Source organism: Puma concolor, chromosome D3, assembly GCF_028749965.1.
Source record: "Puma concolor isolate L17-30 chromosome D3, mPumCon1.1.hap2, whole genome shotgun sequence".
NCBI classification, from domain to species: Eukaryota; Metazoa; Chordata; class Mammalia; order Carnivora; family Felidae; genus Puma; species Puma concolor.
Genome location: NC_141678.1, coordinates 15,987,727 through 16,201,833, shown reverse-complemented (window position 1 = coordinate 16,201,833; position 214,107 = coordinate 15,987,727). Strand labels below are relative to the sequence as shown.

At 44.0% G+C, this 214,107-nt stretch overlaps 2 protein-coding genes and 2 long non-coding RNA genes across 14 annotated transcripts; 1 reads left to right on the top strand and 3 right to left on the bottom strand.

Moving 5' to 3' along the window:
• The first annotated feature begins 18,871 nt into the window (after positions 1-18,871).
• CIT (citron rho-interacting serine/threonine kinase) lies at positions 18,872-184,479 on the top strand. Of its 11 annotated transcripts, none has more exons than XM_086681820.1 (49): positions 18,873-18,939; positions 19,863-20,112; positions 26,365-26,506; positions 34,124-34,299; positions 40,161-40,262; positions 50,442-50,584; positions 52,037-52,130; positions 58,232-58,435; positions 60,543-60,696; positions 81,209-81,392; positions 97,364-97,469; positions 98,380-98,523; positions 99,757-99,876; positions 104,720-104,890; positions 105,196-105,246; positions 105,768-105,821; positions 108,628-108,768; positions 110,574-110,699; positions 114,071-114,166; positions 119,067-119,183; positions 120,174-120,283; positions 121,287-121,461; positions 125,387-125,584; positions 133,989-134,042; positions 141,632-141,829; positions 142,770-142,963; positions 145,748-145,883; positions 150,290-150,394; positions 157,831-157,971; positions 158,409-158,516; positions 160,256-160,373; positions 160,651-160,815; positions 163,009-163,146; positions 163,698-163,878; positions 164,529-164,620; positions 165,159-165,263; positions 165,501-165,670; positions 166,396-166,440; positions 166,899-166,979; positions 167,110-167,245; positions 168,911-169,050; positions 170,457-170,549; positions 172,058-172,166; positions 172,264-172,392; positions 172,900-172,980; positions 174,683-174,761; positions 174,889-175,068; positions 180,756-181,056; positions 182,067-184,479. In XM_086681820.1, exons 2-49 carry the CDS (start codon positions 20,017-20,019, stop codon positions 182,088-182,090), a joined length of 6,207 nt encoding a protein of 2,068 aa, XP_086537946.1. In that variant the 5' UTR covers positions 18,873-18,939; positions 19,863-20,016; the 3' UTR covers positions 182,091-184,479. The 11 variants fall into 11 exon arrangements, with proteins under 11 accessions (XP_086537948.1, XP_086537946.1, XP_086537941.1 ...); XM_086681815.1 differs by having other exon boundaries at positions 160,211-160,373; XM_086681817.1 differs by having other exon boundaries at positions 142,743-142,963.
• Positions 168,062-173,941, bottom strand: LOC147575335 (uncharacterized). Its single transcript, XR_015242278.1, has 3 exons — positions 172,252-173,941; positions 170,568-170,653; positions 168,062-169,233 (listed from the first exon to the last, which is right to left on the bottom strand). It is a non-coding gene; the product is annotated as an uncharacterized LOC147575335 (long non-coding RNA).
• LOC147575334 (uncharacterized) lies at positions 177,417-184,335 on the bottom strand. Its single transcript, XR_015242277.1, has 3 exons — positions 184,196-184,335; positions 180,977-181,118; positions 177,417-180,625 (listed from the first exon to the last, which is right to left on the bottom strand). It is a non-coding gene; the product is annotated as an uncharacterized LOC147575334 (long non-coding RNA).
• A 4,196-nt stretch (positions 184,480-188,675) lies between the features above and the next one.
• On the bottom strand, positions 188,676-200,267 carry PRKAB1 (protein kinase AMP-activated non-catalytic subunit beta 1). The gene is made up of 7 exons (XM_025933163.2): positions 199,826-200,267; positions 196,308-196,471; positions 195,010-195,103; positions 194,611-194,725; positions 192,142-192,275; positions 190,863-190,931; positions 188,676-190,601 (listed from the first exon to the last, which is right to left on the bottom strand). Exons 1-7 carry the CDS (start codon positions 199,982-199,984, stop codon positions 190,524-190,526), a joined length of 813 nt encoding a protein of 270 aa, XP_025788948.1. The 5' UTR covers positions 199,985-200,267; the 3' UTR covers positions 188,676-190,523.
• Between the last annotated feature and the right edge of the window lie 13,840 nt (positions 200,268-214,107).

The window sequence follows — 214,107 nt, the reverse complement described above, 5'->3', positions numbered from 1 at the left end:
CCCGCTTCACATCCTCTATCCCCCTCTTTCTCTGACCCTCCCTTGCTCTCTCTCTCAAAAATAAATAAACATAAAAAGAAAATAACTCTCAACTCCATGTTCTTAGGTGCAGGTAACTTAAAAAAAAGTATTTTTTGCTGATAACTTAAATAATGCATGCTCATCACTTAAAAATAAAAAAAAAAAATAAAAAGACTGAAATATGTGTGGCCCAGATGTAGCAAGGCCCCCAAGATGGCCACAGCTCCTACCTTGCAGCCTCCCTGGGGCCACATTCAGCACGTAAGTGCAATCCTAGCAAACCAGGTCTAGTTGGTGACACACTACTAAGTGATACAGCTCGGCTGAAGATTTTTTTGAGAAGGTGGGGGAAAGAAGTGTTACCTTGCATACCACATGGCAAAACCTCACCGTAATTCCCTTTAAACGTCTTCGTTCCGCTAAAATTTCCTCTCTCTTAAAATTTTTTTTTATTATTTATTTTCGAGAGAGAAAGGTAGTGTGAATGGGGGAGGGGCAGACAGAGAGAGGGACAGAGGACCTGAGGCGGGCTCTGTGCTGATAGCAGACAGTCTGATGCAGGGCTCGAACTCACAAACTGTTTGATCGTGACCTGAAATGAAGTTGGATGCTAACCAACTGAGCCACCCAGATGCCCCCTCCCCCCTCTCTTTTTTTAAGTTTATTTTATTTTATTTTAAGAGAGAGTGTGTGCATGCATGGGAAGAGCAGAGAGGGAGAGAGAGAGAGAGAGAGGAAGAGAGAGAGAAAATCCCAAGTAGGTTCCTTGACATGGGGCTCAGACTCACAAACTGAGATCATGACCTGAGCCTAAACCAAGAATCTGACGCTTAACCAACTGAGCCACCCAAGTGTCCCTAAAATTTCCTCTCTAAATGTCAGCCTCCTCTCCTCCCTCCCCTTCCTCCTTCCCTGTCTCTGTCTTTATTCCCTCTCTTAACCTAAATCCTCCCTGGATTTTTAGGACAACTCCTTTCTGGCTCTCAACTTGCCTATCCCACTCAAAAGGACAAAAGCTCAGTAGATGCCTCATCTTACTCTGATCCTTTTTTGAAGGAAGCAGTTCCATATCCATCAACTATTTGTCAAGAAAGGCTGGGAGTGGCGGCTGGAGAGGGAGGCTTGGGAGACCCGATTGATGGTGTGTTTATCTTCTCAGTCCTGCATTCAGTGAAATCATGTTGGTAGCTTGAAATGGGCTACGGTTCGAGTATTTACATCACAGAAATTGGCAAACACTATAAACCAGGGTCCCCACCTCCAAAGAGCTAGATTTAAACATTTACCAGCACACCACTGGATCCATCCTGCAACAGGCATATAAGAGTTTCACCAAATAGAAACAGGTTTTCTTCTGCAGAAGGCAGTGCCCAGGGCTGCGGTGGGGGTGGAAGATAATTTCTGAGGCCAAGAAAATAAGAGCTTTTCTCCATACTGTTACATATATAATGTATATAGAAAGTATAACTCTCATTTCTTTACCACTTTACAACATGAATTATCCCTAAGATAACTATTGTTTAGTTGTGTATATATTTCCCTCATTTTCCCCAAGTATATGTTAACAGATATTCATGTTATTTGTATGGGATTATGCCACATATTTTGTTTATATCTTACTCTTTTTTTTTTTTTTTAAATCTAAGGAGGAATCTTGGATATTTTCCTTTGTGCACATGAAGTCATTGTTAAAAATGGATACATAGTATTTAATTGTGTGGCTCTGCCATAATTAATTTAACCCAGTCCTTATGAATGCAGGTTTGTCTTTTTCAGTTATCACTATTATTTTCTGTTAGGTAAAGGTGTTTCCCCCTCCCCCCCCCCATAAATTCCCGGAGGAAGAATTGCAGGGACAAAAGGTCAAAAACATTTTCTACTTTTATAGGTATTGCCAAAATTGCCCTCCGAAAAGGTTTCTGCTGATTAAGGTTTCCACTAACAGTGTATGATAGGATTGTTTTAAAAAATGACTTTTCAGGGGCGCCTGGGTGGCGCAGTCGGTTGAGCGTCCGACTTCAGCCAGGTCACCATCTCGCGGTCCGTGAGTTCGAGCCCCGCGTCGGGCGCTGGCCTGATGGCTCGGAGCCTGGAGCCTGTTTCCGATTCTGTGTCTCCCTCTCTCTCTGCCCCTCCCCCGTTCATGCTCTGTCTCTCTCTCTGTCCCAAAAATAAATAAAAAACGTTGAAAAAAAAATTAAAAAAAAAAAAAAAAAAGACTTTTCAGATAAAATTTAATGCTTTAATTGTTGTTGGCAGCCACAGCTGGGCCTTAGCAGTGATGATTTGATTGATTTCCTCATGAGCCTTCTGTTCCCTCTTCCTGGCTCCTATCCTCATCTCATTGTGCCCACTGGAAATGCCTTTCCCACATAAGTACATCCCACCCATTCTTCCAGATTTATTACAAATCCACTCCCTAGCTTAGTGGCTCTCAACTGGGGACATTTGGCAATATCTAAAGACATTTCTGTTTGTCACAACTGGAGGTGGAGGGTGCTGCTGGCTTCTGGTGGGTAGAGGCCAGAGATATTGCTTAGCATCCTGCAATGCACGGGAAGCCCTTCATATTAAAGAATGATCCAGCCCCAAATGTCAAAAGTGCTAAGACTGAGAAGCCCTACTATCGCTCGATCGCTTTCTCCCTTCTCTGAACACTTTATGCTTCCTGTCCTTTCTTCAGTTTGGGCACGTACTGGATGGTTTTACTTTATCGATTACCCTCTGTATCAGTCCTTTTGTTTGGAAGTGACTGAACTTTTGATTTGAATTAATTTAAATAGTAAAGGGAACTTATTGGCTTACATAACTGAAATGTTCTGAGGTTATGCTAATTTCAAGTGATGCTTAATTCGGTGACTCAAATGATGTCACCAAGAACCCAGTTTACTTCCAGTGTTTTTCCTTAGACGTGGTCAGTTTCATCCTAAGCTTCCTCTCCCTCACAGACTTGTAGCATCAACATTAGTACATATCTAATTTCCCATCTTCGTGTTCTGCTGTCCAGGGTGGACAGGCAGTACAGTAGCCACTAGCCACATGCGGCTGTTGAGAAATGTGGCTAGTCCAAACTGAGGTGTGCTATAAGTATAAAATGTAAAACACATTTAAAACATTAAAAAATTTTTATTATTTATTTTTAGGGGGGGAGGGGCAGAGACAAAGGGGGACAGGGGATCTGAAGCAGGCTCTGTGCTGAACCACAAACCATGAGATCATGACCTGAGCCGAAGTTGGATGCTCAACCAACTGAGCCACCCAGGTGCCCCCCACATTTTATTTTATTTTTTTATTTTCACTTATTTTTGAGACAGATAGAGACAGAGCATGAGCAGGGGAGGGGCAGAGAGAGAGGGAGACACAGAATCCGAAGCAGGCTCCAGGCTCTGAGCTGTCAGCACAGGGCCTGACACGGGGCTGGAACTCACGGACCGTGAGATCATGACCTGAGCTGAAGTCGGACGCTCAACTGACTGAGCCACCCAGACGCCCCTACACATTTTAGATTTTAAAAACCTTAGTATGAAAGAAACCATAAATATCTATTAATAATTTTATACTAGTTACATATTGAAATGATAATGTTTTAGGTATATTGGGTCAAATAGAATAACGTAGTATTAACATATTATTTATTTATTAACACAAATTAACATATTATAATTTATTAACATAAATTAGTTTCACTTGTTTCTTTTCGCTTTCTAAAATGTGGCTACTAGGAAACTGACACTTGCGTATGAAGCTCACATTATATTTCTACTGGATAGCATTGGTGCAGAGGAAGAGCCTCTTCTGGAGACTTCCTCAAGAGTCAAGGGATTTTCTTTTCCAGAGGCCCCAGTAAACTTCTTACTTTTCATTGCCTTCGGTCGGGCTGCTGCATCAATTGTGAACCAATCACTGTAGGGGAAAGGTATGAGGTAAGCTGATTGGCTGATGCTAGGCGTAGGTCAGTCTCTGGAGGGTGGGATTAATCCCACCGGAAGCTTCTGGTTGAGAAGATGTAGGAAGGAGGGGGCTCTCAAACAACGGACATTTGGGATTCTGTTTCCAGAAGGTAGGGTAAGAAATGTCTACCCTCTGGGCGCCGGGGTGGCTCAGTCGGTTAAGCGTCTGTCTTTGGCTCAGGTCATGATCTCACAGTTTGTGAGTTCAAGCCCCACATCTGGCTGTGTTCCGACAGCTCAGAGCCTGGAGCCGCTTTGGATTCTGTGTCTCCCTCTCTCTCTGCCCCTCCCCTGCTTGTGCTCTGTCTCTGTGTTTCTTTCAAGAATAAGTAAAAAATAAAAACACCAGAAATGTCTACTCTCATCTCCTGTGTGCTCATTATTTAAAAATTCAAACACGGTGGACAAAAGTTGTCCACGATATCCTTTGGGCTTATGGTCTTTTTGCCCTCTCTTAGTTAAGGCTGTAGAGCAGTTTCCATCTGGGTTATAAACATCTTGAGATCATGCCTCATTATCCTTTGCTTCACCAATTTATGGCTAACACTGTTCTTTGCCCAGAAGAGGCACTAGCAACCGAGCTGGTGATAGTGGTGATGGTAGAGACCTCTCTGAACACATCGAGAGAGGTGTGTGTCGACCGGGGGTGGGGGGGGGGGAAGGGGTATCCAAGCCTACAGGGGACGTGTGCCCTGTAGAGTAGCAGTGTGGATTCTCAGTATTCGGAGGGGAGGTAACTACGAAAGGGAGAAAGAAGGAGCAGATAAGAAGATAAGAGAATCTTCCAAGATTGCCTTCAATTGTGTGGTAAATGCTATTCTTGAATTAAAGGATTCACAGCAGAGGACAAATCACCTGTCAATCATGGGGATGGAGTCATCTTCATTTAAACCAAGTCAGGACCATTTATACTAAGGTGACGTCAGCAGTCAGTTTAGACAACTCGGAAGACAGACTCTAAGGTGAGTCCCGTGATCCTCGCCTCCTGATGTTCAAGTCCTAGTGTGATCCCTTCCCCTTCAGTGTGTGTGGGACCTGTGACTTGCTTCTAACCAAGACAATATGGCAAAAGCGATGGGCTGTCATGTCTGTGGTTCAGCTACTTATGATCGCAAGGTCTGTCTTGCTGGAAGACTCACCTTTCTAGCCTTGAGGAAGCAAGCTGCCGTCTTGTGAGCTTCTCTGCGGATGGGGCCACAAGGCAAGAAACTGAGGGCAACCTCCACAGTAAACCAGCAAGAAACTACAGCTATAGCTTTCAAGGAAATGAATGGTGCTGGCAGCCACATGAGCTTAAAAGCAGATTCTTCCCGGGCGCCTGGGTGGCTCAGTCAGTTAAGCATCCGACTTGGGCTCAGGTCATGATCTCATGGCTCATGAGTTTGAGCTCTGCATCAGGCTCTACGCTGACAGCTCAGAGCTTGGAGCCTGCTTCAGGTTCTGTGTCTCTGTCTCTCTCTGCCCCTCCCCTGCTCGCACTCTCTCTCTCTCTCTCTCTCTCTCGAAAATAAATAAACATTAAAAAAAAAAAAAAAAGCAGATTCTTCCCCAGTCAAATCCTGATATGGGACTGCTACCCTGGCCAAAACCTTGGCTACATCTTGGCAGAGGATTTGGCTCAGCTGTGCCTGGACTCAGAGGAACTGTGAGGTAATAAATGTGTGTTAGTTTATGCTGCTAAGTTGGTGGCGATATTTCCACGCAGCATTAGATAATGAATACGGACAGGCCTGAGTGATGTACTCCTTTTAAATTTTTTTTTTTCAACGTTTATTTATTTTTGGGACAGAGAGAGACAGAGCATGAACGGGGGAGGGGCAGAGAGAGAGGGAGACACAGAATCGGAAACAGGCTCCAGGCTCCGAGCCATCAGCCCAGAGCCCGACGCGGGGCTCGAACTCACGGACCGCGAGATCGTGACCTGGCTGAAGTCGGACGCTTAACCGACTGCGCCACCCAGGCGCCCCAATGTACTCCTTTTAATTTGCAGCACCTTACAGGGTTGTTCTCATTTTATAGGGTAGCAGTGAATGGAAAGACATTCCGGTGGTTCAGAAAACAAAAGACTATCTCCATAAGTTACCATGGTGTGATCGGGCCCAATTTCTGTCATTGGTTGGCTGCCATGAGTATTTCAAATAAATTTCAAACCTTAACGATTCCTTGTGCCTTGAAGAATCGTAGCGACGCAGAGTGAAAAACTGGTAGAGAATCTCAGATGCAATACCTTTGTGTTAGTGCTGAAACAGTTTTTAGCTTGGCAAAGGAAAGTGATCTGGGAGTTATGCTCCTGAAGTCACAAAGCCTTTATTTTCAAAGTCTGCTCCTTTAGACCCTACTAATGGCCAACAGAGAAAACCAGCTCAGAAGAGTGATCATCTTCAAACCACATCACCTCTTAACGAGAAATTTCAATTCTAAAAATATACCACCAAGCACACCGATTGAAAGAGAAATGTCTTAATGGTTGTGGAAAATCTTTATGCCCAGAAAAATTGGTCACATTAAGGCACTGCCTTGCTTTTGTCAGCAGTGAACACGAAGTGTGTTGATGCATCAATCCATTGTTCTTCCTTTTCAAGGATTTCACGCTAAATAACAGCAAACCGTGGGAGTTTACCAGATCAATTTATCCTATTCTCTTTCCTGCTCAGTGTGCACTAGAATCTACTATCTAATGTTTGTACATTTCCACTTTTAAATCTCTAGAATTTTTTGTGATTTACAGGTGGACCTTCTTTTTATGCCCTGAAACAATATATTCTTGGAGGTCTCTATGATATAAGGAGCATCCTAAAAGAGTTTGAACCTCGTGCTTGCCTTTGTAATAGAATAACTCTGGAGGAGGCAGCTGGGACTCAAATCTGTGGAAAAAAAAAAAAAAAAAAAAAAAAAAAAAAAAAGGTTTCATGGACCCCATGCTTAAAAGAGAGAAAGAAAGGGGCACCTGGGTGGCTCAGTCTGTCTTTGGTTCAGGTCATGATCTCACAGTTTGTGGGTTTGAGCCCCGCATCAGGCTCTGTGCTGACAGCTCAGAACCTGGAGCCTGATTCAGATTCTGTGTCTCCCTCTCTCTCTCTGCCCCTCCCCTGTTCATGCTCTGTCTCTCTTTCAAGAATAAATAAACATTAAAAAAAAGAGAGAGGGAGAAGAAAAAATTGGGGTACCTTCTCTCCTCTAAGAAGGTAGCAAATTTCTTTGTTATCTGCAGCCACACTCAGACTTCTACTCCAGGCTGTGTGGGGGGTAGAGATAGGGGAAGGGCTGACACTGTTCCCTCCCCCTCCCCGCCCCTACCCCGTGGGGAACTTTTCTTAGAGATGAAGGGTACTTGCCAGAAGGGAGGCCCCGGATGCATCTCATTTCCAGGGTGGTCATCTATTTGGGCTGTGAACTTGATGCGCTCTCTGAGCGTATGCTTTTTTCTTGGCTGATCTCTTGCATTTCTCCTTGCCAGAGAATTTTATTTTAGTTTCTTAAGTCTCTGCCACACCTCTCCCCCAAACCCTAAAGTTGGGGTGTTTTTGAATTGCATTTCCACAGCAGTCGCATTCCTTTCAACTGTATTGAGGTATAGTTTACATACAATAAACACACCATTTTAGAGATACATTTAGATGAGTTGTGACAAATGTATACACCATGTAACCACCTGTGCAATCAAGATATAGAATGTTCTCATCAGCCTCTGAAAGGTCCCTCATGTCCTTTTGTATGTAATTAATCCTCTTCTCCACCCCCAACCCCAGCTGCTTTCATTTTTTCCCCTTTCTAGAATGTTATATAAATGCAACTATACAGTGTGTACTCTTTTGTGTCTAACTTTTTCCCCTCAGTGTAACGATCTTGAGATTTCTCCATGTTGTTGCCTCTATCAAAAATATATTCCTTCTCACTGCGGAGTAGAATTCCATTGTGTAGGTAGACCATTATTTATTTATCCTGCTCCTCATTTTTATGTTAATTTGGGAAGAAAAAGAATTCTTACCAGGCTGATGCTTCCTATTTAGGAATAAGCCAAGCCTCTTCATTTTCTTACTCAAGTCTTGTTTGTGTCTGTAGTGAAGTTTTTTTTTTTAATTTTTTTTTCAACGTTTTTATTTATTTTTGGGACAGAGAGAGACAGAGCATGAACGGGGGAGGGGCAGAGAGAGAGGGAGACACAGAATCGGAAACAGGCTCCAGGCTCCGAACCATCAGCCCAGAGCCTGACGCGGGGCTCGAACTCACGGACCGCGAGATCGTGACCTGGCTGAAGTCGGACGCTTAACCGACTGCGCCACCCAGGCGCCCCTGTAGTCAAGTTTTATAGTCTTAATTTTTTTTTTCAACGTTTTTATTTATTTTTGGGACAGAGAGAGACAGAGCATGAACGGGGGAGGGGCAGAGAGAGAGGGAGACACAGAATCGGAAACAGGCTCCAGGCTCTGAGCCATCAGCCCAGAGCCCGACGCGGGGCTCGAACCCACGGACCGCGAGATCGTGACCTGGCTGAAGTCGGACGCTTAACCGACTGCGCCACCCAGGCGCCCCAGGTTTTATAGTCTTTATGTGGCCTCTGGTCTTTTCCTGTTGAGTTTATTTCTAGGAACTTGATATTTTGCTATTACTGGAATAGCATCTTTTCTCCATCACGTTAGCTCAATGGCTGCTGCTGGTATAATGGAAAGCAATTGATTTTTCTTTGCGTTCATCTTATTTTGGACTATCTTTTATACCTCTTGTTGGTCTTAATACTTTCTTTGAGTCTTCTGGATTTTTTAAGCTTACAGTCCTACCTAATGATAACACTATCTTCTTTTCTAAGAGTGATACTTACTTCCTTTTCTTGTTCTTGTGACTTCTGAGGAAAGGGAAAAAAAATGGGAAAGAAATGGCTGGGGTGTACAGGCAGAGAGGCAGAAAGGGGGCAAAACGAAGTAGCCTCAGCTCTCGCTCTTGGCTGGGGCATGAATGAATTAAGTGGACACCTTGGAACTTAGCTAATGGTATGAGCCGAGGGAGGGTAGTTGGAAAAGTCCAAGTAGGAGTCCATTTCCAATGTCAGAAATTTGGGTAGGACAAATTTCTAGTCACAGCTCCAAACATCAGAGAAGTTGTTTTGTTTTGTTCTGTTTTGTTTTGTTTTTAATTAAAATTTTTTTCTAGCATTTGGCGGCACCTGGGTGGCTCAGTCGGTTAAACTTCCAACTTCAGCTCAGGTCATAATCTCGTAGTTCGTGGGTTTGAGCCCTGCATCTGGCTCTGTGCTGACAGCTCGGAGCCTGGAGCCTGCTTCAGATTCCGTGTCTCCCTCTCTCTCTGCTCCTCCTCCGCTCACGCTGTCTCTCCCTCAAAAATAAATAAACATTAAAAAAGTTTTTTCTTCTAGCATTTAAAAGTAAAATTTAAGAATAGTTGATGGGGGGGCGCCTGGGCGGCGCAGTCGGTTAAGCGTCCGGCTTCAGCCAGGTCACGATCTCGCGGTCCGGGAGTTCGAGCCCCGCGTCGGGCTCTGGGCTGATGGCTCGGAGCCTGGAGCCTGTTTCCGATTCTGTGTCTCCCTCTCTCTCTGCCCCTCCCCCGTTCATGCTCTGTCTCTCTCTGTCCCAAAAATAAATTAAAAAAAACGTTGAAAAAAAAATTAAAAAAAAAAAAAGAATAGTTGATGGGGAAGAATAGTTGAATGTTGGGGTGCCTGGGTGGCTCAGTCGGTTGAACATCCAACTTCGGCTCAGGTCATGATCTCACAATTTGTGGGTTCAAGCCTTGTGTCGGGCTCTGTGCTGACAACTCAGAGCCTGGAGCCTGCTTCGGATTCTGTGTCTCCCTCTCTGTCTTCTCCTCCTCCACTCACGCTCTGTCTCTCAAAAATAAATAACAAAAAGAATAGTTGGCATGCAACATTAAATTAGTTCTAGGTATACTGTATAGTGATTGAGCAATTATATACATTACTAAATGCCCACCATGACAAGTGTATCACAGTATTATTGATTATATTCTCCATGCTGTACTTTTCATTTCCATGGCTCATTTGTAACTGGAAGTTGGTGTCTCTAATCTGCTTCATTCATTTTGTCCATTCAGAGGAGTTTTAAAGGAAGAAGGGAGAGTGGAAAGAGCATAAAAGAGAAGACCACCCCCACAGACCACCCTCCTTACTCTGACCTGTTCTGGGGAGGGGGCAGGTAAAATATTAGATGACACTACAAGGAACTGAGGAAACTTGAAGAAACCTGAAAACTAGGGTTTGCTAAGTATGACTTTGAAGAGTGTAAAAGGGAGGTTTGACAGAGAATGATTGAAGGAAGAAACTGGAAGAAAATTAAATTGCTTCTTTTTTGGAACACTCACTCAACAAACCAGTTGCATTTAAAATGTCAGCTGCATTTCTATTATTCCTATTTTAGGAAAGGGTGCAATTAAGAGGACCCGGGAGAAGGCATTGTCATTTGGGGTGAAAGCCCATCTATTTGATATTTTAAAAAACATCCCTTTCTGAATGGGAGTTGGATTTCACCTTTCGTGGTGCTATCACGTGGGCATCACCAGGAAAGTAAAATATAATCAAGGATTCTGTATTCGGACCGGCATGGGTACCGAAGGGGGCTGAATCCTGCAGTTACCCTATTGGGCCACTAGATAGCGCCTCTGCTTCGGTGAGGCAAATGCAAAACAAGCCGCACTTTAAACGTAAAGAAGTCACTGACTGAAGTAATTTTGAAGGCAGGAGCCTAAAGCCTACTGGACGTGAAGTATAGGGGTTTATTAGACAGTGCGGAATGAGTGCGATCTGGAGTAATGCCTGAATTTCATATAAAAGATTCTTTTACTAAGCGAGGAAAATAAAAATAAATAGGCACAATGAGATGCCCACTTGATACCCCTAGGATGGCTAATATAAAAAGACCAGCACAGAAAATAACATGCACTGGTGAAGATATGGAGAAATTGGAGCCCTGATGCCTTGCTAGTGGGAACGTAAAAGGGTATAGCTGCTGTGGAAAAGCTCGGAAGCTTTGGCAGTTTTTCCAAAAATTGAATGTAGCATACCCTATGATCCAGCAACTCAACTCCTAAGTAGATGCGCCCAAAGATTTGAAAGCAGGGACTCAAACAGACGCTTGGATGCTAATGTTCACAGCAGCACTATTCCATGATAGCCCAAAGGTGGAAACCACCCAAGGGTCCATCGATAGATGAATGGATAAACAAAATATATATGCAATGGAATATTAGTCATAAAAAGGAGTGGAGTCCTGATACATTCTACAATATGGATGAGCCTTGGCAACACAATGCTACATGAAATAAACCAGACGCACACATAAAAATAGTGTATGACTCCGCTAGCTTGGGGTACATAAAATAGGAAAACTCATGGAGACAGAAATGATAGAGGTTACCAGGGGATTGGAAGAGTGGAGAACGGGGAATGAGTATTTAATGGGTGCAGAGTTTCAGTTTTGCAAGATGAAAAGAGTTCTAGAGATGGATGGTGGTGTGGTTGCCCAACAATATGGATGTACTTAGTGCCACTGAACTGCATGCTTACAAATGGTCAAGATGGTAAGTTTTATGTCATGTGTATTAATTACAATTAAATAATAAATAAATAAAAAAAAGAAAAGCTGTGCAAGGCTGGCCAGTGTCTTCCCCAATATACACAAGCCCCCAAATAGAGATCTTGGGCTCTTCTGCAAAGTGATGTGAATGAACAACAGAATACACTTTTTGTGTACCCACTTCGTGCTTTGTGTTTCCTTTCTTCACAAAGTTGTCTCAGCTAGGTTTGCTTTTTGGGAATGGACGGCCTCTCTCAACATCCACATATACAAAGCTGAAATAGAATTCATACTATCATCCATCCAACTGTTTTAACTTTATGAGACATTGAGAAAGAAAGAGAACATTACAAAGGCAGTCTGATGGTGGAAGGAGCTAGAAAAGTACAACTTAATGTAATTTACTGTGGAAAGGGCTGACCCAGTTGGTTAAAAAAAATTTTTTTTTAATTTTAGAGAGAGAGAGAGAGAATCTTTTTTGATTTTTTAAAAATGTTTATTTATTTTTGAGAGAGAGAGAGAGAGAGAGAGAGAGAGAATCCGAAGTAGGCTCCAGGCTCTGAGCTGTCAGCACAGAGACCGACACAGGGCTCGAACTCACGAACTGTGAGATCATGACCTGAGCTGAAGTCAGACACTTAACCGACTGAGCCACCCAGGCACCCCAAAGAGAGAGAGAGACAGAGAGAGAGAGAGAGAATCTTTTTTTTTTTAATTTCTTTTTTTAACATTTATTTTTGAGACAGAGAGAGACAGAGCATGAATGGGGGAGGGTCAGAGAGAGGGAGACACAGAATCCGAAACAGGCTCCAGGCTCTGAGCTGTCAGCACAGAGCCTGACGCGGGGCTCAAACTCACGGACCGCGAGATCATGACCTGAGCCCAAGTCGGCCGCTTAACCGACTGAGCCACCCAGGCGCCCCAGAGAGAGAGAGAGAGAATCTTAAGCAGATTTCACTCTTGGAGTGGAGCCTGACACAGGGCTCAATCCCACAACCCTGGGATCATGACATGAGTCAAAATCAAGAGTCGAGTGCCCAACTGACTGAGCCACCCAGGCACCACCCACCACCCCCAGTTAGTTTTAAAGAATGAAATCACAAAGACCATTCTTTTTAATGAGTGTGCTTTTAGTTACTAAAAAGGAGCATCTTTGACCTTATCTCCCACTATCCTTGCCTGCATCAACTCTTCTTCAACCTTGCTGGTTATGGTAGGACCAACAGTGGACCCCCCAAAGATGTCCACATTCTAAGCTCCCCCCCCTCAACTATCAACATTCCCCACCAGAGCGGCACATGCGTTACAGCTGATGAGCCTGCATGGACACATCATCAGCACCCAAAGTTCACAGCTTACTGTTTATTCTTGGAGTTGTACATTCTATGGGTTTGGACAAATGCATAATGACATGTGTCCATCATTATGATATGAAACAGAACACCTGTGCTCCTGTAAACATCCTCTGTGCTCCACCCACCTATTCATCCCTCCCTCCCGATGCCTGGCAACCACTGATTTCTTTTCTTACTGTCTCTATAGTTTTTCCAGAATGTCATATAGTTGGAATCATACAGTGTATAGCCTTTTCACATTGGCTTCTTTCACTTAGCGATATGCATTTAAGTTTCCTCCATGTCTTTTCATGGCTTGATAGCTTATTTCTTTCCAGCACTGAATAATATTCCATTGTCTGGAATGTTTCACAATTTATTTATCCTCTCAGTTACTGAAGGACATCTTGGTTGCTTCTAGGTTTTGTGAATTATTAATGAAGCTGCTAGAAACATCCATATTTGTGTGTGTGTGTGTGTGTGTGTGTGTGTGTGTGTGTGTGTGTGTGTATGCAGTTTTCAACTCCTTTGGGTAAATACCAAGCAGTGTAATTGATGGATCGTATGGTAGGGGTGTTCAGTTTTGTAAGCGACTGCCAAACCATCTCCCATTTGCATTTTCACCAGGAATAAAGAAGAGTTGCTGTTTTCCACATCCTCACCAGCAATTGGTGTTGTCTGTGATCTGAATGTTGGTCATTCTAACAGGTGTGCAGTGATAGCTTCTGTTGTTTTAATTTGCACTTCCCTGGTGACATAGGATGTGGAGCATCTTTTCATTTGCTTTTTTGCCATCTGTGTATCTTTTTTAAATGTTTTATTTATTTGTGTGTGTGTGTGTGTGTGTGAGAGAGAGAGAGAGAGAGAGAGAGAGAGAGAAAGAGAGTGACCAGGGGACAGGCAGAGAGAGAGAGAGACACAGAATCCAAAGCAGACTCCAGGCTCCGAGCTGTCAGCACAGAGCCTGATGCAGGGCTTGAACCCACGAACTGTGAGATCATGACCTGAGCCGAAGTCTGATGCTTCACCAGCTGAGCCCCCCAGGCACCCCGACATTTGTATATATCTTTTTTAGTGGGGGTGTCCTTTAAGGTCTTTGGCCCATTTTTACATTGGTTTTGTTCTCTTATTGTTGTGTTTTAAGTGGGGTTTTTTTTGTATATTTTGGATCTTTGTCAGATGTGTCTTTTGCAAATATTATCTCCCCGGTCTGTGGCTTTTCTTTCCATTCTCTTGAATTCCAGAGGAATTTGGTGACATTTTATTTCCTAGTTGTTCTTAGGGAATAGTTGTGAGTCAGGTGCCTGAATTTCTTACAGTATAAATGGACTGGAAATTATAAGACACTCCTGAAATCAGTGTGCTAAGGGATTAGAGGTATGTTTAACAGTTTATAACATTTCTTTTTTTTTTTAATTTTTTTTCTTTAAAAAAAATTTTTTTTCAACGTTTTTTATTTATTTTTGAGACAGAGAGAGACAGAGCATGAACGGGGGAGGGGCAGAGAGAGAGGGAGACACAGAATCGGAAACAGGCTCCAGGCTCTGAGCCATCAGCCCAGAGCCCGACGCGGGGCTCGAACTCACGGACCGCGAGATCGTGGCTGAAGTCGGACGCTTAACTGACTGCGCCACCCAGGCGCCCCTACAGTTTATAACATTTCTGAAGAAACACAATTAACTGTCATGCCCAAGCGTCATAGAGAAATTGTCTAGAATCAAATGGCAAGAAGTCTAATTGCCATTTAATTGAACTTTGAAAATTTACCTTTCCTTGTTAGAAGATTTGTCTTAGGTCAGAGAAGGAAAATATAGATGGAAAATCATCCATGGGCACCTGACTGGCTCAGTCAGTAGAGTATGTGGCTCTTAATCTCAAGGTTGTGAGTTCAAGCCCCATGTTGGGCATGGAGCCTAGTTTGTGTTAAAGAAAAAAATCATTCAGGGGTGCCAGGGTGGCTTGGTTAAGCGTCCACCTTCAGCTCAGGTCATGATCTCGCGGTTCATGAGTTCTGGCCCGCGTTGGGCTCTGTGCTGACAGCTCAGAGCCTGAGAGCCTGCTTTGGATTCTGTGTGTCTCCCTCTCTCTCTGCCCCTCCCCACCTCACGCTCTGTCTCACTCTCTCTCATAAATAAACATTAAAAAAATCATTCAAGTTCAGAGAAAACATTTGGAAAGTAATGGTGTCAGAATGAAATTTCTAACAATTGGTTAACATTTTCATAATATTTAAAATCTAGAAAACATTTTGATTTGTGAGTTCTGTTGGTTTAAATAAAGTGCAGTATATTTATTCATTGGAGAATTTCACATCATCCAGTTATAACAGGTGGTTCTCAATCCAGGGCAATCACTCCCCCCACCAGGGGACCTTATCAAGGTCTGGAGATGTTTTTGGTTGTCACCCCTGAGAGTGCATGCTAGTGAGTGGGGCATCTAGTGGGTGGAGGCCAAGATTCTGCTAAACATCCTGCACTACCTGGTTTGATGAACTGGTTGTAATTGTCCCTAATCTAGTAAAGTGTATAATTTAAAAAATAAGTGACATTTGTATGTGAGTTGAAACTGTCCCTCATACCAGTGGGGGGGGACACATCTCTGGGAAACAGGTAATACCTTGGCTGTGGCTTGCTGTTAGAAAGCACTCGGTTAATGGTAGTTATTTTCATGATTTAGAAGTTACCTGCAGCTAAAATAGCTTGAGGAACTCTTCCTTGCCAAAAGGACCAGAATAGTTTTATCTCTTTATATCTGAAATGGGGTTAGTTCCTCAGATACTTTTTCTGTTCTTTGGGGGATGGTTATGTATAATTCTTAAGGTTCTGCTAAAGTCTGGTTTAAGTCTTGCAGTCTTTCCTTTAAGGTGCCTTGGAGTTTCTGTGCTTGTGTTATATCTCCCAGTTGGATTCTCTGAGGGCGATCACATTTCTTCGATTTTCAAGTGTCGGATATTTGCTGTCACAATACCACCTACCCTCCCCCGTCTGGGTTGCCACAGTGCTCTGTAGTTTCCACTGCTGTAGGAACTTATCCTGAGTGTTTCACAATTGTTTGCTCACAGCCCCATTTCCCCACTCTGCTCAGCCTTTGAAAATCAGACAAGAAGGATGTCTTTTTCATGGCAGTACCCTCAGTGCTTGGCAACATGAATATTTTTCAGATAAATGAATGATGGAATGTCATAAGGTCCTTCATTGTGACTCAGTTGTGATTATGTTCTTCCAAAATCCTCATCACAATAGTCGTGTTGGATTCATATTCAGCAACGGAATGGTCATTGTTTCATTTTGTGCAAGAACAAACGTATGGTCTCAGGTCTCTGTCTAGTTTTAATGACAGTTCTGTTTGGCGATGTCTTATCCTTTTTTTAAAAATTAAAAAAGAGTTTATTTTGAAAGAGAGAGAGAGAGAAAGAGAGAAAGTGGGGGAGAGGCAGAGAGAGAGAGAGAGAGAGAATTCAAAGCAGGCTCCATGCTGTCAGAGCAGAGCCTGACAGGGGGCTTGATCCCACGAACTGTGAGAACATGACCTGAGTTGACCTCATGAGTCGGATGCCCAACCGATGAGCCACCCAGGTGCCCCTTATCCTTTTAGTACATGCACATCCACTCTCGGTCCGTTCTTATTCGTTATACTCCCCATACACTTTCTGTGCAGCTACTACTCTTGAAAGAAAATTGATGAAGCTAATGTGTTTTTTTGCTGTATGTTTCTGTACTCATTTTATTTGTTGTTTATTTCCTGTCTTGTTTCACAAAGGGTTTGCAAAGGCCAGTAATTGTTCTAACAGGAAATTAGGATATCTAGGCAGGATTCAGGGCAGTGCACAACAGCGCTGCTAACACTGCATTCTAATTTAGGATGAACAAGTCCCAAGATTCTGGTAAAGGCTTCTATTTCTGATACCAGGAAACTAACAGGTTTGGCTGGACTAGAAAAATCAGAAGCATTGACTAGATCCACATTCAGACCTTTCTGTGATTCTTTTTATCAAGTCAACAGCTGCTTACAACCCATTTTGCACCTCCCCTCCCCTTGCCATCCCCAACGTGTCATTAGAAGCGTTTCTTATTTTTGTTTTCCATTTTTCTATACTGGGTCAGCCCTTGCAACATGACAAAAGCGGAGGCTAGGAGAATTTCTAATGTCTTCTGACAAGCAGGTTTTGTGCCGACGAAAGTATTTGGGGTCAGATAGTCCAGGAGTTCCAAATCCTGCTCCACCATCTAAAGTTGAATGACCCAAGATTAGCTAATGCATTTCTTTCAGTTTCAGTTTTTCCATCTGTAAAATGTGGATTATAGTTCCTTCCTCTTAGGGTTGTGGTAAGGATCAAATGAGATCAAGTGCTTAGTAAGGGAGGGGGCTTGATAAATATCATTATCGTCCTAGGGAGGAAGAACAAGTTACAGGTGGGGGAAAAAAAGTGTATTAAGGAAGCCTGTAGCTTCGGTTTTGTACTGATGGACACACACATGTGCATGTGAAAAGACATCTTCAGTTCTATCTAGTGTAGGAATTGGAAGAGCACAGCAAAGACCATCTCCTCCTTTATATACATAAACAGAACATGTGTACATGTACATGCACACCCAATTTAATAATTATAAAACAAACATCCACATTATTACCATCCAGGTTAAGAAATAGATCATAGCACCTTGACACCTTGAATAGCCTCCATTTTCACCCCAGGGGGCCACTATCCTGGCTTTTGCTTTCTTATGGTTTTACCACTACTGTGCGTACATCTCTCCCTTGCAGTTTTGGAAACGGTCTGCTTTTGAAATTTGTATTAATGAAATCATCCTTTGTTCTGTTGTCATTTCCTTCATTCAGCATCATGTCAAAACTCATGTCATTGTGTTTAGCTGTATTTATTCCTTTTCATTATAGTATGAAAACACTCCGGTATACTTTGTATTGCTAATGGGACATTTGCATTGCTTCTAGTTTTTGTTTTTATTTTTGTTTTTGGCATTATGTGATACAATATTATTTGTTCATTCTTGGGCATATGAGCCGTAGGATATGCTTGTCTTCAACTTCAACAGCAAATAGAACCAGACTTTTTCAAAGACACTGTACTAATTCATAGTCAGCTATGTATAAATGACTGAAGCTCCACATCTTTGAAAAACACTGCTAGAACTTCCTCCCCTTTTTGGGGGGAGGAGTGCGTGTTATTATATCTCACCGTTTCATGATTATGTATGAGATTGAGCACCCTTTTATACGTTTGTTGGCCATATGGATTTCCTCTTTAGTGAAGTGCCTGTTGAAATCTCCTGCGTTTAAGTGATTTTAAAATGTCCTTTCTGACAATTTCAATGTGTTTACCTATTTGTTGCCGGACAATCAGCCCAAAGTGGCAGGAACCGAGGCACGTTGAAGTTCAAGCTGCCTTAGCTGTAGCACAGAACAAATTGATTTCCCCAAGTAGCAAACACTTCTTACTTCAGCCAATTTTTAAAAAATGTTTATTTTTTGAGAGACCGAACAAGCGAGGGAAGATCAGACAGGGAAGCACAGATTCTGAAGCAGGCTCCAGGCTGTCAGCCCAGAGCCCAAGGCGGGGCTCGAACTCGGGAGCCGTGAGATCACGACCTGAGCCGAAGTCCGAGGCTTAGCCGACTGAGCCACCCAGGTGCCCCCCTACTTTGGCCAGATTTAAGGAACAAGAAAACCAAGGCGGCCTGGCTGTCTTCCTCCTCGCAAGGAGACAGAGGACAGCGCCCTGGCGACCTCCTCAGGGATCCTAGACACAAACGAACGATTCCATAAATGCAGCCCCCTGCTTAACCGTCAATTTCAAACTTCCAGGACCTGCCCGGCCGCGTTTGCCCTTGTGCGTTTTCCATTGGTCACGAGTCAAAGGAAATAACAATCTGATTGGTTCTCCCTTCCACTTCCTCTATCCCTTTTAGGACTTAGGCGGAACTTTGTTGACACGCAGCTGTCCTCCTAGAAGCGGGCACTCTGATTGGTCCGGACACGGCTGAACCCCGCCCACGCTGTTCGGGGTTCAAATGCAGAGGCGGGAGACCTCGGGCGGAGCGGAACGCGCACTGGCTGGGTCGGCGGAGCGTGAGTGTGAACCCCTCACGCCCATATCTCCCCCACCCCACTCTGCAAACCCGGGGATAGGCCGCCTCCACCCACACCAGTCCCGGCTTTCCCCCCCGCTGCGGGGAGGGTGGTGTTGCCGCCTCCAAGGCTGCCGGGGGCCTGAGGGTCTTCCCAGGCTGGAGGTGCGCGGGTCCCCCTCCGAGGGAGCTGAAAGGTCTGCAGGTGGTGCCGTGGGGCGGGAGGAATTGTGAGATCCTTCTTAAACAGGGTGGGGTCCCGTGTGTGATCCGCCCTGCCTCATTTACCTGTCCGCATTAACTGCATTATTCCGGCTAGTGGAGCGCGGCAGCTCCTTATTATCCGTGTGATCGTGACAATTTTGTGTCTTCACTTTTGGTACCATCCGTCACCTCCAACTTCCAGTGCCTTTCCCTCTGCTCCAGCCACTCCAGTCACTCTCGTCTCCCTGCTGTTGTTAGCGAAGGCCAGGTCCTGCCTCAGAGTCTTAGTTCTGGCTGTTCCCTTTGCCCGGCACACTTTTCTTCCCTCTCCCGCCCACCAGCAAGACTTAACTGCTTACCCACTTCAGGTTTTGCTTCAGATGTTACCTTCTCAGTGAAGTCTACTCTGACTACACTGTTAAAAATTGCTCACACACACCAATTGCCCTTACCTTGCTCTCTCCCTCTCTCCTTTTTTAACCCCTGTAGCACGTATTACTTTCCAACATACTATGTCATTTACTTATTTAAGTCATTGATTCTGTAAGTATTTATTAGAACTTGCTATGTGTCTTGGCTCTGTGTAAGCCCTTGTGGAGCTCCACAAGGGCTTACACTATAGGTGGAGTAGATAATAAATTTATTTATAAGTAAGAGATTATGTCAGATAAGTGTATTACCTCCTGTTATAGTGACTAAAAATCTGCTCTTTAATGTCAGATTTGCCAGACTGAACTTCCTAAGACCTGTGTGGTGACTGTTTTTACCTCCCTGTGCCCAACATCTTGAAGAAGATCAGGATTTTTCAGGCTCTTCCTCCTCAAATTGGTAGCACACACTTGCTCTGCTCCTATATCTCTTCACCTTTGGAGAGATGTTGAAGTTCAAATATGGAGCAAGGAATCTGCTGGACGCTGGTGCTGCTGAACCCATTGCCAGCCGGGCCTCCAGGTTGAATCATTTCTTCCAGGTAACAGGCTGCCAACTCCTTCACCTGCGTGTGTTCCCTTGGCCCCTCCTTTTTGCTGTTATCCTTATAGGACTGAGGATAATCTTCTAGGAGAAATCTCATTGGATGTTTTATATTGCTGATAGTTTTGGAAAAAGGAGCCATTGTACAGACAGAGGAGTAGATAGCTGAACTTGTCCTTGAAAGGAGATCTCTCTCTTTTTTTAAAAAATTATTTCTCACACTTTACACATCTATACTAAGTGTTGTCCTTTTATTAAAGAAAGAAAAACAAAATTTATCAAGAAAATATTTGACCATAATTGCTATAGGTGTAATCCTATTTTCATTCAAGAGATGTTTATTTAAAACAAACAAAACAAAGCTTGATAAATACCCACACCTGTGAAAACCATAGTCCACTCAAGATATAGAGCATTTCTGGGTTGCATGGGTGGCTCAGTCGGTTGGGCATTTGACTCTTGAACTCAGGGCCTGACTTCAAGCCCCATGCTGGGCTCTGTGCTGGGTATGAAGCCTACTTAAAAAAAAAAAAAAAAGAAAGAAAGAAAGAAAAAAAGATATAAAATATTTCTATCATCCCAGAAGTATTAAAGCTTACTATCAGGAAATAATTTCCAAGTGGATTTCTAATTCTTTTGTTTTTGATGTAGATGAAACATTGTTGGTGTAGAAATCCTTGTTTGACTTATATATTCACAAGTCGGGGACAATATGGATAGTAGTGAAGATTTAGGTTTGAATCCTGGCCCCACACTAGTTAGCTGTGTTACCTTGAGTGACTCATTTGCCTTCTCTGAACCCATTTGCCACTCTTTTTTTTTTTTTTTTAAGATTTATTTTATTTATTTTGAGAGAGAGAGTGCATGAATGGGTGACGGGCAAAGAGAAAGGGAGAGAGAGTCCCAAGCAGGCTCTGCACTGTCAGTGTGGAGCCAGATGTGGGGGCTCAAACTCACAAACCATGAGATCGTGACCTGAGCTGAAAACCAAGAGTCAGACGTTCAACCAACTGAATTACTAAGGTGCCTGCATTTGCCACTCTTGAAAATAGAGGTTAGAGCACCAAATTCAGAGGGTTGTCATGAGGATTAAATGATAATTTATGTAAAGCACTTAGCTCTTGATAAGCCAATAGTTATAAATAGTAACTATTATTAATGTTAAGTGTAGAAATGATATTAGTTATGGTAATGATAAATTTATTTTTAAAAAAAATTTTTTTTTTCAACGTTTTTATTTATTTTTGGGACAGAGAGAGACAGAGCATGAACGGGGGAGGGGCAGAGAGAGAGGGAGACACAGAATCGGAAACAGGCTCCAGGCTCTGAGCCATCAGCCCAGAGCCTGACGCGGGGCTCGAACTCACGGACCGTGGGATCGTGACCTGGCTGAAGTCGGACGCTTAACCGACTGCGCCACCCAGGCGCCCCGGTAATGATAAATTTAAAAAAAAAATTTAATGTTTTTATTTAATTTTGAGAGAGAGAGCACAAGCAGGGGAGGGTCAGAGAGAGAGGGAGACACAGAACCCAAAGCAGGCTTCAGGTTCCAAGCTATCAGCACAAAGCTCGATGTGAGGCTCGAACTCATGAACCTTGAGATCATGACCTGAGTTGAAGTTGGACGCTTAACCAACTGAGCCACCCAGGTGACTGAGCCACCCAGGCGCCCTAGTAATGATGCATTAAAAAAAAAAGATTTTAAGTAATCTTTACACCCCATGTGGGACTTGAGCTCAGAACTCTGAGATCAGGAGTTGCATGCTCTACTGACTGAGCCAGCCAGGTGCCCCAGTAATGTTTACTTAACAGTAACTCTATTTTTAAATTTTATTTTAATTTACATTTATTTAAATTATATTTTAAATTTTATGTTTACTTAACAGTAATTATATTTAGGAGGGTATTTATGCATGGATACCTGTATGATGATAAATACTAATACTTTTTTGATGACATTTCCCCCCCAAAATACTGGTATTGGGGAATGTTCAAACAGATCAGTGGAGACAGACTGAAGGCTTAGGTTGTTCTATGCCATCTTCCCTGTTGCCATTTTAAGCCATGAGATATTTTTCACAAATGAATAGTCTGCCTCTGACCCTAGCTGACTGGAGTACTGCCACATTTTAGCCCCTCTACATTTTACTCCAAAACTTTTCCAACTTCTTACAAAATTTACTAAGGGCTTATAGTATGCTCATTATGTAACAAGTGTGGCTTCCAGAGAGCTGGGTACAGGGCCAGCGTGCTCCTGATTATCTCGCATCAGAACAGATGTAAGGACTGTTTTGACTTACATTTTAAATAGGAGAAGACAGGGGCGCCTGGGTGGCGCAGTCGGTTAAGCGTCCGACTTCAGCCAGGTCACGATCTCGCGGTCCGTGGGTTCGAGCCCCGCGTCGGGCTCTGGGCTGATGGCTCAGAGCCTGGAGCCTGTTTCCGATTCTGTGTCTCCCTCTCTCTCTGCCCCTCCCCCGTTCATGCTCTGTCTCTCTCTGTCCCAAAAATAAATAAACGTTGAAAAAAAATAAATAGGAGGAGACAGGCAGCAAGAGAGGCAAGGACTCGTCCAGGATCATGCAGCTTGTAAATGGCAGCGCCAAGCTCCAGAGATCGGACATGTAACCACTGGCGACATTGCCAGTGTGTGTCAGAGTTTATTAAATGTATATTATATTTAAGTGTCATTATAGAAGCAAGGATTGTGGGTAGATCCCCAGTTCATCTTTTTTTATGATGAGTTCCTCCCTGCCTCCACGACTGCTATTATTTGCAACTGTAGCATACACATGACATTTGTCTAAACAGGCACTGGATACTGTTCTTTCCCGTACAGTGCTATTTTACCAAGGTTTAGATAGAGTAGTGATTTTGTTTTCCATCCAGGAAAGTACTCTAGATTGGGTCTTAGCTTCTACTAACATTCTGCTTAACTTTCCAACGACTTCTCTGTTGGCGGGCGGCAGATTTTTAAATTTTTGAGCCAGCAAAGTTTCACAAATTTGCTGGGCTAATCTAGGTTTGCCAGCTTTTTATTTTGCCAAGTAAAGGATGTACAGAGAAAGGCCTATTATCTCCAGTCCTTTCATTTCAAAAATAAGGGACTTTTTTTTTTTTTTTTTTTTTTATAAATAAGGGACATTTTAAGAAATACCAACAGGGGTGACTGGGTGGCTCAGGTCATGAACTTCCAGTTCATGAGTTCAAGCCTCACATCGGGTTCTGTGCTGACAGCTCAGATCCTGGAGCCTAGTTAGGATTCTGTGCCTCCCTCTCTCTCTGCCCCTACCCCACTCATGCTCTGTCTCTCTCCCTCTCAAAAATAAACATTAAGGGGCGCCTGGGTGGCTCAGTCGGTTAAGCGGTCGACTTCGGCTCAGGTCATGATCTCGCGGTCCGTGAGTTCTAGCCCTGCGTCAGGCTCTGTGCTGACAGCTCAGAGCCTGGAGCCTGCTTCGGATTCTGTGTCTCCCTCTCTCTGACCCTCCCCTGTTCATGCTCTGTCTCTCCCTGTCTCAAAAATAAATAAACGTTAAAAAAAAATTAAAAAAATTAAAAAAAATATTTTTGAGAGACAGAGAGACTGAGTGTGAGCGGGGGAGGGGTAGAGAGAGAGAGAAAGACACAGAATCTGAAGAGGCTCCAGGCTTTGAGCTGTCAGCACAGAGCCCGACGCGGGGCTCGAACTCACAAGCCGTAAGATCATGACCTGAGCTGAAGTTGGACACCCAACCGACTGAGCTACCCATGCGCCCCAAAAAAATTTTTTTAAGAAACGCAACAAAGGAAGGATGTTACTTCAGAAAAAAAAGACCACTTTAAAATTTGAATATATCTAGCTTTATAGACAAATCATTATGAGGTGTTCATTTTTTCTCATTTTTGGCCAACTTGAGAACTTTGTTAAGAATCAGTACTGTATTTGGGAACTGCTGCTGTAGTTAGTCCAAACTACTAAAGAACAAAGGAACAAAGGCTTATTAATTTTTGGAGTTTGTGGCAGAACTATAAAGTGACAGGTATGGTGGCTTGTGACCCAGTGCTTCACATACCTGGCTGAGGTTTGAATTTCTTGATGAGCTTGCTAATAAAACAGATTTTAGGGGCGCCTGAGTGGCTCAGTGGGTTAAGCGTCCGACTTCGGCTCAGGGCATGATCTCACAGTTCGTGAGTTCGAGTCCCGCTTTGAGCTCTGTGCTGACAGCTCAGAGCCTGGAACCAGCTTCGGATTCTGTGTCCCCCTCTCTCTCTGCCCCTCCCCTGCTTGTTCTTGGTCTTTCCCTCTCTCAAAAATAAGTAAACATAAAAGAACAAAAAAACAGATTCTAAGCCATAACCTGGAAAATTCTCACTCAGTAGGAGGGGGATAGCACCAGAGAATTTTTTTGTTGTTTTTTGGCTAAGTTCTTCGGGTGATTCAATGTAACCAGTCTGTGTCTATTATCCAGTGCTGTGTAAGAAACCATTCACAAAGTTTAAAGCAGCAATGATTTATTTTTCTTCTGATTCTGTGGGTTATTTGGATTCAAGTAGGCAGTTCTGTTCTACCCTGTGATGTCAGCTGGGGTCACTCAAGGGGCCATATTATGTTGGGAGCTTGGCTGGGACTGGAACATCTGGGTGCTGACTGCTGGCTGGGGCATCTGACTTTTCCTCTAGCTGACTTCTCTATGAAGTCCTTCATTATTCAGTAGTCTAACCTAGGGCTGGTAACTTTCTTCTGTAAATAATAAATATTTTAGGCTTTGGGAGTGGCTCCAACTATTCAACTCTGCCACTGTAGCACAAAAGCAGCCACAGTATGTAAATGAATGGGTGTGGCTGTGTTCCAATAAAACTTTATTTATAAAAACAGGCAGTGGGCCAGATTGGCCTATGGGCCATAGTTTGCTGACCCCCGTCTGGTCTAAGCTTTTTTACATGGCGACTGGCTTCCCCAAAGAGAAAAGCAGATGGTGCTAGGCTCCTTTAGAAGTCTGCCCAGAACTGGCACAGTGTCACTTTTGTCACCTTCTGTTGCTTAAAGCAAGTCACAGAGAAAGTACAGATTCAAGGGGAGGAGAAATAGACTCTGGCTCTTGATGGGAGTGGCGGCAGCACCTACAGAGTTAGAGGGCCTGTTGGTGGCCATCTTGGCAGAGAGACCCCACACAATCCATAGCCTGGCCCATGGAAATCTTTGCTCTATACCAGAGGTTGCAAACTCATGTCCCTAGGGGCCAGGAAGTGAGTATAAGTGAGTCACATGGGCCAGATGGAAGACTGGCAGTGAGGTCTGCAGTGAACTGCTGAACACATTCACTACAGAGGGGCAGCATCACTCAACCACAGCTCAGCATCACCAGATGGGAATGTGGGACGATGTTGCCCAGTCCTCCAGTATTTTAGGAGAACCCTCAAATCCCACCCTTTCTTTTGAATGGAATTTCCTGATTTTTCAATATTGGCAGGAAATTCAAATTTAAGTGCTGCAGGCCTGGGGTGCCTGGGTGGCTCAGTTGGTTAAGCGTCTGATCATGACTGTTGGCTCAGGTCATGATCTTGCGGTTCGTGAGTTCGAGCTCTGAGTCTGACTCTGTGCTGACAGGTCAGAGCCTGGAGCCTGCTTTGGATTCTGTGTCTCCCTCTCTTTCTGCCCCTCCCCTGCTCACACTCTGTCTCTCTCAAAAATGAAATAAACTTAAAAAAATATATAAATAAATGCCGCAGGCCAAACAAAACATGTCTGTGAGCTAGATACAGTCTGCCAGTTTGGAACTGTTGGTCTAGGTCATGAATAAATTCAGCTTCAGTGTGGGCACTTCGTTCACACTACTTTAGATTGTTCAAGTAAATTAAAGAAGCTGCAGTTATATTAGCAAACCTCTGGGCGCACTTGAAAGATGTAGCAATCATTGTGTCCTATTGTAGAGACATGGAAACACGTCAGAACCAGCAGGGTCCGGAGTCAATGTTCCCATGAGCCTCAGACTGTTAAGAAGGAGGGGCCTTTTCTTATTAATGGCACGCTCGTGAAGGTTTTCTTCCCAGGCACTGGTGAAAGAAGCCCACAATAATGGAATTGTACAAGTGATAACTTAATGACTCTCCATTGATGTCGCTTTAAAGAATGAAGCCACAGAATTGTGCTGTTAGCGTGTGTCGTGAGCAGTTAGAGTTGGTGGCTTGTAATTTACTCTGTGTGGATGTTATTGATCAAAGCTTTTCATTATTGACAGTGTCTCCATCTGCTGTTTGCTGTTTTTAGGGGAAACCACCCTTTCTGACTCAACAGCAGATGTCTCCTCTTTCCCGAGAAGGGATATTAGATGCCCTCTTCGTTCTCTTTGAAGAATGCAGTCAGCCTGCTCTGATGAAGATTAAGCACGTGAGCAACTTTGTCCGCAAATGTAAGTTTGGAGAGGTTCTTCTGGAAAAGTCTTCTGGGAGAGAAAACTGCAAAAATGCCCGAGGCAGAATGAGTTAGTGGTTGGTGGTAGTGAGTAGGAACTCTGCTCTGAGGAAGGCAGACTCAGTTTTAAGGTCAGTTTCCACCTGTTGCATTTGGGAGAACAGATAAGTCAGGTCTCCTGGTTGCAAGTGACAGAAACTCAACTCAAACTAGCTTAGGCCAAAAAAGTGAATTTATGGCTCATGAAACTGAGCTTGTGAAGCCCATCCAGGGATGGGTCAAACTTTAGGCATGGCTGGATCCAGGTACGTGAGTTAGTCCTCTGGCTCCATCCTTTTTTTTTTTTTTTTTAATTTTTATTTATTTTTGAGACAGAGAGCATGGATGGGGGAGGGTCAGAGAGAGGGAGACACAGAATCCGAACCAGGCTCCAGGCTCCGACCTGTCAGCACAGAGCCCGACGCGGGGCTCGAACTCACAAACTGCGAGATCATGACCCGAGCTGAAGTCGGACGCTTAACCGACGGAGCCACCCAGGCACCCCACTGGCTCCATCCTTATACCCACTCAGGGCTGATAATCCTGCAGGCATAGCAGGCACAGTATTTAATTTTAATAAATTGCACTTATTTTCATTAACTTAATTTAAATTTAGTTTGAAACAAGAAAACTATGAGCAAAATAATTATAGTGATTTTGGGTTGTATTTATCCTTTTGTCAGTGGTATCATAAAATATAGTTTTTGACTTTTTTTTTTTTTATTAAATTTTTTTTTTTCCAACGGTTATTTATTTTTGGGACAGAGAGAGACAGAGCATGAACGGGGGAGGGGCAGAGAGAGAGGGAGACACAGAATCGGAAACATGCTCCCTGCTCTGAGCCATCAGCCCAGAGCCTGATGCGGGGCTCAAACTCACGGACCGCGAGATCGTGACCTGGCTGAAGTCGGACGCTTAACCGACTGCACCACCCAGGCGCCCCTAGTTTTTGACTTTTTTTAATGTTTATTTATTTTTGAGAGAGAGAGAGAGATAGTGAGTGAGCGTGAGCAGGGGAGGGGCAGAGAGAGAGAGGGAGACACAGAATCCGAAGCAGGCTCCAGGCTCTGAGCTGTCAGCACAGAGCCTGATGCGGGGCTCGAACCCACAAACAGTGAGATCATGACCTGAGGCGAAGTTGGAGGCTTAACCAACTGAGCCACTCAGGCGCCCCTGATTTTTTTTTTTTTTTTTTAATGGAGGAAGAGGCTGATGAAGGCAGTTGTATCTAGGGCCTATGAAAGTCATAAATCGGCCTTCGCCACACCCTGTTCGTGTCTTCCTCAATGTGGGGGAGTGGGCTGCTGGTGTCCCAGTTTTGTATTTTATTACTTTACATCAGTGTTTTTTGGCCAGTGGTGGTTTTGCACCCCCTACCCCCCCACCTCGGACACTTGGCAATGTTTGGGAGACATTTTCGGTTGTCACAACTTGCAGGGAAGGGTGCTCCTGGCATCTAGTGGGTGAAGCCAGAGATAATGCTGACCTTCCTGCAATGACAGAATAGCATAGAATTATCTGGCCCAAAATTTCAGTAGTGCCGAGTTTGAGAAACCCTCCCTTATGCGACTTTGCTGTGTAACCATGCACCTTGAACTATAGTGGTCTGAAACTACAATCGTTGTATTACCCCTCATGAATCTGTGGGTTGAGGATGTTTCCACTCCATGTGACTTGGGCTAAGATTGCAGGCACCCAGGACTCTCCTCGTCTAGAAAGTCCAAGATGGCCTGCACAGTGTCTGGTATGTTGCCTAGAAGGCTGGACTCGGCTGGGACTCTGGGATGACGGGGCCTTTCCCTGTCTCTGTGAAGTCTCCAGGCCTCTTGCTCTCCAAGTGGCTTTCCTGTGTGGTCTCTCCATCAAGGGTTAGCCAACTACAGCCTGGGATCCCTGTTTTGTAAAGCAAGTTTAATGGAAGGTGTTGGCCAGGCCTATTTGTTCACATACTGCCTGTGGCTGCTGTCACACTACAAGGCCTTTGAGTAGTGGTGACTGAGACCATATGGCTTACAGAGCCTTAAATATTTATTCTCTGGCCCTTAAAGAAAAGCTTGCTGACCTCTGATCTACATGGTCTCTCTAGTAGAGATGTCGACTTCTTACATGGTAGCTCAAGGCTTTCAAAAGCACCAAGGTGGAAACTGCCGGGACTTCTTAGGGCTTAGGTGTGGAAGGGACATAAGATCTCTTTTGCTGCATTGTCTTGTTTGAAGTGAGTCGTGGGGCTGCCCAGATTCCATGTGCCAGGGAGTCTAGGCATAAGGGCGTGAGTTCTAGGAGGTGTGTGTATGATTCGTTGGCACCATCTTTGGAGATGGTTACCACACCTTATGCAATATTTATTTTCCACTCTCTATATTAATAGGATCCCCAGGAAAGATTTTAACTGGTTCTGTTCTGGGTCATCTGTCTACCCCGTGACCAGGGGCCAGGCCAGGATGTCAAGTGTTATGGGCCTCATCTGGGTGCCTAGGGGTTCAGGGCACTGCAATTACCAGGGTCTCATGGAATAGGGGATGTGGAAGTGCCCAAAGGAGCTGAGAGTTTTGAGTAGATAAAATTAGTGTATGTCCACTTGTCTTTTCTGTTTCCTTATCTGCAAAATGGGGAAAATGCATATCCAATAAGGCTGTGTGGGGCTTGAATGAGTTAGTGCACAGATTAGGCTTACGTTGCCTGGCACACAGGAGATAATAAATGTTATCCAGTAATGGTAGCCACCAGCCTCCATGTATATTTAATATATTGTAGGTCTTTAACTTTGAAATGTACTTGGGTACTATTCATTATTCCATATTTATTTATTTATTTAAAAAAAATTTTTTTTTTCAACGTTTTTATTTATTTTTGGGACAGAGAGAGACAGAGCATGAACGGGGGAGGGGCAGAGAGAGAGGGAGACACAGAATCGGAAACAGGCTCCAGGCTCCGAGCCATCAGCCCAGAGCCTGACACGGGGCTCGAACTCACGGACCGCGAGATCGTGACCTGGCTGAAATCGGACGCTTAACCGACTGCACCACCCAGGCGCCCCTCATTATTCCATATTTATTTGAATAAACTCCCACCTTATTTTCTTGAATATTTAAATCCTCAAATAGGGAGTGGGAGGGGAAGGGAAATTATGAGACAGACTAATTTATCAAGCCATCTACCGGCTCCTTCATTAGTCTTGAGTCTGCCCTCTGGTTACTTTAAAGTAGTGGATCTTCTAGACTCATTCAGTAATCAGGGGGCTTAGGCTTAGCGAAATGTAGATTTTTCTAATAGAATTCTCTTGCAAGGAACTGTTTCATATTTTTGAAGAGGCTTCCTGGAGAGTACGGCTGAGAGGCTGTGATTGGAAAAGGGTGATTACATTAGTATGTCTGGTTCCCCTGCCCCTCCCCCCCCAACCTCTTTTAAAGTTTCTGTTTTGGAATCTAAGTGTTCTTACATGGGTAGAAGGGCCCGAAAGTTGCTACTGCATAAGAGACTGTTGCTACTCCATGCTACTGCATGGAGACCGTTGGAGGAAATGAGACAGCGGGTATGGCCCTGAAGTGGTATCCCTAGCTGGAGCCAAAGTAGGACAGGGAACCCACATCTGGGAACCCAGGGAAGAGATTTTTGTTTCTTAATTACTGTTCTATTCCCAGTGCCTAAAACAGTGTCTGGCACATGATAGATGTTCAGTAAATATTGGTTGAATGATTGTATTGCTGAGTGAACAAAGTTAAGGGGCAAAATTGTAAGTATTATAGAATTTGTGTAAAAAATAAACTGATATTAAAACGTGAATAGGGGGTTCCTGGGTGGCTCGGTTGGGCGTCTCACTTTGGCTCAGGTCATGATCTCACGGTTCGTGGGCTTGAGTCCTGTGTCAGGCTCTGCCCTGGCAGTGTGGAGCCTGCTTGGGATTCTCTCTCTCACTCACTCTCTCTCTCTCTCTCTGCCCCTCCCCCGCTTGTGTGTGTGTGTGTGTGTGTGTGTGTGTGTGTGTGTGTGTGTATAAACTTAAAAAAATAAAACATGAATAACAAAGTGTTGATAATTGTTGACATTGGACTATTCTTGGTGGTTTGACGGTAGCTTTAATCCTATACTCTTTCAGCTACATTTACTGTAGGCAAAAGCTTCTGTATGTTAACAACTGTAGTATGTATGGGTGAGTTATAACTATAAGAAAATTTTTTTCCAATTCTAAACATAATACAAAGTTAAATATATAAAAGGTCCAAATGATAAAAAAAATTAAACAGCTCTAACTGGCTGAGCCATCGAAGCACCCCATGTTTATTTAATTATATGAGCTCTTGATTTTGGCTCAGGTCACCATCCAGGGTCATGGGATCGAGCCCTACATTGGGCTGAGCTTGGAACCTGCTTGGGATTCTCTTTCTCTCTCTCTCTCTCTCTCTCTCTCTCTTTCTCTCCCTCTCTCTTCCTCTCTCTCCCCCCCCCGCCCCTCTCCCCTACTCTTGCACTCTCTTCCTTTTTCTCTGTCTAATAAATTAAAAATAAAAATAAATAAAAGGTCAAAATGAGAGAATATCCCTCAAAATCTTATCTAAGATAACTGCTGTTAACAGTTTGGTGCATAATGTTGCAATTTTTTTTGTCCTTATAAAATATTTATTATGGACATTTTGAAGTGGGTCTTAAGGTAAAGAGAATAATGTAATGAGCTCATGCATACCAGTCAACAAGCAGTTATCAACCCTTTGCGTGTATGTTCTAACATTACTTTTGTTTAATTTTACACAAAGTGGATCATATGTATGTAATATTTTGCTACTAGCTTTGCTCACTTAGCATTATATTTACTCAACAAATATTTACGGAGCACTTGCTGTGTGCCAGGTTCCGTTTTAGGTACTGTGTTCACAGTAGTGATCAGCACTGAAAAAAATTCCTGCCCTTAAAGAATATGTAATATATTCTAGTGGAGATTGAGCTACCTCATGTGCCTAATTTGGTTTTATGTGGGTGGGACTTTTAGGTCGATTCCACTTCCCTGCTGATGGACCTTTAGGTCATTTCTGATTATTTTTCTGTTACAGGCAGTGCTCATGATGAATATCTTCCTGTCTATTTCGAGCACATCTGCTAACGTTTCTGTGAAGGACAAATTCCTAGAAATTGAAATGTTGAATGACTGAGTTTCAGAAAAGGAAGCGATACACTGTGCTGTATTGGCTTTTGCCCCTGGGTCCAAATGTTTATCTGACAAGGTCACGCTTTGACTGCCTTTTCATTACCATGCTTTGGGTCTTCATTTCCACCTCAATATTCGGTACTTAAATGCTGTAACTAACAGTGTGCAGGGCTGAAGTGTGATGTGGTTTTGGAATCACAGAAGCTGCTGGCATGGAGGGAAATTGTGAATCGTCTTTTTTTTTTTTTTTTTTTTTAATAGTCATAGACTTGAGTTTAGTATCTCAATCATTCACCTTAATAATTCAAAGCCTTTGGAAAAAGACCTAAAATTTGGTAAGGTTTCTCAGAATTCTGAGTATCCTTGTGGTTCTGTCTATAGCGGTTTATTTACTTGTGTGACTGAAATGCCTGGTGGTTACAGCGATGGATCCAGAGTTGAGTTGGACAAATGCAGTAAGCAACTTAGGGACCCAAGGCCTAACAGAGAATTGGGAGAGGCTGGCTTCATGCGCAAGCAGTAATAAAATCAGGTTCAACCCAGGAAGTTGCAAGCCAGCATATTTGGGGAATTATAATTCAAAACTCAAATACTTGATCTGAAAGAAACTTGGAAAAATGGCAGGGAAGAGAGACAGGGCTTGGCACAGGGATGGCAGGGCAGAAGGAAGATATTGTGCAGCGTTCAGTCTTGCTTCTGCATGAATTCTCCACAAAGGTGCTCCAGATTTATTTTTCGCAATGGTTATGATGAATTTATTCGGATGTGCCGACCACGCTTGCCTGATTCCTCCAGGGACCAAAGGGAAATGCTTTCAGGATGACTGGCTGAAGAGACAGGTGGGAAGGCACTCAGTGCAGTGGAGTTCATCATGTGTACCTTTGATCCAAGTGAATGCGACTCCACCCACACAACAAAGAAAGGAGGTGGATACCAATTAAAATTGTATTGGCTAATTTATCAATATTCTGTTCAATGACTATAGGTAATGAAATGACTTTTCCCCTTGTTGGATTAATTTCCTCCTATTGTGTGAATAACTTGCCGAGCGTAGCTCTAGAATGTAGCTCCCAAGTTTATTTGGTGCCCAACCATGGAAAGGGCAACCTGCTCTAATGCCTGGAGGACTTCAGTGTCTGTCTGGGATATCAAGAGTCTCTTGGTCTCATCATGGCACCTTTCTGAGGGATTCTCCAGAATAATTTTGATTCCGTGTTCCTCTTGTCTTCCTTTGGAGCATAACCCCTATATTTGATGCAGCTTCTCTGTAATGTGCAGGATTGAATTTTTTAGTCAGCTACAGCTGTTCCACTTCCCTCTTTCAGATCCTTAGAGAGTCATTGCATATCCAGTGATGTCCCAGCTTACTGTTCTTAGAGTGTCAGTAAATATACTGTAGATTCCAAATCTGCCATCCATTTAATCCATACTTCATACATTCAGGATCTCCACCTGTTATGGACTGAATGTTTGTGTCCCCCTGCAAATTCATATGATGATGAAGTCATGAAGGTGGGGCCTCTGTGATGGAATTGTTGTCCTTAGAAGAAGAAAAAGAGAGACGAGGGTTCTGTCTCTCTCCATCTTGTGAGGATATAGTGAGAAGATGGCTGTCTGTAAGCCAGGAAGTGGGTTCCCACTAGGAACTCGGTCTGCCAGCACTTTGATCTTGGACTTCCCATCCTCCAGAACCGTAAGAGATAAATGCCTGTTGTTTAAGCCACCTCATCTATGGTATTTTGTTACAGCAGCCTGAGCAGACTAAGATACTGACTGAGAGATTGCACTTGAAAAAGGAGTACTACCATAGGCAAAGAAACAGATAGTTGCAAACCCTTCCAGGTGTGTGACCTGTCAGTGCTGCAGAGCAAATGTCCAGGGCTCCATTTTCTTTTTCTTTTTGGTAGCACTGCTCCATATTAAGGGAAAGGAGGTATTACTGACAATCCGAAAGAGATGGGTTTGTGGGATAACACTGCGCAGTAGCACTAGAATGGGATAAGCGGGAGGTCAGCTCTAAAGTCGACTGAGTTGGGAATCGTGTTGCTTACGTCACATTATGAACCAGTGTAAATGCTGATAAGCGTGTTTGACCAAACGCTGCCCTGTGGCCTTCAGAGAGGAAGAAGAAAAGCCTGATTTGTGTTCTCCTCCTATTTTCTGAGTCTACAGGATTCAAATCGTAGCTACCATGGAAACTGCTTTGGAATTTCTGGAGCCCTTAATTTTAAACTTAACATATAAAAACACTTTTGTGCTGATTTTATAATTATTCATGACGGATGGGAAAGTGACTAAAATGTCTTTTGACAGCGAGGGAACACATAGGAACACTTTTTTCCTTTCTTTCTTTTTTTCTTTTTCTGTGCTTTCATAAAGATGCGTGTATTGGAAAGTGCTTCACTCACCTGGGAGTAACTCTTACATCTCTTGCAGATTCCGACACCATCGCTGAGTTACAGGAGCTCCAGCCTTCAGCAAAAGACTTTGAAGTCCGAAGTCTCGTGGGCTGTGGTCACTTTGCTGAAGTGCAGGTGGTAAGAGAGCGAGCAACTGGCGACGTCTATGCCATGAAGGTCATGAAGAAGACGGCCTTGTTGGCCCAAGAGCAGGTAGGAGCATTTTCACACCACACCCTTTCCCCTTCCTGTACCAGCATGTTCACTGCAGAGGCAATCATCTGCTGAATTGACATCTGGGATTGAGCAAGATATCCTCGGCGACTCTTTGGTTAATTACAGTTGCAGAAAGAGCTCTCCCGTTCTCAGCTTTTCTTGAACTGATACTGACTCATTTTGAGGGCTCACAAGCTTCCCGCGATTGCTTTATTGTGTTTCTATAGTTGTATTTTATTCAGAATCAACGTGGCCTTTTAACTAATGAATTTAAGATGACCCTTTATGACTGTCAGCTGGCAGTTTCGACATGTGCACATTGTGGGGTTAGGCAGCATATGGTTGTGTGCACATTTTCTACACTTGTGTTGTGGGCATATGTGTTTGATTTTAAAACAGGCCTTTGAAGAAATTAAATAAAATTGTCCTGTGGCGAGAGTGTTGCTTGTTTGAGAGCAGGTAAGAACTTCTTTTTTATGGTCATGGTGTTTTTCTTTCTTTTAAACAAGGCTGCTGCTCCAGACATATCGATTCATTTGCCGAGTTTCTAGAGAGACTGCCATCAGCCTTGGCGTTCAGAGCAATTTATTAGTTACAGACGTCGGAGCACACATCATGTGTCTGATAATGTACCCGGCTCCGTGGGAAGCCCGTGAAAGGAATTGAAGCTCCATGGCCGTTAGTTGCAGGGTTTTAAAAACAACTTTGGAAAGTGGAGAAAAAATGCAAATGTATAAAGCAGGCGCTTAGCCGCTAAACATCACAGAAGGGAGAGCAGTTAGCAAATTCACCAGCTGGGGAGTGAGGAGAGATGTGAGTGAGCCAGGGACGGTTAGGGGAGGTTCACACTGCTGAGAGCGAATGCAGGTTCTGGGCGGAGAGACGTGACAGGAGTGTGGCAGGTGGAAGTGTATGTGTGACGTTCTGGAGGTTTGAATACTAGAATGCTGTACAGATGTGTGTGTGTGTGTGTGTGTGTGTGTGTTTCCTTAGTGGTTTAGAACAGATGGGACTAGAAAATGGGGAGAAATGAGACATTTGGGTGGGGAGAGGGTAATTGGTGGGAAATCTGATGAACCTTTTTTTTTTTTAATAATTTTTTTTTTAACGTTTATTTATTTTTGGGACAGAGAGAGACAGAGCATGAATGGGGGAGGGGCAGAGAGAGAGGGACACACAGAATCGGAAACAGGCTCCAGGCTGCGAGCCATCAGCCCAGAGCCTGACGCGGGGCTCGAACTCACGGACCGCGAGATCGTGACCTGGCTGAAGTCGGACGCTTAACCGACTGCGCCACCCAGGCGCCCCTGATGAACCTTTTTTTATTGTGGCAAAATATACATAACATAAAATTTACTGTTTAAAATTTTTTTTAATTTTTTTTTTTATTTTTGAGAGAGAGAGAGAGACAGAGCGCAAGTGGGGGAAGGGCAGAGAGAGAGGGAGACACAGAACCTGAAGCCGGCTCCAGGCTCTGAGCTGTCAGCACAGAGCCCGATGCGGGGATCAAACTCCTGAGTCATGAGATCATGAGCGGAACCAAAGTTGGGCACTTAACTGACTGAGCCACCCAGGTGCCCCTAAAATTAGGGTTGTAATTATTTAATTAGGGTTGTAATTAATTATTTAATTATTTAATTATTTAATTAGGGTCTTTTAATCCTTCTTAGGGTACAATTCACTGGCCTTAAGTGCATTTACCAATGTTGTGCAACCATAGCCACTATTTCTAGAATTTTCTCATCCTCCCAAACAGAAACTCTGTACCTATTAAATGTTAACTCCTCATTCCCCCAAGAACTGCTTGGAATGGCAGCTCACTTTGTGAGGCAGCTGGGGATCATTTACACTTTTGGAAGGAGGAGGTTGGGATCAGAGTCTGAGGACTCAGTGGCTTTGCGTGGCCTCCAGTCAAAGAAGCAGCGGAGGGCAGGAAGCTGCTTGTCAGAGTCTGAGAATGATGTAGCCTGTGTTTAGCAGTGAAATGTGAGCTACTTCACAGGAAGGAGAAATGACAGGACGTTGCCGATCATTTGGAAGGGAGGAATGGGAGGTGTTCACTTAACCTCCCAGTATCTAAGCAGCCACCTATCCTCGGTACAAACTTACTGAGCACCTGTTGTGTGTGGTGTGCTTCTGGGTCCTTGAGGGGAGGCATGAAGTGTAGCCCTGACCTTGCAACGCTTCTGTTTTAGGTGGGAAGTAGTGCATGTAAAAAGAAAACAATCTAATATACTGCACTGCAGGCAAGCGACAGAGATGTGCAGATAGGGTGCCTTCCTTCCGGTGAATGACTCACGATGACCCTGTGTGAGGTGTGGGCTGGGGGATTTTAAAAATAATACACATCTTGGGGCGCCTGGGTGGCGCAGTCGGTTAAGCGTCCGACTTCAGCCAGGTCACGATCTCACGGTCCGTGAGTTCGAGCCCCGCGTCAGGCTCTGGGCTGATGGCTCGGAGCCTGGAGCCTGTTTCCGATTCTGTGTCTCCCTCTCTTCTGGCCCTCCCCCGTTCATGCTCTGTCTCTCTCTGTCCCAAAAATAAATAAAAAAAAACGTTGAAAAAAAAAATTTAAAAATAATACACATCCAGGAACTAATAAAAGCTACCCAACCATTCCTTAAGAGGGTGAATAAAAGAAGAGTCTTTAATTGAGCCATGGCAAGGCTTCATAATTTAAGGGCATGAGAAGAGAAAAACCAGCACAGGGTGTCAATGAAAGGAAATGCCAGAGAAGGAGGTAGAGAGAGGCGACATCCTGTAAGCAAGACCTATCACCTAGGAGAGGCCAGCACACCTGTTCAGGGCTCTGTGAGAACCAGAAGAGTCCTCAGAGACCATTTATTTTATTTAAAAAAAATAAAAATAATTTTTTAATGTTTATTTTTTAGAGAGAGTGCAAGTGGGGGAGGGGCAGAGAGAAGGAGATACAGAATCTGAAGCAAGCTCTGGGCTGTCAGCACAGAGTCTGATGGGGGGCTCGAACTCACGAACCGTGAGATCATCACCTGAGCCAAAGTCAGATCTTAACTGACTGAGCCACCCAGGCGCCTGAGACTGTTTATTTTAATGGGGGCTTCAGGGGTCAGATGAGGAGCCAATGGTGAGCAAATGAAGATGTAGGCTTCTCAGTTCAGCCAACCTTCACTGAACACCTTTTATGTGCCAGGAAAGAAGGACCACAGATCAGATGCAGGAGATTACAGAAGTTGGGTTGTTTCCGGAATGTGTTCCATATAGCACTGGTGGTATGCAAGATGATTTTAGGTAGTACATGGACAAAACTATTTTGAGGTGTTTAGTAGTCTAATATTAACTAGCGTGTTAAAACCTGGGAGTTTTATAGATGTTAAAATAAATGGAAGAAGGCATATTTAAAGTTAAATTATTACTACTTTTTTGAAGTTTTATTTATTTTGAGAGAGCAAGAGCGGGAGAGGGGCAGAGAGCGAGGGAGAGAGAGAATGAAACAGGCTGCATTCTGTCAGCACAGAGCCCGATGTAGGGCTTGATCTCACGAACTATGAGACCATGACCTGTGCCAAAACCAAGAGTCGGACGCTTAACTGAGTTACCCAGGTGCCCCTAAAGTTAAATAATTTTTATTTTGAAATAGTCACAGATTTATAGAAAAGTTGCAAGCACAGTGTATCAGCCAGGATTCTATAATATATAAAAATATGCACATTAAACATATATACATCTACACATTGAATATCCATACATACACGTGTATGGATGACTTACCCAATTGTAAGGACTGTAAAATCTGAAATCTGTAGGGGAGGCCAATGAGCTGGAAACTCTTGCACAAGAACTGATAATGCAAACTTGAGGCAGAATTTCTTCTTTATCAGGGAAGCCTCACTTTTGTTCTTTCATATGATTGGCTGAGACCCACCCAGGAAGGATCATCTCCTTTACTAAAGTCAACTGATTGTAGATGTTGACTTGTTAACCATATCTACAAAATATCTTCACAGCAATGCTTGAGATTAGCGGTGCTATAGCCTAGCTAAGTTGACATATAAAACTATCACAAACTATGAACAACTTTTTTCTTCCTGAGCCATTTGAAAACATGTTGCCAGTGGTGCCCCGTTACCTCCAAATACTTCAGTGTGCATTTCCTATAAGAAGGACGCTCTCCTGTGAACCACAATACAGCCATCACTATTGGAAAAGACACAATGCTACATGACTGCCATCTAATCCTAAGACCCCGTTCATGATCCACCAACTGTTTCATGGTCTTTTAGAGCAAAAGGGTCAAGCTCAGGATCACACATAACATTTAGTTGTCCTGTCTTTTTAGTCTTTTTCAGTCTGGACCAGCTTCTCAGTTTTCCCTGGACTCTCATGACCTTGGCCATTCTGAAGATTACAGGCCAGTTATTTTGTAAACATACAGATATGTTTAATGTTGCTCAGGTTCATTCAGGTTTAGATCTTTGGCAAGAATATCACAGACAAGATGCTCTATTCTTCTCATCGAGCCCCACCGGGTGACCCCATTTCAGTTTGTCACATTCATGTCGATGTTCACTTAGGTATCGGCCGTGCTTCTCCACTGTAGGGTCACCCCTTTCTTCGTCATTACATGAGTATTCTGTAGGGAGGTGCTTTCAGACTGTGGAAATACCCGATCCTCATAAAACTTTCAGGTTCTTAATTTATAGCTGTATGGACTTGCATGTTCCTGTTTAAGTCAATGAATTAGAAGCCATTCCTGTCATTATGTATTTTTATACTCAAATCGTCCTCTAAGCTGGGCCATGAGAATCTCTTCAGGTTGATTTCTGTGTCTTTTGATGCATCCCCATCTTTGAGTTACTGTCTTGCTTTCTGGTGCAAGATGTTAAAGCTCTTGTGCTTTTACCTTGCCTGCCCCACCCTTGCAATCAGACCTTTCTCAAAGGGTGCCTGTTCCTTTTAGTGTAAAATGGTATTTAGAAACCAAGATCCGGGTACTAGGTGTCCTTATTGCTGTTGGAGTGTCACTGCTTCCAGATCCCTTTCAGTGAGCAGAGCTAGAGAATAGAAATTCAGGTATTTAATATAGCTACTTGTGTGCGCGTGCGCGCGCACACACACACACACACACACACATTTATTTCTCTATTTCTCCATCTCTGTATATTGAAAAACCATGTGTTCATACCAATACGTCCAGGTCCAGTCCAACTTCCCTGAGTGTATTCTAGTGTTCACCCTTTCTGTGTTTGTAGCTCCCTTCTCTGATACCACCCATAATATTTTAGCTTGTTTTATGCATCTGTGTGTATCCAGTCTACTCTCTTTGCTGCCACTCTTCTCATTGGTAGGCTTAGATGCCCCGTTCCAGGCTATCACTGCCTGTGGATGCCTTCCTCACCCTATTTGGGCCCTTGATACCTGATATTGGACTGCCTCGCCCCGCCCCCTGCCCCCACACATAGTTGCCGCCCTCCTCACCCTGCTTGGGCCTGGCACCCTGTTCTGGGCCACTGTGTCCCACTCTCCCTACTACCTGTTATGGATGCTTACCTTGTTCTGTTCCACCTAATGGATTTAGGACCGAATTATTCAGGGAGAGAAGGTGAAGAAGAAAAAGAGGGAGATATTTAGATTCAAAAGAAGTGAGTTGCTTTAAGGACAAAAGTAAATAATTGGACAGATAATACACAGATCTGGCAAAAACCATGAGCAAAGTAGACGAATGAATGAAATTTGTGGAGTGCTGGGCTAAGGGATGGTTTTTCTTTTCTTAAACTAGAGACATCAGTTTAGGCTTAAAGAGAGAGGTTGGGACATTCACCCCTCCCCCAACACTTTGTTCTTTATATTATAATTGTCTAAAGGGTTTCTTTTCCCCCTAGGTTTCATTTTTTGAGGAAGAACGGAACATATTATCTCAGAGCACAAGCCCTTGGATTCCCCAGTTACAGTACGCCTTTCAGGACAAAAATAACCTTTATCTGGTGAGTCTTTTCATCCATCTCTCTGGAATTAGTCCAATGCTGATACTCAGATATCATAGACCTAGAATCGGATGTGTTTCTTGTCCATATGGTCTGTTGAGTTGCTGTCCTGACTTTAAGGTGTCTCCCTGTTCTCCTTGTCCTAAAGATGAAGGGCTATCCCATTTAGAAACAGCCCCATTTGTTGTTGAGTATTGTAGCTGTGGCTTAAAGGGCAATAATGAGAAATCATTTATTTGGAAATAGTCTGATACTACCTTTAATAGACTCTTGCTTTAATTTTTTTTTTTTTTGAGACATAATTGACATACAACATTACATTAGCTTCAGGTGTACAGTGTAATGATTCAGTATTTGTATATACTGCGAAATGATCAACCACTAAGTCTAGTGAACATCATTTAAATTTTTTAATTTTTAAAAATTGAGATAATGCACAGTTATTTTAAGAAGATGCAAACACTGCAGAACTGTATGAAATAGGGAAAGTTCTCTACCTTTCTTTCTAATCCCTTTCCCTAGGGGAACCTATTATTGGTTATGTATATTCTTCCTGATCCTCATGGAAAAAATATTTCCATGTCTGTATTTATAACACCTGTATATAGTTTGTTTTATGAAACTTGTATATTACTTTCTACTCTTTTCTTCAGCTTGCTTTTTGCCTTTCAGCAATTTACCCCGGACATTTTTCCATGTCAGTACATACAGATCTGCCTTGTTCTTTTGAACAATGCCATAGTATTTCTGATATACGTGTAGCATAACTTTCACAATACTAAAATTAATTCTGGAGCCTTGTTTAGGTTCTTGGGGGCTTAGATTCCTAAAGTAAAAAAATTTATCCCGGACACAATTTTTGTTCCTGATTAAGCCCTTAAAACAAGACTATCATACTGTTACCTTGAATGGAGAGAAACTCTTATAGAGGCTCATGTAAGAGGAAAGGGTAAGAGAGGGTTGGATTCCAATTTATCTTAAACTTCCACTGGATAGTTTTGGGGGACTTTATTGCCTTTATTTCTGACCTGTAATAAGCACTTTATTTGGTTTCCTATTCGTTGAGAACCTATTGCTGGTAAAGAAGTACCTCCCACACCTCCTCCCCAGCCCCACCTAGCCTTCTGAGCAAGAATGTTTATATACAAATGCATTAGGAGATTGGCCTTGCACTAACCACATGGTAGAGGTGATGACAAATTCTAAGTGTTCTATGTGACAGTGATGACAACTGGTGGTTGACATTGCTTGTATTCGGGTGGCCAATGAGGATGACCAGAGGGGCCCTGGGAGTGATACCAGCTTGTAGTTTCCTTTGTGTTGACTAGTAGTTTTGTTTCTATTTTTGTTTTCATGGCTCAACACTTTTCAAAGTGCATCTTCAAGAGGGTAATACCTGGTCATTTCAAAAATTTTAACCTCTTTGGTGCCACCATTTTTATCCCTACCAATTGACTTTGTCCTAGTGGTAGACCTTCCCTTTTTCTTTTTAATGGTGTAATTAACTGCTGTGGACTTCCTCTTGGGCACAGCCTAACTGGAATGCCTTATGGTCTGGGAATATCAGCCTCTCCTCTGCTAAGAGACCTCCCAGTGGCAGGGGGCTTCATTTTTTTGGGCCTTTTGTCTGTGGGGCTTCCATCTGGATGTTGCCCCTGGCATTAGCATTCCTAGCTTAATGACCATCTTTCCAGGTTTTCTAGCCGCCATCTTACAAGAGGGGAATGATCTCAAAACAGCTGTCTCCTGGAGTTCTAGTTGCCTCAGCACATTGATACCTGGCTGCAATGACATTTTTACACCCTTCTTTCATAGCTCAGTTGGGTATTGCTGATGGGATCTTGTAATTATTTCCCTGTCTGCATTCTCTTCGCAAGTATGTTGGTAATTTGGAGTAAAATGCTTGCTAAGGGTACAGTTTTCTTATAAACTCAGCATTGGAACTAAGATATGATTATAGATCCCCCATTCTTTATCTGCAATTCTGAAATGCCCAGAGCTCTGAATAACCTCAAGTTCCTTAGTTACTTATTTGGCAGCAAAACCTGACCTGAATCTCTTCTTCATTCCCTTTAGTATGACTATTTGTAATTTTGCCAAAAAATTGTGATTTTGATTGCATTTGATTACAGGGTGATATCTCAAGCCATACCCTAGGGTGTTACATAACATAAAGTATATGCACCATTTTACTTTTCTAAAATCTGAACATTTCTGCATCTGGAAATACATTCTGCCACAAGATAAGGGGACCGTAGATCTATATTGGTATCGTGAAGTACCAAAATTCCATTGTATCTATTGACCACTTATAGATCACCAAACCTTTGAAGTTTGGGGAAACATAAATTATCCTAAGCTCTCGGGCAGTTGAACGTTCACTTGTAATGCAAATGCAGTTTAATTGAAGATACATTTAGAAATCAGTGAATAAAACAAGTAGGAATCGGTGACCTATATATTTCTCAAAGCTGTCTCTTCTCTCCATTCTTGCTTCGACTGGGTGAGTTCCGGCTGCCATCTTTTTTTGCCTGCATTACTGCAGTAACCTCCTAAGTGTTCTCCCTGCCATCTGTCTTGCCCTTCCCCCAGGTCTTCTACACACTGCAGCCAAGTCATCCCACTGTTAAAACCCTTTAAGACTCCCTGCTGCCCTCTGGATAAAGTCCAGACTCTTCCATGTGGTTTCCAAGGCCTTTTTCATATATACCCCTCTAGGCTTGTTGCTTACCATTTCTTTGTTTTTACTTTACATTCATCCTGACCTTCCTTTGGTTCTTTGATCTGGCCTCTGACCTTTCTCCACGCTGTTCCCTCTTTCCCTGTTTCCCAGGCTAACTCCTATTTCTCCTTCTGGACTTGGGCCAGGTATCACTTCTTCCAGAAACTCATCCTGGCCTCTCTTCTTCCGGGAGGGTTGCCCTTCTGGCTGCATACTCATAACACCCTGTGTGTCCTCTTCATGAGTGGGTGTGGGGCTACCCTACCAGGCTACACCTCTCTCCACTAATGGAGGGATTCTGTTTCCCTTGCTTCCTGTGGTGCTTCCCCAAGTAAATGCTTAAGATGCGTTTATTCAACGAATGTCTGATTAATTTCATAGAAATTGATTTACATACAGATTTACTTACTGTGTTATGGAAATCACACATTAGTAGTAGGAGTTTTATTCTCTAAAGTATGTAATTCAAGTTAGATCCAGTGGGATTTTCAAAATTTGGAGTGCAGTGCAGGGAAATTGAACTTGGATCCTTTTGAAATTTGATGGTTAAAAATTTATTTGTCGTTACATACCAATGAATGTGGCTTGCCATTTTCTGGCGTATAGAAAATTTCAATGAAGTCCATTGTATTAATGTCTGGTTCTATATAACAAGGCTAGTTCTGTGTTCTGGCAGGCAGCCCATGGAAACAGTGCTTTGTTGATCTGGTTCATGATGAAATCTGTTCAATTCTGTATAACAGATGCCTTCACCAGTGTCCTTCCAGGAAGGAGCTGGTCTTTACAAAGAAACCATTGTTTTGCAACTCACTACTTGTAGTATTGTTGCATCTAAGCCCTTTGTGAGATTCTTAAAGCTTGCTGGCTTTGTGTTAATGTTTTTCATGCCATGTGTCTTCAGGCTGCCCTTGCTCTGAGTCACAACCGATCCATGAATCTTCTTTCCTTACAGTGGCCTCACATTGACTTCCTTCTGTTCATTCCAATTTTTTTCTCCCCCAGTTGCACATAGGATGTATTAGTTAAGGTATGGACTAAGCTACTGTAACAAAAAGATACCAAAATACAGTCCGAACTGATGGAGCAGCTCTGTTGTATGTGATAATCCAGGGACCCGGGTTCCTTCCATCTTGTGGCTCCTCATCCCTTAGGATGTTGTCCTCTTTGATGTGGTTGAAGTCGGGTATTTCATATTCTCATTTCACCTGGCTGGTAGGAGAAAGGAGTAGAGGACAGAACAAGCAAATTCCTTTTACTTAGAAAGATATGGAAGTGGGGCACATCATTTCCTTTCCTGTTTTATTGACTAGAACTTGATCATATGACCTTACATCTATACCGTCTAGTGGCATGGCCATTCTCCAGCTTCGGGAAGAATGGATTTGGGGGACCAGTTGTAGTCTGCCACAGAGGTTAAAACACCTACTTTTGTAGGCAATAAGAGATCTGGGTTTTGAAGCTGGGCCCCCTAGATCCACCTCCCATACTTTTACCCATTATGTTACACTGTCACATCCCAAAGCACTTCTGTTCTGTCCCCGGTTCTGAAGTCCTGCTTGGGATTAGTTCTTTACATTGTCTCGCTTTGCACCGAAGCAATTGCACAGGTGGTATTTCCTTCCTTTGTAGGGACAGTTTGGAGGTTGGCTGTTTTTAGACAGTGACCCCTGTGGCCTGTGGGTGTTGGGCTCTAGCCTCTGCTGACACTGGGAGTCTGGAGAGAGTTAACAAATACAACTTCATTGTTTATTTTCGTAAAATGTGGCAGCTTATGATAGTTTTGACAGTGAGACATGTGCTGTTTTGATCTCTCAGAAAAGATTATCCAGTTTTCAGGCATGTCTCAAAACTCACCAGCATGTTCTCATGTTGCTGTTTCAGAAGCCTGGGTTTGGAAGCTGGCTGCCCGTCGGAAGGAAGCTGTTACTTAGAATATAGGTTCTTGTTTTATTACTCTTCCTTGGTTGGTCTCTCTGGAGTCATTGGCCTTTTCGGCTTCAATGTTCTCATTGGTGAAATGAGATATTAATACCTTTTATTGACCCCAATTCAGTTGCTGAGTATGTTATTGCCTTGGAGGGGTCTTTGTGCCTTCAAAATAGTTGTTTCATGTCCTGGTCTTTCGAGGCATATTTCAAGTGAATGCATTTAAAGCCTTAGTCGTCACAATTTTGTTCCATTGTCCCAGTTTGCCTTGTCCCATGGTCCCAGTTTCTGGCTTAGTAGATCGAAGATGGGGCCCAAGAATTTGCAACCAGGTGCCAGGTGATGCTGCTGCTAGTCTGGGGGCCCCACTTGGAGAACCATGGTCCTATGGCTATAGTTACAGTTAATTTCTGGCTACTTCTTCCTCCTTTTGCTCCTTCAACAATGGTGAAGTTTCTCAGATCCTGTCCCTTGCTCTTTGCTCTTTCAGGTTGACAAGTGGTACCTACTCCCCAGCTCTTAACTAGCCCCAGGGTTCTTCACCAGTGCAGGGTGCTTCATTAATTCATGTCCTCAGTTACCTAGTTTGAGTGTGCAGTCTGTTTCTTGCCAAGACTCTGGATGATTCAGTGCTCAATGAGGATTTTTCTGAATAGATGGATGAATCAGGCTGGGGTTCCTATTTTCTGAAAAAAAAAAAAAAAAAAAAAAAAAACAGGGTCTTCTCTCTTTTTCTCTTGGTGACCTTGCCTTTCATGAAGAATAATTTAAAGTCCCTGCCAGGGACCACTCTGCTTTGAGAAGCCCTTCCTTCCTCCCAGATGCCAAAGATCAGGGACAGTCCACAGGGCAGATAACGATGCCAACACCATTGTTACATTTCCGTGGCACTTTCAGGCAGGCTGATTGTAGTGCAAGCATTTCAAGGGCACGTTGCTGAAAGGGTGGCCAGCACAGCATGCTTCTAATGACACCCTGTGCAAATTGGAATAGGGTACAAGGACTATTAAATACCCCTTCCCCACATATGGATATGAGCACATGCAGGTGTGCATGTATGTGCATTCATGTGCACGTGCGCATACACACACACACACACACACACACACACACACACACACACACACTCTTGTCCTTTGTTTCAAATGCCACACAACTGATGGGCATTGCTCTCCCTTGCTATCCCTGTACTTGGGGTGTAGCTGCAAACACCAACAGAGAGGCCTCTACTCCTTCCAAACCGAACACATGTAAGATTTGCCCTTTAATTAGTATCTGCAGCTGCTGCCATTAGAAGGGTTTGTCTCTGTTGGCCTGAATGTCTTTGCTTTAAAAGAGCAAGTCTGTGATAGCTCCAAGCCAGGCTTGTTTGTCAGCTGCTGTGCTTTCTCTGCCATCTGCAGGGCTGCCGCATTGTTTAGGGCTGTTTCCCTATAGGGCCCTTTTCCTCCTCCCGTCGCCCCAGCCTTTGATTACCATGCCTTGGTGAGTGCCATTTGGGTGACCTGCAGCTGGTCGTTGCGGGCAGGCACATGTCTCATCCATCCGTGGAGGATTATTGCCTCTGTGCTGACGGACTGGTTACCTTCCGGCTCTTTGTTGCTGGTGATCTCGTCGTGATGGTCAGAAAGGCTGTAGGTAGTCATTGAAAAAAACGTCAAGCAGCAGGAGTGTTGGCTGTATCAAGGGCACCTCTTGCTTGTAGAAACTTTTCATCCGCTTGAAGCAGGGAGCCACGTTGTCTCCACAACTTCCTCAGCATTGGGTCTCAGTACAGTGCTGGGCTGGCTGGCTGCGTCAGCCACCCCGGTGGCTCCTTAAAAATGCAGGTTTCTGGACCTCACCCACGGTCACTGGGAGTTTTAACAAGCTCCCTGAATAACCGGTTGGGGTGAGAATGAAACCTACTTTACCCTTTCATACTGCTTAATGTTCGCTATTTTTCATTCCTCTAGAATTCCAGCTCCATGAAGGCAAAGGACTTTTGTCTGTTTTAGTCTCTGCTGTTTTCCTTATATCTAGAATAGTGCCTGACACACAGCAGGCACTCAAAAAAAAAAAATTTTTTTTGATGAATGTGTTTTTTTCTGTTTTTCAAAAGCACCTCCCTGGGTGATTCTGATGGACAGGCAGGTTTGACAAGCCACATTTTGGGGGTATCAGTGCCTCACCAGGCATCTCTGAGTAGTCAAAGTCCTGGACGGAGTCACACTTTTGGACAAAAGCAGGTGCTGTGAATGGGTTGTCTGGGACAGCCTGGGTGGTGACTTTGGCCTTAAATGGTTTATCGTGTTCTTCTGACCCTGGTGTTTAGTTCATAGCAAGCCATCTGGTAAGGAGATTTAAAGGCTCTTCATTTGTGACTTTGTTTTAAAAAATTTTTTTGTTTATTTTTTGACAGAGAGAGCGCAAGCAAGCTGGGGAGGGGCAGAGAGAGAGGGAGAGAGAATCCCAGGCAGGCTCCACACCATCAGCATAGAGCCTGACATGGGACTCGATCTCACAAACTATGAGATAGTGACCTGAGCCGGAATCAGGAGTTGGATGTTTAACCAACTGAGCCACCCAGGCGCCCCTTAATTTTTGACTTTTGATGATGCTTTTGGAGCCTCTGGCTTTGGTACCATTTTTAAAAGTCCAGAGGTGTTTTCTGAAAGTGCCCAAGTCCTGTTGTTTATGTCTAAGCTTAACAGCAAGATGATTGGTTAAGCTTGAATTGACCACACACAAGCCCTGTTCCCCATTTTGCCAGAATGAGCGACTGTACCCCAGCAGGATAGCTTTGGGATAGGGATAACAAATTTACTCAGTAAATGTCCAAATTAAGTTCTCTAACGGTGGGCACTTGAATTTTTAGGGTGGTAATGTGGGATCGTGTTGGTGGCTCAAGCCTGATTAGTTCTTTGATAAGGACCCAGTCTATTTAGGGGTTTGTCATTTCGTGTCTATTTTGTCCCATGTTGTGGAACATGCTGCCTCGCAGCTGTTGTAATTTTTGTCACTTGTCTTCCCAATCAACCCTGGTTTTGAAGAAATGAAAAGTTGTTTGACTCAGAAAAGACTGATCTTAGTTTTCGTGGGGATTTTCAGCTCAGGAAATTGGATCTTCTGAATAAGCACACAGAATACATATCTTTTTGCCTTTTAAGAGATGGTTCTTATTTTCTGAACTATTTTACTGGTCATTACAAAATAGAGTCTTCAGGAATAGTTGTGAAGTTGTGAAGTATTACAGAGTGGTCAGTTTGTGAGCTCCTAAAAGTTGCCAGTGGGTGCTATATGTTTGACTTTGTCATCCTTAAACTTACAGCCATTCTATTTTTAACATCTTTTTTTTTTTTTTTTATAAAAAGTTTTTTAAAATGTTTATTTTTGAGAGAGAGAGAGAGAGAGAGCATGAGTAGGGGAGGGGCAAAGAGAGGGAGACGCAGAATCCAAAGCAGGCTCCAGGCTCTGAGCTGTCAGCACAGAGCCTGACACGGGGCTCGAACTCACAAACTGCAAGATCATGACCTGAGCCGAAGTTGGACACTCAACCGATTGAACCACCGAGGCGCCCCTATTTTTCACATCTTTAATAGAGCCAGGTTAGAAAGTTTTTAACTGCGATGTATCGTCATAAATATGCATTGTTCCTATTTTAAGATGTTTCCGTTCTAAAAGCATGAGTACTTCTGTTGTTACTGGTGATTTTTTTGGGGAGGGGAGAGGGCATTTAAGACCTTTTTAATGGCAATATATGTTTAAAACAGATATAAAAATTAACATTCACCGACATAACTAGGGCCTGTGGAGAACCAGGTTGGAATCAGTGGGCGAGCTTTAGGCAGCCAGGTGGCTCCTGTGGCTTCTTCTAGGACTGGGACTGGTAGCTTTCAGTCTGCTGTGAACTTTGGGGCAATAAAGGCTGCATTTTAGCCGCCACTCCTTCTACACTTCACCCTTCTTGCTAGTTCATAAATCATTTTTTCCCCAATAATTACAGTGCAGATGGAACCTTACTCTTCAAATTGTCCAGTATCTGGTTGACTCTGTGCTCCATGCAAGATGCCACGTGAGTGGGGGAGACTCCCAGGTGACCCAGAGCCCTTGGGGAGGACATGCAGGTCACTGGCTCCTCCAGGGGTCTCTGGGGTAGGGTTGACTCGGTGCTGGGCAGAATCTTTACTGGACCAGCCTGGGGCCTCTGTGGAATGTACAGATGCTCCATGTCTCACTCGACTAGAGCTTTCTTCTAATTCTGGACCAAAAGCAAACAGGAGTTTGGAGGAGGAGGGAGAGAATTCACATCCCAAAATTGGCTTCTGGAATGCAGTAGTTGGAGAGATTTAGTATTTTTTTTTTTTTTTAAGATGTTTATTTGGATCTTGCCTCTTTCCAGAAAGGATTTGAGACAACTTAAAACAAAAGACATTTATAGTGTGGCTCACAAAATGGGAAATCAGAGCAAAGGACGAGAGAGAGCTGAGTAAGAGTGGTCGAAATGTGTCCTGGCTTCTCCCAGCCAGGAAAGGATTAGGCAGCGAAGGTCGGGAAAGGAAGACTCCTGACTGGCAGTTGAAGACCTTGTTGGTGCCAGGCAGGGTGTTGCGAGGGAATTAGTCTTATCCTCATTTTACAGTGGATGAAACTGAAAGGCTGAGAGCTTAAGTCACCAGGCTGCAGTTTGTAGCCACCCAGGCAAACCAGCCTCAAACATAATATAATGTATATGTTAACAAATGTAGTAATTTTTTTATCAGAAGAAAGAGGTTGTACTTTATCCTGTATGTCACTTTATATTATCATGGGCAGCTTTCCACGGCAGTATGAATAAAGGGAGTCTGTTCATTTTTCATATCTACATCTTCTCCCGTGGTTTAGATATGTCATATTTCAGGAATTTCTTAATGATGGATATTTGGGTGATTTCCAGGCTTTTTCTCTCTCCTGTGTCACAAGCAATGCTGCAGTGAATCTGTGTGTCTTATTGATCTACAAACTACTATAAGTTCCTGTAAGATAAGTGGTCAGAAGTGGAATTATTAGGTCAAAGAGTATATATTTCACATTTAAATTTGTAACAGACGTGGTCAGATGACTGTTGCAGGAAAAGGTTGTATCACATTTGGTGCACCCTTCCTGTGTTCTGCTGGGTGCCGAGAGAAATACAGAAGGGATGCCAGAGGGTTTGTTGCCCTCCAGCAATTTCCATCTACACTGTGTACCGAATCCTAGGGAATGTCTGGGGTGTCAACTTGGGTGGGTGGGTAGGTGAGTGGGTGGATTTAATTCAGCTTTTCAAGCTTACCTTGCAAACACTGTGCGTGGTGTCTGGGACTAGTCTTTCATTATAGTGATTCTCTTGGGTATTGGATGTAATTTCCTTAGGGCAAGGATCTCATCCTACGTGACTTACAATATGTCTCTCACATCTTGGTTGCTTTGTGGAGATGTTGTAATTATAACACGTCAGGCAGCATTTGAGGCTCTAATTGAGACATTCCCTTTTGGGGTGTGTGAAGAATTAATAACTTTGGTATTCTATACAGGTCATGGAATATCAGCCTGGAGGGGACTTGCTGTCACTTTTGAACAGATACGAGGACCAATTAGATGAAAATACGATTCAGTTTTACCTAGCCGAATTGATTTTGGCTGTTCACAGCATTCATCAGATGGGATATGTGCATCGGTAAGTGAGACTCAGGTAGTATACTGAGAATTTATCTGTATCACCTAACAAGTCCCACAGTAGAATGAATGAATGGATGCACGATTTCAGCATCAAAATAATGCTCCCTCCAAATTTTAACCAGTCTTTTTTTTTTTTTTTAAGTTTATTTATTTATTTATTTATTTACTTATTCATTCATTCTGGGGTAGAGAGTGAGAAAGAGAGTGTGTAGGAAGGGGAAGAAAGAGAGGGAGAGAGAGAGAGAATCCCAAGCAGACTGTGCACTGTCAGTGTGGAGCCCGATGCGGGGCTTGAACTCGTGAACCCATGAGATCATGACCTGAGCCAAAACTGAGAGCCAGATGCTCGACCGAATGAGCCACCCAGACACCCCCAAATTTTAACCAGTCCTAACTGTAAATGGCTGAAGGTATATTTTCCAAAATGGCAGACCTTTCAGCTTACTCATTCAGCAGTGAAATAGATCTATAATTATAACGTTCTCAAGTTTGCTAATAAGATCTGTTAATGTAGCTGATAAGACTGAGAACTCTTGCGTGGGTTCTTCAGGTTACATGGTAGAAGAACTGAATTTGATTTGCAGAAGGAACTGGCATACCATGTAGGGGCAGAAGCCCATGGAGTTGTACTTCTGACCTTATAGAATTAGTTAGTAATTCACACAGGTGTTCCACCCTCTGTTGAAAAATGTTTTTTTGCATCCTTGCTCGTGTGACGTTTTTTTTTTTTTTTTTAATTTTTTTTTTTTTTTCAACGTTTTTTTATTTTTGGGACGGAGAGAGACAGAGCATGAACGGGGGAGGAGCAGAGAGAGAGGGAGACACAGAATCGGAAACAGGCTCCAGGCTCTGAGCCATCAGCCCAGAGCCTGATGCGGGGCTCGAACTCACAGACCGCGAGATCGTGACCTGGCTGAAGTCGGACGCTTAACCGACTGCGCCACCCAGGCGCCCCTCGTGTGACGTTTTATGTACCTCTGAGAATGTTGTGGGAATGGAACCACAGTTAGGCCAGGAGTCATGAGACCTCGAATAGAATCTCAGGTTTTTCCATTGACTTAGCTACATGACCTTAGGCCAATCCCCTTGTTGCTTTCATAATGTAAAATGTGTGTCTCTAGGAGAAATAATCCATCTAATAACTTAGATTTGTTCCTTTCTCCTCCCTTCCTCTCTCCCTCCTGCTCTTTTCTATTTCCATCTCCTTCCCTTTCTCCTCCTCTTCCTTCTCATCCTCCTCCTCCTCCTCCTTTTCCTTCTTCTCCTTCTTTTTCTTACTTAAATTTGTTTTGCAGAATGTTTTGCTTATTATTTATATCTATCAATCAGGAGGTATGTATAGCAGGACATAGACCTTGAGATTCTTGGCTGAATTGATATCCTAGGTTAATAGTTGCTTGCTGATTGGCATGGAGAAGACAATACTAATTTGTGGCCCTGATTTTCTTAGAGACGTCAAGCCTGAGAACATACTCATTGACCGAATAGGACACATCAAGCTTGTGGATTTTGGATCAGCGGCTAAAATGAGCTCGAATAAGATGGTAACAAAATGGAGCAAGATAGCTTAATAGAGATTATGCTACAAAGTGTTCTGTGGTCCTTGTAAGTTTGGAAAATATGGGAAAACTTTGAGCGACATTTTGGAATCTTCATCTGCCAATATATGGCAGGATTTCTCCATGGGTGGGGATAGGGGGATAGGAGCTGTTTCCCAGACTTACTTGATCTTGGCACCCTTTTATGTATAACATCTGTTAATACCCTACAAAACATTTTTAGGAACATCCTTAATAGTTTGGTTAAAAAGGGAAAATGCTTATTTTGTTTTTCTTTTCATTTTCCTTATTATAGATTGCCTTCTATCATCTTCTTTATCTCAAATTTCTATTTCCTATGCAGCAAAATTGAAATAAATCACTGGCACATTTAAACAAATATCCTTAAGCATTAAGAACCTACTGCTGAAAATGTATTTCCATGTCCTGGATCTTTGGTAAAAATTACGCTGTATTCCGCCTGCTAAATAGGAAGGCAAGAGGGTATCTGCTGAGACCAAGAGCAAGAATACTTTAGAAAAAGATGACAAAGTAAAAAATATATATATAAATTTAAAAAAATCTAATAAAGTTGGTATATACTAAAGTGTGAATTTTCATGGCAACTATGCAAAAAAATGGTAGGTCTACGAGAAAATCAACTTAGACTTTAAGACTTATTTTGCAAAGGAGTCATTTGGTGACCTGGACAAAATTCTTAGGAACTTGGCATTTGATTCTTTCTCAGTAAAATGCTGATTCTAGTTAAAATGCACAAATTCAGAGGTTAGGGAGGTTATTCTTTAAAATGCCCCCTTTCCCTCCAGCCTCTAAGAGTTAAGTCCTTATGAAGGGAAATATGTAAAATTGCCTTTTTTGCTCAAGTTCCTTGGAAGAAAGATGGGTATTGTTAGGTTGATATTAGGAAAAGGCTTGGGGTTATGTTAACTCTTTGCACTCCAGGGGCTGGCCACCCTGTTCTGCAGACCTGAGGATTACTTGAGATAATTTGCTTGGTGTTCAGATCCTTGGAGAAACAGTCTCCCTATGTGCTGGTTCCCCTCCTCCCAAATTATGTTCTTGTAATTGATTCTACTTGATCATTACAATGAGAATTAGGTTATAGGATCAAAGCATTTTATGTTTTAAAAATTATGTGCAATTCAGAAACAGGTATGGAAACTTAAGTTTTGAATTTACTGGAATAAAGCAGAGGAAAAAAAGTAATGCGAAGTTTTATCATCTAGGATTGAAAAACTTGTACATTGCATGAGTGACTGTAATGAACTCATGCATCTAGAAATAAACTGAAATATAGGTACATAGTCTAATAATTGAAGCATAGGTACATGGTCAACACCACTGACATTTTGCTCTGGGTAATTCTTTGTTGCAGGGGGCTATCCTGTGTATTCTAGGATATTTAGCTACATACCTACTAGATGCTGGTAACATCCTCCCCTCCAGTTGTGAAAACCAGAAATCTCTCCAGACATTGCTCAGTGTTTCTTGGGGACAAAATCACCCCTGGTTGAGAACCATTGCAAGTCAGTTGAGAAACATCAGAAAGCTTATTAATGAGAGCCAGCACTACGTGCTTGCAATAAGAAAATCTACTTGGAAAACTAGATTGTGGTCCAAAGTCAATACTTGGTAAATAAATGGGAATAAAGTAAGGCCTGATCTGTGCATCCGGAATCACTTTCTTCAGAGCCCTTGATGGAGAGACTGGACTTTACTTCATTTCAGATTTCTGTTTTTTAGGGCTTCAGACTACCCTTTTCAGTTCTTCTAATTGGAACAACCTTCACTTCCGGGGAGCCCTCCAGGGTCACTCAGGTTTATTTGCAGCTCAGTGCTCAATCCCTGATTAGTCTGGTGAAGGAAAGACGGCACTCAGTCCAACACATGAGAACAGTCATCTCCTCTTCTCTTGGAGAAAGAGTCTCCTCTCCAGAACTTTGTACTTTTAGGGCCAGAATGTGACAAGCACGTAGGAGGGAATTTTTAGCATTGTTTTCAGTGCAAAGGCCCTTTAATTATGGAAGACCAATAATCTACAATCTAGGTGAAGTCGAGTATGGATATAGAATTATACTTTTTTAAAATATATTTTGTATTTTTGGTGGGTTAAGCACATGTTTCCTTTAAGTAGAATGTTTCCTAGGTGAAAAGGGGGTTCAGAATATTTTTTGTACTCAAAATATACCATATATAATCTACATTTACTGAAATTTATATATGTTACTCACCCAAAATCAATTAATCCTTTCCCTACTGCTCACAAATATTATCTATGAATTTTAGGTATTTGTGACTCTTAGATCTATAGGGTTTTCCATCTTCCATTGTCATTATTCCAAGCCGCTTAGTCAGAATGTTACTTTGGAGTATTCTCCTTACTAACATGGGGCCATACTGCCTAGAGGTTTGGCTGTTGAACTGAGATATGCCTTTGACCTGCGGTGTGACTTTGGTCACCCACCTTACCTTATTAGAATCTCAAAGAGTCACAAATAGTGAACGCTTCCAACCTGTCTCTTTCAGCTCTCACACAAACATTTGTAAGGAGATTGTAAACAAAGAGCAGTATAGCATGTTAAGTGTTAATCAGCCTCATTTAGTGGTTGGAAACTCATAGGAGATAGACTTTTTTGAGATTTATGTAGGAGTGAAAAGCTTTTATTCCTTTTCCCCAAGAGGAACAACATAGTGAGATACGCCCCCCATCCCCCCTCCTTCTGCAGGCGGATGTTTCTGCCCTGGGCAGCTACATGGGGAAAGTTAGGTTGAAATAGTTTTTTAAAAAGACATTTTTTTTAATGTTTATTTATTCTTTGAGAGAGAACACGAGCAGGGGAGGGGCAGAGGGAGACAGAATCCGGAGCAGGCTCCAGGCTCTGAGCTGTCAGCACAGAGCCTGACACAGGACTTGAACTCACGAACTGTGAGATCATGACCTGAGCCGAAGTCAGATGCTTAACCTACTGAGCCACCCAGGCGCCCTGAAATAGTTTTATGTTTAATAAGCATTTTAGGGGAAGAGGATTGGGAGGAGGCAGATGGTGGTTTTCTTACTTCTCATCTGCTTTCTGCTTGTAAAGGAATCTAAGTTAATCTACCCCCTTTTTTTTCTTGCCTTAACCTCTCTATTTCCTGAAATACAACTCAGTTTTCTGTCTCCTAGTCATTTACTTATTGTCTCCTGCTGAATTGGTGTATTTTCTTCCTTATCAATACAGTGAAAATTAACTAGTTAATTATCAGATGGTGTCCTGTCAGGCGGGCTGGCCCACAGTACATGGCTCCACTTTTAATATCTCACTCAGATTAGCTGGCTGTGAATTGCCACCAGAAGAGAGTGAAACCATCTTGCAAAATCCTTGTCAGGATGGTGGTATTACGTGTTAAATGGGTTTAATGTGCTTGGAGGTCGGTAGCTAATGGAAATTTAACAGTCATTAAATTGTCATTAAACGCCTTTGTTAATTACTATTAAGTACTTAATATACTTTATGTCAGAGATGTCCATAAGGGAAGCTAGGGATATTTTCCTTAAAATTTTGAAAATTATAAAGTGATTAGACGTAAATGTGTATAATCACATATCTGTTAGAGGGCAGTAGTTAGGGAGTTACCTGACGCTCTTGGATAAGTCTAATCATGAGTTTGAAAATGAGGCATTGGTGACTTATGCCCTTTGCTGGGTCATGCTGATAACGTGCCCCAGTCCAATTCCTTTTGACTCTTTGGTTGTGAACAAGTGACCAATCCCCGTGCGCTGCAAACAAGGAGAACTGAATATTTCCAAACAATCTAGTGTGATAATAAAATAAAACCCAGCAAGTGCAAGCAGTGCATGTTTGAGGATTGCATATTAATGGTTCTGCAAGGTAATTAGGCATAAAGGGTAAGCGTTTAATCAGTGATGACATTGCAGTTTTTCTCCTCTTGTTTTCGTATTTAAAAAATACTTTTATTTCTCATTGTCAGTATTGAGGGTTTTTATTAAAACTCTGTAGTTTAATCTGAATCCTGTGCTGAGCTCATTAACATTTACATACACATTAAAAGATAGATAGAAGTCTTCACCTGTTGGGATGAGCACTGGGTGTTGTATGGAAACCAATTTGACAATAAATTTAATATAAAAAAAAAATAGAAGTCTTAGCTCAGGCTCCCCAGTATCGAGGCTTCCTCTTGACTTAAGCTACTTTCAATTCCTCAAGCGTAAGGTACCCTGTCTTAGACCGGATGTGGTATCCTTTCTCCCCACTTTTGTCTGTCAACAATGGCCTTTGGTTTTCTTGGGTGGTATGACTGTCCAGCTTTCCCAGTGGGTACTCGCAGTGGAGATTCTTTTTTTTTAAAGATTTTATTTTTTTTTTAATGTAATCTCTACACCCAGTGTGGGGCTCAAACTCACAACTCCGAGGTCAAGATTTGCATGTTCCGCTGACTGGGCCAGCCAGGCGTCCTCCCAGTGGAAATTCTGTTGCCCAAAGCAACAGATGACTGGTGAAAGAATAACAGCATCACACTGCTGTCTGGATTTAGGGTTTGGAAAACCTATGGTGGGCTTGAGAAAAGGGGTGAAAAGAGAAGGAGTAGGGAGAGTGGGTCTGTTTCCTATAATCGTGGGTCTTTGGGGCAGAGGAATGGACAAGATTAAAGTTATGAGCTGGAAGAGCTTGGGTGTCTGTCCCTAGAGAAGGGGACTAAGTTTCTGGTCAAAACAAAGCAAAGCAAATTGCCTTTCTTAAACGTTTTTTATTTATTTTTGGAACAGAGAGAGACAGAGCATGAACGGGGGAGGGGCAGAGAGAGAGGGAGACACAGAATCGGAAACAGGCTCCAGGCTCTGAGCCATCAGCCCAGAGCCCGACACGGGGCTCGAACTCACGGACCGCGAGATCGTGACCTGGCTGAAGTCGGACGCTTAACCGACTGCGCCACCCAGGCGCCCCGCAAATTGCCTTTCTTAATATAAAGCCCAGCCTTAAAGGGGTGTGGCCATACCTACAAAATATCTAAGGTCACTCAGGGGCACTCGACATCCTTTAATAGGGAGAAAGTTCGTTTCTGCCCATGTAACTGCTAATGTGAGAGAAACCTCTTTAAAGGCAGGGCTATTGGACGGCTGTAGGATTATTGGTCAACACAGTATATGACTAACATCAGGCCCTTTCTGTGTTGATAGGGAAGAAGTCAGAGAGGTGATCCTTAGCCTTCAAATTTCATGGCTCAGTAAGACTTCAAAATAATTTTGAAGGCTGAAAACGTTGCTGACTTCCTCTGTTGTCTAGGAAGGGAAGGGGGTAGGGGGCAGAAAGTTTTTTATCAGGCCTCATTTCAAGAAACAAAGGACATGTAAACACTAAAACAGTCAGAAGGACAAGTTCTCAGAAAAAAGGACAGTTCTTTAAATGGGATATATTTAGCTTTAGAAAAAGACCTACTACATTGTCCTAACCTTTGCGAGGGTTGGGTGCTTGAGTGCCACTGGATTGGAGGGCTGTGGATTTCTGAACAGTGGGGATGCAACCACAGGAACAGGAGTTTGGGGTGAGGGAAATGAACTCATTAACATTGGTCTCTGGTGGAAGATACTTATCATGTCTTGCCCTGTGGGTGGCTTGAAGTAGGAATGTTGATTCCAAATATTTAAACTTGAGATATAATGCGTTTGCAATATCGTGTTGCCCCAGCTAGCTGCCAGGTTTTCAATAATGGGTAGATAGATCTTATAGATTCATCTTTAGGATTTATTATCATTTTGCTGTTTTCCTAAGTAAGAGAAATACTGTGTAACATGTATCAGGAAAGACACCTTCCGTTCTTTCCCCAATTCTCATTTGTGTAACCAAAGGGCGTATATCATCAACAACTCTTGCCCTTTTGCCTTTGGATTATATTATGTACTTTTTTTTTTTTTAATTAGTAAATCGTTTGCATTTCCTGACAGCGTGCCACTTGACAGAAGGTTTAAGTGCCTGGGAGAATAGTAATCAGTGGCAAATCAGCCTGTGTCTGAAACGTGGCTGTCGGCAATCTATTCGAGAATAATTGAAAGTTTTGCTGTGTTCATTTTGCTTATGGGTTTCCAGGTGAACGCAAAACTCCCGATTGGGACCCCAGATTACATGGCCCCTGAAGTGTTGACTGTGATGAATGGGGACGGAAAAGGCGTCTATAGTCTGGATTGTGACTGGTGGTCAGTGGGAGTTATTGCTTATGAGATGGTTTATGGAAGATCCCCATTCACTGAGGGAACGTCAGCCAGAACCTTCAATAACATCATGAATTTCCAGGTAAAGAGCCATTAGTAGATTTTGAAGTAATATTGAGAACTGTCATTTAAAAATGTACAAGTGAACCTTTGTAATGTAAATCAGTAGTGCTGGATAATAACAACAGCAAATACTTATAAAGCACTTTGTGCTAAAAGCTGTCCTAAGCGCTTTAGTGATTGTATTTTATTGACTCTCAGCTGCCAGTCATTGTAAGCCTATGCCATTATTTTAGGTAACGTTAAAAAAGAAAAACTGTTGCCAATTAATCTATGATATTTCATTGGTTATAAAATGCATTTTTATTTCAGTGCTGTTAAGGGAATAACTGAGTCCTAGACTTTATGAAATAGGGTTCACTGGGGCGCCTGGGTGGCTCAGTCGGTTGAGCGTCCGACTTCGGCTCAGGTCATGATCTCACGGTCCGTGGGTTTGAGCCCCGCATCGGGCTCTGTGCTGACCGCTCAGAGCCTGGAGCCTGTTTCAGATTCTGTGTCTCCCTCTCTCTCTCTGCCCCTTCCCTGCTCATGCTCTGTCTCTCTCTGTCTCAAAAATAAATAAACATTAAAAAAAAAAATAGGGTTCATTAACTCGGCTAATCCTCAAACAATGGAAGAGGTAGATACTACTTCCATTTTACAGATGAGGAAACCAAAGCACACAATGGTTAAGCAAGACCATCTTGCCTAGAATAACACAGTCAGTCTGGCTTGGAAGTCCATGCTCTTGATGCTATGCTATGCTGTTTCTCGGTATGACTAGCTATCGAATATGGCAGGAAAATTGAAATGGGGGCAGAAATTAGAAATACAGGAATGTATATGAAGTAGAATTACAACTATTTTCTAATAAGTGTATATTCTAGTAGATTAAGCCCATTTCTCTTAAAAATTTTTTTGTTTATTTTTGAGAGAGAGAGAGAGAGAGAGAGACACAGAGTGTGAGTGGGGGAGGGGTAGAGGAGAGAAAGGGATACAGAATCCGAAGCCGGCTCCAGGCTCTGAGCTGTCAGCACAGAGCCCGACGCGGGTCTCAAACCCACGAACTGTGAGATTGTGACCTGAGCCGAAGTCGGACACTTAACCAACTGAGCCACCCAGGTGCCCCCCATTTCTCTTTTTTTTTAATGTTTATTTAATGTTTTGAGAGAGAGAGAATCCTAAGGAGGTTCTACACTGTCAGCACAAAGCCTGACATCTGGCTCAATCTCATGACGGTGAGATCATGACCTGAGCCGAAATCAGGAGTCGGACACCCAGCCGACTGAGTCACCCAGGTGCCCCTATTAAGCTCATTTCTTTAGGATATGATAGATATGTATGTTTTAGTTTCAACTGAAAGGAAGAAGAGGCATTTCAGTTTTTTTCTAACTCACCCAACTTCATCTTTCTGGAATGCTTAATGTGTATTTTCATATTGTATAATACATATTTTATATGCTTAATACATATATATATATATATATATATATATATATATATATATATATATATTACTTGTTATTTTTGAGTCTCCTCTTGAGTTCAGGTTTTCCCTTAGATGATTCTTGGGGCCAATTTATTTCCTTCATTTCAGTTCATTCGTTCAGTAATGAGAGAATGGCACCAGGCACGGTTAGGTACCAGGTTTACAGTGTTGAGAGAGCAGAAGGCTCTCTCTGCCTTCTTTCCCTGTTATTACACGGAAATCACAGTGCACTGTGTTTGTGTAGAAGTAGATTACGGGGCGGGGTGGGGGGGTGGTGGAGCTGGGCAGTGATCTGGTGGAAGAGGGGTGCGGGCTGGGGAGGGCGTTCTAGGCAGAGAGAACAGCATGATTTGTTCAGGAAGCTTTAAATAGCTCATCATTGTTGGACAGCAAAGAGTGAGATGGGGAGTGTAGCTACATGAGACAAGAGAGAGGACCGAGGTCAAATCATGAAGGATATTGAACTCTTGCAAAGGAACTAGGCCTATTGATGTGAACAAGCCATTTATTTTGGGAACATGCCTTTGGTCCAAAGTTAAGAGGGCACAAAACTTCCTTCTTTTAACAAAAAGAAACTTGCATATATGAGAAATACTTTTTTGGGGGGACATGAGAAACTGAGTTTGCTAAGGAAATAATAATTATTATTTTTTTGGAATAGCGGTTTTTGAAGTTTCCAGAGGATCCAAAAGTTAGCAGCGAATTACTTGATCTGATTCAGAGTTTGTTGTGTGGCCAGAAAGAGAGACTGAAGTTTGAAGGCCTTTGCTGCCACCCTTTCTTCTCCAAAATCGACTGGAATAACATTCGTAACTGTGAGTAGGGCTGCGGTCCTTCCTTTCTGGTGTTCAGATTAAGTGTAAACACTTAAGAATGTTCTGAAATTATTCTGGCCTGCAGAAGGTGGTATAAATTATATAAATAAGGGCCTCAATTATCTCCAGGGATAGAAAGGGCTAATGATGTAGCTGTCTGTAAGTGGTAATTCTTCTTTAAAATTGTTTGCACAGAATGGGGTCATTTATCAAACTCTATGCTTAAGTGGCCTTCACATCATCTCTCAGTAAGTTAGAGGAACAGACTGATGGAGTTCAAGGGTTGCCGGTTGGTTTGACAGAGTTTCTTCTAAGAGGAAAAGTGGACGTATGTATTTCCTTCACAGATTGGGAAAAAAGACTCAAAAATGAGGCAAAGTGCCAGGTTGCTCTGCAAATGGCCAAGCCTGCACGAAACCCATAAATGCCTCTCTGTGTTCGTGTTTTCCTCAGAAACATTTTGTCTTTGCTCACAAGCCTGTAAAATCTGTAACATAGACACACACAGCAGATTCATTCATACATACATCACTTTGGAATCAATTAGTGCAAATGAAATTCATTAAAAACAGAGATTTGATTTATTATTGACAAAACCAAAATGCTTGGGCTTTTACAAATTGGTGATTTTGGGGAACACATGGGTGGCTCAGCCGATTGAGCGTCCAACTTCAGCTCAGGTCATTATCTCACAGTTGGTGAGTTTGGGCCCTGCATCGGCCTCTCTGCTGTCTGTACAGAGCCTTCTCTGGATCCTCTGTCCAGACCCCCGACCCCCCCTCCCCCCCACCCCGACACACACACAACCGCATCCCTCTCCCACTTGTGCACGCACTCTCTCTCTCTCTCAAAAATAAATAAACTTAAAAAAAAATTGATTTTTTTAAAGCATTTTTTATTTTTGGATGTGTTGATTGAATGTGCCAATGATTAGCATAGATTAGGGCCGGTAGGAAAGCAGTGGGTCTGAGTGGGTTGTTTTTGTTTTTTTTAATTTTTAAAAAATATTTATTTATTTTTGAGAGAGAGAGCACGAGCAGGAGAGGGTCAGAGAGAGTTGGAGACACAATCCAAAGCAGGTTCTGGGCTCTGAGCTGCAGCACAGAGCCCGATGCGGGGCTCAAACCCATGGACCGTGAGATCATGACTTGAGCCAAAGTCAGACGCTCATCCCACTGAGCCACCCAGGTGACCCTGTTTGAGTGTTTTATCTTTGGTGATGAGGGGAGGTGGGGAGTGGAATCCATTTCTAGGTGTCAAAACCAGACTTCTAGTTTGAGCCATGTTGTAATCCTAATATATGAGGAGTTGGGTTAAGATCCCAGTGTTTTCCAGTTGAAAGCCATTTTGATGGTTTCTCTAACCTGCCCAAATGTTTAAGTAGGCTACATTTTTATAAATCTGCCTTAGAAAATTTATTTTTCTTCTGGGAGCCACATTGCTTAATTTTTCTAATCTTCAGGCATCAATCCCCAAATCTTCCAAGGTTCAGGGCTTTTAATCAATAGTATATTTTCAGGCTATTTTCTTTTTTGCTTTTAGAAAGATTTGATATAGTTTTCTTTAGATGCTGTTCAAATAGTCTTTTCTTGCCTTGCCTTTTTATCTCTGTAATCTTTTTTTTTTTTTTTTTGATGGTTATCCATTTATTTTTGAGAGAGAGAGAGACAGAGACAGAGAGAGAATATCCCAAGCAGGTTCCGTGCTGCTAGCGCAGACCCTGATGTGGGGCTCAATCTCACGAACCGTGAGATCATGACCTGAGCAGAAATCAAGAGTCAGATGCTGAACAGACTGAGTCACCCAGGCACCCCGTCCGTCCGTCCTTCCTTCCTTCCTTCCTTCCTTCCTTCCTTCCTTCCTTCCTTCCTTCCTTCCTTCCTTCCAGACTGAGTGATATTCTCTCGTGTGTGTGTATACATACTACAAATTCTTTATCCATTCATCCTTTGATAGACACTTAGATTGTTTCCATATCTTGTCTATTGTGAATAATGCTGCCATGAACGGGAGAGCACAGATCTTTCTTCGAGGTACTGATTGCATTTTCTTTGGGTGTTCGACTAGAAGAGGGATTGCTGGATCATACGGTAGTTCTATTTTTAGTTTTTGAGCAACCTCTGTACTGTTGTCCTTAGTGGCTGTAACAATTAACCTTCTTACCAACAGTGTGTAAGAATTCCCTTTTCTCCACATCCTCACCAACTCTTGTTATCTTGGCTTTTTGATCACAGTCATCTTTTTTTTTTTTTTTTTTTTTTTAATTTTTTTTTTTTCAACGTTTTTTTATTTATTTTTTTTGGGACAGAGAGAGACAGAGCATGAACGGGGGAGGGGCAGAGAGAGAGGGAGACACAGAATTGGAAACAGGCTCCAGGCTCTGAGCCATCAGCCCAGAGCCCGACGCGGGGCTCGAACTCACGGACCGCGAGATCGTGACCTGGCTGAAGTCGGACGCTTAACCGACTGCGCCACCCAGGCGCCCCGATCACAGTCATCTTAATAGGTGTGAAGCAGTATCTCATTGTGGTTTTGATTTGCATTTCCCTGACGATTAGTGATGTTGAGCACCTTTTCATATACATATTGGCCATCTATATGTCTTCTTTTTATTTTTTTCAAATTTTATTTAAATTTTAGTTGATGTATAGTATAATACTAGATTCAGGAGTAGAACTCAGTGATTCATAACTTACAACCCAGTGCTCATTGTTACAAGTGCCCTCCTTTGTACCCACCACCCATCTAACCCATCCCCCACCCACCTCCCTCCATCAACCCTGTGTTCTCCATTGTTAAGAGTCTCTTGTGGTTTGTTTCCCTTTCTTCTCTTCTCACCCCCTTTCCATATGTTCATCTGTTTTGTTTCTTAAATTCCACATGAGTGAAATCATATGGTATTTGTCTTTTCTCTGACTTATTTCGCTTAGCATAATACACTCTAGCTCCATCCACGTTGTTGCAAATGGGAAGATTTCATTCTTTTGATGGCTGAGTAATATTCCTGTGTGTGTGTGTGTGTGTGTGTGTGTGTGTGTGTGTGCGTGTGTGTGTGTGTGTGTCTGTGTGTGTGTGTATCTACCACTTCTTTATCCATTTATCAGTCGGTAGACATTTGGGCTCTTTCCATAATTTGGCTATTGTTGATAATGCTACTATAAACATTGGAGTACATGTACCCCTTTGAATCAGTATTTTTGTATCCTTTGGGTAAATACCTAGTAGTGCAATTGCTAGATCGTAGGGTAGTTCTATTTTTAACTTCGAGGAACCTCCATACTGTTTTCCAGAATGGCTGCACCAGTTTGCATTTTCATCAACAGTGTAAGGGGGTTTCCCTTTCTCCACATCCTTGCCAACATCTGCTATTTACTGTGTTGTCAATTTTAGCCATTCTGACAGGTGTGAGGTGGTATCTCATTGTGGTTTTGATTTGTTTTTCCTTGATGTGTTTGTCTTCTTTAGAAAAATGTCTTTTCATGTCCTTTGCCCTGAATCTTGATTCTTCAAAATCCTGATGGCTTTTATGGGCTTCTGACTCCCAGTACAGTGGCTCTGGAGTGTCATGAAATATGTTTGCTTTAAAAAAATGTCTTTTAATTTTAATTAACCTTATTTTGGAATAATAATAGGTTCATAGAAAACTTGCAAAGACAGTACAGAGAGTTCCCACATACCCTTCTCCTAGCGTCTCCTAATGTTATAACATCTTATATAACGGTGCCACATTTGTCAAAACTAAGATTAATATTTGCACATTGCTATTAATCAAACTTCAAACTTTATTCTGATTTCACTGGTTTCTCCACTCATGTCTCTGTTCCAGGAGTCAGTCCAGGGTGCCATATTGCAGGCACCTGCAGTAGGCACATACTTAGTGTAGCTCAGCCAATGAGGGGCATCTTCATGTCCCCCGAGGATTGGTAGTGCGTTTTCCTGGAGGTTCTGTCGCATCCCTGACAATGCAGAGAGACACGGTATTCACTGAGCTTCTCCTACGAGATTTCCCTGTTAGGGAAGTTCACTAAGTTTCCCTTGCAGAATTTTTTTAAACCAACCTCTGATCCCTGCATATTTGCAATCAACTTGGGGTTGTGTGATTGAAAACATTGCTGGGCTCCATGATCTTTGAGCTACTTTCCAACTAGGTAACTCTAACAGAAATTATGCCTTTGTCCAGTCCCAGTTTTTCCACAAATGCATGTTGAGTGACTTTCATTAAGCAAAACCCTTGAAGCCGAGTTTATGGTTGCTGTTTCAATGCCTTGTGGTTCCAGGGTATTAAATATCTGTACTTTTCACACACAAGATTGTCCCTTGATGAAAGTAACATTAGCCTTTCTGCTGCCTCACCCCTAATTCTTCTTTTTCTTGTTGTAACCAATGAAAGGAAGTACTGCTTAACACAGCAGGTAATAATCTTCTAAAACTCATCATCTCAAGAGGTGGTCCTGGCAGGATATATGAATGTAGTTTAAGAAGGGTCTGGACAAATTTATGAATGACAGAATCGGAAGTGGCTGCTGAGGGGAACTAGGACATGCCTCAGCTTTCACACTGAAGTCAGACGGAACATCTGCGTCCCCCTGGGTCCAGCCTCTTAGGGTTGCTCTGGGCAACAGTACACGAACCAGGAAACTGACCCAGTTCAGGAACCCGTATTCTCTCAGCAAGTCAAAGGCTTTGTGATGAGTTACTGCCCCATGAAGGTCCCCAGGTGCCCATTACCCTGATGTTTCATTCCCACCTTCGCGCGATCAGATGTCAGCTTATGTTTTCAGCTGCTTATTATTATCATCATTATTTCAAGGTGGCTTTCCAAGTTCCAGTAGGAGACTTCTTAAGTATACTGGCTGCCCTGGACTTTGCAATTCCAGTGATGTTTCCAGTATTGGGCAAGAGTCTGGTGGTACCCAGCCTGATATTTTCTGAGCTTCTGGAATGCTGAGGTCAGAGGGCCTCTCTCATTCATGCCTTCGGGGTTACGCCTCCATTTCCTGGCATCATACACTTGCTCCTGTTAGTGGGGAAGTTTTGCTGCCTGCTGTGCTTTTCTAGTCACATCTGTTAAAATATCTTCCTTGCACAGACATAGTGATGTCATTGGAACCGGCATGCTTGTCCCTTTTGTCCAACACCGTTACGTCCTGACGGTGGGGAATGCGAAATGCGAACATGGATTGTGGAAATATCCTGGAACGTCTGTGGCTAATGCTCAGACGTTGTCTGTTAATGACGACACAGTCTTCTTCTAAATTATGTTCTTTTCACTATTCTCAGAAAGACCTAGCTCTTGCAAAATGATTGTGAGTTTTCAGGTCCTTACCATTTGTTAGCAGAGGGTACATTTCACTTCCACTGGTAGTGAGTGACTCGGTGGTGTTCCCATGCTGTGTAGGTCTCTTTTTTGTCATTGATGATCATTGTGCACTACCAGGCCCTGAGTGGCCATCATAAAACCACAAATGCACAGTCCTGTGGTTGTTCAATAAACCTGGGGCATGATGGCCTTTGGTTTAAAGGAAAGGGATCTTGTGGCTTTGTGTCATCAGGTGAAATCTTTACATACTGTTCTATGCAGAAATAAGCACCATATAACTCACTGGGCATTTTACTCCAGTCCTTAATATGGTAGGAAGTATTGGTTAAGTAGCCAACTAGCTGTTTAAATACATGACACTGTACGACTTTGAAACAGTTCTGTCAGAGGTAAGGATTATTATGCCCATATTACAGATGTGGACACTATGTTAACTTGTCTCAGGTCACATAGTGAGAGAATCGGGATTTGGATCGAGGTCTGCGTGACTCTAGAGCCCGTGCTCTTTCTACAGAACCAGGCATGCCTTGGCGTAGATCATTGTTGTTAGTAATAGTGTTTGTGGTGATGACAAATAATAAACCATGTCACACTAGGGGTGGTTTAGTCTCTGCATCTATTTAGCACATCTGGAATTCTTGAATCTACAGGATTCATCATGATGTTGAGTGTCTGCCTTCTTCCTCATTGTGCTAAGCGTAGCTCTGTTGATGGACAAATTTGGATATGGTCCTGCCTTCAGGGAACTTATAGTCTAAGCTTCAGGTCTGCTTACATCTGTTCCTGTTAAATTGCTGTAGCCCGAAATCATAGAAAGATTAATGCTTAGTGGGTCACTCATTGGCTTACTGAACCACATGTGCCTGATTTTAAACAAAATATGGACTATGAACTGGTGACCCCTTCCCTACATATGGCATCCTGTTCTTCCTGTTAATCTGTTAACCTCTCCAAGCTTCACGTCTGGCCTGGGAAAGGACAGTATTGGATTCAAGACCCACTTCCAAAATTGGGGTTTATAGTCTTGGGATGAATTGACACGACCCAACTCTTATTTTCTGGTTATTAGAACAGGGTTTCTCCAGGAACCCTCTTGCACAGTTGGTAGGAATGCAAACTCGTGCAGCCGCTCTGGAAAGCAGTGTGGAGGTTCCTCAAAAAATTAAAAATAGACCTACCCTATGACCCAGCAATAGCACGGCTAGGAATTTACCCAAGGGATACAGGAGTGCTGATGCATAAGGGCACTTGTACCCCAATGTTTATAGCAGCACTTTCAACAATAGCCAAATTATGGAAAGAGCCTAAATGTCCATCAACTGATGAATGGACAACGAAGATGTGGTTTATATATACAATGGAATACTACTTGGCAATGAGAAAGAATGAAATCTGGCCATTTGTAGCAATGTGAATAGAACTGGAGAGTGTTATGCTAAGTGAAATAAGTCAGGCAGAGAAAGACAGATACCATATGTTTTCACTCATATGTGGATTCTGAGAAACTCAACAGAAGACCGGGGGGGAGGGGAAGAGGGGAAAAAAAAGTTACAGAGAGGGAAGGAGGCAAACCATAAGAGACTCTTAAATACTGAGAACAAACTGAGGGTTGATGGGGGGTGGGGGAAGGGGAAAGTGGGTGATGGGCATTGAGGAGGGCACCTGTTGGGATGAGCACCGGATGTTGTATGGAAACCAATTTGACAATAAATTTCATTAAAAAAAAACAAAAACCAAAACCCAGGGTTTCTCAACCTTGGCACTGGTGACACATGGGACCAGATAATTGTGATGGGGCTGTTGTGTGAGTGCAGGATATTCAGCAGCACCCCCTGGCCTTTACTCCCATACATGCCAGAAGCACCCTCCCCCATGCAGTTTGTGATAACCAAATAGGTCTCCAGACATTGCCCAGTGTCCACTGGGGGCCACAGCTGCCCCTGATTGAGAACCGCTGATTTGGAAGGATCGGCCAGGTTTTTACCAGGAGAGAAAATATTGCAGTAATCAGAATCACTCATGACTGCCATTGCTAACAAGTAGTGGAACCGTAGTCCAGACTGTGGTTCACTTGTTGTTGTGTGGAGTGTGGTCTGTGGACCAGCAGCATTGGCATCACCTGGGAGCTTGTTAGAGATGCAGAGACTCAGGCCCCTCTAGATCTGCTGAATCAGAGGCTGCACTTTAATAAGATCCCCAGAAATAAGATTTCTGTGCATATTAGCATTTGCAAAGCCCTGCAAGAGGAGAAAATTCATTCTGTCAGCCTTAGGGTTTCTCGTTCATTTTTGTGGGGTCTTTCATTTTGTCCTCTGGGCCTGGGAGAAGGGAAGACTGCTTTTTGGCTGAGGACTTCCACGGGTGGATGGAACTGCTTAGAAATGCTGGGTTTTAGGCTCTGCTTTTGAGGGATTTAAAGCTTTTTTCTCAGACGGACTTTACAACCTTCCTATCTTTCAATATGGTGGCTTGACTTAATCTCCACCTGCTGATAGCAAATAGGTGGTTGTAAAAAGGCATTTTTGTGCCTTCTACTCCACATCCTCCACCCAGCTTACTATTGTTCCTTTTTTATTAAAAAAAATTTTTTTTTAATGTTTAGTTTTGAGAGAGAAAGACAGAGCACAAACAGGGAAGGGGCAGAGAGAGAGAGGGAGACACAGAATCCAAAGCAGGTTCCAGGCTCTGAGCTGTCAGCATAGAACCAAACGCAGGGCTCGAACTCACGAACTGCGAGATCATGACCTGAGCTGAAGTCAGATGCTTAACCGACTGAGCCACCCAGGTGCCCCCCATATTTACTTTTAATTAAAGATGGACTAAGTTTTCTTCATTAACTTTTTAGATGTGTATTATATTGTCATGCCGTTTATTAAGCACCTAGTATGTGCCAGGGGCTCTGCAAAGCACATTCTGCATATTATTGTCCCATTTACTTGCTACAGCTCTATGAGATAGGTGGTATGATTAGTCCCACCGTTCAGATGAGGACCTTGAGGCCTGAGGAGATGAAGCCACTTGGCAAAGGTCACAGAGCGAGTAGTTGGCAGAAGTCAAATTCGGGTCTCTCAGACTCCCAAGTTCTCTTTGCTTGTATTTATTTGAAAAAGTTGTATAGTTTGTGGTAAAAAAAAAAAAAAAAAAAAAAAATTCAAGTGACACAGAAGTTTAAACAGTGAAAATTGTCTCCTTCTCACTCTGTGCCCATTGCGTCTCCCTAAAGTGAACCACAATTGTCAGCTCCTTATGTAACTTCCCAGAATATTCTGTACTCACGTAAACACCAGTGTGGCCTATACCCTTAACAACATCGCTATACTGTCTCCCAAGAAATCAGGAGTTTTTATTGTCAGGTGATTTTCCTGCATCATTGATATAAATGAAGAGATCTTCATAAAACCCCTATTTATCCTTTGAATTGGCCGCTCTGGCATTGATTTATGATGAACAGTGTTCTTTTCTTCACAAATGAAAGCCCCTTATGGTTTTAACATGAATATTTCATTTATTTATTTTAGTGTTCTGCTTTTAGAACAGCATTATCTCAATGGCTTGTGAAGTGTGTGTGTGTGTGTGTGTGTGTGTGTGTGTGTGTGTGTGTGTGTGTGTGTTGGTTTGTTTTGGGTCTTTTTCAGGTCTGCTTGTTTTGGGTTCCTACCATTCGAGCAGGTTTCTGTCCATGCTTTGTTTTCAGAGCTAGTTCGAGGAGGTTGGTAGATGTGCTCCTATATTCACCTTGGTTGCCCCTCAAGTGTATCTCCCTGTTGGACAGCCGCCCAGTTGCTTCAGGGGCAGGAGGAAGTGAGGAAGGGGAGCTGGACTGTTTAGGGGATCAGCCTGTGAGAGAGGAGGGTAGAAAGAGGGAGGATGCTATAGTAGTGATGGCAGGAACTCAACTCACTAGACCAGGAGCATGTGGGCACCTGCTTCTCCAACATAAACAAGGAATAATGAAGACATGTAGTCAGTAGCTGTTACAGGCTTATGGGCTATACAGGCAAATATTTATGTCTCTCTTGGGGATTGTTCTGTTTTTAGAAAGTAAGTTATTGATAGGAGAAAATAGGCTAAGAAGAGCTAACTGCTTATAAATTAGGATTATGGGATTTCCCTGCTCTAGTCTGAATTTAGAAGCTACATCCAGAAATGTTAAAAATATGCAGTATTTCACTTTATTCCAAGATAAGTTGAGATGGCTTATTTTAGAGATAATTGCAATATCAAAAGGATAAAAATAAATAAATGTAGGAATCTGGCTGAAAGAAATAGCACAGTAAAGAAATCAAGTCAGAGATAAAGGTAAAAACAAACAAGTTCTGGTCAAGTTGCTGGACAAGGACAGATTTGGGACTCTTAGCCTCCTAGTGGCCAGAGCAAAAAGGAAAATGGGAACAGTTACAGTTGACCCTTGAGCAGCATGGGGGTTAGGGGTGCTGACCCCTACATAGTCAAAAAGCTGCATATAACTTAAGACTCCTCCAAAACTTCTTTTGTTTAATGTTTATTTATTTTTGAGAGAGAGAGCGAGAGTGTGAGCAGGGGAGGGTGGAGAGAGAGGGAGACACAGAATCTGAAGCAGGCTCCAGGCTCTGAGCTGCCAGCACAGAGCCTGTCGCCTGGCTTGAACCCACAAACCGTGAGATCATGACCTGAGCCAAAGTCCAACGCTTAACTGACTGAGCCACCCAGGTGCCCCTCCCCCCAAACTTCTAATAGCCTACTGTCGGCGAGATGCCTTACTGATGATGTAAATAGTTGAATAACACATACTTTGTAATGTGTATTACATACTATATTCTTACTATATTCTTAAAGTAAGCTGGGGAAAAGAACATGTTATTAAGAAATCATAAGAGAAAATACATTTACAGTAATGTGCTTTATTTATTGAAAAAAATTTGTGTATAAGTAGACCTCTGCAGTTCAAACCTGTGTTGCTCAAGGGTCAACTGTATGAGAGTCTCAGTCCCATGAGAGAAAAATCCAAAATGGTTTGCTCAGAAGAGAGCATTTTCTGGAGAGGATTTTCTGGATACTGAGCCCTGAGGAATTTCATCATTGGCTTCCTCATAAGTGAGACCTCCTTGTGACATGGTAGACCTCACCCCTCCCATACGTGCTCTGGGGATTTCCCTATGACTGCTGCTGCTTCTTTTTTTATTTATGTTTATTTATTTTTGAGAGAGAGAGGGAGAGGCAGAGAAAGAGGGAGACAGAGGATCCCAAGCAGGCTCTGCACTGATGGCTCCCCTCTGCGACGCGGGGCTTGAGCCCATAAACTATGAGATCATGACTTGAGCCGAAATCAAGAGTTGGACGCTCAACTGTCTGAGCCACCCAGGTGTTCCCCTATGACTGCTTCTTATAGTGTCTCTTAGTGCAAGCCGACAGTGCAATGCTAAATTTCAGTTCAGTAAAATCACTTCCAAATGAGGTAAAGTAATGCCTTTCCTGGGAGAAGGCGAGGAATAGGTTTTTTTGGAAAGCCCATAAATTGGAGTCTTCAATCCTTAAATTCTCACCCAAAAACCTTCTACAACCAATCAAACATGGAAATCATTTGGCCAAAGATTCAAAAATGATATTAAACATCTGGGACTATATTCAGCAGCCAATTTTTGAGTCAATTCTGTGACGCGTGGTGATTGCATTTACGCTCATTTTCTGAGTGTGAAGTTTGGATAGAACTAAAGAGGGTGGTTGGCAGGAGTCAAAAGAGGTTACAACCAAAGGACAAAGAGTAGGAGGTCCAGGTGGTCCACGACCAAGGGTTTGGAAACGATTTTCAGTGTCTCACCTCATAGAAAATAAATGTGGCCAACCCTGTTGCTCCCTGGTGGTGGAAAGAAAAGGATTATATTCATCTCACAGCACTGGCAGTTTGGGGTCTAAGACCCACCCTTCCTGTTCTTCAGACTCTGGCTAACAAAGGACACACACAAGGAACCGATAGCCAGCTAGGGATGGAAATATCCACGTTAGTCTTGGCAAGACAAGTGCTTGATAACCTTTGATGCAGGGCTGCAGGAAATTTACCCACCCTCCCAGAGAAGAGTGGCAATTTTTTTAAATTGAAAAAAATACACACACATATACATGTGTATACATGCCGTTGACTTGATGAAGAAGTTAGGTCATTGTTTTACCTATTTGTCTCTGAGTCCTCAGTAAGGGATGATGGTGGTACTTATTCTTTCAGCCCCTATAAACTGTAAGGTAGCTCTAAAAGCTAAAAATAGATTCAGATTTGACTTTTCTGGCAAGAATATCCAGTAGAGGGGCTTCTCCTGGCCTAAGATGGGACAATATGAGCACCAAAAAGATTGCAGTGGCTTGAAACGCATCAAATATGTAACAGTTTATGAGTTCATAATGATAACTTGAAATCTCACTGGTCACTTCTAGCACTTGTTGCTAAGGGCCCCCAAGTCATTACTTTGGATGTTGCTAAATATAGAAAGAACCAAGCATTTGTTCTGCCTTCCTATTTGAACTATATTTCAGGGTAATCAAATCGTTGATGTGCTAATAAATGCAGAAGGAATGATGAAATTAGAAAACCACCATTCTGCAGCCCTTAATGAAATAATGGCTGTAGGCAATGCTCATCAATGGTTGCTGAAACCTTTAAGTGAAAGATTGGGGGGGAGGACCTTTATGGTGGAGGGATCAGGCTGATGTCATCAGAACCCATGGATCATTCTGAATATCAGAAGGCGGGAGACAAGCGGACATTGTATGCCCTCTAATGTCATGCATTAAGTAGACAGCACATCCAGAATACCAGGAGGTATTCCTGCCAAAAGAATTGAATATGAACGTACAGAAGGCCCTAAGTTGAACTTCCAGTTTATAGGAAACATGAGAGACAGAGAAACATGTTAAATGATGTCACAAGTTTACACTGAAACCAAGTTCAGAATGTGGGAAATTCTACAGAGACACGTGATCCAGTTTCTTAGACCAATAAATGGCATTAAAAAAAATTCAGTGCTGGGGCGCCTGGGTGGCTCAGTCGGTTGAGCGTCTGACTTCGGCTCAGGTCACGATCTCGCGGTCCGTGAGTTCGAGCCCCGCGTCAGGCTCTGGGCTGACGGCTCAGAGCCTGGAAGCTGCTTCCAGTTCTGTGTCTCCCTCTCTCTCTGCCCCTCCCCCGTTCATGCTCTGTCTCTCTTTGTCTCAAAAATAAATGTTAAAAAAAAAAAATTAAAAAAAAAATTCAATGCTATAGATTAAGAGACATACCAACCAAATCAGTTTGTGAACCTTGGTTGGATCTTGATTCAAGTGAAAAACCAACTGTAAAGAGACATTTTTGGGATAACTGGAGAAATTGAACACAAACGTGTTGTTATATAATGTTATGGAGTTATCGTGGTTTTGTTGGGTGTGGTGAAGGTATTGTAACAGTATTTTGGACGTCCTTATCTGTTAGAGCAGTGGTTCTCAACTGGGGGTGATTTTGCCCCCCACGGGACATTTGGCAATGGCTGGCGACATTTTTGGTTGTCATGACTTGAGGTGCTGTTGGCATCTGGTGGGAAGAGGTCAGGGATAACTGCTAAATGCCCTCCAATACACGACAGCCCCCTACAACAAAGCATTGTCCACTCCCACATGTCACTAGTGCCCCAGTTGAGAAACCCCATGTTAGAGATATCTACTGCAGTAGTTATGGGTGACATGATACCTTGTCCGGGGTTTTCTTTTAATAATCAACAAACGTGCAAACAAGACAGGGATGGGGTGGAATGGAATGGGAGTTGCTCGTTGTTGAACTTGGGTGAGGGGCATGTGGGAGTGCATTGTACTACCTTACTACTTTTGTGCCTGTGAAGATTTTCATAGTATTTAAAAATAAATTTTAAAATATTGGAGAAAAGGATACTACAGTGGTCTTGAGGGTGGCAGAGAATGAGTGCTATCTGATGTGTTGTTGGGTATAGGTAATTCAAGGGGGAAGATGCTAGAAGGGAACATTGTTGGGCACTAGAGTGATCGGGTCCTAGGGAATGGAAGCCGAGGGATGAGCTCCTTCATTGTTTGTTTATGTTCTGGGAGTCTCTACCTGGGCCCCAGACTGGCTCTATCCAGACCCACGCTGGCAGGGAAACGCAGTCGTAACTAGTTGCGGTTTGAAAGGATTCTCTCTTTGGAGCATTTCCAGCCTGAGTAGGTATTTTGCAGGTTTGCTGAGTACCTAGACCCAGAGAGCAGGGGGCAAACAAGGTAAAGCTACAATGTTAGAAGTCTGGTTGAAGTGTGATGCAGAATTGAGAGAAGGCATCTCTCAAAGCATTCTCTCAAAGCAAATCCATTATTCAAAGTTCTTTACCAAAAACTTGATGTTAAGCAGCCTGGTAGGAACATGGCTTTTGAGAATAGTGAGATTCTGACAGAGCCCACAACTCCATCGAGACCTGGAATCTGCCACCAGAGAGGGAATCTGCTTAGCTGTTGGCAGCCAGACCCTAGCATCCTTGAGATTGAGCGATTGATGCGTGCTTGAATAATGCTAACTTCCTTATTCATCTCCTTTGAAGACACCATTGTATAAACTGATCACCAGCCAAATCAGCATTACCTTAAAGTCTCTTTATGACTTTTAGGGAAGCAGAGACATGGGAGAAGTTCTTATTTACTTGAGTCTATTGGAAACTGGATCTAGTTTGTCTTCCTTTTGTATTTCTTCCACAACGTGTTGCTTGTAGGAGCTATACCTGACCACTTCCTACCCACTGGGGAGGAAATAGGGGACTTGCCCGAGGCTCTAGGGAATAGAGTCTGTTCTGATGGGGCTGAATTACTAACGTATATTTAGTAACTAGCTCTATTTGTCTATCCCCTAACTTGTCTGTTGGCTCATTCCCATGACCTGATGATAATGGATATTGCTCTTCTTACCATTGGAACCTTTTTCTCCTGGAGTTGTTCACATCCTAAGAGTTGGTCATTGATATTCCTAAAAGCTCTGCTCTTGTGTCAGTTGTCACATTTTGCCACTTCTTTCTGTAGCCTGTCTGCTGTTAATCCACATCCTCTCTGTTTCTGTTATCACTTCCTTAGTGTAGAATTTGTCATGTTGACTATTGTAGACTTGTCCTTAAGAGGTTTCTAGCATCGACCTCTTCCAACTATTGCTCCTGCAGCGATGGTATCTGTCTCTGGCACTATCACCCACCCAGTGCTCTAAAACTCTCTCTGATAATCCTTTCTGTCAGTCCGATCCAGGGTTCCCCCGCTTCAAGGTCCAGCCAAGATTTCACTTTCACTTTGTTCCCAGCCTCATCACCCAGGTCTTTCTCCGGCTGGTGCTCTGTGGCTTTTCTAAAGCGGTACTCTTCCCCACTCCAGCCCGCCAAGATCCCTTTTAACCAACTCTTGACATTCAATCACCTCCATGACACTTTCCCACAGGAACACACAAAATTCACTGTATCCCCCTCTGCAGAACTTGCCAGCGCTCCATTTATATATCTCTGCTTTTCATACCCACACCTTGACCTCTAAATGACATAAATAGCCTCCTCTTCACATACTTTGCAGTTCTCTGCCTTTGCACCATGGGTAAGTGCGATCGCATTGGTACTTCAGATTTTAAGGAATTGGAAGATGGCTGATTTTCTGGTCGTCTTCCTTTTAGTTTTGAACGTGGCATGTAATAAATGAATTACCTTTTTTTTTTTTTCTTAAGGTGTGGGACATCATGGTAGATAGAACAAAGTTGAAAATGTTTTTGATTTAATGTCGAATGCCCACTGTGTTCCAGGCACAGTCCTGCTTCATTATATCATTACGCAATATTTATTTATGTGCCTTTGTCTTTTATGACACCACGTTGGCCATTATTCATCTTCTGCTTCTGCCACACACAATTCACCAGTGTGTGTAACTCACAGTGATGATTAAAAGTCATAGGAGTTTCATGAGCTATATCTAGTTCAGATTTTTGTTGTCATACTTGTTTTTTAACGTGCCAATTCTTCATGACTAAATTGGGTACTCTAGGTTTCCTAAAGCAGCACTTGCATGAAATAGCCCATTAGGCTTAAGAAATTACCACACATCTAGCGTTCTTGTTAATCATTCATTCCTTTAACCGAACAGATATTGAACATTGAATAAGGACAGCCAGGTGTTGGGTGTGTAATCATGAGCACGACATTGTCTTCCCCCTCATGGAGCTCGTGTTCCAGTGGGGAAAGCAGGCACTAAACACTATACCAAAATTAGATAATCCCTTATATTTGTAATATTGTTGCTTGCATGGTATCCTGGAAAATTAAAGGTGGGAGTGGGGTAAATGGAGCTCGGTGGACTATGTTAGAAATAAGTAGGTCTAACAGGACAAATCCATTTGGTTCTCTTTTCCTTGTTATTTGCCTTTTGTTTTGTTTTGTTTTTAATTTGAAGGCATTTCAATTTTTTTCCCCAAAAGCTACTAATGAATGTCAGGATTAAAGAAAAGAGAGAGAATTTATAGGAGAGAGATTAACTAAAGCTCCTAAAATAGCTCTTTGTTTCTGAAAACCTTGTTCTGCCATCTATCTTATAATTGGGGGTGGGGGTGGGGGAACACTCCAGAACTTGCTTGCATAGCCCTTGCCACTACAGGGAAAGTGCCCTGATGAGACCTCATGCACAGGCTGATTTATTTTTTAAAATATATAGGAAAAGTTTTTTTTTTTTTTCCTTAATGGCTTTTGCCAATGAACAGTTGATCTTAATATATGACTTCTGATTTGTCATTATTGAATGTGGTGGGTATGGGGGGGTGAGATGATGATTTCATAATATAGTATCAGAAAATATTACTATAGGCACTCATTAACATATTTTTCAGACAGAAAAATCTCCACTTTTAAAGCCTCTTCATTTAACTCAAATATCAAATAACTTCTTTGTAGCCTGTATTATGCTAGGTGCTCTCTTTCCAAGATTCATTTTCTAGTTATTTAATTATATACCTGTTCAGCACCTACTGTGTGCCTGGCACTATACTATGTTCTCAGATGTAATATGTACCTCCATCAACATAGACTCAAATCCAGTGACCTATTAATACCTTTTTAAGAAATAAAATTACATTTTATGGAAATCAAAAAAGGAACATTTCCAGGGGTGCCTGGGTGGCTCAGTCGGTTAAGCATCTGACTTTGGCTCAGGTCGTGATCTCACGGCTCATGGGTTCGAGCTTCATGTCAGGCTCTGTGCTGACAGCTTGGAGCCTAGAGCCTGCTTCGGATTCTGTGTCTCCTTCTCTGCCCCTTCCCTACTCATGCTCTATCTCTCTCTCTCTCTTTGAAGAATAAATAAACATTAAAAAAAATTTTTTTTTAAAAAGGGAACATTTCCTATAAGGTACATGAAAGGAGGATTAGACCCCCACGACAGATGTGGTCACATACTTTGTCGTCTTTAGATTTGACCAAGTTTTACATAATCCTTTCAAAATGTGGCATCCAGACTTTGAGCTACTTTACTCTTTCTGATGCACCTGTTAAGACATGTATTGAACCTTCTCATTCTTTGTCTCTTGATCTCTCGCGTCTTGTCTCTTTGTTGGCACTTCTCCACCCGCAGATCTTGTTATTACATAGGTTCTGCCTCAGTGGATGTGGGGGCAGAACCAGAGAATCTGTAGTTCTAACCAAGTCCCAGGTGATGCTGATGTTGCCAGTCTGCAGATCACACTTTGAAAAGCGTGGGTCTATGTGATTTCTTCAGGTCTAACTGCTAATTCACTACTTTTCTCTTAGGCTGTGTCTAATCGTCTATTTAATGCATTCAGTGAGTTTTAACTTTGAATTCAATAACTTTCATTTTTTAAGTTTCTATTTGGTTCCTTTTAAATGTATGTGGTCCTTTTTTGAGAGTATCCTATTCTTTTATTGGAGTTTCTACTCATCTGCCTTGGTAATAAATTTATTTTATGGCCCATTTCAGATTGTGTTTTATCTGCAGTTTTTGCAGGGCTGATTTTCTCATTTCTTATATGTGAGGATGCTCTTTTGTGGTGGTTTGGGTGGTTTCTTTTTCCTAAATATATGTAGTTGTTGGTTTTTACTTTTTTATCGTAAACTCATTTCTAGCAGGGACTGTGTGTGTGCGCGCGCGAGCGCGCGTCCTGGATTGTGAGTGTCCCCACAAGTTGTTCTCCTGTTGTGTCTACCATTGCCCTCAGGGCTCAGTGATCCTGGGCCAGTATTGGTGTTAATCTCTTGTTTTGTAGTTCCCAAACTATACAGGATACTATAAATACAGACATCCTACCTGGGATTACAGTTTTAATAGCCAGTTTATTTCTTTCCCCCTAAAGGATCTTGGTCAAGGGGAAACATCCTTGTCACTTTCTGGTGGGTAGATAATTTCCAATTTGCTCGTTTCTTTTTGGCTTGAGGCTCTGGCTCTTTTCTTGCCTAAGTGTGGCCCTTATAAGCCCTCCTTTTCAGACTTTCCTGTTGTACTCAACTGACTACCTGTCTAGAGCTTTATATCCCTAGCTTTTAATCTGTCTTGTGACTATCTCACCTGTTACCATCTGGTATATTTCATGTTGACTTCTTCCTTTTATTGAAGATTGGCCCTTTTTCTAATCTCGACCATATGGGCTAGCTTTGAGCATGATGGAGTTTTTAAGAGAAATCTTATTTTATGGTACAGAATTTCTAAATCACAATTATTTCACAGAGGGTGGCTCCTACCCCTATATTAATCATACTCCTCACTCAGAAATGGAATTCTATTTTAGTCTCCCAAAGATAAATTAGTATATAGTGGAAAGGGAATTAAACTTCTGTTAGGAATGAAATGATATGATAAACACAAACATCCACATGAGTGTGTGTGTCATTTGCCCAGGGAAGAAGAATTTGCAACACAGATTGTGCTGTATCTCGCTAGCCTTCAATAACTGCAGGATCTGTCATGAACGTGTATCTCGTGTGTGCAATAACGACAATAGCAGGTGATCTTTACGGAGTGTTTACTGAATGCAAAGAAATACACCAAACACTTTATACAGAGTTTTTTCATTTAAACCTCCCAACAGCCCTTTGAGCAAGTTGTCTCTATGTTGAAAATGAGGCTCAGAGAGGTTAAGTGACTTTCCCAAAGTCACAGAGCCGACAAGTGGTGGAGCTGAGATTTGAACCCACTCAGATTAAAAAAAATCTTTTTTAACATTCATTTTTGAGAGAGTGAGACAGAGCACGAGTGGGAAAGGGGCAGAGAGAGAGGGGGCACACAGAATCTGAAGCAGGCTCCAGGCTCTGAGCCGTCAGCACAGAGCCTGACGTGGGGCTCGAACTCATGGACCGCAAGATCATGACCTGAGCCGAAGTTGGCTGCCCAACCAACCGAGCCACCCAGGCGGAACCCACTCAGATTTTAAAGTAAGGTGCCATTAATGACAATGCTTCCATATTAGTATCATCTGCGAATCTCCATATATTTCCTCAGTCTTTATCTGAAGTTTTTTGGCATGGAAAACTTCTCTTTCTGATCCTTATGAAATGTAATTTCCATTCTTTTTCTTTTTGCTTAAAAAAAAATATGAGGTAATTGAAATCAGGTTGGATTTGAGGCTATATTGATGGAAGTACACATGGGATGTGGGCTGAAGCATTCAGTGTAATTTTTCTTTCCATCAACTAATTTTTAAAGTATTAAGCAAGTAGATTCTGATGCTAACAGGGAAGATTTAAATTCTCTTGAGAGCTTGGAGGTGTTAAATAATTTTCTGGTAGTGCCTTCTATGTTTTCAGTCTCCAGCCTCATCTCGGGTGTACCTGAAGCTCAGCGAATGCCCCTGGGCACTTTCCAGGAGCAGCCAGACCTCCTGGTGGAGGCTTCCTTTCCTGACCCCCTCCCCCCAAGCCCTCACCACTCCCATCTGCTCCCCGGCATTGCTTCCGATATTGTTGTCATTGGGGTACTTTGGAAACAGATTCTCTTGGGTCTGTGAGCTGAAAACAAGACTGCTGCTCCTGTCTGGTGCACAGCTTAGTTCAGAAAACGAGGGGTTAAAAAGGAAGCCTGGACTGTGACAACTGTCCTAGGGGGCGCTGTAGCGAGCTCCGGCAGTGACTCATGCGGCTCTGTCACTTGGATCAGCATTGGCCCCTGCCACGCAGGCGGCCAGGTGGGGTTACAGCCAGAGCACGCACAGAGTGGGGAGCATGAAGCCTGCACTGCGGGGGCTGTGATGCCCGGCTTGCCAACTCAACCGGCCGGTTCGCCACTGACGCCTCAGCCTGCAGCCATGGTAACGCTTCTGGCCCGCTCCACCCCCCGGAGCCCACCACAATGGGCAGCTTCCTGGTGACTGATGGGCGAGTGTCCCCCATCCCTGACCGAGAGAGCTTAGTAGGTCTGCAGGAAGTGGAGAAGATGTAAGATGCCCCTAGCTGGGAGTCATGCCTTAACGAGGTAGGACGCCGATGCCCATCGGTGCATTTACACCATCAGCGCGCAGGGGTGCTGTAAATCATCGGGAAGAACTTTATTTGGCTGGTGTTTCATTATGCTGATTAAACTGCGGTGGATTCGGGCAGCATGATTGAGGTGGGGAGGAGGGATAATGAACTAAAAAAAAAAAAAAGTGGTTGATAAGAGCTCCGAGCATACTCCTCTGGATATGAATGAGCTAGACTGCAGTGCTACCCTAACATGAGTTACACACCTCCCAGATCCCCTCTCCTGCTCCTTCCTCTCATCCCGGTTAGCCCACGAAATGTATACATGCCATCTTATTTCAGTGGGTAACATTAAATATTAATGACTTAGAGCTGTCCAGGAGAGCAAACAAATAGGTGTAGGTCAGCTGGCATGCTGGCACCCGCCAGCCTGACGCTCTGTCGAAGCGTTCTGGAAATCTCACGAAGGAGCCGCTTGCTCACATGAGTTCCCCAAGTGCTTTTGTTCCAGCAAGTGACCTGTTTGAGTTTCTCCTTCAGTTTTACCCCAGCGGGGAAGGCAGCCTAACTGCCGGTTGGTGGCCATGTTGGCAGAGAAGGGGTTAATCTCTTGTTGCTGTAAGAGCCAAGGCTGGGTCTGCCTGTGTGAGCTAGATTGAAAGCAGGCGCTGCAGTGCCATCGGGAGCCGCTGAAGGAGTAAGACGATTTTCTCCGCAACAGTGTCGAATCCGTCTGAATTTTTCTCTCCCCCTCTTCTTGTTTTCCTTTAACCAGCTCCTCCCCCCTTCGTTCCCACCCTCAAGTCTGATGATGACACCTCCAATTTTGATGAACCAGAGAAGAATTCGTGGGTTTCATCCTCTCCGCGCCAGCTGAACCTCTCCGGTTTCTCGGGCGAAGAACTGCCGTTTGTGGGGTTTTCGTATAGCAAGGCACTGGGAATTCTTGGTAGATCTGAGTAAGTGAAAATTTGACTTTCTGAGGACCTGCACTGATGCAAAGGTGGTGGGGGGGAGGTGGTGGGGTGGGGGGAGTGCAGTGAAGGGAAGCTGTTAATCAGCCTGCATTGGGGGAGCAGTTTACCTGTCTGGGCTTTGGTGGGGCAGAATGTTCATATTCTCATTTTGCTGTGTTTCAGGTCCCTCTTCCTCTCCCTAGCATCATAATTGTCAATTGGGTACTTTGGGTTAGTTTTTCAGTGTTTGGTCTTCTTTAGAGGAGAGGAAATAGTGGGGGATTACCTAGCAGTGCAAATGCTTGGTGGAAGGAGAAACGTGCAGGGTTCAAGTGAGCTGTCCGTCTATTTATCCTTCTGTGCATCCGTCTCCCTCTCAGGTGGGTGGGTGGAGGTTGCTATCTTGGCTGTATTGAGCGAGATCTCATAAGCTAAAGGTTTATGATGGCTTAGCTGAGCTGCAAGTGGCTGTACCCAAGCTCTAACAGATAGATGGTGCTCGGCTCCACTCGAAGTCTGCTGCAAGATCAGGGATCTGGCAGCTGAGCCTTTTTGAGCTGGCGGAGCGCTGGTTACCAGAGAGAGCCCCGTTACCGTGAGCCACCGGGAGGGAGTATGATGTCGCCGAGTCATTGATTCACAGAAATTGGGCTTCTTAGGGGAAAAAACCAAACAAACCAAGAGACTAGAAAATGGAAGTATAAACATCACTGTAAACCTCTTGACATGATAGGTCTCTTCTCCGTTCTTGAAAAAGCTCGTGAAAAACGCATTAACACTGCACTCAGGACCGTAGGGTCCTGGCTCCCAGCCTCCTGGAATTTCTCTCAAATTCAGTAGCTTCTGTGGATGTTGGAGCTCAGTGTCTTGCTTCATTCTGTGATCCGATGACATTCTGCGTTCAGAGGCACGAGTTCCTTGGGAAGGTTTTGAACTAGCTGTGTTATTCCCCCGATGCCCTGGCTTTCTTACTTGGAGGCTCTTGGGGTAATGTTAGGTAATTAGTTGCTGCCCACTTAGGAGACGAGCAGAATTTTATTTTCTCCTTGGCAGCATCCATTCCTGATTTGTTGTGCTTGTAGTTAAGATATCGATTTGAAAGCATGTGTTGGTTCTTGGATGGTATCTCCCCATGGGTGCTATTTTGACACTAACGTTCCTCAAAAGATCTCAGACCATTGTGGAGAATTGGGCACTCGATATGAAATAGGGTTGTGGGTTGTGATTCAATTGGAGAGAGATTTTTATGTTGAAAGATGCCGCCATGGTCCTACTTTCCTCCTTCCCCGGGGGGCCGGCTAAATATTTGGGGTTAGATTTTGGTGGCGTTGGCCGTGCCTTTCCGACTAATTTGCTCTGCAGCCCCAAAACAATCTGGATGGTAGGAGGAGAGGCAGAGAGCTCACTAGCTGTTGAATGTGCCATCAGATGGATTTGAAATAGCTCAGCAGGGCATCTGAAGAGCAGGGCAGAGGTGGAGGCCTCATGGTAAAGAACGTGTGGCTGGGGGGCAGCTTAACGTCGACGCACGCGGCACGCTGAAGGTCACAGATCGGGCTGGAGGGAGATGTGGGGAGAGTTCTAGTTCTGGTTAGCAGTGGGCTGGCTGGCTCATGGTGAAAGCTTGCTTGGGGTACTAGTGATCGATCTGAAAAATTAGGGAGGACTTGAGGGAATTCGATTTTGGGGGCAAAAGGGCAGAATGATGTGGGGGATCTTAGGCATTGCAATTAATCTGAAGCGGTGTGTGATTAATGGCTTATGGTTCTGGAAGCCTGAATTTGCATCTGCTTCTCATGGAGAGCTCAGTTAAGGGAGCTCTCTGACGGGGACATCTCAGTCTCCAGGCCCAGGCACTCGATAAATATTTGTTGGTTTAATTTGCTCATGATTCTTCCCTCTCCGACCCCCCCACCCCCCCGATCACGTTTCTACTGCTCATTGTATTTGAAGATCGGCTATTTCACCTTTGATAGTTCACGGTACATCTCTAGAGCATAAAACGAGCTTCTGTTCATGCCCCAACAGAATGCTTAATAAGATTCTCCTAAAAAAGAAAAAAAGAAAAAAAGAAAAAAAAAAAAAGTGCCTGCACATGAATTCGTGTATGTCTCATCTGGAAGATGGGGTTGGAGTATTCCTGTCTTTGGGGAACTTTAATGTCTTTTCCATGGCAGTTTGGGGTTGGAATCAGAAAGATTTTCTTTCATCTCGTGTCTTTTAGTGTGATCTCGCTGTTGGATTGGGCTCTTCTTGCCGCGGGCAGCCCTGTGGGTGAAACCCATAGCATCATTTTAGGAGTTCACTCCACCTGTTGGGTGTAGGTGACCCTGGACAGATCACATTATCATTATGTGGAAATTCCATAAAAGAGGCAGTGATGAAATTAATTAGAAGCTCCTGCAGTGCTGGGGACATATATACAAATACACTGAGAGGTGGGAGGAGGCATTTTCTGGGGGGTCCCACCACTGCCACCAGGGACCTGCTGTTTCTTCCCGAGTTCCTCCTTCTCCCCACCCCTGTTTTCAGCGTCACAGGTTTTTATTTACACACAGGGATTACCTGTGCCACTACTCACTCTTCACACCACCGGGGAAATAGCAGATGCTGCTCTGTGGCGGCTGGGTAAATTGACCCCAGATCTGTTACTGGTGAATTGCATGAAATGTTCAGAGGAGGAGCTGAATGAATGAGGAGTTTTCATGAAGACTCCGGTGGTGAGAGTGGTTTTAATTGCTGTGATCGTTGGTCGCTTTTTAGGATCCTTTTCTGGGACCAGACAGTTTTTAAGCCAGGCATTGAGTGCATCATTATTTTAGACTTAGCAAGAATCTTGATCTCAGCATTCTGTGTCTGAGGGATCGTGGGCGTTCCTCGCAGCTTGAGTGGAGGGAGCAGGAGAGGTTCCACAGGATTAGTTTTGGTTGTCTCTGGGGTGGGATTCTGGCGAAACTGGTGCTGGAGAGTGAGGGAGTGTCTGTCCTCGTGCCTCTTTTTCTTTTTAACTGACGATAACCCAAGTCACATCCCCAAGCTCTGAATGCTTGGATGTTTCTCTGAGCCTCTGTTTGCTTGAATTTTACAATATGTTAAAGATATATGTTAAAGGTTTAAAAATAAAATGCATCCCAGTTCTCCCTCCCTCCCTTGTCAGCATGGGGTATATGTCTTTAGATCCCTTCTTCCTCCTAGATCTGAAATACTGCCTCATTTGCTGAAACAGTGCATTTCTTCAAACCTTCAGTATAAACTCTAGAAGGAAAAAGCCAGTTGGTTTTATATTTTGTGCTAGTTTACACATGCTGGTTTGATGCTTTTGGAGAACTCTGAAATCTTAGAGGAGCAAAGAGATGTCAGGGAGGCTGAAATCTGTGGGATGCCAGTGCCTGAATAGGCTGTTTTTAGGAAGGGGCTCTCGCTTCCTTTTGGCTCTGGGCTCTTTACTTTCCTTCTGGGTGATCTGAAGTTTCATTTTGGTGCCAGCCATCTAAACGCTTAGAGGAACGAGAAATGGCTTCCCACCATTACCTTCCCAGATTTTCAGAGAACCAGGTTTTGGTGCTTCTTCCTTGCTCCATCGGGACTTCTTTGCATGTCTGTTTCCTCTACAGCAAAGGTGGAGTAATAATGTTCCCTTTGTCTTAGGGCTTTCGGGAGGATTATGTGAAATACAGAAGCACTTGATCTAGTACTTGGAACATGGAAAAGTCTCAGTAAACGTTTACTATTATTTTTGTTATTACTAATTTGTTAGTCTGTAGATGCATAGTGTCCTATTTATACTGAGAGGATATGGAAGGAACTCAGCAATATTAAGTAGTCTGGTCATGCCAGAGCAGAAACCCAGCTTCCCAGGCCCTGGAAGTTTAATGCTAGAGAAGCTTAAACATCCTAACCAACCACAGGTTAATATGCATTTGCCAGATACCTGTAGGTAAGAGGTAGTTGTGGGGATGGAGTGGACTGGGGGACAGAATCAGGAGGCCCAGTCCCAGAACGGGTTCCTTTCTATCAAGTTGAACAAGTCAAGGCACATATGTGTGAAATAGTCCAGGGGACACAGAGCAAACACCTTTCCTGCAGAATATCATGGTACAGATGGGATACCTGACTGCTTTAGGAGTCAAGAGAGAAGGGCAGCCTCCATTGTGGGAGACGCTTAATGGGTAATGCCAGTTCATAGTTCTTGCCAAGTTACGGTAACGATCTTCATTGGAATGTCTGTCCGTTTCCCCAAGTTGACTGTGATCTCAAGAGCAGGACTGGGTCTGATTGATCCCAGTTCTCCTGGAGCACAGGACATGGTAGATCCTCAGTAAATGCCTGTGTTGGAAACTGAGCGTGTGAGCCCACTAATGGGATGTAAAATATCTGACTTTTTAAACCAGTGGATTTGGATGAGGGGAGAGAAATGTAGAGAACATTTCAAGTGGGTCAAGTGGTAACAACAGCTTGTCCTTATAGGGCACCAACTCTGTTCCAGGCTCTATTTTAAGCATTTTACACAGATTAACTCATTTAAACTGCACAATGGCCTAAAAGGAAGGATCTGTCATCATTCCCATTTTACATGTAAGGAAACTGAGGCACGGAGAGATTAAGCGATTTACCCCAAGGTCAGGCAGCTCTGAGTTGCTCAGGTGGAAGTTGAACCCAGATAATGTGGCAGCTCCAGAGTCTCTTAGCCACTGTGCTGTACTGCCAAGTATCAATGCTGCCCAAAGGAGAAATTAGGAGATTTGTGTGGGGTCCCCAGGTTTACGTGCTTGTCGGAAGTGGAGGCCCAGTGTGGGGAATGATATGGTCAATGGGGTTGGAGTCAGGGCAGAATGAGAGCTGGCAAGCAGACTAATTGCTGGGTTTTGTTTTCAATCTCTGCAAATTTTTTGAGTAGGTAGACTATGTAGCTCTTGGATTTTTTTTTTTTTTTTTAATTTCTTCTTCCTCTCATTTTGAGACTCTTCCCTGGTGTGTGTGTGTGTGTGTGTGTGTGTGTGTGTGTATGTGTACGTGTACATAAACGCATGCAGATATACTCTCTCCCTGAAAGTTCTTCTTTGCTTGAGTGTAAGCAATTCACAGGGAATTGCATTGACCTTGCTCTCCACCATGTCTTCAGGCCGATCATATACAAGATGCTTAATAAGCATTTGGTGAATCGGTCCAAATCATTTTTGTGGCTGCAGCTTTCAATTTATTGGTGACTCTGTGATCCATGTCTATGCAAATCTATGTTTTGTACTTTCTGCCACCTTCTGTCATTTATCTTGGCGATGGCTTATTCCAGGGGAAGATGGCCTGAATGCTCCAAACAGTCCTACTTCCTTTTTACTGAAATACTTAGGATGGTGGGGAGTCTTCCCTTAAAAACTATCTTCTTTTCCACATCCGGCCCGGGGCAGTTTGTTATTGTGTGTGCTACCTCCAGATCCCTTGCAAAGAGCCTCGTCTGTGTTTTGATTAAAAAAAAAAAAAAAAAAATAGCGACAATAACAGAATGCGCTCTGGTACACAAAGGTGTGCATCCTCTGTGCTTCCCAAGTTTCAAAAACTGTAACGAGCTCCTGCCCGTGGTTCCTGCCCTCAAGTGCCCTGTGTTGTTTCTATTCCACCGTCATCCAGACCGGATACCTGATGTTCACCTCTGTTTGTTGAGTTGGGTTCTGTCCTCTCACTCATTCCATTTCTTCTTTCCTTTAGTCAAGCACATCTTGTTCTACTTGCCTTATTCTGTTCTCTATTTAGACTGTGCGTGCTTGCCTCGCGGGCCTGGCAGGACCATTCTGCCGCCTTCTTGTTTGTCTTAAAGATACCTTTAGGAAATGTAATCCAAACGAGCCTAGCCCAATCCTGAAGATTAGACTCCAAAAGATCTGTCAAGTGCGTTTTTTGCTGGCCTACACATGCTAATTTGCATGGTTGCCTCGGATCCCTTAAGAAGACAGTAATTGACTAAATGGTGCTGTGTGTTCCCAAGCTCTGCGCCAGTTTGGCACTTCTTCCCTCGCCTAAGTGAATTTCTCTCCGTTCTCTCTGTTTTCCTTGTCTTTTGTCTCCTGACCTCTGTCACCTTCCTTTCTCTGACCAGCTTCCTGGAAGAATAGCCTGCACTCTGTGCCTCTTTTCCAGTCTCTACAACCTTACGGAATTACTACCTGAGAAGCCATGGATTGCACTCAACCACCAAAGCCAGTGATCCCCACCGTGCTACATGATATCGTCAGTTACCGCACGTGTCCTGAAACTTTCTGCCGGCTTCACTTCTGCGTCATGGAAACTCGGTTTTCCCTCCTACCTCTCTGACTGCCAATCTCACTGCTTCTTGGCTGTCATCGTCTGTCCCAGGTCCTTGAAATGTTGCACTGTCTCAAGTTCCATCCTCAGTTAACCTTTTTAGCCTGGTCTTGCTGATCTCATTCAGTTCCTTGACTTACACTCTTCTTTCCCCATGGCCTTCCTCCCAGAATGTCCTGTGTTCATTATTGCCAGGACGTTCTACCAGTTTCTCAACATCCCTGTACTCTGTTCCCTCCCAACACAGACAGACTTGTGTGCTCACTCAGTAAGCCAGTAGGTGCCAGTTTTGGTTTTCTCATTTCATTTGAGAAACTACCACTTTTTCTAGTCTTGTAGACAAGAGATCTGTTCCATCTCCCCCACCAGCCCATCATTTGCCAAGTCCTCTAAGTTACACCTCTAGGATGATACTTGGATCAGTGCCTGTCTTTCTGTCCTTACCGTCACCCCTCATGGAATTTTGCTTGGACTATTGCAGTAGTCTCCTAACCGATTCCTCTGCCTCCAGTTTTCCCAGATCTGATGATCCATTCTTCACAGAGGATGGAATTCTTCCAAAGCTCAAGTTGGATGATGTCATTCTCCTGCTCAGACCTTCAGTGGCATCACAGTGTGCACAGAATTAATGGCCACTCCAGAACTTGGTATTCAAGCCTGGTATGCCAAGACCCCCAGCCTTCCTTTTTCATTCGTACCTCCTTCTTGTCCCCTGTGCCTGGTCACATTGCTCAGTGCTCATTGAGGACAGGGACCATGTCTTCCACCTTTTGCCTGAAAAAGTGCCTTGCCCTTGGAAGGTCTTCAAAGAACATTTTTCAAATTGAATTACACTAAAGTAGCCAGGGATTATGCCAATTCCTTCTGCACAGTTTATACAAGTGCTAATGGATGCTGTCCTCTATCGAGCACTTCTTGTGTGCCCAGAGCTATGCTGAATGCATTTACATGCATTAGCTCACAAAGTCTTCACAGTCTTGCCATGACTCTGTGAGGCAGCAAGTGTGATCCCCATTTTACAGATGAGGACACTGAGGCTCAGCCGGGGTAAGGTGTTTTCCTGAGGTCTTGCAGGTAGTAACACATCTAAGACTTAGACCCATAGCTGGCTGCCTCCAGAACCACTGCGCTCTTCTGCCTCTAACACTCATGATTTCCCTGGATTATGCGGGACCTGCAGGCTAGCCTAATAATAAAGGTGAGAAAGTGGATCTGACTGAGAATTCACTGTGCCACACACTATTCCAAGTGCTTGACAAACTCGTTTAATCTCAGCCACCCAATCTTTTACAGATACAGATACTGGTCATGGAGCTTGGGTCACTTACTAAAGTTCACACCTTGCGTGTGGCAGAGAATGGCCAACTTTTCCCACGTTTAACTTTAGAGTTGACATAAATATTCTTTATTTCGGGGGACAGACTGTGGTACACTCATTAGAAGTCCGGGCTTTGGAATCAGGTAGATGTGGGTTCTAGGCTCTGCCGCTCACCACCTGTGTGAATGAGGCCATTTAAATTCTCCCAGCATCAATTCCCTTACGTATATAAAGTGGGAGTTGTTACAGCGCCCACCTGCTAGGGACACACAAAGCATGTAGTGTTAGCACCTGGAGCAGAGCGAGTGTCCATTTTGTAGTCTTGTTATTTTGGGGATGAGGATGGGCCTAGGAATACTTTCAATTCTCCTTTCTTCCCTGCTTGAGTTTATAAAGACATCTTGCTGGTTTCTGCCCATTGAGAGAATCAGGCTCCACGTGGGGTGCCTGACAGATGTCCTAATATCTCCATCCAATTTTTTTTACTCTGAATGGAGTCCGTGATGTGTTGGCTAAACCGGTTCCTTCCCTAAGACGTGCTCAAGGCTTCTGGTCGGATCCGGTTTCCAGTGGAGTCTGGAACTTGGTGCTGTGCCCAACCTGGGTGTCATGCACTCCCCGCCCCCTCCAGTGTTTGAGTGTCCCCTGGAGGGGACAGTGTGTGTGTCATCGTGACACTGCTGTCCTAGAACCAGCGTGTCTGGGCATCTCCCGAGCGAGGGCCAGAAAGCTTTATCGTGCCAGCGTTAATTCGGTGGACTTGTTTGGATTCTCTTGGCCACTGTAACCTTTAAACTGAGGCTGCCTGGTGCACAGAAATATTTGGCATACCCTTCATTCACGCATTGGTTCCCTCCACAAATATGTTCTAGGGCTTATGGCGTAACTGACAGACAAGGTCCTTGCTCTCAAGAAGCTAGCATTCTGTTGGGGGAGACAGAGGATAAATAAGTTCATAAAAGATTTTCAGATGATGGTGAGGGCTGTGAAGAAATTAGAACCCGGGATAGGGGTTCTATGACCATGCTGGTTCCTGAGGCCGGGACTAGCCTGTGGGCGTCCAGTGAGCACAGAGCCCAGTGGGGTAGTTGGAGCTTCGGGATGCATGGAGAGTGGGGTCAGAGTTGAGGTAAGACAGGTCTTCAGGTTTGGGTTTGGAGTAGGGACATGGTAGATGTGGTTCTCATTGACCGCTGTGTGGTGGATGGAAGGGCAACAAGAATTGGACTCGAGGAGGTTAGTTAGGTCACTGCAGCCATCCAGGGAGGAGGTGGAAGTCTGTCAGTGACGGTGACCCACAGAGCTAGCGCTGGCTTAGAGGTGGAGACTGTATTGGAAATCACGAGTCTACACTTTCATTAATAATGTGATTTTTAATAAATGATTCTTTTTTTATGTTTTTTTTAATTTTTTTGAGAGAGAGAGGGACAGAGTGCCAGTGGGGGAGGGGCAGAGAGAGAGGGAGACACAGAATTCAAAGCGGGCTCCGGGCTCTGAGCCGTCAGCACAGAGCCCGACGTGGGGCTCAAAGCCACAAACGTGAGATCGTGACCTGAGCTGAAGTCAGACGCTTAACCGACTGAGCCACCCAGGTGCCCCATAAATGATTCTTGAGTTACCTATTAATCATGCCAAAGCAAATGCTCTAATCCAACTGGGGACCACTGCTCTGGTGTGTGTGTGTGTGTGTGTGTGTGTGCGCGCGTGTGTGTGTGCGCGCGTGTGCGCGCGCGCATATGTGATGTGTGTGGGTTGGTGGGAGCGCCCCAAAGCCAGCTAGACTCTGAAACTTTAGTAGAACAATATTTTTAATATTTCCAAGTGTTCATGACGGACACTGCTTGTGTATTTTGAAATGGGCTTATAAAGTTAGTTCATAAATTTCAGAATGCTCAATCTTAAAAGCCAATATATTTTTGGAACAGAATGCTGATGAGTGTTTTATTTTTTGCACCATATTACATCTTGCAGTTGCATGTATTTTTAGTGCTGTTGGCCACAATTAAGGTAGGGCCCTCAGCTGAGCTAATTTTGAATCCCCTCGGTTTAGACTCAAGTATCCATTCTTGGTTATCTCAAGAATATCTGTGATTTGTGATCTATGCTCTCAGTGATCTGGTGGCATCTTCTATGGTCTTAGGATCCTATTCTTAAGCGAATAAATGGGTGGCTTGATGCTTATGCATGACCTTAATTATTACAGCAGTGATGAGAGAGTACTCAATACATATACTTTCTTTAGGATGGAAGTACAGATTGTATTTTCTTTTGATATGAAGCATTCTCTTGGTAGCGTATTAAGGAATTTTTTTTGAGTTCTGTGGATTATTATAGACATCGGGAAAACTTCTTTTTATCATTGGTACTTAAATGTTCAAGTTACATGGAAAGCAATTTTTAGGTCACATCTAACACATTTTAAGAAAATATTCTTTTTGCTGCAGCAGAAACGACCAAGCCCGACCTTCCCTCTGTGTGTCATACACCATTACCTCTGCTAATACTCTTTGTGCCTCTATAATTATAAAGCAGATGTGTATATCAGGACGAGATGTTGATTTCAGAGTAAATTTTTCTAGAAAATAGAAGCTGGAAAAAAGAGGAAAACCCAAACTTGGCTTCATGTTTGAAGAGACAGCACTGCTGTGTGTGGGTGGGTGGCTGCGTGCACCCGCTGCTCAGAAGTGCCTTTTCTCTCCATGGGTATAACTGGCTGTGTATCCGAGATGTGGCCAGGAGGAGTAGGCAAGCAATGTGTGGGCAGGCTGCATGTTCTTTTATTAGCATCCTCATTGTACTGCATCTCATCGAGCCCGGAGCATGAACCAGCCCGGGCCTCTAAAGTCTGTACTGTTTCCTATGTAATTACCCCCCTGAGCTGCCAAACAAGGGAGGAAGAGTTGCTTTTGTGTGTGCGTTGAGCTGTTTTGGGGGGTGGCTGTGGTCTAACCTGAATGGATGTTCTTGGGCACCCGGACTGTCCTGGGCTCAGCCTTGGATTTGCCTTCCCAGGATTGCGCACAGCCAGTCACGGATAGATGTTACCTTCCCTGAGTGATCCATTTCCCTTTCTTCTGTGAGCTCTCAGGGTCTCTGCAGCTGTTTTCTCAGGTTGCTTTTCTTCGGTTTGTCCGGGGCTGTCCAGCCGAGTAGTAGCAGAGTTGGGATTTGAACCCATGGCTGTTGGGTTCCAGAGCCCAACTTTAAACCAAAACCCAGCTCTCCTGCACCACACCTGTGCCCACATCATCCTGATGGGGTAGGAGCACATAGAGGCCATAGGGTCAGCTATTCCTTTGCCTCATTGCCATGGGATGACAATGCCCACCTCTTTGGATTGTTGAGTGAGTTCAGTGAGGTAATCTGTAAAGTATCTAGTGTCTGATGCATAGTTAAGTGCTCAATAAATGAACACTATTAGTGATGACAAACAGTGACATTAATTCTCTCTCCTACAGTGTTAGTTGTTTGAGGGCAGGACTTCTGACTTTCTTAACTAGGTGTCTACATGAAAAATAAAAAGAATACAAATATGTTGAGCCATACTTGTCTCTAGTATATTTCTTTTACAGAAGTAATTCATGGAAATGGTATATTGCAGTTGACTTATTAAAAATGGGGGTAGGAATAGTCTTAAATCAGTGTCTGAAATCTATACATTGTTTTGAAATTGATAGCCCACCATGATTAACTTCAAAACTGTGTTCCCACTCAAAGAGTGACCAAAAGGTACCAATACGAAATGGCCTGGCCAAAAATGCCACCTGGAGCCAGTTGTTGGGGACAGTTATACTATGAGTCTTAAAAACCTAGACCCTAAATCACAGGTCCATTCTTATTAATTAGCATCGTGATTCTCAATCCTCTCTGTACATTAGAATCACAGGAGAGCTTGACAAAAGTGCTGCCCAGGCCCTACTCCCAGGTAGTCTCTGGCTTAATTGGTCTGGTTGGGCCCTGGACATCAGGGTTTTTTTTTGTTTTTGTTTTTGTTTTTTAAAGACTATTTTTTTAAGAGCAAGTTTAGGTTCACAACAATGTTAACAAGAGGTACAGAGATTTCCCATTTACCCCCTGCCCCCAAATATGCACAGTGTCCCGCATCATCAACATCCCACACCAAGAAGGGTGCTCTTTTTACAGTTGATGAATCTACACTGACATGTCACCATCACCCAAAGTCCATGGTTTACCTTAGGGTTCACTCTTAGTGGTGTGCATTTTGTGGGCTTGGACAAATGTGTAACGACATGTACCCACCATTATAGTAGTATCACATGGAGTATTTCCACTACCCTACATCGGTACTTTATTTTTTAAATTTTTTATTTATTTCTGTTTATTTTAGGGAGAGAGACAGAATGTGAGCGGGGGAGGGGCAGAGAGAGAGGGAGGCACAGACTCGGAAGCAGGCTGCAGGCTCTGAGCTGTCAGCACATAGCCCGACAGGGGGCTCGAACTTGTGAACCGTGAGATCATGACCTGAGCCAAAGTCAGACGCTTAACTGACTGACCCACCCAGGCATCCCGACATCGGTACTTTATAAAAGCTTTCCACATGATTCTAATGTGCAGACTGGTTGAAGACCAGGGAAGTTCCAGAAAGCTGTGTTGACCTTTCTGCCCTCCACCCCCAGCCTTGTCCTCCAATCACATTCCTGCTGTGGGATTATTGGTACAAGTTTGGTTCAGAATCAGCATTCTTACCGTAGCTTTTTTAGGTGTGATTTTTATTTATTCTTAAAAAAAAAAAAAAAAAAAAGATTTTCTTTAGCACCTTGCTTCTGAAGAGCTCTTAATTGCTGTACTTAGAACTTCTAAACAGTGAACATTTGTCAAGCATCAAAACAGCTATCAAAATAGAAGGAGGGAGTTGGGCCTCAGGGACAAGGAGGGCGTCTCGCTGTCTCCCGTGAGTGCAGGTGGGTGGGGGGCGCACGTCCCCTGGATTCTTGGCCCCATTAATGAGTGACCTAGAAACACTTTTTTTTGGAGCGGGGGTTGATGAATAAGCAATCAGCTTTTGTCCCCACAGCAGCGCACCTTAAACATTGAACACAGCTGGATCCTGTCCTCCATGTGTCATCGAAGTTTTGGGGCCACTTCCCACCCCAAGATCCCGTACCCCCTGTCTTGGTTCTTCTAAAAGGGGCTAGTTCTGTACTCAGGTGCAGATAGTTGTGACCTCATCTGTCATCCCTGCCCCAGCTCAGTGTGTAACTGAGTGACATGTGAGTACCTCCTGATTACTAAAGGACCAAGGACCCCGTCTATGGACCATCCCTCCCTCAGGTGGTTTGGCTCTTCTCTAGCCTACCCACCAGAGTGATGTCAGGAATAAGGAAGTAGCAAAGACAACCCAAGGCCACACCAAGCAACCCATTTCATCTCAGATTGAAAAGAAAAACTGTGTGTGTGTGTGTGTGTGTGTGTGTGTGTTTTGGCTAGATTTTAGGTGGAAAATAGGCTAGTGAGAGCTGCAGAACTTGATTAAAATCTTTAGCCAAAAGTAATATCTTAAAAAAGATTTATTTCTGGGGGTGCCTGGGTGGCTCCATTGGTTAAGTGTCCAACTCTTGGTTTCGGCTCAGGTCATGTTCGAGCCCCGTGTTGAGCACTGTGCTGACAGCATGGAGCCTACTTGGGATTCTCTCAATCTGTCTCTTCCCCTCCCCCTATTGTGCTCTCTCTCTCTCTCTCAAACTTTAAAAAAACAAACAAACAAAAAAAAAAGATTTATTTCTGGGGCACCTGGGTGGCTCAGTCAGTCAAGCGTCCAACTTTGGCTCGGGTCATGATCTTGCGGTTTGTGAGTTTGAGACCTGCCTCGGGCTCTGTGCTGACAGCCCAGAGCCTGGAGCCTGCTTTGGATTCTGTGTCTCCCTCTCTCTCTCCCCTCACCAGCTTGTGCATGCTCGCGCGCTCTCTCTCTCTCTCTCTCTCTCAACAATAAATAAACACTAAAACAAAAAGGAAGATTTATTTTGGGATTTCAATCCCTCTTGCCCATTTTTGTGAATAATCAATATTTGTTTTAATGTGAGTAATAGCAGAGAGCACTTTCAGCGCCCTGAGTTTTACTATTTCAAGCAACTGTATTAGACCTGCGAGGAATGTGCTATTTACACTATTGCATGGGTAGTGATGATAAAAATGGTAATGATAATAGTAATGGTTGACATTTACTGAACCCTTGTAATGTGCCAGACACTGTGCCACGAGATAAGCTCATTTAATCTCACACGAACTCTTTAAAGTAGGTTGAGAGTTATCCCCATTATACAGATGAGGGGACTGAGGCTCAGTGAGTGGCAGAGTCAGATTTTGAATAAAGCAGCATGACTCTGGGTGTCAGTTCACTTTGCTGCCCTACAGTGCACATGTAGGGAGCTGTCCCTGGGGTCCAGTGAGCCAGCACTGTCATGTCAGCCCTTGCCACTGGGCCAGGGTGAAAGGTCTGAGTTGCCGCAGGAAATGGACCTGATATTGATCGGGAAGTAGTTTGGGGCATCAGAAAGCAGAACTTTCACCTGCTGGTAAGAAGTGAATGCTCGCTGACCCACCGCTCCTGCGGGTCCATTACCAAAGCGACAAAGATGGGTGTGTGGGGCAGCGGTGGGCTCTGTGCACGTCTGTCTGAGCACAAGAGCCTTTCTGTTCCCTGGGCCCTGCCCTTCACCGGTCCTGGTGTTCTTGTCCAGGGTGCCGACCACTGTGGGCAGCCGCCCTGGGTGATGGGTATCCTCTCCGCCCATGACTAACGGCTTCTAGGGATGCGGCAGTGTGTATGAGGTACATGTCCACATGTGGGTGAGTGCCTCCTTTTTGTGGAGAGGGCCTCCTTCTACCCCTCTCTCGGGAGGTCATGCTGCCCTGCTTTGTGATCTCACCCTGGGAATTCTGTCGGATGCATCAGTCAACCTCCACACTCACTCCAGCTCTCTGTGAAGACCAACAGGAGCCATTTATTAATTGGCAGCCTCCCCATGTATAGAATGAGGATAATAAATCGTATCTGCCTCATAGAACTATAGAGAAGAAAGAGTCAAGACATATCTAGTGTTAGACCCAGAGCCATGTGGGTAGTCCGTGCTCAGGAAGTGTCCCGGTTTCCTGTTGCTGCTGTAAGAAGTCGCCACAAATAAGTGGCATAAAATAGCACAAATGTATCACCTTACACTTCTGGAGACCAGGAATCCAAGATGGGTTTTGCTGGGCTAAGATCAGGGTGCAGACAAGGCTATACTCTTCAGAGCCTCTCGGAGAGAATCTGTTTCCTTGCCTTTCCTGGCTTCTAGAGGCCGCCCAGATTCTTTGGCTCGAGGCCCCTTCCTCCACCTTCAAAGCTAGCAGTGTAGCATCTTCAATCTCTCTGACTGCGACCCTACTTCTGTTGTCACATCCCCTTCCTCCTCTGCTTTGGTTTTCGAAGGACCCTTGTGATAATGTTGCATCTGCCCAGTAAATCCAAGATAATCTCCTCCATCTCAGAATCCTTAACTTAATCCCATTGCAAAGTCCCTTTTTGCCATGTCTGGTAACAGATCCACAAGTTCCAGGGATCGGGACGTGGGCGTGGTGGGGGCGGGCCCACCGTAATATGCATTAGCTGCTCTTACAAAATGAAACAGAACCAAACTGGCTAGCTTGGGGATACAAGAGCCAGTAATTTGATCAGCACAGTTACTAATGACGTTTGTTAGGCACATGCTGTGTTAGCTCACTCTTGCCTCAGGGTCTTTGCATCCGGTTTTCCCCCTTCCTGGAGCTTGCTTCTTTCCAGAGAATTGATGGCTGGCACCTCCTTACCCATCAGGCCCCAGATCAGATGTCACCACTCAGAGAGGCCCTCCCTGGTCACCTTTGCTTAGACCAGGCCCGCTGACCCCATTTCCTCTCTCGTACCATATCACCCGTCTCCTTCTTTGACATCATCTGTAACCTTTGTGTGTGTGTGTGTGTGTGTGTGTGTGTCTGTCTGCCCTCTGTGAATGTCAGCTCCAGGGGGGCAGGGGCCTTGTGCATCTTGTTCACAGCTGTTCCAGGACCTGGAACAGTTTGTGGAACAGAGCAGGTGCAGAGTGCCTATCTGTTCATAGATGGCAACCAAGGCTCAGAGAGGCTGAATCATTGCCTCAGGCCAGCGGCGACTGAGTTTACACCCAGGTCTGTCTGCCTCCAGAGTTTTTGCTTCTGTCCAGCTCTGTGCCTCGTGGCCTTGATGTCATCAGAAGCTTCTCAAGCCAGCTCTGGTGACGGCCACAGAACTCCGGCAGGTCTGTCCTCTCTGCCACAGTTTCTGAAAGCGGCTTTTTCAGAACCATCTGCTGGCCACCTTAACGCTGGTTTTCGTATCTAGGTCTGTTGTGTCAAGTCTGGACTCCCCTGCCAAGACTAGCTCCATGGAAAAGAAACTTCTCATCAAAAGCAAAGAGCTGCAAGACTCCCAGGACAAGTGCCACAAGGTATTTATTTCCGCAGCCGGCCTCCCTCCTTGCTCCAGGATCCTCCCATCAATCTATGCCAAGGGATCCGCCTGGGGCCGCTGCTGGCGCTGAGCCACCTGATCCATACCCAGCGGGCGAGGCGCTCCCTCCCTCGCTGAAGTCTCGCCTCCAGCAGCTCAGAGGGAGATGAAATCAGGCCTTGACGTTGCCGTAAATCCTTTAAATCTTAACCAGAGGAGGCCCTGGATTTAAAACGGCCCGTTCCTCAGCATGACCCAGCCAGATGTCTGCTTCTTCCGGCAGGTGGCGTGGGTCCTCACCTGTGGCCGAGATGCATCCCATCCGCTTTGAGTGATGCGAAGTCTCTCTTCTTAGTCCTTTAAAACTCCTGCTTATGTAACTGCGGCCACTGTGTTGACTATGCTCAACGTCTCTTAACGCTCACTGTTCCTGCCTAGGGGCAGCTCTCTGGAAGCTCATAAAACCCACTACTTGCCTGGGACTCCTAAGAGTGCAGACGAATACATATCTCCTTGCCCTGTCCTGGATTTGTCCTCTAGATCTTTGCAAGGAGATGGGGGGGATCAAGATGGATTTGGGATAAAATTAAAGTGACGTGTGCAGAAAGCCAAACTAAACCCAAAAAGCATACAGGTGAAAAATGATGATTGTGGCTTCCTTGCTCACTGGGCTAGAGAAGTGACCAAGTGTGAACCGAGTCTTGGATGAGAGGAGTGACTTAGCATTGGTGACTGTCCTTACGAAGAACTGTGCACTCCCGGGCGAAGAAGCAATGGTATCTCCTTCCCAACCTTTGACGAATTAACGCCAGCCCAGACCACCAGGTGGTTTCGGCGGCTGCTTGAGATTTGATTGCTCCTGACGAACCTCCACGGGCCCTTTTAACCTGTCGATGTGTCTGTTTCAGATGGAGCAGGAAATGACCCGGTTACATCGGAGAGTGTCAGAGGTGGAGGCTGTGCTTAGTCAGAAGGAGGTGGAGCTGAAGGCCTCTGAGACTCAGAGATCCCTCCTGGAGCAGGACCTTGCTACCTACATCACAGAATGCAGTGTGAGCCTTCCCCAAAGTCCCCTTCCCTCGGAGGTGGCACTTCCTGTCGTGTGTGTCTCATCCTGTTTCATGACGGCTTCATGAGGCACATCACAGCCAATGGCAGACAGTAGAGAGAGAGGGAGTATTCAAAGGCAAGGTGTGTGATTGGCAGTGAGCCAGGCGGGAGGTCCCAGAACAGTGAGACTGGGCTCCAGGAGTCCAGGTAGGCTGCGGAGCCTGGATACTGTCATAGTTGTCACCGCAGTGAGCTACAGAGGGTCCTAACACCTCCCGTCCCAACCTCTCTGGTCTATATCCTGTCCAACACGATCAGCCTCAGGAACCCAACTCTTAAATAAACAAATCCGCCCAAGATCAGTTTTCCATCACCTAGAATCAGTGTAGCAACAAGAAGACTCAGCCTGTAAAAACCCAGACCCTCTGTCATTATTTACCATGTGACTTTTTTTTTTTCTCCTTTCCTTCACAAGAGTAGACTGTCTTCTCCATTGTCTCGTTAAATTTTTCATTCAGGTGTTTTTTTTAATGTGGCCAATTAAACAGTCTTAAGAAGTTGAATCCCACATTTTTCAAGTTTTTTTCACAAGGGAGAAGGAAATCTATAGAACGTGGCCGATTAAGAATAACTGCTATGTTTCCATTCCAGATTTGGCTGCCTTTCAGTGGTGGGTGAAGTTGTATTTCAGATATGTATTTCAGTGCCACTGAAGCATTGAGGGAACCTTATGGATGAAAGGTGTCCAGGAGACGTAAGCCAGGAGGTGGAAATAGACTTCTCGGAGTCTTAAATGACAACTAGGGAAGAAGGAAGTCATTGCTGCTTTGAAAGAGGGACCTATACCGGAGAGCCCTCTAATAACTGATATTCCAGAAAAGACTCTGTAGCTGTCCCCATGGTGGTTTAACAAAAGGCTAAGGGACCTCATTGGTTTTTAGTCCTGAACGTACAAGTAAGTATCTGGTAGGACAGGTAGATGGCGGTAGGAGGCAGGTTGTGATGAAGTTTCAGGCTGGACCCACGAGGTCACAAGGTTGAGATGGTGATTCTTGAACCAAAGGGTTTTTACAGGATGAAAACCGGAGCCAGCAACCAACTGGAAGTTGTCAACTTTGCTCCGTCACCCGAAACCGTCTTGGTGTCCGCGAAGCAGCTTGCAGCTCCCTTAATGAATCTTTTCAAACAGAGCAGGCACCACAGGGCATCCCTATTAAAATTTTTGCTTTCCTTAGAGCTTAAAGCGAAGTTTGGAGCAAGCACGGATGGAGGTGTCCCAGGAGGATGACAAAGCGCTTCAGCTTCTCCATGACATCAGAGAGCAGAGCCGGAAGCTCCAGGAAATCAAAGAGCAGGTATGACCTGATGCTGGGGAGCAGGGCTGCACCTCGGACCTCTGATTCCAAGAGCGGCGTGTTTGGGCGGGTGGGGGGAGGGTGGAGAGAGGGAAGCGGGGGTTGGGAGGAGGAGAGAGAGCTATGTAGGTCATTTGAAAACTAGATTCTCCGTGGTTTATGTAAATGGTGGAGCGCGTGTTCTAGCTCCTTTTGAGGTCTGCACCCCATCCTGGCTGCTCATTTCACTTAAAGGTGTAGGTTTAGAACAAAGGTGGCCAAACTGCGGCCTATGGGGCAAATCTGGCTCACCACCTGTTTTCCATGGCCACATGCTCAAATTGATTTTTGCGTTTTTAACTGGTTGGGGGGGGAAAAAGAAAAGAAAAGAAGAATATTTCAAGACATGTGAAAATTATACGGAAAATTATGTGGATGCTTGGTTCAGCATCCATAAACAAAGTTTTATTGGAACACAGCCGTGCCCATTCATTTATGTGGTGTCCGTGGCTGCTTATGACACTACAATGGCAGGGGTGGGTAGTTGGGACAAAGACCATATGGTCTACAAAGCCAGAGATGGCTGACTGTCTAGCTTTTTAGAGAAACAGTTTGCCAATCTCTGCTTGAGACCACCAAAAAAATGAAATACTTTTACATAGCTTCTCAGATGCACTTTAAGTTTTTGGGAAAAGACAGGATAAGTCGTAGCGTCTATAAAGATATAGAAGAAGAGTTGGAGCAGCGAAAGCCGAGTCAGAATTAACGCGGGGAATCTGAGTGCAGAAAGCCATCCCCTGAGTGTTCAGAAAAGAGAATCAAGATGTTTAAAAAGCTTACTCTCTCTCTCTCTTTTCCTTTCTAAAAGGGTTTTCTTTTTAGATGGTTCATTTTTACTTCGCCTCATTGTTTCCTTTTTAGCATGGATTTTTCTGTCCTTTGAAGAAACTGTAAATAGAAACTTTAATGAAGAGATGGCAGTGAGCAATTGGAGAGCTGAATTATCAGCTGCCAGGCAACTCTCATTCATTTCAGGAAACCTAATGGAAGCAGCGATGGCAATGAACATTTTTGTCTCTGGGTGGCACAAACTTAGCCATCTGGGTGGTGCTAATACAAGAAACTCCTGCAAATCATTCGGTCCATTAACTCTTCTTTAAAGATGGAATGATTGTTTTGGGGACTTTGTTGGCCTGATCTCTTTATCACCTTAATATTTTAAAGTGGTTAGTTAGGGGCGCCTGGGTGGCGCAGTCGGTTAAGCGTCCGACTTCAGCCAGGTCACGATCTCGCGGTCTGTGAGTTCGAGCCCCGCGTCGGGTTCTGGGCTGATGGCTCAGGGCCTGGAGCCTGTTTCCGATTCTGTGTCTCCCTCTCTCTCTGCCCCTCCCCCGTTCATGCTCTGTCTCTCTCTGTCCCAAAAATAAATAAATGTTGAAAAAAAAAATTAAAAAAAATAAAGTGGTTAGTTAATATCCTCCTGCTTGATAAAGATGTTATAAATAACCTGCAAAGGAAATGTTGCAATCTATTCTGAACACCAATACTAATCTTAGAGATTTTGAAGGTTACAGAGAGTTTGAAAAATCTGCTCTGACAGTTGACTCATTGCCCCTTTTATCAACATAGTTTTTCATCCTAAAAGTTTCAAGAGATAGGATTCTTTTTCTCCCATTAGTTCAATGTGTTTTGGAGATTTGCTTTTTGGTGACATCCTGGGGAAATGAAAGCTGCATTTGGCCAGCAGAGGGAGCAGCTGGTGTCCGTGAATTCCATAGAAACTGAATTATCAGGACATTTTGAAAAGGTGCATGCTGGTGGTTGAGTTCAAAGAATTGTCTTTGATGATTCATACCACAGTTGGCATACATGTGGAGGTTTAGATTTAATGATTGCTAAAAGTTCCGCGGGGCGGGGTGGGGGTGGGGCAGAAAACTTCTCAGTTTCGGATTTTATTTCTCGTCGGAAGATGGATCTATTAAAGTGAGTTTTGGGAGACCGCGATGTCTGCAGTCCAGGAGCAAGCATTTCCTGCTCTTCAGCAGACCCATAGTAGTTGGTTTGCAGCATGTCCATTCCTCCCAGATTTGGCATTTATTCCCCACTGTTTCTCTCAAAAGCTAATTTCCATACAGCTATTTATTATTTTATTTTCTAAACATTTTGCTTCTGCCTAGCTACCCCCTGTAGAGTGTTTGCATTTGGTGTAAAATAAAAACACCTAAGAGCCTTACATGACAGTTGGATTCAGGCACCATTACTAGAGATGACTGATGCCCTTTGCCCTTCCTCAGGAAGGGAAGTGGAAGTCTGGGTCACACAGAAGGCACTGGTGTTTTGGGATTTCTGACTGAATAGGACTATGTCTGATACTATCTTCCTATGATATCTGAGGCTCCATTCAGAAGACTTACTTTGTGTGGACCTCGAACGTTGTCCATGGTTCCCCATCTTGACCCCACTCAACGCTGGCCTACAATCCATCCCATGCTGAGATACAACTGTTGTCTCTCCTTGGAAACAGATCTGATTCTTTTCTCTCAGACTTTTTCCTGAAGCAGGGATTTGGTTAGCTGTTGGATTCATAGGATTTCCTTGATACAGGCGGCATAATAACAGCAGCTCAGCAGATGAGGTGGAATAAGCTGTGTACCCCAAGAGCTCAGAATGCTGATAGAGATGTTGTCTGATTCTTGCCTTCCTCCCCCTGGGTGCTGACAGCTCAGGAAAGAGAAACGTTGAGGGGACGGAACAACTCTCTGTCCTTGCTCTTGACAAAACACGAAAATTACATTCCCTTCTCACTATTTCCAGACAGAAAAAGGAGCTTGAGGATAAAAGATGCCCAAGATTTTCTCTCAGAACTTTGCTTCCACTACAGCTTGGTGTTTGTGCCTGTGAGCAGGGCCACAGTAGTTTTAGGGACCCATAAAATGTTTACCTTTTTTTTTTTTTTTTTTTTAATCAGAAGATAAAAGTTGAGCTTTTAGGTCAAAGGAACTTTTTCATAGATAATATTAATGTTTTTGTCTTTATATGAATGCTGTTGTAAAATAGATTTTTTTTTTAAAAAAAAAGGTTTATTTTTGAGAGAGTGGTGCACGTTGGAGGGGCAGGCAGAGGGGGACAGAGGATTTGAAGTGGGCTCCACACTGACAGACTGATAACAGCGAGCCAGATGTGGGGCTCGAATTCACGAACCATGAGATCACGACCTGAGCCAAAGTCAGACGCTTAACCGACTGAGCCACCCAGATGCCTCTAAAATATAGTTTTTAATACTTTTTTTTTAATGGAGGAAGGGGTGCAGGAAGGCACGGTGCCCAGAGTCTTTCGAAAGTCATAGCGCATTTCTGACCAAGGGGTCTAGAAAGTAACAGATGTAAATAAAGGATATATCATTTCACATAATTCGGTTCATGTTCCACTCTGTCAGTTCAGATAATTGTGAGCAGCTTATGAAGACCTTTGGTTATATAACCTGTGTCACCCACTTAGTATGCATCACCCAGAAAACCTGGTGCCCCGTGACTTCTGGGCTTGACCTTCAACAATAGTATGCTTATGGGTGGGAGGGAGTGAAATGAGACCATGCTCCACTCTGGACTCATTTTTTTCCCCTTCCCAGTTATACAGAGAGGTGTGCTTGCATGGAAACTATCCAATTTTCATAAGAGTATCACCTCGGCTTTAATGTGCATCTGGGGGTATTGCTTGGTACAATGGGATGAAAGGTTTGCTTTCTACCCTGCTACTGAAAAAACCAATTATTGTTTTTACTGGTTAACATGTCCTTGTTCAAGTGATACCGCTTCAATTATTTCTTGGGAGAACAGATCTTAGAGATGTATATTGTGAGTATCAAAGATAGTCTTGATTCAATTCCTTGTTCTTTTCATTTTGTATCCCTACCCCTGCCTCAAGGCACCTTTGACTGGCTCCATTCTCATTCAAATCCTAATATGCATAAGCTTTGGTTTTGCTAACAGAGAATATTTTCATACTTCGCCCCAAAGTTTTCAAAACCACTGCCCATTTCTCCTGGTAAATCCAATTTTTGAAAAACCAATTCAAATGTTCTGTTTTGATTTTAGAAATTCATTTTGGAAAAGGTCAGGCTGTTTGGATCACTTTAGAGGTTTGCTCAAGGGAAAAAGATAATTCTTTCTCCGGAGTTGTCCTCACAAGTTATTTTGACCAGAGCCAGTGCTTTCTGACTCTTCCAGATTTCTGGGTGACTTGCATTTCAAGAGCAACGTTAAGTTCATCATTCAGTTTTGGGCCCAGAGAAATTAATGGTGAGAAACCGACATGATGAGTTTCACCTTCCAAGAGTCTTTCCACGGAGATTTCCAATTACCCCCTTGTGCAGTCTGAAAGGTTAATTTTAAAACTAGTACCATATCTAATTGTGTTAGGAGCACATGACTTCTAAAGGACAAATCTATATAAATGATTACCCTTGGAGGAAAGCTACATGTAAGCAGTTTATCCTGGTGGTTTAAAGAACATCCCTTTCAGCTCTCCTGTGTTGCAGATGCCTTAAGGTTCTGTGCTACTTGTGCAGTATTATTTGCTCAGAGGATCTTATTAGGTACAGGCACATGTGTTCCAAATGGTGTTACTAATGATACATGATCTACGTTAAAATAGTTGAAGGATTTAATGTTCTTTGCTTCTTCCTCACCCTCCCCACACCTCTCCCTTCTGCCTGTCGCTGTCCACCTTTTCCCCAGGTCTCTTCTCTGCCAGTCAGCCTTCAATGTGCATCTTCCCTCCGTGGTCCATGGTCTTCTGTCTTCACTGCCTGTCTTTTCTTTTAGGAGTTCTAAAGTTCGTCCTTCTTCCCTTGCCTGCTCTTTAGGAGTACCAGGCTCAAGTGGAAGAAATGAGGTTAATGATGAATCAGCTGGAAGAGGACCTCGTTTCAGCGAGGAGACGGAGTGATCTCTATGAATCGGAGTTGAGAGAGTCTCGGCTTGCTGCTGAAGAGTTCAAGCGGAAAGCCACAGAATGTCAGCATAAACTGATGAAGGTAGCCAGCCACCTGCCAGAAGGCTGTTTTGGGGGGTAGACTCCTGGATGGTCTTTGCAAGAATAAAGGGAATACTAGCTTAATCAGTGTACGTTTGGGGAATAATGGAATACTCTGCAAAGCTCCTGGTCCTTATTTATAGAAGATAACTTATTTATCATCATCATCATCATTATCATTATTTGGCCACAGAAAACGGCCAAATAATTTCTATTTCTTGGTAGAAAGTACAGCAGGCGGTGTTGTCTTTATACGACTTTAAGGCTCTTGAGATTTCCCAATATGTTTTATCTCTTAAATTACAGGCTAAGGATCAAGGGAAGCCTGAAGTGGGAGAATATTCCAAACTAGAGAAGGTATTTTCCATTATTGGTGTTGCTGTTTTTGGTAGATAATCTTTTAAATGCTATTCTCCATGGCCAGTCATTGCTTAAGAATGCTTTTGCAATGGACCGAGAACTCTTCTTCTAGGTTTATTTTGATGGCCAATCTGTGGGCAAGCATGTTTAACTTAGGTGTGGTTCCAGGAGGAGTACAAGACACCTCATTTTTTATCATGCCCGATCAGAGTAACATACAAACCGAGACTCTTAGGAAAACACACGTGAAAATTTCTATAGTCTTAAGGCACCGGCAACTTCGATTCTCTTGCCGTACGTATGTTGCTGGTTCTAGGGAGATTGTCAGCATGGAGGTTTGCATTGGGACATTCAAAGCCTTTTCTGATAGGCCACTGGTCTTCCTCTCCATTAGTAGGCACTGGAAAACAGAACAAAAAGACCCCAGAGAAACCTTCAGAAAATAGAACTGCGCTAAATGTAGCAAGACGTTAATGCCAATTTACCTTTTGCTTTATTTCCCGGGATTTTAATTATAGATCAATGCTGAGCAACAGCTCAAAATTCAGGAGCTCCAAGACAAGCTGGAAAAGGTAAGCCTGAGGTGATTTTTTTGGGAGAACTTACTCCTCATTTCCAAATACTTTTCGTTGCCTTGTCCCAGAGCCTGAAAGATGAGAGAGACCGAATTAGTCAGCCAGCACCGAGGAAAATGAAGGGGGAGTGAGCTATTACCTGAAAATATCAGAGCTCTGAATATAGTTTTTTTCCTTTTGAGACATGTCAGCAGTGTTTATTTTTAAAAACCAAGCTGTGCGAGACACTCAAGTAAAAGTTCTAATTATACTACGACAGAACCCAAGAGGCCAAGAGGCCAGCTTCTTTCCCTTCAGGGGGCCAGGCTCCCTGTTCTGCACATTTGTAAGAGAGGCAGGTGTTGTTCATGACCCAAACTGCTTTCAGTGAGAAACTGTGGGCAGCATTCCTGCCCACTGGAGGGCTGGGGAGAACTGGGGAGTCAGCTTGGGGTGGGGGAGGGGGTGCGTTCGGTTTACACCATCCTGTGCATTGGTGGCTAATGACCCTCCTCTCAGCCAAACACTGGAAATGCCAACGAAAAGACCGTAATGAATGTGATTCTGAGACATGCCTGTCGCATCAGGAATGCGAATGTGTTTCCTGGCCTGGTTTAATAGAGCCTCTTCTTACTTTTTTCTTTTAGGTTGTGGTTAAAAAGCACGTAACACTAAATTTACTGTCTCTGAAGTGCTGTCATTTTAAGTATAGAGTTTGGTAGTGTCGTGGACATTCACACTGTTGTGCAGTGAATCCCTAGAACTTTTTCCATCTTGCCAAACTGACTCTTTAACTGCTAATTCTCCTTCCTTCCTCTCCCTAGCCTTTGGTAAACCACCGTTCTCCCTCTGTTTCTGTGATGTGGACTACCTCAGATACTTCATATGAGTAGTATCATACAATATTTGTTCTTTTGTTAACTGGCTTATTTTGCTTAACGTGATGTCCTTGAGGTCCATCCACATTGTAGTGTGACAGGATTTCCTTTTTTTTTTTTTTTTTTAATGTTTATTCATTTTGAGAGAGAGAGTAGGGTACAGGGGGAGAGAGAGAGAGAGAGAGAGAGAGAGAGAGAGAGAGAGAGAGAATCTCAGGCAGGTTCCACACTGCCAGTGCAGAGCCTGACATGGGGCTTGATCTCAGGAAGCGTGAGATCATGACCTGAGCCGAAATCAAGAGTGGGACGCTTCTCCGACTGAGCCACCCAGGCGCCCCAGGATTTCCTTCTTTTGAAAGGCTATGTGTGGTGCCTGGGTGGCTCAGCTGGTTGGGCATCCGACTTCGGCTCTGGTCATGATCTCACGGTTAATGGGTTGGGCTCTGTGCCGACAGCTCGGAGCCTGGAGCCTGCTTCGGATTCTGTGTCTCCCTCTCTCTCTGCCCCTTACCAGCTTGCACTCTGTCTCTCTCTCAAAAACAAATAAATAAACTTAAAAATAAATAAAGGCTGTGTGATATTCCACTGTGTGGATAGACCACATTTTCTTTCTCCCTTAATCTGCCCCTTCTTACCTATCCTTGAGCTCAGTAATGAAAGCCTCTCCCATCCTCTTTCAGCTAGAAGTTTGTATGAGGATTCATGTTTCCGTCTAGAACTGTGTTCTACACTACAAGTGTGATGCCAACCACACATGTCAGCTCCTGGTGTAGTTTTAAATTTTCTAGTAACCACATTAAAAAGGCAAAAAGAAACAGATGAAGTTATTTGAATGATACAGTTTATTTAATCTGATATATCCAAAATATCATTGCTGCATGTGTCAATACTAAAATATTTACACTGTTTCAGCTTTTTTTTTTTTTTAATTTTTTTCAACGTTTTTTATTTATTTTTGGGACAGAGAGAGACAGAGCATGAACGGGGGAGGGGCAAAGAGAGAGGGAGACACAGAATCGGAAACAGGCTCCAGGCTCCGAGCCATCAGCCCAGAGCCTGACGTGGGGCTCGAACTCACGAACCGCGAGATCGTGACCTGGCTGAAGTCGGACGCTTAACCGACTGCGCCACCCAGGCGCCCCTGTTTCAGCTTTTAAATGAATTAAAACATAAGTAAAACTGAAAATCAATTTTCCAGTCACACCAACCACATTGTAAGTGCTCAGGGGCCATGTCTAGCTAGTGACTCCCATATTGGATGGTGCTAGTGTTCAAGTTTTCTTTGCAGTTTTTGCTTTTTAGAAGCAGGTAAGTGTGAGACTATTGGTTTCTTATGCTCAGATCTTTGCTCTGATGCTATAAGAGCTACAGTATAGTTAAGACCCAAATGAAAATTAACTTCCAAAGGTTTAGCTGTTTTTTTCTTTCAAGCACAGATTTATGAATTACCAGTGCATCTATGGCTGTTATATCCTTTGGCAGGTATTTATTTGAAAAAAAAAGTTTAAAGTATAGTTTTTATTTTGTTTTCTTATAAAAGTAGTAAAAAAAATCCCTAATTAGCAAAGGAGATAATTAAGTAAGGTGAAAATTAATGCTGTGAGGCATTAACACCTGGGCAGATAAGTCCACTAGACCCTTTTTGTTTACATTTACTACGTTGCACTGAAGCTAAGGTACTAATGATCATCAGATACACCTTTATCTGCGCACCCCAAGAAGGAAAAATTGCTGTCCATTTTAACTGTAAGATGCATTCCAAATTCAGTGATGTGCGCTTGGGCATAGACAAAAATACAGAATCAAGTGAATGTTTACAGGTTTTGAAAATGGATATGATACATATATACTTCGCATTACCTGACTTTTCTTGTTGAGGAGATTGTCACCATCTTTTCATGTGAGTAAGTCTGGCCATCTGTCTCCTGTCCCTCCTCTCCGGGCAGGCTGTAAAAGCCAGCACAGAGGCCACTGAGCTGCTGCAGAATATCCGCCAGGCAAAGGAGCGAGCCGAGCGTGAGCTGGAGAAGCTGCAGAACCGTGAGGACTCCTCTGAAGGCATAAAAAAGAAGCTGGTGGAGGCCGAGGTGAGCAGGGGACCTCAGCCCACGGTGGACTGAGCCTGGGTCCCGGTGTGGCCGCCTGTGAGCTGCTGACCAGCTTTGGGCCGTGCGGAGGGAAAGACACTGCAGAACCACCTCTTGCTTATGTCTGGCCAAACCACTTTCCCTTCTGCAAATCCTTTGAAGCTTGAGAGGAGTGGCAATGTTTTCCCCAAAAGGGAAAAAGAGATGGGTCACAGCAGCTTCAGGTAGAAAGATGTTCTGCTAAAAGCTTTGCCTTTCTGTTTTCCTCGGACCTCACTATGCTGCGAGGATTTGTGTTCAGTAGATGAAGTGTAATTCCATCCTGAGTTTTCTTCCCTCTGCACCCTTGTTTTTCCTTGCCTCTTCCCCATGGTGTTAATAACATTATTTTTCAAGGCTTCACCTGTTACCCGTGTGTCGATGGCCCCCAGGCCTAGATTTTGGGCCTCTTCTCTCCCTCGAATTCTTTGTTGTTGTTGTTGTTGTTGTTGTTGTTGAAATCTTTGAAATAATTATACAGGGAACACATGAGTATCATCTTGTTGTAAAAAATTTGAACAGTACTGAAGAATATAGAATAAAAAGTAAACTTGCCCTTCACTCCGCCTCCCCGCCGCCGCCGCCTCCTCGGTGATGGTTCCACAGAACAGATCGGAGTTGATTTAACCATCCCCCCACCCCGTTGCTGGGCCCTCTGCTTTCCCTGCCTCGGTGCCGGCTGGTGCATCAACTCTAGAATGAACTCAGTATCTTCCCCCACGAGTGGGGCTCCCTTCTTAATCTCCTCATGCCAGCCAGGGCCACTGTCATTTATCTGGTCACACCCTGGCTTGAAACTTTGACATCGTTGACTTCTCCTTGCCCCCCTGCCATTCAGTGAGCCACTCAGTCCTATAAATCCAGCCACGCTGTCTCCCCCCGCACCTCCCCTTTACCCCTGCTTGCCATTTCTGTGGGCCTCCTCGTGGTCCAGGCCTTCTTTCCCTTAGATGAGCACACTAAGTAATTTCTTGGCCCTCCGCTCCCCATCTTCCCTTCCCCCCAGCTGGCTCATATGATATAAGACTCATGGGCCTCCACACAAGGCTCATCAGCACCCCCTGCCCCATCCCAAAGCTTTTAGAGCTTCTCTATGCCCTGTGTGCACCCCTCAGCTTGGTACATGAGACTCTGAACCATTTGACTCACAAGTGCCCCCTTTCAGCTTTTCTGCTACTCTGTCCCCTAAAGCATCTTATGCTGAGCCATGGGAGGCTTCGCCTCAGCCTAAACTGGCTGCCTACCCCTCCGTATTTCTGCTAATGCATCTGCCTTCATCCGAAGGGCCTTCCACCCTTACCTCCCACCCTCTGCCCTCCAAAGCTCACATCTCTGTGACTTCTCCCTTCAGCTTTCGGTGAAAAGGCCTCTCTCCTGCCTGCAGCCTCCCACAGCACTCTGTACCTATTTTCTGTATGGCCCTTCCCCGTCTTAACCTATATTATGTTTCTTTGTGTTTGTCTTATCTTTTCCAAGGGCAGGAATTATGTCGGCTTCGCCTCCGTATTTTCCGTGATGCCTAGTGTGATACTTTGCAGATAGTAGGTGCTTGGTAAATATTTGAATGAATGAATGCACTCTTGTAACCCACACAACCGAGTACTTGGATTCTAGAAATCTTATTTTTTCTCACTGTTGCTTCGGATACCCGAGACTTCTCTTCCTGCCTTGCGCGTATGCTTCTCGAGGCCGCTCTCCCTCGGTGCAGGCGCTATGCCCATAGCGGTTACTCCATTAAAACTCTCTGATTGATTCATGATCTACAGGAACGCCGCCATTCTCTGGAGAACAAGGTAAAGAGGCTAGAGACCATGGAGCGTAGAGAAAACAGACTGAAGGATGACATCCAGACAAAATCCCAACAGATCCAGCAGATGGCTGATAAAATTCTGGTGAGCAGGAACAAAAGCTGAAAAGTTAAAAGACCAACAGGTTAGAGGTTGCAGAGGGAAGGGGGTGAAAAGAAGAACGGCCTGCCGTCAACAGGGGAGGTATCTCCGAGTAGGCGAATGGAGAGAAGTGGTTTCAGTGTCTGCCACATTCCTAGGATAGCACGAATAACGAAATGTCGGACGTTTCAGCACCGGTAACAGATCCGTAATTATTACTTTTCTGCTCTGTTTGCTACTGCCTGACATTTTAAAAACACGAACGCGCATCCTCTGTCATTTCCGTTAAACGTTTTTACGGGAGCATTTACGTACCACCATCAGTAGAGTTTTGTATGGCTGTTAACTTTGCGAGGCCAACTTTAAAAAAAAAAAAAAAAAAAAACAGCAGGGATTTAGACCTTTAAGACCAAAGCCCAGATTTTTGCTTTTGGAGAAGAAAGAAATTAGTCACGCAGGGTTGTTTTTCTCAGAGTAGTATTTGTCATAGATCCGTGTTCACCCACTCACTCTCTCTGCCACATTCCGTTATTAGGATTGTTCCCCGCCCCCCTCCTTAATTTCCTTAGATGTAGCAGGTCTTTTTTTAGGTTTGTAAATCATCATGATTCTGTTTTCGGCTCTGGTGACCAGATTAACTTCATCAAGGAAGTCTGGCTCTGGGAGTACTTGCAGATGTGTTGAAGTTTTGTCCCAGGCAGGTGAACTTTTTGAAAGGACTGTCCTTGGATCTCAGTCCCCAAGCCAGGAACGTGTGCCCCGTTTGGGAGTCTTAGTGATGACATGGAGTCTGTTCATGGTCCCTTCCCCCTGCCCCTAGGGGACCCTCTGGGGTGGGTGACTGTTCCTTTCTGCCATAAGGAGGCGAGGCGGTGAGCAGGGCCCTGCACCTCTCTCTGTCATCTCTGCATCACTTCTGGGAATTGAGTCACCTGCAGCCAAATGAACTCAAGAATGGCCAACTTACAGGCCTGCCCTTAATACCAAAACTACCTCCCAAGCCCTTCAAAACTTTGCCTGTCTATGTTTGCATATATGCACGAAGATACGGATGCTCTTGAGCAAACAGGTGAAAGAGAGATTGGTTAAATTGTTTTGCTTTGACACACAGTCTTCGTATATACGTCTGCACACAGAGGCAAATGTGACCGTTAGTCTGCCCTTTCTGTTCTCTTGTTCCCTCATCAGAGTTTCTCTTGGCGATTGTCAAGTGTGTGAATTTTATCGTGAGTAAAATTAGATCCCACCAAGATCCCACCACTCTATCCCTTGCTTGGTGCAAACAAAGTGGTTAAGTCTCTTGTGGTTGCAAAGTGTTTCTCTGTTTAATGGCGATGTGTTCATTCATTCATTCAACAAATATTTAATGAGCTTCTACTATGTGCCAAGCACTGTTCTAGGAGCTGGAAATGTAGCAGTGAACAACAGTGTTTGCATAGCAGGACCAAAGAGTCTGATCTTATACGTATAAGCAAAGTTAACATTTTAAAAAAATGACAACAACAACAAAAAATGCCAAACCACCAAGAAATCAGATTTAGGATATCTACTTTTCCAAAGATTCACTTGCAATTAAAATGTAGGAGCATAGACTTCTCTGGACTTTTGGATTCTGTGTTGTAAACTCCCATCCATACATAGATCAGAAACTGGGTGTTAAAAGTTCTCAGGTTCAGGTATCTGAGCATTTGACCTATTTTTAGATTCTGCTTTCCGTTCCTGTGCTGTCTTAGGAGGACTGAAACTAAGAAAAGATGATTATCAAGTGATTCCTAACATAAAGAAAGAGCAAAACAGATTTCTTTGTTCAAGGGTATCTTGCCACCTGCCCAAGCACCTTTGTGGTTGTGCCTTCATTTATCGGAAAGTGCCTGTTGCTCAAGAACCATGTGCTGACAGGCTGTGAAATATCCAGGACATGGGCAAAGGAGGTCCTTAATACTGTTATATAATGATGGTGCTTGGAAACAGATCCCCAAATGTCAATTGCTTTAAAATATTTGCTATTCTGATAAGACTTTTCACAACAGGTAATTGGGGTTCTCATGACAGCAAAATCTTTTGCTTAACTGGAAGAAGTCATTGCAGGAGATCCTTTAGTGCACATAAAGCCCTTAAAGTATGTTTTTATTAATTAAGATCCTGTTTACATTCAACTTCTCAAGATCACATCTGTTGCATTGCAATAGATCTTGTGCACCTGCTCTTAAAATTGAACACTTTACTGGCCCCCGAAGCAAAGTCAGTGCTGTAGACTTTAGAATTTCAAAAGCTTAATCAGTAACATTTTATGTGCATGTGAATCTGAAAGTATTTTTTCCCCATTTTATGGGCACATCCTGTATAATTTCCTCATTCTTCAGAATGCTCATAATTACTTCCACTTCAAGGAAAAATTTCAAAACAATGTGAAGAGATGAAAACTTGGAGTGATAACTTTATATATTAGTAATTAACTAATGGGTCCAGATTCACAAGAATTAATGTAGATGCAGATATCTGCAGTTTACAGAGTGTTTCAGTGGATTGAATGCCACCTTTTGTAAGAATCAGTTTATGATACATTAGCAAGTGAATTGGTATAATTTTCAAATGAATTACAATTTTGTTTAAAAGCAGAAATCTTAGAATGAAGGGAACATGGAATCCAAACTATTTATATTCCTCCAAATTCTCTTCCCGTCTTTAATATATATGCATACATATTTACATCATTATTATCAGTGTATTTTATGTTCTACTGTTTCCATTAGCTCTGTGTCCTATAAACCTGATATGATGTGAATGTCCCCAGACAGTCACATTCTCCACACACCAGTTAAAAAAAAGAAAAAAAATCATTCCAACTTCCAAGTGTTTGAACTGTAACATTAGTTTTCTTCACAGCTAGGGCTCTTGAGCAGTCACGTTGATAATCAGGAAAATATAAAATATTTTTTCTCATAAAAACGCAATTTGGAAGTTAAAAGAAATTAAAGATACTTTTCTCATTTAAGGGACAATGAAAATGGCCTGAGGCTCAAGACAGTGGTCAGGGGCTTTGTGCTGCACTAAACTCTCAAATGTTGCCTTGTGACTGCCATTTCTCTGTGCACAGGTGAAGAGCTGCCTTTGTTTGTCTGACCTGTCACACGACAGAGTTCTGATCCCAGCCCACCAGCTATGTGTGTATGTGTGTGATTACTTGGACCTGGAAAACCCAGGGCCAAGGATGGGTGGTGGTTTCCTTCCCAAGAGCCTTAGGGCTAGTAAGGAAGGAACACGTGCCTGTTGCTTGTGGTACCGGTGCCAGAGTCATGTTTCCTGTGAATGTCTACACACATGAGCTATGTCTTCCCCTTTGCACACCTGACCGCCTGTTCTTTTGTGTCCAGGAGCTGGAGGAGAAGCACCGCGAGGCCCAGGTCTCAGCCCAGCACCTAGAGGTGCACCTGAAACAGAAAGAACAGCACTACGAAGAAAAAATTAAAGTAAAGACACTTTCTGATCTCCCCCAGCATTCTTCCTATGGCACGACATAGCTTCCTGGGCACTTTGGGTCACTTCTTGCTAGACTAGAGGACTGTTTGGGGTGAATGCTGTCCTCAGGCCATGGTGGGTGGTTTCGGGGTGTTACCCATGTGGGGGTCTTGATATGCAATGTTCAAAAACAATTTTTTAAAAAATTTTGTTATTAGTCTCAGTTCTGTCTTGAACATATTTTCACCCCACTATCATTTGGTCCATGATAATTTAGATTTAGCCACAGACTCACCATCTTTGCTTTTAATTTCCTTCCTGCATCTCAGACCTGATCATTTTCCTTTTGTTTAAAGTATATCCCAGATGACTTTCTTGAGTGAAGACCTGCTGGTGACAAGTTCTCTGTTCTGTGTGTCTGAAAGAATCTTTGTATCATCCTCATTCTTGAAAGGTGTTTTGACTGGGGACAGAATTCTGCGTTGGCAGTGATTTCTTAGCACATCCTTTGAAAATAACATTCCATCGACTTTTGGCTTCTATTATTGCTAATGAGAAGTCAGCTGTCAGTCTAACTGTTGCTTGCTTTGAAAGTGTTGATCTTTTTTCTTTGGCTGGTTTTAAAATTTTGCTCTATCTTTTGTTTTCTAAAGTTTTTAGTGTGATGCATCTAAATGCAGATTTATTATTTATCTTGCTTGAGATAAACAGGACTTTTAAATATATTGGTATCTTTTAAATTTAACAAAATTTTTTTAATGTTTAGTTTTGAGAGAGACAGAGGCAGAGTGCAAGTGGCGGAGGGACAGAAAGAGACAGGGAGACACAGAATCTGAAGCAGGCTCCAGGCGTTGAGCTGTCAGCACAGAGCCGGACCCAGGGCTTGAACACATGAACCGTGAGATCATGACCCGAGCCGAAGTTGGATGCTTAACTGACTGAGCCACCCAGGTGCCCCTATCTTTTATCAATTCTGGAAAATCATTGGTCACTATATCTCCCATATTGTCTCTTCTCCTTCCTTCTTCCTTTTTGAGAATTTGAGTAGGCATCACCTCTAACTTTTTTCATATTTTCCATTTCTTTCTCTTTTGGTGCACATTGTGGGTAAGTTCTGGCTGATTTTCTAGTTTACTAATTCTTACCTGTCAAATCTGCTGTTAAACCTACCAGTGAGTTTTAAATTTCAGTTACTGTATTTTTGGTTTCTAAACATTTTATTTGGCTCTTTTGCAAGTTTACTAGATTATTTAAGACAATAATTTTCTATTCCCTACATTCATTTTAAAGCTTGTCTTCTGTTTCTTTAAACACATTAGCATAGTTTTTTATGTTCTTTATCTGATAATTCCAATATCTGTTCTGTCTGAAGGTCTGTTTCTGCTCCACTGTTTTTCTTCGTTGTTTCTCATGGTGCCTGTCTTCTTGTGTGCTTGGTCAGTTGCTCATTTTCCTTCGAAAATTATTAATGAGAATTCTTTGAGACTTTGAATGCAGATGTGTGCCCCCTTTGGGAGTGGTTCTGGGCTCAGATTTCTCTATCTTCTTACTCTTTGAAGCTATTAAAAATGAAGCTCAAGTTTATTTGGTTCAGCAAATGCCTCAAGTTAAAAACCGCTTGTGTCCTTCTTAACTCTCCAGGTTTCTGCTTTCACTTAGGATTTTAGTATCTAGTTTCTTACTCTCTTGCCAACTTTGGGGAAAATGTTTTCTGTATTTTATCTAGTATTTTAAATCATTTTCCATAGAAGAGCTGTTAAATTCAGTTATTATTTCAATTATTGAAATTATTATTTCAATTCAATTATTATTAATTCACTGATCAGAAAAAACGCGAGCTTATCTGTTTCCTTTTAAAAGCACATCACATTTTCATTATGTTTTTGGACAAAGTCTTTAACTCAGTTTTTGTGTTCCTGAGAATCAGACATTGGTCATTACATCTCAAATATTGCCTCTTCTGCTTCCAAATCAGACAATTAAAGGAGGCTTTTAATTTTTTGATGATCCTGTTATTGATTCGGTTGGTCTTTTCTGTTCCTTTTTTTGGAGAACCAAACATGTACATGCCCACGCAGTATCAGCATCATCACCACCCTGGTCATCCCCCTGCCCCCCCCTTTTTTTTTTTTTTTTTTTTTTTTTTTTTTTTTTTTTTTTTTTTACCCCTGGTGTTACTTTTGGTTATTTTTAATTAAAAAAAAAAAATACAGAGGGGTGCCTGGGTAGCTTAGTCGGTTAAGCATCCGACTTCAGCTCAGGTCATGAACTCGTGGTCTGTGAGTTTGAGCCTTGTGTCAGGCTCTGTGCTGACAGTCAGAGCTTGGAGCCTGCTTTGGATTCTGTGTCTCCCCCTCTATCTGCCCCTCCTCTGCTCATGCTCTGTCTCTCTCCCTCTCAAAAATAAACAAACATTAAAAAAAATTTTTTTTAATACAGAAAATTAACCCAGAAGTAACCTCAATGTGTTGTAGTATGACCCCCTACTCAGTGTATTTTAAACTTTATATACCAGTCCTTTTGGTTTGCGTTCTTACAGGCTTCCCAACTTTTACCTTTGGAATAAACCAACTTCCAGAAAATTGTGAGAATGTAGTCCACTAACACCTGTGCACGATGAAAATAACCATTCTTAAAATTCATTCTGGGGCTGCCTGGGTGGCTCAGTCGGTTAAGTGTCTGACTCTTGATATTGGCTCAGGTCATGATCTCACGGTTTGTGGGTTCGAGCCCCACATCAGGCTCTGTGCTAAATGTGGAGTCTGCTTGAGATTCTCTCTCTCTCTCTTTCTCTCAACTCTCTCTGTCCCACCCCGGCCTGCACATGCACACGTTCTCGCCCTCTCAAATAAATACACATAAAAAAAATTAATTCTGTAATTTGGGTGAGTATATTGACCTTCCTGTCCAAAAGCCATGTTCTGTCTTAAATTGCTATAAATGTCTACAGTGGTTCTCCTATTTCAAGTTCCTTGCTTCCCCCCTTCCCCCCCATGCATCTTTCCTCTTGTTCCTTCTGCCAGTTTAACCCTATCAGAGCCGAGGTGCGTGAGTTCTTGATCGAGGCCTGTTCCTCTATACCTCTCATTGGTATCCATCACGGTGCAGAGTTGAGGTTTTATTCTGAGCAGAGTCATCCTGCAAATGTGCTTCGTTGCTTTAGCACCTGATAACCAGGAGCATACCTGGTCCAGATACTGTGTGGTCTCCTCCACAGCCTTCTAGATGGGAAGAACTTTGTTTGATGGATCCTGGGGAATGTTATGGAAAGACTTGTTTTCTTCTGTCTTCCCTACTGGAAATCTTTATGAAACCATTTCTTTTTAGCCTGCTCTGCTTTGTGCTTCCTGTTTCCAGCCTCTCTAAGGCCATTTTAGTCATAATTCTGATCATACCCTAGATTCTGTCCTTTTCTTGTTCGTAATTTTAGAATCACACCCCGCCATCCTAGAGAACGGGCCACTTATCCTGTTGAGCTGCTCCCCTCCTCCCTTGACCTGTCCTCCACCTTTTGTTCTTCTCCACAAACTCTCATTCTATTTTTTTCATCAGTCGGTTCTAGTTTAAAGCCCTCTTTGAAATCTGTTCTTTCCTTTCTGTATCATGCGAACCCCCTCCCTGCTGACTGGCTCTTTTTAGGGACGACATCCCATGAGCTACGAAGGTCCCTTCACAATAGACATTGTGGGAAAAGCCGATTTCAATCCCCTCTGTGACCCCAATTCTTTCAGCTTCTTCCCAATATCAGAAGCAGTTGGTGTCATTCAGAAAAGGCAGAGTGGATTCTCTGTGTTGAGAAATACAGGGCAGTGGTCAAAGGCTCGGGCAAGTTATGTGACGTCGTCTTCCTTTTTCTTTCTTTCTCACTTGTTGTTTTGGCAACTGGTCGGGCTGTGTGTGCCTCGCGGAACATTAGATCAAGCTGGTAGATGGTGACACCATTACTGTTTTATTTTTTCCTCTTGGGAACAGTAGGTGCTTGCAGTGGCGTTCTCGGCCCTGAGAACACATGATTCCTCTTCCCCTGAGAAAAGGTTTCTCTTTCCAGTGCCTTCCCCCCCACCAACTCCCAGCTGGATCAGAGGAAAGAACGGAGGAAAGAGGCTTTTTTTTCCTCTCTCTCTTTTATGTTGTCTTTTCAAACTATTGACTCTCCACCTACTTTATCGGTGGGCAGAATCCTCCTGTCTGCGTCTCTTTCTGAACATCAGCCTTGGTCACATGGACGCCCTCGGCTTTCAGCTTTGTGTCCTTCTGTACACAGCCTTGGAGATATCTAGATTAAATCTGCACAGATTAAGAGCAGGCAGTGTTCTGAAAACTGGTGCATTGACTACGATAGAGTTGTCCTGAGGTAATATCTGCAGATTGTAAACTCTGGGGAAAGAGCTTTTTTCTCTCATTTTGGAGTCTCCTTCCACTGAGGATATACCTCTTTTGAGTCTTTTTGGCTGCTGATTTTATTTATTTTTTTGGTAATGTTTATTTATTTTTGAGAGAGAGACAGAGCACAAGCAGGGGAGGGGCAGAGAGAGAGGGAGACACAGAATCCAAAGCAGGTTCCAGGCTCTGAGCTGTCAGCACAGAGTCCCATGCGGGGCTCGAACCCACGAAGCGTGAGATCATGGCCTGAGCCAAAGTCGGGCTGTCAACTGACTGAGCCACCCAGGCACCCCTGGCTGCTGATTTTAAAATAAGTTCTTAGCTCAAGTCTGCTATTACTTGCCATTTGATGGTCATATCTGACTTCTTACCCTCATCCCAGCTCATAAGCAAACTCCCAGTCTCCCTCTTTGCCCCAGAACTTTCTTGGCCTCTTCATTCCTCCTCTTTCTTTTCCCGAGTGCCCCTGGTTAGTCTACCCTGTTCAACTTTGCTACTCAGGACACTGATTTCTTTTGTTTCTCATAGGTGTTGGACAACCAGATAAAGAAAGACCTGGCCGATAAAGAGACTCTGGAGAATCTGATGCAGAGACACGAAGAGGAGGCCCACGAGAAGGGCAAAATTCTCAGTGAGCAGAAGGCGGTAGGTATAAGGAATCACAAAGCCAGTTTTCAAAGGAGGGTTTTTGAAACATGCCTGGAATCACACACACGCAAGGGGAGTCCGTTCCAGCTGATGAATTATTCTTCCTGCTTAATCCTGTGGAGTTCCTTGCCCACAGAAGGTTCTCTGCAGCTCCTTCCTCTCCTAAAAGCAGTAGGGGTGGTGGCTCAGGGTGGCCAATTTTGCCTTTCATGCTCTTCTTGAAGGACTCACGCTGGTCTATGATTAGCGTTGTCCTTCACAAGGCCACCTGACAAACCGCCCAGTGGCCCTAGGTCATCCTTAAGTGCCTCCTTCCTACGCGCATTTGCTCCTTTCCTTCCTAACCCATGTAGGCGTGGGTTTTAGAAACCTTCCACTCCTCAGGTTCACCTGTGGTGCTTGTTAATCCACCTGCGACCTCAGACCCCACAGGGACTTGTCACATCAGAGTCTCTAAGGAAGGGTCCTGGGAAGTTGTATTTTTAACCAGCACCTTCCCCTCCTCCTCCCTGATTCTTATGATTTATTAAGTTGGCAAAACTTTGATGTAGAGCATCTAGGCAACGGTGGCCGGGTATGGAGGGATCGCTTAGAAAACGACAGCCCCATGGGCGATGAGAAACATGAGTTTGCAGGTTCAAGTTAGAGGCTCTGGCAGGCCCAGGGCCCATGCAGATGACACAGGGTTTAATGAGGCCTGCTTTTTCACAGAATGACGGGTTCCTAAGTTGGTCCTTCTATGTGGTTTTAATGCAGGCGGCTTAGGTAGTGTGGGGATGTGTCATCTCTGTTGGAGAAAACGGAGTGCCATTGTCTGGGCAGTAAGACCTGTGACCCTCAGGGTACATTCCAGTCACCTCCCTTGTTACCTCTGGTCAGATCGCCTACATTTCAGAGGAGCCTTTTACCCGGCCCCACGGCCTGAGTTAATCTCATTCTGGTAGAACTGTCTGTGTGTGAGGTTTCAAAGGCCGCCCTGTGTTTCAGATGATCAATGCTATGGATTCCAAGATCAGATCCCTGGAACAGAGGATTGTGGAACTCTCAGAAGCCAATAAACTTGCAGCAAACAGCAGTCTTTTTACCCAGAGGAACATGTAAGTATTCACATTCTACCTGCGTGCATGATTACACATTGGTCTTCTCTCCTGGGGCATAAACTTCATTCTTCTGTCTGATGAAGCCAGAGCAGATTTAATTACTTCTGTAGTTTGTCCCAGACCTGGTTATACTTGTGTAACTTTGCCTTCTTTTACATGTCATTCTGCCATGCCCTTTCTTTGGAGCTGGGTTTTCTTAAATACTTCAAATTGCCATCAGATTACAGAGTGCTTTGCTCTCTCTAATGAGGGCTATTAATAGGTGGCTTTTGGAAAGCTGTGGTCTTTGTTCCCCAGACTTGCCTCCCATGATTAGCCTGGTTGGGCCATCCGTCCCGCTGGTAAGTCAGGCCCGGGGGCATGAGGTTTGTAAGGATTCCCCGTGTTCTAGGAGAACTTTGATTTTAATCTTCTCCCCCAAAGAATTAGCATCTCCAGGATTTTGTTCCCCCCTTAGATACGTCTCTTGAGAGATATAAAACATTCCCATTTTCACCTAAACCGGCTTAGTAGGCCACTTTTTGGTCTTTAAGCCATTCTAGTTTCTGATACTTGGGAGCAGTCTGGTGGGGAGGTGAGCAAGTCCTGTGGACAAGCGGAAGGAGTACCTTCCTTCTCCTCATCGCCCTTTCTTCCCCAGGGCCTGCCTTCATGAGTTTTGGGGCAGTCTTGTACTCTAAAGCGGCCCCTTTCTGCTCCTAGACAGACTCAAAAAAAAAAAGTCTACCATAGGAGGGAAATGTTAGTGTCCCTTGCAGCCCCTGGGACCTTCCTGTAGCCAATAGATGAGGGCCTCTGAACAGTGAGGACCGAATGGGCCCCAGCCCCCCAAACTGGGCTCATGCACACGAGGCTGAGTCCAGACCAAGCTAACCTGGCAATGACCATCCATGCCCACTTACAGAGACGTGCTACTGTTTCTGTGTGCCCCTTCTGAGGGAACGTGCTCACCTCTAACAAGACTGTGATTTTGCTTGGCTCCTCCCACCACCCCCACCAGGAAGGCCCAGGAAGAGATGATTTCAGAACTCAGGCAGCAGAAGTTCTACCTGGAGACACAGGCAGGGAAACTGGAGGCCCAGAACCGAAAGCTGGAGGAGCAGCTGGAGAAAATCAGCCACCAAGACCACAGCGACAAGAACCGGCTGCTGGAGCTGGAGACGAGGCTGAGGGAGGTGAGAGCGAGGGGCCCTCCCCCAGGAGGATTCGCTGGGGGGTGGGGCTCCAAACCCAGCCAGGTGTCAAGCGTCAGTCAGTCAGTATATACACGAGAGGTGTCATGCGTCCCCGATCTGGGTTAGAGTCCCACTTGCACTTGTGAGTTTTGTAACCTTGGGTAGCCTAGTTCTCTCTGCGCTTCAGGTCTCTCATCTGTCAGATGGCCATGATAATGGATCTCCCCCCTAGGGTCACATGAGGATGATGTCAATGGGTGTGTTTTTCAAACTGGAGCCGGGAGGGCAGAGTGATTCCTCCCTTATCCTAATTTAGCAAGGGTCACGAGGGTCACGTACTCGACTGAGGCCACGCTTGGGAGTTTAGCACTCGGGTACGTAGGGTGGCTTCATGGCAGTGGAGCGGTCTCCTAGTGACAGCGGAAGATGAAAAGACAAATCTAAATCTTAGGTTTGATGGAAGGTGGTTCACTTCAGAGATATAAGGAAGCTGGGAAACGTAGCCAAGTTTTGGGGAGGAAAATACAGCACATTTGGTTGTAGACGCGTTGAGGGTGATTGAGGCTGTGAAGTTACACGTGGAACAGTACTCACTGTGTATTTGTTAAATGCCTTGCTATGTGCCAGCAGTGGTGATAAGACAGACCCCATCTCTGATCTTGGGGGCTGTCAGCTCGTAGGCAGGGTTGGCTGGTTGGACAGAGGAGTGCAGGAGAGGGGTCGTTGGGAGTAGGACATCCCAGCTGGGAGAGGAGACACAGTTCCCGGAGCCTCGTAGGTCTCGGGTAGTTGTGATGGAATTCTTCAAGGAGCAGATGGTCTCTCTTAAGGAAAAGGCTGTTAAGCAGACAGAGGTCTGAGGACTAACATTGGGGAATACTCATGGGTTTTTTTTGTACTGCAGTGTGAAAATGAGGCCAGTCCCCCAAAGGACAGGCAAAAAAAAATGCATTGTCTCGTGTTTTTCAAGGGTGGTCCAGGTGTACATGGGTCCTTTAGGATCATCTGGTGTGTCTTTTGAAATGCAGATTCCTGGGTCTCTTAGCTTTTTTTTGAATGAAATAGGATGTGGGGGGACAGGGGGAGCTGGGATTTGCATTTTTAGCAGTCTCCAGGTGATTCTTACACTTCCAGAATGGTGGTTCTGGGTTGTCCAGAAGCCTTGGATGGTGGTTTAAGTTTTATTATCCAGGCTATATTTTTACTGTTCAGTAAGTTTAACAACATTTCCCTGTGGTGTCAGCCTTAAGAGTGTGAGTGTAAATAACTCCGATTTCTTTGAGCGTGGGAACACTGGCTGTCTTGCCTTCCCTTTCCACAAATGTCTCTCTTACTGCGGCACCTGTCCTGCCTCTGTCGCTCATCTGGGTAATTAAAATGCCCCAGGAAAAACGAGTTGCTTTTTTCTTTTCCCTTGAATCTGCTTTTTATTTTTTATTTTTTTATTTTTTCCTTTTGAATCGATCCAGCTAGCTCCCCCAAGGAAGGTGGGGGCAACCTAGAACATTTATAGGAGGCTCAGTGCTGTCACACCCCCTGGGAGTTCTGGAGCTTAGCTTTAAACATAACAAGGCTGGTCCACCTTCTCTGTGCTGCCTGCTGCTACTGAGTTTGGGGACAGAGGCCTCTCAGCCTCCAGTTTAATCCAACTTAGAGGGCCCTGGGCCTCCCCGACCCTGTGTGTGCAGTGTGAGGTCTTCCCTAGAGAAATGTGTGGAGTGGCGAAGGTGCAGGGCCCTGGTGGGGGGGCGGGGGTGGGGACTCCTCCTGTCTTTGCATGGCGTCCTGCTCACCCACCTCCACATGACTCGCTGTCACCTGCCTCCCTTGGTTCTGCCAAGTGGTCTCGGGGGAATGTTTCAGCCCGCCGGTGGAGTCACTGCCTGTTCTGACTGCTGGCATGTTAATAAGACAAACAGCAAGTAGCAGACTCTTGAGGCGGACTTCTGGGTTCGAAGCCAGCCCCGCCATTGCTGAGCTGTGTGACATTTGCTCAGCCACTTAGTGTGTCAGCGCCACAGCGTGCTCGTGTGTCAAGTGGAGGTGATAGTAAGCAGTGCCTCCCTCTCTGGGTTGTCACGGGATGAGATGAGCTAAAGGAGTGCCTGGCACCTTGCGGGTGAGCCCCGAGTTCAGTGCCATCAGGTCGCCGCCATCTTCACAAGTGGGAGAGCGCAGCCTTGGCTTCAGCTGCCGCTGACTGACTGACTAAGGGCTCCCAGATCTAGATCGCCAGCCCACACCTTTCTCGTGAGTCTCTGACCCACTGTCCCAGTAGAGGTTAGTTAGACACCTCCACCTGGATGTCTCCCTCGCTGCCCAAGTTCATCACATCAACACCGAATTTCTTACCTTTCTCCTCAGACTGGCTCTTCTCATGTTCCCTGGTGTTCTCTGGCGTAGCAGTGGTCTCACTGCGCAGAGCACCTGCCCAGAAGCTCAGGTGTCACTGTCGACTCCCCTCTGTCCTGTGTCTCTTGCCCCACCTCAAATGCACCACAAAATCTTGTTGGCTCTGTAGGCTTAATCTTTTATAAGTCTTCTCTTCATCCTTAAGGGACTTGGGTGTCACCTTTTCCAGGGACCCTTCTCTGGATAGAACATCTCCTTTGCGTCCCCCTGGCCTTCTTTGTCTAGATCATCACGTTGTGTACCTCTTGGAAGAACCAGTTAGACAGTGAACTTTCTGAGGGCAGCAGACACCTCTTATTTGCTTGACGTCCCCAAAGTCTGACACAGGGTCTGGTCCCTAGGACAACCTTGTCAGTGTTTGTTAGGTCAGTAGATTAGGCCATGGTCTCCCACATCTTTATGCCTTTGGATGTCTTGGTTCCTCTGCTTGGAATTTTCTTTCCTGTTTGCTCATTTGGCTCCTGTAAATTCTTCAATAAGTACACTCAGAGTTACCTTCTTTATTCACCACTGTGTGCCCACGACATCCCTACATATTCTGACCGTTACACTTGACCACATATATGGTAATGGTTGGTTTTCATTTCTCCTCCAACTCAGAGGAAGAAACTGTCTTTCCTCTTCATATTCCTTTTTATGTGGAAGTTGCTGAGTAAACTCTTCTTGAATGAATGAAACATTGAGTCGATAGAAGGATAGATGGGCAGATGGAGGAAAGAATGATTAGCTCACAATGTGACCTAATGTGGGTTACCTAATGCGAACAAATCAGAGCAGGAATATTTAAAATAAACGGAATTCAATTCTGGTTGTTTCATTTTTATCCCAATTGTAAAGGTGTCCTTGTTACCAATATGGTGTTATTTATAGCCATTTACTTTTAAATGCTTTTTTTGTAATATTTTTTTTTAATTTTAGAGCATGAGTGGGGAAGAGGGGCGGGGGGGGGGGCGGGGAGAGAGAGAATGAGAGAGAGAGAGAGAGATTGGGAGGAAGGGAGAATCTCAAGCAGGCTCCATGCTCAGCATGGAGCCCAACGCAGGGCTCTATCCCACAACCCTGGGATCATGACCTGAGCCAAAATTAGAAATTGGGTGCTCAACTGACTAAGCCACCCAAGCACCCTTTAAGTGCTTTTCTAATTAGAGTATTTGTCATACTTCTCATTTGAGACTCTTGCCGTGTGCTTTTTCTTCTGAAGCCTCCCCAAGCCTTTGAATATTTGGAAGTAAGGGATGCTTCGTATAGACATTTATTCTCTTACACGTTCTTACTTCTGGTCATTTTTGAGACTCCTGAAGTCAGGTCTATTTTATGACATTTTCTCCCTCTCAGTTGAGTGCTGAGAATTTGAATCCATGACCACATCAATCAACCAAGATGTAGGTTGAACGGCCAGTTGCGTCTCAGCTAGTTAGGGTCAGTCAGTTAGCTTGACTAGTCGGTTGCGTTCTCCGTAGTTAGGGTCAACTGACCGTGAGTGTGTGTGTCTCTCTCTCTCTGCCCCTCTCAGGTCAGTCTAGAGCACGAGGAGCAGAAACTGGAGCTGAAGCGTCAGCTCACAGAGCTGCAACTCTCCCTGCAAGAGCGTGAGTCCCAGCTGACGGCCCTGCAGGCGGCCCGGGCGGCCCTGGAGAGCCAGCTTCGCCAAGCCAAGACCGAGCTGGAGGAGACGACGGCGGAGGCAGAAGAAGAGATCCAGGCACTCACGGTAGGTCTGGGGACGGGCACCTTCAGGCTCCTCCAGGCCTCAGCCAGCACGAGCATGGCGCTTAGGAGACCTGCTCCCTCATAGAAATCCCAGGAGAGAAAAAGCAATCCTTTAGAGATACGTAATGAGCAGAAAGCGGGCTTACGTAAGCTCCTCCCTCATGAGAATTGGTATACTGCATCAATTGGTTAACATCTGACCTTTTCTTAGTATCTTGAGAAGTTCCTCTTCTATTTGTATGTCTTCCCTCTTTTTAAAATAATCATCATTGTATTTAAAATTTTAGTTTGAGCCGAAGTCCATTTTCCTGGATCTTCTACTTAGGTTTCACTAATCGTTAAAAAAGAAAAATAATCTTCTACCTTATCGTAGTCTTTCTACCACATTTCTATTTTTGTATTGGTTAGCCTCATTTGTGTTACTTTTTTTTTTTTTAAAGCTGTACATTCTTCTTCAAGTCTTATGTGCGCATCTCGTATGTTCTGGATGGAAAAGATTCTTCTGAATGAGAGTCTTTCTCTAAGAGGGACCTGGCCTCTCTGCTCATTGTGAGACACTAGTTTATTCAACTGAAGAGTGTGCTTAGGCAGTAGAACTTGAGGAGAAGGGAGGGTGACGCTGGATTTAGACCTTAGGTCTTTCTGGAAGTCTAAAAATAGGACGTTTTGGGTCAATTTCCCACAGTTGATCCTTCTCATGGGGGCTGACCCAGGCTGATAAAACTGACAAGAATCTTACATATAAAAGGCCAGCGTATCAACTTCCAGTGGAAAAAAGAACCACCGAGCTGCCTGGGATACTCCGGGTGGCTAATCTTCACATTTTTTCCCCTTTCAGAGAAGTCTTCTCAAAAACCTCATTTCTCCTGGAAGGGCCGCTTGGTGGACCTGGACTCGGCACAGAAAGCCGAAGGCGTTTAATGGCTAGTATCAGCCAAGCAAGTACATCGGTGGTAGTAACATAGTGTACTTGCCAAGTGGACAGGCACAGTCATGCCTGCTGGTCAGGGTACCCTCTTCCGTGGGCAGGGCACAATGCAGCTGATTGGGTTTTAGTGTTTTCTAAAATAAGGTAGCTCGGTGGGTACCTTATTCACTCTGATTCATCTTGGATGCTGTCCCCATTTCCATCAGCGAACATCTCAGCGTCTCTTAGAGTGGGGTTACTTCTACAGATGGCCATGCACATTTGTTGCTTATGATTTACCCTGTTTGAAAGTAATGTGTGTACTTCTTTTTCTTTTTAAAAACCGATCTCATCCTTAGAAGTTACCTTCTGTTGTTGGCTTTGGGGAGCCCATTATCTGAACCAGATTGGGAACGTGATCTGACAGTGCCAGGCTCCTTATAGACCCGTCTAGGACACGGGGGTTTCCAGGATCCTGGGGATACGGATTAATTCCTGCATAGGAAGTACGTGTGTGTCCCAGATTTTCCAGGACTTTCACCAAGTTCAGATATTGATTGCAACCTTAATTTCTATTGTCCCCATGAGAACACTCATTGTGTGATATGCCATGTGTCCTCAGTACTTGGTTTGGCGAAAAAAACAGTCACGATATCTTTTTATTTATACTCTGCCTTGTTTCAAAATGGATTCAGAGCAGTTTGGGAAGATATAAAACAGTATAACAAGATAAAATAAGAAAGAAAAGGCATAGAGAAAATAAGTCTATATAAGAAAAATATGGAGGTAGGAATGAAATGAATATAAAAGACTGTGTGCCAAGAAGACTTATGTGCTTTCTGGAACTGGGTAGATGAGGAGGGAGACAGCCAGATAGCATTTCTTAGCTGCTAAAGGAGGCACCTAAAATCTTACCACGGTTATATTGAATGCATTGTGTATTAATATTGTCCCCCCTGTGTGAACCACCCACGCTCTGAAAGAAAGAGGAGACACCAGTAATCTAATCCATACTTAATGAATCCTCACTATGTGCCTAGTGCTGTGTCTTTAGCCTTTTCTCCCCAGGGGATTGGCCTGTAAGTCCTCAAATCCTTTTACTTTGGAGCGGAGGAGAAGGACACATTTATCTCACTGCTCTGTTGGGATTGGGAGGGAGGGTGGTGGCATCTTATCCTGCCCATTCAGAAGGAGGAGGGTATAAAATAGAGCATGTGTCACTGCTGTTTATCTGTGGGGAAATTAGTCTTTAAATCCTGTCTTGCTGCTGGTTGGAATGTGCTGTGTCTAATGGCTGCTGGAAGCCTTCACAGCAGCAAGTCACGACTTAATTTAGTCAGATGAGATCACTGCCTCCGAGCATCTTATGAAAAAAATAAAGAAACAAACCTCCCTAAGTCTAGAAACTAGGGCTCTACCACCCTTGCAGATGAAGATGCCTTGGAAAATAGGGCTTTTTTTCAAAGTGATGGCAGGGAAAAATACCTTACAGCTGTTTGTAGCCTATTGTGCAGGAATCCAAACCCCATATCAACTTGCCTCAGTCCAGTTTTGAGGCCATGGGTCTTCCCCCTGCCCCTCCCTTCGATTATGTCCCATGGACGTGGTGATGGACCCCATGCAGCTGTTGCCTGAATGGCTTTGTTGAATTTGTTCTGAAGAATGTATTTTCCGAAAGAAAGAGAAAATGGCCATAGATGCAGTACCCTGACTCGGTCTCATTGTTCAGGTCCAAGTTCAGGCCCCCCACATAAGCATCAGTCAAATTAAATCAGCTGGACCTAAAATGGTCTAGGAGATTTGCGAACTTCATAGCAGGCTGTTTTACCAATAAAAGAGAATAGTCAAATGGGCTATTGTTGCTTAATTTTAAGAGGCAGCCATCTCCTGGCCGGGGTAGGGAGCCGTTACTCTGGCTTCTGCCCCTGGAGCAGATTAGATGCAACACAGTACTGTTGACTCCCTCCACTGCAGAAGTGCTTTGGGGCCCACTGGGAAACGACTGTCGGTCTCCTTCGTGTTTTCTTGCTACCGCTCCAACTTTAGCCATCCTGTCAATTGAGTTTGCTTGGAGATTCACTGGCCATCAAAAGCTGAGAATGAATCAAGGTGGAGGCCGACAGGAGAGTCATATTTAAACAAAAAGCCATGCTTTTAAGGTGCTTCAATGCTTCTTGGTGGAAGAGAGAATTTTCCACCTCGAGTTGATATTTAAGACCCCATCCCTTCATCTGAGGAAGAGAATTTGATGTTCCTTGACATGTTTCTTGCACACTTTAGAGCAGACAGATGCGTGATGTGATGTGCCATTCTGAATGTGGATGCAGGGAAAGGCGTGGTGTAGGCCCCGTGTACATCAGCATTGACTCCACGACGCACGCTTCGTGTCCCTGTCCTCACGTTCTTTTACTGATTTGGTTAAATGACTAATGCTGCATAATCAAGAGTTCAAAGCTAGAGGCAATAATGAAAGGAGTGATCCAGCATAGCGTGATCATGGGATCCCAATGTCATCCTCTTTGGTTTGTTAAAACCATGAGTCTGCATACTCTCATTTGTTTTACATAAATATCAATCCTTGTATTTAATTAAGCAAGCCACTGGCATGATAAGCAAGATACAGAATTGGGGGCATGTGTGGAAGCCTGAGTGTTCTAGAATCCTGACCATGGGCCCCAGAAGATGGTCAGACATCTAAACACTAGTTTCCTTTCTCCAGTTCTGCATGGAATTTTTCTCTCATCAAGACTGCGTTAAATTCTCTTTTTTTCTTCCTCTTGTAACTTTCTTTAAATCAGTGAAGACCTAAGTACTCCTAAAAAAGAGTGCATCTCTAGTCTTTAGGCTGTAGCCTGTGCATTCTTCCTGATTGCCCTCCAACCCTTAGGTCAGCAGTTCTCAAAGAGGGGTCAGAGGATCCCTTGGGGTTCCCCAAGTTCATATTATTTTCATAATAATACTAAGATTTCATTTGGCATTTTTCAGTTAACATTTGCATTGGTGGTGCAAAAGCAATGCTATTTTATTTATTTATTTATTTTTATTTTTTATTTTTTTTAATTTTTTTTTTCAACGTTTATTTATTTTTGGGACAGAGAGAGACAGAGCATGAACGGGGCAGGGGCAGAGAGAGAGGGAGACACAGAATCAGAAACAGGCTCCAGGCTCTGAGCCATCAGCCCAGAGCCCGACGCGGGGCTCGAACTCACAGACCGCGAGATCGTGACCTGGCTGAAGTCGGACGCTTAACCGACTGCGCCACCCAGGCGCCCCAAGCAATGCTATTTTAAAAGAAAGAGTAAATGTTTGAAAAAAATCTCCATTTTAATTTCTTAAGTGATAAATATAGATAAATATAACCCACATAAACAAAAGCTCTTCAGGGTCCTTTGAAGAATGTAAATATTTATTCCCCGTAGCACCTGATATCCAATTAACACTCAAATATTTCATTGAGAGAATCTAAAGATTGTCTTACATATTTTCTTATCTATATATACAGTATTGTGTGAACTTTTGTTGTGTGCTTGCTTTACAACTTATTTCAAAGAAACATAAAACATGTTTCTTGACATTTTCTTGCTCAGATCAGTTCAATAATTGTTAAATGCTTATAGAATCTCCAGCAGTCATAATAGGATCAGTTCTACATTTTGTGTTTATATTTCACAGTCAATAATAAATCAAGTCATAATGATCCTCAAAGAGGATTGCCATTTGATATGTCAGAATGATCCAGAGGCCTCATAATGGTAGATTTTAATGGAAATGAAACAGTATTAGTGATTGAAATATCAGACTACATTGGGGGAAGTTAAACACGTTTTTAAAGGAGTAGTGTTATTTGGAAAATCTATTAATAAAAAAGTTGAATAGGGCCTCTCTTCCTAAGTCAAGGCCAGTGAGTTTTTTCATGGTCCCTGCTTAGGCTTTGAAGAAGTTCATTTTGAAGGAGTTCACTCTACTGTCAGCTTCCCGTTTCTGTCTTTGAGAGATTTCACACCAAATAGTCATTTAAATCAGGGGTTGGCAGGCAACAGCCAATGGGCCGAATTCAGTATGCTTCCTCTTTTATGTAAATAAAGTTTTATTGGAATACCCACTTGTTTTCACATTGTGTATGGCTGTTTTTCTGCTATGAGATCAGAGTTGAGTAGTTGTGAGAGAGACTGAATGGCTCTCAAAGCCAAAAATATTTACTGCCTGGTCCTTTAAAGAAAAAAATTTGCTCATTCATGCTCTTAGGTTTGTTAACGTAGGGCCTTATTCTTCCTTGGGAGAATCCATGCCTTTTGTCCTTGATGATTAGTAAGTGTACTCAAGGGAGTTGGATGGTCTTTGGGGGCCAGGCTGCTGCTTACAGCAGATGAGATTTCAGTGGTAGAACCATGTTCCCACTTTGGATAAATGGTATACATGCCCCATTAAATCAGTAACTCTCCTGTATGATTGTTGGGCCTGAAGCAGATTGATTCTTGGGAATAAAAATAGTCTGATAAGTTTTCCATAAAAATGTGGGCTAATTATGTGGAGAGTTGATTCTTTTTTTTTTTTTTTTAACGTTTATTCATTTTTGAGAGACACAGAGAGACAGAGTGTGAGTGGAGGAGGGGCAGAGAGAGAGAGAGACACAGAATCCGAAGCAGGCTCCAGGCTCTGAGCTGTCAGCACAGAGCCCAATGTGGGGCTTGAGCCCATGAACCATGAGATCATGACCTGAGCTCGTCTGATGCTTAACCAACTGAGCCACCCAGGTACCCCTAGAGAGTTGATTGCAAATGATAACTTTTTATGAATCTGTGAGTCTGTACAACCTAAAAACAAAACATTTTCCAAGTGCTCTTCAATCTTTTGTGTAGATTTATATTTCTGGTTTTCATTTTCCTTTTGCCTGAAGGACTTCCTTTACCATTTCTTACAGTGAAGGTGGCAAATTCCTTCAGCTTTTCTATATCTGAAGAAGTCTTTAATTTCACCTTCATTTTTGAAGGATATTTTTGATGGGTATATAATTTAGATTGACAAATTTTAAGAGTTTTTTTGTTTGTTTGTTTTTCCTTTCAGTGCTTTAAAGATGTTCTACTGACTTCTAACTTGCTTTAGCCCCCTTTCCCTCCCCGTTTTTTTACCCACTTTTTGGTGAGAAATCTGACTTCCGTTTCTCTGTATGTAACTTGTGTTTTGCTGTGACTGGCTTTAAGCTTTTTCTCTTTATTACTGATTTTACGCAGTTTGATAGTGAGGTGATGTAGCTTAATTTTCTTCATGTTTCTTGTGCTTGGGGTTCTTGGAACTTTTTGCATCTGTGGGTATGGTTTATCTGCTGTTATAAATTTATAATATTAATTTATGGCAAGTAGACATACTAGAGAATACATCAAAGTTCTAAAAGAGACAGAGAGAGAGAGTGCAAGCTGGGGAAGGGCAGAGAGAGAGGGAGACACAGAATCCGAAGCAGGCTCCAGGTTCTGAGCTGTCAGCACAGAGCCTGACAAGGCAAACCCATGAATGCGAGATCATGACCTGAACTGAAGTCCGATGCTTAACTGACTGAGCCACTCAGGTGCCCCACACCTCTAAAATTTTGACTTAGTTCTTTTATAGACCTTCTGGTGGAGACTAATTTTTTTTAAGAGAAAGGCCACTTTTGCCTTTGTCCCAAATTAGATTCTTCTTTGAGGTTTCATAGCTAAGCAAATGATACCGTGTCTCTCAAGTCAAAGATCTTTCAGGGTGTCTTTGACCCTTCCTTTTCCAATGTCTGCAGCAAGTCTTATTTCCTATGCTTCCAAAAGAGAACTCACTTCCATCCACTTCTCTGTGCCTTGGCCGCCATCCTACTCCAGACCACCATCATCTCCTTCTTGAATGACAGCAACAGCCTCCTCTGGTTTCCGTGCTGCTTTCTATTTCTATTTCCGTGCTGTTTCCTATTTCTATCTGTTCTTCCCACAGCATCCACAAAGTGACAAGCAGATCATTTCCCTTTACTTTTTAAAATCTCCATTGGCTTCTGATTAATGGTATTTTGAATGAAACCCAAACTCCTTTCTGGGCCTTCAAGTGACTTGGTCCCTGCCTGGCTCTCTACCATAATCTTGGGCCACATTTTCCTTCTCTTGCTGTGCTTTAGCCAAAAATTGTTTGACCCCTACCCACCGAGAATACATTTACCCTACAATCTAATACAAGGGAGCATATATATATTCTTTCGTTGATTCCAAAGTATGTAAAATCAGGATGCAGCTTAGTCATAGCTGATATATGACTCTCTAGTCACATGGACATAAACATGTCATAGCTTATTCAACAACACCTTTTTTTTTCCTTAATGGTACATAAAATTGCCATGTCTTACAGTTGATAGCATCTTAAATTTAATGAATTATGGTATTGGAAACAGAAGTTTTCTGTGACAGTGCTTCACTATCCAAGGGCACATCCCAGTGTTGTCTATTCTTTTTTATTCCATTTCATTGGATAAACCAAAACAGAAAAGCAACACACTTGTCATACTCGCTATTGGGTCGCAGCTTGAAGTTTGAAAAAGCCATTCAGGCCTTTTTTTGTTCATCAAATACCCCAAACATTTTCTCACTTCAAGATTTGTGCCCTCTGCCTTTTCCTGTCCTTTGCCTGGCTGGCTCCCCATTATCCTACAGGTGTCAGTTAAAGTGGCACCTCTTCAGAGAAGCCCTCCTTGACTACCCCATCTAAGTAAGTTCCTTTCTATCCCCCTTATTCTTTTTTCCTGCACCCTGTTTCTTTCAGAGCCTTTGTCACTGTTTGTAATCATGCAGTTGTTAACTTTCCATCCTCCCCCACTGAAGGAAGGTAACTCCATATATATTGTGTCGTGCCACAGTGGATGGAATAGCATGTACGCTCACCAAGTCCTTGAAGGTCAACTGAACAAATGCTGCTGTTTGAGAGCAGCTCTGCCTTGGAGAAAGCCTTTCTATTTACCTCAAGGTCAATGTGGGATTTCTGAATCTCAGCAGCTTTTGATTAACAAGAAGAAAAATCCCTAGCTTGTCCTGGCTGGTGTGTGTGTGTGTGTGTGTGTGTGTGTGTGTGTGTGTGTGTGTGTTTGCATGCATGTGTGTGTCTCTCAGGGAGTAGCCTAGCGAGGGGTCAGCTGGAAGGAAGAGGGAAAGGTTAAGAATGGGGAGAGTAAAAACTTCATCCTTTCATTTTTTTTTTCCTTTTCTTCCAAAGCCCCTAGGCATTCATATAAACATTAAGTGTATGTATACAGGGTGTGCCTGTGTGGTCTAAATAGTCGTTGTTACTAACCCAGCATCATATATTCCTATAGCTTTAACTTCTCATGTTTGACATGACTTGATTAATTAGTTCTTTGAAAACCAGATGTTTGGGCAGCTGCAACAACATTCTTGGCTTTCTCGGTAAATTGCTCTTTTCTTCATTTGGCCCATAGCATGTAGAATTGTACCCTCTGCTGTGAAAAATTTATAATCGACTTCTTACCTTTTAGGCACATAGAGATGAAATCCAGCGCAAATTTGACGCCCTTCGTAACAGCTGTACTGTGAGTATTAAAACTAAAGATGATTAAAATAACACGAGACTAAAACGGACAAGGGAGAGGGGGTATCTCTTACAATATCCGTGACTGATGTTTGTTACAAACTTTCATCTTGAAGCAGTTAATGTGGTCAAACTGATTGGGAGTTTCTGAGCACCAGATAACTCCAGTTTCTTGGGTTCCTGCCAGTTTTTAAAATTCAAAACCGTTCTTCATGTTTGGGGAAGGATAGTTGGAGTGGTGGAAATAATTCTCACTGCAGAACCGCTAATCGGTTTCAGTCGCTGCATTGTAAGTCCTAGGGCAGCTCCCCCTCCCACCCCAATGTAGAAGGTTCCAAAGCTGGTCCCAGCCAGACCCTGTCCAGACGCTGGAGGCAGGTAGCATCTGCAATGGCTCCTCTAGCCTTCTGCAGCTATGGAGAGGGAAGACCAGCACGTGCTGTGGACCTAGAAATTTTAAGTTCCCAATAGGCAAAATAAAGATCTAGGGCTTTTTGGGAGATATCATGTATATGGAGAGAAGTAAATTCTGCGAGCAGATAAGTATCATGCTTAGATTATGTGATGGGGTAGGGTCAGCAGAAGCTAGGTCTGTTTTCGATTATAAAAAAAGACTGAAATAAGCCCCTTTCAGAAGATAAGATGTTATCCTTATTCAAGGTTCCACTTCCTTTATTTGGTACTGTCATCACTTTATTACCTTCTTAGTTCTCAGTGAACTTGTCTCCATTTGTAGTATTCACATCTGTGAATTTCTGGAAACCAACCCCACCCCACCCCCACATACCTACCTACTTTCTTTCTTTCTTTCTTTCTTTCTTTCTTTCTTTCTTTCTTTCTTTCTTTCTTTTCATATTTTATTGCCTTGTAATGGAACTTTTTCTTTCCTCTTTATCTGCTATAAATAGGATGCTAAGTCTGGTCAGTGTATGGTTTCCCCCCTTCATTTAGTTACAAAATACTGTAAGGGCACCTGGGTAGCTTGGTCAGTTGAGCATCTGACTTTGGCTTAGGTCACGACCTCATGGTTTGTGAGTTCAAGCCCCCACATTGAGCTCACTGCTGTCAACCTGTTGGCACAGAGCCCGATTTGGATCCTCTGTCCCCCTCTTTCTGCCCCTCCCCTGCTGTACTCTCCCAAACATACATACATACATAAATAAATATATATATTTAATATGTTTAAAAAATAAAAGACATACTGTAAAGTGCATGAAGTACGCTAATCTTGCAGTGCAGTTCAATGAAATTTTTACACATATGGACAACATGTAACCACAACATGCATCAAGATCCAGAACATTTTCAACCCCCAGAAGGCTCCCTCATGCCCTCTTCTTATCATCATCCTTTGCCCCAAAGGGTGACCTCGGTTCTGTCCTCTGATACCAGAGATCACTTTGGCCAGTTCTTAAACTTCAGACAAAGGGAATCACAGAGGATGTGTTCTTTTGGGTTTAGTTTTTTTGTCTTAAGTTATCTGTGGGGTTCATCCCTGTCGTTGCATCCATCAGGAGTTTGTTCTCTTTCATTAGTATGGTGTGGCGTTGCCAGTGGATGCGTAGAACTGAAGTTTGTTTATCCATTCTCCTGCTGATGGTCATTTGGGTTACTGCCATTAGGAACACAGTTGTGTAGAAGCACTGTTATGTAAGTCCCTTGGAGGCTGTCGGCACCTGTTCTGATGAGCATATACCCAAGAGCAGAGCAGCTAGTGGGTCATGAGATGCGCCTCTGTTTGACTCTAGCAGGTACCCGGCAGATAGATTTTTGGTCTGTGTCTCCCGATGCCGATGGCTGCATCAGGGGTGGGCCTGCCCGAAAAGCATCCCCGACTTCCTCCATTCTGCCTCCCTTCCTTGAGGAGCGGATGCATTCTGTTCCTGTACTCTCGTGCCGCCACTTTTTTTAAGTTTCTTACCGTCTCAGTTTCTTATTTTATGCAAGGGTTATTTGCTTTTATTACATACATGCTCGTAAATGATCACTGAATAAAACATAGATCATTTTATGACCGTGATTTTTTTTTATATTACTATTTTTTCCTAAAATAAGCTTGGATAGGTTTTAAATGTGTACATCGTTAATCCTTCATCTGGAGTTTTCTCTTTTTTTAGTCTTTTGGCATAACAGTTTTTTTTTTAATTGAAGTATAGTTGACACACAATATTACATTAGTTTTTGCTCTATAGCATAGTGATTCAACAACTCTATATATTATGCTCAGCTCACCACAAGTATAGTTACCATCTGTCACCGTACAACACTATTATAATACCAACTATATTCCCTATGCTGTACTTTTCATCCCCATGACTTATTCATTCCATAACTGGAAGTCTGTATCTCCCACTCTCCTTCACCAATTTTACCCGTCCCTCCACCACCCTCCCTTCTGGCAACCATCAGTTCTCTGTACTTATGGGTCTGCTTCTGCTTTTTGTTTGTTTGTCTTGTTTTTTAGATTCCTCATGTAAGTGAAATCATGTGGTACGTGTCTATCTCTGTCTGACTTATCTCACTTAACATGATCCCCTCTAGCTCCATCTGTGTTGTCACAAAATAGCATAATCTCATTCTTTATACATGGCTGAGTGATATTCCAGTGTGTGTGTGTGTGTGTGTGTGTGTGCGCGTGCGTGCGCACGCGCACATGCACACATGCACATGGATGCCACATCTTCACAAAGCTTATTTTAAAAACATTTTTATAGCTTTATTGAGGTATAATAGGAGCACAGTAACCTCAAGAGTTTTGAGATATGTACACAACTGTGAAACCAACGAAACAATCAAATTAATGAGCGTATCCATTACCCTCCAATGTTTCCATGTGCCCTTTGGTAAGCCTCCCTCTCCTAGATTTTTAAAGTTAGAGGTTTGTTTTTTACTAGAATATGCCAATATGTAGAATGAATTTGGCTACTTTCTTTTTTTTTTTTTTTTTTTTTTTTAATGTTTATCTATCTTGAGAGAGAGAGAGCGAGCACACATGAACATGGGAAGGGCAGAGAGAGAGGAAGACAGAGGATCCAAAGTAGGCTCTGTACTGACAGCAGAGAACCCTATCCGGGGCTCAAACCTATGAACTGTGAGATCATGAGCTGAGTGAGATCATGACCTGAACTGAAGCTGGAGGCTCAACCGACGGAGCTACTCAGGCACCCTGAATTTTGTTACTTTCTCAACTTACATAGCTTTTATATTGTCTTATTCACATTTGCTTTTTTCTGGAGCAGTGACTTCTAATCCTTGATTTACTTACTTCCGTCATTCTGTGGAGGAGCCTTTGGGTTCTCTCCCAGTGGGAGGGGGAACCCAAAAGAGTGACCCCCACCCACACTTAGGCTAGAGAAGCTGGGTTGTTTAGTGATCCAAACAATGCGGTCTGGTGTCAGGCAGACTGGGTTCATATTCTAAATTGGCCTCTTTGTAACCTATATGATGTTAAATTCCCAGGCCTCCATGTCTTTACCTGTGAGATGGTGCTGACATTGTGTATTCTCCATTCCAATATACTGTCAGTGATAAGATGCACAAGTCATTTAATAACTGCTCTTTGGGTGCTTGGCAAGGACAGAGACAGCTGCTTAGTTCCAACATATGTTCACATTTCAGAAACAGTAGAACTTAGGAAACACTGAGTCACCGAATCAGAAATTTGGTGCTAATGCCTACCTCATGGGGGTCCTGCAGGAATTAGATGATGCATCCCGGTGCTAACACAGGTCCTGGTCCGTAGAAAATGCTAAACAGTATTGGTTACTATTATTATTTTATTATATTGCATTTACGATACCATCTTTTGCTCAGGAAACGTTGTGCCCCTATAAAAAGTTTGAAAACCACCGTTTTAGGACAATACTTGGTAGCAATAGTAGATCTCTGTTCTACTTTTTCAGGTTCAACAGCTGCTTTAAAGACACTTCTGAAGGGCATGATAGATGTTCTTTTCTTACTGGCGCTGTCTCAGGTTGCCTCTGTGAGGAAATGGCATCTTTGTTACTGAATGGGAACTCCTATAATAACTGAACTGATAGGAGCTCCCAGTTAGCGTCTTTTAAAAAGCTCATGAACAGTAAGATTTTCCAGCTCAGACCATTTCTATATTTTGAAGAGATTTTTAAAAAGGATTTGATCCAATCTGGCACCTAAAACCCTACCTAAGTCTGTTTTGGAGGGGAGTTGGTGGGCAAACATATGACACAGTTTTAATTATGAATCAATCTGTCAGCTATAAGATTAAAAATAAATAATATGCAAATAGCTGCCTTCAAGAAAGAACCAGACATTCCAGGAGGGCTTTAGCCCCGTGTCTGTTTAGACTGATGCTCACTATCTGACTGGTTTCTTCACCCCTGACACGCTGTTGAACATTAATGGTCTCCCTGCTGGTCTTTGCATTAGGTGTGAGAAGTAAACAGTTCTTGTTCAGAACTGTGAGATTTGCTTGAAAAGCAACAGATAACCCCACGTAGAGATATCTCTCTCCCACTCTCTGTCTTCTTTTTTGGACACTGAGAGTAGATCATTTTTTATACCCTTGGTTTCTCTTAGAACTGTACCGTGATCTCTTTGCAAAAAAAAAGGCATGTAAGAAAGCCTTGCTGGCTCCTGCGTGAGGAAGCTGTCTCCCTCATCTTACTGCTAAGGTGGAGTCAACCTTCAGTTTCTCTTTTTCATCCTGTATCCATGGCGTTGGAAGGTTAACAGACTCATACTATAGTAAACAGATAATGTTGCCCTTGGTGTGGAGAGAATACACCCGGGGACACATAGTAGACCCAAGAATTCTCATTGCACATTACCTGGTTAGATTGCCTATTACAATACTTTTTAATTGTTTTTTTAAGTATTTATTTTGAGAGAGACAAAGAGAGTGCATCAGTGGGAGAGGGAGAGAGAGGGGGAGAGAGAGCATCCCAAGCAGGCTCTGCACTGTCAGTGCAGAGCCCAACACGGGGCTCGAACCCACGAACCTTGAGATCGTGACCTGAGCCGAAGTCGGATGCTTAACTGACTGAGCCACCCAGGCACCCCTAATACTATCACTTAATGCCACAATTCCAGGAACTCAAAATAGAGTCTCAAGCTAAACATGTGACTTAGGCGGAAAGAATATATAAAAAGTCTGAGTGAGCTAAAATGAGTGTTTGGGTGCTTCACAAACACATAACACTCCATAACATTAAAAGCTTGATGAACAGGCAAAATAGAGACAGTAAAATATAGAACCAACAATCACAAACTGTAAGTAGAAATCAGAGTTGTGAGGCCCCTTGGAAACTGGATGACAATAGGGAAATAGAAGAGTGCCTCTTAGTCCAATGGGCAGTCTCCACTGAAGTGAGAGTAATAATCTTGGCCCTTCATTGAGCTTTTCAAAGATTTCTTCTTTAGCACTTTGTAACCTATTTTGAAAGAAGAGGTAGCAGAAACGGGCTAATAATAAATCGCAGTTTTTCCCATAAGTCAGAGAAAGGGAGTGGGAACCCAAAGGCTTAGGTATGTTCTCAAGTGGCAAGTTATTTGGGCAACGTATATATTCTTGTGTCGACAGATTTTCTGGGGTCTCTATGCTCTGCAAGAGGCACTGCTATAATCATTAAAATGAAGCACTGTCTTGGGCATTACTTTTTATCCCCTGAATTTTGTAGGCCACAGTAAGGTAGAATAGTATGCCAGAAATCCAGAACATTGGGGGTGCTTGTGTGACTCAGTTGGTTAAGCGCCCGTCTTTGGCTCAGGTCATGATCTCGCGGTTTATGAGTTCAAGTCCCACATCGGGCTCCGTGCTGCCAGCTCAGAGCCTGGAGCCTGCTTTGGATTCTCTGTCTCCCTCTCCCTCTGCCCCTCCCCCATTCATGCTCTGTCTCTCTCTGTCTCAAAAATAAACATTAAAAAAAATAGAAACGGGGAGGTAGTAAATATGGTATTGATCTCTGTATCATGGATGGAGACACCAACCCCCCCACAAAGTTCAAAATGGCTGTATTTGTGGTTCCAGGCTCCATTTGATAGTATAGTTTTAGGTCGGCTTACCTCCGTTTTTTGGGGAGGGGAGGGAAATAAGAAGGCAGCACAGTAGTTAAATGGAGATATTTGCAGTCTAGGATGAAAACTGTCTTAAGAAATGGGTTTTACTACATGTAAGACGGAGGCCAGTGGAACTATTGGGCATTGTTTATTCATTGTTTCTGGTTTTAGGAGATTTAACCATGTCACCAAAAGGGTGATCCAGGGATCCTTTTGAGGCATGACTGCCTACTAGGGATGACAAACTTGGAGTGTTTTCCTATTTTCTTCCCCCGATAAAGAAGGAGCTGTAGCTAAGGATCCAACCAGATAACCTTTATTCCCCGTCTTGTAGCTGACAGCGCACCTCAAACCAGTACAGTAGGAATTAACAGGGCTTTTGACATTAAAATACAAATTACTAGACCACTTACTACATTAAAAGCTTATCAGCTCGGTTAACAAAATGAAAAGCTCTGTTTTCTGAGCCGCATCGAACAAATGTGCTTAATTGATGTTCTTTAATTCTATGTGCCTGGGAAGATTTTTTTAAATTGATAATCAAAGGGGGTTAAAATAGGGAATTAGTCATGGAAACAGTGGCAACATTTCATAAACTAAGTCTACTCTAGGTTTGAAAATTGGAAACAATTAATAAACCGTAGGCTTCAAGGCATTTCCTTTTAATTTACTTCTTTTTGTTACGTAAAATTTAATTTACTGCCTCTGTGCCTCATCCCAACCATTATTAGAAAATTGCCCTTAAACTTTGAAAGTATTGGATATAAAAGCTCTGCAAGTGCTGATACTGAACCTCAGGAAAGAGAATAGGAAACGCTGAATGCACTGAACTCGAAGTCATTCTGCCATCGAGCAGGGAAATAACTTAGCAAAGCCAGATTAAATCTCTCAATAAAAGGACAATTTCATATACATGCCTTCCCATTTTCTGATAGCTAACTGTATAATAAAAACCATTCAAGTGATGCCACAGTACACTATTTTCAGGATTATTCTGAGCTTCCCTTAAATTTTTTTTCTTTTGTTGCATGAAATTAAATTTATTGCCGAGATATTAAAATAACTCTTGGTGTCCTCCGGGGTCAGTCCTCCTTGATAAGAACTTATTTTGCTTTCTCAGACTATCTCCGGTTCCAGTGTCCTGTGGATGGTGCCGGGGCCATTGTAGTTCAATTAGCTGACTGTGATACCAGTCTGTTAGATGCCTTTCCTCGGCTCACATGTTCCACATCGTATTATTGTCCGTGAACCTGATCTCATTTAAAGTTTAGCCCCTTCCATACGGCAGTCACTCTTGCTTGATTCACTTTAGCCACATCTTCCAGATGGATCCTGAGTTAGAAAGAATCAGAGACTTTTTGTTTTCCCCCACGGCACGTGTGTGTCAGTGCTAAGTGGGCGGGCGTGGCCTTGGCTGCCAGGGCTGGAGAAGCAAACAGGAGTGGCCCGTGGACCGCCAGTGTCACGTAGGCTCTAAAGTCATTGGCTCTAGAAGCAGCTTCTCATTTTAAATCCACTTGCTTGATGCAGAACTGGATTCCTCTCCTCTTTTAGGTAATCACAGACCTGGAGGAGCAGCTAAACCAGCTGACCGAGGACAACGCTGAGCTCAACAACCAAAATTTCTACTTGTCCAAACAACTCGACGAGGCTTCTGGCGCCAACGATGAGATAGTACAGCTACGAAGCGAAGTGGACCATCTCCGCCGCGAGATTACGGAGAGAGAGATGCAGCTCACCAGCCAGAAGCAAGTGAGGACAGTAAATAGTGTCAGAGATCCCTGACACCCTTTGATCCCTTTACATTTTGTTTATTTTTTTTAACTTTTATTCAGTTTTGAGAGACAGAGCGCGAGCAGGGGAGGGGCAGAGAGAGGGAGACACAGAATCCAAAGCAGGCTCCGGGCTCTGAGCTGTCAGCACAGAGCACAACGCGGGGCTCGAACTCACGAACCGTGAGATCATGACCTGAGCTGACGTCGGCCGATTAACCGACTGAGCCACCCAGGCACCCCGATCCCTTTAGAATTTAGAGCAGGCACCTGGTACACCTCTCCCAACGGATCTAAGACTGAGCCTTGTCCATTAGATGAGGGCTCTTTTTCATAGTCATGTCTATGTTTTGAGGGCTTGGGGGGTTTGGAAATGTGGCTTTTAAAAGTGGGTCGTTCTTCTTAATTTTGATTTAAAAAAAAGTAAAAGCAAAATAAAATGTTTTGGGACACCAGTGTGAGCCACATGACTTTTATTTTTTAAAGATTTTTTAGAGGGGGGGGAGGGGGGCGGAGATACAGGGAGAGAGAGAGAGAGAGAGAGAGAGAGAGAGAGAGAGAGAGAGAGAAAGAGAAAGAGAAAGAGAATCTTAAGTAGGCTCCATGCTCAGTGCAGAGCCCGACATGGGACTCGATTCCCACGACCCCACTGGGATCGTGACCTGAAGCCTCCCAGGTGCCCTGGACCACTTGGAAGTGTGGTCTCTTCCCTCTGGCTTGCTTTGGGTTCTGCCGTTAACATCATGGCAGAAATGGCCCTTTATCCATTCTTGTCCCTTTGGTTTGTAGAAGAAAAAGATAAACTGTATTTTCAGACTATAGTTAGAAACTTGTGCTTTTTCTGACACTGATCCAACAAAAGTAACATCCAGGAAATCCTCATTTGATACAAGGCACAACTGAGTGGTACTGATTTGCAGACGATGGAGGCTCTGAAGACCACTTGCACGATGCTGGAAGAACAGGTCATGGACCTGGAGGCCCTAAACGACGAACTGCTGGAAAAAGAGCGTCAGTGGGAGGCGTGGAGGAGTGTCCTTGGTGACGAGAAGTCCCAGTTTGAGTGTCGGGTTCGAGAGTTACAGAGGATGCTGGACACCGAGAAGCAGAGCAGGTGGGACTTCCTGTTTGTAGAAAGCCAGTGACCGGCAGCTTCACCAGGACCACCTGAGCATTGCGAACAGGGTGCCCACCGGTCCCAGCTTGCTCAGGACCGAGCGAAGTTTCTAGGATACAAGACTTTCCGTGTTAAAGCTGGGAGACCCTTGGACAGCCCAGGGTGGGTGGGTCATCCTAGTGGTAAGTATGGTCAGTGTCACTTGGATTCTGGGGTAGTAACTAGTAGCTGGTGTCCTTTTACTCTGTGTAGAGGCCTACAAGTCAGAGCAGGGCAAATATCTCAGTCCTCTCTTTGCAGAAACTTCTTCCTCAGGTTTGTTATCATTGTGACCACGTGGCAAGACTATGACCATTTTAATCCCGCTCATGTGTAAAGCTAGTCACCCATCTATACTAGGGTTACTCAGTCTTGGCACCATTGACCGTTTGGCCCAGATAATCTTTTGTTGTGGGGGCCGTCCTGCATGTTGTCGAATGGGAGCCTCATCCCTGGTTTTACCCACCACGTGCCAGTAGCAACCCCTTCCTCAAATTGTGACACCTAAAACGTCTCCAGACATTGTCCAGTGTCTCCCGAGGGGCAAAATCACCCTTGGCTGAGAATAGCTTCTCTACAAGAATAGTTAAACCTTTTTTTTAATATTTACTTATTTTTGAGAAAGAGAGAGACTAAATGTGAGCAGGGGAGGGGCAGAGAGAGAGGGAGACACAGAATCCGAAGCAGGCTCCAGGCTCTGAGCTGTCAGCACAGAGCCCGAAGCGGGGCTCCAACCTACAGACCACAAGGTCATGATCTGAGCTGAAGTCGGATGCCCCACAGACTGAGCCACCCAGGTGCCCCTACAAGAATAATTTTTTTTGTTTTTTGGTAGGAAATATAATAATAATAAATAATAATAATAATAATAATAATAATAATAAGTTCAAACAGTATCTTTTCTCTGCCACTTTCGCTTCCATAGTCCCCTGGCATAGAATCCCCTTTCTGCTGGGGCTGTGATCCTGCAGGTCATATACTTCCTAGCCCTAGGGGGTGCCATCCACACTGAAGACATTGTAGATGTGAAGATTGCTTATGACAGTGTTACAGCTCTTGGCAGGAAAGTGTTTTGGTCTAACAAAATGGGCATATTATGACAGTTTACCAACAGATAGAAATAAATGGTCTTGAGGAATAGGTCCCATTTTCCAGCATGCACAGAGGCACAGTGTGCTGGCTAGAGTTAGCCCCATGATGTCATGTCTGCACAACGGAATTGTGTCCGTCCTTCACTAGTGTCACCTTCCTCTGAAACTGACTTTCCTGGGACCCTCTGAACTCCTTAAGCAAGATACAGTAGGCATGGAAATGTCACTCATTTAGTTGGACTCCATCAGACTCATTTTGGTATTTTCCCACATTTACTGGACCGTACTAGATTCAACCAAATGTGTTGGATGTTTAATCTATGCCAAGTCAGTCAAACCAGAAAAGATTAGAAGCAAAAGATGAGACCCTTAAGTTTCAAGAGGCACTGGTAGAAATACTCAAGTTTTTCGACATCCTTCCTCTCAGGGTATTTGCTGCTGTGAGGGGCTGCTGGTTTAAGACCTCCTATTCTTGTTTACCCTGAGTCCTCATGGTACATTCTGGTTGCTTTCACGCAGACACCACCACCGCCCCCGCCCCCCCCCCCCCCCCCGCCCCCGCTCTTACCTTACCTTCAAGTGAAGCTTTTATCGGAGCTGTTTCTAGAGTCCCTCAGAGATAATTTTGAGGGTCGGGAGCTGGCTTCAGCATCAGGAAACACACAACTACTCATGGAAGGTATAATTACAGGCTGGGCTCAGAAAGACATTTCATGTATACTTTCGGGGGCACTTGTGAAAGATCTTGGCTTTTCCTGCCCCCCTTCCCCATTTTGATGTTACATGGGATACAGAGATGAGTGAAGAGAATTCTTAATTCTTGTCCTCAAGAGGCAAGTTTCGCAGAGAAGATGAATTATGCATTCAGATATTTACCACCTCAAAATAGAGAGCAGGGCATTCCAGGAGAGCAGTGTGCTTATGCTCTGGAATACAGAGCAAGGAGAACTTCCTTGCAACAGGAGTAATTGAGCAAGGTTTTATGGAGGACATGGCCTTTTGAGTTTAATCCTTGAAGGCTGAGTAAGATTTGGGTTTGCAGGGGAGGGGAGGAGAGTGCTGGCCAGTGGAGGAGACTGTAGAAGCCCAGATATGGAAGTAGCAAAACACAAGACCTAAAATAGGGAAAGGCAGCAATTTTTCTAGTTTTCTTCTAGTTTTTCTATTCTCTAACCTTATTTACAGATATACTAATCACATTTGAGTTTCCCTAATAAGCACCCAAAACAATTAATTTACTGCATATGCTTTAAGGAGAGGAAATGTTTGCTCCATTGGGTCTCCCGTGGTCCTCTGCACCCTGGTCCTTCGGTGGGACCTCATTTCATTTCCAGTCCCATGGGAGGCTGTGCCAGTCTTGCTATCCTATCAGTCCAGTTGCTTTTGGAAAAATTTCCCCTTCAGCCTCCAAGTGAGTACTAACAGGAACTTTACCTATTAAGAGTATTTTTACCCAAGACCTAAAATGGGTCAAATCTTCGCTCTGTAAGCAGTGAGAAAGCAAGACAGAATTTGGAACTTGGAATCGGGATTAGGCATCTATCCAGCCTGCAGCCTGTTCGGTTGCTTATTGGGATTAGAGATGGGCCCCCTTCCTTTTTCTAGATGGTGATGGTGGGGCTTCTGAAACAGGCCTGTGCTTTTCCGGCAGGGCGAGGGCCGATCAGCGGATCACTGAGTCCCGCCAGGTGGTGGAGCTGGCGGTGAAGGAGCACAAGGCTGAGATTCTCGCTCTGCAGCAGGCCCTCAAAGAGCAGAAGCTGAAAGCCGAGAGCCTCTCTGACAAGGTCAGCGCCCATCCCTTTCCTTTTAGGAGAAAGATTTCATCTCCATCTTTTAGAAGGTGTGCTCGACACAAATTCAGGTGCAGTCCGTGGTCCACATATTTCACAAACATAAATTCACTCAGTCCTGTAAAGCCTTGGGGTTATGGTCCACCATTGGACATCCTTGGTTGGCGATAGCTTGGGAGGTGTGGCGGGGACTGGGGTGTCACAGTCGGCCAGTGACTTCTTTAACATCTGCCTGTCTGGGCCCCCTGAGGTCCAGATTTTGATCTGGGCACACAGCTCTTGTTTTCTGGCAACTGGTTTCTGGATTTAAGTTGTGGATTGATTGCTGGATTTAATGTCAAGCATCGGAAAGTGCTCAGTGACAAGAACGAATGCTCCTTCCATTGTTGCGGTAACAGGCAGCTGGGCCTTTCTGTGCTCCGAGTCCAGGGACACGATAGGCTCTGACGGCCACACTGGCACACAGTATTTCACACTGGAAATACACATGTCCTGTCCATTTAGCACGCCATATTAATGTTCACCGAGTGAGGTACCAGTGTTCTGGAGATTTATCTAAGTCTTGAAACAGATTTTGAATAGATGCCCCAATGTTACAGATAACAAAAGTGACGATCAAAGAGATTTCATGTATATACCCAGGCTCTCACATGTGCGCTTTCTCTCTCTCTCTCTCTCTCTCTCTCTCTCTCTCTCTCTCTCTCTCTCTCTCTCTGTCACACACACACACACTCAAAGCAGTAATCTAAAATTTGTATTCTGTATAACTCTTTGTTATTTTGTGATTATAAAAATAACCATTTGAGGTCATTGTGGCAGATCTAGAAACCATAGAAAAGTAAAGGAGAAAATGACTGGCAATAGAACCACTGTTCTTTTTTTTTTTTTTTAAATTTTTTTTTCAACGTTTTTATTTATTTTTGGGACAGAGAGAGACAGAGCATGAACGGGGGAGGGGCAGAGAGAGAGGGAGACACAGAATCGGAAACAGGCTCCAGGCTCCGAGCCATCAGCCCAGAGCCTGACGCGGGGCTCGAACTCACGGACCGCGAGATCGTGACCTGGCTGAAGTCGGACGCTTAACCGACTGCGCCACCCAGGCGCCCCTAGAACCACTGTTCTATTGGTGAATTTATTTGTGGCTTTTCCTTTGCATAATATGTTTATGCATACATATGTTTTTACAAATTTAGATTCTTACTATGTAAGCAGCTTTGCATCTTTTTTTAAAAAAAACCAAACCTATAACTAGGGGCTTTTCCTGAGTTACTGAATGTTTTTGAACATGTAGTTCAAAAAAACCCCTAAACAACACCACAGAGGTACCTTTTTTTTTTTAATTTATTTTTTCACTTACATCCAAGTTTAGCATATAGTAAAAAATGATTTCAGGAGTAGATTCCTTAGTGACCCTTACCCATTTGCCCATCCTCCCCCCCACCCCGCCACGATCCCTCCAACAACCCTCTGTTCTCCATATTTAAGAGTCTCTTATGTTTTGTCCCCCTCCCTGTTTTTATATTTTTTTTGCTTCCCTTCCCTTATATTCATCTGTTTTGTATCTTAAAATCCTCATATGAGTGAGGATGTCTTTCTCTGACTGATTTTGCTTAGCATAATACCCTCTAGTTCCACCCACATAGTTGCAAATGGAAAGATTTCATTCTTTTTTATTGTTGAGTAATACTCCATTGTGTGTGTGTGTCTCTGTGTGTGTATGTGTATATATATATACCACATCTTCTTTATCCATTCATCCATCGATGGACATTTGGGCTCCTTCCATACTTTGGCAACTGTTGATAGTGCTGCTATAAACATGGGGGTGCATGTGTCCCTTTGAAACAGCACACCTGTATCTATTGGATAAATACCTAGTAGTGCAATTGCTGGGATGTAGGGTAGTTCTATTTTTAATTTTTGAGGAACTTCCATACTGTTTTCCGGAGTGGCTGCACCAGCTTGCATTCCCACCAACAATGCAAAAGAGATCCTCTTTCTCCGCATCCTTGCCAACATCTGTTGTTGCCTGAGTTGTTAACGTTAGCCACTCTGACAGGTGTGAGGTGCTCTCTCATTGTTGTTTTGATTTGTATTTCCCTGATGATGAGTGATGGGCATTTTTTCATGTGTCAGTTGGCCATCTGGATGTCGTCTTTGGAGAAGTGTCTATTGATGTCTTTTGCCCATTTCTTCACTGGACTTTGTTTTTTGGGTGTTGAGTTTGATAAGTTCTTTATAGATTTTGGATACTAACCCTTTATCTGATATGTCGTTTGCAAATATCTTCTCCCATTCTGTCAGTCGCCTTTTAGTTTTGCTGATTGTTTCCTTCACTGTGCAGAAGTTTTTTATTTTGATGAGGTACAAAGAGTTCATTTTTGCTTTTGTTTCCCTTACCTCTGGAGACGTGTTGAGTAAGAAGTTGCTGCGGTCAAGGTCAAAGAGGTTTTGCCTGCTTTCTCCTCTAGGATTTTGATGGCTTCCTGTCTTATGTTTAGCTCTTTCACCAATTTTGAGTTTATTTTTGTGTCTGGTGTGAGAAATGGTCCAGGTTCATTCTTCTGCATGTCGCTGTCCAGTTTTCCCAGCACCATTTGCTGAAGAGATTGTCTTTTTTCCATTGGATATTCTTTCCTACTTTGTCAAATATTAGTTGGTCATACGTTTGTGGGCCCATTTCTGGGTTCTCTATTCTGTTCCATTGATCTAAGTGTCTGTTCTTGTGCCAGTACCATACTGTCTTGATGATTACAGCTTTGTAGTATAGCTTGAAGTCTGGGATTGTGATGCCTCCTGCTTTGGTTTTCTTCAAGATTGCTCTGGTTATTCGGGGTCTTTTCTGGTTCCACACAGGTTTTAGGATTGTTTGTTCTAGCTCTGTGAAGAATGCTGGTGTTATTTTGATAGGGGTTGCATTGAATATGTAGATTGCTTTGGGTAGTATCAACATTTTAACAATATTTGTTCTTCCTGTCCAGGAGCATGGAATCTTTTTTCATTTTTTTGTGCCTTCTTCAATTTCTTTCATAAGCTTTCTATAGTTTTCAGTGTATAGATTTTTTGACAAAGATACCTTTTTAAATCATTCCACTTGTGTGGGAACTTTGAGCTTCTTTCAGCTTTTTGCCATTATACATAACACTATAATGAACATAAACTTTGTGGATATCCATGATTATTTTCTTATAGAAATAAAATTTCATAGAAATAAAATGATTGGATTCAAGGCTAGAGCTTGCCCCTCAGGAACACTCTGGAGTTCCTCGATACTGGCTTACTTTTTTTTTTAACCCGTGAGGAAACAAAATGTAGTATTTAGCGGTAAATGAACCTTTTTGTGTTTAACTTGAATATTTTTTTCTATTTTACTGTTCCTAGAGGACTCTGTAGCAAAGTTTACCCATCCTTTATGACCCCAGACATTGATATGATCTTTTCTTTTATTATTAAAAAAATTTTTTTTAATGTTATTTATTTTTGAGAGAGAGAGAGACAGAGACTGCGAGTGCGGGAGGGGCAGAGAGAGAGAGGGAGACACAGAATCTGAAGCAGGCTCAAGGCTCCGAGCTGTCAGCACAGAGCCTGATGCAGGGCTCGAACTCATGAACCGTGAGATCATGACCTGAGCCAAAGTTGTATGCCTAACTGACTGAGCCACCCAGATGCCCCAATACAATCTTTTCTTTTTTTTTTTTTTTTAATTTTTTTAATGTTTATTCATTTTTGAGACACAGAGACAGAGCATGAGCAGGGAAGGGGCAGAGAGAGAGGGAGACACAGAATCTGAAGCAGGCTCCAGACTCTGAGCTGTCAGCACAGAGCCTGACGCACGGCTCGAATTCACGAACTGCGAGATCATGACCTGAGCCAAAGTCGGATGCTCAACCGACTGAGCCACCCAGGCGCCCCAATACAGTCTTTTCTTGATGACTGTAATTCAGGAAGAATAATTCTTCTGCATACCTCTCTTACTGAAAATATCATGTGACAAAGCAGTCATTGTGTCTAGGTCTAGTTATGGTCAGTCTCCCACTTTGTGACTTTTTGTAGGATTCTTGAGAGACTTTGTCCATTCTTTCATCACAAGAGCCCGATATGATGCTGTGCAATAGTAAGTATTCAGCATTTGATAGTTTAATTAAATTCAGCCAAGGTGATCATCCTTGTCCTCGAACTTGTCATAGTTATTTATGCATCCCTTAGCAATAATCCCATCCCTGTACAAGGCTTATCTGCAACATGGACCTTTGTGATACTATACTTTTAGAAAACAACATTTATATTCTGATCTTCAGAACTTGATTCTTTACATGTGAAGCTTTATGGAAATCTTCAAAAGTCATTAGCATCTAGCATTTCTAAATATGATCTCATGGCCAATTTTTCCAAATGCCCAGCTCAATGATCTGGAGAAGAAACATGCCATGCTTGAAATGAACGCCCGAAGTTTACAGCAGAAACTGGAGACTGAACGGGAGCTCAAACAGAGGCTTCTGGAAGAGGTGAGTGTGAAACACCTGGGAAATGGAGCCAGGTGGACTTTTGAAGATGAAAATTTGTTGTGTTTAGATGGTCAGATCCATATTAGATGTTCAATCTTTGAAGTTGGAATTTTCAAGGAGAAGTAAGGTGGTCACTTAATACCTTTTTGAAGGTATTTAACAGGCTCAAAGAATGTGTCACAAAGGCTAGACGGTCTTTGTCACTTGTGTCCTCCCACATAGTGCTTAATAGAACATAGAGCACAGAAGAGTATGTGCCCAATGGAAGCTTATTAAATATACAGGTGACTGAATATTGAGTTAAATTGTCCTTTTAGAGTTAATATCTAAAGTATATTAAGTTTTCAGGCTGGTAGAACATCCATGCAAATTAGCTTCATGCACAGGGCAGAGACTTGACCAGATTGTGTTGAGTGCCAAATTTCCTGAAGACTTTTGAACATTCATTTAACTCCATTAAAAAAAAAAAATTTATGTCCTGCCTTTGAGACATAGAATGAAAAGCTCAAATTGATCTTCTGAACCCATCCCTTACATTATTTCCTGGACCTTTTAACAGAATTCTGAAAATGTCTATTTAAGTTGCTGACGATGTCCTGATCCCAACCAAAGCCCTATATGTTGGATCACTGACGACTCTGTTTTGTTCATTAGAATTGACCAACCAGGACATACATGCTTTGTAAAGATATTTAATGAGAAATGAGATTCCAAGATGGTTTTGTTTAACCCATAGTGAGCCAGATAGTTCAGTTAACCAGATTACCTGTTCTCATTAGTTGAGGTTTTATTATAGACCTCTCAAGGGACTGTGCTGAGAGAAATAATATTGCTAAACTATCAACTTGGGAAAATGTGGTGAAAATTGTGCAGGTGAGAATAAAATACCTTACAGAATGATACTTTAAAAAACATGGGTGGGAGTTTGGGAGAGGTCTGGAGGCGGATGCTGGCAAGGGTTGCATAACAACGTGAATGTCCTTAGTGCCACTGAACTATACAGTTACAAATGGTTAAAATGGTAAATTTTATGTGTATTGTACCGCAATAAAGGTTTTTAAAATAAAATTAGTTATATCTCAATATATCCTGAGTGGAAGGCTCACCAAAGGCAGCATTAAGAACACTATAATACAAATTTAAAAATCTACCTGGTGGTCAAGTAGAGAATGATGGTCTTTTATCTGGAATGAATAGGCAATGTCCCTGCTTTAGGCATATGTTGGAAACAGAACAGAAATAATCAATGATCTCGCCTGTCCTATTTTCCTTCCGAGGAAGGAGAGCTGGCTCTGACAGCTCAATACTTTGGTCCAAGGTTACATGGTGAGTCAGTGACAAGGCTTGGAATAGCATGCCGGGATCCTGATTCAGTCCCCTCTTTCTCACTTGTAAACGACATGAGAACATTTCCAGCTTCCCAGTCTGTACCTCACAGATAGATTTCTGAGCACAGACATCTGGCTGACACTGAGTTTGAGGCAGATTTTACTGACACTTGAAACCATTATGAAACAAAGAATGATATTTATTGTCCAGAATGTGGCTAGGATCCCTGGTCGTGGTGTGCACTTTGTAAGCATGTGACCAAGGGCTTAACCTAAGTTTGCTCTCTCTATATATACATACATATAATTATATATATAATTGTTTTAATGTAAATGCCTGGTTAATCCTCACTGCAATGAAAATATAAAACATTTTCATCATCTAAAAAAGTTCCTCATCCCCCTTCTAGTCCATACCTTCCGGGTCTGGCCCCAGGTACCCGGTGACTTGCTTTTTGTCACTATAGATAGTTTTTTTGTTTTTGTTTTGTTTTTGTTTTTTTCCTAGAATCTCATAGAAGTGGAGTTATACTCTGTATACTCTTGTATCTGGATTCTTTAGTTTAGTTGAACATGCTTATGTGATTTATTGATGTTGATGAATGTATTAGCCGTTCACTGCTTTTTATTGCTAAGCTGTAATTCATTGTATGGGTATACCATCATTTATCCATTCACCTGTTAATGAACCTTTGAATAGTTGCCATTTTTTTAGTTATTATACATAAATCTATGAAAAATTGTGTCCAAGTCTTCGTGTGGCGGTTCTGACCCCATAACACTTAGTATTGTTTTGCCTTTCTAGTGCATATATTACAGTATCACATTGTGGTTTTAATTTACGTTTCTTTAATGAGTGATGATAAACATCTTTCCATATATTTGTCATTCATATATCTTCTTTTGGGAAGTGTAAATTCAAATCTTTTGGGTAGTTACTTCCAAGTAAAGTTGTTTTTTGTTTTTTTTAATGGGAGAGAGAGTGAACACATATGCCTGCAGGGGAGAAGGGCAGAGAGAGAGAGAGACAGAGAGAATCTTAAGCAGGCTCCACATTTAGTGCAGAGCCTAGCACTGGGCTCTATCCCATGCTGCTGGATCACAACCTGAGCTGAAATCAAGAGTCAGAAGCTCTGGATCAACCAACTAAGCTGCCCAGATACTCCCCCACCCTCCGAGGAAAATTTTTAAAGAATTCTTGATAATAACCCTTTGCCAGATGTATGGATGGTGAATCTTTCACCCACTCTATAGCTTGCCTTGTCTTTTCAAACAGTATCTTTCAAAGAGCAAATGCTCTTAATTTTGGGGAAGTTAAATTTATCAGTTTTTAAAATGGATTATGTTTTCTGTGTCCTATTTAAGAAAACTATGCTTCTGCTAGGAATTTACCCAAGGGATACAGGAGTGCTGATGCATAGGGGCACATGTACCCCCAATGTTTATAGCAGCACTTTAAACAATAGCCAAATTATGGAAAGAGCCTAAATGTCCATCAACTGATGAATGGATAAAGGAGATGTGGTTTATATATACAATGGAATACTACTTGGCAATGAGAAAGAATGAAATCTGGCCATTTGCAGCAACGTGGATGGAACTGGAGGGTATTGTGTTAAGTGAAATAAGTCAGTCAGAGAAAGATACCGTATGTTTTAACTCATATGTGGATCTTGAGAAACTTAACAGAAGACCATGGGGGAGGGGAAGGGGAAAAGAAAAAGTTACAGAGAGGGAGGGAGGCAAACCATAAGAGGCTCTTGGATACTGAGAACAAACTGAGGGTTGATGGGGGGTGGGGGGGATGGGAAAGTGGGTGATGGGCATTGAGGAGGGCACCTGTTGGGATGAGCACTGGGTGTTGTATGGAAACCACTTTGACAATAAATTATATCTATAAAAAAAGAAAATTATGCTTATCCTAAATTCAAAGATAGTATTTTCTGTTTTCTCCTAGAAGTTTTCTAGTTTTAGCTTTTATTTGTAGGTCTAGGATGTCTTTCGAGTTAATGTTTACGTATGGCAGGAGAGCAGAGGTTCACTTTTTTCCATAGAGCTATTCTGTTACTCCAGTACCATCTGTTGAGAAGACTCTCTTTTCCTCACTACATTTTCTTGACACCTTTGTCAAAAAGCTATCTATGTGTCTAGATGTCATGTCTTGATTTCAAGATATGTTAAAACATGTCTTTTTTTTAATTTTTATTTGACGTTTTTATTTATTTTTGAGATAGACACAAAGCATGAGCAGGGGAGGGGCAGAGAGAGAGGAAGACAGAATCTGAAGCAGGCTCCAGGCTCTGAGCTGTCAGCACAGAGCCCAATGCGGGGCTTGAACTCATGAGCTGTGAGATCATGACCTGAACTGAAGTTGTACGCTCAACTGACTGAGCCACCCAGGTGCTCCTAGCATGTCTTTTTTTAAATTGTGATATGTGTACTCTTTAATCCCCATCCCCTATTTCTCCCATCCCCTCAGTTACCTCCCCTCTAGTTACCATCAGTTTGTCTTCCATACTTAAATAGTCTGTTTCATGGTTTGTCTCTCTCTTTTTTGTCTTTGCTTGTTTGTCGTCTTCTTAAGTTAACCATATGCTCTTCATTAGGTATAGAGACTTGTAAGTGGGGCCAGAATCACAGTCTCAGGGTTGGAAAGAAGTTGTGTTTTTTTTTTTGTTTGTTTTTTTTTAATGTCACAGAACCCAAATTTCCAGCCCTTGTTCCATTGCTCCCTTCATCCCTGGCCCTGGCAGACTTTGCTAATGGATCTTTCTCCCAGATATCCTCCTGGACCCAAAATGGCTTCAGAAACTTCTTTTGACATGACATTCAATAGCTACTATCAGGCTGTCAGAGGTAATGCCAGAGGTGAAAGTCCATTTGCTAATCCTGGTCAAATTAACCTCCTGTCCAAGGCAGAGAATCCCTTCCCCAACATTCCTCACTGGTGGGCCTGGTTGAACCTCTGCCTGAGTGCACGTGCCTTTGGACATCCTGACCCATTTTTTCAACAACTTTAATTCTTAGAAAGTTCTGTCTTATTTTGAACTAAAGCCTATAACTTCCAACCACTGGTTCTGTTTCATTGAAACATTTGAGTCTGGCATTTCCACCTAAAATAGGAGGGTAATACCAAATAATAATCAAATTACTTGATTAATAAAAAAATAATGTTTAAATGTTTACATATTTTTGAGGGAGAGAGAGAGAGTACAAGCAGAGGAGGGGCAGAGAGAGAGGGAGAGAATCCGAAGCTGACTCTGTGCTGTCTGCCCAGAGCCCAACACAGGGCTTGAACTCCTGAACTGTGAGATCATGACCTGAGCTGAAATCAAGAGCTGGACACTTAACTGACTGAGCCACCCAGATGCCTCCAAAAAACTAATGTTTAAGTAGCAATTGCTATACGCCAAGTGCCCTTTTCATGCTTTGGCTCATACAGTCCTTGCGATAGTTCTAGGAGAGAGCTACATTTATTATCTCTGTGACAGACAGTTAGATATCTGAGTAGCTCCCCCACGCCAGACCACCTTCTCTTACCTAATTGAAACATTTCAAGTCCCTCCAAGTTTGAGATGTTCTTTTCTGGTAGATTTATCTTTCCAAAGAGAGTTTCTAAAAGTCCACAGGGTATGAGCAACATGGGGTCCAGTGGGATATCTCCAGCTCCATTCTGGGCTCTGTAAGCCTCTGCCAGTTACCCTGGGCTCTTTGGATAGCTTTATCACACCACTGACACCCACTGACCTGTGACATCGCCACCAACCCTTCTGTAAGCTTGCATTTTTTGAGTAAACATCTTTATATTCTGGCGTTTATCAGTCAGTGTTTTCAAAGAACACTGTCCTTTTGAACTTTTTCTCGGTTTTGATCCATCCTTTCAACCACTGCGGTTGTTTGGTGCTCTGGTTCTCTGATCCAGCTCCCTCATGCACCCTCCCGGTCTCCTGTCACCTGGCGGAATTGTTGGACAGGTCCAACGCCCTGCATCCAGTCCAGCACTGACCCATGAATAGCCCCCATTTTCCTCTCTCTGGGAAGCAAGTAAATGGCTTTGAAAAACATTCCACTGAGCAACCTGTCACTCTTGTTTTTTATTATAGTAAATAAGCAGTCTGTTTCTTGGAAAGCTCACGGACAGTTGATGTGTTTATTCTAGAGAAATATTTTGGGCCTGGCTGTCACCAAACCAATTTTTGTCCCCGGCTCCTGTTTCTCTGCTTCCTGCGTAGTAATTAATGTTGTCCTAAAATAGTGGGAAGAAACTAAAGAGGGTAATTTGTGGAAATCACTTGCACTGTAAGGGACTCATAGTTCCCTTTAAGAGGTAATCTTAGCTGTCCCCCCGCGTCCCATCCCCCCTGCATTTTAGGGGTTCTGGTTTGATTCATAAATTCTAAGTTGGCACACAGGCCAGGTGATCTCTGGCTGCTGACAGTATCTCTTGCTTTATGAAGGACTGATGGGGGAGGCTGGTGGAGGAGGCTGGCACGGGGAAGGCAGATGGGGAAGTGAGGGGGAAGCCCAAACTGGATGGAGGGAAGGAAAGAGGACAAAGGAGGGAGAGAGATTACGAGAATTCCTTGAACATCTGGGGTATGCCGGGCATGGTGGCACTGAGTATGTCACCCAGTCAGGGGAGGTGTTATACCCACTTTCAGATGAAGATGCCAGAGCTTCTAGAGGCAATATGAGCTTCCCCTGGTCCTGTGACTGATGCGTGTTAAAGTCAGCATTTGTGGTAGGGTCCCTAGCATTCCAAAGCCCAGGTTCGTTCCACCATGCCATGATGCCCCAAGGAATCCACTTCCCCTCAAGAGGAAGGGCCGGCGAGGAGGAGAGATGGAGAGAGAACCAAAACACAGGTGGAGGGAAGTAAAATGAGAGGGAGAGGGTCAGCCAGTTCTGAGTTTGTCCGTGGCCCTTGGCCTTCTGGGGCTGAGAGCGCAGAGATTTGCCGTCGCCTGTTAGAAAATGCCCGTGGTGATGTTTACTGCTCTTTAGGAGCTCTCTGCTTGAGTCTGCAGAGAGTCTAGGCCACCAGGCATGGGGGTGTTCGGGCCAACCACAGGGCAGTTGGATTGTCACCCAGGGGTCAGATGACATCAGGCAGTGTGTCATCAGGATACCTGCTCTTTCCTGCTTTTTTATAAACAGAAGAGTTTTAGGAAAGAGAGTCATAAAACCAGTATCTTTAGAGCCTGCCTTATTTTCTGGTTGACTTTCATTGTAAAAATTGGAGAGAGATTTTGAGCACAAAACTATTTCCAAAACACTAAATTGATTTTTTTCCCCCCTTGGGTCTTATAGACTCTTGTGCTGAGTCTGGGATCTTCCTCTTCCTTCCTCCCCACACTGCAGAAGTATCTCCTGTGATTGTGGCTGTTTGTGTACTTGCTGGGGTCTCTCACCCTAACGAGGTGCTCTTCAAGTTAGAGCTGATATGATTCCCCTTTGTGCATCCACGCTGCCTAAACAAAGGGATTTCTCACAGTAGCAACTGAGATCTTAAGCCTAAGGGGGCACCTGGTTGACTCGGTTGGTGGAGCGCCCAACTTCGGCTCAGGTCATGATCTTGTGACTCATGAGTTTGAGCCCCGCGTGTGGCTTGCTGCTGTCAGCACAGAGCCCACTTTGGATCTTCTGTCCCCCTCTCTCTCTGCCCCTTCCTCACTTGCGTGCTCTCTCTCAAAAATAAACAGATCTTTTAAAAAAAAAACCCCAAAAAACCCCAAGGACAAATTGGAGCTTAGCTGTCATGGCAGTAATTCACAGCATCTCAGAGGGCACCTCAGATGGGCCATATCGTACGTACCCAAATGTCCTTAATTGTAACTCTGACTGGGAAGGCAGACCACCAGCCTGGACTTCTTGTTACGGTGGGGATCCCGTGACTTGCTGGCCATCAGAGATTTCTGGGCAAATTCTTCTTATCGGTGCCATGCACCAATTTGGAACAGAAGACCGTCGGTAATTCTGGAAGGAGATGATTTCAAAAGCCAAATCTGGTGCCATGCCTGCAATTAGTTTGGCAACAAGCTAACGGTGGGGGACCAAGCTGTATTCTCCGTGGTACCGAGACTCTGTCTTGGCCTTCCTCCCCACTAGCAAGCCAAATTACAGCAGCAGATGGATCTGCAGAAGAATCACATCTTCCGTCTGACTCAAGGGCTGCAGGAAGCCCTAGACCGGGCTGATCTGCTGAAGACGGAAAGGAGCGATCTGGAGTACCAGCTGGAAAACATTCAGGTGAGAACCAGCGGAGGGAATTGGCTTAAAGATTGTCTGCAGAGGCAAAGCGTGATGGCCAAAAGCCATCTGGGGAAACGGTCGCTATCTTTATATTGTATGTTATTGTGTGTTTCCCCCAATATTTCATTGGGAAACTTTCCAAACATTCAGAGATGTTGGAAAATTTCTATCATGATCATGCCCGAGATTCTAATATTAACCCCTGGCTCGTTTTACTTTTTCACCTACCTGTCCGTGTATCTTTCCTTTTGTTTGTTTGTTTGTTTTGGGCTGTAAGAATAGGACTAAGTAAATATTGGTGCAGTGTGGTTTGTGTTGAATGTTCATTTGCTACTATCCTAATGACTTTATTTTTTATTTGTTTAAAGTACCAAATTTGCAAGTATACTTCTTTCTAGGGCCAAGCTTATTTTTTTTGTTTTTATGAATTTTAGGTTCTCTATTCTCATGAAAAAGTGAAAATGGAAGGTACTATTTCTCAACAAACCAAACTCATTGATTTTCTGCAAGCCAAAATGGACCAGCCCGCTAAAAAGAAAAAGGTGGGTCCGAGTGTTAGAAAAGTCGGGAGGTTTTCTCAGTCCTTATGATTCATGAAATAACCGTTGTGAGAGATAATTACAGAAACATCCATGAAAACAAAATGCACATTTTTCTAGTTTTATGTTGGGTTGAAAATAGGTTTTGAGATCGTCAGAATAGTCCTTAAGGAAGGCATGTCATTATCAAGTCTGTAACAAACTACTTTGTGTTCATAGCCTTTAAAATTATAGTGCCTGTCTCTGTTAAGGGAGTGATTTTTTTTTTCTCCCTCTTTTTTTTTTTTTAATAAGCAGCTGGATTGGGAGGTGGGTGGTAATAGCAGAGAGAAAGGTTTCCAGAGAGGTCATTGTACAAGACTCCAGAGGGATTAGCAGGTCACAGGTACAGGGCTATAGAGATAGGTCATGCGTGTGGGATTCAGGAGAAAGAGAGAGTGGTTCTCAGGAGAAAGAGAGAGTGGTTCTCAGTTCTGTAGTAGGATTCTCAGAGCACATATACGGAACTCCAGAAGAGACTGGAAATCATCTAGCCCAGTCCTTTTGACCGGCAGAGTCCTAGCAGGAGACTGGGACCCAGGGAGGTGAGGTGACACCACTCCACTCCAAGGGTGCTGCGCCATCCCTTTAGAAGGATAATAGACAAACAAATGAAAAACTTTGACCAAAAAAAAAAGGAAAGGGGGAAAAAAACCCACCCAGCTATGGACAGGGTTATACACAGATGCACCTATGCAGATTTTGGATCCACCCAAGACCTGCTTCCCTAAACCACCAGAGCCCTTTTAGGAGGTTTGGCCGGGTGTTCTTAGTCTGAACAGGTCTCTGAGGACCCTGCCGTTTCCTTCCCAAAGCATTCCCACCCTGGGGGAGCAGTGGCAGCCCCCAGTGACCTGGAACACCCAAGAAGGGGCTGGAGCGGGCAGTTGGCACCCGTGTCCCCAGCGCTCTCTTTATGGTGAGGGACGAGAACAGCCTCCTCCAGTGGTGGCCGCCGGGGAGGGACATTCTTGCATACCGCGTGACTGTCTGTGCTTGTTATGCTTCTGATATTTAATCTTTTGTATTTTAGCAGCGGATTGTTTTCTGATTGTGTCATGTGATGTAGTCAGGGTGTTTCCATTTATTTTTGGTGGTTAATTTTTTTTTCAGCCACATGATTCCCTGTGTTTTCCTTTTTCCTTCCATGTCCAGTACACGTTTTCATTTTTTCATTTGCTTTTTTTTTTTTTTTTGAGTAAGCCCCTTGTTTTGACATCATTTTAGGATTCAAGTTTTTTGTCTCCTTTTTAAAAAATGCTCATCTCTGTGTGTCTCGTAACTAAGCGTCATGAGACAAATTCAAGGCAAGAGTGATTTCCGAACCATCCGTCCTGACTCCATCCTCCACTTCCATTTTTTGAGGGTAAAGACTCAGGAAATGGCTCTCCTCCTTGGGAATGCCGAAGGAAGGGGTGGTGGCCGTGCAAGCATCTTGAGCCCTCTTGTTGAAAATTTCCAAAACCCTATTTTTTTCCAGCCGGCTGGAACGGGCTGTGGTTCAGTCTCCCCTTTCCCCCTTCACATGCCATTTTTACTAAATCCGCTTACAGTGAGTATGCTCCTGGCTTTCATGGTCTGCTCCTCTTGAGTCAGAGTTCCTTCAGCTAAAGTGCCAGTTTCCAGGAGTTAGGAGATATCTCTGTTTCCATTGCTAGGGTTTATTTAGTCGACGGAAAGAGGACCCTGCTTTGCCCACACAGGTTCCTCTGCAGTACAATGAGCTGAAGGTGGCTCTGGAGAAGGAGAAAGCTCGCTGTGCAGAGCTAGAGGAAGCCCTTCAGAAGACCCGCATCGAGCTCCGGTCTGCCCGGGAGGAAGGTAGGGGCACTCTCTACGCCAAGTCTCTGGAAAAGGCAGAGAACCCACCTCAAGCACATGGGTTGTACTAGTTCAGCATCTGTGTTTCTGGCCCATAAGCTCTCAGTCCAGATGTCCCAAGTGTGAAAAATTCACAGCATCCTTGATATTGCCCATTTGGCACGATGCGTGTCCTTTTGGTCTCGGGGGCTTGAAAGACCGCCCAGGGGCAGTCCGCTTGGTTTGGGCTTCTTGGTGACCCAGCTAACCAGAAGGCATTGGACTGGTCTCTTTCCAGCTGCCCACCGGAAGGCCACAGACCACCCGCACCCATCTACGCCAGCCACCGCGAGGCAGCAGATCGCCATGTCCGCCATCGTGCGGTCGCCCGAGCACCAGCCCAGTGCCATGAGCCTGCTCGCCCCGCCATCCAGCCGCAGAAAGGAGTCATCGACTCCAGAGGGTACGTTCCCAAGGGGCCCTTGGAGTTTGGTTGAAAGTGTTTTTAATCCACTAAGAAAATGCATACATACGGTAAAAGTGACAAGTAATAATACTAAGGGATAAAGAGTAAGAAGTGAGTCCCCTGTCCCCGATGTCAGTTCCCTTACCCAGGGACCACCACTGTATTCTTCCAGCAATAGTTCATGCATGTGAGAGCATATCATATTATTCATGTATCTTATATAATTATACTTAAAGAGTATGAGGAAATAGGCATATTTTCCTTAGCCCTTTTTTCTATTAAAATATCATAGCACACTAAGCTATACACTGCAAAACACCTTTCTTCTTTTACTTAAAATGTTATCTTAGAGTGTATATTAATAATACATATGGCTAGCGGTGCCTGGGTGGCTCAGTCGGGTAAGCGTCTGACTTCAGCTCAGGTCATGCATGACCTCACGGTTTGTGGGTTTGAGCCCCGTGTCGGGCTCTGTGCTGACAGCTCGGAGCCTGAAGTCTGCTTCAGATTCTGTGTCTCCCTTTCTCTCTGACCTTCCCTGCTTGCACTCTGCATCTCTCTCCCAAAAATAAATAAACATTAAAAAAAAAATACCCAACTCCTAATAACCAGATAATGGAGATTTTAAGTTGATTCATCGAACTTGAGACGCATCTGTGAGTGTTAAAATAGTTTCACACTCTGTAACCTGCTGTAATGGTTTTTTAACAGCTTTATGGAGATAAATTCACATGCCATACAATTCACTCATTTGAAGTGTATGATTGGATGTTTTTTTATTAAGTGCATTAAGGGTGTACAATCATCACTTTCTAATTTGGGGACATTTTTTGGCCTTAACCTTTCCTTCCCCACAAAACTCTGCACCTGTTAGCAGTCACCCCTCAAACTCCCCTCTGCCAGACCTCTGGCAGCACTAAGCTGAATAGATTTGCTGCTCTGGACATTTCATATAAATGAAATCATACCATATTTTTTGTGTCTGGCTTGTTTCACTGAGCATAATGCTTTGGAGACTCACCCGTCTTGTAGCATTAATTAGTACTTCACTTTGTTCTGGTTGAGTAATATTCTGTTGTATGGATAGCACATCTTGTTTATTAATCCATTGATAATCGTTTGGGTTGTTTCCATCTTTAGGCTATCCTAAATAACGTTGCTGTGAACATTGTATGTTGTGGCTCCATATGTTTTCGGCTTTCTTGGGTATATACCTAGGAATGGCATTGCTGGGTCACACCATTGCTGGGCAATCCTAATTTTAACTTTTCAAGGATCTGCCAAAACTGTCTTCCAGAGCGGCTGCACCACCTGACATTCCCACCAGCATTGTATGAGGATTCGGATTTCTCCACACCCTCACCTTGTTTTCCATGTGTCTGATTCTAGACCTCCTAGTGGGGTGTGAAGTGGTATCTCCTTGTGCTTTTGATTTGTGTTTTTCTTTCTTTCTTTTAAAAAAAATTTTTTTAATGTTTATTTCTGAGACAGAGCATGAGTGGGGGAGGGGCAGAGAGAGAGGGAGACACAGAATCTGAAGCAGGCTCCAGGCTCCCAGCTGTCAGCACAGAGCCCGACGCGTGGCTTGAACTCACAAACCGTGAGATCATGACCTGAACTGAAGTCGGTCGCTCAACCGACTGAGCCACCCAGGCGCCCCTCTTTCTTTTTCTTTTTTTTTAAGTTTATTTATTTTGAGAGAGATAGAGACAGCACAAGCAGGGGTAGTGGAGGGGGCGGGGGAAGGCAGAGAGAGAGAGAGACAGAGAGACAGAGACACAGACACAGAATCCCAAGCAGGCTCCAGGCTCTGAGCTGTCAGCACAGAGGCTGACATGGGGCTCGAACTCACGCACTGTGAGATCATGACCTGATCCAAAGTCAGATGCTCATCTGACTGAACCACCCAGGCACCCCTGATTTGTGTTTTTCTAATGACCAAACATGTTGACCATCTTTTCATGTGCTTATTGATCATTTACTTATCTTCTAGTCAGATCCTTTGCCCATTTTAAAATTGGGTTGTCTTGTTTATTATTGAGTTGTAAGAGCTTTTTATATATTCTGGCTACAAGCCCCTTGTCAGAGAGATGATTTCTAAATATCCTTTCCCATTCTGTGGGTTGTCTTTTTACTTTCTTGACGGTATCATTTGCAGCACCTAATGAATTTTTAAACATTTTCCTTCAGAATTCAGTCGGCGTCTTAAGGAGCGCATGCACCACAATATTCCTCACCGATTTAACGTAGGATTGAACATGCGAGCCACAAAGTGCGCTGTGTGTCTGGATACTGTGCACTTTGGGCGCCAGGCATCCAAGTGTCTTGGTAAGAGAAGCAGTGGTGCGTTTGCCGTGGGCACCTGCATGTCTCCCCCTAAACAAATCCATCTGATGGGTGTGGGTTTTTTCCTTTAAAAATGTTTTACCATATAGCGCATTCATTTTGAAGCTTTTCATTCCAGTGGGAGGACGCTACTTTTCCCGTTGAAGGAGAGAGCTTATATGTGTTTCCAGCTCACGTGTCCACCCCCCGTGTGCAAAATGCCTTGCACTTTGCTGATTTCCAGCCCTCCCGTTTTGCCAGGCTTCCCTTTCCCCACCTTTAGGCTGGGTGCTGGCTCCAGCTGAACCTTGCCGGTGGGTCCTCTACACGCCTGTTTGTGGCGGCCTGGGGAGAAGCCAGGACAACTGGGTGGAGAGCGCTTGGCTCTCATGTTTCCTCTCTCTGTAGGGAGGACCTGGCTCCTGCGAAAGCTTAGGGATTTACCTGGGTGATGGGGCCTGACCGATGGGCCCTGGCTGGGGCTTGGCTGGCAGAAAGAGGAATTGTCCAGGGTTCGACAAGGTGTTTTCAGGTTGTTAACTGCTTTTCCCCAGAATGTCAGGTGATGTGTCATCCCAAGTGCTCTACGTGCTTGCCAGCCACCTGTGGCCTGCCAGCCGAGTATGCCACGCACTTCACCGAGGCCTTCTGCCGTGACAAAATGAACTCCCCGGGTCTCCAGACCAAGGAGCCCAGCAGCGGCCTGCACCTGGAAGGGTGGATGAAAGTGCCCAGGTATTGTGACAGGGTGGCTTGGGCTGGGGCATGTGCCGGAGAAGATGCCACCCCAAAATATGCCACTTTGGAACCAGGATTATTTTGAGCCAAAGGCACTTGAGAAACAGCAGGTCTAAGAAGGCCCCTCTGACCTCCCCTTTCTCTTCCTGAAAGCAGGAGATAAATCTCCCGTGTAAGAGCACCCCTCCCTTTTCCAGGAGGAAAGAAATATTCTCACCAGAAGCAGGGAGGCAAGGCTTGTAGACAAAACTCTGCAGATAAGCCTTGTTAAAGTAACACCTTATCTTCCTTTAGCCTCCCCATACATTTTAGTTGCTTTTTCATAACCACTACTCTTTGTTCAAGCTAGTATACAAACACTAGGCCTATCTGCTTTTTGGGTCTTTATTTTCTTATGGAGATTTCCAGGTACACACACATAAAATAAAAACTGTATGCTTATCTCTTGTTCGTCTGATACCAGTGGAATGCCTAGGCCAGCCACAGAACCCACAAGGGGAGAAGGAAGCTCTGCCTCCCCTGATACATGGATGGCACAGGCACTTCCATTCCTGAGGTTTCCTAGGGAAGCGTTGTGGCTAGGATTCCCCGTCCCTCCTTCCCTCCTGAGTCTAAACCTATGTTCTTATCCATCCCTATATCCCCAGGAATAACAAACGAGGACAGCAAGGCTGGGACAGGAAGTACATTGTCCTGGAGGGATCTAAAGTCCTCATTTATGACAGCGAAGCCAGAGAAGGTAAATTAAGAATTCAGGGGGAATTTCATTGCACGTGGTTGACCCAGGTCTCCCAGTCTTGGCGTGAAGGCTTTGTTTTTCCAACTGCGTTGCAAGCCTTCTACGATTTTCCATTTTTGAAAATTAAAAACCAAATGACTTCGCTAAAGGTTATTGGTACGATACTCACGTCTATAGGTCTTCCCTCTGAGGAACCTGCAGGGTGCTGCCCTGAAGATCCTACCTGCTAATACACCTTCAGAGAACTTCTGCCTCAGTCAACTAGCCCATAAATCCGCATCGTCAGCAGAAATTTGACTGTGCTACTCATCTGACACACTTTATTTTGTTTTTATCTTCCCTCTCCGCCTTCTCTGCACACCTTTTCCCCTCCTCCTTTGTTCTCGTGCGCCTCTCTTTCCACGCATACTCTGTCTCTCTTGCCTTGTCTCTCTCTCTCTCTCTCTCTCTCTCTCTCTGTTTCTTTCTTCCTCTCTTCTCCCCTCGTTCTTGTTCCTGTTCTTTTGGTTTTCTCTCTGCCCTTCCTCTTTGCACCAAGCTGGACAGAGGCCGGTGGAAGAATTTGAGCTGTGCCTTCCCGACGGGGATGTATCTATTCATGGCGCCGTTGGTGCTTCTGAGCTTGCAAATACAGCCAAAGCAGGTGAGCGGAAGCTGGAGAACCCACGGCAGGGGGTGGGGTGGGGTGGGGAGGTGAGGGTGGGGGTGGGCACTGGGCTGGATGAATCAGCAGGGGGAGGAGGGGGTGCCCTCCTTGGCTCCCCCTTTTTAGTGGGGTCTAGGACTTGCATGCCTGGGCGATGTCTGACACCTCAGGGCCATCCCTCCCAAGAGTGAGAGGAATGCACAGTGGACCCCTGCTCTCTGTCCCATCCCCTAGATGTCCCCTACATACTGAAGATGGAGTCTCACCCACACACCACCTGCTGGCCCGGGAGAACGCTCTACTTGCTGGCTCCCAGCTTCCCCGACAAACAGCGCTGGGTCACCGCCTTAGAGTCTGTGGTCGCAGGTGGGAGAGTTTCTAGGGAAAAAGCAGAAGCTGATGCTGTGAGTATGGAGGCAGGAGCTGGAGTCTCTCTTTGTAAAGTGGGCTGACTTGGGAACTGACCTGAGTGGTGGGGCCCCTCTTGCCGCCTCTCCGGGGGAGGGATGGCTGAGACTGTCATGACTGGGACTCTTGTGTCACTGAGATACAGGCTGTACGCGGTCTGTCTGGTGTCACACACCCTCCCCTGGCGGCCCTTTAGAATGAGGCAGTCAGTGCCGTTAGCCAGCTCTTGGGGCGGCGATTGATCTTGGTCACGGCAGCAAATGTACTCATATGGAAATCCTCTTTCTCGTTTACTCTGATGAGTTTATTTGCAAGCGCTTGGCTGTGAAGCAGCACAAAAGTCTGCCGACAGCCATTCCAACTTCGGGAAGGCTTTTCATAACCTTCTCGTACCTTCCACACGAACTGCTCTTCTGTAGGCAGGTTTGGATTCCTACTTACCCTTAAGATGTTGGAACTGTAGGTGTGCCTTGATTGGCATCACTCCTCCTGGAAACTTCCAGGATATAAACAGGGCTCCTTGCTCATTGGTGTTTTCTCCACCAAAGACCAAACGCTGGGCTCCTAGTAAGCACCGTCACAGTTCACAATGGTGAACTTCTTAACCATGAGCCTCCTTATCGGAGCTTTGCTCACCGGGTGGACCAGTGATTTGATGACTTATTTTGTGGTTACCTGTGTGAGACTGTTATTGAAATCCATGTTACTATGTGTACAATAGGGCCGTGACTGTATTTCCTATGAGCTTCTGCCTGCGTGGGTTCAGGTAAAGAGATTCAGAAGCTTGCTTCTTTGGTGCTGACACTGTGCTTTGTACTTTTGCTGCAGCCTGGAGGGGAAGGAGCCTTCCATGTGGCTTATTAACCCTTTGCAGGTGGAATCTCTTTAGCCTCAGCTTATTTCCTACCACAGAAAATCTCTCTACATCTATTTTATTTCTGCATCAAGCTGAGGCATTACTTTGATGCTAATTAACAACCACCCCAGAGATAAGCAGTAACATTCATGTTTTGCCTTCTGAGCTCAGATGAAAATAGGGGGCAAGCCAAGACCAAATGTGTGTTTCTGGCATTTTCATGAGTAACCTTCCTTCTTGGCACCAAACTTCTCTCTGTTCTTGCTTTTATCTCTCTGGATGGTTTGGTCATGAACAGTTCCATCTTACCATGTCCTTGTTTTTTTCTTTTCCTTTCTTCTTTTTAAAATTTGTTCCAATACAAAAAGAAATTGCTTGGAAACTCCCTGCTGAAACTGGAAGGTGATGACCGTCTAGACATGAACTGCACACTGCCCTTCAGCGACCAGGTAGCACTGTTCTCTGGACACTGGCAGTAGCCACCCCCTGCAGTCAAGAAAGAAAGGGCTCTTCCTTGATGGGGTTGTCCCCGGGATGTGATCATGCTTATGTTGTGCTTGTGACCTTCTCTCCTTGCAGGTGGTGTTGGTAGGCACTGAGGAAGGGCTCTACGCTCTGAATGTCTTGAAAAACTCCCTCACCCATGTCCCAGGAATCGGAGCAGTCTTCCAAATTTATATCATCAAGGACCTGGAGAAGCTACTCATGATAGCAGGTGGTAGGCCAAGGACATGGCGCTTTCTCTTCACCGTCGAGGGAAACTACCTGAAAGCCAGTGTCACGCTTGCAAAACACAAAGGCAGGCCCTCCTGCAGGCAGATGGGAGCAGAAGCGGCTCTTTCCCCCGTGTCCCTGCTGGTGCCCAAGCTGATGGCGCTCTCTGCCCAGATTCATTCCCCTGGTGGCCAGTGCAGTACAGTCTGACACCCCCAGAGAACACTTCACCATTCAGCCAGGGGAAGAGTAGGAGCCTCAGAGTCCTGGTAACATCAGACGCTTTGACGCCAGCGTCGTGGCGAGGTCAATGCCACCTTGAGCCATGGCCTTCTGAGAGCCTGCCTGTTAGCATGTTGCCTCTTATTTCTGTGTGACCCTCAGAAACACTTCATCTGTTCACTGGTTAACATTTTGCCATATTTTCTCTCTCTTCCTATACAAACGTACATGCGTGCGCGCACACACACTAACTTTTGAGCCGTCTGAGAGTCCCTTGCAGCTGTGACCCCAAATTCTTCACCGTATCACCTACGAACATGGGCATTGTCTCACATAACCATGGCAAAAAATTTTTTCTCTCTTTATTGGCAGTACTATTTTTTTTTTTAATGGAAAACAGTAATTTGTTGGCTCAATGTTCAAAAACATCCACAGTCAGGTCTTGTTTTGGGCGTGGCTGAAATAATATGGTCAGGAACTGGCTCTCAACACTGACTCTCTTTGCCTCTTTTGTTTTTCTGCTTGCTTGCCTTCCTTCCTTTCCTTCCTTTCCTTCCTTTCCTTCCTTTCCTTCCCTCCCTCCCTCCCTTCCTTTCTCTCCATCCCTACCTTCCTCCCTTCCTACTTGACTTTATTCTTTAGAAGCGTTTTAGGTTCACAGTGAAATTGAGCTTAAAGGACAGAAAGTTCCAGTATCCCTCCATCCCCACTATCAGCATCCCCGACTAGAGTGGGACATTGGACATAACTAATGAACTTGCAGTGACACATCATCAGCCAGGGTCCAGAGTGTCCGTGAGGGTTCACTCTTGGTGGGTTTGGACAAACGTGTAGTGGCATGGGTCTACTGTCATAGTATCACACAGAATAGTTTCACGTGGCACCGTTTTTGGATTCAGGAAATTTATCCCTCGTTGGAATGCAGTTGTCTGACACACTGCTCATAGTTAGAATTTACCTGCGGCTCCAATAACATCCTTTCTGGTATTTTCCCCCCTGATTTGTGATCCAGTCCCAGATTGTGCACTACATTTAGTAGTGTCCCATTAGTCTCCTTTAATCTGGAATGCATCCTTGGCCTTCCTTTGGTCCTCCATGACACTGACCTATCGGAACGGTCCGAGCCTGTCATTTCATAAAATGTCCCCTCTGTGTTCCTAACCCATCCTCATCTTCACTGAAAGATGTGTTTGAAAGTATAGTTCACATTCTCTGATTATGTCGGCAGAATTTTTCTTTTCATCCCAGAATCTTGACCAAGAGGCCAGATGTTTTCATTTTAGATCTGAAACTTGGACCTAAGCTGTGTACACAGGAGTGTCTGGGAAACTCTGTTGACCTGCATGGCCCCGCGTGGATGTTTGTGAAGAGAAGTAGAACTGCCATCCTGCACCTTTGCTTCCCTGCCTCACACTGACCGTGAAGCTCTTCCTTTTCCCTTCAGGAGAAGAGCGAGCTCTGTGCCTTGTTGACGTGAAGAAAGTGAAGCAGTCCCTGGCGCAGGCTCACCTTCCCGCCCAGCCCGACATCTCACCCAACGTTTTTGAAGCCGTGAAGGGCTGTCACTTGTTTGCTGCTGGCAAGGTAGGCTCTCCTCGGGGCCTCAGCTGGCAGAATGTTCTTGAAATCGGCTCTTCCCTCCTTTTGAGGCAGCTTACCAATTTGACCTTGAAAATTGTATGTCTTCTAACTGGGTTAAATTTCTGTTGCTTTCTTTAGACACATGAAGGAATTTGTGTAGCCATGAAATTTGCACAGGCTTTGAATCTAAAGGAAATGTCAGAGAGAAAAATGAGAATTTAACAAAACTGAAAGGAAGATCCATGCTTAGAATGTGTACGTGTGTGTATATCTGTGTCAGTGTGTGTAGGACAGAGTCTTTTTTTTTTTTTTTTTTTAAATCTAACATGGATCCCCACTCCTGGACTGGATGAAAAATGTTTTATTACTAGGAATTAGCAAATTCTGATTTATGACATTTATAGAACATAAAGTCAGTTCACGATAACTCAGGTTAATTGTTTGGTAGCTAATAGCATATTGATTTTGGTGCATAAATACATTTATTTTCTTGCCTGCTTCTTTAGGGAAACTTTTTTTATTGAAAAAATTAAGAGTGTTTGTGGGTGCCTACACATGAACATGTCTAACTTTAATGAAATCTGAATCAAGCATTTGCAGGCCGCCTGAGGCCACTGGAGTCATCCTGTTGACAACCACTGACTTTCCCTTCTCAGAAAATGGCTCACTGGGAATCTGTTGTTTAGCCACTGAGTCAGCATTTACCCAACACATCCTGTGTCCCTGACTGAGCCTTCAGAGAATTCTGTGCTGAGGAACGGAGGACCAGTGGGGGAGGGCTATGGTTGACTCCAGGAACCTCCTGAAGGGGCCTTGACCTTGGTCACTATTCTTGAGGACTTTTGGTCTCTGGAATTCTTTTCTTAGTCACTTATATGATGGTTGTGATTAATTGTGGCAATAAAAAAAAAGGGGGGGGGCAGAATATAAAGTAGGAGAATGGCTGGCCTAGAAAGGTGTTGATTTGAAAAGGTTTCTTAGAGGAATCTTAAGGAGCTGATAAAAGACATGGCTAGATGGGCCCAGGATTTTCAGATGGGGACTGAGCAAGGTAAAACACTGTGTGCTCTGTCAGTTTTATCAATTCTTTTCTTTTTATTTAAAAAAAGTTTTTTGGGAGTGCCTGGGTAGGTTCACTCAGTCAAGCGTCCAACTTCGGCTCAGGTCATGATCTCCTGGTTCGGGAGTTTGAGCCCCACATCGGGTTTTGTGCTGACAGCTCAGAGCCTGGAGCCTGCTTCAGATTCTGTCTCCCTCTGTCTTTGCCCCTCCCCTGCTCACACTCTGTCTCTTTCTCTCTCAAAAAATGAGTAAACATTAAAAAAAATTGATGTTATATTCCTAGTTTTGCTCTGGAGCCAGTATACACACGACTGACACTCTTTTTCTGTTCCCTGATTGCTTTTCAGATTGAGAACGGGCTCTGCATCTGTGCAGCCATGCCCAGCAAAGTCATCATTCTCCGCTACAATGAAAACCTCAGCAAGTACTGCATTCGGAAAGTAAGTCCTGGGCCTCACCTGTCCTGCTGTCCCCACCAATTGATGTGGAAGGCGTGCCGTCTCAGGGAACAGTGTGTGCCAGGTCACTTCAGCCTTGGTGATCTCTAGGTAGGGGGAGAGGGAGAAAGAGACAGACACACCTGGAGGAAGCTTCAAAGCCTTGAGTGGCTGCCCTTTTCCCTCTCATTTTCCTTCTGTTTGTGAACGGCCTCTCTAGCCTGCCCAGTGAATTCAGCCCTTTGTTACGGGAGAAAGGAAGCTGGCTGATGGAAGAGACACTTCGTTTCAATTCGCATAAAAAAGGAAGGACATCTCTCTGAGAAGCTAGCAGTCTCTGGTGGCACTTATCAGAATTTATGTCAGATCCTAGAAGTTTCTATTATTAACCTTTGGAGAAGCCAGTGCTAGCTGTGTTCTGATGTGTAATTAGGGAGCTGATTGTCCTTGGAGCAGAGTGGTGGTGATGGTGACTGCCGTGTGGACAAGGTGCACACTGGATCATTTGCCTCACTTCCTGAGACTGGCCGTTGTCCCTAGGCTAGGAAAGCGCCACCTGTAGTAAGCCTGCTTTATTTCAGGTGTCTTCATGATTAGTCTCAGAAGTGAAATGACTGATGGGTGAACATACATAGAGGTCATTCTGTGTTAGGGAAATAGTTTCATCCTGGGTGGGCTGTTCGTCCACCATCCAGAAACTGAGCTGGTTATTATATACTTTCCACAACAGTTCTGAAATGCAGGGGTGGTAATTCTCAATTTTCAGGTTAGACAATTGAGGCTGGCTTGAGATCCTGTTACAAAGTTGAGACCAAAACTGAAGTTTGATTTTTCCCTGCCATTTCACTGTGTCATGCTGCCTAAAAGTTTCCTCATACTTAGCAGGTGATCAGAAATATTCAGTGATGATAGTGTGGATTGTGAGCTTGAACTGTTAGCTTTAGGAGATTTCTCAGAAATCATTGCTTCCCTGTAATTCTTGGCTACCGTTTGAATAAGCATGCCTAGGTTTTTTTTTACTATTAGGACTGGCCTGAAAACAAGTGGAAGTAATTAGCCCATCACTAATGGAGATGACAACAATGATGATGAGAATAAACATATAGGTGATACAGGTTCACGTTAGAAACTTAGCTTACCAAAAGAAGGAAGCTTAAAACCACTCCCTCTAACCCTGTTTTCTCCAGTTCTTTTCCTCAGATAAGAATTTGCATTTTTAAAGGTCTGTTTTTGCAACCTTTTCATTGAAATGGTATTTCTGACTCTTTTTGGCTGCCATTTGACCTTATTTTCTTGGTCTGGGGTTGCAAAGAACTCAGAGGTAGCAAAGGGATGATCAGCCCTCATGGGGGACATGAAAAGATGGAGTGTGCTTTGTGTGGCTGAGAACGTGAATAAGTCCAGAGGTGACCGTCTCCAAGGCGTGGTTAGTTGAGGCAGAAATGGAATAGCAGTGGAAATGGGGCTGCCCTGTGTTAACTCACATCATTTTCTTCTACCCTCTGTCTCAGGAGATAGAGACCTCAGAGCCCTGCAGCTGCATCCACTTCACCAATTACAGTATCCTTATTGGAACCAATAAATTCTACGAAATTGACATGAAGCAGTACACGCTTGAGGGTAGGGCCCAAGTCCTCCCCCCAGCCCACACTCTGCTCCAGCCTTGCCACCAACACTAGCTCATTCCTGAAGCCCCGCTTCTCACCTGACTTTACAGAATTCCTGGATAAGAATGACCATTCCTTGGCGCCTGCTGTGTTTGCCTCCTCTTCCAATAGTTTCCCTGTCTCGATCGTGCAGGTGAACGGCGCAGGGCAGCGGGAGGAGTACCTGCTCTGCTTCCACGGTGAGTCAGGGCTTCCCGCCCGCCACTGGTCTGATGGCTCGCAGACACCAGGAGCCCCAGACCCTACCAGCACCCTTGCCTGGTCCAGCTGTCTCATATTCTCTCCTGAGAGCAGCCACTTCTTTCCTTCTCTGCCCCTTCTTTCTCTCCCTTTCCTTTCTCTTTTTTCCCTTCCTTCTTTCTTGCATTTTCTTGTGATGTTTCTCTTCATTCTTTTTCATTTCCCCCCTTCTTCCTATCTCTGGGTCTTTCTGTCTGTTCCTCCTTGTGTCTGGGTCTCTCTTTCTCCTTTTCCTCCTCCTTTTGCCTCTTATTTTCTGTCTCTTCCGCTTTCCTTTAACACATCTCTGAGAGATGTGACTCAGCAAAGGTCTTCAGGTTTTAATGATCCAGTTAAATCTGGCTGGTGGTCCCCTGGGTTCAATCCCTTATTCTTCTATCAAAGTATGTGTCATTGATACTGATGCCTCTGGCTGTGCTGATGCCCCGGGCTCCAACTCCTTGCAGAATTTGGGGTGTTCGTGGATTCTTATGGAAGACGTAGCCGCACAGACGATCTCAAGTGGAGTCGCTTACCTTTGGCCTTTGGTAAGTGATGCAAGGTATGGAGGGCTCTGTTCTGCCAGCAGCTGGTGTCCTAGGAAAAAATTGCAGGTGGACTCCTTTTTGGGTTAAGCACTATGCTTATGGATTACATTAGACACCAAGCACCACAGGTGAGAGTCACCTGAAGAAGTGTTGAGGGCAAAGATTCTGATGAAGAACCACGTAAGCCAAGGCCACTGGCCTTGTGAAATATCTGTTAGGCTCTCATGACAGAAAGGAGAGCATTGCCTGTGAATTTAAATCATTTCAAAGGCTGCAGAGTATCCCATGGCATAGCTGAACACCTGTCAGTTTAATCAGTTCTGATTAGGCAGAGCAGGTAGATCATGCTCATTCTTTCTGTAAGTACAAACATTGCTACGATGAATATCTTGCACTGATCTTTGCACACTTGTCAAATAGTACCTGCTGCTCATAAGCCCTCAAAGTGGAGCTGCTGGGTCAAAGCATAAGCAGACACCTATGTGCAAATATGTACATACATGTCTGTGTGAATGTTCTGAAATGCCGTTACGGTTGAAATACCTGTCGAGGCTATTTGGTTTATCTATTGCTACATAACAAGTTCCAAAACTTGTTACGGACAAGACAACAACAACTTGTCATTGCCTAAGATGCTGAGGCTGGACTGGATAGTTCTGCTTCGTGCGGTTCCAGTGGGAGCACTGGGATAAGCAGGAAGTCCGAAATGGCCTCACAAAATGGCAGGCAATTGGTATAATTGTTGGGAACTCAGCTTGGGCTGGTGGCTGGAGGTCTCAGTTCCTCTCCACGTGGGCTTCTTCCAAGAGTGCAGAAGTGCAAGCTGGCAGGCCTTCTTGCTACCACCACATCCTACTGGTTAAAGCAGCCACAGGGTCAGCCTAGATTCAAGGGAAGGAGGCTCTATCCACCAGGGCCTGAGTACCAGGAGGCATGACTAACAGTCTAATACCAAAGTCCTAGTTTACTGAAAGGAATGGTAGTGATAATCTCCTTTACTTTTAAGACAGAAAAAGATCTCATCATATCCTAGAGTTTCAGTGACACTATGATATATAGTATTAAGGCCAGAAATATTTAATTATCTATGAACCCGATCTTTAATGTTTTTTGAAAACATATACAATGAAACACTTTAAAAAGGTATACAATGAAAAGCCTCACCCAAATAACCTGTCTCCCTAATTCTCCATTCCCTCTCCCGCAAAGGGGGAAAAATACTTCTTTGAGTTTCTTATCCTTCCAGTGCTTTGTGCAAATACAGACGCATAAGAAAATATATTCTTATCTACCCCCCAACACACTTTAAAAATGCTTTTTCTTTAAATCAGTATGGTGACACACTTTACACATTCTGAATCTTGCTTTTCACACTAAGTAAAATTGTACACTTCAGGTTTTTTTTATGTATCAGTACATAGAGAGCTTCCTGCAGGTTTTACAACTATGCAGAATTCCATAGATGTACCATAATTTATTTAACTGACCCCCTATAATGTCCCCTTGAGTTGGTTCCCATCGTCTGCTCTGACAACATGGCAGTGAGTATACTTGAACATGCCTCATTATGTTGGCACATGGATGTATGTGTAGGATAAATCCCTTTAGGTGGGACTGCTAGGTCCAAGGTGGCCTTGCAGCCTGGTTTTGAGTTTCTCTTTTAACCCTTCCTTGCCCATGCTCTTCTGTGGTGGCCATGCAGCCTACAGAGAACCCTATCTGTTTGTGACCCACTTCAACTCACTAGAAGTAATTGAGATCCAGGCACGCTCTTCTCTGGGGTAAGCATTGCCCTTTCAGACTTTGAAAACCTCGGCGGTTGGGGCTTGGGGCCAAGTGTGTGTTTCTTTCCATTCCATCTAGCAACGGAGATAACCTGAATGTAAACTCTTATCTGGAACTCCATAGGACCCCTGCCCGAGCGTATTTGGAAATCCCGAACCCACGCTACTTGGGCCCTGCAATTTCCTCAGGAGCGATTTACCTGGCGTCCTCATACCAGGATAAATTAAGGGTTATTTGCTGCAAAGGAAACCTTGTGAAGGAGTCCGGCACTGACCACCACCGGGGCCCCTCCACCTCCCGCAGGTACAACACTTCTCCATTACAGGAGGCAGAGTGTTTTTCTGTAAGATAACAGGAAATTTTGCTAAACTGGTCAAAGGTTTCCCAGTCTTCAAGCTCAAGCCACTCATTTCTTTGGGATCTATAGCACCAAAGTGCCCTTTACAAGCATCAGGATAATTCTTAAATGCCCCCTTGGAAAAAGGTGGAAGGAAATGTCTGGTCTTTCTCTGTTGAGTTTTTTAGTGGCACTAGAATCGATCATGAATTGTGCATTCATTGCTTTAGCAGATACTCTGCCATGCTAGTTGGGCTTGTTGCAGGAGGTATGGTGCTGAAGAACCAGATGCAGTCCCTCCCTGATAGAGCCCAGTGGGAGAGAGGCCATGATGAGCAATCAGGCAATTATAGCCTAGCTTAGAAGGATGGACCTCTGACTGGGGTAATTTAAGGCACCATGGGAGCCCAGAACAGGGTTCCTAGCTTGGACTTGGGGGCCAGGGAAGATTTCCCAGAAGAAATAACACCATCTGTATGGGCCATGCTTTCCTCTTTCTTTGCATGTCTTCTAATTTTTTGTTGAGAGGCTGAACATTTCAAATACTATAATGTGGCAACTCTGGAAATCAGTTCCCCACCTCTCCCCTGTTTTTGTTGTTGCTGTTTTTGGTGTTATTTTTTTAATGTTTATTTATTTATTTTGAGGCGGGCAGGCAGAAAGGGAGAGAGAATCCCAAGCAGGCTCTGCACAGACAGTGCAAAGCCTAATGCCGGACTTGAATTCATGAACCAAGAATTCATGACCTGAGACAAAATCAGGAGTTGGCTGCTCATCTGACTGAGCCACCCAAGGGCCCCTGTTGTTCCTGTTTATTGAGTGACTCTCCTGGACTAAATCTGTAAAGTCTGTATTCTTTGTTATGTGGGGCTGGCCATTCAAGTTTCTGCTTGGTTAGGTTAGTTATCAGCTAATGACAGGGCAGAGATTTTGTTCAATGCATTGAATCAGTAAGTCTCTCACCTTTTGCTTAGGGTTTGTGTGTGTGTGTGTGGGGGGGGGGGGGGGGGGGGGGCATACCTTCAATGCTCAAAGTCAGCCAGAATTGAGAACTGAAGCCTTCTCAGGTTTTTCCTGTGTGCATGGCCTTCTAAATCCCTATGAATGTAAGGGACCATTTCAAAATGCCTTGCAGACATCTTATTCCCAGATTTCCTTTTGAGTGTTTTGGCCAGCCTCTTCCCCAACTGGTAGCACTCCCTCAGGTATTTGGCAGATTGAACACTTGCTGTTGATTGTTCTTTTTTTTTTTTTTTTTTAATTTTTTTTTTTTTCCCAACGTTTTTTATTTATTTTTGGGACAGAGAGAGACAGAGCATGAACGGGGGAGGGGCAGAGAGAGAGGGAGACACAGAATTGGACAGGCTCCAGGCTCTGAGCCATCAGCCCAGAGCCCGACGCGGGGCTCGAACTCGCGGACCGCGAGATCGTGACCTGGCTGAAGTCGGACGCTTAACCGACTGCGCCACCCAGGCGCCCCCTGATTGTTCTTGATAAACATCTGGGAATAGGGCTCTTCTCATGAGCAAGCCCTGACTTGGGTCAAGGAAAAAGCCCCGCGAATGGTCTTTTCTGGGGAGTAGCCATGCAGGTCAGACTGTTTTCTGGGGATGGGGCTTTTTGGGGAGTTTCGATCCTGATCTCTCTCCAGAGGCTACTCTTACAGGGCTCTTAGTTTCAAAACTGCAGCTCTGGGGAGAAAGGGGGTAGAAATAGGTCACATTAACATGTCACAAAACTTGTTCTTACTGGGGTTATCAGTTATTTTTCTTGCATAAATGCCCTTGCTGTTAGAGTTCTTACAAGTCTGGTTAATTTCCAGAGTTCTGAAAAGTTTATTTTGACGGCTGTTGCCAGTGTTCTTGTTGCTTTTATGGAGGAACGGGTGTTCGGCGATCCTTGCTGTACCATTCTGGAAGTGCTTTTCCTCTTTTTGATACAGGTGGTAGCGCAGCACACATTCTTGTACCTAATGTTCCTTGGAGACTGCTCCACGTTGGCATCAGAAGTATTCTTCATTGTTGTTTTTATGCCTACATAGCATTCCTTCATGTGACCTTGATTTATTTAACTGCTTTTTTTTTTTTTTTTTTTTTTAATTTTTTTTTTCAACGTTTTTATTTATTTTTGGGACAGAGAGAGACAGAGCATGAACGGGGGAGGGGCAGAGAGAGAGGGAGACACAGAATCGGAAACAGGCTCCAGGCTCTGAGCCATCAGCCCAGAGCCTGACGCGGGGCTCGAACTCACGGACCGTGAGATCGTGACCTGGCTGAAGCCGGACGCTTAACCGACTGCGCCACCCAGGCGCCCCTAACTGCTTTTTTATCAATGGATTTTAGGGTTATTTACAGACTGTTGCTACAGTAAATTAAATGATTTTGTGCTTCTGTCATTTTGCATGCTTAGGAATCTATCTGTAGGATAAATTCCTAGAAACAAAATTGACGGGTGACAGCAGACGTCTGTTTGTAATTTTGATAGATCTTGCTGAAAATTCCTCCCTGAAGGCCAGATCCATCTGCAATGCCATCAGCAGTGCATGGAAGTGGGACTGACCTGGTCTTGACACAGAGGGCTGTGAGCCAGATCCAGGTCGATGTGGAGCTTTGATGTATATAACTTTAAGATCTTGGTCTGCAAATAAATTCTGAGATTATTTAACCCAAGGGGAATATTTAACTGACCTAGGATTTAAATTTTTCTGGAATGGTATGTCTACTCTGTAAAGAATTACATGGATCCCCTACCATGTGCTAGACACAATGTCTGGGGCTGGGGATCCACAGATGAAGACATGTTTTTATTCTCAAGGGACTTAGTCCCTCCACCACATTGTAATTATCTCTAATATTAAAAAATGCTTAGATCTTGAAAAAAATCATAAATTTAATATTCTGAGACTATGTCCTAATGAATAGTTTTTCTTCTATTGAAATATAAGAGTTAGTCTGAATTTTTGGTCAGTGTGGTTTTAGTCCCAGGCATTTGCTAGAAAATCAGAAGTGCCAAATAACCAGTGGTTCCTAACTCTTTTGGCTTGACCCTGCCTCAGAAGGAACTGTTCAAAGGGCTACAGTTCTATCCTGAAACGTCCAGATTTTCTTTAAGTAGTTTCCAAGTCATGCCAAGAACAAATCAAAGTACCATAATTAGATTTTTTTTTTTTTTCTCCACTGCCTTACTAATTAGATGGCAGGCACCTTCCTTCTGAGACTATATGGTGTCTCTGTAAGAAGTTGCTTATTCCTGTGGTTGGAAATGGTTCCGGTTCCTTTGAACAAGAGGCAGAAATAATGCTGTTGCTTTCCTGCTGTTGCCAGGCATGTGTGGAAAATCAACAGTTAGTCTTTGGTTGTCTCTTGGCTTATAAAATGATCTTTTTATGCAGACTGCTTTGGCAGGTCAGAATGTAGAAGCCCAGCTTGGCTGAATATGATTCACTGCAGGCCTCATTGCCCTGGTCTGTTTAGCAGAGCAAGAAATGAAACTCTTTGCAAACAAAACAAAAACAAAAAAACATAAAATTGGCATGGTAGATCATTGGTCATTAATGGATACAGAGATAGAAGATTGCCCACTTGGCCTAGAATGATGAGTATTTTCTTTCATTCCATTAACCTGACATCCCAAATGGCCTTCCTTGAGCCATCCTTCTTCCCCAGGGCATTGAGTATCTTCTCACTTGCTTTATGATGGGCCCCTGTGGACACATTTTATAATTTCATCTCCATTACAAACAGGCTTAATGTAATTCTCCTAGTTGGAATTTATTTTTTTTGTCTTCCATATCTTAAAGCCACACGACTAGAGATGAATATAAACCTTCATTTCAAGATGCTGAAATCTGAGTAATCTCAGATTTTTCTGCTGTACACACCTAGCACAGGAGGGTTCTGGCTTTCTGGGCATGTTATCTGGAATCTTGACAGAATTGCACAAGGAGGCCAGACAATGACTTGAAAAACTTCACAATGAACTGATCACTTATCTAATTATCTCTACTCACCTCTCTGTTTCACTGTAGAGCAGGAATCAGCAAACTTCTGTTAAGGTCCAGATAGTAAATATTTTTGGCATTGTGGGCTATATGGTTGTCTCAACCATTCAACTATTGTTGTAGTATGAAAGCCGAACAACCAGTGCAAAACCAGATGGGCATGGCTGTGTTCCAATAAAACTTTATTTATAAAACCAGGGCATCTGTCCAGATTTGGCCTTCAAGCTTGCTCTAGAGTCTCTCCTCCCCCAGTAGGTGTCTTTGCTTCTCATTTGTTTTCAATTATGAGCATTGACAAAGAGATTCTGGTAGTTGGACCAATAATTGAAGAAAAAATCAACTAACTTGGCCCCTTCCAAAGAGAAGGATTTAAATATCAAGGATTAAGATGGGCCTCTGGGAAAACCAGCGACTCTCTCAAACATTTCTGAAGAAATGACTGATTTTACTGCAAAAGTCCAACATTGATGGAAAGTATGTCATCGAGCATATTAGCATACAATTTCGCTGCAAAAATTAGAGCAAGATAAATCAGTATGTGATTCATACTTGGCTCATTCTTAGAATCAGCCTGTAATTCCAATTGTAATTTAGATTTTAAAAATAACGAGGATAAATTTACTTGCCTGATTTCTACTTTTATTTTCTGAGATAAAGTTCCAATCAATCAAAACATGTTCTCCAAGTAATATTCTCCATAAAATGTGCCCATGTTAAGTCGGTTCCCTTTTCCTGGCTCTAATTATACTGAGATGAGGAGGACTGAGTACTTTTTCTGCTCGTTGGGGTGGGAAGGAATTAACTCTCAGTTCTGTTTCTGGATCTCCCTTCTTCAGAGAGGTGGTTAGGGCCGTACCTGCTGAAATCTTCATTCGAAATATCCAGGCCGGGCTCGGGGGAGGGTTGGATTGGCCATACAAAAAGGCCCCAGTGTTTTCTATTGTTTGGTTATTAACTGTCAATCTTCAGGGCCAGGGCCGTGTTTTGAGCAACTGTACTGTTTTTGTCCTGCTCAGTTTTCTAATTCTGTCAGGCCTGATCCCTCTCACATCAGTATTGGGTGCCACAAAGATGCTTGGAAAGCCACCTGGAAGGAGAGGTGACCAAACACCAGGCCGACGAGTGAGACAGAATTGGCAGATGTGTACAGGCTTTCTCAAAATTGCTCCCTTGCATCAAGGGCCTTTGAGCAGCCTCCTCCCCTAAATGAAGACTTCCTTCTGTGCCTTATAGATTCTGCAAAATACTTAGGTCAGTAGGATACTGGGTGGGGATTAGGATGTCAAACTGACCTGTGTCGGAATCCCAGTTCTGCATCTCCCTAGCTCAGGCCAGGCACTCAGCCTCCCTGTCTCCACATCGCCTCTGCTGTGAGGGTCATGCCTGCTCTTAGCTTGTGGAGCTGTCATGACAATGTAATGAGTCAAAGCACATAAAGAGCTTAGCACAGGGTCTGGCATTAAAAACCTGCACTGAGACCAGGAAGCTTGATTTTCTTTTGTTGTCCTCTTTCTCTTCCTGTCCTATCAAAAGAAAACAAAAAGCCTGAAGAACTCCTGGTGGGATTGGGACCTGGGGGTTGCTCAGAGGAAGAAAATGCCCCTTTGAGGTTGTGACTTCTCATTTCGCACCTCCCTTTCCTGTTGCCCGCAGCCCCAACAAGCGAGGCCCGCCAACATACAACGAGCACATCACCAAGCGTGTGGCCTCTAGCCCGGCGCCACCGGAAGGCCCCAGCCACCCACGAGAGCCAAGCACACCCCACCGCTACCGAGAGGGGCGGACAGAGCTGCGCAGGGACAAGTCTCCTGGCCGCCCCCTGGAGCGAGAGAAGTCCCCAGGCCGGATGCTCAGCACGCGGAGGGAACGCTCACCTGGGAGGCTGTTTGAAGACAGCAGCCGGGGCCGGCTGCCTGCGGGAGCCGTGAGGACCCCACTGTCCCAGGTCAACAAGGTGAGGCACCATCCGGAGAGGCCAGAGGAGTGACCTGAGGAGCTGAGGGCCCTTTGGGGCCACTGTTGTAAAAAGGAGACTCTGTTATTATTAATTCAGATTTTTTTAGGACATGGTAAAAAGTTTAGGAAGAAAATGTATTTAAGAAGAGGCCTTTCTAAGCAAATGGATAGTGCATACATGTGTACCTCAAAATGGAATAGCTACCCTAAGGTATATCATTCGCTTCCCCAGAGGCAACCAGTGTTCGCAGTTTCTAGAGATACTCTATGCACATAAGCAAATATCTATGTGTATCCTCCCTTCTTAAACACAAATGATAGCCTACTATACAAAACGTTTATGTCTTATTTTTTTCAGGCACATCTACAAATACGTACCTCAAGAATTTTTTGGAAGGCTACACAGAAACTGGTTAACAGTGGTTGCCCCCTAGAACTTTGAGCTTTTTGAAATCTTTAAATCATACACGTTATTATCTGTGTAATTTTAGGTTAGCAATTGAGATGGAGGGATGTGTTGAAGGAAAGGGGGCCCCGACGAGCAGGGGGAGGCTCAAGTACTTGATGCCTCCTCGGTAGGCTTGGTTCCAGGGACCCCTCTGGACAGCACAGCCACCTTTCTGTCCTTGGGGGCTGGTTTTCTAGATCACATTCTCCCAAGGCCACCTGCAGTTGGCTCTTGGGACCCCTGCTGATAAAGAGAGGAGGAAAGGCCGTTCAGTGTTTTTTCTTCTCCCCTCTGATTTACCGATAAAATGGGGGCTTGTGTGTGTGTGTGTGTGTGTGTGTGTGTGTGTAACAGAGATCCATCCACAGCTTTGGAGAATTTTCTGTGAATGTCATTCCCTGATGAACCCCAAGCTCAGAGCTGGAGCCGTACTGTGGAGCACTCCCTGTTAACAGCTGCAGGGAGGCCGGGTGGTGCACACTACCTCCTGGGATCAGGCAGGGGGAGCACAGGCATTTTTGGCCCCCTCAGCTAAAACCCCCTCCTTATTTTGCTCCTAGGTCTGGGACCAGTCTTCAGTATAAATCTCAGCCAGAAAAACCAACTCCTCATCTTAATCTGCAGGAAAACCCCAAACACTCTAAGGAACTTTGCTGAAGGGGACCCCAGCCCCCATCTGCTCAGCCACCCCACGGCACAGCTGGGTCCAGACCCACCTCAGTGTGGACGCCCTGCAGCCAGGTGGTGCCGGGCTGAGGCTCTCGGGAGCCGTCAGCACCTTCCTGCAGTCACCCTCTGTGCACTTTCTCTTTCAGAGCATTCACAAACTTTTATACCTGGCTCTAGCCTGTACCAGTTCATCAAAGGAAACCAACCTGCGCTAACTACAACGTGGTTAGAATCCTATTTAATAGCTACTTTAAGATCCTAGGGTTGGTTGGTTTTCTTTTTTTTTTTTTTTTTTAAAGACAACAGAATTCTTAATAGATTTGAATAGCAATGTATTTCCTGTCGTAGTCATTTTTAGCTAGATCACACCATCAGGTCTTTGCTACGGAAACGTATTGTAGAAGAGTCCCCGCCAGTTGGCTAACCTCCTGCACTCATGTAGGTTCATTCTTGTTCCAGTCCATCCTCACAGATGGCCCTGTTTTACCCAGGGTGACATCTTAGCCAAATGTTTACTGTTCTCATTGCCTTTTATGGCCTTGACGACTTCCCCTCCCACCAGCTGAGAATGTACGGAGGTCATCAGGCCTCAGCTCGGAGGCAGTGACTTGGGGCCAAGGAACCTCGAGGAGCTCTCCCTCCCCGCCCCTCAGCGTCATCTCCCCAGCCTGCTGTCCCTGCTTTCCATGTAGCTTTGGCCAGGAAAGCATGCAATAGACTTGCTCGGAGCCCAGCATTGATGAGTCTCTGGGCCCGGGAGAGGACCGGGGGGCCATCCACCTCCTGTCCGCGACAGCGCGTCGTTCCCCACCCTGGGATGGGAAGAGACCCGTCCGGGAGTTCTGCATGGCGGTTTCACTGCATGTGCTGCCCCCTGACCTGGCTGCCCCCCTGGGTTGCTCTGCCAATGTACTAGTACCATACCATCGCTCCCGCTGAATCGAGACCCTCTGACCACTTGCCAATTCACTGGCCACAAAAAGCTGCAGTCTGTAGCACTGAACAAACAAAAAACCAAACGCTCAAGCCTTACGACCAGAGAAGGATTTCAGCAAACCACCACCTCACACCTTCACGCTTCCCTGCCGCCTCCCTCGTGGATGACTCCGTGTTCACACAAAATCCAGCACAGTTCTACCCCACGAAACTGTGACTTCCCAAGTGAGCCTTTCCCTAGGGCTAGACTAAGACGAGGAAGTTGGAGAGAGCCGCGGCCCCTCTTCCACCTCTGCTGAGGTCAGGAGGTCCTCCTTAGGTGCAGTGCTGCTCACATGGTTTCTCTCTGCCCGCTACCAGAATGCGAAATTCCTGGCAACTGGTAAAGAACCAACCTAGAGGCTTTGCAGTTGGCAAGCTAACAGCGGCCTTACTTCTGCCTTTAATCTCCCACAAGGCATCTCTTGCTTCTGATTCTCCATGACTCTTAGGCATGCCTCGAACAACCAAGGCACATCCTAGGTAGGCTGAAAGGTAGACCTGTTTCCACCACTGCAGGGGAACATGACCACGTTTCAACCCACGTCAGATCACTTTCCAGATTGCAACCTGGCCCAAATCCCAGCTCCTTCCTGCTCGTCTCTTAACCTAAGTGCTTTCTTGTTCGAAACGCCTATGTCCCTCCCTCCACATTATTGCACCCTTGGCAGGTGTCATGCTGTTGTGTTTTATGTGTCGCTTGGAGTCTTTGGGGTCACACTGCATCCCCTCCCTCCCCCAGGGCAGATCAGACTGAATGTTTGCTGAAGTTTTTGTCTCTTGGTCCATAAGTATTTGGAAAGGTCACTGAAAACTGGTCTTTCAGTCTTGGCATTTCATTTAGGATCTCCATGAGAAATGGGGCTTCTTGAGCCCTGAAGGTGTATATTGTGTGTCTCATTTGTGAAAAATGCTTCCTGCTATAGAACTAGCTCAAAAGACTGTACATATTTACAAAAAACTTTATATTCGTAAAAAAAAAAAAAAAGGAAATTGAATTGGTTTCTACTTTTTTATTGTAAAAGGTGCATTTTTCAACACTTACTTTTGGTTTCAACGGTGGTAGTTGTGGACAGCCACCTTCACTGGAGGGTGGGGAGCTCCGTGGGACCACCAAGATGCCAGCAGGAAATACCGTACCACGAAATTGCAGTCAAAAGCTTATTAGCATACGTAAGATTCTAGGTCTCCAAAAGTACAGGCTTTTTCTTCATTACCTTTTTTATTCAGGATGAGGAAAAGAACACAAGGAACAATTCAAGATCCACCTTGAGAGGAATGAACTTTGTTGTTAAACAATAGTGAAATAAAGCAATGATCTAAAATGTTTGCTTTTGTGCAACGACCTCTTCTTTTCTTGAGAGACCATAAAAGTCCTCAGTATTGCCATTGTCAGCATGGGCTTGTTACTGTGGCGTGGGACCTTGCTTCCCTCTCAAGGAGGCTTTTTTCTGGGGTCGGGGGAGCAACACAGAGGCCGGAGCACACTGCTCTTCTGGAGTCAAGAGCCCGGTAGCAGTCTTTCCCAAGAGCAAGACCTTGTTGGAAGTTTGGTCACTATTTCCAGTGAACCATAAACTGGCTGTTAGGTCACTTTATAGGACTGCAGAACAGGAAAGGTCCTTATGCAAACAGGCCATTTTGAAAGGATTACTTGAGGATGGATTACCTAATTTTCCCATAATGCAGCTAAGCAGGAAAACAGGTCACTTTAAAACTTCTCTCCATTATAAGGTCGTGGGGGAGTTTTTAAAAATTTTTTTGACAGAGAAAGAACGAGAACAAGCAGGGTAGGGGTAGAGAGAGGGAGACACAGAATCCGAAGCAGGCTCTGAGCTGTCAGCACAGAGCCCGATGCAGGGCTCAAACCCACAGTGAGATCGTGACCTGAGCCAAAGTTGGACGTTCAACCGACTGAGCCACCCAGGCGCCCCGGTCGTGGGGAATTTAATGATGTAGATTTATTTCCTTGGGGGGGGGGGTTTGGATCAAGATAATTTAAAATGTAAATACTTCTATTTTTAACTGGATGGATTTTTAGTCTGTGAGGTAAATTTTTCCCATGATTGTTAGTACAAACTCTGCTTGATCCAAACATCAGTTTTGGCAAATGGTGAATTTTTTCATGGTTCCTGTTGCTTTCTACTCTTCGATTTTTACTTTCCAATGAAAGTATCTGACCACAGTCACAATCGGACTGGGAGGGCCGTATCTGACATGCTTCTTACAGGGACTGTACCTGCAAATCTGTTTTCTACTTTACTGTTGGAGATAAAAATCTGCCAAAGGTCATAACTATAAGAATGAAAATGACTCAGAAGATGAATAAAATGTCAGAACATTTCTTTACTTATAATACTGGGGAAAGTCCATTAAACACCAACCATTTCAATTAATGTCCTGAGAATTCTTGGCAGCCAAGGAATACTTTCTAAGTAAATACGGTTTGGTTCCAAAAGGAATGTGCCAGAAAGGTTCTTTGGACCCTAAGGAATGACTTCAAAGAACTAACAAATCACTCAGCCACACCATGAAATGAGGCCCAACCTTCCACGGGGCCACCACTCCTGTTTCTTAAGCACAAAATCAGACACCACGTTTTCTGTGCTTAATTTTCATGAGACTAAAGACACTGATTGTACAGCAAATTTCATAACCGTGAAACTAGGTTTTGGAGACTTAGGCCAAAAAGAGATAATTTGCTTAATGGGACTGAAATTCGTCTTCAGAAAACTTGGGCCTCTTGAATCAGATTTGCTTTAGAAGACATCCATGCAGATTTAAGTCTAAAGCATTAAGGCTACGCCTAGGAGCAGCTAAGCTTCCACTTGCAATACAACAGCTGAATAGGCCTGTCCCAGTGGTTCTAAACCACTGAACTTTGCTCCCCTCCCCTAAGAACATCTGACAAAAGTCTGGAGACCTTTTTGATGGTCACGATTGGCATCTAGTGGGTAGAGGCTAGGGATGCTGCTGAATGTCCTACAACAGGGCAACCCCTACCCCCGAAAAGAATTATATCAGGTCCAAGTGTCAATAGTGCCAAGGTTGAGAAACCTTGGCCTGTTCTAGTCAGATTTCTCTCCGGGCAGTTTAAATATTTCTTATGATGTCTACACCATGGAGACTGGGGCTCCAGGCACACAATGTTTGTATGAGAAAAATGTTTCATCACTTGCCTAATCAAATATTGGCTTTATTTTCCAAAGCTGGGGAGGGTTGGGCTAGTGGAAATATAGTACAGTGTTGATCACTTGGCTTTCCTTTATCAATGATTAATGGAACTAAAGGGCTTGTTGGAGGTAGAAGAACAAACTTTGAAAATGACTCCACTACTATAAGCAACTCAGGTGGTCTTTCCAAGAACCACAAAAAGGAAAGCTAAGGGTGACCTAGGGTACTCACAATTTTCCAGATGAGATGGGTGAATTCACACAAAGGTGGTAGAAAAGGCAGCAGTGAGGGCTGACATCTTCATCCAGGCAAAGGCCCTTTAGTGGTGCTGAGGACGAAAAAGATGAGGACTGGGAGCTGACCCAGAGACAGGGTGGGCCCCACAGATTGGACTCTGGCTGCTCCAGCTTTTGGGATCCTCTCCAAGGGTCTGACAACAGTGATGACTCTCAGGAAGGCCCTACAGATGTTACTACAACAGCTGGGATGACTTAGGTTTCAGAAGAAATGCGTGTGTGTTCCTAACTTCCTTATTTTCTCCTGAAGACAATTAGCATTGGTCTTCCAGGTCAGAAGGCTCTGGCTTGTTCCTCCACTAATTTGCTGATCAAGAGAGGTGCTAAGGGGGGGGGGGGGGGGAGGATTTCTCAGAAGCTGGATAAAGATTTGAGTGGTCCATAGACTTGGATCCTCATCAATTCATTCAAACTGTAAACACTGGTGGAGAATCGGGTATTGGGAGAACTGAACACGTTTGGAAATGAAACTGTTCATCTAAAAATAATGGGAGGTGAACCAAATGGCATTTTATTCTTCCCTAAAGTGGCTGTCTCTGACCTCAGCCATGGATGAGATTACTGATGTTCTGGGTTTTTAATCCTGGTCTTTGGAGTTTGGAAATTACCTAATTAAGCGAGTTGAGGGGGCTGGCATTTTTGCTTTTCCAGCCTCTTAACTTCCTGTTTGTGGCCACATCCCATCCACGTCGTAAAGGCTTTGTGGCTCCCAGTGTGGAAAGAGCCCTAGGATCATCTAGTGCTAGTCCAATCCCTCTCATTTTTCAGGAGAGGAAGTCAAGCTAAGAGAGGCCATGTGATCTGCCCAAGGTCATACAGCTAGTCAGCAACTGAACTGGATCAACATCCCTAATTTCATTAGGGAGGGGACAGTGGGAGAATGGCCAACTTTAATGTGAAGTCAGGGTTTGACCTGGTTTCGGAGTGCTACTGACTTCCATTATTTACACCCATAAGCAAAGCTGGAGGAAGGAAAGGGCTTTGCCTGGGTCCTTTAATCTCTGGTTTCTGTATTTTGACATACGATTCTAATGACCCATACCATTTTACTTACATGTTAGTAATTTAAAGGCCTTACCTTTGGCTCTATAAATTTCACTTGTACATAGATTTCCGGGAGGAAAAATACATCTTCACTCAAAAGCAATTTGGGTTAAGCTTTAACCACGTAACCAGTCCTCACCCGTAATGGGAATGCTAATAAAGCATTGCCTGCCTCGGTCATAGGACACTTCACTTCTACATTTGGCTTTGCCTCTGTGATCTGGGGTCTCCTCTGACCCTGTGATTTCACATCCATGAAATAATTTCCCTTACCTCTAGCTTCTCGGGTATTGAGGATTTCACTTGGGTCTGTGAGCAGTCTTTCAAACCATAGGAGACTTCCTTTGTGTTGCCTTTTAAAGAAAATGGAAGTCTTAGATACACAAACTGCTGTAGAGAATGCGGATACCTTGGTCCCATGGAGTGGCTATGCCTGCATCCTTCCACCACAGTGGTGGTCTCTCTTGGGGGGGGGGGGTCTCCTGTGGCCTCTGGGCTGCAGAGAGCTCTCACAGGGTTTACTGGTTCCCAATTAGTTTTTACAGTGGATTTTTAAGTTCTTACTGTTTCCCCCTGCGGCCTGGGGCTGATGGCTTCCTCTGAGCTCTGACTCTGACTCAGGCTAGCAGCCAGGTTCTCTAATCCCTCTCACAGAAAGGGCAGTGCCCTCCTGGGCCAACTCATGCAGGCCCCCACCAGCACCCTCCCTCAGTCCCCACCAGGGCATAGGGTCTGTGCTCACAGCTCACCAAGTTTCTTTTCTGGTACTTGAATAGATCGCTTTTATACTTTTGAGCTTAGGTAAATTTTTTCCATTGTATTTTAAAAGTACTTTATCCAGTTTTGGAAAGAGGATTTTTACATGTTTCCACAGTCTACTTAAAATCCCTATAGTCCCCAAAATCTAGGGTTCCCACATCACTTGGATTTTCAGGGTGAGACAGCCAGTTACCCAGGTAGGAGTGCTTTCTAGGCCACTCTCCACCTCAAGTAAACCAAATGACCTAGAAGTTCCCTTTTCTCATACGTTTATTTAAATACTTCCTGGCACTTGGGAAGGAAAGGCTTATTACAATGTCATCTGTAATCTTCCGTCTTGTTTGGCAGAGCAAACAGAGCTCCTTTTAGCTGATGAGAACGCTGATTCCAGAATGTCCTGGCGTCTTCCAAGGGTGTCCAGATCCCAGGCTCCTGTGGTGGTGCTCACTGATAAGCAAGAGGTGGCAAGACCTTTGACCTGGAGATGCCATCAACCTGCCCAAACTGGGAACCTTCACTGTTGCCTCTCCTCAGTCTCCCCTCAAAACTGAGTGGCTCAAAGGAACGCAGTTTTACAGGCTTCTTAACAGCCTTCCAAATTCTGCGTGCAAAACCCATAGGTCAAGGGAATGGTCCTCAGTCCTGGGGGCAGCCAGAGCCGCCCTGTCACTCACCCCAGAGTACCACGAGGATGGTACCATTTTCAATGAGCGCAAGACGTGACAAAGATTGAAAAGCACCTCACCGAGTAAACCTCGGAAGCGTTCCAGTCTTTTCTCCAAATGACTGAGTAAAATCAAAGCTTCCTCCAAGCCTGCGTCCCGTTATCTTTACAAAGCTTTATTGAAACCTGTACGTCAAGGTGACAATAATTCAGTGTTTGGAAAGCAGTGACAACAAAAAAGGGTATCCCAGACTCAGGTTTACCAAATAAATACTGGCAACCAGGGAGCTTGTTCCTCCGTCTCCCAGCAAGAACACAGGGCAGAACCATAGCTTCTGCTGACTTGAGGACAGGAACCTGCACTAATGGGCACGTCTGCAGCATCTCCCCGGAAACCACGCCGAGTGTGAAGAGGTTTGCTTTGGTCCAAAGAATGTCTTCTCGACATGAATTTAGAAGGCTGCTGTCAAGTTCTAAGTTCCTCCCAGAATAAACGACAGCAACTGCTACAGCCTTCGTTGCTAAGTAAAGACAGAGGTCCTGAGCAAGTTGGCATAGGGTAGGGTGCTCCTCCCAAGTTTTCATGGTAATACTGTCCCCTCATTGCGATTAGAGTAAAAAGCTGGACAACCTTCCAGCTAACAGTGGTCAGTCCATAGGATCATCCAGCTTAATGGAGAAATCCGGCAGCAGTTTTCAAAGTCTGTTCTAAGAACAGATTATTGCTGAATACAGTTCGCATGATCTATATTCTAGTTGGGGTGATTTAAAAATTGCCCTAAGGCCAGAGACTCAGCCACCTCTGGTTTTAAAACAAAAATACTTAGTGCACAAAAGCAGAAGAAACAATTGTACAACTTCATCTGGAAATCAGACAGGTTCTAATTTCTACAGAAATTATATCTCCCTGGAGCAGAGAACAGGCGACCATCTACTGCTTTGATTTCAGAAGACAGGTACCTGCTGTTGCCTCCACAGCCAGGCCTCAACAGGGACAAACTGATGGTCTTAAAAATGCCCATATGATTAGAAATTTTGCGTGGCCTCAGACCCTGCATCTTAGATTTTCCCAGCAGAGTGGCTAGTGTTCATTTCTGGCTGAAGAAGAATCTCCACGACCAGTTCAGAACTGCACCTGTCCTCATGCACTGCGGTGTGGGGGCAGCAGACCCTCTGCTTTCCCTCACGGTCCTCGGCCTCGGTGAGCCCCAAGGCTCACAGCCGCAGGGTGCCAAGAGGACTGTTATAGACCGAGGCGCTTTGGGAGCTGCCGTGCCTGGAACAAACCTTCAAGCAGGACTACGGTGGGGATGAAATGTCTTATAAAGAGTGTGAAATGAGAAATTTACAGTCCGTTCCCTCTAGTGGAAAGCATGCACGCGTGGAGCCTGGTGGTGCACACTGTTCCCTGGAGCCCACCGCTGGCTCCCAGCTCTTCATATGGGCTTGTATAGCAAGGTGGTGACATACTTTTTCTTGTACCGGTGGGTCGCGCTGAGCACCATCACTCCATCCTGAGGAAGAGGGTGGAAATGATCAAAGGTGGTACCAAGTCAAGAGCTCAAACTTTAGTGTGTGTGTGTGTGTGTGTGTGTGAAGCATCAAGAGGGCTTAATAAAAACACTCTTGTTCTGCCTTCAGAACCCGAGCCTGTGGATCTGCACCAGGCCCCAGGAGCTGCCCTTTAGATAAGCACTCCAAGTAATTCTGTTGCTAGGGGGCCTCACAGCACACTTTGAGAAACACAGCTCTACCAGCAACAGAAGTGTCATTACCTTGATAGAGAGTGCATAAAGGTGGTTCAACATGACGTGGTTGGGCTCGGGGAGCAAAGCTGGATCACACTGTTGGAGAAACAAAAGCAGACATGAGCATCTAGGACTTGGAAATCAAGAAGATTCTCCCTTTATTTCACAGCACCAGGTATCAATGGAAAGGAGGCAGGCTCTCATGCCCCTTTCTGCTTAAGTTGGGTAGTGAAAGACTGATCTGACAGGTGAGGTGAGGTGAGGGGGTCATGCTTTATGGTCTAAGGGGAGCTCCCTGCATGCCTGTTGGATGCACTGGTGTGTCTCCAGTCAGGCTTTACCTTGGCCTCTAGTGGGCCACAGCTATCTTCTTATTGAAAGAGAAGAAGAGAGAGCCGTCCAATGAATACACTTTTAGAGAGAGCGGGAAGATAAATCTATACTAAACATTCCTGAGCAGTGGGCTGCAAGCTCATGTCTGTAGGATTCAGAAAGCATGAAGAATGAAATGGATAACTGTGGAGGGACGGAGGGGAGGCCACCCGGTGCCTGGGAAACCATGTCCCAGGGCAAACCACAACCGCTGCAGGAGACGCCTGCACACGGATGCTTTTGGCTCTTCATCGTAGCACACGCGTACCCGCTTGTATGTGGAGTCCACAAGCAGCATGGCTGCTTTATCACCTCATAAACATGGGACTTTCAGGGGGTGGCTTGGACAAAGCACAAGAACACTCAGATTCCCAAGAATTAGGGCTGTGCTGCGCATGTTTAGTGAAACGGAATGGAAAATTAACAAGGTAATAATGGGGTGCTCTTCAGGATCCTGGAGGACACATACTTCTTTTTACGAATAATATCAATTTCCCAGAGAAAATGTGTGTCAGCCAGATCTCCCAAGTTTTAATCCGAGAGCACTGACATTTCTGAAAACAATTTGGTGATTAAGAGTAGATACTGAAGTCTGGGGGCCAGAGGAGGAGTTCCACTAAGTAGCTTACCGACAAGGAATGGTTATAGATTTCTCGTCATGTTTCACAAGGAATGGGGCTTAGGTTGAGGCAAGAGTGAAGCACTAGGAAAACAAGTTCAGAAAGGCTTTGTGCAACGGGAGAGCAGCACTCTGTTCCAGCACTCTGGAACATCTCACCGGTAGCCCATTCCCACATCAGAGGGGGACCCTGGCAGTTGACACCAACGGGCAACACTGAAACCTTTTTCCCAGCCGCTTCCGAGAGGCAGTTGGAAAGGGGAGCAGCACAACAGGACGGTGGAGGATGGTCTGGACAGACACCTGTGTACTCACAGAAATCCCCGTGTCCTTGTTCAGGATGACCTGGAGCAGATGTGGAGGGAGAATGGGTGGTGCCTTAAACCGTTCTTCTGGTTTTGAGACATAGGGTTCCTGATGGTAGGGTCCTGGTGGGGAGCTGGACAGCTCTGTCGGGAGATGGTGACAGGACATTTACTTTGAAAATTATGAGGTCTAGGAGCAGTCTCACTGAATTTATGGCACCGTTCAGTTTTCCTCGTCCCCTCAACACAGATTTATATTCCCTTGAAGAATATATATAGGCCCCAAGGGTGAAGAGTAGAGGCAATGAGAAAACTCTTCTGGAATTTGGGTGACTGGCATAAAATTCAGCATGAACTCAGATGCCCTGGCAGCAGATAGCGGTGGTGGCAAAGCTGGTGATTCTGGGTCAGACTAACAAGGAAGCTGCTCTCAGTAACCTAACCTGACATGCCCTGCAGAACAATGCTGCTCGCCTTGGGCTGGGCTGGCAAATACCACAAAGACGCTCAGGGCTTCAAGCGAGGCTTAAGCAGCTAAGCCCAAGGTCTGAGCACCACCAGCCAGAATAAAATGGAAGATAGTGCAGCCTGTTTATAGACACAGTGGTGAAAACAAGTTATATGAGGCATTGGCACATTTCAAAACTAAAACCAAAAATAAAAAATTGATAAATCTAATCTCTACAGGCTCTTTGACTCCACCACTCTCAGGTTCCTTTCAAACGCTTGCTTGTCTTGATTATACAGATATTAAGAAGCTTCTGGAGGGGCGCCTGGGTGGCTCAGTTGGTTAAGCGTCCAACTTCGGCTCAGGTCATCATCTCACGGTCCGTGAGTTCGAGCCCCGCATCGGGCTCTGTGCTGACAGCTCAGAGCCTGGAGCCTGCTTCAGATTCTGTGTCTCCCTCTCTCTCTGACCCACCCCCATTCACGCTCTCTGTCTCAAAAAATAAACAAACATTAAAAAAAAAATTTTTTTTTTAAAAAAGAAGCTTCTGGAAGTGCAGCATTTCATAAGGTCAGAGGTAGCTCACTTAGTGATGTCTGACCAGCTGGAAAGGACTGAGCTGTTGTCAAAGGACACGTAGGATGGGTCCTGGCCACCAAATCCTTGGGCGGAAGATTAAACCTGATGTGCCCCCGCTCTGCCAATTCCCTCAACATCACTTTCTAGGGTACAGGCTCACTTCGTATGCCCCAACCATATGACAGCAGGAAATGGAGAAAAACAAGCGTAGAAAACTGAGCCAATAGGAGTAAATACATATTTTAAGAAAATGAGTATCTAAATATGAGGTCTATGGAGAGCCTGATGTTGGTTTACCAACAGTTAGGGGCCAGTTTTCTTTCCCCAGGTGGTCTATGCTGCAGAAACTTGACTAAAAGCTTTGGTATGTGGCCTAAAGTTACATTTATCAGTAAGTGGGGGATACTTGGGCATTTTCTCCATCCTCCTATTCCCACCTATCTGACAAAGAAATAAATGGCTTCTCTAAAAGATTTGTTAGCTATCCAGAAAGAAGAACACTATTTTGGGATTTCCAACTCCTGCTCAACAAGCTGGCTTTTCAGCCACAGCAAGCCCGCCATGGTCAATTTACCACTGTGGTTTCTGAGGTGATAAGAGTAAGAGATCATGGGGGCAGAAGCTCCAGGCCCAGCCAGCTGACAATGAAGAATCATCCTGCAAACTGCACGGAACCTGTCTTCTTAGACTATCAGGTCCCATCCTGGACAATCTTTTCACTGCCTCCCACAGGGGTCCAAGGAATTGTTTACACTCCTGCGAAAAGGGGCAGTGGAGTTGGCACTGATGCCTTAGATTACATAACATCACTGCCCCTGAATTGTATGTATTACGTTGCTTCCTGTGGATTTGGATGAAAAGCAATTAATTGAAAGCTTGAGGCCTGGCTGACTCTTGCAAAGTTCTTTAAGGATGGTACCGAGCAGGTTGTGCAGTTAGCCGGTTTCCTGTGGTTAGCCTCTTTCTCCCCACAAAGGGATTCTGGCAAGGTGCTAATATGCCATGTAAGTGACGGCCCAGATCACTGAAGTGTCCATTTATCACCTGTCAGGCTGAGACTCTCCTGACAGGGTCGTCAGTAGGCAGGGAGCTGGCAGGCTCCCCCCGAGCTGGCTCATCACTGACCCAGTGCAACTTCCCAGGGCCTCTTGGCCCTGCCCCTGGCACGAGATCAAGCTCTGGTTCTGCTTCCACCATCTGCTCTCTGTGGCTAAGCAGGCCTACTGAATACTGGAGATGACCAAAAAAATGCCTTACAGCTCCCTTGGGGCTAGATTTCAACAACCTGACCTGACAGAGTTAGGAATCACTTTTGTGGCTCTTTAGGGAGCTACAAACATCCACATGACAGGGCAGCTCAAGCTCAAGAGTGAGAGGCAAGAGAAACAGGACTATTTCTACACTGCACAGCCCCACCTGCACACACGTGGTATAAAGTAACTGTGTTCATACCAGACACATCGGAGCACTTTTGGGAATCCACCATTAAAGCATCAAATACTTCAAAGTCAGTTTTCTTCACTTGAATGATGTTGTTAACTGTGCCAAGCTGGCTGGTTACTATTGGCTGGGAAGAGACAGACAGGCAGAAATCATAATGTGGAAGGTCTCTGGAGTTATTCTTTAGAGGATTTAGAATTCCTGGCTGGAAGGTCTCATCTCCTGGCTGGCCAACCTGCTCATCTCCATCAAGTTTGCCCATAAGTCTGACAATTAACACTGCCATCTAGCTAAGCCACACACAGCGACTTTTACCAGCAGGACAAGGAGACCTGGCAACAATTGGTAGAGGGAAGTGAGCTGTTAGGATTGTGAAGGCAGTCAGAGGACCAAGGGCAGGAGGAAGAGTACCTCAGAAGGGTCATGTGTCCACTGACCATCCACAAAGAACTTGTACTGATGCTCTCCTTCAGGCAGGTCCAGGATGGCTACAAAGTTATTGTGGCTGCAACGAAAAAGGAAGCAGAGGATTTCAGCTGGGTGAGCTGCCCACTTAAGCTTACTTACAAAACTGGCCATGGGACGAAACCAAACCTTTGTGTGTAAAGAGTTTAGCTGCAAAAGAATAAACATTTTTAACCACTGTAGGCAATTCAGTATAATGACCTCAATCTAGAAAAGCCGTAAGAAAGCAGCATTGCAAGAGGTTTCCTTAAGGACTCACTTTGGTCAAATGCCAGGAATCCACATTCCTACCATCAAAAGGTCAACAAACAGGCATTTGTCCTTTTCAACTTGCCCGCAAAATACCACTTGGCATCTGGGAGGCCAAAGAGGACAGCAACTCAAGATAAACTGCACGCTGCCGAGTTTTACTGTCAGTCTGCCTTGGGCAGGAGACGGGATCAGTTTCCCAAGAACCACAAACAGGTCTCTAAAGAAGCTTGCTTAACGTCTAAAACAAGGTTCCAGGAAAGCTTTTTGCTTGAAATGACTCTAACTGTGCTGAGTGTCCCCCTCCTATACCCACATTACCAGCGGAAAAGCAGGCGGCCTGTGACCGTGATCAGGCCACACCCAGCAGGGCACAATTTCTCCTTTTGTTTCATCAAGAGTACTCACTAGTGAAGATGGTTTTTCACTGACTATTTGAGACAGAAGTCAGTGCTAGGATTCCTGATCAAGGGTTTTACCGTGGTCTTGCTAATGATGCCTAAATAACAGGTACCTTCCAAACAAAGGCAATACAAAGAGTGTCAAAGTTTAGAAGGAACTTCAGAGATTTTCTGTCTAATGTTCCCTTCTTATAGTCAGGAACACTGAGGCTCAGGTGTTACCAACAGGTTAGCTTAGTCAACATGGACCCAAATTCTGGGCTTGAAGATTCCCAGCCCAGTGTTCTCTCTCCACTGCACTAGAAATAGATTTCTCATTCTGAGGAAGAAGTCTTGCCTAAGCAAACCTATCTGAAGTCAAAGATGTCTGTGAGATACTCATAACTGAGAAGCGTTTTCTCCTAAGTGTGCTCTAAACCTAGAGTCTAACTGGGTATGAGATTTGAACCCTGTGAATCATTAAGCAAGATTATTTTCCATTCAGCATCCATTTTATAAAAACATCCTTTTCTATTCCTCTGCAGAAACCAGTTAGAAACCAGAGTATCTATCCCTGGATTAAGACAAATATGTGAATATTGCCCAGGCAATTACCTTCTCGTGAGGGGAAGTTTACTCCAGTTGTTGAAGGACCCGGATAAGTAAACTTCCTTTCCGCCTCCCGTCCATCGAAATACTGTTGGCCGAGCCTGGGCAGGGGCTTTATCATTCACTTCCAGATCATGCTGCCAAGCCAGGAATTCTTCCTTCTCTGGAGCCTAGAAAGGGAACAGTTTACTCAGGGACAGGAAGCCATCAGTGGGCTCCCTGCAACACACAGTTACCCTGTCTAGTCTTCTAAAAAAGAGGCAGTGATGACTACTTAGGTTCATTTTCAAACTCATTAACTAACAGCTCTGCCTTGGTTTCCCCACTGCAAGATTAAAATAACAAAAACAACTATTTCTTAAGGTTGTTGTGAAAGACTGAGACAGTCCGTGTAAAATGCTCTGCATTAATGTCTGACATGTAGTAAGTACTTAATAATTACAAGCTGTTAATACTGTTTTTAAAGAGATCTACATCAAAATTTTAGGAGAAACTACAGAACTCACTTGGAAGCGGGTACAATGAATTCAAGACTAGCTTGACAAATGTCATTTTCTTCCCTGAATTAACAAGATTCAAAGTATGTGAAAATTTATTAGAGACAATTCCAGAGCTGTCAACTTGAAGCTCACAAATCCAGATTCTAAGGGAAAAAATATTCACAAAGTGCTATCCAGGCACCGGGGAGAAAAAGGTAAGACAAAGACTGACCCTCCTTATGGCAAACAATAACTTCAGGCACGGGAAGTAATGTATAACTGAGGTATTCCAAAATAAGGGAGAAATAAACACAGCCAACTCTGGTTGAAATATATGTGGTTTTAGATCCTTTTACACATTTCCTAGTCAGAAGCCAAAGACATTAAAAGAGCAGGAGTTCCAGGCTGGGAGAGACCTTTAAAGGTGTCATTGAGCAGGGGCACCTGGGTGGCTCAGTTGGTTGAGCGTCCAACTTTGGCTCAGGCTCTACGATCTCATGGTTTGTGGGTTCAAGCCCTGTGTTGGGCTCTGTGCTGACAGCTCAGAGCCTGCTTAGGATTCTCGCTCTCTCCTCTCTCAGTCCCTCCTCGACTTGCGCTTTCTCTCAAAAAAAAAAAAAAAAAAAAAGCGCCGTAATTTCTTTTAAAAAAAAAAAAAGGTGCCATTGAGCAAGTTTCTAATATCTTCATTTCGAATACTGACTGGAGCTTATCTTAAATGAGCCTGCATTCTTTAAGATTTAACAAGATCTAAAGATTAAAGAATAACAGACTGGAAAATCACTTGCCAATGAGGAAGTGATAACCACGGCCAAAATGGTGAAGTAGTGTACTAAAATAATCCATGACTTTTTTAGGGGTCTAGGGCATTCAGTTCAGTGTCTCTGCTACATCATCTCAGTAACGTCTCAGGAAATGATAATGGACACTATTTAAAATCATTCTCCACAGATCCTCTGTATTCTAAATATTTCTTATAGGAGCTTTGCAGCAGCAGCAGAACCACAAGTTACTCCTTGAAGAAAGGAGTTTGGTTCTTGTGGTGTCTTAAACAGCCGTCCTTGGGCCGCGATGATTTCTGGGGGAAGGGATGTCAAGTCTTTGGAGAACCAGGATTTCAAAGTTCACTTTGCACACAGCTCCTCGGGAATGCACAATTTCAGAAAGCAAGTGCAAATCACAGGACTTAACGCCCAGGAAGAGCAGGCTCTTTCGAGTTGGACTCAAAGTCAAGATCCAAGTGAGGATTTAAAATAATGTGATCAGGGGCGCCTGGGTGGCTCAGTCGGTTGAGTGTCCGACTTCAGCTCAGGTCACGATCTCACGGTCCGTGAGTTCGAGCCCCGCGTCGGGCTCTGGGCTGACGGCTCGGAGCCTGGAGCCTGCTTCCATTCTGTGTCTCCCTCTCTCTCTGCCCCTCCCCCGTTCATGCTCTATCTCTCTCTGTCTCAACAATAAATTAACGTAAAAAAAAAAAATTAAAAGATAAAAAATAAATAAATAAATAAAATAATGTGATCACCTAGCCCAACATCTGAGAAAAAAATATGAGTAAAGGTGGAATGAGTCACCAGGCAACTAGCCCAATGGGCAATGATGATGAATACGCAACTGAATACTAACAGAGAGCATGCTGGGCCTGGGGAGACCCCATTTTTCCCAAGCCTGCTCCGCTGCCCTGTCCTTAAGGGATCCGTTCTTCCTTTTTTAGGCTATACCACATACTTTTCAGCTGCCAGAACCACTAAGTGTCCTTGGACTGGGCCCTGCAGCTGGAAACACCACACCCCATCAGGCGGTTTGCAGGAATATGGCTGAACCAGGAGTCAAAGCTCATCTTTAAAGTTTTGATGAATGAAAGCAGACTACAGTTAGGATGTCCAAATGTGGTCTGCAAAAATGTCTGCTTTGGGGCACCTGGGTGGCTCAGTCAGTTGAGCGTCCGACTTCGGCTCAGGTCATGATTCACGGTTCGTGGGTTCGAGCCCCACATCAGGCTCTGTGCTGACAGCTCAAAGCCTGGAGCCTGCTTTGGATTCTGTCTCCCTCTGCTACTCCCCCACTCATGCTCTCTCTCTCTCTCTCAAAAATAAACATTAAAAAATGTTTTTAAAAATGTCTGCTTTCGGGGCGCCTGGGTGGCACAGTCGGTTAAGTGTCCGACTTCAGCCAGGTCACGATCTCGCAGTCCGTGAGTTCGAGCCCCGCATCAGGCTCTGGGCTGATGGCTCGGAGCCTGGAGCCTGTTTCCGATTCTGTGTCTCCCTCTCTCTCTGCCCCTCCCCCGTTCATGCTCTGTCTCTCTCTGTCCCAAAAATAAAATAAACGTTGAAAAAAAAAAAAGAAAAAAAATGTCTGCTTTGGTCTGTTTAAAATATCATGTCATATTTTTACACGAGAGGAGAGAGAAGGTTGAGTAGCAGCTGGCTGCTCCCTTTTCAGACTGACACTTCACTCACCTACTGACCTCCAGAAGTCCAATTCCTTTTCTGAGTCTGCTCTAAGGAAGCCGGGGGAACCACAAGTTCAGGGAGAACTAAACGCCTCTGGCAACTGCAGTCAGCTGGGTAACTCTGTTTTCAGCTTGCACGTGTGCGCTGGGTTCTCTCCAAAATCGACAATAAACTGCAAAACCAGCTCCGACAAAAAGGGCCCGTCTCCGTAAAGGTGAGGAAAGATCTCTCAAGGCTGTGAAACTAATTATACCTAAGGGGAAAGCAGCGACCGGGGCTCACCTGCTGCTAGCTCAACGATCTGAATTAATTAAGAATTTGAAACGCTGTCCCAGAGCTGCTTTCGCCTTAATGATGTTAAACGAAGTTAGTTCCTCCTCCCTCGGGGTGACTTTCTCTTCGGTAATTAGACACAGGTTCCTGGACTGCGAAGAGGGCTCTTAACAGGGCCATCTGGCTTTTAAGTGAATAGAATTAAGTATCTCCTCCCTCCCGCTTACGAAGTTTCTGAGAGGACGTGGCGGGGAATCTAATAGGGGGTTTCTCCCCCTCAACATTAATCAAGGGGAGCCGGATTCCCCCACCCCCTCACCTTGATTTCCTCGGAGTGGAAGAGGTCGGCGTCCTCGGGGCTGTCCATCAAGATCTTGGGCCTGTCCCCGTCCTTGGCGCCCCCGGAGCTGTCCCTCCGCGGCGTCTTGTGGCCACCCTGCCGCTCCAGCGCGGCCCGCTCGCTGCTCGTGTTGCCCATGGCGGGGGTCTGCGGGGACACCGGGAAGCCGGACGCGGCCTCACTCCAGGGAAGGGGCAGGAGACTCCCGCAACTAACGGGTCACAAGGACCCTGGGGAAACAGTCGGAGCCCCGAGTACCACACCGCTCGGGAGAGGGCTCCGGGCCGGTAACCGGTTTGAGGCGTGCGGGACGGACTGGCCGTTTCACAAGCCCGCGTTACTCAGGAAGCCCGAAAATAAACTCGACACTTTCCCAACAACTCCCCCACCTCCTGGTAACTTCCGCTTCCGGCGCGTCTGAGAGTCAGTCGCGATAGGGGGTGGGGGCGGGAGCAGCGGGCGAAGCGCCTTAGGCTAACTCGACCTCACTTCCGCTTCCGGTATGGATCTGCGCGGCAGCCACACCCAAAGGAGTCTCCAGGGGCCTCGGGGCGCGCAGTCGCAGTGAGCTGCTGCGGCCGGAGTCAGGACCAGACTGCGGAAGGCCTGCAGGGGGCGTGCCAGCGCGAGGGCGGTCTGGGCCGCTTTCCCTGCTCTGGAATGAGTGATGCCATTAGCTATTTTAGATATCTTTACCCACTTCCTGTTGATCCTGCACTCGACAGCCAAAGAGATCATTTAAAGTGTTAATCTAATTAAGAGACTCATACTATTAAAGCTGGTTAATGCTCTAGCTCACACGCATTTTGTGTGCCTTAGAAGCACTGCCTGAATAAAATGCAGATTCCCCGGTCCTATTCCCTGGAAATTATGATTCCGAAGTAGGCTCTGGAGTAGAGTCTGCATTTTAATATGAACTCCAGGTGATTTTGATGCAAGTAGTCTTGCAGGTGTTTGAGAAAATGACAGACCATAAGATCTCAGGAAATTTCTCAAGACAAGTAGGTTTGGGCGTTATAAAATGCTAGTCACTAGTGTATTTTTTAAAAAATTGCACAGCCTTTTGATAGATAATTTTGTAAGATCTTTTATAATCACTTTGGACACATCATTCTGCATAAAATTAATTTATTAACGATTGTCACATCGTGGCCAGTGCTTTAGCAAAAGTGTATACACTTGTGGTCCTAAAATATTCTAATCTATCGGTCACTGTCATGGTTTTTTTTGGTGGTGGTGAGGTTTTTTGTTTTTGTATTTTGTTTCGCATGTGATTATCTCAAAATGCTTTGCATTTGCTGGGCCAGGTCATGCATTTTGTCTACTGAACAAACATTTATTTGATACCTACAAAGTGCCAGGCATTGTGCTAAGTAAATAGTAGGCAGATGACTAACAAATAAATGGTCTCCTGGGAGATTCGACAGTATCCATCAAAATAAAAAATGTACCTTCATCTTAGTGCACAATTTTACTTCCAGGGAACTTCTGTAGAAATATACACATGCAAATTATATGGAAGCATGTCCATCTGCCACAGGGTCTCTAATGCCATATTACATTAATTCTAAGATGCACATGTTTTTTAAGGATGCGCATTTTATTTCACATTTTAATCTCTGAAACTGGGTGTTCCTTACAATCAATGGAATGTTAGATTTGATGAAATAAGGAAATAAAAAACTGCAAAATTTGAAAAGGTGTGGCAATAGAATGACAAAATGAATTTTTAAAATTCATTTTATAGAATAATGAGCCACTTTAAAAAAGGAGGAAATAGGGGCGCCTGGGTGGCTCAGTCGGTTAAGCGTCCGACTTTGGCTCAGGTCATGATCTCACAGTCCGTGAGTTGGAGCCCTGCATTGGGCTCTGTGCTGACAGCTCAGAGCCTGGAGCCTGCTTCACATTCTGTGTCTCCCTCTCTCTCTGCCCCTTCCCTGCTCATGCTCTGTCTCTCTTTGTCTCAAAAATAAATAAACATTAAAAAAAATGTTTTTTAAATTAAAAAAATAAAAATAAAAAAGGAGGAAATAGAATTCTGTGGGTAAATATGGAGAAGTGTCTATGACATTCCAAATCCCAAAGCAAGTGGCAGAACAATAGAGGTTAAGAGCATGAGCCCTGAAGTTAGCCTGGGTTTAAATTCTGGCTTTACCACTTTGTAACTGCCACCTTGGTTTCCTCTTTTGTGAAATAGGAAATTAAATAACACCGACCTTATAGGCTTGTTTTGTGAATTAATTGAGAACATGCACAGAAAGTGCTTAGCATAGCACCTGACTCAGTAAACATTCAACAAACGTTAGCACTTTTATTGGCATCATTATTCTTGTGAATGGAAAGTTCTGGAAATATATACAACACAATGTTAATAGTGGTCCCACCTGGGGAGAGGAGTGGGTTTGGAAACAGGAGCAGATCGAAAGGGGACTTTCTCTTTTTCAATTATTGTTTGAAATTTTTCTCCTGTGAGGATGTACTACTTTTGTATTTTAAAAACAGATTTTATAAGACAAAAATAAGCCATGATTCCAGCTCCAAAGGAATCCACAGAGTAAAGGTGGAAACAGACTCCCGGAAAGGCAATAATTCGGGTAGGCAAAAGGGTTCTACTGGCCCAGAAGGGACTTAAGCCAGGCCAGAGGATAACCCAGAATGCATTCTTTGAGCTTTCTTGCTCACACTAGGCAGTGAGGAGGGCCATGGACATGAGGACAGTGAGCTCATGAACACGTAAGCTGTGGACCCTTTATCTGGCTATGCAGGTGCTGTTATGCATGAAGAAAGTTTCAAGACTGCTGCTCTGGCTCAGATAAGATAACCCAGTGAAAGCATGGGTCCCAGATCTCCCCGGTCCCCATTTTATTTTCGTGCAAACTCAGAAGAAAGGCCATGGGAGGCCATCTGCAAACCAGGAAGCGAGCTCTCACCAGAACTCGAATCCTGCCAGAACCTTGATCTTGGACTTTCCAGTTTCCAGAACTCTGGGAAAGTAAATTTCTGTTGTTTAAGCCATTCATTCTGTGGCTTTTTTTTTTTTTTTTTTTTTAATAGCAGCCTTATCTAAGACAGACTGCAGTGTGTGTGAGCTGTTGAGATAGAGTTGTAAGCTGGCCTACCTGGATTTCCACCAGACCTTCTGAAATTCACCTCACCGATGTAAATAACACAATGTTGGCAGACTTGTCTGTCTTTTCTTGGTAGATGACCCCATGTTCTCTCTCCACCGAGATACAACTGTCATTGTGACAGAGAGATAGTCATTGGCTCAGAAGTAAAATGAGCTCATTCCATGGTATTTGGTCCACAAGTATTTGTGTAGAGCCAATTTATGCCAGGCTTTGTTTTAGGTGCTGTGGATAAAGGAATAACAGGAAAAGGAGTGTTAATCCTTTTGCAAAGCTGAAGGGCCCTGTGTAGCAATAGATACATAATCGAATATGCAAACATACATAAGCTGGATAATTTCAGAGTGATTACTACTATGTAGGAAACAAATGAAATTACGTGAGAGAGAGACTGGGTACTACTTTAGATAAGGTGGTCATGGAGGACCTCCCTGAGGATGTCACAGTTGAGCTGAGACCTTACTGACAAGAGTCAGATGAGAAAATAGTTTGGGAAGAGTGTTTCAGGCAGAGGGACAATGCAAGTGCAAAGGCCCTGAGGTGGGTATGAGTTTTTCATGCCGCAGAAACATAGAGGTGATTTGGGAGTGTATTGGAAAGCCGGAGGAAAGGCTTGATCCTTTTGGGGCTTGATAGTCACAGTGGAACTTTCTGGATTTTATTCAAAGTCAGTGGGAATTCATGGGAGGGTTTGGGTATGGGAGTAATGTTATCTTATCCACATAATGATTGATATACATTTTATAATATCATAGAATTTAGGGGTAGGGCTGAATTTTAGAAATCAACTGATTATAAAAATACAGAATTGTAAATTTTATAACTGTAGACTTCCAGGGAAGAGACATTAACTGGCAGACAGTCTCATTTTGTGACTTGTGATATATCTGGCAAAATTCTATTTCTTGACCTGGGTAGTGGTTATTAAAGCATTTGCCTTATAATAATTCACTAAGCCACACTTTTGTGTGGTTTCCTGTATCTTTGTTTTATTTTCAATAAAAAAATATTTTTAAAGAAATAGCTTCCCTTACAGAGTAAACTGAGACCTCAAGGTGAGAAGCGCCCAGCTCAAGGTATCACATCTGTTTTTTTTTTTTTTTAATGTTTATTCATTTTTTGAGAGAGAGAGACAGAGCATGAGTAGGGGAGAGGTAGAGAGAGAGGGAGGGGCAGAGAGAGAGAGACAGACAGACAGACAATCTGAAACAGGCTCCAGTCTCTGAGCTGTCAGCACAGAGCCTGACACAGGGCTCAAACCCACAAATGGCGAGATCATGACCTGAGCTGAAGTCGGCCCCTTAACCCAGCCACCCAGTCACCCTGGTAACACATCTGTCTTAATAAAGTTCACTCCAAATCTACTCTCTATCAAGAAGCTTTGAAGGAATGGAGGAGAAAAGGATGTATATCTCTTCCCTTTCCCAAGAAGATGACTGACAAACTAAAGCAGTTTTCATGCATAGATTCACCTAAAGTGAAAAAAATAAAAAGAAATCTGTATTTGTCTCATTAAAACGTGAGCTCCTAGGGATCTGAGGATGAGTTCGATAAGCCCTCTAACATGCCTTGTTGATGACCCCTGCGTCCCATCTGCAATCTGCGTGCATCCTTCTGTGTATGCCCAAAGTTTCCTACTGTAAGCACATGTGACTCTATCTGAGGGCCTTCTAGAGCATTCTTGGCATGCACATGGGGGAGGCCAGAGGGGCCACACAGTGGATAGTTTGTGAGCGGTCCTCAGCAGTGACAGACAGTAGTTTGTGGATAGATATTGCAGCTCCTTGGCCAGTGGGTGGAACATTTCTAAGATATGTTCCATACTGTGTCCACTACAGAGGTCCCCAGTGGAACTGAACCAATTTATGCCCAACACAGTTAACTTGATCATAAAGGTACACTAAATTTGTTGGCTTCCTTCCTCTCTTTCTTTTGTCACTTCTCAGGATCATCTCCTAAATAAACACTCGGAATCACCTTCCAAATAAATTACTTGCACAAAAATCCTGGTTGAACCTCTTGGGTTACAGCAGAGGAGGCAAAATGGCTTGCTGAATTATACAAGTTCATGGCTGACAGGACACTGCTATTTCAGTCTTCATGATCTGACATACCATGCGGGCTTAAAGAAAAAACAAAAACAGGATTGGAGAGCACCCTTCACAACAGCCAAAAGGTGAAAGTAATGCAAATATCCATCAAGGTATGAGTGGATAAACTGGAATATTCCACACAATGGAATATTACCCAGGCCTAAAAAGGAGAAGTACAATTGACCCTTGAACCACTGGGGTTAGGAGCCCCGCCCTCTACCCCTCCCAGGTGAAAATCCGGGTATAACTTTCGACCTACGTTTTTTTTTAATCCACCAATAGGCGGGCTGGGACTGGGGCGACGGGTTAGGCCGGGAAAGCCGGGTTGGCCGGCCCCCCTTCCCTCGCGCCCTGGTGGGCCTGCAGGCGCTGTACAGCTGCCCCATCTACCTGGAGGTGCAGCACCAGTTGATGAGCGTCCGGGAGCTGCGGCGACGCGTGAGTGCTTGGCCTTGCGAGGCCGTGGGGTTGGGACCGTGTCTGGTGCAGCCCCTGACTTCCGCGCCAGGAGAAGGGGCCACCGAGGGCGCAGGGCTGCCTCCGCAGGGCCATCCCTGCCCTCTGGGCTTCAGCCCAGCCTCCCGCCTGCTGGCTAGAGGGCTCCAGCCCTGGGGTCGTGGCCCGGAGCTGCTGAGGGCCTTGGTGGGCCTTCCTCGGGACTCAGAGGGCAGCAAGCGCAGCCTCTGTGAGAGTCGCTTTGGATTTGGTAGACTTAGACTACGGGGGGGGGGGGGGGGGGGGGGGGAGGCGGGGCGGTTGTAAATAAATGCCTTGAGGCTTTTGCTGTTAACAAGGCGGTCAGTTGTAGAGCGGTCAGTTGTAGACACACTGTTAACAGTGGATGAACCTTGAAAACAGTATGCTAAGTGGAAGACGTCAGCCACGAAAGGCCACGTGTATGTAGGATTCCGTCATACGAAATATCCGTAATAGGTAAATCCATAAAAATGGAAAGCAGATTGGTGGTTGCCAGGGGCTGGGCTAAGAGGGAATGGGGAATGTCTGCTTAATGGTTATTGGGTTTTTTTTTTTGGCGTGATGAAAATGTTTCAGGACTTAATATAGTTGGTGGTTCCAGGACACTGTGACTGTACTAAATACCACTGAATTGTACACTTTAACATGATTAATTATATATGTTATATGAATTTCACCTCGACTGAAAAAACAGGGCAAGTCCTAGGACAAAGGTGAGAGTTGTCTTGTTTATCGTTGGATGATCCTTCCAGTCCAGGCCTCCTGTGCAGCCCGTCGGAACCTAACCAGTCTGTGACATCTGTTCTAGTTAACGTTTAATATTTTAGAGGCCTTCAGCTTTCTAACCTCATTAGTTCATTTCTTTATCAATAATTGTGTGTGGCACAAACTATCTGCCAGGCCCTGTGGTACATGCTGGGGATAGAGAATGGTGGGTAAAACCAGACCCAGGCTCTGTGCTAATGGGGCTTGTGAGAAGATGGACATTTATCATACAATCATTCAACAGTCATCTGTGACAAATGCTACATAGGAGAAATGTGATCTATGAGGGGAATGTGAGCCAATCAGGGAAGGCTTCCTGGCAGAAGCGTCACATTGAAATTTGAAGACTGTAGGTGTTACCAGTGAAAATTGTTTATCAAACTCTATTATGTGAGTGGCATTGTGCTTGATATATCAACTTATAATGCTCCCAAGAATCCTTTAAGGGACTATTATTATTATCATTTGTATTTTACAGAAGAAACTGAAGCCAAGAGGTGAAGTGACTTGCTCAAGTTCACACAGATAGGAAGTCATGGAACCAATATTCAAAGTCAGGCAACCATGTTGATGTAGAAATTTAGGCGTTATGGACAGATAACTGGGTGCAGGGTGAGATCATTTGGGTGGGGCCGGTGGTTCAGGCCGATCAAGATTATAACATGAAGCCAGAATCTTTCAGTGAAGTAGATCAAACAAGGTGGGGTTTTTTTTGTTTGTTTTTCTTTTTGTTTTTTTAGCATCTGTTGACTTTTATAAATATGGATCTGTGTTTGTTATTGTTGCAAAACTCATTAGCGGAAGTTGGAGGCTATGAATTGCTTGGTGTAAGATACTAAATTCAGAAGGTGGTATCACTTATTAAAATAGTTAAGTTTAAACAAATGACCATGATTATGGCAGGCAATACCTCCAGAACCCCCTAGGTGGCAATGAAGAACATTGAGAAATATTCCCATGGTCTTCCAAAAAGTTGAATGTCTATTTTTAAGTATGAACGAACATGGTAAAAACTTCAAGTAATATAGGAGATACTGAATAAAATACAAAAGTTCCCCTCACACCTTCTACTAGAGCTCTATTTCCTTCTCCTCAAAATAACCGGTTGAGAGTTTCTAGTATGCTTTTGGGGGGCATATTTTGTTATAACTATATAACCTTTTCCAGAAGAAGTATTTGCTTATATCACTTTCCTTTTAAAAAAAATTGACACAGTGGGGACTTTTTCCCCCTTAGTGTCTTTTTCCATGTCAGCACATACAGATCTCCCTCATTTTTTAAATGTCTGCAGAGTCTATAACAATAGTAGTTAACATTTATAGAGTGCTTACTGTATACCTGGTACTGCCCTTGTTTGAATCCATTGAACCCTCACAAAGCCATAAGAGGTGCATTCTATCATTACCCCCACTTTACAGATGAAAAAACTGAGGCACAGTGGATAAGTAATTTGCCCAACCTCACAGAGCTTGTAAGTGGTAGAGCCAGGATTTAGATGCAGGAAACTGGACTCTTCCGTCTTCACCCCTAGCTACCATACCAAACTAAGGTAGGATAGATGTATCATAATTGATATGTCAATCTTTCTCAATACTCTTAACAATTACTTATTTTTTAAAAATATACAATAATATGCAAATAAGTAAGTTAAATAAATAAATAAAATACACAAAAATATACAATATGCTGCTATAAAACGTACCCAGGATTTTGGACTTATTCATGTATGGTTAGGTCAACAGATCAGGAGATGACGGCCATTGAAAAGATAGTTTATGAGTCTCAGTTCCCAAGAGGAGGGGATATGCCACGCCAGTCAGGCTGGCCACAGGTAGAGAGGGTGAGGGGAGAGCATGTGCAAAAAGCCCTTCTTGTGGTTTCGTTGGGTCCTGGGCTATAGGGATGGTCCCTGGTTGTCTGGTACTGGGCCCTGGGGTGATTAGGGCAGAGAGATTTTGCCTGCTGGAGTCTAAAAGCCAGATGGAGAATGTGCTTCAGAGTATGGGCTGTGGATTGGTTGCATTGCAGATTCCAGGCAAGTCATTTACTACCAGTAGAAATCAGTTAATCTTGGGAGGTGCAGTCTCTTCCCAGTCACTGAGGGCCCAAGATGTCAAAACATCATAAAGTATAGAAAATAAAGAACATGGGGCACCTGACTGGCTCAGTAGGTAAAGCATGTGACTTGATCTCGGGGTTGTGAGTTTGAGCCCATGGTGGGTGTAGAGATTACTAAATAAATAAATTAATTAACTTAAAAAAAGAAAATGAAAAACATGATGAATACATATAAATAAAATAAAATTTACCATCTTAATCATTTTAAAAAATTTTTGTACTTCTCACTTTATTGGTTCTTTTCCTTCTTAAATTCCACATGTGAGTGAAATCATACAGCATTTGTCTTTCTTTGACATATTTCGCTTAGAATTATAACTTATATATACCATAACTTCTTTATTAATTCATCTATCAATGCACACTTGGGTTATTTCCATATCTTGGCTATTGTAAATAATTCTGCAATTAGCAGAGGAGTGCATATATCTTTTCAAATTACTGTTTCCGCTTTCCGTGGGTAAATACCCAGTAGTGCAATTGCTGGATCATATGGTAATTATGTTTTTAACTTTTAATGTTTATTTATTTTTGAGAGAGAGAGAGAGACAGAGAGCACAAGCGGGGAAGGGGCAGAGAGAGAGAGGGAGACACAGAATCTGAAGCAGGCTCTAGGCTCTGAGCCGTCAGCACAGAGCCCGATGCGGGGCCTGAACTCACAAACGGTGAGATTGTGACCTGAGCCGAAGTTGGACACTTAACCGACTGAGCCACCCAGGCGCCCCTCTGTTTTTAACTTAAAAAAAAAAAAAAATTAATTAATTTTTAATTTACGTACAAGTTAGCATATAGTGCAATAATGATTTCAGGTGTAGATTCCAGTGATTCATCCCCTTGTATAACACCCAGTGCTCATCCCAACAAGTGTCTTCCTTAATGCCCCTTGCCCATTTAGCCTATTCCCCCACCCACAACCCCTCCGGCAACCCTCAGTTTGTTCTCTGTATTTAAGAGTCTCTTATGTTTTGTCCCCCTCCTTGTTTTTATATTATTTGTGCTTTCCTTATCCCCCTCCCTGTTTTTATATTATTTTTGCTTCCCTTCCCTTATGTTCATCTGTTTTGTATCTTAAATTCCACATATGAGTGAAGTCATGTGATATTTGTCTTTCTCTGACTAATTTCACTTAGCACAATACCCTCTAGTTCCATCCATGTTGTTGCAAATGGCAAGATTTCATTCTTTTTGATTGCTGAGTAATACTCCATTGTACATATATACCACATCTTTATCCATTCATCCATCGATGGCCATTTGGGCTCTTTCCATACTTTGGCTTTGTCAGTAGAGCTGCTTATAAACATTGGGGTGCATGTGCCCCTTCGAAGCAGCACACCTGTATCCCTTGGATAAATGCCTAGTAATGCAATTGCTGGGTCATAGGGTAGTTCTATTTTTAATTTTTTGAGGAACCTCCATACTGTTTTCCAGAGTGGCTGCACCAGTTTGCATTCCCACCAGCAGTGCAAAAGACATCCTCTTTCTTTGCATCCTCGCCAACATCTGTTGTTGCCTGAATTAATTTTAGCCGTTCTGACTGTGCGAGGTGGTATCTCATTGTGGTTTTAATTTGTATTTGCCTGATGATGAGTGATGTTGAGCATCTTTTCATGTGTCTGTTAGACATCTGGATGTCTTCTTTGGAGAAGTGTCTATTCATGTCTTTTGCCCATTTCTTCACTGGATTATTTGTTTTTTGAGTGTTGAGTTTGATAAGGTCTTTATAGATTTTGGATACTAGCCTTTTGCAAATATCTTCTTCCATTCTGTTGGTTGCCTTTTAGTTTTGCCGATTGTTTCCTTCGCTGTGCAGAAGCTTTTTTATCTTGCTGAGATCCCAATAATTCATTTTCGCTTTTGTTTCCCTTGCCTCCAGAGACATGTTGAGTAAGAAGTTGCTGTGGCTGAGGTCAGAGAGGTTTTTGCCTGCTTTCTCCTCTAGGATTTTGATGGCCTCCTGTCTTACATTTAGGTCTTTCATCCATTTTGAGTTTATTTTTGTGGATGGTGTAAGAACCATTTTAATCATTTTTAAGGGTACAGTTCGGTGGCATTAGTGCATTCGCATTGTTGCAAAATTGTCACCACCGCTTAATCTCCAGAGCTCTTTTCTCTTGAAAAACTGAAACTTTATACTTATTAAAACCATAACTTCCTACTCCCTCTTTCCCCCCAGCCCCTGGCAACTACTGTTCTATTTTCTGCCTCTGAATTTGACTACTTCCTATAAGTGAATCACATCATTTGTCCTTTAGTGACTGGCTTATTTCACTTAGCATAGCGTCTTCATGGTGCATTCATGTTGTAAGTTGGCTCAGAATTTCCTTTTTGTTTAAGGCTGAATAGTATCCTATTATGTGTATACACTGCATTTGTATGTTCATTCGCCCATCAACCTGAGTTGCTTCCACATTGTGGCTCGTATGAGCATTACTGCTATGAACATCAGAGTGCAAATACCTCTTTGAGTCCCCTTCCAGTTCTTTTTGGTATATACCCCCAAGTGGAATTGCTGAGTCATATGGTAATTCTGTTTTTATTTTTTGGAGGAGCTGCCGTACTGTTTTCATTATGGCTGCACCAGTTTATATTTCCACCAGCAGTGTTCAAAGGTTTTAGTTACTCTATATTCTCCTGTATTTTCTTCAGAAGTTTTATCATTTCAGGTTTTATGTTTTTTTATGTTTTTATTAAAAAAATTTTTTTTTCATCTTTATTTTTGAGAGAGAGAGAGAGTGTGTGTGTGTGATCAGGGGAGGAACAGAGAGAGAGGGAGACCCAGAATCTGAAGCAGGCTGAGCCGTCAGCACAGAGTCCAATGTGGGGCTTGAACCTACGAACTGAGAGATCATGACCTGAGCTGAAGTCAGACGCTTAACCAACTGAGCCACCCAGGTGCCCCTCAGGGTTTGTGTTTAGATCTATGACCTATTTTGAGTCAGTTTATATTACCATGTGAGGTATGGGTTGAGGTTCATTTTTTTGGCATATGGAGGTCAGACTGTTCCGCCATCATATGTTGAAAACATTATTTTCTCCCCATTGCTTTTGCATTGTTTTTAAAGTTTATTTTTTTTATTTTGGGAGGGGAGGGGCAAAGAGAGAGAGGGAGAGAGAGATAGAGAATCCCTGATGCAGGGCTTGAACTCACAAACTGTGGATCATGACTTGAGCCAAAATCAAGAGTTAGACGCTTAACTGACTGAGCCACCCAGGCACCCCAGCGTTTGCACTTTTGTCAAAAATCCATTGACCATACATGTGCCTTATTCCGTTCATCTCCATGTCTGTCTTATCTCACCGATATCACACCTTCTTGATAACTGTAGCTTTATAGTAAGTCGTGAAATCAGGCAGTGTGAGTCCTACAACTTTGCTCTTTTTTTTCCAGATTGTTTCAGCTACTCTAGGTCTTTTGCTATGGCATCTAAATTTTAGACTCGGCTGATTGGTTTCGGCAAAAAGTCATGTTGAGATTCTGGTGAAGATTATGGTCTTTTCTATTTATTCACACATTTTACATTTCCAGAACTTTTTGTTTTTTTCCCATAGGTACTGATTTCCATCTGGTTTTCCCTACCTTCATGCTAAAGGGAATTCCTTTAGCATTTCTTGTGGTTCATTTCTGCTGGAAACCAACTCTCTAAGCTTTGTTTGGTTTGGCTGAAAATGTCTTTATTTCATTTTCTATTTAAAGGATATTTTCACTTGGAGGTTGACAGTTGTTTATTTATTGTTATTATTTTTTAATATTTATTTATTTTGGGGAGAGAGAAAGAGAGCACGGGCATGGGAGGGGTAGAGAGAAAGAGAGTGTGATCAGGGGAGGAACAGAGAGAGAGGGAGACACAGAATCAGAAGCAGCTCCAGGATCTGAGCCCGATGTGGCACTCGTCAGCACAGAGCCCGATGCGGGGCTCGAACTCACAGACTGTGAGATCATGACCTGAGCTGAAGTCCGCGGCTCAACCGACAGAGCCACCCAGGTGCCCCAACAGTTGTTTATTTTATAGTTGTCATTCCAGTGTATCCTGTATCCCATTGTTTCTGATGAGAAGTCAATTATTTTCACTATTGTTTCTGTGTATGTAATCGATTCACCCCTCCCCCCCACCCCCCTGGTTTTTTATTTATTTTAAGTTTGGTTTCCAGCAATTTGGTTTTCCTTGAATATTTCCAGTTAAGGGTTTTTTTGAGCTTCTTTAACATGTGGGCTGATATTTTTAATAACATTTGGAAAATTTTAAGTCAGTATTTTTTTTTTTTTTTTTTTTTTTTTTAATTTTAAAGAGTGAGAGAGCACAAGCTGGGGAGAGGGGAAGAGGGAGAAGGAGAGAGAATCTTAAGCAGGTTCCGTGCTCAGTGCACAGCCTGACATGGGGCTGGATCTGCCACCCTGGGATCATGATCTGAGCCAAAATCAAGAGTTGGGCGCTCAGCTAACTGAGCCACACAAGTGTCCCAAGTCAGTATTTCTTTAAAAAATTTTTTTACCACTCCATTTTCTCTTTCTCTCCTCCTCTTTTGGGAATCAAGTTACATTTATGGTAGGATGCTTGATATTCTTCTATAAGTTGCTGAAACTTTATTTTTGCTGTGCTTCAGTTTGAATAATTTTTATTGACCTGTCCTCGAGTTCACTGATCTTTTCTTCTGTGTTGTCCAATATACTGTTAACATCATACAAACATTTTGTTTCAGAATTTTCAAAATTTTCAAATTTTGTTTCAGAATTTGTAATTTTCTGATCTAGGATTTCTAGTTTTTCTTACTTTCCATATCTCTCCTGAAATTCTCCATCTCTTTACTCATTATATTAACCTTTTCTTCTAGACCCTTTCGCTTTTTTATTGCCTTTATTTTAATGCATTTGACTACTTATTTCAACATCTGCAGTATCTTTGGGTCTGTTTCTACTCACTGTTTCTTCTCTCGATGATAATGCTTTTCTGCTGCTTCACATGTTCAGTAATTTTTAAATTTCATGCCGCACGTTGCGTATGATATATTTCAGAGAACTGGGGTTCTGGTATCTGCCTCAGAAAAGTATTGGGTTTTGATTTTGATTTATCTGACAGTGAAATTACTGATGACTCTTCTTTATCCAATGGAGGCATGATTTTAGACTTCTTTTGGTTGGGTCTGTTTTGGTTTTGTGTGTTCCAGACTTCAGTCCTTTGATGTGATCTTTACCACTAATGTGTGACTCCTCTTGAGTTTCAACGAAAGACTGAGGGGTTCCCAGGCTTCTCTAATCTGGTGGAACTTTAACTCCAAACTGTGCCTCCCAGCACTAAGGATCTGCTGAAATCTCTTCTTAGTTCCTTAAGTTTTCCAGCTATTTTCTTTCCCTTCTCTTTTCTTTTGCCCTTCCTTCCTTCCTTCCTTCCTTCCTTCCTTCCTTCCTTCCTTCCACACCCTCTATTCTCTTTCATTGTTTATTCATTCTTACCAAAAACCTTGTATATGCCAGGCACCGTGAAAGCAGGGGTGAAAAAGATGAACAGCGTTCCTGCTTTCATAGGGGCTGATAGTCTGCTGGGAAAGACAAACATTCAATGATAATTATATAGTTGATTACTGTATCCAACTCCATTGTGATAGACCTTGAAGTAACGCCCTGGGGATTGTGTGATAGTGCAAATAGAAGACTGTAGGCTGCCTTGGAGGGGGTTAGGTC

What these genes read in the sequence shown, in the direction of transcription:
- CIT (XM_086681814.1), top strand. Translation starts at nt 20,017, where the DNA reads ATGTTGAAGTTCAAATATGGAGCAAGGAATCTGCTGGACGCTGGTGCT. An exon ending in CCTACATCACAGAATGCAGT is followed by an intron (nt 98,524 to 99,756) that starts GTGAGCCTTCCC and finishes TGCTTTCCTTAG; the next exon opens with AGCTTAAAGCGAAGTTTGGA. An exon ending in GGGTGGATGAAAGTGCCCAG is followed by an intron (nt 163,879 to 164,528) that starts GTATTGTGACAG and finishes CTATATCCCCAG; the next exon opens with GAATAACAAACGAGGACAGC.
- PRKAB1 (XM_025933163.2), bottom strand. Translation starts at nt 199,984, where the DNA reads ATGGGCAACACGAGCAGCGAGCGGGCCGCGCTGGAGCGGCAGGGTGGC. An exon ending in AAACTTCCCCTCACGAGAAG is followed by an intron (nt 195,104 to 196,307) that starts GTAATTGCCTGG and finishes TTTTCGTTGCAG; the next exon opens with CCACAATAACTTTGTAGCCA. An exon ending in TTTATGCACTCTCTATCAAG is followed by an intron (nt 190,602 to 190,862) that starts GTAATGACACTT and finishes CCTCTTCCTCAG; the next exon opens with GATGGAGTGATGGTGCTCAG.